The 210516-nt window shown below is 41.1% G+C and overlaps 4 protein-coding genes and 1 long non-coding RNA gene across 16 annotated transcripts; 3 read left to right on the top strand and 2 right to left on the bottom strand.

The window, feature by feature from the left end:
* Positions 1 to 23349: 23349 nt before the first annotated feature.
* GNE (glucosamine (UDP-N-acetyl)-2-epimerase/N-acetylmannosamine kinase) lies at positions 23350 to 54951 on the top strand. 2 transcript variants are annotated; one of them, XM_054053394.1, is made up of 12 exons: positions 23350 to 23479; positions 38922 to 39130; positions 40283 to 40734; positions 41888 to 42040; positions 42503 to 42715; positions 43418 to 43505; positions 44583 to 44793; positions 48209 to 48338; positions 51022 to 51243; positions 52231 to 52413; positions 53060 to 53176; positions 53886 to 54951. In XM_054053394.1, exons 1-12 carry the CDS (start codon positions 23429 to 23431, stop codon positions 54119 to 54121), a joined length of 2265 nt encoding a protein of 754 aa, XP_053909369.1. In that variant the 5' UTR covers positions 23350 to 23428; the 3' UTR covers positions 54122 to 54951. The 2 variants fall into 2 exon arrangements, with proteins under 2 accessions (XP_053909369.1, XP_053909370.1); XM_054053395.1 differs by lacking the exon at positions 23350 to 23479 and adding an exon at positions 33265 to 33411.
* A 147-nt stretch (positions 54952 to 55098) lies between these two features.
* CLTA (clathrin light chain A) lies at positions 55099 to 73052 on the bottom strand. 4 transcript variants are annotated; one of them, XM_054053397.1, is made up of 7 exons: positions 72731 to 73052; positions 68052 to 68089; positions 66105 to 66222; positions 64935 to 65046; positions 63509 to 63562; positions 62251 to 62286; positions 55099 to 61234 (listed from the first exon to the last, which is right to left on the bottom strand). In XM_054053397.1, the coding sequence occupies exons 1-7, from the start codon at positions 73035 to 73037 to the stop codon at positions 61063 to 61065; spliced, it is 837 nt and encodes a 278-aa protein (XP_053909372.1). In that variant the 5' UTR covers positions 73038 to 73052; the 3' UTR covers positions 55099 to 61062. The 4 variants fall into 4 exon arrangements, with proteins under 4 accessions (XP_053909372.1, XP_053909373.1, XP_053909374.1 ...); XM_054053398.1 differs by lacking the exon at positions 62251 to 62286; XM_054053399.1 differs by lacking the exon at positions 63509 to 63562.
* Positions 73053 to 79157: 6105 nt separating this feature from the next.
* LOC128850464 (uncharacterized) lies at positions 79158 to 83144 on the top strand. Its single transcript, XR_008447873.1, has 3 exons — positions 79158 to 79790; positions 80440 to 80499; positions 82671 to 83144. It is a non-coding gene; the product is annotated as an uncharacterized LOC128850464 (long non-coding RNA).
* Positions 83145 to 87132: 3988 nt separating this feature from the next.
* On the top strand, positions 87133 to 96986 carry NANS (N-acetylneuraminate synthase). The gene is made up of 6 exons (XM_009561649.2): positions 87133 to 87331; positions 88785 to 89000; positions 92350 to 92449; positions 92714 to 92868; positions 93896 to 94162; positions 95276 to 96986. The coding sequence occupies exons 1-6, from the start codon at positions 87200 to 87202 to the stop codon at positions 95483 to 95485; spliced, it is 1080 nt and encodes a 359-aa protein (XP_009559944.1). The 5' UTR covers positions 87133 to 87199; the 3' UTR covers positions 95486 to 96986.
* Positions 96987 to 103571: 6585 nt separating this feature from the next.
* Positions 103572 to 207025, bottom strand: RNF38 (ring finger protein 38). Of its 8 annotated transcripts, XM_054053967.1 has the most exons (13): positions 206877 to 207002; positions 192497 to 192581; positions 156819 to 156889; positions 133656 to 133849; positions 128738 to 128951; positions 126201 to 126368; positions 123014 to 123184; positions 121079 to 121240; positions 118467 to 118573; positions 116988 to 117072; positions 114650 to 114771; positions 113642 to 113741; positions 103572 to 107111 (listed from the first exon to the last, which is right to left on the bottom strand). In XM_054053967.1, the coding sequence occupies exons 2-13, from the start codon at positions 192543 to 192545 to the stop codon at positions 107049 to 107051; spliced, it is 1506 nt and encodes a 501-aa protein (XP_053909942.1). In that variant the 5' UTR covers positions 192546 to 192581; positions 206877 to 207002; the 3' UTR covers positions 103572 to 107048. The 8 variants fall into 8 exon arrangements, with proteins under 8 accessions (XP_053909942.1, XP_053909941.1, XP_053909945.1 ...); XM_054053966.1 differs by lacking the exon at positions 192497 to 192581 and having other exon boundaries at positions 206877 to 207025; XM_054053970.1 differs by lacking the exons at positions 156819 to 156889; positions 192497 to 192581.
* Between the last annotated feature and the right edge of the window lie 3491 nt (positions 207026 to 210516).

Raw genomic sequence — 210516 nt, 5'->3', positions numbered from 1 at the left:
TTAAAAAAAAAGCAGAATTATATATTAAGGAATTTAAAAAAAGCAACCAATCCACTCTGGCAAATTCACGCATCAGTTTTAGACAAGTACTGTTTCAAAGCTGTATGATGAATCAAACATGTGAACAAGGTCACTGTAAAGACAATGATTGTCCTCTAAACAGGGACTGAAATCTAGGTCTAGATTCATGACGTGTGGTGTTTACATTATTCAAATCCTACCTTCACATGGAGAGCGAGAGCAAAGGATTATACAACAAAGGTTTTGACAAATCCTTTACCCATTTGCCTGGGAACTCAGGAATTTTGACAGCTTTTCAGTCATGTAAAGAGCATGCAGTAGTTCCACGCAGCCTAGGCTCTCCAGAGGAGTTAGTCTGTTGTCATGAGTAAGCTAATCACATCACTTTTCAGTAGACTGCTTCTTGTACTAAGATATTCTGTACTAAGATAAAGACATCTTTTGCATCTTAAAGTCCATTTTGACATTGCCAGTTTTCAATAAACAGTTTAATACAGCTTCATTTTCTGACTCGAAACCATCCATTTCTTACTGAGGATTATATCTTTAATGCACACAGTTCTACTGAAATAGTTGTTTCTTCTTTTCCTGAAGATTTAAAATATCCAGGAGGCATGTGGAAGGAGAAGGCATGTGTGACTGCAAAGATGACCCGTCCTGTGTACAGCACCGTCTAACCTCAAAGTTTGCAAGAATGTTCTGGGCTGCTCTGCTGTATGGAGTTATAAATCACAACCATTTCAGTCTTCTGCTACTTCCTAGGGAAGTGGGTACAGCTAATTAAGGGGAATCATTTTGTTTGCACACACCCCATTCCTAAGATCTGATCTTTTACCCCTGAGAGATGTTTTATTCTTGTATGGTGCAATAAATACAGCTGGCACTAGATTGCACAGTGCTCAGGAGACCAAATAAAACTGTCTGTCTTGGACGGCTGAGGCAGGTGAGAAAAAGCTGAATGACGCTGTCTGCGGAGCTTGTGAGTGCCGCGTTACTGCACCCTGTGTTTAATGTCCCTGCACGTAACGGTGGGCAAGGAGGGGAGGAAGGTAGACTAAAGGAAAAAGGGAGCTTCCGAATTTACCTGATGGCCACCGGGTGTCACTGGTAGCTCACAAAACAGGGCATCCACGACCTATAGACTCATAAAGTCATAGACACATCTGGGCCGGAAGGGACCTTGAAAGGTCATCTAGTGCAACCCCTCTGTAATGAGCAGGACCCCTCTAGCCAAGGGGTTGCAGCAGTGCCAGGACGCCCATTTACTCAGATGAGACGGTGACGCTGACAAATTAAGCGTAGTGAGATGTAGGCCTGCATTCCTGCAGTCAAGTTTTTCAGCGCTCCCAAGGCAAATCTCAAAATGGCATTCAGTTATTGTGAGATGGTGGAATTTGCCAGATCGTGAATGAACTCAAGCCTGAGTACTATTTCTAGACTTTAATGCGAAAAGCCCAAGGTGGCTGACAGTGACATATACAGTGGAAACTCTTTTCCTAGCAACAGTTTATCTCCAGAGCTGTAAAGCATTTTTTTTGGAGGACAAAAGCTATGTGAGGTCTTGGCATCAAAGCTCACTACTGTACTAAAGAATAAATCATAAGGAGGGAGAGAACCCAAAACATAAGACTGAATGTTCTTGATGAACATCCCCAATCATCACTCAACAGGAACCAGTATAGCTTCAGTTTCACTAGTTCAGGTGAGCCAAACCTTTCACTTCAGCTCCTCTTTGAGTCCTATTCGTGTATAGCATCTGCGGGTATCTGTTTGTCTTTCCTGACTGGATTGGCTAGCTAGATACCAAGGCTTTGACAGGTATTTCCATTAGGAAAAGAAAGGACATGGTAAGGAAGCTAACTATATGATCCCATTTCCAAGGGAGGCACAAATTATACCTGTCCTAACCCACAGCAAGGAAGTAAGAAAAGGGAGTGTTGACCTAAATCCCTCACCTCAGCCATCATTTGAACCATAATCTCTCAGCTTTTTCTTGCCTTTTTCCTCAAGCCGGGATTCTTGGCACAGCTCTGCCTTTCCCAGAAATTGCTGCCTTGGCTATGAGTGGAAATGTGTCACTGTCTAGGGTGGATGTCCGTTTTTCTCCAAATTGCTGACTGCACCACAGAGTATGAGGCTGCCAAACAAAGGTGGTGACCAGAACATTCCTGAGGCCTAGCCTAAACGTTACATGGTTTGCTACTAGCAGTGTTCCAACATCCAAGCCAAGGGCCCTCCAGGATGATTGGCAGATGAAGGTCTACTGTCCAGACTCTCTCCTTCCTCCACCTCTTTCACCACTCAGGCAGCTCAAGGAAGCTAAGCCATCTGGTTTCTGTACCCTCTTTGGCTTGGTGCACAGTCTCATTGCATTTGCCTTGGCCCAGTGTGAGCTGAACCTTCCTGCTCCTCTTGGCTGCAGAAATGAGGATTGCTTGCTCCTTCTTACTGCAAGACAAATGAGCTCCATGTGCCATCAGAGGCTTCCAGCTAGCAGGAACATAGTGACTCTTATTTTTCTTTGTCTGCCACAAATGCACCACATTTCGCCCAGGGTCCCACTTGCTGCTGTGTCTCATCCAGGAGTCTCTTCTCTATGACTACAAGCTAATCTTCAGAGGTTTCCCCTAGCCTCCCACCCTGGCTAAGATATCCCCATGTTGTTCAATGTACTCAAGGATAGTCAATGTTCAATAGGAACAAAAACACCTTTCCAAGCATAGAACTAAGACACGCAGCACCACTTTGGTGGACCTGTGCTTGTCGTCTCTCTTGACGTGTCATAGCTGTGATGGGAAGTTCTGAGTACACGTGGCTCTTCTTCTGTTTTTCCACTACGGGAGGAGTTCTCTGTGCTACAGGTGTGTCCTGGAAGCCCACAGAGTAGACAAGACACGTTTCTACGTAGTGCTCAGAGGTAGAGTTTGGTTAGGGCAACACAGAATGCTTGCTTCCTGCAAGGCACGTGTTGAGCTATCACATGTGCTCCATTCTCCCCTTGGCTCTGCACCACAGGAGCCGTATACATCAGCCTTGCTGCATGCAGATCAGATCAGCCACCCGTCCGCGGAGTGCCGGGTTCAAAAGTAGAAAAGGCAACTGTACTATGGAGCTGCAGAAATAAATGAAGGTGGGTTGTGGAAGTCTTGTACTCCTTGCATTTGCCAGGCATGGAAGTTTCTAAGGAGAAATGTGGTCCCATCAGACTGACAGCAAGGAAAATCAACAAAAAAAGCAAAGTTCAGTCCTGAACTTAACCTCTGCAGAAGTGGCTAAAGTGGCTAAGTTCTCTCCTCTTTCTCATAACAAAAATGTTTCAGAAGGCTTTTCAGTTCAAGTAGAGGGAGTAGTCTGTGGGACACATATCCTGCCTGGTTCCCTAAGACAACAACCTTCAGCTGTCTGCAGCCTAATGCCTTTTTTGAATACTCATGTTTTTTTTGAAAGCCTGAGCTGGGAGAAACTGTGTGTTTGCAGCTGAGAAATCTCTGAAAATGCTATCTCTTCCATTAGTTTACAGTAGGCTTTCTGCATCTCCCCATAGGTCTAGAATTTATCAGGTCAAAGCCATAGTGAACTGAAACCCTGCAAATTTTGAGGGTTTTTGCACTAAACACAGCTGGTTTCTATCCTTCTCCTGCCCCCATGGCAGAGGTTTGTCTCCATCCCCATGATGGCTATGTGGCCCAAATGAGCTTCACTCTCTGTAAACCTCACACCACCATCTGAAAACCAGAGCAGTATTCAGGAGCTTATGCATTTCCCCCACTCTTGCTAAAGCTAAAGCAAAGTCTGTTAGATTGTCTCCCATTTTCCTGCCTATGTAGAGAAATATTTGTGCTGCCATATGGGGAGTATTTGCCATGCGTTGTGGTAACTGCAAGGTTAAAAAAAGACCGGCACTGGATGGATGGCATGCACAGTAGGAAACTTATTTCCTTTCTCCTAGTGTTTGGACAGTCAGATGGGACAGGCATCCACAGATCTACTTCCTCATGCGTATTGTCTTATTTAGGTCAGGTCAAGGGAGGGTTTATGGTATCAACAACATCTAGAAATTACACCAGGCTCTTATAGACCAGTTGAGCGAGTTTAATCATGATGACAGCACTCTGCAAGTGACACCACCATGTGCACTGCACACACCTCACACACCTCATACTTTTATCTGCATTAATTACTTGAGGAATTTTCTGCAATATTGAGCACAATTTCATGCCATCTCTGGCCTAAAACACCCTCCAAGTTTCAGTCACAAAACACTCATAGCAAACACAGCCATCTGATGATTTAGTAAAAGAAATATGAAGAAGAAGGAAAGTATCACTGAAAGCAAGAGAAGGAAATAAAATCATTGCCTAACTGGGACAAAAATTTTCTTTTTCAAATGTGGGTTTTTTCACCACAGAATCCAGTTTACAACAAAAAGGTTTAGTATGGCATGAAGATCAGATGTTTAGAAAAAATTCTACGACTCCAATGAAAAAGAGGAATGGGAGAAAATCCAATTAAGATGTATGTACCTAGGTTTCTTAGAACCCCTTGAAAGGCTAAAGGCAGTAACACTGAGTAGGCTGAAACTGTCAAGAGAATAAATAACTGCCCATCCAAAGGTAAAACCAGCCTTATCTGTTGTTCGGGTTTTTTTCTCACCATAGGTCCATCTGGATAAACAAAGGCCCATCTTGCCTACAAAGTTTAGCTCTATTAGTTTTAGTTCTCCAGCCTGGTTCCACACAACCAAACATTTCTCTTCACAACTTCTAGTTTGATTAGACATATGCGAAATATGGTGCTTTCCTTGGAAAAAGAAATTTAATAATTTTTGGCCCACAGGGGGCCCTGCACCTGAGAAAACTACTTATGGATCAGAAGGTGTGGATGCATGGTGATTCATTGCCATTCACCAGAGAACACTGACAAAAGGTTTTTAATCACCCCCCTTACAAAGCAGGAAGTCTGCAACCCAAGCTGTGATGTTGTCACTGCTGAGTTTATAATTAGTCTTCCACTTTTGGACTCATGATCACTTGAAGAAATCTGCAAGTTCTAGTTTAGAAGTACAGATGCCAAACACCAGAAACGGGTCTGCAGGAGTCAATGGTGAAACCAGCACTTCAGACCGCCAAGATACCAGGATCACACCAGAGAGCTGACCATCAGATAGTGCCAGCAGTCCTTGAAAAGTGTCATCTAGGCTCTAGCAGCACAACAGTCTCAATGTGTTGGCACCATTGCCATCACTGTCTGGCCTGTCTGCTTTCAGCAAAGTGAAGTAACCCGTAGGAGCCTCATTTTCTACTCAAGTTGTTAGTTGGAAATTTCTTGTTGCATGCTAGGTAAATAAATTTTGGCAGGGAAGGAGATATTAATTGCTATAGATACAACACAGAAGGCTGAGAAGCAAGGAACAATAAGCCTTGCTTGAGTGTTTCTCTCCTTATTGGAAGGATTTCAGCCTTTCTGAGCTTAAACCTGAAATGTGCATTATTTCTTGCAACATGCAACATTTGCTGCAAACATGTTGCTCTTCTTCTGAGGGCTGTATGATGAAGTGTTTCACTGGACCTTCATTCCAAGGAAGGCAGGTGGATTTTCAGGGTACTGCCCTATACCGACTCAGACCTACAGTGGGAAGAAATGTTGTGGGAAACACTTGACACTCTATATTTCATATTAATCCCAAGTTGAGATGGAAGACATCATTTTGGAATCAATTTAAGTTTCTACAGATTCTAAGTGCTTTCCTGCAGCAATGATCTGATTGCTCTTATTTCTTCAAATCGACTCAGTCAAATAAAACTGATTTTTATTTGTTTTTTAGATTTGGTTTTGTTAAACTAAATGGTGTTGAAACTAGAGTAATTTATTGAATCACTTTGACTTCAAAATTTTCTTTCTCGAAGGGTGTTATTACTCTGATGGAAATATTCTATCCCACTCTGCTCAATGGTCTGTCAGAAGCAAAACCGAAACAAGCAAAGTGACTGGTCAGCACACAGTGACATCAAGCTGGAAAAATAACCACAAAACATACTCATTTGATTCAGAAGCATAACAGATTTCTTAATGAGTATGAGATTACAGTGGCTGGAGATGTATAGAAAAGGCCATAACTGAAGTCTAGAAATGTGGGACATGCTCCTGGTGTGATTACTAACTTTTGGGGTGTATGGTTGAATGGCTTTATGTCCCTCCTTTTATTCCTCTTTTTTTTTTTCATTTGACTGAAGCAGTTTGTCAAAGGGCTGGTTATGCATATTTATAACATCTGGTACAGTAATCACAGACTTCTGTTGCAGGCTTTCAGAAATGTATACTGCAGCACTGAAGATGTTCATAAGTGTCATAAATGATTCACTAGACTTGGTGGGATAGGCGCGTTCCTGAAAAATTCCCAATTTGATTGCTAATCTGGTTTAGTTCAACTATACAACATGCTCAATTGTTTATGGAGCAGACTTCTTGGATCACTCTTTACTTCCCTGCAAATTCAAAGACTTTACTGTCTTTCTTACTGCAGTATCCAATCCAAACATGCACTCATAGACTGGATGCAATCACAACCTGTGACAGAAAGGTTGCTTTGTTTCCTGTTACAATGCCTGCATTGCTTGTGCAGGACACCTTTGCCATTACAGGAGGGAAAACTATTTCCAGACATCTGCCGTTACCTATTGTCTGACTGCAGAAATACAAGGAGTGTATTGGGCAGTCTTTCAGCTGGAGCCAGGGAGGCCTTTGCTACAATATTCCTTTTCCAAAGAGATCTGCCCAAGACAAGGGTCATCAAGAGAAACAGTCCACAAGATCCAACAGGGAAGTTCAAGTCTGGTAGTAAAGATTCTCCATCTGTATTTCAGATTCTGTGATAAACATAGTGGCGGTCTTAACCTTCAAAATTTTCCATACACACACAATGGAGAGTATTTTGGAGGCAATCCCACTTATCTTCCTGGCAAAAGCCTTTTCCCACCCCTTCTAGACTGAAACTTGAAGGGGTTTGTCAGTGAAGAACATAAAAGGAATACAGGAAGGGAGCAAAAGCTCAAAGACCTTAGTCATTTTTTGACACTTCCACTAGCGGACACCCCCACTAGCCTCTGCTCAGCATCTCTAGGTTACGTCTGCAACAGTGTGGTACCCAGGGGACAAAACCAGTGCAATTATAGGAATGACACTCAACTTAGAATAGTGGATTCTTGTTTCAGCTGATGCGAAAATGGGCAAAGGCAAGCTAGAACTATTTTCCAGCTCCCCAACAGACTAACAGCAGGGTCACCTCAGCTTTTTGTTCAGTGAATTCTGGGAATGTAGCAGGGCTTGATAGCTTTTTGCCACAGCTGAACAGGAATTTCTGCCCTGTATCTAAAAAGGAACACCTTGTGCAAAGATTTGTGGTTTAGACAACCAACCTCAGAGGCACAAACTGGGGTCATTCCAGGGGCCTGATTTGGGGCCTCAGATACATAGTTGTCACAGTTAGGAGACAGAAGATTCGACTAAGGATAGTGGAAAGCACTGTGGTTTTGCCTGAAGTTCCAGCTCCTGAAATCATATCATCTGACTTGCTCCTTATTAACCAAAAGTTAAGGTTCTGACACTCACATTATCAGAGAGAAACTTGGGGGAGGGGGGGGGAGGAGAAGAAAAAAGGGAAAAAAAAAAGACCACAAAGAGTCAAAGACCCAAAGAAGACAGTGAGAAGGAAAAAACATATTGCTTCATGACTTTAAGTATTGCTATTTTTTTGAATGCAGAGGCCTGAAAATGATTTTCAAAACAAAGAATTTAAAATTGCTTTGCCAAATAGCTGAGTTTTTTGAACTCTTGGGGCTTAGAGGTGCCCAGTTTTGCCCAGTTCTTCTTAGGAGGAATTGAATGTTCAGTTCCACCAGGAAACTTTGAAAACTGACTCTCAGTTTATTGGTAAAGGTTTCTAAGCTGAATTTAGTGATACCCTTTGAATAGAACATGAGGATGAAGCACAGATTAGATGCCCTTTTCAAAGTTCTTGAAAACGCCTGCCCTCTCCTGAATTACTACAACCCATTCATAAGCTTTGAGCATTATTTTGTGGCACATGCTTTCTGGGTGAATTATCAGCAGTGAATGTTCTTGGAGTACCTCATGTGCAAACCAGTATTAATGCTAAAAAAACCCCTAAACTGACACTTCTGTGTTAAATTATTCTTTGTCCCATCAGAAGGTAAAAAACTGTAAGACAGACTTCCTACAGGACTTGGAGAGATGAAAACTTGGAGAATGGTATTACTGACTTAGTGCTTGAAATTAATACAGTGAACTGCTTTGCCAGCATCTGCAAAAAAATAGGTGGTTTCTGAGATCACAGCAACGCTGCAAACCTCCTGCAGGATTTCTGCAGCAGGAGGACAGAGCAGTTCCTGAATGAATATCAGGGTGCTTGCTGCACCTTTTTGCAGATCCAGCAAGAACGGTGAATATTGTCACAGATCCTACATGACCTTTGGTGTTATCTCTACCGTTATATTGCCTTTTCCTCTGATCCACCAGTATAGGTTCTACTGCAGGACCATTCCCCCACTGGAGTCATCACAAAGAGCCAAGCTAACCTGTTTCATCAGTAAAACTCCCCAGCACTTGGTGCAGAAAATGCACAGTGCCTCATACATCTCTTTCCACCCCAACAATTCCTGGTTGCTAAATGTGAAAGTATAAGAAGTGTTTAACCAGGACTTGACAATAGCATGAGGAAGTAAAGACATGTGGAGTATCCTGGGGGTATCCCGGCCGTGTACTACTAAGCCTTTATCATTTTTCCAAACAGTCTCAGCCACTGGAATTTCCCCTGACCTCTCTCATCTCACTCTGTAGCTTCATCTCTGAAAGAAAACAAATTCCGTGAGATAATTGTATTGGGTTTGTTTGGTTTATTACAAACATTCCTTTTCATTGGTGAGAGGGAGCTTTTTATACGACATCACCCTCTCTGAATTTGCAGAGACTAGAATATAGCTCAACAGGCCAGATTTGCCATGCTGGGCAGAATTCTAGCGGCTGTCCTGAGAAGTTTTTTAATGTTTTCTTAAGCCCCTGCTGAGAAGCGGAGTGGAATGAAGAAATTCAACTGACATTTTTTTGCTGAGAAAGGAAAACATTTCAGTGAAAAAATTCATTTGCTCAAATGCATGTCTATCTGCACAGAAAAGAAGAAATATTTTTTCTCCCAAACTGTCAGTTATTCATGGTTCAAAAAAAAAATAATTTTCAATCTATAACAAGAATTCATTACTTCATTTCAGCTGAATCTTAAAGAAAAAGCAGAGACATGCTTTGGTTATAACTGAAAAATACTTCTTGTCCCTGAAAAATACTTCTAAGAGCTTTGAGCGGTCAGCAGACGGAAATTTTTACTTGGTTGGTGAGAAGTTGGCTGGTATATTCAAGTGAAAAATTCCTGTTGATTTGTGAGAATGAATAGTGATTTACTATTAAATCAGTATCATTCAGCCAACACAGGAAACAAGCAACGTACAACACTTCTGACATGCCAGCCTGGGTGTTTCCCAGGCACACTCAGCCTGCTGTTGCATATGGCCCTTATCTGTTCATCATGAGAGAGATCTGTTCATCACACTCCTGCTCTCCCACCCCCAGCCCAGGCACAACATGTGAGAGGGGACTGCTGCTCGTAGGCAATCACAGGCAGGCTGACAGCTGAGGTTCTCCTGCTTGGCATAGGCCTGAACCACAGGCCATCTCACCTTTCTGCACAGTCAAGAAAAGGCTGACAAAGAGCCAGGCTCATAACCAGAAAGTACACTTAAACTTTTAAACAAACATTTGCATAGAAATAATGACTTTTAAAGACTGCAAAACATTTGCATGCATGACTGCCATCAGTTTGAGAAACACTTTTTAGTTACCATTCGTAAAACAGACGGTGTTCTCAGAACTACTGCAGTGTGCTTATTTTTAACTCATAGAGTTCAATAATTGACTGTGCTGACCTGGTGGTTAAAAGAGAAAAAAAGATTCACTTCACTAACTGTTGCAATCAGGACTATTTATTAAGTGTTCCAGGCCTGGTGAATACTGCAAGTGCTGCACTTGCTTTTCAGATAGCTATGTCTCTGACCTAGATCATCTTTGTGATAGCTGAACACTGCTCAGTGGCAAGAATGAACTGTACAAAATATAGCAGTTTGGAATCCTTTCACACTATCTCTAGACAATTAGTCATTGTCCCAATTGCCTCCTGCAGAAGAACTAAGATTTTTCCCGCCAAGGGAATACGTTATTTCATTCTGCTGTCCTCACCACCCAGCATATGGATAAGATGGTAGCTCTGCTATTGAGTCTGCTTGCTGCCTGACCGAGGAGCTGTGCCCTGAGTTTGCTATCTATCCCTTGTGCCATAGGATGCCATCGCCACCTTCAGAAGTCTGAGGCTAATAAAACCCAGAATGGAAAACAAATGTAGTTCTACATTTACAAATGGGACTGAGTAATCAATGAAAAAAAGGTACAGGTAAGCAAATATCTGAAAATATAAAGGAAAATACATTTTATCAAGGAGGAAATCATTTATTGCTTCAATATATTGCAATTTTTAGCATATGCTACGCAAGCAAACACCTCCAAAGCCTTAGATGTGCTAGAAGATAAAGCGACAGTTCCTGTTTACCTGTCCAAGATATTCAGAAGAGCTGCATTTATCATGTAGCTCAACGGTTCCACCACTGCTTTGTTCACTTAGCTTCACAGAGTGAGAAAATCCAGCTGACCCATGTGAGTATTCCTCCGCTGCTTTGCACTAGTTTTACTCCATTAAACCAGTTGTTGTGACTAGTTATAGAGCACTTTGTATTGACAGGAAGTCCCCACATTATCTTATTACACAGCATTTCTCAGAGGCAATCTTTCCCTGCAAAAGGCCATGGCAAGATGTTCATGGCCTTCCTTACTGTCTCTAAAATAGTCCATTAAAGAGCAACGAAAGACTCCCTTGTCTCACAACTGCAGGTATGCAGATGTTCAGAACACAGCACAGGTTTGGTTTGACAGTCTCTTTACAATCCTTGTAGTTTCAGGAAATATTTTTTTTTCTCCTCCCAAACAGAAACTGGGCTCAAATAAACTGAAAAGGAGCAAGGGAAAGCCAAGAGAACCCCAGATATTTTATTCTTATTCCCTAAAAATGTAATGGAGGATTTTGACATCATGCATTTTATGTTTTCTTAATTTCTATAGAGAAAACTATTCCCCACCTTTCCACCCTCTCTTATCACTGTTAGAGGATGTAGTATTCTCCTGACGCCTTCTGAAAGATGTCCTGAAAGAGATAGAGGTTAAAGAACAAACATAACGCACCTAGATTAAGATACTAATTGACTAACAACAAACATTCAGCTACAGATCAGCTAGATCTCTGCTGAAAATGAAAAGTGAGTCACTTTCTGTTGACATCTTTAGGGCAAATAAAACTTAAGTCCCTGGGCAGTAGGTAAATATAAGATAAATAAAAGGAAGTTTCTAGCACTGATGGATCTAGGAGGCAGAAGGCAATGAAATCACTCCTTTTCACCTGTCTTGAAAAAGCAAAATTCCTTTCTCTGTAACAAAAAAGCTAATATATCCTGCTCACATGGTCATAATTAATTACCCAACCAAATCTGAGTTCAGGAGAGAATTATTTTTCCATTTGAAATGGAAAGGCACTATCAGGATTTGAGTTGGGGAAGAAGAGTCCAGCTTCTCCCGTTGAAGTGTGGGGGACAGTTGCTTGTGCTGAGTCCTCTGGGAGTTTTATTTAGCAAATCTCCCATTGGCTTCAACAACTGAGAATCCTGGATTTAGCTATTAAATATTCTGTGTTTAGAAAAGTATCCACAGGTGTGTGAAATAGTGCTGTGGTGGGTTCACGCAGGCTGAATGCCAGGTGCCCAACAAAGCACTTCTATCACTCTCGTCTTCAGCTGGACAAGGGAAAGGAAACATAACAAAAGCCTTATGGGTAGAGATAAGAACTGGGAGAGAGCACTTAGCAATTACCGTCATAGGCAAAACAGACTCAGCTTTGGGAAATTAGTTTGATTTATTACCAAACAAATCAGAGTAGGATAATGAGAAATAAAACCAAGTCTTAAAAACACCTTCCTCCACTCCTCCCTTCTTTCTGGGCTTGACTCCCTCCCAATTTCTCTACCACTTCCCCCTCAGCAGCACAGCGGGACAGGGAATGAGGTTTGTGGTCAGTCCATCAAATGTTGTCTCTGCCACTCCTCCTTTCTCAGTAGGAAGACCCTTCACACTCTTCCCCTGCTCCAGTGTGGGGTCTCGTGCACAGGAGACAGTTTTTCACAAACTTTTCCAGTGTGAGTTGTTTCCACAGGCTGCAGTTCTTCATTAACTACCCCAGCATTCGTCCCTTCCACGGCCTGCAGTCCTTCAGGAACAGGCTACCCTAGTGTGAGTCCCTGACGAGGTCACAAGTCCTGCCACCAAACCTGCATCAGCATGGGTTCTTCTGTCTCCATGGGTCCACAGGTCCTGCCAGGAGCCTGCTCCAGCGCAGGCTTCACATGTGGCCACAGCCTCCTTTGTGTTCATCCACCTGCTCCAGCGTGGGGTCCTCCACAGACTACAGGTGGATATCTGCTCCATGGGCTAACCTCCATGGGCTGCAGAGGAACAGCCTGCCTCACCACAGTCTTCACCACAGGCTGCAGGGGAAACTAGAGCTCTGGCACCTGAAACGCTTCTTCCTTCTCCTTTTTCACTGACTTTGGTATCTGAATGGTTGTTTCTCTCACTTATTCTCACTCGCATCTCCAGGTGCAGTTTTCTCTCCTGTGCAGATTTTGTTGCTTTTTCCCCCACCTTGTTCTTAAATATGTTATTACAGAGGTACTACCATCATTGCTGATAGGCTTGGCCTTGTTCGGTGGTGGGTCCATCCAATAATACATCTAGAATGAAGATGAGTGAGCAACAATAGTCAGCAAAATATCAAGGTGTGGGTTTACTCCATACTGATTTTGAAGGGGAATATGTATATGACCAAATTCAAGTAGACAAATTCCCAAAACTTCTACTCATTTTGTCTAGCCTGCACAACACACATGCAAAATACATGCAAATACATCCAGATAGATGTCATAGTGATCTAGGGTTAGCTTAAATATGGTTTTAAACTGGATCATATGAATTGTCTATGCCAAAAAAACAGCCACATATATAGTGGTTGTAGGCACCCTAGGCCTGATGGAGAAGTGGCTGGAAGCTACCTGATCACCAGCAGCCAGAGCAGGACATCTGACCACAACTCTGTACACGAAACTGCCCACCCCTGACTGTTGAAGTGAACTATTTTTGGCTTGTTCTATCTGTGTTTTTCAAGAAAGGAAAGACTGGTCTGTGTCAGGTGTTACATGTTCCAGAGGAGAATCCAGTACAAGGCTATCTGTTCTGATAACTTTCTGTTTTAGTCTGTCTTGTAGTCAGAAAAAGGCAAGATGAGATGGCAGGTGATACAGGATGGAATGATTATGTGCTTGTAGGCAACTATAACACAATCCTGAAAACTTTCCCTTATCAATAAAGGGGTTTTTTTCCTGCTACTTAGCACACCCCAGATCCCAGATGGGCCCAAAGTCTAGCCCTTCAGCTTAAAGACACCAGTGCTGAACCCTGATTTCAGCTGTTCTTTCAAAGTCTCCTATCCAGATCTTCTCTTCAAAAGCGCCAAGTTTCAGGCACTTGGCTCAGAGCCACCAAGAGTGTAATCTTCACTTTTGTAGTATCAAGCAGCCAAGCCTAGATCTCTAAAGGTATTTAGGCTCTCAGACCGTTTCTTCTGTGATACTTGAGGCCACATGTTTCAAATTGTCCTTTGCCATAAAAGCCAAACACAACTGGTCCTACAAGGGTCCAAACCACCAAACAATAGAATCAGGACTTGACCAAAAAAAAAAAAAAAATGGAAATTGAAAAAACAACATGTTCATCCTTGGGGGAAAAAAAATGCAGGAATTTCTGCAATGTGTCGTTTGACACACCAAATGAGCCAACACCTATAAGTCAAATATCTTCTTCCTCTTCAACAGGATCCACATCCTGCCCCTGCCCTTCCACAGAAACAACACTGAGAGGAACAGGTTTGCTTTTTGTAGAAGTTACTCCCACAACTCATTCAAGGATTAATTCAGGCATTTACACATAGGTGTCTGATGTCATTTTAGAGACCTTTAAGCATCCTTCATGACCTGAGAGGAGGCTGAGGGGAGACCTTATTACTCTCTACAACTACCTGAAAGGAGGTTGTGGAGAGGAGGGAGCTGGCCTCTTCTCCCAAGTGACAGAGGACAGGACAAGAGGGAATGGCCTGAAGCTCTGTCAGGGAAGGTTCAGGTTGGATATCAGAAAAAAACTCTTCACAGTAAGAGTCATTGGGTACTGGAACAGGCTGCCCAGGGAGGTGGTCAAGTCACCTTCCCTGGAGGTGTTTAAGGAACGGGTGGATGAAGTGCTTAGGGACATGGTTTAGGGAGTGTTAGGAATGGTTGGACTCGATGATCCAATGGGTCCTTTCCAACCTTGTGATTCTGTGATTCTGTGATTCTGTGACCTTCAGCTACCAGTACATGACCTGTAGGATTTTTTGTATGTCTTCAGTACTTTACGACATCTATCACAGAATCAGAAAGATTGAAGTTAGAAAAATCCAGTCCCATCATTCAGATCATTAATGAAGATGTTGAAACACATATAGAGTATGGACTCCTGGGATGCACGGCCTAGTTGCCGGCCTGACACTTCATACCACTGATCACTACCCTCTCAACCCAGCTGTTCAGCCAGTTTTCAATCCACCTCACTGCTTATCCAGCCCATATGTCATCAGCTTCTCTGAGGATCTTAGAGCAGACAGTATCAAAAGCCTTGCTGAACTCAAGGCAGACAACATCTACTGCTCTCCCCTCATCTACCATGCCAGTTTTTTCATGATAGAAGGTAGGACTTTCCCTTCATGAATCCATGCTGACTAGTCCTAATCACCTTCTATCCAGGAATTATTAGTTTCCAAGATTAGTTGTTTCAGCACCTTCTTAGGACTAAAGATGGTGCTGACTGACCTGTAGTTGCCTGTGTACTCCTCCTTGTCCTGTTTGAAGACAGGAGTGACATTTGCTCTCCTACAGTCCTCAGGAAGATCTCTCAATCACTGCAATCATTCAAAGATATTCAAGAATAGCCTCACAATGACATCTGCCAGCTCTCCTGACACTCACGGATGCATCTCATCAAGGCCCTTGGCTTTAGGTATGTCCTATCTACTTACATATTCCCTAAGATTAATCTCTTTTAACGAGAAAAGAACCAAGTTCTCCTTCCTTCAGACTTCCCACAGTCTCCTGGACAGCTAAACAAATTAATTTCCATGGTGCTTGACAAGCAAACAGCCAAACTGATGCCAAACCATTCCTCATAAGCAATGAGGCAGTCATTGTTTACTGACTACAGACGGGGGAGATGAAGCTGCAAGCTTGGTTTCTGATGGTTGATAATGCATGAAAGGCATTTTGAGTCTCCTGTGTCTAGCTCCAGGATCTTTGGTTTGCTATTTGAGACCAAAATAAAAGCATTTTGATTGTCCCCAGGTTCTGGGAACTGTACAACTCCACTGACGTCAATCAGACCCTTCTGTGCATGTGCATAGAAGTAAGGGCTTAAAGTTAAACAGCAAGATTAGGATAATAGGGAGGTCTACTTCCTGTCTAAGTCTGCGTTCCCTCTGTATGGCACTTTGCAGAACTGAGCTAGAAGGAGGCTCTTTGTTAACTGTGGAAGGACCAGCATTATTCAGAAAAAAAAAAAAATAAATTTGCATTGTTTCTCTTGCTTATATGCTATGAGCAAAAAAACTCAATTCTTAGCTGTCCTCAGGTGCTCAGATATCTTCATCTGTGGAAGGAAACATCACATTTTCCCTATTCTGACAAAGGACAGGGAACAAGCGGTTGCCAGGGTTATACCAGAGCAGCTGGTTAAATCTTCCCAGGGCAACTTTCAAGCCTAGACATCGATGAGCGAAAGCAGACAGGGGGATTGGGAATTTTCACCAGAACATTAAACTTCCAGAGGGCAGACTTTGGCCTGTTCAGAAGGTTGGTTGGCAAAGTCCCATGGGAAACAGTCCTTCAGGGCAAGGGAGCCCACGAGGGCTGGGCGCTCTTGAAAAATGAAATCCTAGCAGCTCAAGAGCAAGCCATCCCTGTGTTCCGGAAAAGGAGCCGGCGGGGGGAAAAGCCAGCTTGGTGGAGCAGGGAGATCTCAAGATGTGTCAATAATAAGAAGAAGCTCTATGTGCTCTGGAGGAAAAGACAGGCATCTTGGGTGGACTACAGGGAGGAAGTGAGATCATGCAGGGAAAGAATCAGGAGGGCCAAGGCCCAACTAGAAATCAAATTGGCTAAGTCTGTGAAAGACAACAAAAAGTCTTTCTACAAATACATTAACAGGAAAAGGAGGACGAGGGAGAATATCCAGTCCCTATTGGATGCAGAAGGAATAACAGTGACAGGGGATAAGGACAAGGCTGAGGTACTTAATGCCTTCTTCGCCTCAGTCTTTAATAGCAAAGAAAGTTGTTCCTTCTGTTTACAAACCCAAGAGTTAGAGGAGCAGAATGAAGCTCGCATGATCCAAGAGGAGGCGGTTAGAGACTTGCTTGCCCAGCTAGACTCCCACAAGTCTATGGGGCCGGATGGGATCCACCCAAGAGTATTGAAGGAGCTGGCGGATGTCCTTTCCAAACCCCTATCCATCATCTTCCAGCGGTCCTGGCTGACTGGGGAAGTTCCACTGGACTGGAGGATGGCTTATGTTGTGCCCATCTACAAGAAGGGTTGCAGAGAGGATCCAGGGAACTACAGGCCTGTCAGTCTCACCTCAGTGCTGGGGAAAGTCATGGAACAGGTAATCTTGAGTGCTATCATGAAGCACATGCAAGAAAACCGGGTGATCAGGCCCAGTCAACATGGGTTTACAAAAGGCAGATCTTGCCAAACTATCACCTTCTATGACAAAATCACTCGACTACTGGATGGGGGAAAGGCTGTGGATGTAGTCTTCTTGGACTTCGGTAAAGCCTTTGACACAGTTTCTCACAGCATTCTGCTTCAGAAACTGTCAGCCTCTGGCCTGGACAGGCGCACACTCTCCTGGGTTGAAAGCTGGTTGGATGGCCGGGCCCTGAGAGTGATGGTCAATGGAGTTAACTCCAGCTGGAGGCCAGTCACAAGTGGAGTTCCTCAGGGCTCAGTACTGGGTCCAGCTCTGTTCAATGTCTTTATCAATGACCTGGATGAAGGCATTGAGTGCACCCTCAGCAAGTTTGCAGATGACACTAAGCTGGGTGGAAGTGTCGATCTGCTGGAGGGTAGGGAGGCTCTGCAAAGGGATCTGAACAGGCTGGACCGCTGGACCGAGACCAATGGCATGAGGTTTAACAAGACCAAATGCCAGGTCCTGCACTTGGGGCACAACAACCCTATGCAGTGCTACAGACTAGGGGAAGAGTGGCTGGAGAGCTATACGGAAGAGAAGGACCTGGGGGTAACGGTTTACAGCCGACTGAACATGAGCCAGCAGTGTGCCCAGGTGGCCAAGAAGGCCAATGGCATCTTGGCTTGTATCAGAAACGGTGTGACCAGCAGGTCCAGGGAGGTTATTCTCCCTCTGTACTCGGCACTGGTGAGACCGCACCTCGAATACTGTGTTCAGTTCTGGACCCCTCACCACAAGAAGGATGTTGAGGCTCTGGAGCGTGTCCAGAGAAGAGCAATGAAGCTGGTGAAGGGGCTGGAGAACAAGTCTTACAAGGAGCGGCTGAGAGAGCTGGGGTTGTTTAGCCTGGAGAAGAGGAGGCTGAGGGGAGACCTTATTACTCTCTACAACTACCTGAAAGGAGGTTGTGGAGAGGAGGGAGCTGGCCTCTTCTCCCAAGTGACAGGGGACAGGACAAGAGGGAATGGCCTGAAGCTCCGTCAGGGAAGGTTCAGGTTGGATATCAGAAAAAAATTCTTCACAGAAAGAGTCATTGGGCACTGGAACAGGCTGCCCAGGGAGGTGGTCGACACACCTTCCCTGGAGGCGTTTAAGGAACGGGTGGATGAAGTGTTTAGGGACATGGTTTAGGGAGTGTTAGGAATGGTTGGACTAGATGATCCAGTGGGTCCTTTCCAACCTTGTGATTCTGTGATTCTGTGATTCTGTGATTCTGTAACTTGGCTGCTCATCTTGAAGACCTTGGAAGTTGCTAACGAAGGAGCCAGCTGGGAGAAGTTTACTGATAAGTGGGCATTGGAAAGCAGGAAGCCGGAAAACAACCAGAAGAGACTGTGTCTGTACACAGTTCAGGGGGGAAATTTTTTTTCATCCTGAGGAAGACTTCTTACTTCATCCCTAAGACCCCAGCCCAAGACCACCAGGAGGCACTACGCAGGTGCAAGACTGGAGCGAACCTTCCAGAACTAATTATAATACGAAGCAGGAAAAGGTTATGACTATGTAGTAGGCGCTTATAACTATGCATATCTTTACACTATAAGTAGCTTCTTGTTAAGTTATACAGCGTGCAAGCTAGGAGGAGAACCCCCTTGCACCCCAGTGCTGGAAATAAATATACCTGCTTTATAACTCATTATGGGTTATAGGGTTTGATTCCGCAAAACAACATACCCTGCCACAGAGGTAAGCCATCCTCAGAGCTCACACCTCTCTGAGATTTGGGGTAGAAGCGCTCAGTGCCTTTCACTGTTCTGTCAAAGAAGACCTGACAGGGAGCTCTGAGATCATACCTCTCATGCTCAGATACCTGGACACAGTGCTCCCTTCAAGAACAGTCATCTCTGCAAAGGACAAGGCTTTACTGGAAAGTGCTGGATCTGGTCTGGTCCCCCAGCATCATGACAGTGAGATAGAAGGCAGGTAAAAGTATTTTCCCCAAGTTTGATTAAGGGCAGAGATTGTCAGAGGACCACCAGCTAATTGTGGTGTTCTCCCCGTAACAATCAAGTGCTCTTTTCTGCATGCTATTTCTCACTATAAATCACATGTAAGCTGGCCTAAGTCACATGGATCCATTTCCTGAAAGATAAATTAAACCTCATGACTCCCGCATGAACATCACAGGCCTTCTCAGAGAACTTTGAAATCCACATGGCTTTTTTTGAGCTAAACACTCAGCTCCCTCAAAATATTTCTTTTTATATTTGTCTTTTCTAGCACCAAAGCAAGTATCACCCTGACTCATCAAGGTATACTGGGATCTGCAATCTTCCCAGGTAAAAACCTGTAAGAAAAATGTGACCCTTCGTTTAATATAGGACACCACACAGGCCTTTCTTTGTAGGTAAACATTCCCTGCCATCTCCAAAGAATCCTCCCTCAAGCCTGCTCTCACACTTATTTAGCTATATAAATCTAGAGTTCCCAGACTGCTGTTCCACAGGAATGTAGCCAGGGTTGTAGTTCAATTCTGTCTGAACAGTCTGAAGCCACCATTACAAATACTTCCTTGAACTCCATCTGCATAGGATCCTGCAGGTCCAGCAGAGCTTGAAATTTTTGAAATTAGAAGAGCAGGAGTAAGCACGCTTTCCTCTCGCACCACATAGCTTGTATACTAAATCCCTACTCCGAGAATCTTATTACATGCAGACACATAATTGGGATTACGACAGAGGGCTTAGACAAAACAAAACTCAAAAATAAGATCTGATTTCACCGGGTGTTGGAACAGGGTGCGGACATGTGAATAAATGTGATGGTTTGTTCATAGTAGCAAGAGAGATGCTATTATATTTCAGATGCTATTGATTTTATTTTTAATGAGTTGTAGCTAACTAAATTAGCACTCACTCTGTGTGTCACTAGCTACAGAAACACAACTGCTTCACCATGTTAACATCCTTGAACTTCTGGATAAGAGCTAGACCTTATTTCAAATATGAGTGAGATAATAATTGTCATCTCCTTGAATCTGAGCATGTTACTGGGTTTTCCCGTTTCCCTTCCTCTCAACCAAGACTTCCCACTGCTGTCACCCTAGATCCCCTTTCTGCTCCTGTCATACAGTCTGGCCAGGCTTTTACACAAGGGACGAAATCAGTCAGTGGAAGGCACTAGCTGGCCTGAGGAGTCCACTGCCCCTCACTGAGATGACTGATAGAAATGAACTTTTTTTTTCTGCCATTCTGGAATTTAGACCCTTCCTTTTTCCTTCGGTAACTTTATTGTCCTAATTGTTGTACTGAATTCCTGCTGTGTTTTGCAGTGAAATTTTTGTTACTGAGCCTGCATGAACTACACTGAGAGTGTCTGATCTTTTCTAAGTGCATTTTGTTCACATGCCATTTTCACAGGAACAGCCTGGAGGCAAATAAAGGGACAAAGAGCAGCACAGAACAAGAAAAGCTAGTATAGCAAGGTTAATGTTTTTAATCAGAGGTGGCTTGGAAAGTGCCTTCTATTCCTCTTTGCCTCGAAGCTGAGAGAAGTAAGTATATCCTAGAAGGGGTCAGAGGAGTTAAAATCTACTCTGAACTTTCTGCAAACACCAGCTCAGGGCTCTGAATTCCTACACAGGAGCAGAAAAAAATCTGCAAAACTTCAAGATCCGTATTTCAGTTTCCTTCATGAACAATGCCTCCTCATTCAGGCAGGATAGAGAACTCCAAATCATGCAAATTGCAAAACGGAGATCAAGTGCATCTGTAAGATGTTGAAAGCCTAGGCAAAATTAGCAGGAAAAGGGTGGTGTTACCTGTCCTCCCATAGGGAAGGCCAGTGGAGGAGTAGGGAAAACAGGCATGGATGTTTGAAGCCATCAGTGTATATCCTGTATAATCACTATACTATTCCTTATTTTAATAACCCATAAAACTGTAAAAGGCATAGTCTTTTTTTCTCCCCTCTCAGTACCTGACATCTGGACTGCTGTCAGCTGTGTGCTAGCTCCTCAACCTTGCCAGCAATGCAAGGGGTACAATTTAGTTCACCATGTAGTTTGGCCTGGCAGACACGGTTCCTTCCAGATTTATTTTTTTTCCACAGTGCTACGTAATACAGTATAAAGGAACAATTGAGTTAAGCAAATTAACTTAGATTAGTATTAATCCTAAACATAGGCCCATCATTCTGGAAGTGGATTAATCATGGGGAGAATAGGAAGCAATTATCCCATGCCAGATATGTGATCAGTGATATTTGGAGAAGTGGAGTGACGAACGCCTGCTAAAGTGGAAAAGTACCTTACAAAGGGAATTTAGCTTGAGAAGCCCAAGGGAATTTTGACTTTTCTTTTTCCGGAGAAAAAACAGAGCCTGAAGATCCAAATCCAATGTTCTTTGTCAGCATTGCAGAAATTTTAGATGTACCTGATACAGAGAAATTTGAATACAGCTTGTTTTATAAAATTTCCCATAACTGGCAAACATGTTTAAAAACCATATACCTGCATATGCATTGAGCTGAGTGCACACACATATACACATGCATAATGCAGCACCGGGAGAAGAAAACCTGTAAGCGAACATTTCAATGCTGAGAAGCATTAGGATCTGCAAACACATTTGCAAGATATGACTTCCATAGAACAGAGATAACACTGGTGGGTTTCAGACTAGACTGCAGACATAAAAAGTGGTATTTTTCTAAGACAAAGAAAGCATAGAACTTAATAGCAAAAGAACTCACAGTTAAAATACATTGTGAATGAAGAGTCACACAGATATGAAAGTATGCAGAAAACAGGGGAAAAATGGTAACATATAGTTCACAGTGTGCCTCCTTGTTCTCTGATTCTACAAGTGCCCACTCTTTTGAAGTCTTTTCTTGTTGCTTTATTGTTCTTCCTTTTCTTCTAATGCTTTTTAGCAGCCTGCCTTGTAGATATACAGTAGGATAAACTGAGCAGCTAGAAACACCCCGTACTAACAGAAAGCAAAAAATTATAAACTGCCATGGCTACAAAGGGATGAATTCAAACAGATATCAGCACATTTATCCCAACTTAAAAAAAAAAATTGTCAGAAATAATTATGGTCACTACGGTCGAATTATTTGTGGATAAGCATAAATCTGTTCACAGAGGAAGAGCCAATTAGTAAAATTTACAGGTGCTGTACGCTCACCTGCTTCTGCAGTGCTTCTTCTATACATTTATGTGTTAGGTTGAACACGTGTTTCAGGAAAAAGCAAGCAGGAGAAGAAAAGAAAAAAGAACTGCTGGAGACAAGTAATTTCTTTGCAAACACTAAGGCCCACATATCAGAAATCAAAACACAGTTAGGAAAGAATGGCAAGTACCCTAATATGACCCTGAAAGTCAGGGGGTCACACAGGTGCCAACTGCCGCTGTGGGCCCCGAGTGAGAAAGGCAGCTGCAGGGTTCCCTTGAGACAGGGCAAACATAGAACTATAGAATCATAGAATCACCGGGTTGGAAACGATCTCTGAGATGATCGAGTCCAACCATTCCTATCTGCCATTAAACAATATCCTTAAGTGCTTCATCTACCCATATTCTAAATAGCTCACTGGTGAAAACAGTGACCAAGAAGGCCAATGGCATCTTGACTTGTGTCAGAAACAGTGTGACCAGCAGAACCAGAGAAGTGATTCTGCCCCTGTACTCGGCACTGGTGAGACCATACCTCCAATACTGTGTTCAGTCCTGGGCCCCTCACAAGAAGGATGTTGTGGCTCTGGAGCATGTCCAGAGAAGAGCAACGAAACTGGTGAAGGGGCTGGAGAACAAGTCTTACGAAGAGTGGCTGAGAGAGCTGGGGTTTTTTAGCCTGAAGGAGGCTGATGGGGAGACCTTCTCACCGTCTACAACTACCTGAAAGGAGGTTGTGGAGAGGAGGGAGCTGGCCTCGTCTCCCAAGAGTCGGGGGACAGGACAAGAGGGAATGGCCTCAAGCTCCACCAGGGCAGGTTCAGACTGGATATCAGAAAAAAAATTTCACAGAAAGAGTCATTGTGCACTGGAACAGGCTGCCCAGGGAGGTGGTGGAGTCACCATCCCTGGAGGTATTTAAAAGACAGGTGGCACCTTCCCTGGAGGTGTTTAAAGGACGGGTGGATGAGGTGCTGAGGGGCACGGTTTACTGTTTGTTAGGAATGGTTCGACTCGACTATCCTGGAGTTCTTTTCCAACCCGGTGATGCTATGACTCTATGACCCCGCAGCCCCCCCGCCGGCTCCCTACGGGCGGCGCTCGGTGCGGGACCAGCCGGACACCCCGCACCCTGGGCGGCCCCGGGCGGGGCGGCTCCCCGCGGGCGGCGGGCGGAGCCGGCGCTGGCGGCGCGGGGCGGCCCCGGCCTGGCAGCGGCAGCGGTAGCGCCGGGCGGGCATGGGGACCAACGCGCCGCCCTGCCGGGAGCGGCTCGCCCGCGGGCCACACGTAAGTCTGAGCTTTCCCCCGGCTCCCGAGGCAACGCCTGCGGGATGCGGGAGCCGCGCTGTGTCGGCGGAGCCCCGGGCAGCCCCCGGGGGCAGGTGGCGGCTCCGGGGGCGAGGGACGCGGCTCGGCAGCTCCGTTTGTCCATCCGGCGCCTGGGCTCCGCGCTTGGAAGTTCTCCGGGGAGCGATGCTAAATGGTTGCCTGTTTGTGCCCGTTCTCACTGTTTTGGTGATGAATTCCATAGAAAACTACGGGAAGGTGGTGACCTTCCCAAAGCTAGGACTCTGTTCCCTGTCATTGTCCCTGCCCGTGGCAGGGGGTTGGAACTGGGTGATCTTTAAGGTCCCTTCCAACCCAAACCGTTCTGTGATTGTATTATTCTTTCATTCTGTGATGATTGTATGGTTGTATGATTCTCTGATTCCATGATTGTATGAGTCTATGATTCTATGATTCTTTGAGTCTGTGGTTCTGTGATTGTGTGATTCTATGATTGTATGATTCTATGATTGTATGTTTCTATGACTGTGTGAGTCTATGTTCTGTGATTCTATGGTGGTATGATTCTGAGATTCTGTGATTCTACGATTGTATGACTCTATGACTATGATTCTGTGATTCGATGATTCTATGAGTGTGACGTCCTTATCTGTTCTTTGGGAGATGAGAGATTAGGTTTGGACTCGCTCATGTTGTGAGACTACCTGGACAGTGGTCATGGCAGAGTTTTACGATTATTATTGTATTGTGTACAGTTCTGGAATCCTCAGCATAAGAAAGATATGGAGCTGTTGGAACGGGTCCAGAGGAGGACTACAAGGATGATCAGAGGGCTGGAGTGCCTCCGCTACAATGACAGAGAGTTGGGGTTGTTCAGTCTGAAGAAGAGAAGGCTCCGAGGAGACCTTACAGCGACCTCCCAGTACCTGAAGGGACTACAGGAAAGCTGGGGACGGGCTGGTTGCAAAGGCTTGTAGAAATGGGACTAGAGGCAATGGAGAGGGGCAGATTTAGACTAGACATAAGGAAGAATTTCCTCGCTGTGAGAGTGGTGAGGCACTGGAATGTGTTGCCCAGGGAAGTTGTGGCTGCCCCATCCCTGGAGGTGTTCAAGGCCAGGTTGGATGGGGCATTGGGCAGCCTGGTCTGGTGGGAGGTATCCCTGCCCTTCGCAAGGAGGTTGGAACTGGGTGATCTTTAAGGTCCCTTCCAACCGAAACTATTCTATGATTCTATGATGAATCAGGTGGATAGTTGTTTTTTTTTTTTTAATGTACCAGTGCAATGCAGTATAGCCTCAGCGTGCCAGGTGCTGCACAGGCACAGTAGAAAGAAAGGCATAGACCCTCAAAGGATTCATATCCAAGCAGAACACGGACATGAGGCGGGAGAAGAGGCACGAACACAAGCAGGGTAATAAAGGGGCTTGAGACCTCTGGGGTAATTTTTTAGGTAGCTCTTCTCAGAAGGCATTCAGCTAAGAAGTGAAATGAAAGTAACATTGAGGGACAGGCAGAGGCATACAATAGGGACAGCGAGTCCAGAAAGGTTGGGAAAGTGGCATTGGACAGAGGGCTGAAGAGCCAGCCAAGACCTCTGGGGTGGTCCTGATTCTTTGCCCCTTGGCCAGCACTCCCTCTGCAGGAAGTACTAGTGCTGATGCTGTTGCCCCAGGTTGTTCACTTAGCTGTGTTTAGGGCAGGTTTTGTGGCTGCCTATCTGCAGTTTTATGCTACCAGGGGATATGGCTTTCTGTATGGAGGAAAGGTGTGGAAAAGGCATCAGAGGTGATGTGTGCCAAAATACAAAAAGAGGTGTGCATCTATTATGCAAAGAAGGCTTGTTTCATTTGAATCTGAATGTTTTACTGTGGCAACGCCTATTTCTCCGAAGTGTTTCTTTACCTATCCTTCCTTTCTTCTTGCCTCCCAGAGAGCTTTGACTTCAGATTTGGCTCCAGGTCTCCGTGAGATCTGGAGGTGTTGAGGAACAATGGAAACCTTGGATATTCTCCAATGAAGGCTTCCATCTAGGAGTCAGATTTAGGCTTTAAAGAAATGGATTTTCAACAAGCACTGAAAACATGTCCATTGTCCTTATTTTTAAGTAAGAAATTAATTGACAACATTTTTTTCCCCTCCTGTAGCAGTGTTTCCCTATGGTGCTCTAAGTCCCAATGTGACACTGCTGTATCAGTACATCAGATGATAAAGAGTAAACTAGCTTAGGGACAGAGGTGGAAATTAACAAAGCTCTGTATTCGTATTGAGGAAATCAAGGGCACTAATGGAAGTGATAGGACATCTGCATGTCTCCCAAGGCTTTAAATTAGAATGTTAGTATATAAAAACTAATTGAACTTTTTGACTTGGGAGCACTCATCTACTAGAAGATTTCTAACCTCTTCTGCATTGCTCCTTTAGCGTATTGTACTTACCAAGCCTACCTGCATCCTGGAGAACTTTAGCTTGTCAGAAGCTTGGCAGCACACACTAGGGTACACAATTAAGGAAAGGAGATTCCTATCAACACTGAGCTGCTCAGGGAAAAGGGATTTTTATGTACAACTTAGACCTGACCAGACTCAAGGATCTCTATAATCTTTTCCATAAGCCAGCATGATTTCACGTGGTAGAAGTCAATCATAGAGATTCTCCCACTAATTACTTAGATTTGAAAATACAAAATGCCCTTTTGAAAATCCTGTTCAAATTGGATGCTTTTTTTTACATTGTAAAAGATTCTTGCATTGCGAAAGATTAAGATGGCTCATAGAACTTTGCATGAGAAAATACAGGCATGAGAGCATGCTACACAATGTCAGTATTTCATGAAAGCCTTTCCGAGATACACAAGGAGGTTTCAGAAAGCCCAGGAAAAGTAAGAGGGAGAGCCTCTCATGACAGGGAGTGTCACTAGCCAAATGGCAAGGGCACTCAGGCTGAGTTTCTTTGAAATGTTTCTTCAGAAGCTAGGCAAGTCAGAAAGTGATCTGTAAGCAAATGGTTTTGAGTAACCTCCTACATCCTGATGTGCAGAGACACGTGGAAAAGAGACTGCTGGTCTCAATAGCGTATGGTCATCCTGGGCGGATCTGGCATAGCCTATGGACATGTGTGCTGAAGTTAGCGTGCCTTTTGGGAAAGTTGCTCTTACTGCAAAATCAGGGAATATTTTAGCAGTTGGTTTTATTTCTTTGTAATTCTGGACCCGCTTTTGTTAAAACATCTAATGATAATTAAAGCTTTAATTAAAGAACATGCCTAGCAAATCCAGCTGAGCAAATCAGACTGTCCTGACAGTTAAGTCTGAGTAAGAGCTGAGTCAGATGCTCTTCAAATGACACTTTCCCCAGGTAAGTATCAAAATAAGGGAGGAAAGAACTAAATGGCCATTTAACATGTGAGGGTTTTGTTCTTTCCTAAATGTCATCCTAGACTTCAAAGATTTGCTCTTCATCATCTACAAGATCCTGGCTTCCTGTCCAAGTAAAGAACATTTACAGGTTTGTTGGTTGAAGGCTTTGTATGGACTCTTCAGAAATAGTACCTCTTTTAAAATGATGTGCTTGTTTTTACTTTTCCTGGACTTACGCTTCTTGTTTGGAAAAACAAACCCCTCTTTGAAGTTTGCTGGTAATGAAAATAAGGGCTATAGATACTCCAAAGAAAAAATGAAGACATTTTGATCTTGACCCAGAATTAAAAACAAAGATGTACCACTGTGTAATGCCTGTTACAGAAAACTCTGCACTTTTGGTTGGCATTTGAGCCTTCCATAGCATCTCTGCAGGCTTCTTCAAGTGGAAGTTCTTAAATTGTTTCAGGGAATTGTAATAGCCACATAATAGTTTAGGATTTAAGATTGCTATAAAAATCACATGATTAAAGAAGACATTTGAAAAATTCATCTAATGATACCCAATGTGTTACAAAGCTTCCAAGACAGATGCATTTATCCTTTGGTTAGTGAAAAGCTACAGCTACACTTCTTTGCCCAGTTCATATTCTCTGTCACTCAAAATTTCCTCAGGTATCTTTGGAAGTGTAAATTGTCCGTACGCTTTGTACTGTAACCATCTTTACACTCCTGTTTTCTTCTTTAATCACATTTTATGTCTTAGTGCAGTTAATAGCCAAAGTGCACAAACTACACACAAAACAATTTTAATATGGAAAATAATATTGTTATTGTTTTTTAGTCCCAATCATTAGATCATTACTTCATTACTTCACATTAGATCATTACTTCACAGATTGTTGTTTGTAATTATGTAGTAGCATTAGTACCTCTTAAAGTTAGAAATTAGGAATTACCAGTGAAGACCTAATATTTCAAATATTTGTCAGTGAGAGACACACTGAAAAACACACCTGCATGCTAGAAGGATGCCATAGAGCCTCAGAAGGGATAAGAAAGAAGTGAAAAAGAGATACTAGTTGAACAAGGAGAGCAAAAAGGAACCTCCAGACCTGTTTGCAACACTGGAAGCATTTATTAATAGTGAATAGAGACCAGAGTTTGATACAATATTCCTCTGTACTCTCATCCATTTAACTTCTTTTTTTCAACACTGTATATCAATTTAAAGTGGAAAAATTAGGTAATATTATCACTAGATGATAATTTCTGGCTCCTCTCTTCCTTTGCTCCCAGCTTCTGGCCTGTTGGACTTACTGCTCCAAGGCAGCACAGCTCTTGCACCTTTGTTAAAGCTCACAAGCCTGCACAGACTTGCATGCACAGCTGCTCCTCTGTGGACAGACAGCAGTCCACCTTTAGTCCATTTCTATCCACTGAAAGGGAGACTGGAGTGAGGGTGGAGGTCTGTGTGATGCAGAGCTGAACACAAGATTAGAACCACAGAACTGCTGGTACATGGTAATTTTGCTATCTTTAATCTTTAAAATTGTCATAACGCAGTTGGAATTAAGCAGAAATTATGTAAGTTTAGTTTCCACTGAAATCTGGATAGATATTTAAGCTCAGTCTTGCAAACTTGCCTCTTTAAAGAATTGTAAACAATGTGTTATTGTGATAACAGCTCCAAGTGACCGGAACCAAGAAGGCTTAACAGAACTTGCTTTATGGTCTTTTGCATGTGAGAGCCATTTGCATCCAGATAAGCTGGCTATTTATTGTCCATGATTTCCTTGACCAAGTGTGTAAAACAAATAACTGTCCCACCCATAGCTGAGGTGGAAACTGGGATCTGGCATTTGGAAAACTTATCCACTGTACTTACCTGGCACTGATAGGTGTTCCAGTCAAGCTAATTCCTTGCTGGCATTTGTCCAAATACTCTGAGTATCTGCTGCGGCGCTATTAATTCCTGTTTGGACATACCTCAAGTCGTTTTAAGTAAACTGTGTTATCTGCTGATCAGATGTGTTAGATGCACAGCACAGGCATCAGTGCAATAAAAGGGAGAATTCAATCACTAGAATCACTCCAGCCTAGGCTGCCATCGTTGTTCAAGACCAACTGGTTTGAAGCCAGCTTTGGTATATTGAATTGTGTCATATTTCTCAGTGGATGTTTGATGTGTGCCAACAATCACCAATAGCAATCATATTTATTCCAGAAAGACTGGACAGGAGTGGAGCTTCAGTAAGAAGAGACAAATTATAACTGTAAGAGCTTTCAATCCGAGTAAAGAAAACAGACCCTTTTGAAGATTAAACAATCACACAAGCACAGTGAAACACATGATGACAGTAGAAAATAGGTCAGTTCCACTATTTTATTTTTACAGAGAGGGGGCAGGAAAGAAAAGTGGAGTGGGTTTTTTTTCAGCTGAAATTAAGGTAAAGTACAAGATCTTAAAGACTGAACAAACTGAAAAAAATCCTATAGAGTTTTCCCAGCACTCTTGCCAGTTGCTTTGTATGGGTTTCAGGTAGATACTATCTCCCTGCCCTCCCCGGCCCCTCTGACAAAGGAATTCCTTAGAACAGAGCTTGCTTTTCATACCATGCCTCATAGAAGTCGCACCATAGAAGTCCACCTAGTTACTGGAAACTTGACTCAAATTTTATAGGTAAATGCAGTTCTACTGTCATACACCGGGCATCAGTGTATTTCATCTTTTCAGTAAGAAATAAGGGGCTGTTAATAGAGCATTGGCAGCACTAAAGAAAACCCTGTGATATTTTTTAGCTAATTCCCAGTCATTTCAATGAGATTCACAATTCTGCTTGTTAACTGGGAGGTTGATGCATCTGTTTTTAACATAAAATCATAGAATCATTTAGGTTGGGAAGGATCCTCAAGATTGTCGAGTCCAGCCATTAACACTGCCAAGTCCACTAAACCATGACCCTAAGCACCATGTCTACACAGCTTTTAAATATCTCCAGGGTTAGCGACTCAAACACTTCCCTGAGCAGCCTGCTCCAATTCTCAACAACCCTTTCAGTGAGGAGGTATTTCCTAATACCCAATCTAAACCTGCCCTGGTACAACTTGAGGTCATTTCCTTTCATCATATCACTTGCTGCTTGTGAAAATAGACCAACACCCACCTCATTACAACCTCCTTTAAGATAGATGTAGAAAGAGATAAGGTGTCCTCTCAGCCTCCTTTTCTCCAGGCTGAACAACCCCAGTTCCCTCAGCCGCTCCTCACAATGCAGCTGTGCTAGAATCTTCAGAAGTTATTTGTTTGGCTGTGTCAGAAGGACTTGCTCTTCTGAAAGTGCTATGACCTTTACTTTTAAAATTCAAATCACTTTCAAGTGTTTAAGGCTGGACAGTACATGCACAGATTCTTCTAGCTGCTTTTGAAAATCTTAGCCTCGGTTTTCACTTTCTTACACCAGATCAGCAACTGATTTGATCGCAGTGCTGTCTTCCACAGCACTCATTTCCTGGACATAGTCATGCGCTAACAAATGCCTTGTCAGACCACATGCCATTCAGCACCTTTTACCTCTTTCAGGATGGGTTTCCAAAGAGTATGATCTTTGAGGCAGCTGCAAACTGAACGAGATGATCTGTCCTTCTGTTCAAGTCTCAAGCAGCATGACCTCTCTAGAAAAAAAGAGCCTCATCTCCAGCATTCCCTAATTTTTTGTGTATTAGCGTCCTTTGATCCCTGCAGGTCTGTTACCATTTCTGCATGGATTTTTGATGAGGAGATGGCCAATGAACTAATGTGAATACTGAGACTCTACTCCTTTATTGAGCCCCAGTAGTGCCTCAGGGTTTGTGAAGGACAGGTCATCTTCACAGTATCACTACAGATTTTGAGCAGCAAAGGGTAAGGCTGGCTGGAGTGGGCAAATTATGGGCTGAGGTTTCTTCTCCCATCTCATCTTCCTGGACAGCATTTATCTTTCTGGTGGAGAGACTTGGGGCATTGCTCACTCAGTAACACAAGATAAATTTCATCTGGTGTATGTAATATGTGAAGTCTGTTGGGGAGAGAGAACCAGAAGCAGTACAAACTTTCCCCCTTCTGCAGCTTATGCTGCAAGATGCTGAAACACCACTCGAACATTTCTTGGAAAAAATGTTGTACTGATATTGTTGTGAGAATAATTAACTCTCAATGCAGTTGCTTCTAGCTTCATAAGTATTAGTATCATTATGAATTTGTAAATACGTATACACTTTAATACACGCATGCTCAAATATGATTCAGGCTCTTCTTCGGCATTTTGCTTCAGTGAAACCAGCTGTAGATATAAATGTGAACTTATCACAACCTAAAAGCATTTACAGGAGACAATACAAATGTACTTATAAGAACTTTTCCAGAATGCACAGAGGTTTTTGAGGAATGTGCAGTATGCACGAAGAAAACGCAGTGATGCAGAGGACAATATACACAACTTACGTGGGCCATGAATTGAACTTGAAGTGCCTTCCAGTTGCTATTATTGCGTCTGGTTAGTATTTCCAGTTAAGATCCCCGGTAATTTGAGAGGTGGGTGTGCTGCAATATTCTTAAAACATTGAGGCTTTGAGGAGGTATGACTCATTGGCCCACAGCTGTCTGAGGGCTTTTTGAACTTCACCATAAGATGCTGTATCTCTCTTGGGAAACAGTCAACTCAGAATTTTAAATTTCCAAGGGCAGTTCTTCAAGGTTTTTTTACTTTACTCCTAAAATTTCATTCCCATATTCCTATTTAAGATCTTTATTTAAGACTTCAGTAGTTGTTCCTGAAAGCCTTTCTAAATAAAAATTTGTAACTTCTAGAAAAGTCCAATTTTTTCTCCCTAGTAAAGGACAGGAATATAACTATTCCCATTCCATTTTCTTTAGGTGAGTGAGACACAGGAGTCACTGTTAAGGCTATATTATTTTTTGGGGGGGGGAACTAGAGGGCAAAGGCAGAAGGGATTTTAGACACCTCAGATATTATGTAGATGAACAAATATACAATTTGGACTGAAAAACTGTCAAGCACAGGTACTAAACAGCTGAATGTGGCACAAACTTGATCAAATGGAGAGCCCTACCACATTAGTCTGCCAGATTTCAGCCACACAAATACAAGATCCACTAGAGGCAGAAAAATGCATGAAAAAAAAAACTCATTTTATTAGGATTGTGTGACGCTAGCTACTAAAACGTTTTGAGGTGCTTCCATAGCAAAATATAGCGGACACACAGGTTGCAGTTGTTACACATGGTGCCTAGGGTATTGAACCAATTTCCATCTCACAGTAATCTCATTAACAGGAGATCCCAAAACAGTGCGAAAAAAGTGTGAGAAAAAACCCACCTCTCTCTTACAACCATGTTAAACACAGAGATGATCAGCAATGCTGGACAGGTGGTTTATCAGCTTTCTTGATTATGTCACATGGCAATGAAATCAACATCATCTAAAGAAATGCAAGCATTCTTGGCTGAATTAACACCGAAGCCACGTAATTCTGCAGCATATGTGGAAACTCTTCCTGAGCCACAAGCAGGAGGAGATGGCTGTGAGTCCTCACAGCCTGGAAGTTCAGGCAACCATATTCTGGTTGATTGCTAGTTGATGAAAAGCTTGAGAGCCAGCAATGTGCGCTTGCAGCCCAGAAGGCCAAATGTATCCTGGGCTGCATCAAAAGAACCGTGGCCAGTAGGGTACAGCAAGTGATTCTGCACCTCTGTTCCAGTCTTGTGAGACCTCACCTGGAATATTGTGTCCAGTTCTGGAACGCTCAACGTAAGGATACGGAACTGTTGGAATGGGTCCAGACGAGGGCTACAAAGATGATCAGAGGTCTGGAGCACCTTCCATATGAGGACAAGCTGAGAGAGTTGGGGTAGTTCAGCCTGGAGAAGGCTCCAAGGAGACCTTACAGAGACCTTCCAGTAACTGAAGGGGCTTACGGAAAGCTGGGGAGGGACTGTTTACAGAGGTTTGTAGTGATAGGACGAGGGGCTATGGGTATAAACTGGAGAGGGGCAGATTCAAACTAGACATAGGGAAGAATTTCTTCACAGTGAGGGTGGTGAGGCACTGGCACAGGTTGCCCAGGGAAGCTGTGGATGCCCCATCCCTGAAGCATCCAGGGGCCTTGAGCAGCCTGATTCCATGGGAGGTGTCCCTGCCCATGGCAGGGGGGTTGGAACTGGATGATCTTTAAGATCCCTTCCAACCCAAACCATTCTATGATTCTTCCGTGTTTTGCTGCAGACTGCTCTCCTCGCTGTGCATCTGCCTCAGGCAGCCTTGCACGATTTTCGGCCGTTTCACAAAGCTCTTTATTTTTGAAAGCTGTTCATTCCCACCGAAGCTGTTAGAACAACCCGGCAGTTTTATCTGGACCGCGGCGCTCCAGGCTGTTCCACGTGACCCCCGCCTATCCCGGCGCAGAGACGCGGTTTCCCGCAGCGCCCCGCCCTGCGCGCTCCGCCGGGGGCGGGGCCGGCGCGCTGCGCGGCCTCGGAGGAGCTCGGTGGCGGCGGCGCTTCGGGTCGGAGCGAGGTGTGATGGGACGCCCGCGCGCGCGGAGGGACGGGGGGGCGCGGGGGGGGGGGGGGGGACGGGACGCGGGGACTGTCACTCAGCGGGACGCGGCGGCTGCGGAGGCGCCGGCTCGCTCCCCCTCCCCCCAACTGGTAGCGCGGGCGGGGCGAGTGCGCAGGGGCTGCGCATGCGCGCGAGGCGAAGGCTGCCCGGAGAGGCGGGGCGTGTGGGGGAGGGGGCTGGGAATAGTGGAGTCTTGGGAGTGGGGAAGATCGGAGTCATGAGAGCTGTGGAAGCCGGACTGTGGGAACCTCGTGAGGTTCAAAAAGGCCAAGTGCGAGGTCCTACACCTGGATCGGGGCAATCCCCGGTTTCACTACAGGATGGGAGGTGACGTGCTTGGGAGCAGCCCTTCAGAGAAGGACTTGGGGGTGCTGGTTAATGAGAAGCTCAACATGAGCCGGCAGCGTGCTCTCACAGCCCAGGCGGCCAACCCTGTCCTGGGCTGCAGCAAAAGAAGAGTGGTCAGCAGGTCGAGGGAGGGGATTCTGCCCCACTATTCCTCTCTTGTGAGACCTCATCTGGAGTATTGTGTCCAGTTCTGGAACGCTCAGCGTAAGAAGGACATGGAGATGTTGCAACGGGTCCAGAGGAGGGCTACAAAGATGATCAGAGGGCTGGAGCGCCTCCCATACGAGGACAGGCTGAGAGAGTTGGGGCTGTTCAGCTTGGAGAAGAGAACGCTCTGAGGAGGTCTTATAGCGACCTTCCAGTACCTGAAGGGGCTACAGGAAAGCTGGGGATGGGCTGTTGACAAAGGGTTGTAGTGATAGGACTACAGCCAATGGGTATAAACTGGAGAGGGGCAGATTTGGTCTGGACATAAGGAGGAATTTCTTCAGTTTGAGAGTGTGAGGCCCTGGCACAGGTTGCCCAGGGAAGTTGTGGCTGCCCCATCCCTGGAGGTGTTCAAGGCCAGGCTGGATGGAGCTTTGGGCAGCCTGATCCAGTGGGACGTGTCCCTGCCCATGGCAGGGTTTTGGAACTAAATGATATTTAAGGTCCCTTCCAACCCAAACCATTCTATGATTCTATGATCATCAAGCCCAAACATACCTGTCTACTACTAAATCATATCCCCAAGCACATCATCTGCTCATATTTTAAACAGCTCCAAGGGTGACAACTCAACTGTCTCCCTGGGCAGCCCATGCCAGTGCCCAGTAACTTGCTTAGGCCTGCATGCACATTCGTGTCCTGTGGAGATACAGGGTGCTGTGATTCCTCCAGATGGCATGGTGCACATGAGTTTTATCCAGGGGAATAAACAGAGCGGCTGTGGGTGTAGGTAGACACACACATGCACATCAGGGGCAATGGAGCAGTCTCCACGGAAGGTACACATGCACTTCTGCATATTGGACATGCGAGAGGGACTAGGAATATAGAAGACCAGAAGACCAAAACAAGTAGAGGTTAATTATTTCAAGTAGTCCTTCGTGGGCACCATTTTGTGTCTTCTCCTTTCTAATGAAGATTACTAGTTCCAGCAAGACAAAAGAGATAGACCTTGGAATAGAAAGATCCTAAACTAGAGAAGGCTGTGTAGACCAAACACGGTATATTGTCAGACACCTAGAAACTAACAGGCAATTCTTAGCCATTAATTACTTAAGGCTTTCAGTAAACGGTTCTGAAAATAGGTTATTAGCCTGCAGAACCTGTTAATAAATTCTAGAATTGTAGCAGCAACAAACTAAAAATTCTATAGCTAGGACATTACAGCTCTGCTTGAAGGAATGTACTATTAATGGTAGAAAGGACTTTGCCATTACTTGTTGACAGTGAATGCTGTCTGAAAATAGAGCATTAATTTTGCATTTACAGGCTCAGAATAGGTTGGAGTCAGGATATGATCCAATCTTAGTTTTAAACTGTGATGTAGAAATCACAGAATCACAAGGTTGGAAAGGACCCATTGGATCATCAAGTCCAACCATTCCTAACACTCCCTAAACCATGTCCCTCAGCACTTCATCCACCCGTTCCTTAAACGCCTCCAGGGAAGGTGACTCCACCACCTCCCTGGGCAGCCTGTTCCAGTGCACAATGACTCTTTCTGTGAAGAATTTTTTTCTGATATCCAACCTGAACCTCCCCTGACGGAGCTTCAGGCCATTCCCTCTTGTCCTGTCCCCTGTCACTTGGGAGAAGAGGCCAGCTCCCTCCTCTCCACAACCTCCTTTCAGGTAGTTGTAGAGAGTAATAAGGTCTCCCCTCAGCCTCCTCTTCTCCAGGCTAAACAACCCCAGCTCTCTCAGCCGCTCCTCATACGACTTGTTCTCCAAATGCAGCAATCACATTTCCTTAGAAGTTATTATTCAACGTAAGCTGAAAAACAATAAGTTGGTTTAGTGGTGAATTCCCATATGTAGTTCACACTTACATTGGATTGTGATCAGTCTTTTTGCCAAAGTACATATTTTTGTTTTTCAGAAAAATGTGTTAAAACTGAGAGTAGTAGAAAAATAGACTGCACCGAAGCTTGCGTGCAGCTTACTTGGAATTTTTGAAATTTGTTGAAATTTTTGTGTTACAGAGGTTTAAGGCAGTACTAGTTCTGCTTTGGGTCTTACTGCAACCTAATGTTAACAAAAGTTGAATTGCACAAACATCATGAATTGGTTTTGCATCTAATCAGTTCTTATGCTTTTGAAGTATCTCCACACCTACCTCTCTAACAAGAGACTGTTATTCCAAGTGTAGTTAAATGTTATCTGTATGTCGAGAATCTAGCAATTCAGTTCTGGTAGATCTGTAGTTATGGTGAACCCTGAGATGGGGTTTCTGGTTTGGGTTTTTTTCAATTTACAGACTAAGGGGTTTAGGAGATGGTATTTTCTGGATTTGGTTTGAAAGGTTCTGGATTTTAGACACTATTTGAAGATCAAGTAGGACAGAGAACTATTCTGCTTCTTAAAAGCACGCTTTCCATAAATTAAAAGATAACTGCTTTGTCAGAAGAGAAGTGATGTTTCTAGGTTGGGCAGGTAATTTGGAGTAAGCAGAGTCTGAGTAAGCTTACTTTGTCCCTTCCGTATTCTGTGCCCTTTTACTTTGGCTTCTCAGCTGATATAGCATAGAATATGTATGCAGCAGTGGCTGACTTGAAGACTCTCCTGAGCTGTTTGCTTCTAACTACACTAACATTATTCATGCAGTTTCAAAGACAAGCTTATAAGGATGTCATAAGTAGCCTTCGCATCTTGAATAGGATCTTATTTGAATTAGTTGCTGGTTTTACATCTGCAATGACGGGATGCCCTGCTCAGAACCATCTCCAAAAAAGAGGTTGTTTTAGAAATGAGAAAGCAGTGGTTCTGTTAGATCTGAATCTAGCTAATGTAGTTTCTAATTTCACTCAGTGATACAGGATAACATCCTCTCTGACCTACTTTTATACAGCATATAAAATCCTGCGAAGTATTTTCTACAGTTTCATGGTAAGGTGCTGATTTTCTTGCATACATTTAAACTATTTCAAGCCTCTTGGACAAAAAGATAGACAAGATTACATTAAAAGAGCTATCACATGTGCTCATAACTGCAGATGTTTTCAGCATGAGGAAGTAATTAATTTGCCTGAAGGATTATTTAAGTCCTATAAGGACTCTTTAAAAATGTAAAACAGTAACTAACATACTACTTTTGAAGTAAGGTTCAAATGTAAATGCAAATGAAAGGCTCAATGTGAACAAAATAATATCTTTTACTTTATAGTTGACTCCATAGAACTCAGCTTAATTTGTCATGGCAGTAGTCAAATTCTGAAGTTCCAGGCTGTATCTGTTCTACTGAAGTTGGTTGCCATGGCCATAGCTGCTTTGCTTAAGTAAATGAGAAATGCCATTTCTTATGAGAATGGTTGTGGCAGCTGTATTTCGGTTTCATTCTGAAAGGCAGTGTAAACTAATCTCTCAGAGATCATGGTTTGAAGATAAACTAGAAAAACATTACTGCTAGTCCTAGTTTTGCAGAGCCATAATGGATTGCAAGTGGAGACTAGAAATGTGTCTTGCTTTTGACAACTTCTGGTAGATTCCTAATCACCCTAACATGACTAATGTACCAAAACATTGTTTCATTATGTGTGGTAAAAACGAGACAGTGTTTTTAACAATGGTAATAGGGAAATCTTTGAAAATTTGCTGAATTTTCTTAGTTCCATAAGAGTGGGATGTCACAATAGCCTTTCTTTTGAAAATATACTGGGGAAAAAAAAAGGTAATATAAGAGGAGCATGAAATTGGTTGTCAATATTGCCCTGCTTGTATAGCAGCTTCTCAGAGAGAGCTTCTCTAGCTGTCAAAACCAGGAGAGAGACTGATACTGCTCTGAGTAAGAGATGAGCGATCATTGTGCATTAGTCTGGAAAAAGTTTACTTGCCGTTGAACTGGAGTAAAAATCTAACATAAAGTTAGATTTCATACCAAAAGGGTGGCACTTAGTTAAAATCCAGTTATTTTCAGAAAGAGAACAACAAAAAACTTAAAAGCAGCTGGTCTGATGCCCTCTGCTACCAACTTATTACTTTCGGTTTGGGAGGAGAGGAAATTTGGGTTATCTGTGGGGACTTATTGATGCATCCTTTCTAATAGGCTTTTCTTTTTCTCTAAAATATTTTTTTTTCAATTGCTAGATTTGGAAAAAAAACCCAACACAATAAAAAGAGCAAGGCTGAATGGTAAAAAGAGGGTAAACATTAAAAATCATTGTAAAATTGGATTAGAGAAAATATCTTATAATAGCAACTGTTGATGTTGCTTGTAAAAATACTAAGTTTCTATGGCATTTAAATTGTCAGACCTCCACTTTATTTAATAGCCTTCAAATTGCCTGATGATAATCATCCTTATTTATTCCCTTGTCACCAAAAGTTATTGTTTTATTGTAACCAAATATTGTATTATTGAGTATCTTTATGTACTTTGGCTGCAAAATAGTAAGGAGGGGTTTAGAAGTCAATGTTTAACTCACTTTATCTCACCAAAGTGTGTTTAACAGATCTGTAAACTGACTTGGGAAGAAACTTTCTCCTTTTGTTCAGAGTCTGTCAGTGGATGTATCTTTTAGCAGTTTGTTCTGTTACATGGTTTTGGAATATGAGATATTTTTTCTTTCACTTACTAAGTATTTTTTCAACTTATGCAGAAGTTTCAGTCTAAGCCAGAAAAAGTCATTTTACTGTTTTATTATGGTTGAACTTCATAATACTTAAGTTTTGTTTATATAGATTTTTTAATATATTATTTACAGAAATAGACACAGTAACATTAAGTGAGTTTTAACTTCTTTAAAATCTTCTAATGATAGGTACTGTAAGGTATCAGTTACCTGTTATCAATGACTGAGTTAGTACTTGTCCACGATTCTGGGCTGCACTTGTGTATGCTGTTCATGAAGTCTATAATTTACTCTCTATAAAGATTATTATTAATGCTGCTACTTTTTTTTCCTATTATTTCAGGAAGTGTATTTCAAGAATCTTTCAAAACAGAAACAAAAGGAAATCATGGAGAAGAATGGAAACAATCACAAACTTCGTGTTTGTGTTGCTACTTGCAACCGTGCTGATTATTCAAAATTAGCTCCCATTATGTTTGGTATTAAGGCAGAACCACAGTTCTTTGAGCTTGATGTTGTAGTGCTTGGTTCTCATCTGATTGATGATTACGGGTAAGGTGAATTTTTGTATCTCTGCCAGTCTGTTCCTGGGGTATTAGTGATTACATCACACATGTTAGGTAAAAAAATCCTTGTCATCATGAATGTACACAACAAGATTTTAGATATATTTTTTTCAGATTTTACTTCGTTTTGCAGCTCCTTCTGAGATTGTGTATTTCTGGGTTTTTTCAACCAGTCTTGGAATTCTAGAAAGTTTTCTGTAGGTGCCGTAATTGAGATCTCCCATGGGATCACAGCCTATAGGAAGTGAGAAACTAAAATAATTTATATTTCTGTAGGAATCTAGAATGAAAATGTGCTACAGTTTTAAGTTTTCACAGAGAAAAAATAATCTTCAGTCATTGTTTAGTCCCATGTCACATGGAATATTTTAGTTCTTGCAGGATTATTCAGGAAAGGAAGTGTGACTGTCTTTTTCTGTTAAAATGAATAGCCAATAGGTACATTAGGTATGGTTTGGCAGGAGCCATTAGAGTCCCCTGCATAAAGTTCTGAAAGTAAGCAGTCAGATAATCTGACTGGGAGAATGGAATGTCTTGGTTCAAATCCCTTCCTTTGGAAGGACTTTGTCCTGGGAGAATACTATCCTATTTGCTGAGCAAAAGGCAGGAGTCTTGCTTGGGTTGTAGTGGTTGGTTGCTGTTGCTCAGGGCGTGTTTATACACGTGATACAACTCAAATACAGATTCTGAAAAGTGGATGCTAGCTGCAAGATGTTTCCCTTGGACATACAAGCCTCAGCTTTGCATCACATCTCTTGTATTTATCCATTTATCCAGCAAAGTCCATATATTGGTGAGGAGTCAACATACCTTTCCGGAAAGGAAATTATGCTGTATCTGTTTTCTGAAAAGCTCTTCAAACACATGAACAAACAGTTTGATTTTTGTGGGTTCCCAGAACACATTTAGCAAGGCTTTCCATTCAAGCTGTCTAGAAGAACTTGGTGCTTAGAATATGAGGGAAGATCTTTGTGTGGATGAGAATATTCTGTTAAAATCTTAAAAACTAGTTTCTTCAATGTAGGGGGTGTGATAAGCAGGCCTTTGTTCAACCCGGTAGAGTTATTCTAATATGCAGTTATTTTGTAAAGCTAAAACTAAGTTGTATTTACTCTCACCCTTTTCCTTCTACCTCCAGTAATACCTATCGTATGATTGAACAAGATGACTTTGATATTCATACAAGATTGCACACCATTGTGAGAGGGGAGGATGAGGCAGCTATGGTTGAGTCAGTGGGCCTTGCGTTAGTCAAGTTACCAGATGTCCTGAACCGCCTGAAACCTGACATCATGATAGTTCATGGGGACAGATTTGATGCTTTGGCCCTGGCCACATCTGCAGCCCTGATGAATATTCGCATTCTTCACATTGAAGGTGGGGAAGTCAGTGGGACCATTGATGACTCTATCAGACATGCTATAACCAAACTGGCCCATTACCATGTGTGCTGCACAAGGAGTGCAGAGCAGCATTTGATAGCCATGTGTGAAGACCATGACCGCATCCTTTTAGCAGGCTGTCCCTCATATGACAAGCTTCTCTCTGCCAAAAATAAGGACTACATGAGTATTATACGCGTGTGGCTAGGTAAGCAGTCCACTTTCTTATGTTTTTCATATGACTTTTAACACTAGACAAACTCAGTAACTATGTTATCCGCATGGAATCTGTTGACCAGTGGCTACAAGAAAATTACAGGAAAAAAACAATGCACTTCTTGTTATTAAGTTTAAGTCTGCTTATTTGGAGATTATTATCAAGCATTAACCTGTTTCTTCTCAAAAAAAACTAGTATATTTATCTAGAATTTCTTTCATTTTACATTTTCTTTTTCCTTTCCTCTGAGTTCTACTATGTATAGCTGAAAAACTACAAACTTGTCTTAGTAAACGTGTCTGATCCTTCTGCCAAGGGCTCCTTAAACGGGTAATTTCTCTGAGCTGAAAAATTTAAAAACTGAACAGTCTTATATCAACAGTTATTTTGGTGTAAAGGATATATTTAAATGGAATCAGAGCTGTTCAGAGCTAATCTAAAAAAAAAGTCAGAGAGAAATTATATATTATATTATATTATATTATATTATATTATATTATATTATATTTTGAGGAATGCACTGCAACAGGACAAGATGTGCCAAAAGCTTTCTGTGTTTCATATTTATTTACTTACAAATAAATCCTGTAAGCAATGGGGTTTGCTTTTCATCTGTGACAGAGCAATCTTTTATAAGGCACATTAACCTGTGTAGTTGGAAACTGGAATCTTCTTAGATCAGTAGATGAATATTTTGCAGATAAACTTTTTTATCAAATGTACCGAAACAACTGACTTTTTTAAAGCAATGGGGTTGAAGTCTTTGCCCAAGGATGGAGAACTGTCAGAAAATTTGTGCAGTTTCAGGGCTTTCATGTTATCCCAAATTTGCAATGGTGTGAGAACAAGCTCTAGACCCTGGTATAGTCTTGCAAAGCTTTAGATGTAGGCCTGCAATATCAGTTGTCTGGGGTTTAGGTAGTGGTGTCTAAAGCTATAAGACTTGTTTAGAAATGCAAATAACAATCTAAATCCTCCTGATTCTCCCTTGAGTTATGTTGTAGCATTGAAATTTATGTGTTCTATATCCAATCAGTGCACTGACTGTTCAGGCTTTCACAGTGGTAGCTTCAAAAGTATGTCCTCCTTTCCTCTTACTATTCTATGCTATTAAAAAAACTTTTCTTTGGCTCCATTTGGACAGGTGAAGATGTCAAAACCAGAGATTATATAGTTGCTCTGCAACATCCTGTAACCACAGATATTAAACATTCCATAAAGATGTTTGAACTGACACTAGATGCACTCATCTCCTTCAACAAAAGAACACTTGTTCTATTTCCTAATGTGGATGCAGGTGAGTAAAATACCTTCCAAGACAGAGAGATATGTAACAGATTGTATTTAAAGCGCACATTGGTTCTTATGGAATGCTTTTATCCCAGAACCTCTAACCAGATGGAAATAGCTGGTTAATCTCATCCTAAGGTGTGCATCTGCTGCAGCTCTATGTTCACGTTACTTGAGAACATTTCAGCTTTTCAGCATGGGGAGGAAGATGAAGATGATGTGACATGTAGAAGCAATATTAGTGCTTTTCAGTTAAACAAAAACTATAAAAAGATTATTGCAGTGGATCTTAGGATCAAACTTGGGCTTAGATGCCCAGCTTTGCAGCTTACACAAAGTAATAACTCAGAACTGACAATTCAAAGAATAGCTGTTCGCTTTTTTCCATGGTTGGAAAAACGTTACCAATAGAAATTTTAGTTTAACAGTAGAATTTGAATCATTTATTTGATCTCTTGTTTTTCTATAGGAAGCAAAGAGATGGTTCGGGTGATGCGGAAGAAGGGCATTGAACACCACCCCAATTTTCGGGCAGTAAAGCATGTCCCATTTGATCAGTTCATTCAGCTAGTTGCTCATGCTGGTTGTATGATTGGTAACAGCAGTTGTGGTGTCAGAGAGGTGGGAGCGTTTGGTACACCTGTTATCAATCTGGGGACACGTCAGACAGGAAGAGAAACAGGTACATGTTTGCTTAAGTACTTCAATTTCCTTGTGGTTCTGAGTGTTTTTATGTTGCATGGAATAAAGGCAAATGAATGCTTGACTGAGAACATCTTGCAGAATCAATGAAACATGATTTTTGATACATATTAAAGCCTTGCTGGTTATCATATTAAAACCTTGCTGGTTATTCCTGTATCATGTTAGTGCTGCTTCTGTGTTTTACATAAGAGAATGAGGCTTCTATCTATAGACAAGTTAAAATATATCTTCCTTTGCAGTGGATTCCATTTAGCAGAATAGGACGAATTAATTTTCTTTATAGCTAGTTGAATGTATGACGTATTAAAATTTCACTCTATAAAAATCTCTTCACCGCTTCAGAAAATAACTATATTGTGGTATTTCACAGATAGGCAGGTATGACACAGATAGCCATTTACACCCTGTCTTCATTTGTGCATTTTAGATTTAATAATAGAATTCTGTTGAAGGCTAATATTATACTCTAGTGTTTTCTGATGCATGACAGCATATCATAGAAGTCACAGCGGCTTTATTGGAAGCAAGGGGAGGCACATAAATGATGAAGAGTGATGCTGATCTGGCTAGAGTCTTTCCTGCTCAGAGGAAACAAAAATAATTATTTCTTTGTTTCTAAAGCAGTTTTTATCCTCTAACGTAATTTGAGGAGCTGACCTGTGTTATTTTTGTCATCTAGGTGAAAATGTTCTTCATGTTCGTGATGCTGATACACAGGATAAGATTCTGCATGCTCTACAGCTTCAGTTTGGTAAACAGTATCCATGGTAAGTACATCCACCTTGCTTCATTGGAGGGGATGTTAAAGCAGTAGAGTGAAAGATACTGAGGTTCTTCATCATGTTCGATTAGAGTGCTTTTAATGCACTAGTTTGAGGTTATAATTATTTTTCATTTCACATGCCTCATTCAGAATCATATTGCAATGTCTGGTATGCAGTTTAGTATTTATAGACCAAAATGTTGGTGTTTGTTTTCATACAACTAGTAATCTACATTGAACAGAAAGACAAAATTCATATATTAGCTTAGACTAGCATGATTAAGAGCGCTTGTTCCACTGGAATAGCATAGGGGAGAACATTCTGTCTAGCTACCTCAGACTTGTGCCTGAAGGACCCACTAAATAGTTGTTGACCTCAGGCACTGTATATAGAGAGTTCTGAGTGCAGGCTTCCAAGGGAGCTGCAGGATTACATCAAGATGCTTTTTATTATTCTTCAGCCATATAGTATTGACCCTCAGTTCTTTAATGTAACAGTTCTTAGAAACTTCAAGAGATAATATGTATCTAATTAAGGACAAGAATCAGAAGGTTCTTATTTCCTTAAGAACCTCAGTAGATTAATAAAACTGAATTCTGTAATACCAAGTGTCTGACACCACATATGATGATATTTTAAAACTAGACTTACATGTTGCAAACTGACATCAGTGTACTGTTTATTATTACATAATTGTCATCTGATAAGTAGTACCTTGTCTGGACGTGTAGCACATATGTAAAGTTTCCATAGTTTTAGAGCTTTATTTTGTGGATATTTTCATTAAACTCCTAATCTTTTTTTTTTATTTATTTATTTGCATCATTTGCTTTCCAGTTTTCTGCATCCCATGTTTCGTATTCCAAAGTGGACCTAATGCCCAACTTGCACAATCTGTTGTGTGATCTTCAAACTACTTATGCTATCTACCATATCCTATGACAGACTTGAGTAGTGTAAGCTGCAGTAGCCATGTCATAATTTTGTAAATGACACAGTGTCAGTGTTACAGCCTTCTGTCTTTTAAAGAACTGTATAGATGTTTTTATAAATTAAATTGATTTTTTTAATATATTATAGCTCAAAAATATATGGAGATGGTAATGCTGTTCCAAGGATTTTGAAGTTCCTCAAATCTATTAACCTCAAAGAGCCATTGCAAAAGAAATTCTGTTTTCCTCCTGTCAAAGATAATATCTCTCAAGATATTGACCATATTCTAGAGACACAGAGTGCTCTGGCTGTGGATCTAGGCGGAACAAATCTCCGAGTAGCAATTGTCAGTATGAAGGTAAATATTCTGCTGTGCTTTTAGATATTCTGCAAACTCCATTGGACTTTGTAGTTCTGTTTTTGCACTGGGGATATGGGCTTATGATGCAAAAGAGCTCCAAAACTGCAATTTTCCAAAACTGAAAATGCATTTCTACTGGCTTTTGCTGTTGAGGGGTAAAGTAGATTTTTCATCGTTTGTTGCACCTCTCCTACAGTCTTAATACAATTTGCCTGCTGGTTTGCTATTATAAGTCTGCTGTTAAACTATCAAAGCCTATATGCTGGTGCTTGGTCTGAGCTGCTGTCCCTCTATGGTGAGTCATACAGCCCTTGAAGAACAGTTTAACTTTCAAATGCGTTGGTTCCCCATAAAAGGTGCCTTGGTTCATCCTGTAACATTTTGTATGTCAAGCGAAAAAGGGGAAGGCTCCAAGAGCAGTTTTTTTACTTCCCAGCTCCATTATACAGCCACGTAATGAACACACACAACCACTTTGAGCAGCAGCCAACATCTGTAGCAAAGCAATTTACTGAGAAAGAGAGATGGGTTCATGGTGAGTGGTTTCAGGATACAGAATTTTGCATCTCTTGTACCGAGAGAAGAACAGCCAGTAATTATAAATTCTCAGTATCTTCCTGCATAGAAGTGTAATCAGTAAGACAATGCCATGCCTCAGCTGGAGCAGTGTTCACTGTAATACAATCACACTACAGAGATGTAGACTAATGGGAGAGAGAATCACAAGAAAAATGATTATAATTACTACAGATATAGAAGAGGGAGAAGTTGAACAAACTAGAATTGTTTAATCTATAGAAGAGGAAACTGACTGTGAACAAAAGGAAAAAAAAAATCCTTCAGGTATGTTGAAGCGACTTCCATGAAAGGGAAAATCAAATTCACTTGTGCATGAACAAGTACTAAAGTATTAAAACAGTAGAAGGGAAAATTATTTTGAAGTTTTTCTTATTATCGAGCTTAGCTGTCAATGGAAGAGAAGGCTGGAATAGATAGTCTGGAAGGGTGTGGTGTCTTCGTTGCCAAAATAGTAGGAACTGGCTAAATAGGTGTCTTTAAAACAGCTGAATTATTGTTTGTTGACCTTGCACTGGAAAAGGGTGGTGGATTTGAGTTTTACGACTTTCTAAAATTCCTACAAAGGTTTTTGGTTTAGTTTCTTTTTCAGTTGTGTTAATTTGTCCTTTGAAATATGAAGAGAGGGGTTTGATAGCAAGTAGAATTTGATACATATCCTAGATCTTATAGAGACTTAAAACACTGAGTTTTGAGTCTGAAATGCCTCTTTTCCTGTAAAAGTAACCCATTTGAAGTAGGCTTCAAGTTAAAGCTTGCAAAGGCTGTATGGAGAGACATTCACGTTAAGGGATACTGTGTTATTTAATGGTCTCCATGCTTAGAATGTCTTCAACCCATTTCTCTGGTAATGGCACAGTAAGAAACTTTTCTTTGTGTCTTTCAGAGCACTAATAAGTGTATTTTAAATGTTTGACAGCTAACTTAGAAAAATGAAAGTTGATACTTGGCAAACATAAAACATAACAAAAACTGAAGTCTCAAAAAACAGCAAGTGAGGCTACCAAAATGGCATCAGTATCCATCTGGCACCAGATCACTTGCAAAGGCCTCGTATAATGAAACAAGTAAATACACTCATGACCATCAGCTGATTATCCACATCAATGAAAAAAACACAAAACTTCTGTTTGAAGTTGCGAGTTTCAATTACTCGGTGATGGTGTAAAAACAGTTAAAAGAATTCTTATTTAGGTTGATAAATGAAAGGATAGTTAGGATTGAAGAACTGTAACTCATTTAGACACCCATGTTCCTGTTCAGAGGGGAAAAAAACATGTAAAAATCCTGACTTCTACAGCACTTCAAAGATGTGAATAAAACTCATGTTGACAAGTATTTGGCCTTAGAATAAAAGAGAAGACAACAGTACTGGACAGTTGCTTCTGCTGTTACACTGCGTGTTGCAGATAAGTTAGACACAGAACCCAGTAAAAAAAGTACGTTGCCTGCAGAAAGATGAAGGGCTATGTAAATTGACCTGATACGGTACAGAAGTTTTGCATTCATTTAGAAGGAGAAGATGTCTGGCGATCTTTAAGGTCATAAAGAAAACTTTTTAAAGTATAATTTTTTAGAAGTAAAATCGACACCACACTTCTTTCCTGTTTGTGCTGGCAAAAAAAAAAAAAAAATCCTGTCTATTTTGCGGAGTGTATCTTGAGGTGGCATTTAAGAAATTTTAAATGTTACCAAGTCAGAGCAAAAAAGATCAGACTTCCGTAACAAAATTTATAGAACAGATGTAAGCATTTAAGAGGAAATTGCAGAGCTGAAGGTGGTGTTTTCTGTTCATGAATTAGATAACTGAGTTTTCAAAAGCTCCTTTTAAAAGCTGTTGTGTCTTCTGATATTGTTGGCTGCAGCCTTGTCTTCCAAAATAGTTTCTGTGATGCTGAAATGGTGGGATCTATATTAAACACAGAATTTTGTTATTTTGGCAACAGTTATTCAGCTATATTGTATATAGACTGTTACTCCTTTTTTGCTTAGCTGTATTAATGCACTGCTGCTTGCGTAGTAGAGTACTGAGAGTACAACAGAGGATGACATTGCTAAGCAGCATATCTTCTGCAGTTTCCTGGCTTAATTCTGCAAGATTAACATTACATTAAGATTAGGCATGTATAATGAATGTTTTCATTACGACTGTATGACTAGGGCTGAAAATAATACCTTCCTCCTGAACCCTCCCTCCCCAAACATACATCACAGTAGATGACGTTCAAGAAATATTCCAAGTGACTCAAGCATAATTGCTTAGAAGCAAAGTTATTTATGAAAGGACAGTAAATTTTGCATTGAAACTTGTAGTATTTCTTTCTGGCTGACTCTTCTGCTGGTAAAACAGCATTGTTTGTGACACCACACAAAACTTTCATGTTGTTAAATTGGAAACATTTTATTCTTCAAGCACTAGGGGTTTTCTATCATTTTAGCAATTGTTCCTCTCTTACTCGTTTAACACTTTGTATTATTGAGCCTAAGTGCATTGCTATATCACTGTTCATTCCTAACAACAATTCCAGTAGCTCCTGTGATAATTCTTACACAATCCATGTATTCTGTAAAATTGTGTATTTTATTTCAGACAGGGGAAGCTGATTACAGATGCAGAATGTAATGCCTGATCTTGCAAATCTGTCCCTCAGAATTGTCGGGAATCTTTCACAAAAGAGAGTATAGGACCAAGGTCTAAGGCATGCACGTGTATTTTTTTTCAAAAGGGAAAAGTTATGACTCTTTATTTTTAAGTTGACCTGTAGTTTAAATTTAAGAGAGGTTTCATGATGAAGTACATTTCTGTTGGGTATGTTTTGTTGTGTGTAATTTCTAGGGTGAAATAGTTAAGAAGTATACACAGCTCAACCCTAAAACTTACGAAGACAGACTGGAATTAATTCTAAAGATGTGCATAGAGGCTGCATCAGAGGCAGTAAATGTGAACTGCAGAATTTTGGGAGTAGGTAAGTTAACAAATACTACTTGTCTTTTCATCTAAGTTTTTCAACGTGAAATGAAGTCACTACTGATTAATCTACAACACCTTTCTAAAATGGATTTTGTATATTTATTCTTAACACAATTCTTAAAATTACTGTGAAAATGAGAAGCTGACCATAAAGACAAGTTGCCTGAATCTGTAACAACCATGAAAGCAATCTGCTGAGTTATATCTAAAATGAGTGGTATGTAGATTTTGTGGGTTTTGAAACTCCCTGCAGTCTCAGAATTGTGAGTCAGATGCTTGCTATATATATTGAAACAGCTCTTAAAATAACTACCAAGTTATTTCATGTTTCTTCTACTGTCTGTAATTTCTTTATGGCCAGGATCAACTGTGCAGCAGAATCCTTAGTTACACTATGGCAGACTAAAAAGGCTAAAATGTTAGACTAAATTTGCAGCTAACACAAACAAAAGCAGCCTTGTTAATAATGTCTGGCTTACTTACATTGTAGTAGAGTTTCAGATTAAACTATGTGTTTATACCAGACAGGACTTCTTCAGTTTAATGATGACTGGGTGCTTTGGTCTTGGATATTACAGTTCTTTATAAAGGTGTTGATTAATACGTCCTAGATTTAACTGGACAAAATAAAAGTAGTTTTCTCCAGACCAAAACGTACTTGAATCACACAGTAGGAAGAAAAAGTTAATTTGAACATCTTTTAAAAGTATTTTTCAAAACAATGTTAAGTACAAAAGGCATAAGAAGAAATACGTCAGGCCTTCATATCAAATCTTTCAGACTATCTGTTGGGTAGTAATACACATGACTTAACCACCCAGATTGTTGACTTTGTTCAAATGCTAAATCTTTGAAAGCCTCGTAGTTCCTGTAGAAAAGATGGTAAACTCTCCAGCAGTCACTTTTGCAAATTATCTAAGAAGAGTTTACAGCCAACTACATTTATTAGGATAATGAAAGCATAAAATGGTCTACAGAAGTTTATATATGGGAAAAAAAAAATCCTTTTATATGTCATTTTACAAGAATTACATTCCTGTTTATTCTTCAGCCCCCTTCCTTCTGTGACTCCTTACTCTTCCATTACTGAGGAATAAGGGGAAAAGTTGTGCTACTGAATAAGAAATTTCTTACCTGGCTATATTTGTTAGTTGTTCTTTGCCTCATTCAGGCTCATCCTTTCAATTAGAATACTAGCTGAAACTGAAAATCCTCCCTAGAGAATGACATACAATTCCTATAGAAATAAGTAACATATTAGATTCTCATCATTTCATTAAGGCTAATAATCATAAGATGAAAAGTTCCTATAATTTGTAGAAATTTTTTGCAAACCTGGTCAAGAAGGGCTGGACTTAATCCTGGACTCTACACTGGCCTTCTCCCAGCTATCATAGGTAAAAGTAACAGCTATTGGAAATTAATAAGGAGAGAGCTACTAACAGTAAGCAATGAAACAAAAGTGTTCTTTTAGTCCTATAAACTGCTGTCAGCACTCAAAGTGCTATCTACATGAGCATAATTTCAATTGAACTCCCATTAACACAAAACATGTTTACAGAGTGATTAAAAAGTAGGACTCTGGAAAAAAATAATAATTTTCAGCATCTTTTGTCTTAACAATCAAGTAAGTCTAGATTGCAATGCCTCTACATTTCAATTTTATTATTTTGGGTTGGTTTTTTTTTTAACAGAAAACAAAGCATTTGTATTACAAAGAGCTTTATGAAAATGAGGGAGGAGTAAACACTGTCAAGCCGAAAGAACACTAGCAGCTGTTACTGAATTTTTTTACTTCTACAAAACACAAGATCTATACACAGTTGTTACACAGAAGTACTTCTAAGAGCTATCTACTTACTGCTCTTAAGCAGTGTTTAAGTTATCTTTCTAGAACTGATACTGGAGAAAAGAGGATGAAGAGGAAGCTTCTGCTAATTCTCATAGTAATTTAAATCAATTACAGAAGTATGGCATTTAGAAAAAGTTGCTATGTTATACAAAGCTATTGCTGATCTAGCAACTAAGTATTAAATAAGTCTTCATAACAAACATTTGGTTCTTAAAATCCTAGGGAGACCTTCACAGATTGACATTGGGAATGTTCTTTCTATTAGGTACTTGATGACAGATTCTCAGATGATCTGTTCTTTACAAAGTGAGATTTTTGAGGGTCCTAAGGCTTTAATGTTCAGTTCAACTGCTTATCGTGTAGTTTTTGTGCTGTTTTCTATTGTAGTGTTAATCATGGGGCTCTTTTTTTTCCTGAACATCTTCAGGTAAGTGACACAATTATATAATCTCTGTACAAGAACAATAGATAAAATGTTCAAACTCTGTTGTCAGGAGCTAAATGCCTTCATAATAGAGTGGCCTGACAGAGTCCGTCAGCTTTGGAAGCCTCTCCAGCTAGGAAGACTGGTTTGGCTAATAGTGTCTATTATTAGCCATTATGCTGCTCAGAAGACAAATCTCTTAACACAGTCTTGATTTTTCTGGAAAACAGTGTATTTTTAAGTAGAAATTACTATTCAAAGTCCAGTGATTACTTTCAGTCATTCTAAAACTTCAGCAAATTTCAGGATATGTCTACCGTTCCAGGGTTTGAACAATTTATTTTCTTGAAGTGTTACACAGACTTCGTTTTGATTTTTCTCTCCTGTGTTTCTGGTACTTAGGTATTTCCACGGGAGGACGGGTAAACCCCCGAGAAGGAATTGTGCTTCACTCTACAAAACTCATTCAGGAGTGGAGCTCTGTGGATCTACGGACTCCAATATCTGATGCTTTGCACCTGCCAGTCTGGGTGGACAATGATGGAAACTGTGCTGCTCTTGCAGAGAGGAAATTTGGTCATGGAAAAGGAGTAGAAAATTTTGTAACACTCATTACTGGAACAGGTGAGCACGTTATAGTTCAGTAAAACGCAGTCAAAATACCAGCACCATCATTCAGAGACTCAGCTGATCTTAAAAGCATAAATACCACTACTGTGCCTGCAAAACCCTAATGTATTAGGTTGTCGAACAAAAAATAATTTTGCCAATATATCTGTTTTTTCAATTTATTCAGGCAAATTAAACTTTTTGCATAGTATAAGCTTATTGATAAAAGAAGTTCTGCTGATACAGCTATGCAGGTAAACATTTTTTTCCAAATAAGGAAAATCTGAGCAACTTTAGCTGGAATAATTTTGCTTTTTTCATCTTTATAGCTTGATTCTCTTCCAGCTGCAGTAATCAAGTTAGATCAGGATATCTAGAAGATAATCAACAGAACATGAGGTAGTGCTTCTTACACCTGAAATGCAAATGTAGGGTAATTTTTATCCTTTGTTAAGTATGCAGTCCTTTAGAATGTTGGCAGTAATAACTAGGTGATGCATCCCCACCCACGGTTTGGAAAGGAGCAGCAGAAGACTGCAGATTCAAGAGTCCTGGGTCTTTAGCACACAGGTTTAGCAATCTAAATATGGCATTAAAACATCTCTTCTGAAATCCAAAATTTTGAGGCCATTTGAAAGGTTAGTATGGTGCATAAAGAGTGTGACTCACAAGCATGAAAGATCTGTCATAGCAGTTCAGTACCATTGGTAGGCTTTTTAAGAAAGGAGAAGCATTATATATATTATATTGATACATCTATGAATAGGAGGGAGCTATGAGCTTGCTTATTAGGTGTGTCAAACAGAGAGGAGTTCTTCAATAACCAGTAATTTTTAGTTTCCAGTATAGAAGACCACAGATGCACATATTTTATCTTGTCTGTATTAGAATAAGCAAATGTCAATGTCCTGCCTAATTGGAGCCTTCAAAAACTGCATGGTTTTATGGTTTTGTTTGGTTTTGTTGTTTTTTTTAATTGTAGAAGTTTTCATATCTTTGCAGGAATTGGAGGTGGAATCGTTCATCAGCATGAATTGATCCATGGCAGTTCTTTCTGTGCTGCTGAGCTTGGGCATATTGTTGTATCATTAGATGGACCAGAGTGTCTGTGTGGTAGCCAAGGATGTATAGAAGCATATGCCTCTGGAATAGCTTTACAGAGAGAAGCTAAGAAACTACATGATGGTATCTATGTACTTTATCTTTGAAAGTGTGATTAATAAATTGCAGTATAGGAAGAAATTTGCAAAGATGATATTAAGAAAAATAGACCTGCCATCGTCTTCTTGGAGGAGATGAGAATAGATGTAAAGGGAACCCTATGGGAATCCCAAGTATGCCACAACCTGCACAGTACAATAAAATTCTTTTTCAGTGATGGTAATACCACAGCAAGCCACATTTGGAACTGCTGGTCTCAAAATTACCAGAAGTGTGTAGTATTTAGCTTGTCCTTTTTAAGCATGTATAAAGTAATCTGACAGGCATTCTGTGATGTCTGGTTTCACAGCAATTGTCTTTCAGGAATAGCTTCTCGGTCTTAAATAAGTTTGAGAGCATTTATATATTATTAATTTTTGGGGCTGACAGGACTGGTGAATTGTCATACCATAACTGTTTGAGTTGTATGCCCTGCTTCTACAAGTAGTTCCCTGAATGATATGGATATGACTGCTTTGATTAAACTCAGGGTTGGACAGACAGCTCAGGATTCAGACTTCAGTGTGCAAGAGCAATGTAAAGATCTTAACCGCCTGTTTGTCACCGTCCCATTTCTTGACTTACCGCATCACTGGGTTTTTCTCGTGTTTCTCTCTTCCTCCTCAAACAGAGGATCTGCTTTTAGTAGAAGGAATGTCAGTGAAGAAAGAGGAAGCTGTTAGTGCTGCACATCTCATTCAAGCAGCAAAACTTGGGAACACAAAAGCAGACAGCATTCTCAGAACAGGTGAGAGCATAGCCTGAAGTGTGGAACCCTCCCATGATTAGGTTTTTGGGATACAGAAATGATAATGCTCTGTAACACTGCAAAGACACTGTTGAGGACCTACACACTGAGGACCTCTCAATATAAAGTTACTAATGGTAATGAAATGTTAAATATAAATGTTGGAGGAAGCGTGAGCAGAAGTGTTCCAGCAAAGGAGATGAAAAGTTTCTTCAAAGATCAGTTAAAAGAAAAAGTGAAGTCTTAACGTTCTCATATTAGAAAATCAGGGGACATTTCATTGTAGGCAAGTGAATGTCTAGTCTGAGCAAGCAAAGGCAATTTGTATGTTACTTTATGTGGGGTATTTTACTGTTTTACGAGCTTTGAAGAGTCCTCTTCCTCAAACATAGCTGATAGCACTAAAAAGCTGGAATAATGCTTTCCTATTTTCTCTTAGCTGACAGGGATGGTAATGCATTGCTTTATCTTTCACATCCATAACATTGGGTAATGCATTATTGTGCAATAAAATTGCCTTTTTTCCTTTTCCTTTTGAAAAAAAAAAGTCAGACTCATATTGTCTTGATAAGATAAACTAAAATCTGTCTGCCATAAGGAACAGAACACTTTCCTGAGTGACATTTGCTGCTAACAGACCTATCTTAACAACTGATGCTTGGAATGCTTTGAGTGTTCTACTTAATTTCTTTTTATTTTATCTTTTCAGCTGGGACAGCATTAGGCCTTGGAGTTGTGAACATTCTGCACACCATGAACCCCTCTCTTGTGATTCTTTCTGGAGTTCTAGCTAGCCACTATGTTAATACTGTCAAAGATGTTATAAATCGACAGGCTCTGTCCTCTGTTAAAACTGTGGATGTAGTGGTCTCAAATCTAGCAGATCCTGCTCTTCTTGGAGCTGCTAGTCTGGTACTGGATTATACTACACGTAGAACATACTAGATACCTGGAAGAATATAGAAATGGACTATTCAAATTCCTAATGCGTGGAGGGAATACTTTGCCCAAAATTTTTGAGAGCAGCTGCTGAATCAGAGTAGTGCTTTGAATAGATAGAGGCTACTAAGGCATTTCCTAATTGAGGTATTATCTTTTTATATTTTTCATAAATTTCATCTGACTTCATTGGAACTAATGTGAAATTCTGTGGGTTTTAATCACCTCTGTTGGTAAGCACATATGTTGCTTTAAGTGCAGCTGAATTATTTATGAGCATTATCTTTGTGTATGGTGGGGAATGTGTGTATGGTGTGTCAAATTAGAACTAACATTTGGGGATCTACATCTCATTTCCTATGTGTGTGAAATGAGAAGTCTACAACGTGACCAGCTTTTCCGTTTCCAGTATATATGATGTAATCACTGACAGCAGGTAGTTATTTCAGTGGGTGGTAAAAAGGGAAATTGCATTTACAATCAAAAAGGCTGCATCTAGAAACTGCGGTTTATGAAGGACTTGGTGGAGGCAGTTATTTATTACATCATCTTTAGAGGGCAGAATCTCAAAAAGATCCGGTCTAGTGAGCCTACACCTTGTAGAGCAGTCTAAGCTGGCAGGTGTAGCAGTGACCATCTTTGTCTTCTAGCTGTGGCCAATGGTAAATTATTTGAACTTTATTGTTCAAATTATTTTGCCAAATTAGCAGTCCTGAAAAGAAAACAGGAGGAACAGTCACAAGACCACCCTCTGTTCTGCATTTAATGCTTTATTTTGACATCTAACTCAGCCACCAATGATAGTTTGAGAAGCTCAGTAATATACTAGTGGGGGGGAATAAATGGGGATATTTCCACACACAAATTTCTCTAAACCAAATGAAACCACATCCACCACCTCTGCTGTACAATAATCTTGTACCAGATAACTGTTAGTATAGTGAAACACTTTACTGGCTGATTCTGGGATATAATCTACACAAGTTACCTGCACTTCATCCTCTCTTCTGCAAGGAATGCTTACTGAGAAATCACGTCTTCATAGCAGACTTCAAAAAAACCACCCAGTCTCCAGGAGTAACTGCAGCGTCTCTACCATAGCATTTCTTGGAACCAGCAAATAGTGGGTTTTAACCATTTGGTTTACTTGGTGGTTCCTAGTTAAGCACGATACCACAGCTGTAGCTCCGTGGAGAGATTAGCTTTGCTCTGTGGTGGTAGTAGATCAGGTAATGAGTAACAGTATTGAGGTTTCTAAATGAGAAGCACCCTGTCGTTTGGTCTTTACATCCACTGGCAACATAAGGAATGCTTGACTAAAACTGGGACCAAGCTTTTGCTTTCCAGATCTCCTGAAGCAAGGAAATTTTTGATATCTCGGATTCAGCTACATTTTTCCCTAGCAGCTAAAGGGAGGGTGCAGGCATAGAGAAAACAGGAAAGACTAAAACACATTTGAACAGTTTCACTCTGACTACCTTTACTGTCTAGTACTGTTACAAAAATGGTTCTTTGAATGCTTTTGAAAATGTGGGGGTTTTTTCTGTCAAGTGGACAAGAACCTGCTGCATATATGCAAGTGATGCAGAAATCCTTGCAGTTTTCCCTGATAAGTTTGTGGTTTATAAAATCAAAATGAATAAAAAGTCATATTTAATAGTACAATAGTGATTTTCTTTGTTGTTTCTCCTTCCTTGTACTTCAGGCAACTTTAGTGTAGACCAGAGGTTTCATGGACACTAGCTCACACTTGTTTCCAGTCCTAGGGGGGGCAAACATCAGATGTTCACAGCCCATCTGCAGTACTGTGTTGCTGCATTACTTGATGCTGGCTCTATGTCCTTTAGAGCAGCCCCATACTATAAGTCACGGGCTCTAGTGAGGGCAAACCAGCCTTTACATCCATTACAGGGGGGGAGGAAGGGAAGCAAAAGTACAAGACAACAGCTGAACACTCCCCAGCTATTACCAGTATTTCAGAGTCTAAAGCAGTGCCGTCTCATTACCTGCACTGCTGTTGTTTTGCAAGCTACATAGCTAATCAGTAAAGCATCAAGGTTTGGAATGTTATTTTGGTCTAAGCAGCAAGTTGATTCTGTATTTTAAGTCTTTGATCTACCATCCAGTCAAAATTAACAAATGCCTCATCCTTCTAGTGGTCTTGAAGCGTTGTCCTTCCTCCATTTAAGTGTGTGAAAATTGTCAGGACATACTGCGAATGGAGAAGCTGTCAAGTTTATTTCACAGAAACGCATCAGACAGTAAGGTGCAGACAAAGTTTAATCTCTGATTTAATCTGCATCAAGGACAGTTGATCACTGTGTTTCCTTTGAATGCTGTGGAGAGTTTGCAGGCATGAGTAAAAGCACTTGGTAAAGCACTTGGACCATATGCTCTTGGACTATTCCAGATTATTGTGTTTGGGAAACAGTTTATCAAAGGCACATTAGATCTAGTGCTTTGGCAGCTGACATGTAGGTGCTAAAGCCATGTGTTTAGTACACTTGCTTTAGTCTGGCACCAAGCTATGCTTATTTAATAATCTGAAAGCAGATGTTTTGGACTGTGGGCACAATGTGTTTTAATAACAACTAAAAAACGTAAATTTTTTAAGAACTATCCCATTTTTTTTCTTTATTATTAACTTAAATTTCACAAACCTGTGATAAGTATGAATACAGCACTTTTTAGAAACCTAGCAAGATTTTACCTTGTCCATACCTTGCACCTGGAGCCAGGTAAAATTTCTGCACATAGTAACCAGCTGTGACCTCTAAATGGCCCCATGAAGCAAGAAATTAAATGTTTGCTTGTAACTGTAGCCAAAAGCATTGCAACACTAATCATACATAACTGTCAGTGAAAACTGTTACTGATGGAAGATGTAATGGAACACTGGCTCACTGAACAGCATTGAGTAGCCCTACCTTTCTTGGACTAGAAGACAGCAAGCACAAATGGATCATCCCCTACAAAGTCAGACCACAAAAGTCTGAGTTGTCAGCAACCTTGTAAGATCAGAGTTTCCCGCAGATCTGGTGCAGCAGTACCACAGCGTGGTGCTGCAGGACTACTGTTCTGCAGGGGAACAAGCTTCCCGACTTGACAGCTGCTACTGGAGGAAATCTCTCCTGGCAAAACCAGACACACTTAGCTATTCTAAACTACAAGCCAGAATCAATACATTTTCCCTCTTTGCCAGAAAAAAGCATCAGCAAGTAACAGGCAAGCCATAGCATGTTGATTTATGGCTACTAAAAACTGTACCCGTGTTCCTCATGTTAAAAGGATAAAGGCACAGCATTGTCCTCTTCAGGCTCCCTGTTTTCAGGGACAGGACAAGAGGGAATGGCCTCAAGCTGTACCAGGGGAGTTTCAGGCTGAACATCAGAAAAAAAATGTTCACAAAAAGGGTCATGGGGCACTGGCAGAAGCTGCCCAGGGAGGGGGTTGAGTCAGAATCCCTGACGGTATTTAAAAGATGGGTGGATGAGATGCTCAGGGACATGGTTTAGTGGTTGATAGGAATGGTTGGACTCGATCCTGGAGGTCTTTTTCAACCCCGTGATGCGATTCTGTAATGAACCTGTGACTTTTCCATCCCCCTTCTTCTCTACAAATGCTCATTATCATTTCAGACTGGCTGGCTGCCACAGGATCACAAGCTAAACAAAGGAAGTTCTATATATTCAGTCAAAGCCTCCAGCTTCTCTCTCAGTGCTACATGAAATCTTTGTGCACATGCACCTGGGGTTTTGTTTGAAGAATAGGAAGGCTCTTTCCAGATTCCACTGACTGACTCATGTTTCTGTATCAGCTGCATGCTATGGAGATAACCAGCAACAGTGGGAAGGCCACAAAACAAAGGAATGAGTACATTCAACACACAAGCCAGGAGACCTTACAGCAGCCTTCCAGTGCTTAAAGGGGGCTATAGGGACAGACATTTAGCAAGGCCTATTGCAACAGGACAAGGCGTAATGGTCTTAAACTAAGGGAGGGTAGGTTTAGACTGGATATATAGAAACTTTTTACAATGAGGGTAGTGAAACACTGGAATAGGTTGCCCAGGAACAAAATGCAGGCCCCACCCCCAGAAATATTCCATGTCTGGTTGGATGGAGATCTGAGCAACCTGATCTGTTTGAAGATGTCCCTGCTTACTTCAGAAGGGTTGCACTAGATGACCTGTAAAGGGCCCTTCCAATCCAAAGCATTCTATGATTTGAAATAGGCCACATATAGCACAGAATTGTCATGTTAAGTCACAAAATAAAGTCACAGATGCTGACCTCTGAAGGAAACAAGTCAATGTTCAGAAGCACACATAAGGGCTCAGATTTGCCCACATAAAGCTCAGTACCCTTTCGCTCAGTGTCACAAGGTTTAAGTATCTAAAATAATTCTTGGACACAGAAAGTCTGAACAGAGCACTGGTGAGGCCACATTTGGAATGCTGGGTCCACTTCTCGGCTCCCCAGTATAAGAGACATGGACATACTGGAAAAAGCTCAATGAAGGGTCACAAAGATGATTAAGCAACTAAAGCATCTCTCCTATGAGGAAAGAGAGTTGTGACTCTCCAGTCTGGAAAAGACAAGGCTCAGGGGGACCTCATCGATGTGTACAAATATCTAGAAGGCGTGTGCAAAGATGAAAGAGCCAGGCTCTTTTCTGTAGGGCCCACTTACAGAGCAAGAGGCTACAGGCAGAGTGAAACACAGAAGTTTCCTTGTGAACATCAGGAAATACTTTTTCATCAAGAAGGTGACCAAGCACTGGCACATATTTCCCAGAGAGGTGGTAGTCTCCCTTCCTGGAGATCTTCAAAAGCTGCCTGGACACGGTCCTGGGTACCTGGCTTTAGGTGGCGCTGCTTGAACACAGAGGTTGGACAATATGACCTCAAGAGGTCCCTTCAAACCTCAGCCTTTCTGTGAATCTGACAGCACTGACACGCGTAGGAGTAAGACAGTAAGTTAGCCTAATTGAATATAAAATCAAGGCAAAAGAATCTACAAAATCTCAGCATAAGAGCTAGGAGGTAACCAAATCCAAGAGAAATGCTGTTCCAGCTAGATGGTATATGCAAAAAAATCCTGCAGACACAGTTAGCCCTGTCAACTCATCTTGTAAGACATTGCTTTAACTTCTATAATACTGCTTTGGCCTTGAATGTGAGAGACTTTACCCATTTTCTGGGATTCCAGCTCAAAGCCATGCCCTTAACAGATAAAACATCCTATGACTGAGGACCATCTGCTGTTTTATCAGTTCCAGTGTGCTGGAAGCCTTCTACTCTGCTGGTCTTTCAAAGTCAGTAAATTCAATTAACATTTTAAATCTTGTAATTTTTATACGTGGTGTTGTCTTTATTAAGTTACCAATTCATCTTAGAAGCCTTTTTTTTTAGAGCTTTTGGGTGAGTAGAAGGAAGGAAGTTTTCAGTCCAGATGAAAGTACAATTAGTCAAGGGTAGCACTGAGTATCAGTATTCTATATATTTGCTCTGTGCTTCAGTCATATTGAACTCACCTGTGGCATCCCTCTGCAGTTCAGAAAATATCTTCCTGCTTCCATCTTCCATGGAATTAAGTTTCCAGACCTATAGTCTACAGTGATTTTCATCACCGCTCAGCAGTAGCTTGTGAATGCATTTGGAAACTTGAGAATAGCTCCAGTTAATAGAAAACAGTAAGGTATAGCTTAACTACTTAACCCTAACTGGCAACTATTTATTAAATATCTTATCCACCAAAGGGACACAGCTGCTACTAAGACAGGTGCCATGCAGCAACTCCCTGGACATTAATAAATTTTAATTTGCACCTGCAGCCCTCTTCAAACTGTCTGGCCTAGCCTTCCAGCTTCTACACAATGGGTATTGAAGCAATTCTGCTACACATTAGTTAAGATATTTGATAAAAATGGTGAAATAACGTATGAAACATTGTTACAAGACAGCTAAGGTAAATCTTACAAGAGCAAGGCCCCTGTGCATGCTGAGTGAGATTAGAGAGCCAAGGAAGCAGCAGAACAGAGATTTGCTGGATCAGTTTGTTTCAAATTCAGCCATCTTGGCAGACAGAGCTCCAACTCAGAAGGTGAACAGCAGTTAAGAGCAGCTCTTCCTTGCCCTTGATCTCTAGTCCACCATGCTGGTGGAAGAAAGAGTCTGCAAGAGTCAGTAAAGACAAGGACATACTTCAAAAACACCCAGAGTCTCTGCACAACCGGACTTTGCATATTAATCCCATGTTGAATACACAGCAGAACAAAATATGCAGTAGAATATCGAAGGCTCCAGCAACTCTGTGCCCTCTACTGTATTTTTACCCTAAGATATACAGGTGGAGCAACAGCAGAAAACCACAGAGAACTGCCTACCTGGTGAGATAAGCTTCTTAACAAGCCCACTGCTCCAGTTTCCTTGAGTGTCTTATCTTGGATGATAAATTGGATAGGGAAGCAGTTTTTAAACTAAAGCTCTCAAGAGCTTTAAGAAAGCTTATGGAGACAAGCAGGACAGCCTCTCAGAGACCAGGAGCACAGCTGACTGGTCAGTCATCAGCAAGGTGAAATCACTATTAAGAGAAATGTTTGCTCACACTCAATGCAAACACCTCTTGTCAAAAAGGAGCAGGAGAGCTTCTTAATTCATCCAAAGTCAACACATTTTGCTGTTTAACAGATCTTTAATATCAGTAACATGGCAAGTGACATCTCTGTGCACAACAGCACACAGACTACAGTTTTGGAGGTTCTCCCATTTCAGACACAGAAAGGAAACTTGAGGAAGAACATGCAACCAAACAACGATCAGCTCTAGATACATCATGAGGTTTGGTCCAAAAAAACATTGAAACAATTAATCCAATTACTGCAAACATAGCTTCTCTGAGTAAGGTTAATATATTGCATTTGTAGTACTTCCATTGTGCTTTCCTTCAGCGAACCAGCGGAGCCTGCTTGAGTGAGATGAGGACTGAACGCATACGGGACACATCTTTTGCCTGCTTACTAGACTTGGGATTAAAGTCACAGAGCTGAGCCACACGTTCCCACTCAGTGCCTGGAAAAATTTCTTCTGCATCATTCACAAAGGCTTCTTCAGCTGCCCTAAAAGCAATGCAATGCATCGTGTGTTAATGCCTAACATATAACATACTCCTTCCCTCTTACAGGGTGCAGTTTGTTTCAGCATATTTAATAAGAAATATGACCTGACTGCTGCTTGTAGACATTATGGCTACTTAAGCTCCCACTGCCCCAACCGTGGAGATGAAAGTAGTATGCTATGCACAAGCAGTGCAGGGGATTGCTGTGTAAAATGTTGGAATACAGGTGTTTGGTTTTAAGAATAGTCTTTTCCTAAGGAGTCACCACACAAACTGCCAGGAATTCAGGTACTCCTATGTACGTATTTTATTCATGGAGAAATGCCCAAGTTAAGCTCAACTAGTTAAGCCTCTGCCACTTGATGGTTTACATTGGACATTAGCCAACCGAAAATTTACAACAACCTGCAAGCATGTCTTAAAACAGATTCTACCTGGGGACTTAAACCAGCCCCAAGGCTTACAGGCCACCATAAAACCATCTGCTATGATTCCCAATGCTGTGCCATAGTAGCATTAATCAGAAGGAATTTAAGTCAGAATACCATGCTTGTGTGTGCTATAGAGTAAAGCGTATCTTGGCAAAGGGAATGACTCATCTGAGGTCAGCTCACAGAATAAACATATTTCCCCTGTTCTCAGCCTAAGGAGGTTTTTTTACATTAATGTACAGGTTAGTACCAGTGGCTTCCCAGCTGAATCCTTTTGGGATTGCTATGCTGCCAACAGCATTGCTTCAATGTAAGGATAACACTCCAGCATCTAGTTTACGAGAACTGTGAGGCCCCGGTAGCTGCCTGAGTGCAAGAGCAGGAAGTATCAAAACATCAAACCAAATTCATCTACTCCAACAAGCAGTACAGAAAAAGCAATGAAGATGACTCTCCCATGAGGGTTCAGCACTGTTCACAGGAATGATAAGGTTACAGACACCAGTGAAGACAAGGATCACTACAACACTGCTACTTTATGTAACATGACATTTTTAAGGGGCAGTGAAGATTTTTTTTACTTAACTGTTCTAGGCTGTAGCAAGGATGATTTATGTTTGTGCTTAAAGGTGAAGAGAAGAAAAGAAACAAGGAGAGAAAGTTTAAGTCAGATATAGAAAATGAGAATGAGTTTAATGCAGATGATCAGCTGGCTGGACATGCACTAGTAGCTTAATCTACATTCAGGAAACAGGCTGCCAATTTTATTCTGCAGCATTTATACTGCACATTTGCATTGGAAATATGAAAATAAAGATTTTTATTGGAAAAAAATCATCAAAATCAACTCCAGGAGACTTCAGAAAAGTCAAACGCCACCTGTAAATCCATCATTTCACAAGTCTTGGTTTTCATCCACCTACAGTTAGGTAATGAATTCCACACTGGACCTTCAATATTCATACACTCAAAGCCACAACATGGCTCACCAATACCCCTTTCTAACGGGGTCACCTTAGAATCTGTGACATGGCCATCTTTCAATTCAAGTCTACAAATTAAGGGAAGAAATTAAAACACGTGAAGAAGCCAATGAACATTGCAATCCTTTCACTACACGGAAACTAGCATACTTATTGGGGCTTGAAAGTCATAGCTGTATTCTCATGGATCCATCAGGATGGCAAAATGTGTACACAGAGCTGATCACAAATGTTCTCCCAGCCGCTAATGCTCATTTTCCACCACCATCACCTCATACTTTTCATCTGTTCTCTAATAGCATCCTAACTCTATATGTGTGCACTTCTTCATTTATAGCTGGTAGATTCCTTTCCATCTTCCCTGGTTTGCGGAGCTTTATGTGCAAGCATTGCTTGAATATTTTTCTGATTATTTAGGCAAATAAGCACAGAGCTAAAGCCCTATTGCAGAGAATGCAGAGTTAAACATTGTGCTTCTCTGTAGAAGTGACTAGGACTAAAATCAGCACCCGTGTGAGACTGCATACACTAACTCACATATTCAGCAAAACATCTTGCTAAGCAGTATTTACTGGCCTGGAAACATCTGTAAGCACCTGCGTCTAAGACTACCGAAGTCATTACCAAAATTCAACTGGTATGTATAGTACATGACTTAATTTGAAAGTGCTGTTTGTCATGCAGGAAAACTGCACTTAATATGACAAACCAAAGTCAGTCCAAAAAGTAAAAGCTATTTATTTGTACTAGCTTATACTGCCCTAAAATAATAACAAGTCACGCTCAGACATTCAGCACTATTTCTGATCCTCCTCATTACCCAGTTGACTAACAAACAGAATTAGTATTTAAGCAACATACACATAACCAATCACGTCAGCGAAGGGTTGTTTGTAGAAAGCTTCATCTGCTACCCTAGGTAGCAAGTAGTCCAACAGGCAGGCAAGCAGGCAGGAGAAAAAAGATAAGCATGAGAAGTACAGAAAAGAGCTGAAGGCAGTTTCAACAAGAAGATTAACCTTGTATCACCTAGACTTACCTTAATAGGAAAGCAGCTACCACATAGATGTATCAATTAAGCTATTGACTCAGAAGGGCAACAGAAAAGCTCTGCTACACACGAAGTTTAGACCAGCTAGTTTAGGACTAGTCCTAGTGTTAGCATTAGGCTACAGTGGATATTTACAAGAGACATCTCACCAAGCTGAAGGGAATGCCTAATTGTGCAACACTCGCTAAATGAACCCTGCTCCAGAATGCACACCTTGCACTCAAACACTGATCATAATAAAGCTACAGGGGTACCATGAGCTGTAGTATCAACTAGAAGAGTGTCAATCCTGTCTCCCTTTCTTGGCCAAACCCAAAGACTGCACCTCTGTGAATGGAAGTGTCAAATACAAGGTTCTGTAGGAAGTGTGGGTGTCTTTTCTTCCTTTAGGAAGAAGTAGTCCGCCTAGGACTCTGCTTACCAAATCTGCTGGACGTTTTGATAAGAAAAACTGTGTTTCAAAAAAACAGTTTATCTTGAAGTCTGTGGATTCCTGAAGTACAAAACAGCCCTGATTACCTGGACAAAACAACTGTGGCAACCCTAGGTCAGAATTAGAAACTTGTGTGATATTAAGTCAGTACTATCATATTTAACTTTACACAGCTTGAAGTCAAAATTCCAGGGAATCTTTAAGAAAATGCAACAGCTTACCAGACTAGCTGCCAAGTCATCAGTTTCTGCCCCAGGACTCATCATTAGACAATTCAAACCCAACACAGACACAGTCGGCATTTAGCTCTTCACTAGTAGAACTGAGACAGGTTATTTCTCAAATGCTTGAAAGCAGCAGCCAAAGGTTTTTAAGACATCTAATGAAATAACTTGTAGCTAAAACCACCCAGAAGGCCGCTTCCATGTGTTCTTAAGGTAGGATTGCAAATCTCAAGCTAAGTAATGACAGTCACTGGAGACCTGTGCAGCTAAGTAGCATGCAAACAAGTGGGTAGACTAAAACATTTTCTGGCCATTTTCAAACTTTGTGTCTCAAAGAATGTCAGTAATTCTTGTTCATTACCTTAATGCTTTCCCTTGCTATTCTTAGATATTTAATCTAGATTCTAAGAAAATCTAAAAAGACAGTCTACCACTAGAGACCCATTTCTTAGTAAAAGCGGTTACTTTAACAGTCTGAAGGACTGTTAGCATTAGGACATACTAGAAGTATTCTAATCTTTCTGTCCCTTTACATCATATCTACTACGGTAACTCTTCAGTTGGCTGGAGACACCTTACCTGTTGCTTGCTTTTGTTTTCTGGAGCTTTTCATCTTGCCTTGCATACCACTCCTGCAACTCCTTTATTGCTTTCTCTTTCCATTCTGCTTCCTGCTTTCGCGAGTTCGCATCTGAAGTTTTAAGAATTGATTTGTAAGTCATATTTGTTCCAGCTAGATCTTGCTAACATTTCAGCTGATGATTCAGGGTGCACTCTAGTGCAGACAGGTGCTTGATCTATTCAGATAAGGTTAGGAGATTTCCTGATTCAGGCCATGAGAACTCTAAAAACCATCAACATTCAGAGGATTAGCTGAACAGAATGCCTGCACTGCATAATTTGGACAATCTACTTCAGTTTAGGATAGATGTTTGCAGAGCAACTGTGGGAGTGTTAGACTAGGTGACCTTTAAGGGTCCCTTCCAACTTAAAGTATTCTATGATTCAGTTGGCGTGTAAACTGTTCAAAAATGACAACAATCACCTTGCAATGTTAGCGTTAGAACAAAGCTCTGTTAAGCCTCTGTGCTTAAAGTGAGAGAGCCTGGCACTCAGCATGCTTTTTACATTCACCATACGGTTCAGGACAAGGTCATCTGCTGTAGCCAGCCCACCAGAGGAGCAACCAGCTCAGCTCCACCCAAAAGCACATGGTGTAGAAGGCTCTGTCCTAACACAAGCAAAGCCTCCTCCCTAATAAAAGTAGAAAGCATACCAGTTTGTAGGCTTTTAGATGCTGTCCACAGGTAGGCATCATTGTATTTGATAGGTGTACATAGTTTAGTTACTAGTCCATTACTGAACTTAGTTTTTTGATTAAAATCTGTGTGACAACAGATGACCTCAGCAATTACAAAATCAGCAATCTTTATCCTTCAAAAAAAGAGTGATGATGGCTGCAGCATTTATTCATTGTTTTCCACTGATAAAAGCTGTTCAATTTCTGTCAGCTTCTTTGCAAGTAAAGGGCAGGCACAATGAATACTGTTAAGGTCCAGCCACTTGCTTGCTGACTCCTATACCGGTATTAAGTCTGCTTATTGGAAGACTCATCCAGACTAGGGGCTCAAACTCAAGAAGCATGTTAGATTCCCAAGAGCTGGAAGCCATGATTGAGAATTCTGCTGCTAAAGCTGCCACGAAGTTACTCATAAGCAAGAGCACTACTGCAACATACACTCTCCTTACCAAGTTGCTCCAGGCGCTCCTTTTGCTCCTCTCTCCACTTACGAATACTCTCCGGTTCCGATTGCAGGCGATCTACTTGGGATATGGCAGCATAGGAATCTGTTGGACCATTGCTCTCCTTAAAGGGAACGAATAGTAATGTCATTTATACACAACGACTGAATATTTCAGATAACTGCCTGCAAGCTACATAAAACTATCTATTTGACTGAGCACATTACACATTTATCTGATGTTACACCACATTTCTACCATTAACATAAAAATCATCTTGCCACTGGTTACAGAACGATTGAAGCAAATTAATACAGGACTGCCTCTAGCAATCAGGCATCAAATTCAAGCTGATTGGGAAGTCAAACTGTACCAGAGTTCTACACCTGAAGAAGATAGAAGGAAACCTAGCATCTCACTATACAGTTGTAGGTGTACAGATTCTCCAGTTCATTTCATCTTAAATATTTGCTGTGAAAGTTCTTTTTTTTACTGTTTTGTGCATAGGAGTATAAAATATTCTCTAACTTGCTTATCTAATTCAGAGATATTTTTTAACTTAATTGATACTAAAAGCCAGTGCTATTTGAAGACATTACAGAATTTAGATTGCTGCATGCAGCTTAGAACCACAGTGGCCATTTCAACATTCAAACATCCAAACAGTGTTGAGTACTAGCATACTTTTTACCACGCAAAAGCTCAAAGACTTGCAATGAACAGAGTATAACAGATTCACAAAGCTAATTAATATTGTGTTATTTGGCACAGATGATACTCAATAGCTTTTACCATTTCATTCTACTCAACACACCTAAGAAATGCCACTCCTGACAGTGGATTGTAACTAATGACAGACTTGGCTGCTCTTGCCCCTCTTTGGACTTCCTGTAGCCCTCAATGAAGGAATAACGCAAAGAGAAGGAGCTAGGCTGCTACAAGAGCACCAGGCTTCACATTCAATCCAAAACAAAATAAATTGGCCAGCGGCAGGTCACTAAAAAAAAATTTACATATAACTCATTCACTCTGTTCTTCCTCGTTTAGAAGAAGCTCAACCAACCAAAGCAGCTACTCACTTAGAAGTGCAAATGTAAAAATCAAAAGATATTTCATCTAGCCACAGTTGTATAAGGAAGCACGAAGGGCCAATAACACATAGCAGTGGTGAGAATATAAAAATGTTAGCAGCAGTAAAAGCTGTTTGTGTCTCCACAAAGCTTAGTGTTCACTTAAAACTCTATGGAGAAGCAGCTAATATGCTGTCCCCTTCTGGAGCACTCATTTATTCGGGGCTACCCAGCCAACTCTGATACGAGGCAAAGACAATGCCTTACCTAAACTGGTGCTAAACTCAGTTACAACAGGGTGATTGCCTTAGCATGCCTCGTTCTTACATGATACTAGTAAAGCAAGTACCTTCTCCTTTGGTCATCAACATGGCTTACTAACACGCTTTCACACTACAAATGAGCTATTTAGCCAGCATCTTAATTTCATGCAACTTTAAGTCACTAAAAAGTGCATAATGTTTTCAGCCAGCTCCTCATCAACCTTGACAAAACAGCCTGGACATGTGAATTATCCCTAAAGAACAAACAATTCAGAAAACTCTGCTTTAAAATAAGTAGTCAGAGAACGCTTTCAGCTTATTAGCCAGTGGCAAGTCAACATTAAGTCATATCACAGAGCCTGTCAGTTTGCTTACAATGGTTATGTCCTATGAAGCCATAACTCAAAACAGGCTGCTGCCTTAAGTTGCCTCTAAGTTCAGAGGAGGAGCATATTAAGAGCATTAACAGCTTTATTAGATGAGCTATCAGAATAGAAGCTCCTCTTCAGAGATCAGATAAAAGTACATTAGAGACAAGAAACAGTAAGTATTGGTCTAGGTTAAGATAAATTTCTCAGAGCAGAACAGCACACTGTAAATGCAGAATACTTCTATCTTACCTGATAGACATCTCCATTAACCACTCCATCAACAGCACCTGTAAAGAAGTGACTATAGTTTAGCCATTCGAGAAAAGACAGAACAGCCAGACTTACTGATTTCAGTAACTTGTATAGAAAGCTTTACTAAAGTATTGAATATGGGAGTTACGCAAATGAGTGGTAATTTATACCCTGCAGGGTAAATTCCTTATCTCTGTACTTTTCCAGATATGTACAGGAAACCAAGTGAGCCGTTATTCTGCAGATGTAATACAAGGTCATTTCTCCATCATGAGATCATGCTTCAGACTACACAAACAGCAGGGCTGATACTGCTGAGAAGCTTCTACAGTGTTCTAAAGTTACTCCTGCTTTCTCTTCCCTATCTTAGAAGCTAACAACTAGAGAACTGCTTGGAAGTTACTAGGCATGACTCTCATTGTTTTAGTCTCTGCCTGGAAGACCAAAAATCCTGCAGCCAGCACTTATTAATTCTTATCCTGGATGGGTTACCTTCTAACTCCTAATCAGCTCAAAAGATCTAGCCAACTTTCCTAGCAAAGTCAGCTTTCTGCTACTTTCTGTGATGACATCTTTGATAACTTTCTTATTCAGATGCAGCACTATTCCCTTTGAAGTGACACTCAGGAACAAGTTCAGCTAAGAATCTTTGCCACAGAATGCTAAAATTTCATCTTATTAAAACACAGCCATAGGGAACATACATCAGTTGTGAGACAAACATTTAAGTTTATGAAACTATTTAAATCTCCAGACTATGCAAAATGCATCAAGAATTCCAAGAACTGCTAAATCTCAGCAACACATCTCTCTGGAACACTGATATGTTAACATCTGCTTGGATGACATACAGAGTCAGGCTACTATGAATAAGTTTATCACACAGGAGTCTTTCTGCCACGTTAATACACTCTCTGATGAAAGAAATTGTGCCAAAGTCACCCAGCAGTAAGCAGAAAATAAAATTATTTTGCACTATCTTAAATAAGATAGCTAATCCACCTAACACTAAGAAACTGTATCCTCTATTTCTTTGTGGCTATGTATGCCTCAGTTTTACGCTAGTGTTAATGGCATGCAGGAAGCTTTTCATACTCCTTTATCAGGGAACTAGGCAAGTTCTTATCGATGAACGCTGAGAGGCAATCATTAACTGTATTAGGCAGAGGACTGTAAAGTCATCAGTTCAGACATGGTAGGTAAGTTAGAAAATACCAGTCTCCAACAACATAGCTGCTAGCTTCCGCAGGGGAAGACTCAAGTTAACAAAAAACAGCTTTTAAGTTATAAGAGCCTAGTATTTTTGAACTTGACTCCTATACCTGAAAGATGGCAGCTATGTGGTCTGATTGCTGCTCCTCTGCAATATAAAGAAGCTAAATAGAACTGGTCTTAGAGGCACATGATGGCTAACGCCATCAAGTTTCTTAATTCCTAGGGGTCATGAGCCACTTAAAAGGTTGGAGAAATGTCATTCATTCAAGTTATATAAAGAAGACAGAACTTCAAAGTGTGAAGACAATGTCTGAAGCTAAAGAGTCTACATTAAGCTTGTATGTATTTCCATGATAGTCAAGATGTAAAAGTGCTCACCTTCAAATGTAATTCTCCATAAGAAGCTACTTGACAAGTCTGTCACAAGATTTTTATAGTGGCGTACAGGTTCTAGAAGCCACACTCTTCAACTTCACTCTCTTGCTCAGAGGACATAGCAAGTGAACTGATATAATCTGAAGAGCTAGTATTGTCAGATCAGAAAGAACTAAAGGATTTGACTGCAAATAAATGCAGGCATTGACTTATCACTGAGAAGCAGATCTCACAAAAGACCAAGTTGTTAATAACTAGGCAACAGCACTGTATTACTTCCTGTTTTCTGAAGCAGTGATTATGCTTCATCTTTCAAGAGAAACAGATTAGTTTTCACATGTCCAAGAAGCTTGAACAGGATAGCTACTGACATGATAAATGGCCTGCTACAACCCGTATTCCAACCCTGACCATGGCAATATGAAGTGATGCTGAGACACAAGCTTAGCAACATTCTGCCATTCCCCCTCACAGCCACCATTACTACAATTAACAGACATATACATTCAAACCATCCAAATAATCGCTTTTGTCCCAGCATTTAAAAAGCTTATCCAACAGACCTGTAAATAAGGAGTTCAAAAAGGTTACAGGTAAAAAAGCAAATCCACAAATCCCTGATCATGATGTTTAAGGATTTACATAAGAATTTGCATCATTCAAGAAGAAATTTTCATTCATCTATTTAGTTTAATTACAAAACATTTTAGTTTTAGAGACAATAGTTAAGATACTGAGAAATTTCAAACACAAATGACAACAGAAGTCACTAGTTCATTTGTCATCATGGCTGAACCAGTACATTTCATACTGCTGCAGTCCACATTTATAACAAGCAGGGAGGAAGTCCACATTTATAACAAGCAGGGAGGAAGTAAAGGCTACAACAGTAAATAAATGGATGTTCTGTTAAAAAAATGAAACCACCACAAGTCCACAAGTACAATTTGCTATGCCTATTTAACAGGCCACAGTATAAACGTAATCCCAGTGCATAAAAGAAAGCAAGATGACATACAGACCACACCTAGACTTCCCAGATTCTAAGATCGTATTATCTTATTTTGTTATTTTATTACCCTCTTTCTACAGAGAGTTTTCCAGTAACAGTTTAGCATTCTGTGACAAGACAACTTACACTTAGAAAAAAAAAATCCTGAAAGCAAATAAAGAACTACCTGCACATACAAAGCCAATCTAGAAGCATTTAAGAAGTTGACTTTTTGACAAGGAATCACTGTGCATAACTGCACTGCACACATGTAGAGAAAGTACGGATCTAATTTGTTCTAGCACCCTTTGAGAAAGGCCAATGTCAGAACTTTCCGCAAAGAAATTACTTCTAAACAAGCTATTTTAACATTGTGGAGCCTATTTGGAACGTAAAGACCATACAGGGCATAATGCTTGTCTGAGGCATGAAATTAAGTAGGTAGGTCTCCACTGTGTCTCTTTCTGCATTACACACAAAATATAGAAGTTATGTCTAATATCAAAATAGGATACTGATAATGATTATACTCATGTTCTAGTGCTTGAACAAGTTACTGCTCTGTAAACACCCTTTTTTACAGGAAATATGTAGCCCATGTTTTGAACTTCATGAATGAGCTGACTCCAAGGGCTGCACTACCACTAAATAAGGACTGGAAGCAACAGGTCTCCATTATTCAGTTTATCTAGCTGGGCTTTATTCCAAGAGATACTATGAGTCTGCATCCTCATACATAAAATACACCAGTAATTTCAGAATCAGGTTGCATAATGAAGACTTAATTCTAAAGACATTCCAACAGCAAACTGGGGAGCAAAGTTATCCAACTTAGCCTGAAGAGTGGCATCTTTCTGAAGCAACAAAGGAAAGTCACACAGGAGAAAAATAAGTTCCATGGAATCAATGATAAGTATAAGCAAAGTCTTTCAAGAGTGTTGAAACATCAACTAACAGCAACAGCATCCTACATACTTTCCATTTGGCCTTCAGTAATCAGTAGCGAACATTCAGGGCTGCTTTAGCTACCGCTAAACTAACTGAAAACACACTGACCTCTGCTTCCCAACATACACAGCCATCCTCCGAATGTAACTGTGTTGTGCAGTGTCAGTTTTCTCACACTCAGTACAAAGGTTGCCAAGGAACAAAGGCTAGATGTTTACTAAAATTAAACATTAGCTCAACTGCTAGCGTACTTTTGGACTAAGATCTCTTTCTCTGAAGACACAAATACAAGTCGCAGTACACAATGTATTGACTTATTTTGCTTTCAGTAGCTCTTCATTTCAGGTAGGCTCCTGGATGAGATGAAATCAAAATTACTCAGCAGCGCTCCAAGCAAGCTGCACTGCAGCAAGCCTGGGAACACAGGTATCCTTAGGAGTCATAAACTATAACCACCATCCCGCGTGAGGGAGCAGGGAGAGAACTCGCACAAGGCATCGCGCACCCAGAACGACCGAGACGGCGCCGCCCGCCCGTTCTGGACCCAATCCCGACACCTCCCCTGGGGAGCCCGACGGCGGGCACCGGCGGGAGCTGCTCCGGGCACCAAACCCTCCTGGCCACGGGAAAGAAAGGAAGTTGCGAAAGCCCGCCAGGACGGGAAACCTCTCCTCCTCCTCGGGCCGGGGCGAGGGAGCGTGGCTGGGGGAGAACGGGATTGGGAACAGGACGGGAGGAAAGGGGGTACGAATGGGCGAAGGGAAGGGGTGTCGAGGGGGGGGGGGATGGAAAGGGAGACCAGGAGGAGGGAACGAGGGAGAGGGACTGAGGGGGGAGAACAGGGATGGGGGGACGAAGCGGGGAGGACCGGGGCGGGAGGGCGAGGCGGTGAGGGGGGAGGACTGAGATGGGGGAAGACGAAAGGGAGGGAGTGGGGCGGACTGGACGGGGGAGGGGAAGGAAGAGGAAGAGAAAGGGGGGACGAGGAAGGGGAGGGCCGGGATGGAGGGGATGAGAGGGACGGGGATGGAGGGGGACCGGGCTGGGGGGAGCAGCGGCGCCGGGAGGGTGTAACGAGGGGGAGAGCGGGGGGGAAAGGGAGGGGAAGCGGCGGCGGGAGAGGGTACCGGGGAACCTCCGCGCGTACCGGATCCGAGGCCCTCCGGAGGCTGCAGCCCCGCAGGCACCTCGCCGCTCTCCAGGATGCCGTAACCCTCGTCGTTCTCGATTCCCGCGATCTCGTTCTCCTGCTGCGCCAGGAAGGCGGCGGCGGGGTCCTCCTCGGCGCCGTCCATCACCCCGTTATCGGCGGGCGCGGGCGACTGCTGAGCGCCGAGCAGCTCCAGATCGGCCATGAAGGCAGCAGTGAGTCGACCGGCCGCAGCGTGCGCGCCTGCGCCGGGAGAGGCCTCGGCGGGGGCGTGGCCAAGCCTCGACCAATCAAAGCTGAGCATGCCCCGAGGGCTGGCCAATCACTGCTAGGCGGGGGCGGGGCTAAGGGAGCCCTTCTTGCGCTCCAGCCAATCGGTGCCAAGAGCAGCCGCGGGGGGCGGGGCGGGGCGGCTGGCGGGTCCCGTGTAGGGCGGGACCCGGGCCGGGGGGGCAGTGTTGATCCTGCGGGCGGCGAGAGGGGCGCCATCCCGGGAGGGATTCAAAGTGGGGGGGGTTAAGGTGCTTGCGGGGATGACTTAGTAGTGGAGAGCAACGGTTGGAGATGATGGTCTCAAAGGTCTTTTCCAACCTAATGATTCTGCCCCTCTGTTCCTCTCTTGTGAGACTCCACCTGGAGTATTGTGTCCAGTTCTGGAATTCTCAACATAAGAAAGATACGGAGCTGTTGGAACGGGTCCAGAGGAGGGACACAAGGATGATCAGAGGGCTGGAGCTCCTTCCCTACGAGGACAGGCTGAGAGAGTTGGGCTTGTTCAGCCTGGAGAAGAGAAGGCTCAGAGGAGACCTCATAGTGACCTTCCAGTACCTGAAGGGGCTACAGGAAAGCTTGAGAGGGGCTATTCATAAAGGCTTGTGGGGATAGGACCAGGTGCAATAGGTATAAACTGGAGAGGGGCAGATTTAGACTAGACATTAGGAAGAATTTCTGCACTATGAGAGTGGTGAGGTGCTGGCACAGGTTGCCCAGGGAAGCTGTGGCTGCCCCATCCCTGGAGGTGTTCAAGGCCAGGCTGGATGGGCCCTTGGGCAGCCTGATCTAGTGGGAGATGTCCCTGTCCATGGCACCGGGGTTGGAACTGGATAATCTTTAAGGTCCCTTCCAAGCCAAACCGTTCTATGATTCTATGATTATGATTCTACAGAATAAGTCAATAAAAGCATCAGTTATCTTAAGCATCGGGAAGCTTAAATTAGTGTAATTTCAAGTACCATGTGTTATATTAAACATTGACAAAAGTGTTTATTTGAAAGGTATTGCTTTCTAATACATTCAATTTTTACCAAGCTGCTTTGATCAGTTTCAGTATCTGGTTTATCACAGATATGCAATTAGTTTATCAGCGCATCAGAGAGTAGCGAGAGCAAAATACAGTCATGTAGAAAGGAGAAAATTACACTGGCGTCTCTTAAGCTAGTGCAATTACTGCAACACATACTTGTTAAATTCCACTTACGTGTTTGTTACCTGGAAGTCTATAATTTTCATGATGTATTAGAGGTATGCCCTCCAGGTTTTAATCTCATTCAAACAAGGGCAATAGGTATAAACTGCAGAGCGGCTGATTTAGACTAGACATTAGGAAGAATTTCTTCGCTATGAGAGTGGTGAGGCACTGGCACAGGTTGCCCAGGGAGGTTGTGGCTGCCCCATTCCTGGAGGTGTTCAAGGCCAGGTTGGACGGGGCCTTGGGCAACCTGATTTAGTGGAATGTCCCTGCCCATGGCAGTGGGGTTGGAACTAGATGATCTTTAAGGTCCCCTCCAACCCCTACTATAGTATGATGCTATGATCTCAGTTGTACAATGCGTTTCCCATCTGCATGCTTCCACAGAGTTGGAAGGACTTGCATTTAGATTTTCTGCTCTGGAAATGTCTGTTCTACTAAATATTTAACTTCTTTAAAATGTTCTGAAGCTGTCAGTAAAAATCCCACTACTCTTTTGCAATGATTTCCTTAAAGTTGAAAGTCCAGAACTGCAATCTCATCTTTTTGTAAATGCTTGAAAACGCAATTCTAAGATACTTTTAAAACAGATCCCAGTACATTTAGAAATGGAAATTATATGTAATCTTCTTTCACAGAATGGAGAGAAACAGAGCCATTCTGAAAGTCTTTTGTAGTCTGATTGCCTTTTAGTGTTTCCATGAAGGTTTATTCATGTAATATTCCAGTAACAAATTATTCTCCTCAGTGTGACACATCAACAAACTTCTATGGATTAATTACGAAGGGTACTAGTCATGTTCTGTGTGGTCTCTAAGCAGTGACATCTACCTTTAGAAAAGGAGGCATCTTGACTTCTTTTGTATGGTAAGAATGCAGGAAAAAAATGATAGCTTTGATAGTACGGAAGTGCACCTGAAGCGCACAATGCACCTCAATTATAGATAGCATACAAATTCTGGAATTCATTATCAAACAGCTCTAGTGACTCACTGTGTTTTCTTTTGCATCTAAAGCTAGTAACGTTGTTGTCCATTTTGATGAGACACAGATAATTTTCTTGGGCTGTTCGCAAACATGTAATTCTGCTTATTTCATATGTCTTCATCCCTATTCTGTGTTTCTAAGACAAGCAAGTAACTTTGCTTTTTTTTTTTTTTCAAATCACAATATTCTATTTGTGTTTGTGGCAATAAGTCATTAGACTTCTCCCCTCCCCGATCTAAGAGGCAGAAGGAGAACAAAAGAGGAAGTGGCTAGGTTGTCATCCAAGATCCGCTATTCAGCTAAAAGGAAGAAGTGAGATTTTTGTTTACATATAAGGAAGGAAGACTGATGAAAATGCAGATGGGAGTGTGTCGTTAGAAGAAATTACAGGACAAAATTAGCAAGTTTCTGTAAGGGCATGGCATAGACTTCATGATGGTGTTTCATATTTCTTGTCTCCTGTTGTGAATTATGGGCCTGCTTACTGCTGTTTTTCTTGATTCTTTAGCTTTCCTGTGGCTGCTGGATGTTATTTAAAATAAATAACCCTGCTGTGTTTCTCCTGGAAGATAAAAATCACGCCAGATTCTGAGTTTTCACAGGAGAACTGCTGCCCATGTTTTGATTTACAAAGTGAGGTGAACTTTCTGCCACACAGCATGAATTTGATTACTCTTTTTTCCCTAGCAAATTATGTTGAAAAGTATGGAGGAAGAAATTATTTGTTATAAGTTGCCACCCTATTATATATTTGAATATTATGTATAAAATTTGTGATTTTAGAAGTAAAATATAGGATTGGCTTGAATAATAACTTCTAGCTAGCCTATGCCTGGATACTTATGCTTAACTGAGGACTTTTAGCAAGGCTGCAGTTAGAAAGAATGTGACTGTATCTAATTAAGACAGATAATGGGGATTAGCGCAATGAGAAGAGGCAAAAGAACCAGCTAAGACTAGAGGTAACCTTGAAGGGGAGCCCAAGGAATCTAAGGGCATGCACAAGAAGGGGAGTTGAAAAGCTCAACTGTGAAGATCTACAGCCTTCATCCAGAGACCCCTGAAGGAGACCCCCAGAGCAGATTCCCTATGTGCCCAGCATCACATTAAAGGATACCTGAATTAATAATCAAATTTGCAATGATTGAGTTTGGCTTCTCATGGCATCGTGTGAAAAAAAAGTATAATTCAACATGTAGGTTATCTCAACAACTGATTTGTGGAGTTACCTTTTCTCTGAATTTTACCACCTTCTGAACCGTGTTTGAATGGGATTAAAACCTGGAGGACATACCTCTAATACATCATGAAACCTCTAATACATCATGAAACCTCTAATACATCATGAAATAGAGAGCAGAATCACTTCCCTCGACCTGCTGGCCACTCTTCTTTTGATGCAGCCCAGGATGCAGTTGGCCTTCTGGGCTGTGAGTGTACATTGCCGTCTCATGTGGAGATTCTCATCTACCAGCACCCCCAAGTCCTTCTCTGCAGGGCTGCTTTCAAGCACATCATTCTCCATCATGTACTGATCTAGACATGAATCAGATCTCAGGAAATCTCTCTAACTAGAACCTCATTGTACAAGAGCCAACAGCTAACAGCAATTAGAAAGTGAGTGGACATAATGACTAAGGTCTGGTCCAGGTCCATTGAAATAAACTAAGAGGTTCTCTCAACTTAGTGGTGGCTAAGGACCTTCAAGGTATAGACAGAAGTTAGGAAAAAAGTCTAACTATTCAGTTATGAGAAGCTAGTATTTTTTAACTTGACTCCTGTACCTGAAAGATGGCAGCTACGTGGTCTGATTGCTGCTCCTCTGCAACTTAAAGGAGCCAAATAAAACTGGTCTTAGAGGCACATAAAGCTAACAGCACCCATCTGATTCACAGCAGCTACCCTGGGCGTCTCTTAACAGCAATCTGGAAGCTTTCTCAAAGCAAAGATGTAGAGGTTCCTGCACATACAGTGACTTGGGATGTTACAGCTCTAGTTAATAGTTCTACTAAATAGGCTTATGAAGACTAAAGCCCACAAAGAAAACACGCTTCACTCACCTTCAATTTAAGGCCATCTGTGCTATGTATGCATGCTGTAGCTGTTCACCTTGTTTTGACAGGGCTGGAATTAAAGCTAATCCAGGGTCTATAACTCATATTGACCTTAACAGCTTGAATTTGCCAGCTGCCCACCCTGACTGCCTTGGAAGAGCAGAGAGCACTTTACACATTCAGACAATCAAACTGAAGACATAGGTTTATTGCTGCAATGCCCCAGAGAGGGCAGCCTTTAAACACGTGCAGTTTTCATCTCCAGAAGGAAGGCAGTTTTTTCCTGAGAGACACGCCTTGGGTCTAACCAGCTGGGTGAGAGGGCTTGAAGGGTCTCGCCTTTGCTTCATATGCGTATTGACAAACGTGTTTTCTGCTACAAGACCTTCAGTACTACAGGAAACCATCACAGCTCACAGTTTACTACGCAAATTTCTTGCCATGAGAATACAACTGGATGGAGTAAAGAGGAGATGCTGCTGGTAATGTCTGCTATGTTAAGGACAAATGTCCTAAGGTAAGAGGCTGTTGCAAAGGCACCCACGAAACAGACAGGCATCCACTGAAAGTAACGAGGATTTACCTGGCGCGCTGACAAACAAAAAATAAATGGCAGATGCAGATGTCAGTTGGGAGTTACTATTACAAAACTACCTTAATAATTCCTAAGTTTTGCAAACAATCCTTTAGGAGCATGAACGAAAAGGTGTACATTCACTCACATATAAAACGAGCGCTCTCACTCCCAGGGAAGTTACCTTGAGCGGTGTCCTAATCCAAGGCAGAATCCTAACTGCACTGTGTACCCACAGTTCTGAGGAGGAACTGGCTCAAATCGGCTCTCTGGTGAGACCCCGTTGTATATCTAGTCAAGTGTGATTTGTGGTCATCCTTATTGGCTGGGAACCCACATCTTTCAGGACTGTGCGCCTGGCAACAATTCTCTACCTCCTCCCCAAGCAGCACTGAGGTAGTGGGAATAGAGAATGGAGGTTTCAACAGCTGGAAAGCCCAGCCCTTTGTCTTCAGCCAGCCTGGCCCTTAGGAAGTCGTAATCTTTCCTTAATAAACCATAATCCTCCTGGGTCCTCCTCAGGATGGCTGCACCTGCCAAGAGCTGCCGCTGCTTTCCAAAGAACACCCAGGAGAAGAAAGTAAAAGTGAGAATTGTACCTACAACTAATAAACATGTAGTGCGGTACTGCTACTTTTCATTGCTGTTACAGCTATCTCTAACCACAGCAGTGCTTGGTATTCAAGAAGACTCTGAATAAGAAGACGCAGAGATTGTTCCATGTCTAAGGGAAGCACAGAACCGCACCAACATGGAACAGAGCAGAGGCAACAGACTGACAGAGCAGAACAGCAGAAAGCAGGAAGTAACATAACAAGAGATCAGGGAGGAGTTGTGTGGAGAGGCAGGTTTGCAAATATAGGAATGATACTTGAAATAATATGAATTTCAGAAAAGGCAAAGCCATGAAACTAAAGTCTTGGGAACACAATATTGTATAACCTCATTTTGAACTGGGGATTGAGTGGGGCTAAAGAACCCAGACCCAGAGAAGAGAATGCAATGTAGAGCTTTTTATAAGGAATTAGACATTAAGGGTAGATTTTTATCAAAAGAAGTGGCAGATAAGTCAGAACTGCTTAGGCTGTTTAGTCCAACCTGCATGCTTGCTCAGGCAGACTCAGCAAGAGAATAATTTCTAGGACTGTTTCCAGTTTAATGTTGAGTATTCTCCACAGATGAAGGCTGCACAACTTCTCTGGACAACCTATTCCACTATTTGACCACTCCCACAGTGAAAAAAAGAGTGTTTTCTTTGTTCATATTGAAGAATTATCTTTTTTTTTTTTTTTTTTTTGGTGTCTGTTGTCTGCTGTCCTGTCACTAGGTACTACTGAAAGGAGCTTGGCTTTCTCTTCTTCATTTTTTCCCATGAGGTATTCGTACACTTTGATATCGCCTTGAGTCATTGGTTCTCCAGGCCGAAAAGTTCCGTCTCTCTGTCTCTGCTCACATGAAAGATGCTTCAGTCCTTTAGTCATCTTTGTGGTCCTGCCCTGGACTCGCTTTGGTTTGTCCATGTCTTTCTTATACTGTGGGCCCAAAACTGGACTCAGCACTCCAGATATGCTGAGTACAGAGGAAGGATCAGTTTCTTTGGCATGCTGGCAATGGTCTTCCTAATGCAACCCACAACGTTGTTGGCTGACTCCATCATGAGGGTGTATCAGTGATGTGTGGTCAGCTTCTTGTCCCCAAGGACTCCAATGTCATTTTTTCAGAGCTACTCTCCATCTGCTTAGCTCCTTGCTTGTATTGATGCCCGGAGTTATTCTTAGCCCAGTGGAAGACTTTGCATTTGCCATTGTTGAACTTCATGAGAATCCTTTCTGCCCAGTTCTGCAGGCTCTGTGAAGGTCCCTCTGAGTCACAGCACAACCTTCTGGTGTTACAGCAACTCCTCCTGGTTTTGTATCATCTGTGAACTTGCTGAAGCAGCACTCTGCCCCATCATCCAGGTCATTAATGAAGAAGGTAAACAGCATTTGCTCCAGTATCAATCCCTGAGACATACAACTGGTGTCTTGCTTTGAACTTGACTTTGTGCCACTTATCACAACTTCTGGGCCTGGTTGTTCAGCTGATTTTTAATGCACCTCACTGTCCATTTATTTAAAACATACTTTGTCAGCTTGTCTACTAGGATGTTGTGAAATGCAGTGCTAAAAGCCCTACTAAAGCCAAGGTAAAAACCATGCCACTCCTCTCCACTCATCTAACAAGCCAGTCAGCTTGCTGTGGAGGTTATCAGGTTGGTTAAGCATGACTTCCCCTTTGTAAGTCCATGATGGCTTCTCCTGGTCACTTTCATGTCCTTCCTGTTGTTGGAAATGGTGTCCAGGATTAATTGCTCCATCACTTTCTAACAGATTCATGTGAAGCTCATTGCCTGCCACTCACCTGATATTCTTTTTTTTCCCCTTCTGGAAGACAGGTGTGACATTTGCACTCTTCCAGTCTTGAGGAACAATTACAATTGCCATGGCCTTTCAAAGGTTATCAGGTGGCCTCTGAATGAGATCAGTCAGCTTTCTCAGCACTCATGGGTGCTAAACATCAGGGCCCAGGGACTTAAGCTTGTTGTTTGTTTAAGTGCTCCCTAAACTGTTGCTTCTCCTTCTAGGGTAAGCCTTCCTTGGTCCAGATTTTTTCTCTGGTTGCAGAGCCTCAGGATTCCTGCATGGTAGGATCATTCACTTACAGCAGGTTTAACAAGGTGCTCCAAATTTTCTCATAATCGAAGGTGGAGTGTCTGATTGAGTTGCATACAAATCAAGTGTAGAGATAGTTGTCTTTCTGATAGTGAAACAATAGCATGTAACTTCCCACAGATCATTTTCTTAGGAAAACAAGGAAAACTAAGTCTGGCTTTTTGATGCCATCACCATTTATTTTCCTACAAGCATCTGATTTTTTGAAAGGAAGAGGCAAAATCAGAAGAAATGCACAGAGAAAAGCTGTTCCTGTAAACACAGTGAAAGTCAACATTCACACACCTCTCAGCAATCTGGGAATTATTCCTGCTCTGATCTCAGTTTACAGAGTGCATATGCCTCCCTTCTCTGCCTGTACAGAGTAGAACTGAAGGAAAAGATTAGAGGGACAGTGCCTAAGACCAGTTAGTTAATTTACATATATTGTGTTGGTTAGTGCACACTTCTCCTATTGATTTGTATCTGCAAGAATTCAACACTTGCTGTAAACTAAATCATAAAGCCTTGAATAAGCCAGCCATAAGATCAAGTATTGATATTGGCAGTTAGATGTGAAAAGCTTGTTTTAGTGATTTGCCCAGTATCACCCAGCAACTCAGTGGCAAATACAGGGCAAATCAGAACTGACTCAATTTGGGAACCAGTTTTTCTTTTCCCTAAAGGTTGAATGACTCTCAGCCTGCTATCTCTTAAAACACAGAATATATAGACTTTATGACAGTCACCTCCACTGCACTAGGTACAGATGGGGGCAAGATTCCTTTTGGGAACATTTTCTGCTGACTGTTTGGTTAAGTATGCTAAAAGAGGCAAAGATGATGACTGAAAAACAATCTACACACTTTCCTTGTCCTTGATTCATCACCTGGATATTGTCTCTTAATTCTTAAAGAGGGAAATACCACAACAATCTCAACAGGGATCATTTCTGACCTTCCAAATGTTCACTAGAAGGAAAAGTCTATGGTAAATGATTATATGTAGCTGGTTCCATGAGATGTGGCTGCACTCTCCCCTGACTGCCAGTAATGCCTCTCCTGAGTGGTTAGGAGTTATGTTTAGAGTCCAAGAGATTTCTTCCAGGCCCTTCTTCTTTTTTAATTTTTTTAAGTATAGAAGAGATACTGGAAGAAGAAAGAAAATAAACTGTATATGCCCTGGAGGAATGGAGGGAGTATGGAATAACTCATCATGTGAATACATCCGGAAGTAGAGTATTTCTTTCTTCAGAGCTGTTAACTAATCATTTTTCTCCAAACAAAGACATACATTTCTATAAAAGAAAAAATATCTGTGATTAATGTAAGTAAACAAGCAATTAAATGTTTTCCAGTCTTATCAGTGTCAGCCAAGAAAAAAAACTGGAGGAAGGGGGAAAAGGAGTAAATTTTTTTAAATCAGACTTATAACTGGGTGGACTATGTTTGTTTTAATTCCTAACTGATAACATTATCTTGAAACAGATAGTTCTTGTTTAATTTTTTTTTGGAGTTAAAATGTTGTTATCCAATGGTTATGGTCAATAAAACACTACATGCAACAAATGCAAACAGGCTGCTTGTTAAGATGTTCTGTTAGTGTAACTTACCTGCAGAACCTGCTTTAATCCACACAGAAAATTGCTCCTCAAGCATAATAACCAGCTTCTTATTTCAAGCCTACCAATTCTCGTTACAATATTCTTTATCCTTAAAGCTCTGGAAGAAGCTTACTGTGATCTTGGACAAAATGTCACAGCTAAGTTGCAAATAGTTCACGAGGAAAGCAACAGTCTGGGAAGAAATTATGTACGTGTAGCGTTACTTAACACTGTTGTTACAATCATTTTTTGTTATACAACAGTGTTTAGTTGAAACCACAACAATATGTTCTGTTCTGAGTCATTTTGCTTCAAGGGAAATGGAACTAAGAATTTTTTACCCACATATCCCATTTTGATTGTTGTTAAATTGTACATGTATGTTTTATACCTCTATTTTTTTTTCCTAACTTTGATTGTCTATGTATTTTACGGCAAAATCAGAATGCGGTCAGCTAGAACATTCTGATCCATTCAAATAATTTGGTTTGAAAATTCTCAGTATTTTTCCTGAGCATCTCCTTGACAATGTGTAATGCCTTGACATTTTTCACTGAACAGAAATTCTAGTTTCCAAAAGCTGCACTGTGGGGGTTTCCAGAGAAAGCTCAAATATGTCGATGGAGCAAGAGTGGCCTTGGGAGAAGGATGCTGTTACGCCTGACGGAATGAAACTGTGGGATGAGAAAGCAAGAATTCAGTACACACAATCAAGTGCATAGAGCATTGTGACATTGCTTAGATAAGTCTTTCAAAATATTTAACCGCTAGCTTCTGCCTTGCCTGTTGATAGCGGTAAGAAAGTATCAAAACATAATGTTAAGTTAGCAGTAAATAGGAGGGTGATCTGTTAGTTGATTGTTTTATAGCTATACACTAACAATTGTGATTGGACATAAGTTTTAGAGTTATTATATGATTTGTATCGAGAAGAACATAAAAGGAGTCGGGCTGAGAATAAATGTGTCTCACTCTGCATCCCAGAACGAGTCCGTGTAATTTCATGATGCAACATTGCACTTCTATCTAAGGAAAGAAAATAAGCATAAGGCTTCAAGGTTGTGATGTTTTCTGAGAGCTTTGCTATCTCATGAGAATGAGGAGGCTGGCTTGGTAAAGTCAGAACCAGGCATAGGAACTGGGTGTGTAGTTTAACAGTGTGACTTTACGATTAGAATATGTTGTAAATATTCTGATTCCATGGAAACATGTACTCTGATTATCTGTATAAATAGACCCTCAGATGTTACAACAAACAAGCATTGATTCATACCTCTAGGAGGACTCGTTCTTTGACTCTGGGGCTCCCCTCCCCCAACAAGGTTAGATGAAGAACCTGTGATTATTTTGGGGGTAATACATTGTTACATATTATTGTCATATATATATATATATATATATATATATATATAATTACAATGTATTGTTAACATATTTAAGCATTGTCTGCTAGGGGCACTTTGATTATATTCTGTAACCTATGCAAATTCAGACTATGTTAATATAATCAACACACTTCTTCTCAGGAAAATAATCTATTTTTTTTTGGCATGGGATAAAACAAGAAACTCACCTTGTTATAAAAAGCATGAATCTCAAAGGGTATACTGAATACTTATTAGGAATTTTTGCAACTGCGTGGCCAAGCACAAGGTACAACTTGTTTCTGCCCATCTATTTGAAGTTATGAAATAAATGATATATCCGTATTTTGGCATGACAAGTGGAGTGGGGCTTCTTTAAAACCAGGCAAGTGTGGTGTGTGAGACAGTCTCCAAGGTTTGCCACCCATGTTTTGACCCAGATGCATTGCAGCACTGATCATAGCATCATAGAATAATAGAATCATAGAATCACCAGGTTGGAAAGGACCCACTGGATCATCGAGTCCAACCATTCCTAACACTCCCTTAAACCATGTCCCTAAGCACTTCATCCACCCGTTTCTCAAACACCTGCAGGGAAGGTGACTCGACCACCTACCCGGGCAGCTGTTCCAGTGCCCGATGACCCTTTCCATGAAATTTTTCACAGAATCACAGAATCACAAGGTTGGAAAGGACCCACTGGATCATCGAGTCCAACCATTCCTAACACTCCCTAAACCATGTCCCTCAGCACTTCATCCACCCGTTCCTTAAACACCTCCAGGGAAGGTGACTCGACCACCTCCCTGGGCAGCCTATGCCAGTACCCAATGACTCTTTCTCTGAAGAATTTTTTTCTGATATCCAACCTGAACCTCCCCTGGCGGAGCTTCAGGCCATTCCCTCTTGTCCTGTCCCCTGTCACTTGGGAGAAGAGGCCAGCTCCCTCCTCTCCACAACCTCCTTTTAGGTAGTTGTAGAGAGTAATAAGGTCTCCCCTCAGCCTCCTCTTCTCCAGGCTAAACAACCCCAGCTCTCTCAGCCACTCCTCGTACAACTTGTTCTCCAGCCCCCTCACCAGCTTCATTGCTCTTCTCTGGACATGCTCCAGAACCTCAACATCCTTCTTGTGGTGAGGGGTCCAGAACTGAACACAGTATTCAAGGTGCGGTCTCACCAGTGCTGAGTACAGAGGGAGAGTAACCTCCCTGGACCTGCTGGTGACCCCATTTCTGATACAAGCCAAGATGCCGTTGGCCTTCTTGGCCACCTGGGCACACTGCTGGCTCATGTTCAGTCGGCTGTCAACCATTACCCCCAGGTCATTCTCTTCCATGCAGCTCTCCAGCCACTCTTCCCCCAGTCTGTAGCACTGCATAGGGTTGTTGTGCCCCAAGTGCAGGACCCGGCATTTGGCCTTGTTAAACCTCATGCCATTGGTCTCGGCCCAGCAGCCCAGCCTGTTCAGATCCCTTTGCAGAGCCTCCCTACCCTCCAGCAGATCGACACTTCCACCCAGCTTAGTGTCATCTGCAAACTTGCTGAGGGTGCACTTAATGCCTTCATCCAGGTCATTGATAAAGACATTGAACAGAGCTGGACCCAGTACTGAGCCCTGAGGAACCCCACTTGTAACTGGCCTCCAGCTGGAGTTAACTCCATTGACCACCACTCTCTGGGCCCGGCCATCCAACCAGTTTTCAACCCAGGAGAGTGTGCGCCTGTCCAGGCCAGAGGCTGACAGTTTCTGAAGCAGAATGCTGTGAGAAACTGTGTCAAAGGCTTTACTGAAGTCCAAGAAGACTACATGAACATCCAGTAGTCAAGTGATTTTGTCATAGAAGGTGATCAGGTTAGTTTGGCAAGATCTGTCTTTTGTAAACCCATGTTGACTGGGCCTGATCACCCGGTTCTCTTGCATGTGCTTCATGATAACACTCAGGATTACCTGTTCCATGACTTTCCCCAGCACTGAGGTCAGACTGACAGGCCTGTAGTTCCCTGGATCCTCTCTGCAACCCTTCTTGTAGATGGGCACAAAATTAGCCAGATTCCAGTCTAGTGGAACTTCCCCAGTCAGCCAGGACTGCTGGAAGATGATGGAAAGGGGTTTGGAAAGGACATCCGCCAGCTCCTTCAATACTCTTGGGTGGATCCCATCCGGCCCCATAGACTTGGGGGTGTCTAGGTGGGCAAGCAAGTCTCTAACCGCCTCCTCTTGGATCATGGGATCCTCATTCTGCCCCCCTAACTCCTGGGTTTGTACATAGAGGGAACAACTTTCCTTGCTATTAAAGACTGAGGCAAAGAAAGCGTTAAGTACATCAGCCTTGTCCTTATCCTTTGTCACTGTTGTTCCTTCCGTATCCAATTGGGACTGAATATTCTCCCTACTCCTCCTTTTCTTGTTAATGTATTTGTAGAAAGATTTTTTATTATCAAGATACAAGATGATGCAAGAAGTAGTTACTATTGCAAAAAGTGGAATATTTTTTATTTAAGCTAAAGTTGAGTTAAGTTTCATCTAAGAATTGTATTTTTTGAAAGTTAGACAGAATGTCCCTCTGATAGGCTGTTTTCTTTAAAACGGTGTTTTCCAGACATTGTTCTTTGAAGATGATAATGTTTTCTATGAAGTATGATTGGCACTGAGCAGATGTCTCTTCTTCTGTAACCACCTTTTTTTGGAGCCTTTCCATATCTCACAGCCAAGATCAGGCAGAGCTGGAGCCAGCTCCAAATTAACAAGACTTTTGACTGTTGCAAAGTTTCATAACTTTAAAATTAGACCTTGGAAAGTAAGAGAATATGCATAAGATTTCTGGGAATATTTATACATATGCATGTAAGTGGGAAATACATTCTGTAACCAGCTTTTGTATCGTTGCATATGATTGATGGAGATGACTCCCGCATGTTGCCGAGACTGGATAAAGGATGCTTGCTTTCTAGAACTCCAAAATGAGTCAGAGTGTTTTATTTGCCAGCATTTTTGGTATGCACAAAATTTCGGGAAGTTTATACACATGCTGGAGCACCTCCCATACAGGACAAGCTGAGAGAGTTGGGGTTGTTCAGCCTGGAGAAGAGAAAGCTCTGAGGAGACCTTATGATCCCTGGAGATCATAGAATCATAGAACCACAGAATAATAGGATAGTTTGGGTTGGAAGGGACCTTAAAGATCACCTAGTTCCAACCCCATGGGCAGTGACACCTCCCACTGGATCAGGCTTCCCAAGAGCCCATTGCAGCCCGGCATTGAACACCTCCATGGATGGGACAGCTACAGCTTCCCTGGGCAACCTGTGCCAGTGCCTCACCACCCTCATAGTGAAGAAATTCTTCCTTATATCAAGCCTAAATCTGCCCCTCTCCAGTTTATATCCGTTCCTCCTCGTCCTATCACTCTGTGCCTTTGTAAACAGCCCCCCCTCCCAGCTTTCTTGTAGCCCCTTCAGGTATTGGAAGGTCGCTCAAAGTTCTCCTCGGAGCCTTCTCCAGGGTGAACAACCCCAGCTCTCAGCCCGTTTAAGGTCAGGCCGGTTGGGCTCTGGGCAACCCGGCCTGGCAGAGGCGCCCCCTGGCGGCCGCGCAGGGAGCGGCGCCGCGGGGAGGCCCCATTGCGCTTTGCCCCGCCCGGCGCGGCGCGGATTGGCTGTGGCGGCGGCGCAGTGAGTGTGTCTGTGTGCCCGAGCGTGTGTCCGGGCGGCCGGGGAGCCATCATGTCGCGGGAGTTCGAGCTGTGCCCCGGGCGCCGCGTGGGCGGCGAGCAGCCCTGCTTCATCATCGCCGAGATCGGGCAGAACCACCAGGGAGACCTGGACATCGCCAAGCGCATGATCCGCATGGCCAAGGTGTGCGCGGGGCACAGGGCGGGGCCCTCAGCTTCCACCTCCGCTTCCGCCTCCGCTTCTGCTTCCGCCTCCGCTTCTTCCTCCCTCCCTTCTTGTTCCTTTCTCCGCTTTCCTCCTCTGCTTCCTTCTCGCTCCCTCTTGCCTCCGAGTCCCCCTCCACATCCTCCTTGCCTTCCTCCTCACCTCCTTCTCTTTTCCTTCTTGCCTCCTCCTCACCTTCCTCCTCGCCTTCCTCCTCCCTCCCTCCTCCACTTCCTCGTCGCCGTCCTTCTCACCTCCTTCTAGCCTCCTATTTTTCTTCTTGCCTTCCTCCTCGCTCTTCACGACCTCGTGTATTCCATCTTGCCTTCCTTCTCTTTTCCTTCTCGCCTTCGCTTTTGCTTCCTTCTCGCCTTCCCTTTCGCTTCCTCCTCGCCTTCCTCCTTCTACACTTTCTTCCATGCTTCCTTCTCGGCTGGGCAGCCCTGCTCCCGCGGGTGGGCCGGGCAGTGATGGGTGCGGGAGCCCCAGGGCTCCAACAGGTGTCAGGGGCAGCATGGAGCCCAGCCCGCGCACAGGGCATCAGCTACGGGAACGGGCCGAGGAATCTTTAAAGCAAGGAGACAGTCGTTGGTGAGGGCCAGCAAAGCCGGCGCTTGCTTACAGCTCCCATGACTTGTACCTCACAGCCCATTACTACATCACCTTCGCTCTCAGGAAGCCCCTGCCTCGTTCACGGTGCGCACACAGACAGACATTGACTGCAGTCCCTGAGGGGCGCGGGAGTCCCTCAGTTGTGTCATGAGATATTTGTGAACATGGGAAGAATCAAGTAACTGCTGAACTGCCTCTTGACAGAGGCAAACAATTTGAGTTGATTGTGTTAGGTCTTTTGGAGTTAATACTTATTTCATCCAGTAAGACAGATGAGCTGCTGTAAAATGGGGTATTACATACATTAGGTATACCTGTGTTAGAAAATGCGATATCATCACTGAAGGAGTAGCCATGGCATAATGTATTCAGATCTGTGGCTGTGGTACAAGTATGGAATAGTGCAGTTAGAACTTAACTTCACTATTTGTGTTGCTTCAAAGAACTGTCAGATTTGTGCTCCTAGTTCTACAGAAGTCTGTCAGTTGTTTTCATGTGAAATTATGGCAGCTGAAGTTAGAAAGCACTGTAGAAATAAGTTCCTCAAATGAGTAGCATGCATAGCAAGAGGCAGTTCAGTTTGGTGTTTTAATACTGCTTATTTCTAGACTGCTGCTCTACTGAGTATACAGGCATTTTGAAACAGAAGGGCGCACGTGTGTGCAGATCCTCATACCATTCCTGTGGTTGCTATGATGATAATAAGAAGACTACACTGCAAGTGATGTGTATTAGTTCCACAATCCTTGTGTTCAAACTTAGGATCCTGAATGCATTTTTACTTGCACTTCTGCTCAGTATGCCCCCGCTTGTTTTGCAGGACTGTGGAGCAGACTGTGCTAAATTCCAGAAGAGTGAACTGGAGTACAAATTCAACAAGAAAGCCTTAGAAAGGCCCTATACCTCTAAACATTCCTGGGGAAAGACCTACGGGGAGCACAAGCACCACTTGGAGTTTAGTCATGACCAATATAGAGAGCTCAAGAAATATGCAGAAGAGATTGGCATTTTCTTCACAGCTTCTGGCATGGATGAGGTATGTAAGCCATACTGGAATAACAGGCAAAGTCTGGCCCTTGTTTTATGTTGGTTATTCCTTAGGTATGCTACTTCTTGAGTGAAAAGAATACTACATGTGTGAGTGTTGAATTTCTAAATGAGGAAACTACAGTAGTTGTACTTCTGACAGTTCACTTGTTTCTTTACAGTGGGTGGGTAGATGGCTGAACATTTTGGAAAACCTGCCATCCATGCTGTGGTATTGGTGCACAGTAAATCATATGAAATTCAAGGCCTCAGCTGAACTCCATAAACAATCAAGACTTTGAGGGTTTAGATCAAGACTGCATTCTCACCGTGATCCCGTGGTGTCTTGTATACTGCCTCCAAGCACTTCAGACCTTCCACTGTCTTTAAAGCAGATTTCTTTCTCAATTTAATACCTATTATTTCCTTTTTTTTTTAAAAACGCTTTTCTTTGTTTACTAGACCCCAGTTGGTGTTCTAAGCAGCTGAAATGCTTATATTCCTTGTCTTTTACTAATCTCATGGAGAGGGTCTCCATCTTGCCCTGTTAGTCCTGAAGAATTTACTGATTTTTGTCAGTGGACTCTTGAACAGTCAATCACCAGCTTGTAAACTATATGAATCTCATCTAATGCTGTTCAGCTTAAGAGGATTATATTTCTTTAACACTTGCATGTTTCCTGTCTCAAAATGATGTCAGTTACAGTACTAACAAATGAGTGTTCAATGGAAAAGTGTAAATTGGAAAGATCAGGTAACAGTTAAACCTCTTGACAGACCAGAGATTACAAATTGTTTTACTTTTCTTTGAGCCTAGAAAATATAGAGAACCAAACTGAAAGACATCCTCCAGAAGTAAGATAGACACTCTTGCATAAGGCAAGCATAAGCAATGTCCCTGTTTTTCTGCAAACAGCGTGATCCAGGATGGGACAATGAAGGAATTTATTTAATGTTTTAAGGTGATCTGTTCAATGCCTCACTCTCATTACCATTAGAGAGAGTTCCTTATATCAGCTTAGTATCTTTTCTCATATTTCTTGTGCTGCCTCATCTGACATTAAAGTTCATACTTCCCTTGTATCTCCTCTCTGTGTATTTGAACACCATTATCACGTTTCTTTTCTGTTTTGTATTCTCTGGACTAAGTCATTTCAAATCCTTCAAACTTTTTATGCTACCTTTCCTATTCCTCTGGTCATTCTGACTGCTTCTATCAATTTACTGTCCTGTTGACCAAAATCCTTGAATTGCTGTGCTCAGCTGAGATGATTTGAGCACCAGATGCCACAAAAATTTACTTCAGATGTCTGACAGGCCAAAAAGGTGTTCTGCATGTGTTGCCATAGCCTGATGCTATAGACTCAGAAATAGATCTGTGAAAAGAGGGTATTGTGGTATTTCTTTTACTGTCTAGGAGACCTGCTGAGGGAACACTACCTACTCCATGAAGACAAAAGTAATTCAAGCCAGTAGTCTTGGATGTCTATATTTGGGTTCTTAAAGACACATGTGTCTTTTGCCAGGGGGAAATACCATTCTCTTTCTTTGATGTTAAAACCTCCAGCTTCTAAAGGCCATGGTGCAATGCAGAGCACCTTTTGCAGCAGCTGGGATCACTTTCCTCCTCTGGGATCCCTCTTTTTCTGTGCTGCTTTGTGTGTGGCCTCATCAGCTAATTAACAGTAGTGCTACATGTTTGCACCTTCCTTTTTGAATAGTAATTACATTACACAGCTCCTAATTTTTCTGGTGACATTTCTGCAAGACATGGGTTTGGAACTTCAAGCAAACATTGCATTGACATGTAATAAATTCTTGAGAATACATAAGCTTCTGTAAATTTAACACAATCTCTGGAACTCCAGGTACGTCAAAGAGGTTAGATTCTGTGTTTACCATATGAGAAAAATCAATTAAGTGATGCGTAAAGTAAATATAAAGGCTATGAGTAATTCCTTTATCTACTCTATTCCAGTGTGTACTGGAGACAAAACAGAATCCTGTTGAACCACTCCCTTTAATGTTATCACTATTACTTGAGATTACTTCCTGTTCCTTGAATCTCTTACAGAAGAACTGTCAGTTTTCAAAACATAATTTAATGAAGAGTGCTCTTTGATATGAGGTGTATTTGTCATATTTAATTTTGTGCAATCTCCTCAGATTAATACATTGTATTCATTGTCTTCTCTCCATGCACAATAAATCTTAGTGAATAAACTATATTAAAGAGATGTTATGCATCTGACGTACAAGAAACTGCATCTGCATCGTATTATGATAGAAAAATCAGAGTGAAGATGTGATTCTGTTTTGGACGTAAGCACTTTTTCTCTGGCACTAAATAAGTTTGACTGCAACAAGTAGTGAGCTGAAGAAATTAAAAGTGTTTGTGGGTGATTGAAGGGGAACAAAGTTAGGTAGCTAACTGCTTCCCCTGCATGTGAGTAGAGGATTTCATTATATTTTGCCTGTGATAGGTTTATGATTTTCTTCCTTAAAAGTATTAATTTTAAGGCCATTTAGCAGTGCAATACTGATTTTCTTTGAGCCTCCAATAATTCCTTAATCATCTTCAATGTAGCACACATATTTTTTAGAAGGCATAGTATAATTAACATTTGAATAAATTGTTTTGAGTATTTTCTTTGGCATATTTTATATTTATTTCCTGGTATCTGTCCTAGAAGCAAATCCTTTTTGCATTTCTCTCTTCAGGCACTTTCTTTCAGGTGCTTATTCCATATATTCATGCGGTTTTTCAGAGTGACAGATCTTTTCAGGGAAACTACCTGTAGTTTTAAACACCTTGTTTGTGGTTTAGTATTTCTGACTTGCAGGAAGACTGCCTACATATCTTCAGTACATTTCTTCTTGAAATCTGCCTACATATCTGCAGGTAGTCATTTTCTCTGGTAGTGCCAAATAAAAAGCAAGAATGCTGAGATCTGCGATCTTATCTTGAAGTTAGAAGAGCAGTGGAGCTCACCTGTACTAAGCAGATGTACCTACATCTGGCTTGACCAGCTGTGGCTGGGAAACCGAAGAGACTGCCCTGAGACAGGAATCCTAGTCAAAAACCTGTGGAAAGTAATAGAGATATCAAAGAAGGCACCTCAATAATACTTCACCTGCAGGGAAGTCAGAAACTAATACCCTCAGAACAGTAAGTGTTGTTTCAGGAGCAGTGTGTTTTGGGGGGAGGTGCATTTATATATATACACATATATATATAAGACCTATTTACTTAAGCTTTGGATTTGCTGTTTTGCAGGGTTGTTTATTTCCCAGCATGGTAGTTTTTTATCTTTGATCCAGATGAAGTATTTTGTTTAAATGCAGTGATTTCCTTGTAGATGGCTGTGGAATTTCTACATGAATTGGATGTTCCATTTTTCAAAGTAGGATCAGGAGATACAAACAATTTTCCATATTTGGAAAAGACTGCAAAGAAGGGTAAGCGTTTTCTTTTTGAGCTGTCTTGGTAAACATTGTTGTGTTTCAGAACATCGGTTAGTATATCTTTCCTCCAATTGATTTTGGAAAATAACCTAAAGTACCTTTAGAAAAAAAAAAATCACCCTCAAACTTGGCGGGGGGGGGAAAGGGTTCACCCAGCTTCCTTTTCTACTGATTAATTGACTTCAAGAATTGAGTTTAATCTTGTGTAGCTTTCTTACAGACCTAGGACAAAATATATGCATGTTTTCTAATGGCTAGGTCGTCCAATGGTGATTTCCAGTGGGATGCAGTCAATGAACACAATGCATCAGGTTTATCAGATTGTGAAGCCCATCAATCCAAACTTCTGCTTCCTGCAATGTACCAGTGCATACCCACTCCAGCCAGAGGATGTCAATCTCCGTGTTATATCGGTCCGTAAATAACCCAGCGCGGGCTTTGGGTAGGGCACCAGAGAAGTGCTAAAGCACTTTGAGTTATATTTTCAGGTCTTAGGCATGCTGGAATTTGCTTCTGAGGAGTTAGATGATGTATCATGTTCCCATAATTCATGCAAGTGTTAAAGATCCTCTTTTACAATAACTCAGCTTTGAGGAATATGATAAAAGATATTACTTGAGTATTCACAATTATAAAAAGATATGACATATGGTTAACAGGTTAACCCTGTGCTTTGTAGTGAGAAGAAAAATTATGTAGACTGTTACCATTAAAGTGCGTGGAATTGAAAATGTAATTCCAAATGGGGGGGCTAGACCAGAAAATTTGTTAAAAACATTTAATGTGAATATCAGAGCAATGAAGAAAATGGATTAGGCTATTCTATAGTTTCCTTCACTAAAAATATTATTTGGATATGCCCGATAGCTAACGGAAGAGAATTTTCCTAAACTGGCTGGTGTTCAAACACTTGCCTGGCTTTGTGCACACGTAGGGTGTTATCTTTAGTAGAATGGGAGATGGCAGCATTTAATTGTTTTTAGGACTGCGTGGCTGTCCCCTGTCTGTAGTTGAAAGGATTGCTTCCGATTTTAAATACAGGGCTGAAAAAATCTGCTTTGGATACAGTTTAACCAGTCCGTTGGATTCTTGGGTGAAAATAGAGCACTATTTTATTACTGTAACATACAGTGATGTAGGCTTAGAAGATCTTGAAGAGTAAACTAACTTAAAAAGGAAAGTATAAGAGAAGTTGTCGAATAGAACATACCTCCTTTTCCTTGTCAGTATTGATAATGATAGTGAAATTCTTAAAAAATGATGTTCGGTAATGCAGAGTGACTTGTTCAATATAAATGAAAATAACTCTCACCATAACCTACTGCTTGTTTTGTGGCACAGTATTTGTCTATGTTTTTTATTGCAATTATCACTGTTAAATTTGCTTTGTCTTTGAAATTGCTACCTTGGTAATTCAGACCAATTCTGTTATGATTCAAGGCCTATCAGTCAGCTTTTCCTGATATACCCATTGGCTATTCGGGGCATGAAACTGGCATAGCCATTTCAGTGGCAGCTGTTGCTTTGGGTGCAAAAATAGTGGAACGCCATGTGACTCTCGACAAAACATGGAAAGGTAGTGACCACCAAGCATCTCTGGAGCCAAATGAATTGGCAGAGTTAGTGAAAGCCATCCGAACTGTGGAAGAAGCAATGGGCTCTCCAGTCAAACAACTCTTACCCTGTGAAATGGCTTGCAAGGATAAGGTAACTATGCTTTTGATTTATGTATAGCTGAAACTTATTTAGAGACTTATAGCTAATAACTCTTTATTCGGAAAAACAGCTTGCAGCAATGTTTCTGCCTCTGCACTCAAAATTTTTGCTGCTGAGTAGCAGCATGCAAAGTGTTTGTTTAGCGCACTGTAATGTTAGAGTAGAACTGTCGTTTTCTGTGGAGTTTCATATATGTCATCCACTGGTTAACAAAGTTGAGAGAATCATAGAATCACTTAGACGGAGAAAGACTTAAGATCAGAGTCCAACTGTTAGCCTAACACTGCCAAATCCACCACTAAACTATGTCCCTAGGCACCACGTCAGCACTTGCAGGGGTGGTGGGTGACTCAACCACTTCCCTGTGCAGCCTCTTCCAATGGTGGACAACTCTTTTGGTGAAGTAATACTTGCTAATATCCAATCTAAACCTCCCCTGGCACAACCTGAGGCTGTTTCCTCTCGTCCTATCACTCATTACTTGGGAAAAGAGACTAACACCTACCTCACCAAAACCTCCCTTCAGGTAGTTGTAAAGAGCAGTAAGGTCTCCCATGAGCCTTGTCTTCTCCAGACTAAACAGCCCTAGTTCCCTCAGTCACCCTTCATAAAGCTTGTTCTTCAGACCTTTCACCAGCCTCGTTGCCCTTCTTTGTACAAGCTTAAGGACCTCAATGTCTTTCTTGGAGTGAGAGGCCCGAAACTGAACATGAGATTTGAGGTGTGACCTCACCAGTGCCCAGTGCAAAGTTAATTATTCAGTAATAGTAAAAGGTGTTATAGGTCTCCGTGACTGTATACAAAATGATTTTACACTAAGCTAGAATACTAGTCTGCCTAATCAGTTTCCCTCCATTCTGATTCTGAAAAATTCCAGTAAGCTGTTATCCTGTTTCAGAAGGGATCTGGATGTTCCCAGCAGACTAGTCACAGTGAGGGTTTCCGTGCTAATTCAACCTTCATTTGGAATAAGAAGTAATGGGGAGTGCAGTTCCACACAACCTGCTCCCAAGTAATTGCAGAATATTTTCTAGCCTTTTTTGGTATACTAAGCCTAGGAATGTGTTTGACTTAAATGTTTTCCTTTTAATTTTTCCACTGTAGCTGGGAAAGTCTGTTGTGGCAAAAGTTGCAATTCCTGAAGGTACAATACTGACACTTGACATGCTGACGGTGAAGGTGGGAGAGCCTAAGGGATATCCCCCAGAAGCCATCTTCGATCTGGTGGGCCAGAAAGTTAAAATGAACATTGAAGAAGATGAAACCATCACTGAGCAAGCAGTGGAAAATCACGTCAAAAAAGTGAAGTGCTAAAGCTAAAGCACTCTATTCCATATTTCATGATGCAGTACTGCACTACTGCACGATATTTAAGTATAACAGCATGGTAGATTAGAAGAAAGGGGTGTCATTATGGGGATACAAGCATGTTAAGGGTTATCAGGTTCTTAATAGCAGGAAGTTTAAGCAGCAACTGGTATAAATTATGAATTTTATTCGACATGATAACATTATGTGTAGAATATACCATGCTTCTTATTTTTCCATTCCACTTAATGTAGATTAATTTGGAGTTTTGCCAAATCTAAGACTACAGTCTGCTGCTTTCCAGCTTCCATTTTGGGGATAAATAATAAATGACAATAAATTATAATAATTCAAAGTTTGAATTGTTCTAATACTGTATCTTTTGATTTTCCTCTCTTTTCTGTGGTTTTCCTCAACCCCTGTGATAACAAGATGCTAGTTGGAGTTAAATACAGATAAGTGAAATTTTACATACACTGAACAGAAAACTACAGAAACCGTACAGAACAGATACCCTAATGTGTAGCCTGATGGATTTTTTCTCGAGAAGAAAGCCTTAAGAGAAAAACTCTCAAGATAAAGCAGTGCATTTCAGGAGTCTGCACTGTGGGTAAAATTAGCTCCTTGAGAAAACTACGTTCTCTAGAAACAGTACCAAGAAAGGAAGCAGACTGGGTATGTAGAAAGGTCCCATTTAAGGGGCAAGAGAAAGAGCCTTTTTGTGAACTGAAAGGCAAGGGGGCAAGCCAGACAGATTAAGTGGGAAGGGAAATAGATCTGACATGAATCAGTGGAAATAACCTATGCTTCAAAAAAATGTCAGAAGCAGCTATATCAATTCTGCAGGACATTTGTATACCTCTGTTTGGACCTTCTTAGGTAGGAAACGAAATGCCAATGAACATTCAGCAGCCTCCTTCCTTTACCAGCGAGAAAATGTACTGGGTTAGTTGGGTGGTTTTTACCCCAACACTATTTGAGGTAGCTGAGGCTGGCTGCTTAATTAGTTCACATCTCTATGCTTCAGAATGGTAGTTAGTACTCTGCTACTTTTGCATCACAACTTCTCACGCTTCAAGTAAGAAATGTAGTGCTTCTCCTCTCAGGCTGCCGCTCTTCCCTTTGTCCAGGAAGGAGCTATGTGGCAGCAGCTGCAAACCAGGCATCCCTCAGTTAGCTCAGCTCAGAACTGCTCTGGTATAATTCATCTGCATTTTGGGTGGTGGAATCATTTACTAGTGATGGGTGTTTGGAACTTGCTACCTCTGGCTCATGAGTTGGTGATAATTGCCTGGAGTTTGATAGTGGTGTTTCTGTACCTGTGAGCTGTTTACTTTTAAAATGTTTACCCTTCTGCAGTTCTGAGGAGACTGTATTTCTATCTATAAACTGGGAGGGAGATTCTTTGAATCATGTGCTTGACCATATGTGGGTTCTGATTGATGCAATATGCTTGCCTTATGTTAAAAAAAAATTGTTAAAAAAAATCTTCTTTCTCATTTCAAATTTGATGAATAAATTTAGCTTATAAAACAAATGATTTCTGTTGCATTTCAACCCGTGGTCAGACTTTGCCTTTGTCAGTGATGAATCCAGGTCCTTTGGTATTTGAACCCCATAAGATTACCTGACCTGTTTCAAGTACACAGAAACTTACAACCCGTCTGATAGATTTACACGATTGAGTACAGCCACAAGTAAGAACCTCCCATTCTTCAAAAAGTGCCTCTATCAGATGAGAACAGAGGCAGCTGAAGACAACTGCATATGCTGCCTACAGAGCGCATGTGCGGTACTGTGTACACGTATCTTGCAGTGGCCTTCCAAATCTGATCTGACCATTTTCCCTAGCAACCTGTTATACTGTTCTTGGTGGTGACTCTCAGGGAAAGGGTTATTAATAGGTAGCTGGGTGAAATATGGTGGCCAGTGTAGCACTGCTCACCTGTAACTCAGCAAGCAGCAGGGTTTCCTCATGGTTATTTGGCTTTGTGGCTCTGTGTCCCATTAGGGAACTGTTCTTTAACCGTGCCAGAGTTCACTTAAGGATAAAATACCATCTTAAAGGCAAGAGGAGTTCTAAGTAGAACATGCTGATCCACCTTTAAATTGTTGAAACCCAGAGAATTTTTCAGACTGACTGAGACAGAAGGATAACCAGGTACATCAACTAGAAAAAGCTTTCAAATTTTACAGGTAGCTGATGCCTGCCAGGTGTCTTGCCACGGCACTTAGACCCAACAGTGCCTGAAAGGGGAGAAGAGCTAGCTTGTGTAGATGTGATGGTCTAGGGATATTAGCAAGATAGGCACTGAAGGAAGAAGTAAGCTGTATTGAAATAACTGATAAAGCTGGAAGAAGCATCAGACAAACTTTAAGGCACAAAAGGATGCCTGGTCATAATCCATTGCTAGCAGACAGCAGAACTCATTCCCTGAGGGCGTTACTGTGGGCCATCCTTACCCGTGGCACTTGCCCTGGCAGCGCTGTGGTCCCAAGTGCACGTGTGTGTGGTTACTGCCACAGTACTCTCTTCCATTCCCCCATCTCTTGTCTTGTGCTTGGCATCCACATTTTATGCCAGTAACCAAAGCCTTAGCCGTGACCAGGGCCCATCAGGTTGTTCTGGCCATGGCAGACATCTCCAGGAGTACGTACATGATTTCTGTGAACTTCTCAGGGCAGAAAGTGAAATTCTCCAATTAGTAGGGACAGTGACATGAATGGATTCTTCCTTTCCAGCTCCCACACACCAGAGAGCAAGGGCAGCTCCATCACCAAGTAAACATATGGGTTATAGCAAGCAAGCCTTGCTGTGTTCAGTTTGCCTATTCGCTCATTAGCCTGCTCATTAGCTCCTGCCAGTGGAGCCAGGGTCTACCCTAGAGATACAGAACACTGCAGTAATGGTTAAGACGGGGCCCTTCAGGACACTCCAAGACAGGAATGAGTTTAAGCCAGCTATGACCCTTTGTGGTAAATCCCAATGATGGAAAAATCAAACAACCAAGTTTTAAAAGCAATCTAAAGAATAAAATCCAACACCTCCCCCCCCCCCCCCCCCCCGAAAATATCTCCAAAACCATGAAGAGCAGCTTCCCATGTCGGGGTGTGTTGCTGGTACACACAGCAGAATGCCAGGCCTGTATCGCTCACAACAATGCGAAGTCAAGTCTGCTACGTTGCAAGGATGGAAAAAACGCACCCCAGGCCTTCCTGTGAAAAATGTCATCCTTTGACTTGTGTCAGGGCATAAGCACATGGCAACACACTCTTTCCAAGGAAAGTGAAGATTACTAGGAAAGAGAGGCTGCCATTCAGGTCTGTATGAAATTCATGTTAGATTTAAGCATATACGGAACAGAGTTATACATGTCTCTTCAAGATGAAGACAGGCACTGTATCAGGGAAAAGCAGCCCTCTTGCAGATCTTAGGAGGAAGGCTATGTTGTCCCATTTCTTTAATTGCAAGACATCCTAATCATCTTGAGCAATAGCCATCATTTTACTGGAGCGGAAGTGTTTTTCTTTTTACTTAAAATTCCAAAACGAGACATAGAGCATTTTATTTGCTGGCATTTTCAATATCACTGGCTTAAATCAGATTGCTGTGGTACAGCACTTGCATCCACGAATTGCCCTGGTGTCATGAAAGGCATGCAAACACTGTAGTGAGTTCCCAGCTGCAATCAGTGTACTTTGGATGAAAGCACACCAGCTGGCAAGAACAGTGCTCTGAGTTGCCATGATGTCTTCAGTGGTCTTTCCCCAGTGCTGGTCTTTGCTTGCAGCCTCGTGTACTGCCCTCTGCCATGGTACTGCTCTCTAACATGAAATGCAATAAAATGACGGAGGAATTTAGCATGACCTCTGCATCTGCTCACAATCTGTGGGAACTAGGAAACTCCCAAGTAACACTGCTCCAAAATACTAGAGGAAGGAGCTCTTTGAAACTATAGAGAAAAAAAAACACTAGGCCAGCCTCAGCAAGCCGCCTGGCGGGTTCTGTGGAGTAAAGCACAAGCAGGAAGTATTGGGCTAACTTGCAAAACCTCCTGGTGTTTCTCAATGGATAGCTAAACTGCAATGAATAAAAAAAGTTTAAGCAAGAACCTCTGTGTTGGTTGTGCATTGGATGGAGTTAAGTGTTCCTCATAGCAGCTCATATGGTGCTGTGATTTAGATGTGGCTCTACTGTGAATGCACAAGAGACTGAGAGGGAACCCGAGCAGGCAGATCACCTGAACTAAGGAAAGACATATTCCATGCCATATGACATCATGCTCAGCAATAAAAAGAGAGGAGGAGTTTTAGATAGATCAGCCATCTTCTGCTCAGGAACTTGCTGGGCATTGGTATACCCGTGTGAGGTGACGAGTGACTCCCTTTGCATCACTTTTTTTGTTTTGCTCTCCTTCTCTCTTATTCCACTTCTCCATTGCTTATTAAACTGTTTTTATCTCACAAGTTGTCTTGTGTTTAGTTTTCTGTCTCTCTTCCCCTGTCCCACTGGTCAAGGGAGGGGGAGGGAGCAGGCAGCTACGTGGTGTGAAGTCACAACAACCCCTGCTCCCCATCCCTAAGGAGTTGTCAGAGAACAGAAGAGGCTGTGAGCATTGGGATTAGTTGTGGTCTAGCTGTGAGCAGCCCTTGGTGGGTTCTGCAGTGGGATTTGCTTAATGGAGTCAATATGTGTTTTGTCCAGGGAGGTGTGTGGCTGGTCTTCATCACCACAAGACCACACTGTTGGAAAATACTCAGCACAAAACTCTGGTTCCTTTTCTGGCAAAGTTGCTAGTGCCCAGTGTTATTTGTTGTAGAGTTACTTCACGTGTTGGATAAGCCCAGGGGCCTGTCTTGATCCTTCTGAGTTTCACGGTGATGCATTTCTGCAGCATGTCACAGTGCCTCAGAAGAATGACTCTGCCTGGCACTCTATCATTCCTTAACTCTTGTTCCACCCTCCCCCTGCAACCTGACTTTGTTTTAGCCATAGCATTCTCTATTTATTTGTAAAGAAAATTCCTAAAACACGCTCCGACTCCATCTTCATACTTGTGAGAACCTGTGTTCTGGTGAGGATCTAGAGTTCTTTTGCAGCCATCTACATGAAGTTGAATCACCACTTTGGCAAAGACATTGAGGACTGTCATTTGAAATGGCAGTTACACAAGATCTGTAGGCATTAAATAGCTTCGAATCCAAGCTACACAGGAGATGAATGTTAAAAAAGGCTGAATCCAAGAATCCTGTTTCAGACAGGGGTGCATTCATTAGAAACCACCCTTTCCTCTAGCTTGAGAAAAGGAAGAATTTTTTTTCTGCAGATATCAGAGTTTATTTTGGTTTAGTATTCCTCAGGGTTAACCATTTGAAGAGGAATTGTGTAGGGAAGCCCTATTTTATTCTGGGTCAAGAGAACTTTATGGAATCTTTTGCATGTCTGTATATTTTAGTTAGTCTAATTTTACAATCGATTAGAAAGTATCTTAGTGCCGCCACATCAGTTCAATTTGCAAGTTTTATTTTCCTGGAAAACAAATGTAATTTTTCGGTTCCTCATTTTTACTAACACTGAATGGTCTTTGTGTTTTAACATTTCCGTTAAGAAAGTAAACGAAAGTAGGAATTCTGTTGTGGCATAATTGCTCACCATTTTGTTTTAAAACATGGAAAATTATTGTAGGCTATCAGAAATGTATGGATGTATCTATTTTGTGCTATTTTTTTAGCAAATTATACTCTTAAGCATATACTTTTTCAAAATATATTTTATGCAGCATTATGAAAAGATAGTATGCATTAAAGAAGTGCCACCATTATTTCCAACTGACATCTTGAAAATTTTATCTTTCCTTCTAGTGTTCCTGAGTTGGGTCTGTAGTGGCAAATCCTTTCAACACACAGGTTTTAAAATACCAAAAAGTCAAGTATCCCTGACAAACAGGGATGAAGAAAAAGCAAAATGCATGCAATCCTTTTTATGCCTCAGCTCTTTATACTGACGATAGGCCTCGGGCTGCCTGATGCTCTGAGTTAGAGGACCACAACCATGGAAACAGTGACTTCCTATTTTTGGCCACTGGAATTTTAAGAGACCAGTTGTATCTGTTGAATGTTCACAAGTTCATGGTGCCTGGTGGGATTAATCACAGAGTACTGAATGAGTTTGCAGATGTTACAGCAGAACCCCTTTCAGTCGTTTGCCAAAGATCTTGGAAGTCTGGGGAGGTCCCTGCTGATTGGAACGTAGTCTGTGTTACACCAAGAAGATATGAGGGAAGACCTAGGAAACTACAGGCCTGTTAGTCTAACCTCAGTACCTGGAAAAAATATGGAGAGAGATGATACTGGGTGCTGGTGAAAGGCATTTAAAAGACAATGCAACTGTCAGGCACAGCCTGTTCAATTAATTCAATATCCTTTTACGACAATACCACCCACCTAGAGGATGAAGGCAAGGTGGTGGACTTAAATTTTTCTGAATTTTAGTAAGACTTTTGACACCGTCCTTCACAGCACCCTCTGGACAAGTTGTCCAGCAGTGAGATGAGCAGATACGTGGGCTGGGTGAGGAATCTCAGGGAGGTGGCCGAGTCGCCTTCCCTGGACGTATTTAAGGAACAGGTTGATGAAGTGCTTAGGGACATGGTTTAAGGGAGTGTTAGGAATGGTTGGACTCGATGATCCAGTGAATCCTTTCCAACCTGGTGATTCTATAATTCTATGAATTAGCTGAAGGGCAGCGCTCAAAGGGTTGTAGGGTATGTGGCTATGTCAGGCTGGTGACCATTCATCAGCAGTGCTCCCAGGAGCAGCCTTCTAGGGCAAGTTCTCAGTCTGTTAGTGATCTGGATGCAGGAGTTGAATACACCAGTAGCAAGTATGCTGCTGATACTAGACTGGGAGGTGCTGTTGACTCTCTTGAGGGACGAGGCCTTGCAGAGGGATCTAGGGAGATTGGAGCACTGAGCAATCATCAGTGTCATAACATTTGACAAGAACAACTGCTGGATTCTGTAATTGGGCTGGAGTAGTGCTGGACACAAGTATAAATTGGGAGAGGAGTGGCTTGGAGAGCACCCTGCAGAAAGGCATCTGTGGGTGCTGCTCAACAGCAGGCAATATGAGCCAGCAGTGTGCCTTGGCAGCCAGCAGGGCAAAATTTCATCCTAGTTAAAGGCAATCAGTCATACAAGGTGATTATCCTGCTGTATTTAGCATTGATGCAGCCTCACCTCGAGTATTGTGTGCAATTCTGTACCCCGCCCCCCAACTTAAAAAGGATATTAAGGCACATGAATGTGTCCAGAGTAGGGCAAAGGGCAACATATCCGGCTGGAAGGAATGTCCTGTGAGGAAGGGCTGAGGGCACAGGGTTTGTCTAGTTTGGAGAAAAGGGGGCTAAGGTGCAACCTCATTGCTCTTTACAGCTTCCTGAGGAGGGGAAGTGGAGAGGGAGGTGTTGATCTCTTCTCCCTGGTATTCAGAGACAGGATGTGTGAGAATGGTTCAAAGCCATGTCAGGGGAGGTTCAGACTTGACATTAGGAAACACTTCTTTACCAAGAGGGTGATCAAACACTGGAACAATCTTAGTTTACACGATCTCATCAAAACCAAACTTTTTTTTTTGTTTCACCTGCAGCTTCTTGTTAGACCCTGGCTAATCAAACTCTTAACAATGCCGTTTCATCCTTAGCTCAGGATGCATTTTTTACTACTGCTGGGGCACTGCAATCTGTAACACAGCTTCAGCTGACACACAGTGCAAATAGCATATCCAAGGAGCATATCTATCCCTCCAAATCTTTCCTTAGGCAAAGTTACACCTTTAAAAGCTGATCTTTCAGGCAAGGCTTTAAGTTCTATGAATTATAGATATTTTACACTTTTAAGAATAATACTCTCAAAGCAGATTTAAAAAAAACTCTACCATGCACTACAATTGAGGTAGCAAAACTTCCTTCTACAACACAATATCTAGAGTTGCATGATCATGTACAGAAATATGCAGAGTAACGAAAGGAAACAATGCACCTTTCTGAGAGAGAGAACAGGACAAAATTGTGTAAGTGTAGATCATACATTTATTAATGAACAACTGTCTCAACTCCAAAATTGGGCACAGGGATTAAAAATAAAAATTCATTGCACTACCTAGTAAAGCATTACTAGTAACTTTCATAAAAAATGTACAAATTTTGTTAAAAATTTATCGAGCCTTCAAATCATTTGGTTACAGATATATATAACACACTTAAAACTACATTAAATGATACAATAGAGGATGACTTAAAGAAAACTCTTGACAAAATATGATTCCAACAAAACTCATAAACTTTCATGATAGGCAAATCTGAAACAGAAGTAGCAAAATGAGGTAACAATGTACCAAAGCAAAAAAACACAGCTTTTACAAAGACCCAAAGACAACTCAGTCAAAAACGTGTTTTCTACAATTAAAATTAAAAATGCTGGTAAATCTCATCGCAAGTATCACACAATGTATTAGCAGGCATGAAATCACATTCAATAGCCTGTAGGAAATGGCATACAGTAAAAGGCTTTATATTTTTGTAAAGAAAGTCACAAACCAAGATGTTAGAATTATCTTTGATAACCACTAAAATATCAAACTAAATTGACAGTTTATGCAAAAAACACAGCAGTGCCAATAGCCCCCTTCTAGTCGGGGTTGCCCCCATCCATGGCAGGGGGGTTGCAACTGGGTGATTTTTAACATTCCTTCAAACCCAAACTATTCTATGATTATGCAAAAATACTGCAGTCCATGTTTTTTTTTTTTTCCCCCCCAGGCTTTGTTTGTCTGTTTGTTATGAGAAGAAGGAGCCAGGTGATATCAGAAAGGCAATAAAAATGAGATTAAAAAAAAGTCTTGCTAAATTAAGGTGCTGCCAGGCACCATGGCAGGCTGTGGAATTACACACAAATGTGCGTATCACATGGCAGTTAAAAGCTGAACATGAGTCCCCCTTCCTTGACAGCTACAACAGAGAGGACTTGGTTGTAGCTTGTCTGAGCTGATTCAGAACTTATGCATGTGTGCTGTTTATACACACCAACCACAGGAAGCAAGTCCAGATACACCTGCAGGAGTCCCATGCAAAACAGAAAAAGCTGTTCCAGAAGAGAAGAGCCATAAGAGCACAACAATTCATTTCAGGATTTTACCAACTTGCACCACCCATCTTCTAGATCTCCCAACTGCCATAGAGTTTTATTGGTGAAAAAGGGACACTACCCATCAAGATTTCTCCAATTCCAGAAAGAAGACTACTTTCCTTTGGCTTCAGAAGAATGTGCCTTGTTCATTTGTACCTTGCTTAGAAAAAGCACCCTCTTTCTGTGCTTCAAACTGAATACTGAGCACAGTATTATTAGTTACATTTAAATCGGTACACATTGACTTTTTTTCTTTTGTAGCTACATGAAAGAGCCTAGGTTTTATAAGACATGTGGTATATGCTTTTTAAAAAACAGAATTTTATTGGTTAAAAAATCACATATCTTAACCTGCTATGTTACTGTGAAAAGCCTGTTCTCTACCTCCACTGGAAACATGGAGAAATTCTATTATTTTGAACTTGATGTAACAGCATATTTGTTTGATGTTCTCAAGTATGGAGAGGTATGGGAAGAGACTGTTAGATACACTGTTTTTGAGAACTACCGGCATAACTAAACAGAGGGAAGAACATCTCAAACAGGGCAAAATTGTGCTTTTGTTGTATTTGCACCAAGAGCCACGACTGGGCTGTAGAATCTTCAAAGAGGGAAATCAGCATGGAGAACACCTAATGCAGTTTGAAATTATATCTGATATGAAGCACAGCAGCATAAAAAAAAGCATCAGAAATGACGAAGAATAAACTTAAAGCTGAGACTGCCAGCAAGATGCAGTAATATTGCTAATTGCGCCACTTGTGCTGCTGCAACCGAAGTAATGACACTGAATTTAGGAGGAGAATTTTGTCGCAAAAAGTGCATCCTGTGAATAATTACGGTATATGTAGACCTAAATATTTTACTCTAACTTATCAAAGATGTTAACAGTCTAAATATTATAAATGAAGCTAATTTTTTTTTTAATAGCCCAAACAATACATCATTCAGAGCACCTGAACAGAGGTTATCACCTCCTACTTCACAGAACTCCTACGGTGTAGCGCTCTGGAAACTTGATTGCAAAAAAAAGTGAGTTCCTTCTTCATGAGATAAGGAAGGACAAGAAGCAGCATCAGGGCAACTGAATTTTGCAGTTAGTGACCAAAAGCCACCTTCTCTTGTGATACAGTGAAAAAAAAACCCAAAAAACAGAAGTGCTACTCCTTTGAGAAAGTGCTGAAAATTTTATTTTATTTATGAAATCGCAGGAATAAAATCATAACCTTTAAGAAGTTACTTCAGTTGTATACAAACTCCTTTATAAATGACAAAGAACGTATGTGATTAAAGCCAACGTTTACAAGCTAAAAGATTATGTCTTTAGCAAGTACAATGGCCGAAAGTGAAGAACTGTTGCACAAGAACCTCAGCATCCTTTCTGCTTCCTTTCATGGAAGAAACATAACTGGCAAACCCAGCTAGAAAAATTTATAAGGAGAACAGAAAAGTATTGATATTCATATTATCAACTGAAAATGTTAATAATGCTAAATGATTTGTGCAGTATTGCAACTTTACATTGATAACATAACTTGTAAATCAGCCATTTAAGAAATCAGACTCTGTAACATATTACTCGTGTACGAACAATCAATGCACTTTAGTGGTACACATTTAAAGCCTTCAATGAAGGGGAAGCGTAACAGCTGTTTGAATAGTACGTACAAAGGTCTTTATACCTGTAAGTACATTGGGGAGGAAATACTAAATATCTGTAATTGCTGCATCCACTGCATTCAGTGTGCAACTGCAAACACAAGGAAAGGAACCAGTGTACAGTACTAGTACTGTTTAAATAACACACAAGATTATACATTGCAGCATAAGTATTACTACACACATACGTTCTCAGTACATGCTGGTACATAGGTTCTCAAACACACATGCACACTCAGTCACAAGCACACTTCACATATCCTCTCACAAGCAAACATACATTCACACCACTCATTCCCACTCACAGTATCTGAAGGCTCTATATATAAAAGGTAGATTACGATATTGTTTGAAGCTACCACTGTTTTTTTTCCTTCTCTTTCTTTAATATAAGCACATGCTAAAAGATCACGTCCACAGTAATCTTGCAGCAACACTCGGAATGATCACACAAAAACCAGGGAATGTTAGTGCACACACAAAAAAAATAAGCCAAAAAAAATCCATAATCTTTGGAGTTCCAAGCACACTGTTAGTATAACAATCCCGTAACTGTGAAGACTAGTTATAAGCTTTGTAATCGATTAAGTCACACAGTGCAAAGTAAGGTCCATTCACCCTTCTGTGTAAAGGGCAGGCTGGAAGCCACATGGGTAAGTTCAATAGATAGTTCATATATACATGTGACCAGGAACATCCAAACCAGGTTTGTGCTCTTAGATTGGTCATTCTGAATCACGATGCACTTCTGAAGCATCAGCTCTACAAATTGGGCAGGTACGATTGGCCTGTGAAACCAAAGACAAGAAGATTTACTGTACTGACAAATACATCGTTAAGGCAATGTGTATATGACACTGAGCACCTGTGACCATAATGAGTTTGCTACCTTTATCATCTGAATATTGAAAACCAACTCAAGAGTACTCAAAATAAGTGAAGATAAAGCATGCTTAGTTTATGCCTTTTCTATAGTTTGTTTTGTTATGTTAGAGTGGTGTGATAAGTTGGCCACTTCAAAACCACATTTAGAAAAAATCTACACCTTTTAAGATAAAGCAAAATATCAAACTAGGCCTTATTTAAGTGATGCTGGTTTTATTAATGCAGATTCATAGTTATAGTATATTGCAATCAGATGGATGCAATTTAAAAGCTGTACCACATGCTACAGAGAAACCCACCAAAACCAGACTAGCAACCTTGGGCTGCAAATAAATGCCCTATATGAGGGTGTCATGTGGTCACAAACTCTACTGATGAAGGGTCACATGTCTTCATACTCTTATTCAGTTAGTTCTCACAGAAACCCATCCTGTGTCAAAGCTGAAAACAGACTATGGAAAAAGAGAAGGGGTTTTAGTAAACAGACAGGAAAAAAAAAAAGAGAGAGATGGTGACCTGATGAAACAGGTATAAGTAACACACCCAAGCAGGTCCAAATTTAGTCCTTCGGTAAGGCCCTCACTTAAAATACGTCCTGTAGCTCTTTTACAGATCCCTTAAAAAATATAAGTCAGATGAGAAATAACATCCCTTAAGCCACTGGGAAAGTATTTATGCCTTCTCCTTCTCCTTTTTCAAATAAAGGTTAATTTCATTCTAACAAACGATGAGAAAATTTTTAGAGTTCATGTTATAAATTATGTAACACCTATGATAAAACATTTCCTTTTCAAAGGGCAGAATGAACAGAACTTTTTCCTGCTCCAAATTCTGTATTTCTTTGTCCCCAAAACTGCAGGACCAACCATTGTCAGCTCCAGGTTTTCCTAAATTTTTCAACAAAAATACATGTGAAAGCATCAAGAAATGTGGCTCTGCAGGCCAGAGTTCAGAGGCCTGAGGCAGAGATCACTGCCACAAATTTCAAATCCAAACAATAAATGCCAGTGGAAGTAACACACTATTAATGAAAAAGATTCCTTAGTAATGGAAGTTAAAATGAGGGCACGTTTTTTCTGCCAATTATTATTGTTTTACAGTTTACATTATAGTTATTATTTATAGGTTTTCATTGGAGAATCAATACAAAACTTCTTGCTCTCTCCCTAGAAGTTTTATTAAGGACAATGCCATTTCTCAGTCACTACTTCATACTTGCATAATTCTAGATACAATTCAGCTAACGCAATTTTTAAAATAAAAAGGAACGTTCATCAAAAGTCAATGGATTAATGGATCAAGAGATATTTGCTTAGATAATAATTAAGTATCTTCTACTTGTAGCAAGAAACAGCATTCAGTGGGAGTAATTTTCTGATAGGGACTGCAGAAATAAATCTGCTGTGTAACAATAAAGTGAATATTCACGGACACTGCAGCACTGCTTAAGTAACTTTTAAAGATCCTACAAGTAGATCTTTAAAAAATTTATTTGCATTCTTGTGCCTTTCCCGAAATTCATTCTCCCTCCCTGACAGTTGACATGACTGGTGCAAAAAGAAGAGTAATGTAGATAAACTACTGTAATGTTGACCTTATAACTAGCCACTCTCAGACAAATTTACATTTTGTCCTGAGAGGAGAGAAACCTGTACAATTAACTAACAGTGTTAGTGATTTTTTTATAATTTCTAAAAATCTATAGCTAAAGCCAATGACATTTTGAATAATGACCTACTTTAGTGTTAGTCCATCAGAACAAAGTTAAACTACAGTTACAGATGGTCTTTTCTTTTATATAACACTGCATTTCTTATCAGAACATTTTTTTAAATACAGAGGCGAGTTTCCCTTGTTATCTGGTTCTAATCCCTCAGGGTGAAGACAGGTCATGTTTTAAAACTGTCCTTTGGAACCATGACTACTTCTTACTTAACATAAGAACCGATTTCTCATTTTATTTGTACTTGACCAAATGATTTAGGATATTAAAAAATAATCAAATACTGTGAAATATGAGAGCTGACAATACAATGAAAAGCAAGAGTATAACCTCCCACTTGTTAATTCTGTTTCCTCCGCTGTGCTACATCTTTTTTCGCAAATCTATAACCTTGCTTAACCACAGAAGTATAAATTTAAGTGGGCAGCCTAATGCACTGTACAAGAACATTTCTTTTCACTTGCTCACATTACTTAAAAAGGCGGCACTGCACATAATATTATACCAGCAGAGCAGATAAAATGTTTCACCCAAAACCAGATGGAGATCAGGGATAAGTGGTTTCCTTTAGGGGTCTGTTCTGGAACCAGTGTTGTTTAATATCTTCAGCAATTATACAGACAACAGGATCAAGTGCATCCTCAGCAAGTTTGCAGATAATATCCAGCTGAGGGGTGATGTTGATGCCCTGAGGGATGGGATGTCAACTAGAGGGACCTTTATAAGCTGGAGAAGTGGGCTTGTGAATATCTCATGAGGTTCAACAAGGTGAAATGCAAGGTCCTGCATCTGGGTCGGGGCAACCATCAGTATCTATACAAGCTGGGGGGAGAACAGACTGAGAGCAGCTCTGCACAGAAGGACCTTGGGGTCTGGGTGGAGGAGAAGCTCAACATGAGCCGGCAATGTGCGCTTGCGGCCCAGAAGGCCAACTGTATCCTGGGCTGCATCAAAAGAATTGTTGCCTGGTCGAGGGAGGTGATTCTGCCCCTCTACTCACAAAAATGATCAAAGGCCTGGAACACCTGACAAACGAAGAGAGACTGAGTGAGTTGGGGTTGTTCAGCTTGGTGAAGACTACAAGGAGACCTTACTGTGGCCTTTCCATTCTTAAAAGAAACTTATTAAAAAGATGGAAAAAAAGTCTTTTTAGCAGGGCCTGTAGCAATAGGACAAGGAGTAATTGTTTTAAACCAAAAGAGGAAAAGCTCAGTCAGCTCAGTGACTTAATCAGCAAGTGACAGCAGCAGACACATCAAGTGCTGCAGCCGGGCACTAGACTGAGGCAGAAAACATGCTCTATGGAGCAAGGGAACCCTTCAACACGGAGCAAGGGGGGCAGTCCCAAAAGCAGACGATGAGAGAGATTTAAACAGCCCCTTAGGAGCACAGTGAACAGGAGCAGGCAAACTGGAGGAACGGCTTGTCAGAAGGGCAGGCTCAGCAGTTTGTGAGAGCCGTTCCTTCCTGAAGGCAGGGTGTGCAGGGAGGGTACAGTCTCCATGCTCTGAAGGCAAGTTCAGTAAGTGAGAGGGAGCCCAGCCTTGGTATCTACCCAGCAGGAGGTTGCATCCTCTGCACCTGCCAGAAGGGACATGTCAGTTCAGACTGAGTTCCCAGGAAAACACACAGCCATCCAGGTCTCTGGCTGCAGGGAGTGTCTTCAGCTTGCAGTGGTAAACAACTGTGTAAGGTGTGAGCCGGTGGAAGGTCTCCTCAGCCTGGTGGCAGAGCTGTGAGAGGAAACAGAAAGGCTAAGGACCATCAGACAGTCTGAGCTACAGACAGGCTGGTGGAACCATACCCTGAGCTCCCTGATACAGGAACAGAGACAGACACCAGAAAAAGCCCCTGATCACAGGGATTTGATATCCTCCCCTCACTGAGATGTAGGCAGGGACTTAAATGAATGTACTGAGTGGAAGCAAGTCTACCAATGGGACAGAAAACGACCCCCCCCCTCCTTGCCCACACCTCCCCAGGTGCCTCTGCACAACAGTTATGAGGCTCTAGGTGTGAAATACCAACCAGAGGATAATGTGGATGATCACTTGTCTACATCAGAGCAAGGGCCAAGACCAGAACAACACCCTGCTCCTATTACTACAACTGCCACGAGGGGGGAAAAAAGACAGTTTCCTACAACTATGACTTCCTTGATGAGGGGAACAGAGTGTCCAATATGTCAAGCAGACCCTACTCACAGGGAAGTCTGCTGTCCCCTAGGCTCCTGGGTAAGGGATATTGCTAGGAAACTCCCCGCTCTGGTAAGGTCCTCAGACTACTACTACCTGTTACTGCTGTTCCATGTGGGACGTGACAAAGTTGCAGTACGTAGCCCAGGGGTGATCTAAAGAGATGTTAGGGCCTTGGGATGGCAAGTGATGGAATATGGAGCCCAAGTGATTTTTTTCTCCTTCCAGTTATGGGCAGTGATAATGCAAGGCTCAGACGGGTCCGGTCTATGCACACATGGCTCCATGGCTGATGCCACCGTAACAAATTTGGGGGTTTGACAATGGGATGGCCTGCATGACACCAGGTTCACAGGTATCAGACGGGAGCCACCTTTCTCAAAAGGGGAGGAGAGTCTGCTCAGGAGCTTGCAGGGCTCAATGACAGGGCTTTAAACTAGATGTGAAGGCGGAGGAAGATGATGTCAGACTTGCCTATGACAAGCTGCAGGAGGGCACACCGTGGTTGGAGGGATGGGGTGCTGGTATGGGCCCTCTACCTGCCGCCCCAGGACATTCTGGGGACATTGTGGCATAGTTGAAGTTCTGTGGAGACGAGCGGGAGGCTCCTGAGGTAGTAGGTGCCAGGAAGGAAACTTCCCTAAAACACCTTAAAGAAAATAAAGTGTCTTCCACTATGAAGGCAATGCAGCCAGCAGCCCAACTGAAGTGCCTCTATACAAACACATGAAGCTTGGGCAACAAACAGGAGGAGATGGAAGCTACTGTGATACTAGAAAGCTATGACCTGGTTGCTATCACTGAAACGTGGTGGAACGAATCCCATGACTAGAGTGTGGCTATCAATGGCTACAGGATGTTCAGAAAGGACAATCTGCAGATCAGGTGCTCTATGAATCAGAGGTATTTTTTTTCAATTAATAGCCTGGAAAGAGTTGTCTTTTTCAAAATTTAAATAATCAATCTCATCTATATAGACCTATAGCATCCATGATCTTACAGGATGTGTCAAATTATGTTAGTTCTGTTTTCCTATAACAGTGACTATCATCCCTGGATACTTTGTTCACACCACAAATAACTTATGAAGCTTCCTGCAATGAAAAGACTTGACATATCTAGTGTGAACACTCCTTTAAAGGAGTAGGGGGACACTGGAGGACACCACCAGAAGACATACAATCTACTTTCAATTTGCAGTTACTGAATAAAGCAGCACACATCCAGCACAGATATATTGAATATTATGTGGGGGGTGTTTGCGTGTGGCTTTTTAATCTGTCAATAAACCAGCTAGGTATTTACATTTCTCTTGCTGACTCTCAAGTATGTACATTGATTCAGACACCGAAAGACATCAGTTCTACTGAAAGTTAGGACATTGTTGTGGTAACATTTACACTGGCCTTAGATTTTGTAGAAGCCTTAGGTTACCATGGGTACTATAGCCGAAGACCAATTTCACATCCCAATTTTTAAAATTCTTCTAATTATTCTTGATATCTTGTTAGCCAAAAGAATGTTGTCAATGTTGGCTTCATTTTTTCATTCTCTGCACTGAATATTTTAGTGTATGCATAAGTTATAAATTTTCTTGCTTTTATGAAGCCATAAAGGTAAGGTTTTTTTTAATAACTTCTTCCGAAACAACAGACACTATCTGTAATTCTCTAGTAACTTTATCCTGTATTAACATACAATCATTGTCATTTCAGATGTTCCATACAACACACTACAAAAAGATTAAACTAAAGCTGAATAGACTAATACACTTAAAGTGAGGCCAGATGGGGTCAATACTTTGTTAGCAGTACACCTGGCTAATGCAATTTGTAGAGAAGTATATAATCTTCTTATTTGTATTTCCTGTTTTTCACACCACCTGTACTGCTGCTGTTTTCTCTTTCTTCTTACTGGGCTGACCTAATTTTAGATCCTTTCCTTTCTGTTCAAATTCTCTTGAAAGGGTATATCATAATTTTGTAAAACTAAAATTTCTATTTGTATACAGCACATTTCTCTATATATGCATATATGCATACACATAATATTTTATTTGCTGCAGAACCTATTATTAATAGCAAAGTGGAGGAGAAAGGTATTAATACCCATTCTTGACATGCAGGATACACAAACCAGTTAAAACTACCACCATCACAGAAACTGTAATTCATACTTCCTATACCATGTTACTTTTTTTGTTTTCAAGCCTTAATTTCACAGATTACTTGAATTCAGTCATTGTCTGTGCAAATGGAAAACACAATAAGATCTGTCAATGAAAATAATTCTCTTGGTATTGATTTTCCCTTGTTCCAAAGATTATAAAGAAACAACTTTCATCAGTTGTTAGAAAAATATCATATGTAGGCAGTAGTTCCACTCTGCTGGCATCTCCAGTATGAGAAATGTGACACAAGATGAAATGAAGTGGAACAGCAACACACTCTTCTTCCTCCCCTTAAACCACATAATGAATTCTGTATAAAACAGGATTTTTTTAACTTTTTTTTACCTTCAGCCATTTATCGACACACTTGGCATGGAACTCGTGGTTACAGGGTAAGACTCTAAGTAGCTGCCTTGACTCAAAATCACACATGCAAACCACACACCTAAAAAAAGAGAACAAACTTCAAAAGTATTTGCTATGTAAGAACAACAAATATATATTCCATCCAAAACTTTAAAGGTATGACTGCAACATGGTTGCTCTTTTACCCCTTAAGTAGCTATATTTATCTGTATTTGTAGTTTAAGATGCAGAGTGTGACAACGTAAACTGAGAATTGCTGGGCATTATTTTTTCCTGTGCTTTCAAAATATAAATGTTCCTGCTTACAGGAGTTATCAAACCCAACCAACAGAACAGATATCTAATCAAAATTCAAAATGATTGAGATAATGGTCTGTAAATTTCACTCCCTACATATACTAGTAAGTCCCACTAAGGGTCACTGAAACTGGAATATCAGTGAAAAATCCTTCCACTAAAGTTCAAACATTAGATAGCATTTGGTACAATGTCATTTTTACTACCTTTGTTTCTATACTGCCTATTCTACTTGGTTGTGTAGATCTTTCAAACAGAATAAGCTAATGGCTTCTAAAAATAAGGAGGTGCACTCTTAAACCACTGATCAAGCTCTATCAGGAACACTTGAAACTTCAACACTTGAAGCTGTTTTCACACAGGTCAAATTTGAAGTTGACAATCTCATTTTAATTTCTAGTATGCTAAACAAAGCCTAGAACACCTTTCTTTCATTTCAATTTTTTAAGTGCTGAGGAACTAAATTAAAAACATAGCTAAATGATGTAAGACAAGATACAGGTTTTAAAGTATGAATAAACAGTATTGGATCTGAAAAGCAATCCACACACAACACAAAAAAAGAAAATTAAACTGTTTATAGACATGGCTGCTTTTATAGCCCTTCTGGCATAGCTGAAGGTGCTAGTTAAAGAAACAAAGACACAGCCACTGAAGTTCTGGATCTTTGAAAGAGACCAAGGTACTTACAATGTCTGTTCTGACTGGTGGTTGTTTGGATTGAACCTATAGGATGGAAGCTGTTCAATGTCTGCCTTTGTCAGTCCTCGTGGTTTGGCTTCTCCAAGACGTTCTGCCAAATTCAGCAGTGCCTGCAAAACATGGAAACAGAATATTTAACAAGTCATTGCTCAAACGGGCTCTGGTTCCACTAGAATTGACGCCGATATTACACCTCACTATCCCAGCTGGTAGCACAAACACTCTCTCCTCTACAACACAACTCCTATGGAAAGTCTTTCAGAATTCAGCCATCTTTCTAATTATGTAATATGTTCTCTTCTGGGTTTCAAAGCTTCCAGGAGCCAACTTCCAATTAGTCCTGAGGCTGCATACACAGTTACATCAGTAGTTTATTTCTAAAGGATCCCCTCAGGAAGGATCCCATTATGACATTAACAGTGCTGGGAAACAGAAAAAAAATCAACAACAAATTTGCTTTCTAAGAACACGTGAGTCTCGTCTTGTAAGAGAAATCAAGAATTTAATAGGCCAGGTTCTGATTCATACTTCACATCTTGGGCTAGCTGAAATGAAAAACAGCAATTTTATTCTGAATCTGGAAAACAAATACATACCATCAAACTTAAAGCACTTCTTCTGCTAAATTTATGTTAATTTTCTACCAGTCAAGCATTGCAACTAAAAGCTTCTCATGTCAGTAATTTCACTGTGTCACGTATGTAACGCGCACTTCTTCACAAGAACCCAGGAAAAACATCACTATAAATGTGATGGGAGAACGAAGGCATAGAAAAGTTAAAAGACTTGGTGCAAATAGTACTGATCAAAGAGATTTCTAACATAGTCAAAGCTCAAATTCTCAGAAAAAAAAATTATGATTCTTCTGAACTAGCCCAGTAGTTATTACAGAAGATGCAAAAGGAAGGGTTGATGATGACTGTTTGAAGAGAAATCAAATGGAATCCAATAGTCTCAGAAGCAGCACAGACACAATAGCTGGGACTGCCCCATAACTACCTACGATAAAGAGGGTTCTCCTAGACTGGTGCAAAAATAATTCATGCTTTTTTACAATTTTAAACTGTTGTGGTTATTCTGGATTAACCTTGTATTTAACTGTTCATGCAGTATACCATTTTAGAGCATGAAATTCACTTTACCTGTGAAAAGCTAATGGTTTTGTTTTCACTGCTTTTTCTTTTTTATATTATGCTGTCAAATTAAAGACAGAAAAAAACCAAATTTGAGTGATTTATTTGTATGAGTTCAGAAGGGGAATGTAAAGCAGTGGAAACTGCTGGCAATATCAACAAATCATTTAGTCAGCAAGTGGAATTATGCACTACAACTTCCTGAACCTTGGTGAAAACATCACAGCAGAGAAGTATTGCCAGGAAACAAAAAAAAAAGTGCACCAAGAACTGTAATATTTCTGTCCAATACTGATCAGTCAAAAAGGACCAGTTCTTCATGACAATGCCCAACTGCATGTCTTACAAACGACACTGCAGAAGCTGTGTGAAGTGGGCTATGAAACTACCTCACTCAGCTCCTGACCTCTCTCTTGCCAATTACACCTTTTCAAACACCTCAATCACTTCCTGAAAGGTTTTCCACTGCCAATCAGCAGCTCAACACTTCTTCAAAGAATTAATCAGTTCCAGGACTCCAGAATTCTGCAAGTACGCTATCAAAACAGACAGGCTTGTTTTTGTTGGCAAAAAAGCAGATATTCTAATAGTTCTTCTTTAATTTAATAACTTTTATTTTAACCTGAGATACACTGCATTAAAGTTGATGGTTAAAACCACCAATTCTTTTTGCACCGACCCAATACATCTATAGATGCGTACTACTGTATGCAGCCTCCTGAGGCTCAAGAAGAAAAAGCAGTAAAACAGTTTTATAAACATGATATTTAGATTAATTAATCCTATGACATTAATATTATTCCGTTTAAACACTGTTCTGCAAAGATATGCACATAAAACCAGTTACTTACCCTGTTCTTCTCAAAGTGCTTCACTTCTGTTTGATATTTAAAATCCATTAAAATTCAAAAGGAGAAGAGTAGCATATAGAATATAAAAGCTGAACAATTTAATGATTACTACCCTGGAAGGGTGGATTCTGGGAAAGAATAATAGACAAAAAATAAAGCTAAGCACTTCTAATACCCAGTATTGCAAAAAAATCCAAAAGGACGGTTTCTGGATTCTGTTTTCACAGGCATTACATTTATTTGAAAGAAAAAAGAAGAATTAAAAGCAAAATATAATGACATTTTATGTATTGCTTGAGCCAACACCTATTCTTTCAAGGTTATTGTAGTTTGCACACCAACCTCATAGTTTTCTACCTCTCCATCCTCCACATCCAACTCAAAGCTGAAAGCTGGTCCAACTGCAGGTGGCACTGGGAGCATTGATCTACCAAGAAAGTGAACAATAAGGTTCAGCATCTGGCTGAAGAAAAGCACTGAAACATCTGGCAGAGACAAAGTTAACTTTACTGATCCCTCTCAAATAAACAGATTTTCAGAACTGGTAAAAATGTCGAGTTTGAAGTAAAAAGTAAACATTTAAAGTGAAAGAGTCAAATGAAAAAGCTAATTCTGCCACTTTTTGATACTGAGTGTGCTGCTGCCTTTTTAATTGCATGCATGTCTCAACTGACACTTCCAACCATGCTCAGTATTATTACTAAAGCTTATCTCTTGATTATTACAGGTTTTATGGAGAGCTAAAACTGACAATGAATCGCTATTAAGGTTTTAAATACATTTCATTTCTTTAAGTTCTTTTAAAGTATCAACAAAGATAAGGAATCCTAGGTTCACTTGGCTCTCCAACACAGAAGCCTTGTCATTTTGTAAGCCTGAAACACAAAATGAAGATAAATAGGATATCCTACTGGACCAATGAGAGGCAAGAGAGAGATGGCTTCCTTTTTTTTTTTTTTTTTATTCAGCAAGTGTTTTTAGCTCCCAAGATAGTCCTATGGGTCAAAAATGCACAGACATGGAAATAATGAATTCACAGCACTAAAATACACTAAAATCCCACTGAAGTCATCAGGAACTACCGTGCTACATTGTGTCCTCAAACAGGTAAGAAGCTATAATATCACTCTCAATATTGTGTGCCAATATTTGGTTACTTCCTTGTCAATGTCATCTTTGCCACATGAAAATAATCTTTGTTTTCCAAACATTAAATATGTATTTCCCAAGCAGAACACAGAAGAGTAATAAATCTCATGCCATATACCGAAACTCCCTGCACAGGGTATGAATACACACTATTCCTAAATGTTAATTGTCCTGCACATTTTCCAGAAATACCTAACCAGAGGCAGATCAGAAATTCAGCAGCTGTAACAGATTAGTAGTTCGGCCAATAAAGTGTAACATATCAAAGAAAAGCACTCATCCTTGTTTTTCATATAAGAACCAAACTAAATGAATTCATTCTTTAAGTGAAAACTCCTAAGACTTTACCCTACAGTGTAATTGTGCCTCTCTAGGAGTATCCAAGAATCAAGTTTTAAAGTTTGTTGAAGATTTTACAAAGATTTCAGAACAAGAGGCTACTAAAACTGCATAGGACAAAATTGCTTACTTCTATTTTTCCTTGCTCAAGGATATAAGTTATTCAGAATAGATTGAAAGACTTACACAGAAATGGAAGTTTCCCTCCTCTCTACGATAGCTGAATTATGCCTGTTCTCTGGCAGAGTCCAAAAACAAAAGTGCCAAGACTATTGTTGAAAGTCATATGACTTCTTAATAGCCTACACTGAAGCAAATGTACTTTGAACTTACAGCACATAAGGTAGTAGGCTGGGATGGTAAGGATGTGGTGGTAATGGCTGCTGTGATCGGTATCTGCTGCGCCCTGTGAGTCTTCGAGGCATAAAAGGTGGATAAGGCTGCAAGAAAGAAGAAAATAAGCTTCAGCTGGAACTTGTGGAGCTGGAACTTGCATCCAGTTTTGGGGTCCCCAGCACAAGAGAGACAGGGTCATACTGGACAGAGTCCAATGAAGAGCCACTAAGATGGGATTGGAACACCTCTGCTACCAAGAAAGCCTGAGAGAACTGGGATTGTTCAGCCTAGAGAAGAGAAGGCTCAGGGAGATCTCATCAATGTATAAAAATACCTGAAGAGAGGCTGCAAAGAAGACAGAGCCAGCCTATTTTCAGGGGTGCACAGTGACAAAACCAGAGGCAACGGGCACAAACCGAAACACAGGAGGCTTCATCTGAACATCAGGAAAACCCTCCTTACCATGAAGGTGACTGAGCACTGGCACAGTTTGCCCAGAGAGGTTGTGGAGTCTCCATCCTTGGAGATATTCAAAAGCTGTCTGGACATGGTCCTAGGCAACCAGCTTTAGATGGCCCTGCTTGAGCAGGGGGGTTGGACCAGATGACCTCCATTCTAACCTCATCCCATTTGTGAGTCTGTGATCCAATATTTTCTTTTCTTAATCATTAAATAAAACGAAATCTGAATATTGAAATCCAATTTCAATAGAGCATTCTTAAAAAAAATCCAGGCCAGGTTCAAATGTAAAAGAACCCCTGCCTCAATTTAAAATGATTCCTATCAATAATCATACCATTCCACGCGAAAAAAACAGCAGCATATCACAGAAATCCTTGCAAGCTCCAGTGTGCTTAACCTACATGAAAGCTGGTTTGGGAAACAGGAGTTGGAATTCAATTTTTTTAGTGATTTTTTGAAACTGAAATTCACATATACTATTGAACTAATATTTGAAACCCTTGAGAGTTGTTGGTTTTTTTTAATGAAAAACTTTTCTAACATGTTTTTCTTCAATGGAATTTAAAAAAACACAAAAGCCCAACAGCAGCAATGAATAAACCCCTCTAACTTTACAATGGAAATATTATTAATAGGTAACCATAGTCATACATAAAATTTACAAATGAATATAAACACAATGCAAAAGAGACAAGGTCTTTTTCCTGAAAGATCTCAAACTAGAAAGAGCAAATGTCAATTTTACCTTGTGAATTCTGCAATCCAAAAATGTAACTAGAAACTGTTGCATTCACTGAATAAGAGAATCAGAAATGCAGCCATTCCACTACAATTTTAAGATAAGTAAAACTTCATAAAGATTTAGGACTGCTTTACAAAAGACCATATGATTACTTTTAATACACCTCTGTTCTACTCTTCAGTGATACACAACCCGGAACAGAAGCATCAGAGAGGACAAAGGCCACATAATCCCATGTTCTTGTGGATTACGTTCCTTATATACTCTAAAGCCTGAACTTGGAAATCAAGAAAGCCTCAGTCAAATCAAACATTTGTGACTAGACTGTAATTTATCTAACACGCATACTGAATAAAAGAAAAACAGTCTATGGAAGTATTTAAGCGTCTTTGTCTCCAGAGTGACTTGTAGAAAAAGAAAACTTCACTGAAAATCTGTACACCTTCAGTTTAAGTATGAGCCAAGTATTACTTCTTTTTCTAAATGGTGTAGACTTATTTGAACCTTTATAGAAACCACAACAAGCGTTTAATGAGGTTGTATGATTTCCAGGAGACTAACTAAAAAGAAGTCATCTGTATACTCTGTAATTACAGTGCCTAAAATCTCATTCTTATTTAAAATTTTAAATAACAATATGCCTCTAAAACCTCCTGTCAACTTGATGCACAGACCAAACATTAAAAAAATTTATAGATTCTATACTTGACTTCTAGCTATTTCTTCAAGCATCACACAGGCAGAAGAGATTTTAGAAAAAGAAAAATCAAAATAAAATACACATAATAACAAAACACCTCAGGACTAATATAACTGCAGACTGAAGTACCCCATAAAGATCCTAGAGGTAGCACAGATACTGGACACATCACACAAGCACAGAGTTTATCCTGCACCAGGTTTAATTTCTTTTGTGCTGCTGCAGTTGAGCTGCCTGTGAACCTCTAGAAATTAAGCCTGGCTGTTTTTATAATGGTGCAGTCTAAGTTACAGAAGCACTGTACACAACTGGTTAACTGCAAATCGCAAAGAGTCTGGAGAAAGCATTTAAAGCGTTCTAGCTTTCCTGACTTTTGGAAACTCAACATATGATGAAGAACTAGCTAACAGTTATGGCAGCTTTTCTAAACTGTATGGATTAGTTTCTACGGTCCTGGACTGTGTGGCAACATGGAATGTTTTCTAAGTAACTGCAATGACACTCTGCAGATAACATTATCTCAAGCCACTTGCTGATATCATTAAATTATCTTTAATCGGATTAAAACAGGCTTAAAGAAAACACCCAGTATGCAGATAGTGGAATACAACTGCAAGAAGTGCCACCTTTCAACAAAATGTTTTAAATAATAAAGATCAAGCATGTTAATGTGGCATGAATGAAAAAGTAGCCCAGAATACTTACTACACCAAATGACACCTCCTGGTGTAAAGGATCATGGGTTAAGAACTGAAGAGGAGCTGAGGGAGGCAATGCTGGTGGATGGGCTGAGGGAGGGTATGTAAAACCTCCTACAGGAAGATGTTCTCCAAGCAGTTCTACTTCATTTTCTATCCTTTGAAGAGGCTAGAAAATAAAAGATAGGTTTTGTTGCAATAACAAAGATAGATGCTTTGCCCAATAAAGAACTGCAATCCCAGCTGCATATTCTGAGCTGCTGTGGTCCATTTTATAAGCAAAAAAAAAAATTTACAGGTGTAATTGTATGCAGTTTCACATAGTAAGTCCGTGAACAATTCCTGTGTCATTAACACTACCAAAAAAGCAAAAGACAACACTACACATTTGATATAAATTCACCTTTTCCAGCTAGCCATGCTTATAGACCAGGAATTTATGCGATCTAGCAAATATAGGAGTGGCTGTAATTTCCTGTGTCTTGCATTTTTCAGGACAAATATTTGCTCTCCTTCTTGCCAGGCTGCTCTCATTGTACAACTATGCGAGAGAAAAAAATAAACAACCATAGACAAGAACTGAAATTGTGCCAGAAAAACTGAGAAGTGGCGACTCCACTGGATTAAACTCGTAACGATATTCAGTAATCAATCAGATGCTTTCCTAGAAGGGTCATGCAAGCAGTCCAACACATAGTCCACAGGTTTCAGAAGCAGGAGATTCCAATTCAGTACTGTAAACTAGTCAACCGCAGCACATCACTCAGACCTAAAAGTGCTCAAGAAATAACCTGGAACTGTCATTGTTTCATTAATACACCTTTCTGTTCCCGACACAGAATTCCACAGTTTCAAGAAACTCAGCTAAGAAAGCTACCTTGTGAACAAAAGGAATATTCTGTTTCTCTGTTATGCAGAGCAAACTTTAAACACAAAGTATTCTTAGACAATTAAGATACAAGTTTTTTACCAGAGCTGAAAATTCACAGGCAGGCTTAGTCAATAACCTAAGTAAGCAACGCAAGTTGCAACCTAAGCTCGTGCATTTGCTAATGGAAAGTCTTATAAAGATTACCACCAAAAACCACGTTTTCCCAGCTGTTGTCCCATCACCATAAAGTGACTACAAACTCTATCCACTCCTGAGACATAGTATGGAGAAGTCTTAGCAGTGTTTGTAACAATGAAGCTGTTTTCTATTTCTGCCTTAGTGAAGTATCAGCATCTTCCAGTCACAAAGGGGCAAACAAATCAATATAAGTATACAGACAATCCCACAGTAAGAGCTATAGGCAAGAACTGAATATTCCCCCCAAAATCCAAAACGGTCACATTTTTTGTTGCTTGCATAGTCTTTACCACTAAGCCAATAACTTAGCTGCTAAAGCAGAAGGCATCAATAACTTTCATAAATGGAGGAAAAAAAAAATGAGAAAGGGGATTGTAGGCTCCTAAATTTGTCTGGGTGACCTAAGGTCATCATGTTCTAGGAAAAGCACCAGTTATTTACAAAATAACTGAGAAGTAATACAAAAGAAGCATTTAATGAAAGTAACATTCTGTGCTTTCTTCTCTCTCTGCTAAGCTTTTCTCCGAGATCACCACTGTACTACAGAACCTCTTCTGGGTTCTCTTCTGCTTCCTAAGAAAGAGATGCCTGAAGGTGCAATTGGTGAAGAAATATGCATCTTTTTGACAGCAGTAAAGGCCTATGGAGAAACAGCACAGACTATAGCTAGCAAAATCTGAAGAGAAGCAATGTGAACTTGAAAATTATTTTTTCATCTTCACACCAGGTGGTTACAGACTTGAGGAAGCATACATGAAAAAAAAAAATAGTACTTTAAGCAATATCCTTCTGTTTCTTCAATCGGGTATCAGTACTATTTGCCCATTCAGCCCCACCAATTCTACATAGAGAGGGCTAAGAAGCATTACTTACCGACCGTGACTGCTGTGCTTGGAAAGGAACAAACTGTCCCGGAGGAGGCAAGTGAGGAGGGTGGTGTGGAGAGATATGAGGAGGATGCAAAAGGAATGGATCACTAGAAATGAGGGGTGGAAATGCTGCATATGGTACAGGTAGGTGCTGGACTGAGCACGCCTGAAGCATCTGAAATAAAATGAAGACAACATATTTTTGTTTCTAGCACAAATATTGCCTGGAAATACCGCATAAAAACAAAGCAGTTCTCTTGCCTCCTTGGCAAAGCCTCCAAAGCACACAAATAGTAATTCATTCATAACAGTGGTTAGTACAGAAGAGGCTCTAGAAGTACCATAGTGTGACATCTGCTAGGTGCAAAGTAGCTCTCACTTCCCATGAGGTCAGTGAGAGTTAGGGTTATCAATATTCCAGGATAACACAGACTCGTAAGTGATAAGCAGATATATTGACCTTAGTTAATTTTATTTTTCCCACATACTACCTTCAAAACAACAGCCTTGCAACCATCTTAAGCTCTAGGTGAAGCTGAGGGTCTCCCAGCTGTCAGAATTGTGCCTAATATACTAAGTATAGTTCATAGACTCTGCTCATTTCTGCACTTTGAGTGGAGTCTCATGCTCAGAAGGCAGCTCCTTAAATGACAGCTATTGTGTGAAACAGCCTTTTTTTCTCTCCTCTTTGAAACTCCCCATATAAAAGTACCTTCGGGCCCTGAAGTTTGAACATTAAAGCGATGAAGGCACTGCAGGGGAACTGGAATGTGCCTTGTGAAAGTGTTCGGTTTTACTTCCATCTCTAGATATGGAGGAGCAAGAAAACCTGAATTCTTTTCTTCTTGCTCTTTGGTACACCATCAGAATGTCAGCCATTTGTTACATTCTTTACAATTAAAATAGCAGTTAATAAGACACTTGTTATCAAATCTTATGACAAAAGAGGACTCAGTTCTGATCTCTTGCTTCCTTTTCTTTCTGGTCCTGTCACACAAAATATAATGTCCAAATCTACCATATTAGCATAAAATGGTAAAGATATCTAGATTAAAATCACAGTACAGTAGTGAAGGTGGATTTATCACCTCAATTTACTGTGATCATTACTAAACAAATCTTTACATGCAATGAAAGAGTGGCAGATTAATTTGATCTGACCACTATTTTTTCTTAATTGCTAGTCTTCACCCTCCGCTACTACATAATTTTTCTAGAAAAGAAATAAAATAGGCAAGCGTTTCCATTGTTAAAATACATTTTTAATCATATCTTACTAAACTGAAAACTGTTGTGTGAAATAGTTGAAAATAAATTTGCAGGCAGAACATCACATATTTGTCTATAAAATAGGAGTCACTTTGGGGAACATTATTTAAACAGGTTTCATCCCAAGATCCTGCATTGTAAAGACTATCATAGCCCCAATAAATGTTTGGAACACTCTGTGCTATGTCCATGGCACTTCTTAAGTTACAGCAAATGAGGCTGTATTATCTTTCAATTGGAAAGAATTGAAAATTACCTGTTACTCATTCAGGCTTTTGAAAAACTTCTGTTTGAATATATGCTTCAAGTGAGTTTTAAAACTGTTTGAAGGCATTTCATAAATAACATTTGTTTATTTCATAGCTACTCATGCAGTGAGAGAGACAAATACTGTAAAAGTAACAAAAGAATACTGGGAAGTTCACAGATGGAGGTGGCAAGCAAGCTGACGTGCTGGGTGGCAAGGCCACTTTTCAGACATGGTATTACAGGTTGAGGAAATTGGCTGACAGGAGCCATGTGAAGTTTAAATGCAAATGCAAAATCTGGCAGGGGGAGAGAGAAACTCCATGGAATGGCACAGTTTGAAACTGACTGGCTGGTGAGCAGATTTGCAGAAAAAAATTGGGCTCTGGTGGATACGTCAAATAGGAGTACAGAAAAGACACAGTGCACTCTGGCAGTAAAAAAGGCCAACAGCAGGCTGGGCTGCATTATTATTAACGCAACTACAGTGAAGAGGGACCAAGTCGCAGCAGAGAAAATTCAACCAGATACACAGTTCACCAATTTGAAAGCTAAGGGGAAATACTACTCACAAATATTCCAGACTGGTCAGCAGTATGCTGCAGACCTTTTTTTCTCTCATGGGCATAAACAGCACCTAGGCCAGATCAATGCAGATTACCCTTCTTCATCAAGCAGTTTAAAGAAATAAGTGATCATTCAAGGGTTTTGTTTCAGCATGAAAGGGCTGTTTATGCCCTCAGGCCACTGAATATGCAACATGAAAAATTCACTTACTGCTGACACATTCACTGCTGACAAATACAGAGCTAAATGGTTACTGGGCATTACATATAGTTTTTATGTACCATATTACAGATCTATACTAGAAAAAGGAAGGGTGAAAAAAGCTGCAACTCTTGCAGCAGGTTCTGCAACCTTCTTCTCTACAGCTGAAACTTCCTGGGACACACTTCTTCAGCCCTGGTGCCTGCTAGCACTCAGTGATGAAATTTTCACTGAATGGTAGCACCAGAATGCTATGACCTAGAAAGTAGTATCTCTGAACTGATACATAAAATTTCGAGAAAACAGTTCACATTTTCTCCAATTTTAAGTTACAGTTTAGCCAGTCAAGGCAGTTTATTTCACTCCCAGAAAGGTACAGACACATTATTATTATTATTATTATTATTATTATTATTATATTTTGGACATATTTTATGACAGCATTTTGAGACAGAAAAATCCTTCTCACCTTCTAGTGATCTTTCAGAATCTCAACATTTCTCAGAAGCAAACAGACTTTAGAACATCAGAATACTTTGTACATAACCAGTCCCTTAACAAGTTCTCTATAAAGCAAGATATTTTTCTAGGTAAGCTGCCAAATAAAAAGTCTTAGAAACCTTGCCCTTACTAACCAAAAGTATGCAAAGTAGTTGCTGATAAGAAGTCATTTCACAGACCAGCATTTATTTTGACTAAAAAACAGCCAGGACTCTATATCCTATAAAGACAGTAGGCAAGTACCATACGCTTATCAGCTGTAAGGCCTACGTTGCTATACCACTGCAACTTAACACAGATTAAAAAAAACGAATGGCTATTTTCAAAACAAAGCCACAGACACACTGAAGTTCCAAGGTTCCATGCCTAAGATGGAAGCTGGTGTAATTACAGAGAGATCCACTTACTGGGGGAGGCACACTGCAAACTGGAAGATGCTGCCCACTGAAAACTACTGAGCACCCTGGGACCTGCTGTGCGCTGCAGGCAGGGATATGCTGGCCTGTGCAAAGTGGTATCCCATGTGGAGCCATATTTGTCACTGTGTACGAGACCGGAACTGTGCCCTGATGGATCTGCAACAAAAGAAAAAAAAAAATTACTAACTTACTGTGAATTCGTAACAGTGTTGTACAGCACAATGAGGAAGATAAGCTTTTACCTACACATCAGAAAAAAAATATACTCACAATGAACATGTAAAAGGAGACACATGCTTACACTTCCTGTTAATTTAAATACTCTTCTCCATGGAGTATTACTTACTGATCAGCAGCTTCTAGGCAAGGCCAAGAGAGATCTCAGCTCAAAATACTAAAACTTCCAAGGCACCTTAGAGTCAACTCAGAAGCACTGCAGTTTCTATTAAGTGTGCCCTTCCCCATAACAAGTTCAGTCCTTACAAAATACGAAGGCAGCAACTCCCACAGAAAAGCTAATGCACAAGTAGCTATAGAATCTTCTGAGCTCTGAAGGGGCTGATTCAAACACCAGAGAATTATCTTTAAGGAACAAGAAAAATGTCTATATTTTTCTTTCTTTCAAAGAGACCTCACTGTTTTGAGGTTCACCCGCAGACCAAGACTCAAGCTAAGTCTCCTAACCTAAATGTAACAGACCAGCTAATTGGATAATTGAAAAGGAGAAGTAAACATGACTATGAAGCAGCAGGCCCTAAGTATCTACATTTATGGGAAACAGGCCCACATAACCCAGTTATCTACCCAGTGATATTCCCTAGAATTTACTTTCCAAACTATGATCCAAAGGTTTTCTGGACCTACAAACCACTCGGGTTTTTAAGTCAGGTTTTGTTTGTTTGTGTGGTTTTCCCTTTTTTTTTTATTTTTGTTAAAGTCAATTGTCAAGAAATCTCTAATTCTCTAACAAAACTGAAAAGGCTTAAGTGTCACAGAGCACAGATTAATAAAAAGTAATTATTTCAAGGAAGCTCCCTCTTCCTGCATTATCTGCTAAAATGGAATCTGCTTACTTAAAATGGAACAAGCAAGAATAGCTCATTAGGAAAGTAAGAATGAGTAAAGATACCTAAACTACTGAACTGGTGGTGTGCAATTAGAAACAGAGGCCAAAACAGAACAAAGATCACCTAACAGAACTTAAAATCTTAACATATGGATCTTTATTAACAGAAACCAGTCTCAGGAGACACATTCAATTACATCTGGTTTGGCTCATGTACAATAGTTGGGCATACAGTGCAATGCCAGGTGTGATTCTGAAACATTTACCGCTCAGACTAATAATAAAAAATGAAATCTCAGAATGCTTATGACCTTGAAGTATAAAACATCACCATGGAAGACTTCAGCAAGTCTGAAAACACTGACATCTGATCATAGATGATGCTTGGAAGGTAGAGCAGCGAGATGGAACAACCGCTTATCCACACTTGTCATGATGGAATCTTGCAACACAATGGAAAAGCACAATTTGAGTTCTCGAGATGCTACAGCAGTACAAGTGTTCATCAAATAATAAGGTTGTGAGATGGCTAGAATGGTGTTACCTTCCACTCTCAAACTTGGTCCCAAATACAAATACTTCCTTAGTGAGAATACAACACAGGAGTGATATGCACCTGCACTGAATGCAAACCAGTTTTTAAGCAGGGGCGTTAGCCACATTCTGTGTACATGCAGTTTAAGAAGTGGACACTTGGATATCCAGTTCTGTTTCCCAGTTCATGACTATGTAGCAACTAACGCACTTGTACTGCAGCCTGCTGATTTAACAAACACCAACAAAGGTTATTTTAATAGGACAACTTTTTTTACAGGTCCTCATTTACGGAATGCTATGCCAACTGCTGTCGCAGACAGAAATAATTTACTTTCAGGACCAACCACGTGTCTCATTTTTTCATGTCATTTAAGGAGGAATTGATTAGGTTTGGATGGCTAATTTGGTTATGTAACAATACTATGAGTTCTGCCGTCACATATGTAACCAATTATAAGCATTGTGAATTCTATTTCTATATAATGTATTTTAGCTATTTAAAGACTCTTAAGGTAAGAGGTATTTCACATTAAATAGAATGCATTTTTAATTATCATATCACATCTTTATCTCATTCGTTTATTTCAGGAACAAAACAATAGCATTTCAAAATTAGAGTCAGAGGCTTGCAGAATTATGCTAATACAAGGACTAACAAATTGCTAAGTATGATTCTTTATTAGAAGTCTGAACTTTAATTTTATTGTTTGGGGCTTTTTTTCCCCACTAGCTACTGCAGTGTTCCATGCATCAATAATATTCAAAAGAAAACTTCTGTAACAATGTAAATTTAATTTAGTGTTATATGACTTCCACTGTCTACTAATTTGTGGATAAGAGAGATCTTGAAGATTTGAGAAAAAAACAAAAACCCAAACTCCACATCTTCAACACCCCTCTATTTGTACTCTGAAACTCTTACTTGATCATGAATGTCAACCATCATGGCATTCTGCTGCGGTGGGTGAGCAGCTGGGTGCAACATACGAGGAGATACATTTGGCGGGTGAAAGGCTCGGGGCTCCTCTATTGCTTGCTGCTGTCCATAAGAAAGATGGTGATAGTTTTCATCCTGGCTAATGGAATTATGTCTAGACAAACGATCTCTTCTTGTTCTCTGACGTCGAACTGGAGGACTGGAAATGCATTAAAAAAACCAGAGATTACATAAGTGACACAAATCCCTCTTAATAACTAAACCCAGGAGAATCAAGTATCAAGTCTTTAACACTGGAAAATATTACTAGAACAGGTTTTTAGATTGGAATAAAACTTCTTACTAACAGAATTGCTAGAAGCGTTAGAGATTACTTTTTTTTCAGCATAATAGTGCTCAATAGAGCATAGCTTAATGGAGTGAAAGAAACAAGGAGAAGAACACTTAAACAGAATGGCATTTGGAATGCCAAGACAAGTGCTCAAAAGTTAAGATAGCAAACATCAAGAGATGTCTGTGCATCTATTCTATGTAAAAATCTCTAGTTACATTATCACAGATTTGTCCTTGCACCAGCCAGGCCACACGCTTTGAAGAGGCAAACGAATTTTTCAGTTCTCATGTGTTCACTACATAACAGAATTCCTCACAGAATCCTCTCTATTAGATCTCAGAATTGTGACTGTGGTAATCTTTCTTTTTCAGGGTGAATAATTGTTGTGTAGATCGATTTAGACCAAAGCAACCACTTCTTTTGAGCAACAAATCTACAAGAGTAGGATTTGATTATATATTCTTACATGATTTTGTATATGTTCTAGGCAGAGCTGCTACTATCTTGAACCAAGACTTCAGTAAATAAGAAACCAGCAGCTCAGGTTAAACATAAAAAATGTTGCACATACAAGTAACAACCCCGTTAGAAGTTTTAATCAAGTCACTTCTTATTTATTTGAAGGGGAAAGAACTAAAAGTACAAACCATCCCCCAGTACTTTCAACACATGCCATCCAATCTCCACTACACATATATTACAGGTCCCAGAAGCAACAGCAAATAAAAGCTACACGGCATGAAAAGGTTTCTTACTCGTGGAACAGGCTGAAGGAACCAAACTGTCGAAGAGACAAGAAGGGTCTGTGACCACTGGAACATGTCCTCTCCAACAATGCATGCTAAAAAACTTAAGATTCTTCACTCTCACTATTCCCACTGCTATTTAATTAAAATCAAGCAAATGTGAAACCTGATGGCAAATGCCAGCTATTCCTCAGGCTGAATCTAATTTTTGTGCTGTGTGACACAGGCACAGTCTGAGGAGGCGGAGCATACTACCAGCTATTCAGATACTACTCCGTGTGTGAGATACAATGCCTCAAGCCACATTTTTCTGCCCTACTTCACAGGGACGATGTGTCCAAACACACAAGCTGTGTTTTCTTCTAAGCACCTAGAACATAAACTTACAGTCTTACTAATGTATTTATCTTAGTTCCAGTCTCCTTTCCCAGAGGTTCTGTTGCACTCTCCATCTCCTTATTACTAGTATGATACACACCCACTACATTCTCATTTGTTAAAACCAATATATATTTACATGATTTCTATCCACTGAGCTACTAAAGCAAAAGTTACATTTTTCAGTGTGCTAAGATTACCTTAAAGTTGCTATTTTCCAGAAAGGCTATGAATAATTAAAAATAAAATGTCTATGTGATGATTTTTGTTTGGAAAAAATGCAGGAATAAAGTTATGGAATAGAGATCCAACGCTTTGGAAGTAGTAGTAGAGAAATTCTCAAATTGCCATCAGCACTTCAACAAGGCAGCTTCTCAAAGAACTGCTCCAACAGAGTCTTTGTTAAAAGGTCTGTCTGTACTCATTTATGAACCCAGAATTGCAAAAGCACAGCCAGTAAAATACTTCCGCAGTGTTTTTTGTTTTCTTTTTTCTAAATTAATGAATTATCATTCTCTGGAAAAAGTGAACTTGGATTTTTTACTACACTCAGTTATAAAGAAACTACACTTTTCATTCGGCATAATTTAGAGCATCCAGATACGTAACTCTGCATGCTCCTGAATTATTAGAAATGGCTTAAGAAGAATTGTCAAGACATGGCTCCAAAGTATTATTAAACATCAGCAATGAATTTGTGCTTGAAGTCTGTAAAAAATCCACAAAACCCCTCTTCTGGTTCTACATGCACAGCTTGAACATGGTAAATGCTCAGTAAAAACAAAGAGGCAGGATGGAAGTAGTGACACAAATGCAGAAATCCCTACCCGTAGGTAGGAATAGCCACCAAAAGGTATCCATTAAGCAGAGCTAGTATTTGCAGATCTTTGTATTTTCTAATAAGGGTGATTTCTTTGCAGTAAAACATTCTTATATACTGTTAGTTCAGAATTATGTTCAAGACAAAGGGGAAAGCAAGCACAGACAAAAGGTGAGTCACAGCAAAGGCATAGATATTACCATTTCACAATGACTGGTAAAGACAAATTTTAACAGCCTTCGTTGTTTCACAAAGGCATGCATTACACTCATGTTTTACCTGTACTTTAAGTAGCTGGACAAAAATGAACATTTTTCCAGATATTCATAGCAGAAAGCTACCTTTCTAAATGCCACATTTGCTTACAACGAATCTGAAACCCCCTGCAAAGAATTAGGGCACTGTTGTGCCAGGCACAGTACAAAATCCCTGACACAGAAATAAGGACTAAATAGTAACCCAGGTAATGGAAAAAATCCAGATACTGAAAAACCAGCACAGCCTGTGCTGACCAACTGGAGCGAACTGGTATGACAACAGTTAATGCTGATGAATTGGGTCAGAGTCATGTCCACACCACACACACTTCAGAAGCTTTTTGTGCACTTGCCCTATTCTGTTCCCTTGAGTTGAATGACCACTTTGAAGTGGAGGGGACCTTTCATCTTATCTTCATCTGAAAGCCTCATTAACTCTGAAATGGGAAGAGTGAAAAAGCAGGGAAAACAGGGAATTTGCTTCAAAAGCACATGCATAACCTCATCTAAAGCATTAATAACAGATGCACTCACAATGATGTTAAGGAATCAAGCTTTGATCCATGAGAATGGTTATTAGTTCTGATACAGTTCCGGAGCATCCTAAGACTCAAAAAGACTCCTGCAAAATAAGAGACATGTATATGTTGTTCTCCCTAATGATCCTATTCTAGGAAAAGAGATTGGACGCAGTACTACTCTGGAATTGACCTCAAGCCAGCTAAAATGCAACAGTGCACCAAAGCTAAAAATGCCCCAACTCAAGTGCAAGGACATGAAATACTTACACATTCAAATGCCTTTAATTAAAGCAAAAGCAGGTGTTATTACCCCCAAGGGCAGATGAGCTGACTCAAGGAAGAATGCTGCTTTCTGTCTACAATGCCAACCTAACTACTCCTGCCAGAAGATGGCTCTGCACTGAGGGGTCTCTCCACTTGCAGCATGGTTTACCTGTAAGACATAGGCCACTACCTGGCAACACCTGACTGCATTTGAATGTCAGACACTTGTCCCCCATTAATCTTCTAAACATCCCACCCTCTTCCTTCATCCCACAGTATATCCAAACTGTCTAGAGTCAGCTACCTGGCATTTAGCTTGCTAAACAGAAGATGCTAATGAACATTGCAAAGAAATCCATGTTAGGTTGGCTGGACAAGCCACAAACAAAAGTGTCCGAATGCAGCATATTCTAGGCAACTCAGTTCAAACTGTTCTAGGGTTAAAAAACCACTCTGCAGATCAAATGCCCCTGTAGACCATGCCTGTATCAGTTTGTACAAAACGCCTAATTTTCTGTCTTCACAATAACCACTGCAAGTTCACAATTCAACCTTCTCAACAAGTTGTTTTGAGAATTGTGTATTTTGAAAGTCACTGACCAAAAGCTTTCAGATTCATGAACTTGAAGCAAAGATACAGAACTAGTATCTTTTAAAGCCTATTACCTCAAAACTATCCAAGCCTCACCACAGTTGATAAATTTGATTTGTGGAATCAGAAGAAAACTAGTTACTTATTTCTTAAATCTGGTCATGAAAATATTCAATAAAAAGCACACACTTCAATTTTAGTACAAACCAAAACACAATATATCTCAGAAGCAAAGAGAGGGACAGTTTAACTTGTGTTGGATGACTAAACATTTTTGAGGCAGAATGTGAGGCAATGAAAGCTTGTGTTTGGGATAATTAATTTAACTGGAATATTAAGTATGTGGCTTTATGTTTTCCTATACTATCACCCATTCAAGCACCAGTTCAACCTGGCCATCCAAATCTCTACTCTTCCATGACCATTGGAACTTCTGCCAAAATCTTCGCTTTGAGAGGTTAATGAGCCTCAAGCTAAAACCAACATGAAATTCAACTCCTATAACATGTGAACCACCCACCTCTGCAACCATTTGACACTATCTAATGTCCTCACTCTCCCCAGCCAGTACCCCTAATCTTTACTCAGATTGTTCTTATGTATGAAAGTAATTGTGCCTGCAGCACAAATTATGGTACTACATCAGTAACTCTTAATATCTTTATAAGTACCCTGATGGGAAAGATTTTCCTTGCATTTTTCTAAATACTTATTGCTCCAATGCAGACTGAAAGAGAATCAAGCTCATAATTAAATACGTTAATGAGCACTACTTTCCCCGAGTCATCCATTTACACAAATTATAGGAAGATGCACCAACCTGAACTACTTTCAGTAATTTCAGTTACAACTAAAACAATTTAAAGCTCAACAGAAATGTTAACACATTTACCACGTGTAATGTAGCCAGTGCTGCCTGAAATACATCTTTCCCTTGAGCTACTATCAGAAAAAATAATACATTATTTCCCAAACTACACAGCTTGCTTACCTTCTCCTGTTTCGTGCAGGTGTGTTGCATCGTTCCCCTGAGAAGTGGTGGTGGTTGGGTCGAGCCAAAGAAGGCTGCCTATTTGATGTCATCTCCCATGGTCGCATTGGCGGTGATGGGGCTGGTGATGTTGCTGTGTAGTCAAATACTGAATGGGAAAGGCGTTGTCGCTTGGGACTGGGACTGTCTTCACTCTATGCCAGTGTGGAAAAAAAAAAAAAGACAAAAAAAAAACACCAAACCCCATCTCCACATGAGTGAATTCCAATCCATACTTCAGTATTGCTTTGCAGCTAGCATTAGGAGGGAATTACTGAAGACTGCACTAAACCACTCCAACCTTAAACACCTGCAAGTAATTGCCTATTTATTATCTTTGTAGCACAGATTTGTGATGGCTCCCTAGCCACTAAAACAATCGCTAACGAGTTATATTTTAGCAGCATTACAAGATAAAAACTCTAGCACACGTGCAAAACCAAAGCTGTATCAGAAAATAGAATAACGTGAAGAAAATAAGGCATCACCTATTTGACATCCCTCCTGCCCTAGCATTTATAGGCTGCAGAAGCATAAAAAGATGCATAAGCACAATCTTTACAACAATCAAATCTCAATTTGTTAGTAAGTAGATGTCACAGAGAACTTGCACTCTACATTGCATCCCTTTTCTATCAGGTCTGTACTTACATTGCTAATCAGACATTTGCTCTGAACTGCAGCCTATTAAGGTGCTTCATCTTCTACTCAACAGTTTAATAATGGTCTGCTTATTAGTATAATAATGGTAATGGACGTGTAACCTGAAAAGAACCCTAACCACGGACCTCTGATTAAGTCTGTGTTCTTCATTAAACTTCTGCAGGGACTACATAGTGCCTTGTTTTTAGTGCTAGTGATATGAAGGCCATTAACCTCCATGAAAAGTTCTCCTAGCTGGTTCTGAACGCAAGTAACTACCTCTTCTCCACACTGCCTGTCCACACTACTGAATTGTTAAATAGAACTGTCACTCTTCTCCAAAGTTCATACAGATGCCTGAATCCAGGCAATAAACATCCCTTCAACCCACTATTCTGTCAAAATTACACCACATGATGCTGAAAATATTGAAAAACGCAAGTTCTACTGCAGACCTCACCAACACAAACTACCACACTGGATCCATCCATGAGTACAAACATCACACAGACTTCTATGACAAGACCACTCCTGGTCAAAGCCATAGTGTTTTGTTGCTCTCCAGCTTGTCCACTCTGCCCACCAATTCCAGTTCATTCCACACCAGTGTTATTTCAATTAACAGAAATCAAGCCAAATTTGCATTTAATTGCAGATAGCTGATGCAGAGAAAACTGAACTTATCAGCAATAGCTTTATATTCCTCAGAGCCTGGTAACCCAGACTTCTTAGAGGTCTTATTTCAAATTTTCTTGTTGTCTGGACCACGAAACTATTCTGGTTCTTAGCTCTTCAGGGTCTTATAGTTTTCAGAAGCCTATCAGTTGCTTCTTGGTAGGTTACCACTGACATATATCTTGCCCTTTAGCATCCTTTCCAGTGGGAGCATGCTCTTATTTAACACCTAAAAGTTTTGTCCAGACATTTAAGAGAAAAAAGTACTTTTCCTCTTTTTTGACTTGTGGCATTTTTACTAAATTTCTCTTCTTTTCAGACCCATGCTTTCAAACACTTCAACACAAATTGGAGTATTTTTCTACTATACCTTATATCACGATTAAGCAATGAGTAATGATTAAGGTCAAAAACAAACAGGAAAAAAACCCCAAACACCAACAAAACCAAAACAAATTGGAGTTTCCATCTGTCAGATGTAGAACTACTAGCATGGTTTCCTTAGGGAAGCAGACTGATGATATATGTATCTGCTTGTTGCTCTAACTCTTTTAACTCCTTAACCATCTGCACTTGAATTTTACAGAGAAAAACGGGTCAGAAGACAGGCATTAAACCTAGAGGTTCATGGAAGTATTATGTTCAGGTAAAGAGTGACTCTTGCAGCAGACTGCCTGCCCTCAGGACCACACCAACAAAAAATTAAACAGCTACCTGAAAAGTGTCAGGAGAGCAAAGCTTCTGTGAAAATATATATTTTGATAGATCTCAGAGAATGCTACCAAAGGACAAATAAAAAAGAAACTACACTATTTTTGTTCTGCCCTTTAGAGTTGCTTATTCAATCAGTTTTACTGCTGTGATAGAACAAGTCAGAGAGAAGAGTGATTTGTGGCCCAACTTTCAACTTCTAGAGTGGGAGACTTTTCACATCATGATGACTGAAGTCTATTAGAGAGACACACAGGTAATAAAAATGCAGGTAAAAAAATGCTGGGGTCTTGGGAGCACGAAAGGAGAAGTCAAATGGAGAAAGGAAACAGTTTAGTAAAGCTGGCAGAAAACAAAACACTGAAATAAAAAAACCTACTGCTGTTCCACTACATTTTATGCATGCCTTTGGCTGGGGATCTCCCAGATTTAAATCTAGCACTTTTCCTAAGAATTAATGCTAATATACCCTGGCCTGTAGAAAGCCATCTACTTTGGAAAACAGTTCTTTGATTATTTTTCCTTTTATAAGTAGAACGTATCACTTCAAAACAGTGGAGATGCAAACTGCTAAGTAGTTAGCCTTCATCGTCACTCCAAATTACTAACTCAAACAGCTATTTCAAAATCTCTAAGTGTTAACTGCCTTCTGCACTAAGCAACTGTATCTTCACTCAAAATTATTTCCCATTATAAAGAAAATAAAGACAAAATAATTTTTAGAATTATAAGTTTAGACTTAGAATGTAATTACATCTTTTTCTGTACTGAAAAAGAAGTAACCCGAAGCCAAGCCAAACTTATTTGCAAATGGATAGCGCAAAAAATCCTCAACACAAACCTGAATTCAAAGAAGACTTGGCATTTCATCTTAGCTTTTATTAAGAAACCAATTCTTATGTGATGATTTTAGCAAGGCAGTACTTGCATAGAGGAAACTATAGGGAGCTAATGAAAGACATACTCTGTATAATTTCTGTTTACAAGTCATTTTCAACAAGCCTGTAGAACAACTAGATATTACCAGTATAATTCTGCAATATATTAACAGGCTTATATACCGTGCATTTTGCCTATCTTACCTGCATAAGAGCTATACATGCCAACAACAGTGATCTGATTTACATTCCAATGTTTCCGAGACTCTGATCATACCCACAATAGTAGTACATTTTTGAGTTGAACAGACCAGTTTTGTCTAAATGCAGTGGCTTATTCACATGTCTGGACCAAACTCACTTAAAGTACATTATTTAGCTCAGGTCTAGTAAACTCTGGAAGAGCTGTGCCCCATGACCCTAGAACCAAGACAAATAAAATCTTATAGTACTTATATGGAGTCGACGAGGCCCAGATAGTCTCATAAGCATTACTGTCTTCTTCCACCTTGTGCTCAGAAAGCAGCAGGGGAAGAAGCTTAACTGAACCGCAGCATTACAAGGTAGAGTTTACAAGCCAGTTCAGTGCAGAGCTGTATTTAACTGACCTGTTACTCTTCAAAGGACACTGTGCAGTGCAGTTGAGATTTTTTGTCATCAGGTGTCTCTGCACCACGGCATGTCCTGGTTAATGTGTTTTCTTCCACTGTCTAACCATTCCCCTAAACTGTCATTACTCTCGACAATAAAGAAATATTAAAGATGCCATCTCTTCACCAGTCTGTCTCTCAAAACTTTGAGTCCACCAAGTAGCTCAAACAGAAATTGGCCAATGTCTAAAAAAACCAATAATCATATTCCAACATCTTTTATGACAAAAAGCTAGTACCTGGTAAAGGGGGAAGACAGCGTGTGTAATTTCCACTGAGAAATAGGTATACAAAAGTCAACTGTTACATACTGTATTAAACACATGCTTACTGACCAATGACAAAAATGTACATCCAATTATAATCCAGTATGCGTAACAGAGCTCCGATCTTTATTCTATTCTGCATATGACAGAAGTGGGAGCACAAATTAAGCTGCAAAGAGCACTGGAGTCTTGTTTCCAAACGTGTTTTATTTCTGCTGCAAGGATGACAGCAGTGTATTTCCAGAGAGTTATTGTATATTAATTCTCCTGTTAAAGTCCTCTCCATAAAACTTAGCTGACAGATTATGAGGATCTTCTGCATTTTTCTAGAATTTCCAAGCATCTTTTGAGGTGCCAAAGAATAAAGTATGGTGACTTTTTTTTACCTTTAAAAAAAAAAACCTTGATAAAACCAACAGATAAAAGTATATGCAACAAAATGTCCCACATGTAAAGATAAAATTCTCTGTTCTTCTCAAAATCTTATCTAAAATATCACTTAGAAATGAATAATAAAAGCGTCAAGTTTTTCAAGAAGCAAGCTTAATTACAAAACCATTTGTTTGGAAGATGCAAAAGAATACATGTATAAAAACAACCTGAGACAGACATATACCACCTCATGAAAAAAAGACATTTGAAAAAAGTCAATGCTGGTACACTGGTTTTATACCTTGACAGTGTCAAAAAACAACTGTAATTTTCCAAGCAAGCAGAGCTTTGCTTTAGAAATCTACAAAGTTTTCCTGCCCACAAAAGAAGCAGAAAACTGTATTAAAACATTCTCTACCTTTCAATTTTGACATTAATGATAAAATGTTATTAATACATACTACTATGAACAAGGAAACAGCTTTCTATCTGTCAGCTTCTGTGTGTGACTGGGGTACTTATTAGAAGACTGTTCTTATCTACCTACAATCACATCTCATCCAACTTAAATGCATGAAAAACTTAAGTTTAATGTGATAGCAAATGAAGGACAACATAGCCTACAAAAACAATCATTACATCATCTTTCTCTATTTGCTCCCAGGCACCAAAGACAAAGCAGGTTCCTTCAGAGGGAAGTTAGTCTTAGGTCTATTCTCCAGAGTCCTTGCCTATAATCTGCCAAATATATACAAAAGCCAGCTATCTAGATCCGCAAACAAATTTTGCTTAAAACACTTTCACAGAAACATTGCCTAATACGTTATTTTCAGGGCTAAGCCACCAGCCTGACTAATACCAAAATCATCAGCCCTTTGAAAGGCACCTTCAAAGAACATTGTTTCCTCTGTCCACTCCAAAAACAGTTGCTTTCCTGTATTTGATCTATACATGTATTAACTGCATAAGAAATACAGTTTGATTTTTGTCAATCTTTAGCCTAACTAAAGAAGTCCTTTGGAGAAAAGGACTTATAGTTAAATAATAGTAATAAGATTAATTATTTATGCTATTTGCTGTTCCAGTATATGGACCAGTTATCACTATGCTAACACATCTCATGATTTTTCATTATGGTGACAGAGCTCTTGATGGCCTACATAGTGGAGGCTCTGAATACAAAACATCAGGCGCCAGAGCAGGAAAAGAAGCAAATCTCCTCTTTGAACATTAAGGAAAAGAAAATTAAGGGAAGTTCCGTGAGGAGCCGGCACTTCCTCTGAGCCCAGGAATTCTTCCTGCCCAGCCCAGTGTGCCCAGGGAGCAGGATGGTGCTGGTGTCTTCATCTGAGGCTGAGGGTCAGAGCTGCTGCTTTCCCGTTTGCAGGTTCAAACAGTAGTAAAACTAAGTGTGTATCCTAGAGACATAAAACACACAGAGCACTGACATGGCTAGCCACATGCACTACCACAGATAAGGCACTGCATTCAACAGTGCCTAAGATACGAGATTCAAACACAAGAACAGAGAGCCAAACCTCCTCGTGGGCTGTCAGGGACAGGTGGCACAAACATGACACTCTCCGGGTTCACAAGCACTTTGGTGTATATTTGAAGTACCATCATGTCCCTTGTGTCCACCTGGCCCAGGTCCCTATACCCGATCCACACATCCCCAAGTCACTGTCTGTTCCAGCCTGATGCTCACTGCAGACATACAGCTCTCACCCACTTGTCCCACAGGCACATCACACACGCAGGTCCCCCAGAATATCAGCATGGGCCCTTGGCCTGCCTAACACGCCAGTCTGGTCCCAAGGCCCCTCTACTCACCAAGTGGTCCAGCTTGAAGATGGCTAGCAATTACAAACACCGCCTCAGCCTGATCATGCACAGTGAGTTTGGAGAAGATACCAACACTCACTCCTCTATAGCAGCTGACACTAGACACACAGGCTATGACCTGCAGTCCTGTTCTGGCCACTGACACAGAGAACATCACTTACCCTGGTCTCCCCAACAGGCAGCTTTGGGCACACACACCAGTCCTGCTCTAGGGGCTCGCAGTTGAGAAACTCTTCCACCCCAGTAGCCGGTACTTATACTCCATTTACTCCAGTAATTGATATGTGCCAGAGGTTCACGCACCCCTGGTCTGACTCCAGTAGCTGATACCCAGACCACTCACACTGGCCCTCACAGTAGCTGGCACTATGAATATTAAGACTGTAGGAAACCAATAAGATAATCCAGAGGACTACACAGCCCCTCCAGCTCCTGACACTGAGACTCCTACTCATTCCCACTGCTGGCACTGCAGACCTGGTGGCGCCCCCAGTAAGACTCCAGTTGCTGGCCTACACTCCATTCAAGGTGGTCTCACTTAGTCTCTGCAGCACTTGCATAAATGGGATAAAGTAACATTACACCAAGACATTGTTAGGAAAACTAATAAAATAGGACAGACTGCAGGGATGAGGCACAGGGCTTGGCCAGGCAAATGTGAAGACTGGCCACAGTTTACACGATTGGTCCCTTTTCTGTCTGGTCCCTTTTGTCTCTCTCCGACTTCCCTGCCCCTGACATTACCTACTCAAGCTGACACAGTCCCACCGATTCCCTCCAATACCCTAGACCCTCAGGCTTGCACCCTTATCAGTCACAAAGATCCATCTGCATGTAGTTTCCTGATAGCTCATCAGTTAGTGCGACTGAACAGTTTTGTACCTCTGCCTCCATTAAGCTTGTCTGGCAGGTTTGTGTCTCTGTGTTTGGGTTTTTTAATGGTTTTCCCCTTTTCCTTATAATCCTATTTGACAAACTCTTGAATCAAATAACCTCACTGAAATACACAGTGTCACATTCCACATACCCTCATCACCCCGTAGTCTATGACTACGTTTGGTCCTTGTTACTGTCCCACTTACTTTTTGTTGGTCAGGTTTTGGTCTCCGAATATTCCTATTTACTTCTGTTTTTCTTGTTATCTGCTTTGGGCACTGAAAAAGTCCTTGATTAGACACACACAAGTTGGTGGTCCTATATTCCACATACCCTTACAGAAATAATACAACTCTTCCACTAACAGTAGACAGAAAAATCACAAGGATACTGTTAGATCCTACAGTTCAGGAAGAGCAAGATGATGACTGCTTCTGAAAACAGTAAAAACTAAGGAGAGCGTGGAAAAAAAACAACAGCGACCCTCCACTCTAAACAAGAATGGTTAACAAAATTGAAAAGGATGGGTATAGGGCACAAGAAGACTTTGTTATGGAAACAAGGACATACTCCTCCAAGTATGTAGAGTCCCAAGCACATCTTGTTGTGATAAACTGGAACAGTTTGTTTCCCTCCCCATCTGCACCTACCTTTGCATGGGCGCCAGCAAGTTCAGCCAGGCACAGATATTGGAATTCAGTCAACAGCACCTGCACTACTATCAGCAGGCTCACTGATATGCAGGACACTGCAAATATACATTATGCTAATCAGCACAAGTGTTATTATCCACCCCCGCAACGCTCTCCCTTGAGCTTCACTCCCAAGCAGGGCTCCACTGCATTAGATCCCCATTTGATCAGCACTGGTGTCCCAGGGCTTCCACCGTGGTAACACGACACTTCTATTTAAGGCAAAGTGTTCACTTGCCAAGTGTAGTGCCTCACATTTTGCTTGTTACAGTGAGTAAAAAGAAACGCAAGGAAAAAAAGTGTGATCATATTAATTTGTAAACTGATAGATTAAAAGCTCTTGAGGTTTATACATAAAGCTTGACATCTCCTTTAAGTATACTCTTAAAATTCTAGCTCTAAATAGATCTAGAAAGGAGCTAACAAAGAAGCAAATACACACAATAAATTAAGAGCCCTGTGCCACAATGGGAAAAAAAAGTTACAGATTTTATGGAAAGACAGGCTACTTCCAAGACTAACTACTGCACTTTTTCCAAGACAAAATAAACAATTATTATCTAGTTGGACACAGGGCTGCACGACAAAGGACTTGTCTATGTATAAAGATTTGTCAGCAGAACCATACTGTGATAACATACAGCTTTTACTGGGAAAACCTCTTTAAAGGAACTTCAGCTGACACAATAAACACCAGCAGTAAGATTCTTACACCAGTATAACTGGGTTTGCTTTAAGAATTTTGTTAGATTAGTTGCATTGTTTAATACAGTAATTTTTCGTTCTGCCAGTTCAGCTAGAGCACAAGACACTGCTTGCTCATATTCTACAGCGTTAAGCAGGACTCAGAACTCTGCTCCAATACACCATAGTAAAGTAGTAAAGTGAAGGTAAAGTGGGTACACGGCGAGAAAATAAAAATTCTAATATTGCTGTCCACACCTGTGATCCTCAAGGCATCAAATTCAAACCCTAGAATAGAAACACTCAAGACAACTGCTTTAAACAATGCATTAGATCTTCTAAGTCCCATTCAGATTTTACTGAAAAACACCACCACCATTAATAGAACCAATTCTTTCTAGCCACACTTCAATTTCAGAGTCATGACCAAGAGACTTGGAAACATGGCTGGCTGAGCATACACAAGACAACTTCCTCATGAAGGAACACTAAGGTAATCTGAATTCAGCAAAGAAGTACAGTCCTTCCCAAATCTAAAAGCCAGCTCAAACAAACCAGGTGGCTGAAAGGAAGGCTTAAAAGAGCCAATTCTTGGGGTAGGCCCAAAAGTCCTAAGAGACAGCATCTGGAGTACCACGCCTAGTTCTGTGTACAAGAGAGACACGGACATACTGCAATCAGTCCAACAAATGGCCTTGAAGATGATTAAGCAACTAAAGCATCTCTGCTATCAAGTAAGGCTGGGAGCAGGGACTCTTCAGCCTGGAGAAGAGAAAGCTTGGGGGGATCTCATCAATGCATACAAATACTTACTTGAAGAGAGGTTGCAAAGAGGACAGAGTCAGATTCTTTTCAGTGGTGCCCAGTGAAGGACAAGAGGCAACGGGCACAAATTGAAACACAGGAGGCTCCATTTGAACACGAGGAAACACTTCGTTACTCTTTGAGGGTGACTGAGCACTGGCACAGAGGTAGCCCAGAGAAGTTGTGCAGTCTCCATCCTTGGAGATATTCAAAAGCCATCGGGACATGGTCCTGGGCACCTGGCTCAAAGTGCCCCGCTTGAGCAGGGGGTTAACCAGATGACCTCCAGAGGTCCCTTCCAAACTCAGCCATTCTGTGATTCTGCAACAGCACAAAGGAAAGCAGAAACTGATTTTCATTCTATGCTAAATACTAGGCTTTTAGAAGCGTACTCCTGTGAAAGAAGTAAAGCGCAACTAAAAAAGTATTTCCGGGTAGATCTCCAAGAGCTAGCCTTGAGAAACAAAGTATCCCTGTGAGCATACATGTTTCCCCATCCAACACTTTACTTCTGCACTTCAGAAAAGACTATCAAGAATTAAGAAAATCAGTATGTAACTAGTATTTGGGATGAAAATTCCATGTACAGGAAAAAAAAGTGCAGAAGAAAGCCCCTCCTGGTACCCACTCTGTCAGATTAGGAAGAAAATATTCAGTATTTCAGTTCCCGACACAGAAGAGTCCTTAGCAAGGCACATCATTCTGAAAGGAAGCCTACAATGTTGCCTCCGATTTGCTATTGAAATTTCACCTGTGGTAAGAAAAAACCTAGTTAACTCCCTCTCAAAATGGAAGCCAACCTACAACGTCAGGTTGCCAGAATAAAATTTGATATACAGGTACACATATCTCAGATTAATTTTTATGAATTAAAGATCTCTTTTGATAGTGAAATTTTGAGAACTTACACAGGCAAACACTTTGTAAAATAAAAGCAACGCTACCAAATGTTAGGAAGAGGATGAAAGTCCATCGAATCTTTTTTCTGTTTCAAAGCTATAATGATATATATCAATTAGACTGTTTTTGTTATCTAACAACTGTACCAAGAACACTCATCAGTAATCTTTTTGAGCCATCCATAATTCACTCACTGTTAATAGGATTAATTCATTATTAACTGACAGTAAGCACAATGGCCAATGTTGTGCTTCAGCAACCATAACTGACAATGACTCCTCCATGCAAAGTGTTTCTGCAAAAGATCCGAGGCATACAGTAGCAAACTGCATAGCAATAGCACAGAATGTTTTCCAAACACACCTCTTCATTTTACTTACAACCCAAACATATGAATAACCTGCAAATTTAATTTGTGTTTATTCCACATCAGACTGACAGCCATTTCCAGAGTATTGTCTGTATTAGTTCCTTCTCCGAAATGCAATTCTCATTAAGAGACCGCTAAGCCTAAACTGCATGTTTCACACAGTAAGTATTTCAAACAGTCTCAAGCACTTGATTCTTAAGTGTCGATTTTTCATATCAAATGCTGGAATGTTTCTTTAAAACACAAAGCAACATTAAAAAACTTAAAAATCTTAATTGTATTTGGCACATAGTAGCATTCTCAGTAGCAAGAAGAAAACATCAAGCTGTGTTTAGTAGGGCTTACTTTCAAGTTCTACTGCTCATACAAAAAGCACAATGCAACCCATAAAACATATTGGAAGCATCTCCTTTCTCATACTGAAGCAGGTTTAAAAATCAAGGAAACTCAAAATCATTTCAAAATTCTTCATATTGAATTTCATTAGTATTTGTTAGCACTTGAAGTACTTGCTGCATACAAACAAGAATCCTTTGAAATACAAAAAAGTATTTGCAATATTTTTTTAAATACATGAACCAAAGCAATTTCAATGCTGCTCACAAAAAGGATAGTATTTAATTTATATCAAAGCAAGGTTTTTTTCTGAATAGAGATTGTTACCTCTCATACTCCAACATACCAGACAAACTTCAATAAGAGGAAAAAACTCAGCTGTATCTCCCTCTGTATTACAGAATGAAGTTGTTCAGAAAATATTAATTTTACTTAAAAGCCCCAAATTTATAGTCTCAATTTTTAACTCAACTTTGTCAATAGTGTAGGCGATAAAAGGAGAACAATCTGTGCTGTTTCTGCAGATGTTTCCTGCAGTTAACATGTGCTATGATGATAAGCAAAATCTGTTACATATATTTAGTATCTCATTAAATATTTGTAAGCTTGCTTTGTTAAAACTGGAAAGCTTAAAAATTATGTCACACATAGTACTAGTACTCAATAAGTTGGTTTTTTTCCTAATATTTCCAGTTCACAATTTCTTATCAGCTCACCTCCAAATTGCCTACCAAGATCTGAGTTAAATGGTCAGTGTTTTGACATCAACACCACCTAACACAATACACAAAGTGCCACTTCAGGAGAGGATGTTATCAGCAACTTCATAGCATACAGAGTCCTGAACACCTATGTTGGTATGTAAATAAAGCAAAATATAAGTCTTAATTAAAATCACAATTTTGTAACCACAGAAGGAGGGATAATTTCCCAATACACAAGGCTGAAACACATTAAATTTTGCATGTGTGCCATGAAATCTGTGCTAAAAATTTAAAGCCTCAACAAATACTCTTCATCTATTTTAGGATTACATAATGAATCCACAAAACAACCTACCTAATCTGTATGACCAAAGTATCATGTAAATTTAGAATGCTCTTTAACATACTGCAATACACACTGGTATTAACACACACACACACACACACACAAAAGAAAAGTGTCGTAAAACTTGAAGAGTCATATTTAAACACAGGCCTGAAAAGCTAAAGAGGACCAAGACATTTAATTCTAAGAATAAGGCACTCTAAGTTCCACCTTTTCCAATTTCCTTTTCCTCTAAGAAGATAATACAGAATGAGAAAGAAAATATGCCACAAATAGCACACAGTACAACCGCAACAGTCGTTGAAGACTGCTGTGGCAGTTGCATACTACAAAGTCCCAGCACTCCTCTCACCCTGTATTTCAAGTCTCTGCTTCTCCTATTTGACACTTTGTTCTTTTCTTATTCCATGCCATTTCCCACAAAAAAAAAAGAAATTTTCACAGCTGAAACAAATACAAACGGTTTACTTTGTCACTGATACAGTTTAGGACAAGTAAACTCTTTGTATCACCCACAAATGGCTGGACACAATGCTATGCCTACTGAGCATGATGCTATGGTTGGCTATTGTTAATTAATTTCTCATTAAAATAAATTTATTTACACAGCAGAACACTATGCATTTATACACTTCAGAACTATACTCAATGACAATATATAGGATTCGGTTGCATTGGATTTTTACTTGGACTTTTGTAAAGCCTTTGACACCTTCTCCCACAGCATTCTCCTGAAGAAACTGGTTGCTCATAGCTTGGATGGGCACACTGTTTCCTGGATAAAAACCAACACAGTTAAATCCAGCTGGCAGCTGGTCACAAGTGGCCTGGGCCAGTTCTATTTAATATCAGAAATGGTGTGACAAGCAGGACAAGGGAAGTGATTGTCCCTACATACTCAGCACCGGTGAGGCTGCACCTCAAATCCCGTGTTCAGTTTTGGGCTCACTACAAGGAACAGACTGAGGTGGCTGGGGAGTGTGCAAAAAAGAACAACAAAGCTGGTGAAGGGTTTGGAGCACAGGCTTTACGAGGACAAGCTGAGGGAACTGGAGCTGTTTATCTCCAAACTAAAGAGGCTGATCACTCTCTAGAAATACCTGAAAGGAGGTTGTAGCAACATATGTGTTATTCTCTTCTCCTAAGTAAGAAGTGATAGGGTGAGCAGAAACAGCCTCAAGATGTGCCAGGGGAGGCTTACATTGGATATCAGGAAATATTACCTCACAGAAAGAGGGGTGAAGCACTGGAACAGGCTGTGCAGGCAAGTGGTTGAGTCACCATCCCTAGAGGTAAAAGATGTGTAAATGTGGTCATTAGGGATGTGGTTTAGTGGTGTACTTGGCAGTGTTAGGTTAACAAGTACTTGTTTTAAACCTACGTGGGCCATCTTATTTTTACTTGTAAAACAGAGTTGTTTGAATAAAGTTGTTTTATAAAGCTTTGGGGGGAAATTTGCTCTTCTCCACTAGTTGGAATTTGTACACACCTTTTGCCCTCAACAGATTGTAAAATTTAATTTTCGCATGTGTTAGACTCACGACCGGCTCTATGACCATATTAACTGCTGCAACAGCAGCTTGTTCCTCTGCCCCTACAAAATACACATATTGGGAGGCTGTCATATAACGGAAGTCATCTACACACGTATATAATCCTTAAAATGGAATGCAAGGAGTAGAGAACTCAGTCCTTTTAATGTAAATAAAAATTTAGGGGAAACAGCAAAAGGAAGGAAGAATTGATATCTTCTGCTAAGTTAACTTAAAAGAGGAATAGGAGAAAACACTGCAGGTCCTCAGCTTATACATGTGTAGATCTTTTAATTTACTGAGAAAATAGGATTATTCTCATGCAAAGACAGAGTAAGTTTTTTTTTGAGAAAAAACCAAACCACAACGCACATCAGATGATATGTGAAGGAAAAAAAGCCTCACTTCCCTAAATGCACTCAAATAAGCATCACTCGCCTACTTCTCAAACCTCATCCCACATTTTACTGAGAATAAGACATTAGTATTGAAAGCATGCAAGAAATTCAATGAGATGTATACTTTTTTAATGCAGTCTCAAGTTCTTCCCTGCACTGAACAGTCACCATCACAGATATGAATTAAGTTGCATTTCAAACTACAGATATATGTAAACATTCACATATTGAAAGCAGAGTCAGAGAATACAAACACTGCATTAGGTGTCTGAATTTGGATTTCAGGATAAGTGCTCTGACTGTTCTGATATAATAAAGAAACCAAGAAAGGAGGAAAAAAACTTCACATATGATCTCTAACCAACGCTCAGGAGAGATTCACGTAGAAAATGACCAAATGCACACTAGCCTTGCCAGGCTCTGTGTGTTCACATCTGAAAATTTTCTCCAATCCACACTCATCCATTTGGAACTTTTCTGTTTATGCTCACAAGTTCCTTCCACATTATTTAAAAATCCCTCTCCAGTGCCTACAGTCTCCTCATTTCCCCTCTTGTTCTACATTCCGTTCCAAATCTTCTCCCAGACTTACACACAAAGGACACTAAAACAAAAACACTCTCCCTCAGTACTTGCCGTCAAAACAGTTCTAAATGTCTATGCAAGAGATTGGTTTCTACGAATCAGATTTTGAAAATTTAGCTTATCAAAAATTCCAACACATCACAACTTTTTAAGAGAACAATCCCAATACAGGTCACCTAAAAAATAACCTGAATAAGGAAAACAATATCTTCATTTTTATTTGTCTAGTGAGAAGACCATCTCCTAAAGCTTTCATGAAGACTGCCGGACAAAGCATCTGCTCAGCAGCACCTCAACTTATGCCATGAATGCTCTCATCCCTGCCTGCAAAAGGACTTACTGCAAGGCGAAAGAAAAATTTAGTCACTCCTGTCAGAAACAAAGAGAGATGGCGACGATGGACCACAAGGCTAAGATAAGAGGCTCTGGAGAAAGGACAGGATTGAGTTCATAAAGTGTTCACAGATTTGGGGGACAGAAATAAAACTGCAAGATTGACACCATAAAAGAGTTACTTAAAAAACACAAAGTAAGCTAAAACCAGCACATGCAGTGGTGCTCATATGAAGCAATACGCTTCTTTGTAGTATCTAAGGTCACAGTGGAAAACAGAAAAAGCAACGTTATTCCAAGTGAATCAGGAAAAGTTCTAGGAAAGCAAATCTGAAACGCGCTCACTAAGAACCATAAGCTGTGGTTCCTGTGGACAGGAAAGATAGAAAGTATGTTTTGAGTTTTTGTCCTGACATGGGAAGAGCAAAGGCACCAGTCCTGTTACAGCTAGAATGAGGCAAATTTATGCAACTTAACTATTTTTCTACCAGGTGAGGAACAGTTCCACTGCAACCCAGAGAAACTGGCTGGACAACAATCAGTACAATGCTTAAGGTGAAAACCGGCTTCGTTCTTTTCTTTTCCCTTCCCATTGTTTTTAAAGAGTGATGCTGTTAGCATTTTACTGCTATTACAAGACCGAAAGTCTTCGTTTCGATGTTCTGACAAACGAGAATCAGTAGAGGGCACCAAAAAGCAAAGCAAGTTTTACTGATCTTTCAAGAACTTAGTAGAAGAGGAACCTACTTAACTAAAGAGAAAGCTAAAGAGAAGCTAAAGAGAAAACCCCACGAAAATCATTCCATTGAATTGAAGACCTAAACAAGCTTTGCCTACAACAGAATTTAAATACGCTGTATTAGATTATTTAACTTCACATAGATGCTTACATAGAGAAGGAAACCACAAGCTGTATTTCTGAAGGAGCTGGGTAAGTCAAACCCATATCTTTCCAGAAGTTTCAAGAATCAGTCCTCTACAGTCAAAACAACTCTCTGACTAGAAATAGGAGAAAAAGAAATTTCACATTCTATCTATACTCTTATTCCTATCTTTCAAATCTTTCTGGAGTAGAGGGTGGTGGTAGCTACATACAAAGATTAAAACGAGAAAACCTTTAGAAGCCTAAGACTTGCCCTGTACAAATTCCCATTACATTCACTAGCAGTTCAGCCCATGTAGCTTCCATGTACAACAGCTCTGAAACACAAGACTACAGTTTAAGTTTGAACTCAACAGTAGCCCTTAAGAAGTAACTTGTCTTCCTGACTGTACCATTTTTTATACTCTAAAAAGAGCTTGCACAAAACCCATTTAATTCTTGAAGACTTTATTAGTTAAGAGTTGAAAAACTAACTTGACTTCATCAATAATATCACTTAAAATCATATAAATAATCTCTTGTTATAATGTCAATAAAACATACTGAAAAAATGTAACTAGATAAAATGATGCACAAACTTCACAAATCGCAATAGCACTGATGTCAGCTTCCAGGCCAAACCTATACCTTTCTGGAAAAGACAATTATATATTATATACACTCTCACACCACTGCAGGTGTAAAGATAGGTCTGATCAACTTGCAGCCTCAATTTAGTATTTATTATACTTTTATTTAAAAAATCAAATTGAATCAGATGCAAATCAAATAAAGTTTGATTTAAGGCAGGGAGATGGCAAAATAAGTTTCACAGAAGAATCCTGAGATCCCTAGTTTATAAGCTCCTTATATTTCTACACCACTTGTCTTCTCACAACTACCACTCTTAGTATGTACTGTCTCCTGATGACAATTCCCTGGAAATCTTGTTCACATTGTTATTCTGTGTACACAGAGGTTTTTTTCCTACAGATTTGGTGATTAAGGAAGATGAACAGCATTACCAACCTTCACTAGCCACTAAATCTGCCACAAAGCTAATTCGCTTTCCTGTCTCATGCTTAATCCTCTAATGGCTGCACTCTCTTTTCTCTCACTGCACAACAAAGTACCTAAACAGAAGTTTTCTGAACTTTACAAGAATAGTCAGTATAATACCACAGCTCCAATACTCTCTTGAACAGAAAAAAAGGTTTGTGTTTTTCCTTCTTACAGTGCTGTGAACTGATTAGGAGTCTGCTGGGCCAGGAAATAGCAAAATCCCTAGATGTGAATAAATCCCATAAATTTGGCAACTGAAACCAAAGCAGTTGCCTTAGTGAATGGTATTTAAGAACAAGCATGTCAGCAGCAACACCTAATCAAGAAGTAAGCAAGACGTGAATAAGGCAGACTATTAGTAATCACGTTCATCTTACCATTCCAGTTGCCTCATTACATATTTGAAGAATTCATCAGAAAGTGTACATTTTCTCCAAATACTGCCCTCAAAAATCATAAACATTCTCCCGACTTACACTTTGATGAACTTCTGTGTAAGGAAAAAATACTCGCTATAAACAATTCTAACTTTAAACGTATGTTTAAAGAAAACGCCTCAATCCATAATCACTTTTAAAACACACTCTTTGAGGAAATAATCATCTTTCTGGTACTGGTATAAAAACCTCCACCTTCACATTACACAGGAATGGGAATTAGCTCAGATATACTGAAAAATGCTAACAGAATGCCCTAAACCACATACTTGCTAACATCAAAGCTTCCAGTTACTCTTTCCCAACTAATGTGAAAGTATTTCCAACTAACGTGAGAGTGGGACACGTCCCTGCCCACGACAGGGGGGTTGGAGCTAGATGATCTTTCAGGTTCCTCCAACCCAAACCATTCTACAATTCTGTTCGGTGACACACAGTACAGATGTTCCAGTCTTCTGCTGCTGACACAGTAGGCGCCTTGCACTGTAAGCCATGATGCTGACACCATCACATATGGAGAAGAAAAGGGAGTAAATGGCACCATATCGTTACCTACAGCAAAATCTCAAATTGTAACCATTAAAAGAGATGTGTGGTTTCTTCTCACAACAAAACCACACATCTTTGTGCCTCATTCAATAGCAGCAAACAAACAGGGGGTTGGAACTAGATGGTCTCTAAGGTCCCTTCCAACCCAAACTAGTCTATGATTCTATGATTAAAGACACCTGGAATCATACTAGGAAAGTGAGAGGACAATCAGCAACAGCTGATTCAGCGTTTACTCGCTCCCTCCTTGCTCTCAACGCACCGAACCCGCTCTGTCTTCTCGAGGACAGGTAACTCCTCCAGTTTTGGAAAGTCAGCTGATTTTTGGGTCCCGGTTCTACTTTTCCGAAAAGCAGATAAAGGAATTTTCAGAGGACCGAGCACTTACGAACCAACGTCGCCGAGTACCCGTTGTCCCTCACGTGCGAGCGCAGCTCCCACCCCCCCAGAAGGGGCCGGTGCCCTCGCGATGCCCCTCGCTCTCAGCCCGGGCCGGTACCTGGGGCCCCGCCGAGGTTCCGTCCCGCAAACACCGCCCCAGAGTCCCGCGATCACCCCCGGGCGCCCTCCCCGCGCCTCTCCTGCGCTGGGTGACGTCACCCCACCCCCTCCCAGCGGCCCTAGCCCCGCCCTTCTCCGGCACGTGCGGGCGGCGACGTCACCAGCGCGGCCGGAACAGGAAGCGGTGGCCCCGCGCGACGCCCTCCCCCCCTTTCAGTTTCGGTTTAGTCGGAGCGGCTGGGCCTGCATTCCCGCTCCCGCAACGCCTCCCGTCTGTGAGGCCAGGCTGGATGAGGCCTTGGGCAGCCTAGCCTAGTGGGACGTCCCTGCCCATCGAAGGACGGGTGGAACTGGATGATCTTTAAGGTCCCTTCCAGCCCAAACTATTCTATAACTCCGTGATTCTATACTTGGCGTTGCTCTCACATAGGATAGTTTGGGTTGGAAGGGACCTTAAAGATCATCCAGTTTCAACCCCCTGCCATGGGCAGGGAGACTTCCCACCACACCAGGCTGCCCAAGGCCCCATCCAACCTGGCCTTGAACACGTCCAGGGATGGGGCAGCCACAGCTTCCCTGGGCAACCTGTGCCAGTGCCTCACCACTCAAATACAGAAGAAGTTCTTCCTTATGTCTAGTCTAAATCTGCCCCTCTCCAGTTTATGCCCATTGCCCCTAGTCATACCACTACAAGCCTTGGTGAACAGTCCCTCCCCAGCTTTCTTGTATTCCACGAAACACACCTCTTCATTTTACTTACAACCAAAACATATGAATAATCTGAAAATTTAATTTGTGTTTATTCCACATCAGATTGACAGCCATTTCCGGGGTATTATCTGTATTAACTCCTTCTCTGAAATGCAATTCCCATTAAGAGACTGCTAAGCCTAAACTGCATGTTTAACACAGTAAATATTTTAAACAGTCTTAAGCACTTGATTCTTAAGTGTCGATTTCTCATACCAAATGCTGGAATCATAGAATCACAGAATAGTTTGGGTTGGAAGGGACCTTAAAGATCACCTAATTCCAACCTCCCTGCCATGGGCAGGGACACCTCTCACGGGATCAGGCTGCCCAAGGCCCCATCCAACATGGCCTTGAACACCACCAGGGATGGGGCAGCCACAGCTTCCCTGGGCAACCTGTGCCTGTGCCTCACCACTCTCATAGTGAAGAAATTCTTCCTTATGTCTACTCTAAATCTGCCCCTAAATATATAGAAGATTAATTTGGCTTAAGATAAAGAGTGAAGTTGGTATCGAGTATATTAGAATAAACATTAATAAAAAGACCAGGTGTTCTGAGCTAGACATACAGGATGACGCATCTTGAATGTCTGAGAAGACCAGATGGGAAAAAAAAAGCCTGGTAATAAGTGAATTGGAGATATGGCTAAAACGGTCACAAGAGTATAGAATGGACAAAATAAAAAGCATCCTGTTTGTCTGAAGGTCGGAAAATGGAGGAACCATATAAAGATCTGCCTGGATGAGACAAGCCAGGAGGAGGAGTAGCAGTGGTAGTACTTTCTTAATTTGACTTCTGTACACCATGCTGATTAAAGGAACACAGAGAAATCTGCGCGGTCTGCATCTCCTTCATCGCAACAGCCAGCCCCACCCTCTAAAAGGCAACAGTGTGAGGGAGCCAACGGGAGAACCAGGGGAAGCACCGGTCAGGAACTACCCCTGGGAAAAGAGGGTGAGAACCAGCTTTGGGAGCACAACAGTTACCACTGCCACCAGCACAGGGGACTTTGCTGAAAACTGATGCATCACAAAAGCCATCAGGCTTCTCAAGAACAGCTGCCTGCAGTCTGCTCAGGTCATACTTGCAGGTTCTGGATGTTCATCCCCGTTCCTGATAAGCAGGAGGAGTGAGACTAACAACAAAAAGTCAACAAAACCCACAGGAGCAAAGCCACCTGCTGATGAGTCATTAGGGAAACGTGACCAGCCTTTTGCCACCAGTACCACGGGCAGCAGAAATGCTGAGCAAATGAGGTATTGGGGAACTGACTCACTCAAGCTGTTCCCCTTAAGGAAGATATCATCACTGTAACTATGTTCACCTTTCAAACCTGTCTCCATTCTCTGTACTTAAGTCTAATTAAAATTTCCCCAAACCTGATCCACAAAAACACACCATCTGCTGTAGAAATAATGAATTAATGCTCTAAGGCAGGCAACTCACCAGGCATGAAAGTGATTTAAAATCAGTAAGCTACATCCTTGTAGCTGCCAGATGTGGAAGGAAAATGGAAAAGGCCTGAAGCTGCTTGGTAAGAATAGGTAGAATTAACTGAAACTAAGGCTGAGGGGGCAGATGACACACACCAAGAGGAATGAATCAGTGTTGTCTTAATTGGACAGGAAGAATTTTTTCCAGTTTTGAAATTGGAGAGGGCAAAGTAAATTCTTCCTAATATTCCTAGTTTTTTATGTATTGTGTGTCATCCCCTCCCCCAACAGATCTTATTTTATAAATCACATATTAATTAAATGTGGTGGACCTTAAAATATCTGAATTCCTAAATCATTTTGAGTTCAGTTACGGATGTATCTATTAGGGTTATCCTACCTGACACCACACCACTCAAAGAGGAAAACAAAGAACTGGATCCATTTTTAAGGATTAGAACTTGTAAAATACTTCCCCTTTTGTGAAAAACATCTTTTTAAGAGTTGAAAGTCTTCTGGATTACAGATTGAGGACTGTGCCCAGCAAGACAGACAAGCAAAAGTAAGTTCAGGAACCAGAAATTATGGAAGAAATGGAAGATGTACTAGCTATAACTGGGACATTTTAAGGTTAGAAATAATGAATCAAGTTGTGTAGTTACGTATTTGGGCCATAAGTACTAAGCAAAGAGAAATTCCTTAAATACTTTAAGAAAGCAAATCTAGTAGAAGTAACACAATGTAAGTAAAATAAATAAAAATAAGTTTAAAAGCAAGGTAAATATTTGGAAATAATTTTCGATGCTAGTGAAAAAGCTCCACTGGATTGCTCTCATGCTACTTTTCTTCATTCCTCCTGAGTAGTCAATTTTGTTTTTAACTGTGTGAGAACTAAGGAATACATAACTTGATAAGAACTCTGAAAATAGATATTCCAAGTTAAAGTTGCATCTTTGGAGTCTTCAAGCTGAGTAAGCATCCTTTAATGGAAATCGACCACTTGTGAAACAACTACCCAAAGGACAAAAAATATTTTTAAAGCTAAAGAAACTGATTATAATTGAAAGGCTCTGCACAATATTCTTGCATCTATCTGCTTTTTAACACTAGCAGGACTGCTTGGACATTAAAGCAAAGTAATATTCCAAGGAATAACACTTCCTTGTTTCAAGTACATTTTCTTAAGTGCTCCATAAAGAAATTTATTCAGTTCTGTTATTTAATATTTTAAAAATGACAATTCCGGCTTTAAGTATTTAATTAACTGAAAAGTCATAGGTATTAAACATACACAGCATGATATACTTCAAAGAAAAATCAGATGAAATTACAATCATAAAAAAGGGTCTCCTGACTCATTCACTGAGGCTTAAATGCTCCCACCTCCAATGCAACAATTATTTTAAGAGGTACCTCAATTATAATCACTTTACAACACCAAATAAAATGGGGAATGTACTTTATATCTATGCTATTCTAGATCTTTTAATAAGGCAAGAGGCAAAGTACTTGGTTTGGTGCTAAGAAATTAACACGGTTCTTAATACTACCAGTAATGCTTTTAACAATTACACGCTCTTATTACAGTGAGGCCACACATGAGAAATCTTAGACTTTGGTTTCCTGCTGATGCCACTGAACATGAATTCAAGATTCCCATGTGCCAAGTCAATAAAATCAAGTAATTGGGGTGGAAGCCTGGGAATTGTTTTCATTAAGATTGCAACATTCCTTTAGCATGTGTGGTAATAGAATTTTTCTCATGCTGTTGTCCAGGAAATGAAGACTAGGTTTGTGGAGAACCTACTGTAAAATATATGCAGATTGCTAGTCAAATACTATACTTCACATTTCTCCTGTAACGCAAAAACTGGTTGCACGTGGTCAGGCAGAAAGCAGTAAATTATTCCAGTGAAATGTGTATTGTCTAATCAAAGATATGTGAAACTATTCTGCTGATATTATTTTCATAGAGTTTCTAGAATGAATACAAAGAAGCCCAACAATTAATAAAAATTATTAGATAAATAAATCAATTAAAGCCTACATTTATCTTTAAATGATATTCCCACCAAAATGAACAGGTGTTGTCTCTTAGTAATGGCAAAATGAATCAGAACTCTCATTTTGTAAGTAATTCACTATCTTCTCTTTTAAAACAAGATTTCAGGGGCACATTTGAGAAGAGTGCAGATGTCTGTTCTGAAGATTGTTCACTGTTTTTCCAAACAAGTGGTCATTTTAGCCAAGCGATCAACGAGAATTTCCTATAAAATGCAAGGCAAAAAGCTTCATGTATTCTCAAAGAAAAATGAAAGCTCCTACCACATAAAAATGACATTTGAGGGAAAACATGTCTTTGAAATACCCCCAAAACACATTCTTTCTGCTTTTTGTACTAGTTCCACTTCAGTCAGCTTTTACAGTTGGGAGTTCTCATTTGGTGCAGATTCAATACCAGTGAGAAAGATTGTCTTCTCCCACCATCCCTAAACATGAAAAAAAATAAAGTTGTGGCCCAGTTTACTAATATGGAGGCATATGGTGTGCTAAACAACTCAAAAGGTTATGCACTCTTTGGAAATTTAAACCAGTTAAGCTGCCACACTCCCTCTCTCTTCCTCCCCCCAAACCTGTGAAGCACCTAACAGAATTTCCAACAAGACTTAAACCAGTCTTAATTACTCTGAAATGAAATAAACTAAGGGAAGACACTCTAACACAGAACTGATCTTCCATGTAATAACAGAAAAGAAAGAACTTTAACAGGCAGCGCTACTGTTAAGTTGGTGTACTACGATGACTCTGAAAGGAAATTTCCCCTACTCACTCCTCAATCAAGAATCTTCCAAGAACAGAGTGCACAAGGACCACAAAAAAACCCAATGCACATGCATCTTGTGAAGGAAACATTTATGTAAGCCTCACCTTGTCACTGTCATCACTACAAATGTGATCTTGATGGATTGAGTGGCATTGAAAGGATGTACCAATGCTACCTACAAAAGAAGGGGAGGGGAACACAGAAAAAAAAAATCATTAAAATGATAACCCAATTCCTGTTAATGCTAAAAATAAAAGACAAATTTAGTGAGCTTTTTTCCCTACACAGAAGAGATATTCAGTTGCCAGCTACATCTGATAAGTCATGCATTTCATTCTGATAACAAAAAAAGCATCAGAGACATTTTGCACAGCGTGCCAACAATGTCTTCACATATAGTTTTTCTAAATACTTCAGCAGAACTAAATTAGAACTTGTTTATCAATCCAAAACAAATATATGCAGTGAAGTCCATACGCACACATATAAATAAGAAGCTACACACTTCACGTTTAGGCAGAATAGTCCTGTCCCATATCCATTACTGCAGAAAATTTTCAGCACCCTGAGTAGCCACAAAACAGATCTCCTTACAGTGATAAGAATAATAGTGAGTGAAAAAAATCCAAGGTCAAAGCAGAAAACTTTTAATGCTATCTGTTTTGTTTGTGGTGGAATTGCTGCCCACTTAAGGTCTTTCCACAGCTTTCTTTATGCCTAGGAAAAAAGGGACAGAATACAAAAGCTTACCCCAGTCCTGAGAATTCTGTCCAAGGAGGGAGACAAACTAAAGTTTGATTATATCCTTAGAGATTTGCAAACAGGTTTATAGAAGTCTTACACTGTAAAGTTTTATTTAATGTGCTGTTTCCTTGCTCAGAAAGTGCAGGAGAGGGGTAACTGCTGTTGTTGAATTTATGCTTCCCTAAGAAGACTTCTTCCTGCAAATAATGAGCAAAAACGTTTTAAAAAAAAGCAGGAAGAAAAAGAGTCTCATTTATAAAGCTACACTATTTTGTGATTTTCCTTACAGAAGAACTTTTCTCCACAAGATTCTTGTGGTCCTTCTGTTATAATTTTGAAATGCTAGTAGCTCTATTCTGTAACATTTATAACGAATCACACACATAAAGTTTGTTATAAAACTTTGCAGTCCATGTGTTGTTTCAGACCTGGACAGAACTGACCTAAGAAAATAAATTGTTTAAGCAGGCAGCCAGTCATAGACAGAAATGATGGCCAACTAGTGCAAGCCACCTCCTCTCCCCCGCACCCCAGTTCCTCTCTGTTGTTTGCGGGAGAGCGGGGAAGGAGCACTCCTCACTGCTTATCGTCATCACTACCTCAGGTAAGAAACAATATATTTGGCATTAAAATTGGATCCCTCCCCCAAATCCTGAAAGAGAAAGTAAAGATTGGGAGAGACAGAAAATCAGTTTCGTTCTCCTTCATTCCTTCGTATATGCACGTGCACACATACCCGCACTTCAACCAGGCTGGACATGCATTAAGAATATCCTGCTGAATTCCAAGGAATATACTGTCTTGTATTTCAATTGCAACTGATACTGCTGTCATCATGCCCCAAGAATTCTGTTGAAGTTGGTTGTAGTAGATTTTCCTTTTTAGCTATAATACAACATATCAAAAAAAGCAGTACTGTACTTGCACAGGCACTACCCCAGGCATCAGCAAGAACATGTTGAGCCACTTAATATCTGGATGTTGTTTATTGATGAGCTTGAGACAATTCACATAATTCTGGGCTTGAATCACACCACTTGCAGACTAGCTGCCTTTACAACAGCTACAAGGAAACTATTCATGTCATGGCTGCATGTAGATACTGTCCTGCAGTTTCCAAGTTCCATAGAACAGCTAACAGTGCCCAGTTTTTCTGCCCAAAAGTTTGAAATTTTCTATGCTGTCTAAATAAAATTCAATCAAATTTCTAAATAAGTTTTGTCATCCACTCAAAAATTCTCTTCCCAATCAAAGAACCTCCACCACATCAAATTTAATCTACAAGAAAATTCCAACATATGCTGACCTTAATAAAAGTAATAGAGCATTGAACTTTTTCCTGAAAGATATTATTAAACCTTTCATCCCCAAATGCGTACAATTTCCTTCTTTTGCATGCTTGAGTTGCTTTTAAACCTAACATTTCTTAAATCAGTTTTTAATGTGTAAGTGTGCAAAGTGGTATCTTACAAATGTTCACCAGTAGCATATTTTATTGCACACACTACATAAATCTCTTAAAAGGGATGGTCTCAAAAGATTCCATAGGCTACACAATGTATAGCTCTGTATTTAGCTAAGGTACTGAGGAGGTAGCTTACTTGCTTTCATTTTTATAACAACAAAGTCTCTAAGACTTCATATGGAGGAGTGCTAGTGAAAGTGATAGACATCTCAATTCAATTACAATTGAATTGTAATTCAATAGTCATAGATGTGATTCATTAGACTTTAGACCTTTAATTAGAAGCTTTATAGGTGAACATAATAATATGCATTATAATATAATGGCAAATCGATCTGATGGCCCAGCTTTGACTGTTTTACTGCTCTATGAATTTCCTAATAATGTGTTCAATAATTAATGAACTTCTTAATTGCTTTGCATCACTTACGTCTCAAGTCTCCAGTCACAGATGTCAGCTCAAATACTGGCAGTACAGCAGACATAGTGCAGTTGACATCAATGTAATGTACCTCCTCGTGTCCCTGCCTTTGAATGTGCTTGTAGTTCTGCATTGTCTTAGGGTACCAGTTACAGTAACCCAGAATGGCCAGCTGATTAATATTATTGTAGATTTCATTATATTTGGGGTTTCCCTTAAACATCTTTCTTTTTCAGTAATGATGTAAACGTTCTGGTTTAAAATTTGCAGAAAATATGCTTGCGAAGAAAAGCATAAAAAAAAATTGAATGCAGCAATTTTTTTGGAGGGGGAGAACACACAAAAGGAAAAAGATGTACACACACGTACACCCTTTCCTCCCCCTGTGTATTTACATTCCCTTTTAATGGAAATTCTAGGCTTTTTGGTGGTCAACATCATTTTGCAGAAATTTTGAACTGGATGTAGAGCTTTTAGATACTTTGGTAGAGTTTTCTATTAGATGAGTAATGGATTGTAGAAATCCATAATAAACAATATAATATGTGTGTAAATATAAAACATATGTATTATACACTCACATTTGTATACACCTATACATATGTACAGGCATATATGTAAGTGTGTGTGTGTATATATATAAACCATTCTGCATTTATGTGTTTTACTCTCTTATTTATAGCAATATTGCATTATTTCTAGAAAATGTTCTGTTATTTATAAACAGCCACTACTTAGAATTGTTTACTTTTGCAGTCAGAATATTAAAGATGTTATAGGATTAGAGGATAATGGGATATAGAATCACAGAATCATTAGGTTGGAAAAGACCTTTGAGATCATCGAGTCCAACCGTACCTGTCTGCTACTAAATCATGTCCCTAAACACTTCATCTATCTTTTAAATACCTCCAGGCATGGCGACTCAATCATCTCCCTGGGCAGCCTCTGCCAGTGCTTGGTAACCCTTTCAGTGAAGAAGTTTTTCCTAATGTCCAACCTGAACCTCCCATGGCACAGCTCGAGGCCATTACCTCTCATCCGATCACCTATCACCCACCTCCCTTCAACCTCCTCTCAGGCAGTTGTGGACAGTGATAAGGTCTCCCTCCCCTCAGCCTCCTTCTCTCCAGGCTAAACAACTCCAGTTCCCTCAGCTGCTCCTCATAAGACTTGTTCTCCAGCCCCTTCAGCAGATTTGTTTCTCTTCTCTGGACACAGTCCAGCACCTCAATGTTTCTTGTAATGAGGATGCTGGGGATGCTGGGGATGAAGTCTACAGATTCAGAAGAGGTTATTCCCACCAGACTTGGCAGTCAGGCACATGAAACACATGACCAACACAAGAATCAGTTCCTCTTGTCTGATCTGTCATTCTTATTAGATCTTCTCTTATAGTAAACGCATTCTGAGGTTATTTTCTGAAGAATCGACATCAACTTATATAGGAGCTTAAAACATACTACCTCTGCTGCTAAAGCAGAAAAATATACTTACTCTTAGCGGCTGTATTACAGGACTCTTATGAGACTTAACCTACACAGAAATTGATAATTGAGAAAAAGGTTAATCCTTAAAGACACAGAGATCGGTGTGTATCAGTGGCAGACACGGTAAGTGCTGCAGCCGTACACTAGATCGAGGCAAAGAGGAATTTGTTAGAGTAGGGGAAGCCCAGGAAAAGCCCAGGAACCCCAGAGGGACCGAGGAGAGGGAGACTCCTGACTTTTGATCACAGCGGGTCCTGTGACAGGTGGCTGACGCCGGGGGGCGGTCCCGTCAGCAACCGCGGGAGATTTAAACGGCCCCTTAGAAGCACAGTGAACAGGAGCAGGCAAATGGGGGGGGGGGGGGGCTCGTTAGAAGGGCGGGCTCAGCAGTTTGTGAGAACAGTTCGCAAAGGCAGGGCACACAATGAGGGTGCAGTGTCCGTGCTCAGGAGCCCAGCCTTGGCACCCACCCGGTGGGAGGCTGCATCCTCTGCACCTGCCAGAAGGGACATGTCAGTTCACACTAAGCTCCCAGGAAAACACACAGCCGTCCAGGTCTCTGGCTGCAGGGAGTGCCACCAGCTTGCACTGGAAACAGGGCAGCAGAGGGAACAACTCTGTATGGTGGGAGTAGATGGAAGATCTCCTCAGCCTGGTGGCAGAGCTGTGAGAGGAAGCAGAAAGGCTAAGGACAATCAGACAGTCTGAGCTACAGACAGGCTGGTGGAACCACACCCTGAGCTCCCTGATAAAGGTACAGAGAGACACCAGAAAAAGCCCCTGATCACAGGGATTTGATATCCTCCCCTCACTGAGATGTAGGCAGGGAGTCAAAGGGAAATAGTGAGTGCAAGCAAGTCCACCAATGGGGCAGAGAAAGACACCCCCCCCCCTTGCCCACGCCTCCCCAGGTGCCTCTGCACAACAGATAGGAGGTTCTAGGTGTGGAAGATGGACCAGAGAAGAATGTGGGTGATGACTTGTCTACATCAGAGCAAAACCAAGACCAGAATGACACCTCCCATATTACTACAACTGCCACGAGGAAGAAAAGACAAGTCATAGTTGTAGGAGACTCCTTGCTGAGGGGAACAGAGGGTCTAATATGTCGAGCAGACCCTACCCACAGGGAAGTCTGCTGCCGTCCAGGAGCCTGGGTAAGGGATATTGGTTAGATGGTTGTATTCAGAGCGTAGTGGTCAATAGCTCTAAGTCCAGATGGAGATCCTTGACAAGTAGTGTCCCTCAGGGGTCCGTACTGGGACCAGTGCTGTTTAGTGTCTTCATCAATGATATAGACAGCGAGATCAAGTGCACCCTTGCAAGTCTGCAGATGACACCAAGCTGAGTGGTGCAGTTGCCACAGTGGAAGGATGGAATATGGACAAGCTGGAGAAGTGGGTCTGTGTGAACCTCATGCAGTTTCAATACAGTCTGGGGGACAAAGTGACTGAGAGCAGTACACCACCACTTGGTGGTGCTGATTGATGAGAAGCTGGACATGAGTGGGCAATGTGCGCTCACAGCCCAGAAGGCCAACTGTATCATGGGCTACATCAAAAGAAGCGTGGCCAGCAGGTCAAGGGAGGTGATTCTGCCACTCTACTCCACTCTTGTGAGACCTCATCTGGAGTGTCGTGTCCAGTTCTGTAATCCTCAGCATAAGAAGGATTAGACGTTGGAATGGGTCCAGAGGAAGGCTGCAAGGATGATCAGAGAGCTGGAGCACCTCTGCTATGAGGACAGGCTGAGAGAGGCAGGGTTGTGCAGCCTGGAGAAGAGAAGGCATTGGGGAAACCTTATAGCAACCTTCCTGTACACGAAGGGAGCTACAAGAAAGCTGGTGAGGGACTTTTTATAACGGCATATAGTGATAGTACGAAGGGGAATTGCTATAAATTGTCAGAGTTATGCATAAAATTATGCAGATATATAGTGGTGTGAGACCCACCACAGTAAATACTATCCAGAAGCCAAAATACATAGCAGTGCCTTTTCAGATAAAGCCTCTCCTCCAGTTAGTTCAGATAGAAGATACAAGGAAACTTTCTTCCTGTTCTTGTCATCCCACAAGAGAAGGCTAGTAACAGTACCATCAGCCTAGAAGATTCTCAAACAGTTACATAAAGCATATGGAAATAGGCATTGAAGGAAAGAGAACCTTTTCATTAATTCAAGGCTGACTTTTGCTGGAAGTAAATCAATCCTAGAACAACCAACTTAAACTGGCAAGCCACAAAGCATTTTCTAAAAAAGTCTTTGAATCTTGGTATGGAGTTCAGTTTTTATCATCAGCTCTGTGGGAGGTGAAGCAAGAGATGCAGACAAACACTCAGCACAACCACATTCAAAGCCAAGTATGAGCAGATAAGAGCACACGGATGCCCTTAACAGTGCTCCATTCCCACCCCGATAGGACTTAATGGTTTTGAAAATTCAGCTGTCTTGAATTTGAGCCTCTTGAATTAATTTTTCAAAAGCTACCTGAAATTTAAACTTATTTGTTCTTTCCCTGTTGGTAAGTACTAAACTGATTTTCTTGAAATCAATCTTCTCTTGAGACTCTCATTAAAAATCAAAGACTGCTTATGCACACTGTCTAGTAACTTCTTCTTGCATGCAATGGATAAACTGTGTTCTTCGGCTTAAATTTATTGTCATCATTGCAACAAAAAACAATCAGAGAAGCAAAACTTTAAATATTAAAATTCAACCTCGTTGCCACTCTCGTGTTTCTTCATGACATCACCTATCAAACCAGCAAACACAGCATTAATTTGCACAAAGTTGTCTGTTTGTTTGCCTTTTAATAAAAGTGTTAAAGCTCCCACGCAGCCTAGCCTGAAGAAAAGCTTCAGTGGTAAAAATGTTGCTTTGTGCTGCCTGACTCAGGGCCCTTGTAACACTGATAAGATACAGCAATCCAGAGCATGCATTTATGATCAACTTTTCCCAGTTTCCTACTTTTAACAACAAACAATGTCACAGAAACCCTGGAACCAAAATTTTAAATATACGTCAATTTTATTTTTCTTTCTTTTTTTTTTTTATTTTCACGTTCAATCTACCCAGAAAGCAAAAGGTAACCACGAGGCACTGCCTACTTCAGAACTGACTTTGCAAATACATTTGAAACTCCATCAATTCCAAAAGTATGGTCAAAGGTGTGTGATCACGCCATCTCTAGGAAATAATCTGAAGAGAAAGCCCAAGCTCTCGCTAAAGACAGTTTATCTCCTACAATGGGAAAATATAAACACAATTAAAATTGGTCTCACAGAGAAGACAGAGTTAAGTAGCACTTTATTGTACTGTGTATGAGCTTTCCACAACTCCACTCTCCCTGCAGTTGAGAAGTGCTTAAATATTGCAATTTACATTAATAATTAGCAAGAGTGACTTGCCTGGACAAAATGAAAAAGTTAATTTTTATTTGACAGGCCATGAAATAGCTCCTCTTCCTTTCCTGTCTTTCTTTGTCTTATTCCAATTAGTAAGCACTTGTCCCAGTCTTGTTTCCAAGAAGGAGCCATGCTAACTTCCAGCATTTTATTTATGTCTGCTTTTTTCTTACACTTGCAGAGTAAGGCCATTAGAAGCCAAAGACACCACATCAACTTTTTTAAAAATTAAAGAAAGTATTTAGTAATACTTTTGTTCCCTGACAAATCAGGTTATGATGACAATACCCAGGCTACCTAGAAGGAAAAAAAAAAAAAAAAAAGTTGTGTTCTGGTCTCAGCTAGGTTAGAGTTCCTAATAACCAGTATATTGCTATGGTTTTGGGATTTATTATGAGAGTAATGTTGATACCACACTGATGTTTTAGTTGTTGCTAAGTAGTTCCTAAGGACTTTGCAGCTTCCCATGCTTTGTCAGCGAGGAGACTCACAAGAAGCTGGGAGGGAGCACAGCCAGTACAGCTGACCCAAACTGGTAAAAGGGATATTCCATACCATACAATGTCACACTCAGTACATAAACTTGGGGGAGCTGGCTAGAGAGCTGCAATCACTACTTGGGGACAGGCAGTCCTCGAGCATTTTCCCCAATTCTCTTCCCTGTCTCCCTGGCATAAGTGGCATGCGGGGTGGGTGACAGCAGTAAGCAGGCAGCTGTGCAGTGCTTAGCTGCTGGCTGGGGTTAAAATACAGCAGGTCAGCAGCACACCTCTTCTATGCCAGTGCTGCATATACATATACTCAACAATATCAAAGTTTTCCTCCCTTTCTGGATATATCAAGTTGTAATCTGATAAGGTTTCAACAAAGGCAGAAACTTTTTGAGGAACCTCAACTTGCTTCATCACAAGCAGCAGTATCATTGTAGACAATCTGGCAAAGATTCTTAGAAAATAAGAGGCAAATTTTATATCGATACAGCTGCATGTTTCTCTGGAAAACCAAGTTCTGCTTTTTTTGGAGTACCATTCAGTAAGCAAATTACACCAAGCTTTACAGCACAGCAATTCTGTGCTAATTTGTTGTGCCTCTCAAGCAGAAATGCTGTAATTCCTTCTGACTTTTTTCATCTTCTCAGGTTTTTAAAACCAATATTCACTACCACATACTTGATTCCATTTCATTATTGCTTTCCCAGCTGCTCCTTCTAACTATGTTTTCCTAGGCATCTCCACAGCTGCCAGACCCTGTCACCATCTAGACTCCACTTGCTTTTGTCCACACTACACTCATTTGCAAAACCTTTTTCTTCCACACTGTCAATCCTGAGGAGGAAGGATACCAGTGGGTATACAAAGACCCTAATTTTAATTTTGGTACAAATCAGGACACAGTTACTACAGTGCAACCTGTAGTTAAAACTACAAGTGTACCAGCCAGTAATCAGATATGCAGAAAGCATCATGCTTTCAATTTCCGGCATTTCTGTATGCTGATTTTTTTTCCTTTATGAGTTTGATTTTTAGAAGTCTCATTTCAGTCTGATTGAAGCGGATTTCCAAGAGGATGGCACAAAGAGTCCAGACTTCTGCCAAATTTTAAATCCCATGGGCATGTTACATAACCAGAAAATTTCTCATGAAGAGATACTCTGCCAAAACTACCTAACCAGCCAAAATGCATTTCTGTCTGTCCTGGACGTTGGAGATAGCATAACATTTCTTCTGAATTCTTCCCAAATGTTGTGCTGGAAAAATCCCATCTAGCATGTCACAATTTGGGGAAAAAAAAACTATGAAAAACTGAACAATTTCTTCAGTTTTTCAGGGAATTATTGCACTCAGACTAGCTCAGTTATCAGAGAATTAGACACAACCTTCATCTAGACAAGTAACTCCCTTTTCAAGTAACATCACACTCTTATTTCTAAGAATTCAACTTCTAATTTAATTTAAAAATTAAGAAAATCAAACAATATACATTGTTTTCCCATTGTGCCTCACTGTTATCTGTTTGAAAAGGCAGATGTATTTCAAATAGGTAATGATGACTTACAGCGCAGAAAGCTGAAAGCCATCAAAAGAGACTTCAGGGCTTTAGGGAGGATGATGGAGGGCTCTGGAGCACAAGTGGTGTTTAGTTCTATCCCAGTACTAAGGAATATGGAACAGGAGGTCAGCACAAACAGCTGATTAATGCCTAGCTCTGAGCCTGGTGTGAGGAGAGAGGCTTTGGCTTCTTTGATCATGGGGTGACCCACCCACCCCCAGGTTTTCTTACTAGGGATGGGTCATGCTTGTCTCCAAGGGGGACTGAAGTTATCTCTAAAAATCTAGTTAGGCTCTTAAATAAAGCTTTAAACTAGATGTGAAGGGGGAAGGGGAGGAGACCAGGCTAGTTGGGAATGAGCCTGGAAGTGGGACACCGGAGACTGAGAAATGGTGTGCTGGAGAGGACCACCAGTACACCACCACAGGGCAAGTGAGGGCGAGTACAAGTGGGGACAGTAAGGATGAAACTGGGTCTGTGGAATTAGTTATTCCAAGGACAAGTCAATCGAGAATGAACTCTCTTCCCTTTACGAGGGCTGAAGGTTCATCAGCCCAGCTGAAGTGCATATACACCAATGCACGCAGCATGGGCAATAAGAAGGGGAGCTGGAAGCTGTTGTAGGGCAAGGTGACTACGATGTCATTGCCAACACAGAAACGTGGTGGGATGACTCACATAACTGGAATACAGCTATGTTGGGATATAAACTCTTCAGGCGGGAAGGAAGGGTAGGAAAGGAGGCGGGGTAGCCCTCTATGTTAAAGAGTGCTTTGATACCCTTGAACTGGATTACGGTGAGGATGGGACCGAGTGCCTATGGGTTAAAATCAGAGGAGCCCACAAGAAGGTGGACTTTGTGATAGGAGTCTGTTACAGACCACCCAGCCAAGAAGAAGCAGCTGATGAGCTCTTCTATAAACAGCTGGGGATAGTCTCTAAATCTCTGCCTCTTGTCCTTGTGGGTGACTTTAATTTTCCGGATGTCTGCTGGGAGTACAATACAGCAGAAAGGAAACAGCCTAGGAGGTTCCTGGAGCACATGGAAGACAACTTCCTCGCACAACTGGTTAGTGAACCAACAAGGGAGGGTGCCCTCCCCGACCTGCTGTTTGCGAATAGAGAAGGTCTTGTTGGGGATTTGACGGCTGGAGGACGCCTGGGACTATAAGCGATCATGAGATGATAGGGTTTTCAGTTCTAGGTGGGATAAAGAAGAGGACTAGCAAAACTATCACATTAAACTTCCAGAGGGCAGACTTTGGCCTGTTCAGAAGGTTGGTTAGCAAAGTCCCATGGGAAACAGTCCTTCAGGGCAACGGAGCCCACGAGGGCTGGGCACTCTTGAAAAATGAAATCCTAGCAGCTCAAGAGCAGGCCATATCTGTGTTCCGGAAAAGGAGCCGGCGGGGGGAAAAGCCAGCTTGGTGGAGCAGGGAGATCTCAAGATGTGTCAATAATAAGAAGAAGCTTTATGTGCTTTGGAGGAAAGGACAGGCATCTTGGGTGGACTACAGGGAGGAAGTGAGATCGTGCAGGGAAAAAATCAGGAGGGCCAAGGCCCAACTAGAAATCAAATTGGCTAAGTCTGTGAAAGACAACAAAAAGTCTTTCTACAAATACATTAACAGGAAAAGGAGGACGAGGGAGAATATCCAGTACCTACTGGATGCAGAAGGAATAACAGTGACAAGGGATAAGGACAAGGCTGAGGTACTTAATGCCTTCTTCGCCTCAGTCTTTAATAGCAAAGAAAGTTGTTCCTTCTGTTTACAAACCCAAGAGTTAGAGGAGCAGAATGAGGCTCCCGTGATCCAAGAGGAGGCGGTTATAGACTTGCTTGCCCAGCTAGACTCCCACAAGTCTATGGGGCCGGATGGGATCCACCCAAGAGTATTGAAGGAGCTGGCGGATGTCCTTTCCAAACCCCTATCCATCATCTTCCAGCGGTCCTGGCTGACTGGGGAAGTTCCACTGGACTGGAGGATGGCTAATGTTGTGCCCATCTACAAGAAGGGTTGCAGAGAGGATCCGGGGAACTACAGGCCTGTCAGTCTCACCTCAGTGCCGGGGAAAGTCATGGAACAGATAATCTTGAGTGCTATCATGAAGCACATGCAAGAGAACCGGGTGATCAGGCCCAGTCAACATGGGTTTACAAAGGGCAGATCTTGCCAAACTAACCTGATCACCTTCTATGACAAAATGACTCGACTACTGGATGGGGGAAAGGCTGTGGATGTAGTCTTCTTGGACTTCAGTAAAGCCTTTGACACAGTTTCTCACAGCATTCTGCTTCAGAAACTGTCAGCCTCTGGCCTGGACAGGCGCACATTCTCCTGGGTTGAAAACTGGTTGGATGGCCGGGCCCAGAGAGTGGTGCTACATGGAGTTAACTCCAGCTGGAGGCCAGTTACAAGTGGAGTTCCTCAGGGCTCAGTACTGGGTCCAGCTCTGTTCAATGTCTTTATCAATGACCTGGATGAAGGCATTGAGTGCACCCTCAGCAAGTTTGCAGATGACACTAAGCTGGGAGGAAGTGTGGATCTGCTGGAGGGTAGGGAGGCTCTGCAAAGGGATCTGAACAGGCTGGACCGCTGGACCGAGACCAATGGGATGAGGTTTAACAAGACCAAATGCCAGGTCCTGCACTTGGGGCACAACAACCCTATGCAGTGCTAAAGACTGGGGGAAGAGTGGCTGGAGAGCTATACGGAAGAGAAGGACCTGGGGGTGCTGGTTGACAGCCGACTGAACATGAGCCAGCAGTGTGCCCAGGTGGCCAAGAAGGCCAACGGCATCTTGGCTTGTATCAGAAATGGGGTCACCAGCAGGTCCAGGGAGGTTATTCTCCCTCTGTACTCGGCACTGGTGAGATCGCACCTCGAATACTGTGTTCAGTTCTGGACCCCTCACCACAAGAAGGATGTTGAGGCTCTGGAGCTCATCCAGAGAAGAGCAACGAAGCTGGTGAAGGGGCTGGAGAACAAGTCTTACAAGGAGCGGCTGAGAGAGCTGGGGTTGTTTAGCCTGGAGAAGAGGAGGCTGAGGGGAGACCTTATTACTCTCTACAACTACCTAAAAGGAGGTTGTGGAGAGGAGGGAGCTGGCCTCTTCTCCCAAGTGACAGGGGACAGGACAAGAGGGAATGGCCTGAAGCTCCACCAGGGGAAGTTCAGGTTGGATATCAGAAAAAAATTCTTCACAGAAAGAGTCATTGGGCACTGGAACAGGCTGCCCAGGGAGGTGGTCGAGTCGCCTTCCCTGGAGGTGTTTAAGGAACGGGTGGATGAAGTGCTTAGGGACATGGTTTAGGGAGTGTTAGGAACGGTTGGACTCGAGGATACAGTGGGTCCTTTCCAACCTGGTGATTCTGTGATTTAATGCACATGCCACCAAAAGCCAAAAAAACCCACAGAACATAAGAAGCCATTAAAATCCTAGCTACATAAATTGCTTAAGTGTGTATCCACATCACCTCCTTTCCTCACAAAATTTAGCCAATTGTACAATACCATGCAGAACAAACGCTATGTTCAATTGGAAATTTTTTATTTATTAACTAGCAAGTTTCAAGCTTTATTTAGATGAATGCTTCAAAGTTAAACAGAAAAACATAATTCAAATAGGTATCCTACTTGGCAATTTGAATTAATTAAAGCCAATCCAACCTAGTAGGTATATGAAGATGGTTTGCGCAGCGGTCTAAAGGTTTTCTCTGAGGCTTTTTTTCCACACCGTAAAGGTGGAAGGCAAGCATGCACGAATTGGTGTTTGTTGTCAGATGTACACAAGGAACCTCGTAAATTCTTTCCCCTATTTTTTACACTTCAATTACTTATCAGTGCTAACATTTCTCCATTAATTTATATAATTAATTTTATATAATTTGAGATTCTGTTCTCTGTTCTGTAAGATACAGAGGTAATTTAGCAATGATAATGATAATCTGTAGATGCCTGATATTTCAGAAGTTCTCCAGTTTTCTGCCTCCTCTCAGATACACTCATGAGTGTGCACCAGTACATATATACAAGCCCAGGCACCAAATGCTTGCTGAGTCTTTCTTTGCTGCCTCAGACCTCCACCTACAACCATGAGCACAAGCAACCTGGGATGCATACAATGGCAAAAGTGATTTGTGATCAAGAATTTCAACAAGAAATCATGGACCCTTCTGCTATCTTCCTTCATCAGCCTCCAACAGATCTGCTTGGTGGCTCCTCATGCTGCAGTACAAATATCCCTCTCTGAGCATCCATGGTCTTCCCAAACATGCTGAAATTCCATGCTTAGCAGTCACCAACTGACAAAAAGGGACATCACCATAGTAGCTTAACATTATCAAGCTCAACTGTAAATGAGACTGTCCCATCTGGAGCAACTTGGACCAAAATTGCCGCAGACCAACCCTCTGGTATGGGCAAAGAGTATTCTCCCCACCCTCTTTGCCAACCTACTACATAGAGAGGTATCATGAGAAAATTAACTTAAACTATTGTTTATTTTTTAAGCATGAAAAGCATGTTCGGTGTATAGAAAACTTTTATCTTGGTCCTAAAGACTACATCCACCTCCACAGTATGTCTATAAGCTCAAAGAACTGACTAACATAAATTTCCCAACGCAGAACTGTGCCTTGCTGTAATTAAAACAGTCTTGTAACTTCGTTATTCCTAGAAAAAATAAAGGCACAGAAAATCAAGCAGCCATAAATCATTCATTCACAAAACACACATACGACAGAGTTTGCCTGTAAATGTTTCCCAGTATTGTCCCACTCCAAGGAAGCTAAAATACATCGTAGTATTACAAGTATTATGGCTCATACTGGGTGGGTTTATCAGATGTTAGGCAGAGGGCAAAGTGCCTTCAGCTACCAAACAAGTGAACTAAAATCCTACACAAATTATACTGAGCTCATTTTTTTTTGTTCCTTTCTTTAAACGTGTGTGCAGAACTATACCTATCTGTATGATAGCTAGTAAAACTGGGGGAGCTGCCTCAACACAGTGCACAGTGTAACACAAATTATAACTTTATTTCTTTACTATCAGCTTTAAAAGGACAAGGCAACATCTATAAACATCCATTTTTTAAAAAAAATCATATACAATACTTTGTTTCAAAAGCAAACCTAGGCTAAAAAAATTTTTTATATATAAGACTGAGGCAATTTTTACTGGTAGAATATGCTTTTGCCAATACAAACTGCCTTAGTGTTGGGTATCTGGTTTCCTAATTGTACCAGTTAACTCATACTAGCTAAACTCTGTCACATAACACCCCTATGACTCTGTACAAAATGAAGTCTTGCTGATAGTCCTGCTCGAGCTATTGCTCACCAACCTTGACTCTAGTCCCCACACAGAACATGTATGGTTTACCTGCACTTTTCCAAAACTGTAGAAGCTAGGAAGCAAAACAGAACCAGATGCAGAGCTACCTACAACTGTCTAGTATGAATCCACTGAAAAGGAGTGGATTTTTCTCTCAAAAACACCCTCTTGCAAACTAATTCACAAAGAGACTTCCTTTTAATCGTCTCTCTGAATCACTGGGATCAGGGTACAATATCTGCAGCAAGAGCTGAAGAGAATGAAAAATAAGCAGAAATGTGTACATGCTCACATGTCAGGAAACCCAGCTCGGGAAGGCCAAGCTATACGATAAGTCTCACTGAAATGAACAGAGAGCACACACAGGCAAACAGAAGTTGCCAAAGTCACAACTCTGTTTTGTTTCCATAAACAAATTGTTTATGTATGCGCAGTCTGTTTCTGTGTTCACTGCGACTCATTAAGATGTATTCAAATAGGTATAAAATAAGTCCCTGAGATTTATGCTCTTGACATAAGTTTTACTGTTAGTTAACAGTAAACATTCAAGTAAAATTTTAACACTGTTTACATATAATAGAAACAAATTACATCATATTATTAAATTAATAACTCAGCAATTACTATACAAGCGAAACATAGCTGTAGGAATCACAAACACCAGCCAAAACCACAAAACCTCAATTACTTGGGCTCTTATAAATGAAAATGAAATAATGTTATTAAATTAAAAAAGAAACAAAGCACACAGTAGTATTTCCTTGGGCTCTGGCCAAGAATGCCAAGTTCTGTTGCCTACAGTATGTTTTCACCACAGAAGTAAATACTGCCATAGATGAGGTTATAGTCACAGTAGCAATTTTTAGCTACAATACTGGTAATGAAACAGTCCTTAGTTCTATGTCATGAAACTATTCTATTTTTATTCTATTTTAAGATTTTAGTTTAGTAACTGAGCATTTTTTTCTCTTCTTGTTTTCTGGAACAGTCTTTTAAAAAGCCAAACACCAAACATCAACAAACCAGTCCCCAAAAAATAAACCAACAAAGCAAGATTTTGGCAAATATTAGTGGACGCAAAGGGCAGAAGGCAGTTGGCATGAAGGGATGCAGAATATGCTTTCAACTTACTTCTTTGCACAGCAAAATCAGTGAAGGCAATATATAACCTTTTTCAGTTAAATTACTTTTTTACTCACATTGACTCCAATTGGAAAGGGAGGCTTTGTCGTACAGTTAAGTAAGGAACTCGGGGACATCAGTAGCATGTAAAGGTCTCAAGTGAAAGGAACAACAGGCACTTCAGAAGCCACATTACAGGGGCTTCCTGCCAGAAGTGTACATGCACAAGCACACGCAGCCTGGGAATAGACACGAGGAACAAGAGCTCTGCATCCAGTAACAACATGATTGTAGTAATTGAGGCACAGAAGGAACGACTGAATTGTGATGCTCTTCAGAAAAGGTAGACAGGGATGATGAAGGGGTGCATTTATGCAAAACAGTAGGGGGATATCTGGGCTCTTTTAGAGGACAACAGCTGGGTGAAAGCCTGTGGGTCTACATCAGAAAAGAGGTCAGTAAGTATGGCATCATGGCAGAAAAGCTTTCTTAGAGACTTCCCAAGCAGATGAAGCACTCTACACAAGGGTGCTGAGGATTGCTCTTGATCACAGCCCTGGTTCTTACAAAGGATTTTAATCCCGGTACCTGCTGGAGAGACAGCAGAGCAGGTGAGACACACACTGGCAAGTAGATTTCTAGAGGGAATATCTCCTTTATATAGGTAGACAGGGACAGGGAGCAGAACAAAGCTCCCATGACCCAAGGAGAAATGTTTAGAGACCTGCTCAGCCAATGGAGATCACTTACTCCAACTGTACTTATCCACTACTAAACCTAAGCACCTCATCTACCCATCTCATGAACACCTTCAGGGACAGTGACTGAACCACATCCCTGGTTCTTTGCCAGTGCCTGATAATCCTTTCAGTGAAGAAATTCTTCACTGAATGATATCTAATCTGAACATCCCTCGGTGCAAACTACAGCCATTTTCTCTTGCCCTATCAGTTGTTAACTGGGAAAAGGGACCAAAACCACCTTACTACGACTTTTCACACAGTTGTAGAGAGAGCGATGAGGTCTCCCCTCAGACTCCTTTCCTCTAGGCTAAAAAAAAAAACCAGCTCCCTCTGCCACCTCTCATAAGGCTCGTTCTGCAAATACTTCATCAGCTTCACTGTTCTCCTCTGGACACACTCCAGTGCCTCAATGTCCTTCTTGTAGTAAGGGGGCCAAAAATGAACATGGCATTTGAGGTGCCACCTCACCAGTGATGATGAGTACAGGGGCACAAAAATCCTGTACAGTGCTACAGGCTTGGGGAAGAGTGGCTAGAAGGACCTGGAGGTGTTGGTTGACAGTCTGCTGAATGTAAGTCAGCAGTGTTGCACATCAGGTTGCACCAGGGAAGGTTCAGATGAGACATCAGGAAAAATTTCTTCTCTGAAAGAGTTATCAGGCGCTGGAACAGGCTGCCCAGGGAGACGGTTGAGTCACCATCCCTGGAGGTATTTGAAAGACAGGTAGATAAATTGCTCGGAGATATGGTTTAGTAGTGGACAGGTACAGTTAGACTCCAAGCAAACCTATGATTCTATTCAATCTATGACCTGATTCAATTCATCATCACCATCTCTCACTTTCCTGCTGAATATCCAAGCTTCTGTCTTTTAGGTAACTCCTTCACAGACTGCTACTACATACGGCTGCTCCATTGTTGCATTTTTTCCAGCTTGGAGCTAAAATACAACTGTCCTTTTTGGTGCCCAATGTGGGGCTCGAACAGTTTGGATAATAACAGACCCGACTAGAGTGTGTTAAAATAAGTTTTTTATAAGCATTCATTGCATTTGTTTAATAGTTGTTGGTGACAATGTTGTTGTGTTTGCTCCTACTTCTGTTACATAAATCCTTACACACAAGTAACACATAGTGTATCCCTTGCAGCGCTGTCCATCATTACTGGGAGCAAGATCAGGATTATCACAGCCACTCCAACCCCAACTATGGGCACTGTAGCTGAACCAGAGAACCAACCTGTACCACTATCACTCACCCTTGTAGAGAAGAAATACACAAAAAAATCAGTTAACTTAGTGAGGGATGATGATGAACCAGGGCCATCATATGAATGGGAGGAAGAGGCAGAACCCAAAACAATCACATGATCCCTTATCCCAAAGTGAGCTGTGAGAAACACAAAAAGATTTTAGCTGCTATCCAGCTGAGTACATTGTTACCTCCGGTGCTGAAGTAACAGGTGCAGTAGCCTGGAATTACAGCGTAAGGAAGCAAAGCAGCTGGAATCTCTGCCCCAGGAATGAAGACACAGCCCTACCATTTGCCATGGACTGACCCAGACTGCACTGGAAGAAGGTGAAGCTCCAGACTACCCGCAACACATGGTTGACATCAGGGTATGGAGCAACAAAGTATAAGTTTCAGAGAAAGGGGAGAAAATAGTTCAAATCCTTCTGAAAGCTGGCTTTGCCATAAAACAAAGTAAGGTCAAAAGCACCTGTGTTAGACATGCAGTTTTTAGGAATAAAATAGCAAGACAAGGTGAATGAAGTCAGATTCAGATCACGGAGTTGAATGTCATCCAGCTGGCTTTAGATGGTATTGATAAAGAAAAATGGCCAGTACTTCATCTCTGCTGACTCATAAATGGTAGCCAGTGCCCCGTGGCGATGGTTACAGCAATGGAAGCCAAGCAACCAGCAGCACAGAGGCAAACCCATCTGGGCTGTCACATTGTGGCAAGATATTGCTGCCCAGCTAGAGAATCTGGTTGTAAAAGTATGTGATGTAGTTGCCCAAGTACCTAAGAATCGAGCCTCTTGAGGATCATCAAAACAATCAGCAGGTGGATTGAGCTGCTAACACTGAAGTAGCTCAGACAGATTTGGACAGACGACGTAAGAGTGAATTATAGCTCAGCGGGCCCCTGACACCTCTGGACATCAAGGAAGAGATGCAATATACAGATAGGCCCACGATGAAGGGTCAGACTCGACCATGGATACTGTTGCACAGGTTATCCACGGAAAGCAAAACATGCACTGCAATCAAGCAAGCCAAGCAGGTTAAGCCTCTGTGGTATGAGGGACGATGGTTGAAACATAAACATGGGGAGGTCTGGCAGACTGATTGTATCACACTTGCTCAAATCTGCCAAGGCAAGCACTACGTGCTTACAGTGGTGGAAGCAACCACTGGATGGCTGCACACATCCAGTGCCCCATGCCACAGCCTGGAACACTATCCCGGGCCTTCAAAAGCAAGTCTTATGCTGACATGGCACCCTAGAAGGAATCAAGTCAGACAACAGGACTCATTTCAGAAACAGCCTAAGGCACTTTGGCCAAAGGGCACGGCACTGAGTGGGTATATCACACTGCCTATCATGCAGCAGCTCCCAGGAAAACTGAATGGTGTAACAGACAGCTAAAAACTACCCTGAGAGCAATGGTGGGACCTTCAAACACTGTGATATGCGTGTGGCTATAGCCACACGGTTAGTTAACACTAGGGGATACACCAATCAAAAAAATCCATATGCATAAAATTTCAAAGTGTTAAATTAAAAGGGAAACTGATGAGGTATCTGTTAGGAACACTATCTGATCAGTTAGATGGTGAGAACATCTGGAGGCAGGAGGCTATCTCAAAGGAAAAGAAAACTTTCTGATTGACTTTGGAGAAGGACAAGTTGGTTTTGTATTGGTACGGTGATTTTTTTTTTATGGAGGGTAATGCACTTTTAACTCCTACACATTGCTACTTTCACCCCCTAATTAAAAATATCACATGCAGTGAAAGAAGTTCACAAAAACATTCCAACAGCAGAAGTACATCTTGCCTTCCTGGAAACAATAAATTTCCAAAGCTAGACTAGCAGCCCTCTAAGTTGTTCGGACATACTCCCTCTCACTCCAGCAAAAATTCAGACCACTAGGAAAGGGTTCTCCCTGACACAGAGCAGTATCAGAAATAGCTCTTAAGTAATGTGATCCAGACTGGTGTTTTTCACATTCACTAACACTTCCTGAGCACTTCAGATGTTGGAGTAACATCTTCCAATACAAGACACAGACTTTGTCATTGGAGGAAGTGGAGGATGTATTGGTAAGGTGTGATAACGCTGTAGAAAAATTTGGCCATTAGAAATATTAATTGCTACATGCAAATCAACCATGCATGTGATGTGCTGGTGGGCAAGAAAAGCTCAGAGAGCAGCCCTTGAAAAATCCCAGTGAAGCCTCTGGCCCTGCACTCCTGGTCAGCTGGACCTTCAATTTAGCCAAAAGGCAATTAATATTTCTGAACCGTTGGTGCAGAATTTTGATAGCATGCTGTTAAGAGTGAGAGCTCAAAGAAAATACTGGTTCAACAAAATTATGGAGCATTTCAGTTTGGTTGACTTCAAAATTACAGCAGAATCTGCCGTAGGACATGAGCAGTTTAATATAACCATTAAAGCTGTTGCAAAACATGAACATTTGGTTTCTAAAAGGAATAAAATGCTTCAGATTACTTCTAACACAAACTCTACCCTCACCAAATTTTCCAACATTTTATTACATAAACCAAACAAGAAAGGTGTTCACTTTATTCAGTAATACTATCTTCACTAAACAAGGTAGATTTGTTAGGATGGCTAAGACTGAAGATCTTGTAGCTGTTGCAAGGTCTGATGTGGTTAATTTTCCTGAAGAACTCAGCTTCTGTGTTTTGAACTTCTGTCAGTGCCCCAGACCAGCTCTGTGAGAATGTCCACAGTTCATTTCCTTATGGAAGCTTTGGTGAACAGGCTGCCTACGCCACGTCTACACAGCGAAGCACTTCACCACCACTCCACCCCAATCATTTTTTTCTGCTAAAACGTAAAAGCTTACATATGGTATTTCAGAAAAGCTGCATGTAGAAGTGATAGAAATTAAAAACTGGCCCGACAGATCTTTTTGCCTTGTACCTTTCTCTAGAAAGGTGCAAGTTTCTTTTTCCCTAGGAGCTCTTCTTTCATACAGAAGGGAGGAAGTTCTTGCAAGGTAAAGTGCACTGAATTAAACAACAAATGAACAGATTTTCCTCAATGATCAGCAGTTTACACCACTGACATACCTGAGTGTGTGCCTCGCTAATATCATCTCCTCTATCTGCCACCCCAGAGACAGAATATGCATTTTCACTTTATAGATTCATCAGTGATACCTCATTTTTCAAAGAACATGTTTCTTTTTTTCTTCTTTCCTAAGAGCTACTTTTTTCTACCCATAAAATTAAAGAGGTTTAAAACCTCATGAGGTGTGAAGATTAACAGAGAGCTGAATTTGCCAGGGAGGCAGATGCAGAGTAGCAAGAGTCAAATGCATAAACTAGGTTATGACTCAAATCTGGCAGACAGCACAGAGCCTTGCAGCAAGAATGATCAGGACATGAAAAGATCATAAAAAGACCAGTACAGTTCAGTTTAGAGAAGATGTAACTAAGGGACACTACGCTTAAGCCTAAAAAGATTTGTGTGATGAAAATAAGTAGAGAACAATTACTTGCTACTTCTCCCAGGACATCATTGTGAAGTTGTACAGTTGAGTCTCTCAGCTGTGGAACTTTTTGCCATAGGATGCCACAGACAGCTATGTATCCAAAGCAATTACAGACCATGAGGTCACTATGCATTACTAGCTGCCAAAAACTGGAAGCACAGACCAAGAAAGGATCCTTCACTGCTTCTTTTACTCTTAAGCTTCTCCTGAAGCATCCACTAGTTGCTATTCAGAGAAATAAAAGAAGGATCTGGCCCAAGAAGTCACAGTCTTTTGCTCTCACAAGCTCACTCTTTTACAGCCAGAATCACCACATTCCAAAAGAAAAGCAACAACTTTCCAAGTTCTGCTTTAAACTCTACTCAGTCAAAGTCAACCCCAAAGTCAAACTACTTACCTTCTTACTATGGTTTGGCAACTTCAACACTCTTTAGAATAGGTATGATGCTTCTGCAGCCAGGCTGATCTGCTTCTACTTACAATATCCACCCCAAGTCAACTCCTGAACATCCATGGAAGTCAGGATTATCATCATGGAAGAACAAACAAGAACTTCAACTGATGTTCTAGCCCATCTCTGCAGTCCACTGAATGCGGAAGTGTTGGAACAGGTCCAGAGGAAGGTCATGAAGATGATCAGAAGTCTGGAGCAGCTCTGCTATGAGGGGAGTTGGGAGTTCAGAGCACCTTAGAGGTACTACAGAAAAATGAGACAGCCTTCAGCCCATTTATCATAATGCAGAACCCACTCTTGCTTTCCAACAAGTGAAACAATGACAGATCAAACTAAGAAAAAGGGCGTATACACCCACTGCATTTTAGGAAGGCAGGCTTGCATAAAGTCCCCTGCCAAATTTACTCAACAGAAGCTGTAAAGGGATTTCTTTTTTCACTATATACCTTTAAAAAGGCATGGGGGAAATCTAGATGTGGGGTTATAAAGATGGATTCCTGGCCTGGAGACAGCTTTCCAATGGAGCAGCAAATTGAGTCTCCTTGTGCACAAATGCCTAACTTCCAGAATGGAGACTGCATCCTGCACTTTTCTCCAATCATTGGCTCACCTAGTTTCCTCAAAATATTATTTACAGAGTGCCAAGTACAGAAGAGTCCTGTTACAACTGCAGGTCCTGAGTCATTCATAAGGCAGTGTTCCATTTTTATTTGTTTGCCAGCATAAAGGCTAAGAAATGAGATCAATTGCATCAGGTTTTTTTCTGTTCCTGCTAGTTTGTTACAGCAGAAGTATTCAGATGCTCAGTCATTAAATAATCTTTAAACAGAAAGCTGAAGTATTTGGACTGCCTTGCTTTGGAAGCACAAAGAAACACAGAATTATGGAATTTACTTTTTTTTTTTTTTAACAACAAGACTATTCTAAAGATGTTTCTGTGCATGGGAAAGCTGGGTGCTCTGTCTGGATTCCAGTGAAGAAAGTCAACTATAAAACATGTTACTTTTGTAATAGTTCTCTTCATGGCTGTGAGTAACTCTTTGTAACTAGGCATCCCTCTTGCATGTTTAATAAGCATTTTTAAGGTATATGGGAATTTCTGTGTTTTCTAAACATTTTTCACATGAGATATTTAAAAGCTAAGCAGCTGCCAAACAAGTTGAGGCCATATGACAGACCTGTGTCCCATTTATTCCACCAGGGCGGGGAGGGAATGGAAGCATGTGCATCTATGTCCAAGCAATAGAGCGTGCGTGCGTGTACCAGCAACTAGGACATCAACCTTGATTTTGTCTCTAAATGTAATCATAGATTTTCTGGTTTGTCTGTTCCTAAAGGCATGCGATGTTAGATGCATGAGTGAAAAAATAACTAAAAGCTACTAGTGCTTAACTTTATTCAGAGGTTAATCTTCACACATACACAGTCCCACCTAAAGAGGTCTGTCAGCAAGGGAGGGGTGGAAAATTTATAAAATAGAAGGGAAAGGAAAAGTAAGAATCCCATCCAACCCAACACTAACATTCTCAGTAAACAGAACAAATATTACAGAACAGAACCTCCTTTTTTGACAAAAACAAAAGGGAGTGGAGTGCATGGTGTTCATCTGGACACAGTAAGAAAAATGAAATATGAACAATTTCACGTTCAACTGAAGTCAGCAATACACTTTAATAAACTGTATAAAGTACTATCTCATTGGTTTCACCTTTTACAGGTGAAAAAAAGTATCTCATCTGAGAATAAGCAGAAGCTTCTGAAAATTTTGTAAATGTCGAGAAATTCCAGCTGAATCTTTTAAACGGCTCTACAGCAAAATCCTGTTACAAATGAAAAGAGAACTTCAGGAAATGACTGAATTACTATTGCTTGCATAACATTAACTTCAATCTCTCCATATATTACGACAGCGTGACAACAGTCACATTTTCTTCTGCACTCCTAACTCAGTTACATAGGACACTCAATATAGTGAGGGATGATTCACCATTTTTCTTTCCTGTTATCTTTCAAAGCACAAGTTTATGTTGCACTCAATGCAAGCTGCTTGTTTCCTGACTTTGACAGTACAGTTTTCATTGATCTCAGTGGCAGTCACTATGCCCAGAGCTTTGCAAAACTAGTCCCAAACTCACATAAGATATCTAGGAAGGGAAAAAACAAAAACCTCCTGCAAAACGCGCAGCTTATACAGTATAGTTGCCTGGCATCATATAGCAGAGACAAGAATAGAACTCAGTTTGCTGTGGCAGTTCCGATCTTATAATCAAGAAGTCCATTTGCTTCTGGAGTGCTCCATCCCATTCACTGCCTGTTTTCCCAAACTAAATGAACTAGTGTTCCTAAAGCCAACATGCTCTCAAGATACAACCACAATACTTTCCACAAGCAGCACCGGCTGTCAACTCTGGACACAAAGCTGATTTGTAGCTAAAAAAGTAGTGAAAGGCTGCATCATAATAAATACTGTTCAGAAAGTCACCTTAAAGATAGCCCATGCAACTCAAAGGTTAAAAAGCAGGTTCAAAAGTCCCAGGTTAACTCCAAAAACTGCACATGAAATATATCTTAGTTCCTTGCTTTTCAGACAAAAATTGACAAAAGTTTCATCCTGCGGAATTAGGAATAAGTTCTGCTGCACACAGAAGACCTCAACAAAGTGACGTGGACTTCAAACTTCTCTATTGAAAGCATAGCAATTGAACATCCAGAAGCAGGTGGGATCTGCAACAACCAGCTAACAGAACAGAGGAATTAAAAGAGAGTCAAATCTTGACAAGTACCTGCATTCCTAAACCTGAATTTGGAAAAAGCAGCATAACTAATGGCTACAGGAGGGTCTTGTTCTTCTGTTGAAACCTGGGCAACTTTCTAACTACAACCCTCTGCAGGACCAAGTGGTATGAAAAGAAGAGCTCACTCAACCCAGTAAATTAAAAAATTAATGTTGCTTCTTGTGTAGTCAAACTTACAAGCTATATGGACTGTGCGCCTGTGTGGCCAGTAGGCATGTCAGCACCAATGAGTCTGTATGGGCACATGTGAGCCTACTCACAGCCTCATCAAACTTCCAGCTGGAAGGTAAAAATTCTCATATTAACTCTCCCACCCACTACCAGTTTAAACAGGTGAGATGCTACAGATTCTTAATTAAATGGTTGCAAGAACATATATAACAAGAAGGAAAGACAGTACAGGATGCTTTTCTTAAAGTGTACTTACAGTGTACCTGTGGAGTCTGAGCATTTTCAAATCAATCATGAGGTGACCCTCTACTTTCAAACTCTTTAAGTAACTTTCCCATGAGATCTGACAAATCATCAGCCTAGAGAATGGGGAAAAGGATTATGTACCATAGAAGAATGAAATACAAGCAGTTCGCAGCTTTGCATGAAATACTAGAAATTAAGCTTTTAGCTCTAAAGCACTTTCAGATTGCTATCATAAAGTTCCTACCACCACAACAATAGTAGTTAAAGAACTGCTCTGATGAACTAAATAAAAAAAGTCTCGTGACTAAAACTGTAGACGCAATAAAATAGGCACAGGAAATAAAGCAGGTAAGGCACAGGAAAAAAAAAAAAATATCATAGTATCATAGTATAGTTAGGGTTGGAAAGGACCTTAAAGATTATCCAGTTCCAACCCCCATGGGCAAGGACATCCCAGTAAATCAGGCTGCCCAAGGCCCCATCCAGCCTGGCCTTGAATACCTCCAGGGATGGAGCATCCACAACCTCCCTGGGCAACCTGTTCCAGCATCTCACCACAATCATGGTGAAGAAATCCTTCCTAATGTCCACTCTGAATCTGCGCCTCTCCAGTTTATACTCATTCCCCCAGTCCTATCCCCACAAGAAAGAAATATTGATGAAATCAATAGAAAAAGGAAATGGTCAAGGGGCATAATATCAGTTAAAAAGACAACAATGCAAAAGTTGTAAAAGCAACTACCCAGAAGAAGCTTTGATACACGAGGAATTGAATAAAGCACAAAGTGCATCTCGCATGAGATAAATATTATAACAAATTTATTGATAAGTAGTTTTATATAACAAATATTATAACAAATTATAACAATTTCTGGGATAATAACACATCATGGTTATTTAACTTACAGTTTCCTTAGTTGCACAAGACATTTTGAAAGTTAAGACTTTACATGCGCAGGAAGCTGCTGATGTTCCTCACAGGAGAAAAATAGCAGTGGAAAAAAAGATCACGTAGCTGCCTTAGCACTGATGAGCTGAGCTGTGTTCATAAAACAGTCTTGTCTTACCCAGAACCTAGAGATGAAAAGCTATCCTATGTTTGTATGGCTATAGCAAAAACTAATCTACTGCACATGAGTTTCTTCAGTATACTTGGAAGTTCACCCTTTAAGCATGCAGTAGTTCAGTACCACATAGATTGCTTTAACTGTTCAAGTTTCTTTCTCTCTTAATCCCCTACGTGCCAGAATTCTTTCCTAATGTAACTAGATCTGCTGTCCCACCCCACACAAATAGCAAAATGTCCATTTCTTTCACTGCAGTACTTTTTTTTTTATTTCTTTCATGATCCTCTTTTCATTCTGGGTATTACTGACTACCTGAGGCATCTTGCCAAGTAAGACAAGATTGGCAACCTGAAGTTAAAACATCCAGCCAGCAGCCTAAGCCAACAAGCACGCTAATGATAATCTACATCTCATGGAGGACTTCTTTTTAATAGAAAGTATTAAAGCTATCCAGACAGGACACTTCAGCTTCCCCATCTATCAAGACTTAAATATTTACTCATTTCTTAGGCTGGACAGACAGTAAGCAGGTATCATGCACCTGAAAGAACAGAAGTCCAGAGAAGGCTTATTTGGGAAACAAGAAGAATGAGAAGGTTGAGGCTTTGATGAAGTACAGCACCTCACCAGTGTGAATCTCTTGCCTTTTCTCCTCCCACAAACTCAAGTGCAGATGCAAGACACGAATTCTGCCTCTGGCATTTCCATTACTGGAAAAGCTCACAAGGGCTCAGCCCATCCTTCCTCTGTGACACCTGCTTCAATAAGAAGTCAGTATAATCACAAAAACACCATCAGAATAAAATTTACTTTGCCTCTAAATAATGAAGTTCGTAGAGCAAAGAGACTGCCCTCAGTATGCCACTATCAAATTCAGGGCACTTTTCCTCAACAGCATTGTTAAAACCTTATTCAAGAAATCTACACAGCTCCAGGGATAATCAACACACCAAAAGCACTACTTTGTTCTCTGTTTAAAAGACAAACAAAGCACATTTGAGACATACTTTTTGGCACTGCTAACTTCAAGGAAGAACCAAGTTGCTTTAGCTACAGGACAGAACCCTAACTTCCCAAGCAGATGCTAGAACACAAACTAAAACTGGAATACAGCAAGTAGAGGGAAGCACTTCTCATAGCAAATGACTAGATTTGTGCGCACATTTTAAGATTTTCCAATCTCCATCTAAATCCAGGGAAATTACAGCTTTGTACACCCTGACTTGACAGCAAGATAGGATCTCTCTAAGAATTATATAAAGAAAAGGCAACCCCAGCAGTGGACACGTTCCCAGAAGTCAGGGAAAGAAGGGATCAGTACATTCATAATTCATCTTGGAATAGCAGTGAGGGGTAACTATAAAAGCTTCCTTACTATTCACAGCAATTAAACCCAAGGCTGTCGACCAGAAATCCAGTTACTCAACCTTTAAAGAGGAAAAACAGTTTAGTACTTTCAGAAGTTAAAGCAGGGAGAGAGCCAAAAAATACTTCCAAGGAGATAAAAAGGGGAAAAAGAAGACAGAATCATGAGTAATGTCAGAGTGAGCTAATTCTGCCACAGACCTGTGTCCCCCTTGCCAGGGCACTGCCTCCACGTTTCCAGAACATCCTCAGGAGATACTCTGTTCAGGAGCAGGCAGACTAGCACACTGCCAGTAAAGCAAACGTGGGAGACATGACCTAGCCAGTTCCAGACAGACATGCAAACATGCTGGGCACAAAGTGTGGGCAAAACTGTTCAGCCAAGAAGTGCTTATCCTCATCTGTCTAGCACCGTTCTGCAATACTAAACAAGGCCTCAAAAGTCTCAAAGAAATCCTCATTTTCTAGTCTATTAAGAAGAGTAACAGACATGACTCATGGTCAAATGGAAGATAAATAAAACAGAATTATGACAGGATATAACGATAGCAAGTGAGGAGCAAATTAAGTGACAGATGAAATTCAGTACCAACAGCAACAAAAGAACCCACACAAGGAAAAAAATAAAATCAGATATACTCATGGGCCGAAAGCTTCTTTTTATTTCCTCCACTTAAATGGAAATGGTCTTTAAGCAAAGCTTCTGATAGAATTAAGAGATGAACATTCAGAATCACATAAGAGGACTACAGAACAAGACTGAAAATTACATGACCTCAGATTTGCTAGTACTTTGAAAACTGCATTCTTAAGACCCTGCAACTAGAGCCATAGAGCAGTAGAGCAGTAATAAAAGGAGGGGAAGGGGCAGGAGAAAGACAACATATAGACCTGGACCCTCCAGCATAGAAATTAGATGACTGAGTAAATATCATGAGTACACAGACAAGGTGGACAAAGAAAAGTTACTCATTGTGCCTCAAAAAAGTAGATACAATGGACCAGGACTTCCTGAAGCTTGGGTAACATGATGGGAAGAATTACTTAGTTTATGTCTCACTCAAACGCCACACTTAAGTACCTAGTAAGGGCTGTAAGTAGCAACCAGGTTGTGGTAAAACAGACCTGCGTAACTTGCCAAGGCCAATCTTGCAAGAGGGAGGCAAAGACTGAATTCACTGTGACTTTGCAAACGGGAGCAGTTCAACTTGAGCAACTTTATCTAGTTAGGACAGATGGATCAGGTGGTGGTCTAACACTCAGATCAAATGACAGACACCTGGGGTGGGGCAGGGGCCTTACAGCCTGGTCTTTAGTGAAAAGCAGAAAGACCCCTGAATGCATGTACTGAGCTCCCCAACCCAAGGGCATGACAAACCGCTTCTGATGACACAGCGGACCTTGCCAAAAAGCAAATCAACATAAAATAATTTACTCACTCCCATCTCACCAAGAGGGACTGGTGAGTTTTCAAAAAGTGCAAAATTGGCATCTGAAAACTCTTTCTTTGGGAGACAAAAATTGACCACTGTACCTCATGGGCAGGTCAACAGACCCGCATCTCTCTTTCCCCCCCAAGAAAGGACGCTTTTTGGGTAAGAGTCACATGCCTCTGGCTTTGTCAGAAGTTCCCCTAGGAAGGTATCTGCTAATATATGAGAGAGAGAGAGAGAGAGAGAGATAATCACTGTTAACTGTCTGTAATAATCCAGCACTAATGCAGCAAGTGAATTCATCAATAGCAATTCCAAAATTGTTTTTATCTGTTGCATTAAATAAATTACCTACTATTTCAGCACTGCAAAATTGTCCTAAATGGGAGGGAAATGCCCTCCTTGAGAGGTCTTTGACAGGCATTATGAAACTCTGACTGCTCTGGTGACAGCCCATTTTGGTCTCTGCTGGCAAGTATTAACCCCATGGGTAATAGTACTCGCCAAGTAGCACTAACTCTGGTGGCCAACTCACACACTTATTTCCATGTAATCCTTTAGACGTAAACCATCGTCCAGCTCCCGGGCGAGGGACAGATCCAGCTACATCTAGGCTTTTAGAAAGCAAGTGGGTCTGCCCTGAACCTCATGACTAAACCCGAGGGCACCCCTCAGCCACGCAGCAGAGTCCTACCTACTTACATGATATGGGTACAATCTAGACTGACTTAGGACTAATCTGTCAATCTGCCAATACAGGAATAATTTGCTCTAAAACCACTGTTCACCTTTCACAAACATCCCTCCAGACTTTTAATTCCAGTTGTAACAGACATTGTGCGGCTCACAGGGCGCAAGCAGTTTTCCACAGCCCCAGCAGTCCTATTACAGACCGATAAGTGCCTGAACAGGGCAAAAGAAACCTCCTGGCACCAGGTCAGATAGAATCTGTATGACACTTTCTTCCCACTCCAAAAGTAGTCTGCTTGATTACCAGTTTTTCTTCCTGCACTATCTATTTGCAGCACTTTGCAAAACACAGCCTCTGAGCACAACAGGAATGTAAGCAAAAAGCTTCTGCCTCATGAAGCAATAAAGTACGGCACGTTATTTCAGAAGCCAGGTACGAAGCCTGTGATTTTCCTGGAATGTGATGAACCATCAGATGTTGATTTCTAGCAGGATACAAGGACTGAGGAAAGATGGAACTTTCTTTACACTGCCCAACAGCACAGGACAGACCCTTCTGTGCTCAGGTACCTGGAAACTGAAACTAGAGGAAGTAAGAGCAAGTAAGGTTGGACCTGGAGAAGTTAAGACAAAACAAAGTAGTAAAGAAAATATTACATATATCCTCCGAAAAATGTCTTTGTTTCTCTTCCTCCTCAAGACACCCAGAGGTAGTAGATGGTGAGATAAGTTAGAATGTAGCGAAATCATCGGGAGGTAGGATCATACCAAAGTATGTGTGGCCAAGACTAAATATTAGGAAAAAAGCAACTGGAAAGAACACCTCCCAGACACAAGCTCAACCCGGGGACTGTCTAATATTAAAAGATTCTCACTTCTGCCAACAGGATGACACTACAATGAGTTCAAAGTATCCTTTAACAAGAACCCAACACAAAGCAGCAATTAAAGTTAAGAAGTCTCAATACCGACAGTCTCTCAGAAACCATCAGAAATACTGAAAGACCCTGCTTAATGCTCATAATAGTCCTATGTCTAGATCTCCTTCCAAGAGCCACTTCAAGAGAGAAAAGCAGAATCCAGATCTTGTAGCTTCAGTACTATCAGCAGCCTGCTTCAACACGCCATTTAATGTTAGTTCTCCTATAGTCAAATGACTAAAGTGTGCTCTGGATTTCTAGACGAAGATCCTCATTTGTCTAACTGCCAATGTTTTCTACTTCATTTTGATAACAGAAGCAGCATCTTATGATGGGAAACTCTCCCAGTTTTTAGTAAATTATTTCTCTCCAATCCTGGAAACTGAAAAGAAGTGGTTGCCACCTTTTTGCTTTCATTTCTTGATCCCATGTTAAGGCAGCAAGGACACGAAGGGAAACACTTCCAGCTCTACCACATACCGTAGGTATGCATCTTTAAGAACACGCAGTGAACCTGGACAAGGAATTTACCTCAGTTAGCATCTAATTCTCGCGTATAATTGGAGTAGTTCATTCGTCCAGCTTAGGAGTGAGATGGTCAGCAGCTAGGTCATAACAGGCTGTTTTCTGCTATTCCAGCTACAGCTTAACTGTGCGTGAAGTTGTGACCCTAGACACACAGTTTTTAGGACATTCCTTATGTTATTTCTTTACAGTTAATAAAGGAATGGAGGCCTGATTCAGAGCTTCATGACATGAATGAGAGATAACAAACACACAAAGCAAATGTTTTATGAACCCTTAAAAGAACAGAGCTGTCCTCATCTTCCTTTATGCAAGCCATGCCCGCAAAAAAAGACCCAAATCCAAACCCAAACCAGCTCTTGCAGCATGTCCTGATTTCACCTTCCTCCTTTGTTTTGCCAACAAAGATCCCACTGCCTCACGCTCAATATAAAGAAAGAAACCGCCCAACATTGAAACACTGCTAGCAATGAATGCAGGCGGTGTTCTTTACTCTGAAGACACTATGCGTTATCACAATAAAAGCTTCCTGGAAGGACCACCTACCTAAACATTGATGAAAAAGTTGTTGTGTCATCCCCCCCCCCCCCCCGATTTTCATTGAAGAACTGATCCCTTCAAAGGTATTTAACAGAATTTTCTTCAAACAATACCGATGTCTTGGATAAGCCGTAGCATCTGTATAACTTTGGAAAGGCTCAAAATGGGCCAATTATCACCATATTATAAGATGAGTCATCTAGAGCAACACCAAGAGATCCTCACAAATACAAGATTTCTTAACCATTTCTTCTTGGTATGCAATCCAAATGCTAACTCAGAAAGGAGCACTCCCTTAGAAGCAGAAGAACAGAAGCCATATCCCTCTCCTTCTTACTCATAAACCCAATGCACTCTTCCAGAGACACAGTTTCACTGATGAGCAAAGTTTATCACTCTCTATTTCTTACATGAAAACACATAACAAAGTTCCCCCTGTCTTTGTGATGGACATGACTGCATTCTGAAGCTTACTCTGAACATTATAGCTATCAACATTTGACTGAAAGATAGGTGTTAGACAGATATAATCCACTTAGAAGATTCTTGCAAACACACACACAAAAATCTAGGTACTTAATTCAGAAAAGAATAGACAAAGTACAGCAATTTTATCAAATGACAGAGCAGCAGGTCACCCAGAAGTAGATTTTACTGCAAATTACAGATCACTCTCAATACTACTGTTTACATTTCATTTATATGGCTGGATTATTTCCACATCTGTTTTATCCTGCAGAAGCTGTCTCTCTGCTGTGTGGGGGGAAAAAAAAAAAAAAAGCACAAACAAAAACTAACAAAACCACAACAAACCACCACCCACCACCACCACCACAAAACCCAACAACTTTGTGGAAGCCTTCTAGGTAAAGTTAAAAATCTGAAATTCCCCAAAAGCTAAGCAAAACCTCTCTCCACAACAAAAGGTTTTGGTTTAACATTTCAGTTTTAATTTGATCATTTTATTGTCCTTACAATTGCAGAATTTTCCTCCATGGCAAACTTATAAATGAATACAGTATCCTAACATTTCTGACTAGTGAGTAATCTAGGCAACATCAGTACAATTCATAGACTTTATCTAGACCCTCCCATTCACAGATATTTCTTTATTCAAAATAATGGCTGCTGTGCAGCTTATTTTCAATTTTAGATGCAAGCTAGAGGACAAGGAACCCAGAAAAAACTGCCTTTGGGGTTAACTACATTACTCTTTTCAGCTGTATAACCTCCCGAGGCAGCAAACTGCTCGTGTCATAAGTAATCACACACAAAAAAACAAGAGGTGCCAAGTACACTCTCCTTCCCTACATTATCCTTTTCATCCAGCTCTTCATGAACTTTACCTTGCCCCAGTATATGCTGTGGAAAGTAGTTGTGCATCTTCAAGCACCTGTCTTGGCATTGTGACAAAATTATGAACTCAAATGCCTTTTGTAGTCAAAGGACAGATTAAGCAGACACAGATGGGGAATGTCTATCTGCACTGATTATCTATGTGAATAATTCCATGTCTCTTTATCCAGGCAGTCTTTTATTGGGCTTAAGTGGCAACGTTTTGGTAGCTGTGGACTACAGGAGTTGCTTCTGTGAGAAGATGCCAGAAGCTTCTCCTATGTCAGACAGCCAATGCCAGCCAGCTCCAAGATGGACTTGCTGTTGGCCAAGTCTGAGTGCATCAGTGACAACGGGTAGCACCTCTGTGATAACGTATTTAAAATTGAGTAAAAAACTGCTATGCAAAAGCAGGAGGGAAAAGTAAGAGAAACAACTCTGCAGACACCAAGGTCAGTGAAAGAGGAGGGCAAGAAGGTGCTCCAGGCACCAGAGCAGAGATTTCCTAAAGCCTATGGTGAAGACCATAGTGAGGGAGGCTGTCCCCTTGCAGACCATGGAGGTTAACAGAGGAGGAGATATCCACCTGCAGCCCATGGAGGACCCCACATCAGAGCAGATGTATGTGCTCCAAAAGGTTGTGTCCCATGGAGAGCCTGTGCTGGAGCAGGCTTCTGGAGCACTTGTGGCCCTGCAGAAAGATGCCCACACTGGGGCAGGTCTTCCGGCAGGACCTCTAGCCCCAGGGGAGACCATTCCTGAAGGGTTGCATCCCATGGAAAGGTCCCATGCTGGAGCAGTTTGTGAAGAACTGTGGCCCATGGGAAGGATTCACGTTGGAGAAGTTAGTGGAGGACTGTGTCCCTTGGGATGGACCCCATACTGGAGCAGGAGAAGAGTGCAAGGAGGAAGGAGCACATGTAATGAACTGACCATAACACTCACTCCCCACTCCCCTGTGCCACTGTGGGGGGAGGAAGTAGAGAAGTCTGGAGTGAAGGAGAGCCTGGGAAGAAGGGAGGGGTGGGAGGAAGATGGTTTAAGGCTTATTTATATTCCTTATTATCCTATTCTGACTTTTGACTGCCAATGAATTAACTTCCCCAAGTTGAGTCTGTTATGCCTGTGACCATAATTACTGATCTCCTTGTCTTTACCTCAACCCATAAGCATTTGTCTTATTTTTTATCCCCTGTCCAGATAAGGAAGAGCAATAAAGCAGCTTGGTGGGCACCTGACGTCCAGCCAAAGTTAAGTCACCACTGCATGACAACCTCCTTCCTCCACAGTATTTCACTTTAGCTTCCACAGTTGCTAATTTAAAGCCTTTGACACAGTTTCTCACAGCATTCTGCTGCAGAAACTGTCAGCCTCTGGTCTGGACAGGCGCACACTCTCCTGGGTTGAAAACTAGTTGGATGGCCGGGCCCAGAGAGTGGTGCTACATGGAGTTAACTCCAGCTGGAGGCCAGTCACAAGTGGAGTTCCTCAGGGCTCAGTACTGGGTCCAGCTCTGTTCAATGTCTTTATCAATGACCTGGATGAAGGCATTGAGTGCACCCTCAGCAAGTTTGCAGATGACACTAAGCTGGGAGGAAGTGTGGATCTGCTGGAGGGTAGGGAGGCTCTGCAAAGGGATCTGAACAGGCTGGACCGCTGGGCTGAGACCAATGGCATGAGGTTTAACAAGGCCAAATGCCGGGTCCTGCACTTGGGGCACAATAACCCCATGCAGCGCTACAGACTGGGGGAAGAATGGCTGGAGAGCTGCACGGAAGAGAAGGACCTGGGGGTAATGGTTGACAGCCGACTGAACATGAGACAGCAGTGTGCCCAGGTGGCCAAGAAGGCCAACGGCATCTTGGCTTGTATCAGAAATGGGGTCACCAGCAGGTCCAGGGAGGTTATTCTCCCTCTGTACTCGGCACTGGTGAGACCGCACCTCGAATACTGTGTTCAGTTCTGGACCCCTCACCACAAGAAGGATGTTGAGACTCTGGAGCGTGTCCAGAGAAGAGCAACAAAGCTGGTGAGGGGGCTGGAGAACAAGTCTTACGAGGAGCGGCTGAGAGAGCTGGGGTTGTTTAGCCTGGAGAAGAGGAGGCTGAGGGGAGACCTTATTACTCTCTACAACTACCTAAAAGGAGGTTGTGGAGAGGAGGGAGCTGGCCTCTTCTCCCAAGTGACAGAGGACAGGACAAGAGGGAATGGCCTGAAGCTCCGACAGGGGAGGTTCAAGTTGGATATCAGAAAAAAATTCTTCACAGTAAGAGTCATTGGGTACTGGAACAGTCTGCCCAGGGAGGTGGTTGAGTCGCCTTCCCTGGAGGTGTTTAAGGAACGGGTGGATGAAGTGCTGAGGGACATGGTTTAGGGAGTGTTAGGAATGGTTGGACTCAATGATCCAATGGGTCCTTTCCAACCTTGTGATTCTGTGATTCTGTGATTCTGTAATTTAATACGTTCTGTGAAAAGAAACTACACTCTGGAGTTTCTTCATGTCTCCTAATTCAGTAACAGGCTATAGAAGTAATCAGCTCACTTTTCTTTCTAATGGATTTCTTAGTGTTTCCTTCTCTGTAGTTGCCAATTCTCAACTTCAGATATTTTTCGCTTTGAACTAAGTATGGCATCTCATTTCCTGGTCTTGCCTGGCTAGCTGTCACCTGCTCTCACTCTCTTCCATTAGGAGTTCCCACAATCCCATCACACTCTTACCTTTCTCAAGTAAACAAGACCCAGCTCTCCCAAACACTCCTATTACCATAGCTCCTTGTGCTCCAACTGATACTCATGGTAATATCTGAAAGCAAAAGCAGCAACACAGATGCATGTCAGCCAGTACCTGCGACATACCCACACAGCTCAGTAGTCTTCAGTTGTTCATCTAGCAGCTTAACAGCAAAAATAACCATTTGAGTTCAAACTCTATTAGATACACAAAAATTCTGAAAAAGTGGGCAAGTTACTGCAATTATATCCAGTCTATAAAGTCACTTTGAGTGACTAATGCCTTCTGATGGGGATTTTTATTACCAATATCTTTTTTGTACAACTAAACACATTACCACTTTTTCTTTTAATGAAGGCATACCCCTATCCAATCCAAAACAGTGGCTCTCAGATTTATGCATAATGTATATACACAGATTTAAAAAAACATGTATAGTCTAGTTTACTTTTAGGCATATTTCAGTCAAAGCCAAGATCTCATGAAGTAGTGTGTAGAACTGGAAGTGTTTAAGTAGCCAGCTCAGCCAACCCCAGTAGCAACTCATTAGCTAGTAGTTCTATATTTTAGACAGTTTCACAAAGGAACCTTGTAAAGTTTACAATGCATTCAACATATATAAATCTAGGATGCAGTGGAGTCAGTTTCCTCTTCAGCACTACCTCTTCTTATACCTCAAATAATACACTAAGGCAATTAGAAGTCAACGAATATGACCAGTGCTGAACTGTAGATTTCTCCAAGAGATACAGAGGTGATTGTTTTAGCAACTGAGGTATGTAAGTCGGTGTGCCTGCCTGTATCCATTCCAACAGGACGAGATATTTGTCTCTAGCAAATGTGCAACTGAAACTATGCAAAGCAGAAGAGTTAGAACCAAAGACACCGGGTTTGTTATCAGTTGTCCATGTTTCAAACGCTCAGTACTTCTTTGAAAGCATCAGTATGCTAATAACAGTAACAATAGCAAGTGGGAAAACAGAATATTCAACAGGAATGTAAATGTATACTTAAAAGGTGCCATTCCACTCACCAAAGTACTCTTATCACACTTTGAAATTTGCTCATTCAGCAAAAGCCTTGAAAAGGAAAAGCTTAATTGGGTTGGGAGGTAGCAAAAGCAGGGTGAAGGCCTGAAAAGCCAAGAGATCAATACAGGAAGCTCTAGCATGACTTGTCAAATGAGCTGAGAGAAGCACAAAATTTTTGAGCACATGAAGCAACAAAAAAGACTGCCAGGACAAGAAGGCTGATGTTCCTCAAAAAGTTACAACATGGGCCCCCAACATAGCTGGAAATCTCTTTTCAATACCAAACATAACGGTCAAGAACTCTGAACTTCAGACAGCTGTGACCTGGTGATCTACATAAAAGATCAAGCAGGAATATTGGTAACAGCAATTCTCCAGGAGCACTGTATCTATGACCAAAGAACAATGGGGTTTATCATGCCAAAATGTTCTTATGATGACTTACTCTGTTTCTCAGAACAGGACAAACAGAAGAAGCAACTCAAAGTCATTTTCATGTCTGAGAAGACCATCTTCACCACTTTAGATATACTGATTAAGTTAGCACAGCATAAGCTTCTAGCACAGACAAACCCTAAGCAATATCTACAAAGATGCTGGATAATAAATATCAAAGCATGTCAGCACATATATTAAAATGTACTTAAGTATTTTCACCTATTGCTGTGTACAGACATCATGAAATCCTTACTGGTTATTCTAGGCCCTCTATCTACAGAGACACAATAAACCTTAGCCAGCATTTTTTCTCCAAATTGTATAAATTCAACATCTTCAGAAAATCAAAATTAAAAATAGTCCCACAGGCAATCATTTTGGTATCTTTTTGCTGGACAGTCTGCCTTAATTTGAAAATCCATAGAGATCTAAAAGGCCTCCAAAACTAAACATGATGCCTTGAAAACAAAGCTCTACTACGGCTTTGTACAATGATATACTGATTTCCTATGTCTTGCCTTCTAATGCAGACTATTAAATTCTTTGCTATTCCTCTTTTTGTCACTATTAAACTTAAAGAAAAAAAAAACAACAAAACAAAAGGGTAAAACAGCAGAAAGGGAAGAAACACAAAGGTACAGAAGAACTAAGCTACTACAAGTGCTTGTCTCTTTGGGACATTAGTCCTAAACAGAAAATGCAGCATCCAAAAAAAAAAAAAAACCAAACTGAAACTGATACGAAACAAATGATTGACCTAACACAGAAACACAATATTAAATAATAATAAATGAAATAAATGGCACAACTCTTTGCTTCAAAATGTTCTAAGGCCACTTGTGTCCCACTTAACTGAGGAGTCAGGAATTCCAGAAAATTTTGGTACCTGGCCTTACTAACTGCTTTGCCACACAGCCTCCACGCAGCTGCTTAACTAGAGATACAGACGAAAACAAGCCCATAACAATATGGGCAACTTGTTTACTTTGAGAATTCTCTTGTATGACACAGATGTTTTACGAGTGATCCTCAAAAGAAATCAGTAGTTACATGAGCAGCAGAACTGATGAAAATGTGTTTTCATAGATTTGTATCCCGTAATTTTATGTTCTCTCCCCAAGATAACCCTCCAAATTCTTACAACTCACATTCCATGCAATTCCTTTGGTTTCTCCAATCCTTGATACCCTCCATTTCCTTCCTGTGTCCCTGTAAGACAGACCATATACTGTAGCCATTTGGAAGAAAAGCACTGGCTAACTGCCCAACAGCTACCTACTTCATGGAACATTAAGCCAAACAGCACTGGATCCCTTCAAAGAGTTTTCAGGGGGCAGACTAATTTATCTGCTACTTAACTGTGGACTTCTTATCATTCATTTTAAGAAATAAAAAATCCTCCCTCAACTCAGGAGCTATTTACACAGAAACAGGACTAGCAAGACAGCTTTACAGAGAATGTCAACTTCACATTTACACGGGAAGGTGACCTGAAGGGGTCATATACAACAGTTTTCTGCTCCTTGCCTTCTATGGAGCTTTCTTCTATGCTCATATTTTGTGTTACTGACTGAATTATTGTTTGTACCATTTTTCCTTAAAAACGCTATAGAAGATTTTATGCTCTAGTAGATTTATCATTCATAAATATTAGTTAGTTAAAGAGTAACAGAAAAGGCTGAAAATACATCAGTGGATATCTTATTCTTTATTTGTACACATTTTACTCATATACCTTGCAAGCTTGAGAAATGTGCTCCCATTACTAAAAATCACATCTGTTAACTCATTTATTTGGCACCTTCTGAGAAAGTATATTGAGTATGACAGCAAAGACAAGACTCAACACCCCCCACACCTCTAAAGACTGCAAAACCCCCAAAAATTACAGTGCATACTTTTGTCTGTCAGAAGAAAACAGACTGCTTGTGCACAAACCAGCAAGGAAATAAGTTAGGAAGAAGGGCTGAGGAGTGGCAGAAATGTAGTTCTGCTTTTAGGTCCTCGTCAAACAGCTATTGATGCTTTACCCAAAAGCATTTATATACAAAATACCACAGCAAAAGGTATTTTTGGGTGTTTGGAGACGACATGTGTTAAGATGACAATGATGAAAAACTCAAGGTTGAAAAAAAAAAAAAAAAGAACAACCCTCATAAGACAGAGGTGACACTTGTATGCCTATGCAAACTGAGCTTTCAGCATGTCTTCTGACCACCTTGAACTAAACCAGTCCCAAATTACTGTTACTTCTCTATTTACAGTGCCTGAAGCGGGCATCCCCACATCGAGGACAACACATCCACTAAAACGTCATACAGAGTTATCCAGGTTGACAGGTTAACGCTTGAGGCCACTTAATCCGATCCCCCTGCTCAGACCCGGCCAATTTAAAGCAGGCTGTCCAGTGCCTTGTCTGGCTAAGTTTTGAATATCTCAAAAGTTGTAAATTCCATGTCTCCAGTTCCTGGGCTTGATCACCTCCATACCAAAAAAATGTCTTCCTAATATCTTACAGGAAATTGATGCATTCCAGCCTAAGTCCTATTCCGAGCCTCCTGCCTTACCAGTGTGCAGGAGTTTGGCTCTAGTTTTTCTGCATCCTCCCACGACAGCAGGGTAGACAGCACTGAGACTCCCCTGAGCCAGATCTTCACCAGGCTGTACAATCCTAGTTCCCTTCACATCTGCTCATAGGTCACATACTCCTGCCCCTACATCGTCCTGGTGTCCTCAAGTGAGCTCACTCCACTAAGCCAATACACCCGTTTCCAGCAGAGCTGCCATCCACCCAAAACTTTGCAATTGCCTAAGTTGAATGCCATGAGGTTCCCAGTCCTCTAGCCTGTCAAAGTCTCTCTGCATAGCACACCTACCTCCCAGCACAATGACTGGTCCCCACAGCATAGCATAATTTGTGAAATAGGTGAAGGACCCACCAAAGAGATATGTTGTTCAGCAAGAGGAGGGTCTTTTTTCAAGTTTGTAAGGTAGAACCATCCTAGTCATTATTGTACCATTTTTACCACATTTTCCACTTTCATAGCTCTTCCCTAATCTCTCACGTCCACTTATGCCCCTTTTTAAAAATGCAGCCAAAATACAGCAAAACCCTCAAGTTATTTTTCCTCAGTGCCCAAATTCTTCATTATCAGTACTTTTTGTACCTCACTGCAAAAAATGTGGGATCAGTAAGATTCACGATCCATCCCTTCTTTACTTTCTCCTTCCTCCCCCCAAAAAAAACCAAAGAAAATAATATCCATTTCCATTTTTCCAGAATGGGAGCTAACCAGTATATTATGAATTTACAGACTGGCTAAACATTTTCACCTGGCGACACAACTGAATTGGCAATCATTAATGGAATATCTGTACGAAGTGCTGTATCTTGCTTCCCTGCCCTTGCTTCAGTCCTTTGATATCTGTAGGCTTTTTTACTCCCCTGGCAAAAGCCATGCTTTCCTCCTTCCCTTTTTGGACCTATTTGCGCTAATAGCACTGCAAACTAGCTTTTCACATTATGCTATTCAAGAAGATATCAAAAAGTTTCTCCTGAAAACTCCAGTGCAGGCTTTGGAATGTAACTGACTGAACCACCAAACCCAGGGTCATTTCAGATGACCAAATTTTCCTACCCACAGGCTAATTTAAAATAAGGAACATAAAAATAAATCCACTTAACACATAGTTAATCCAAAACTGTAGCAGATTATTGATTTAAACAAGGGTTTATAGACACTTGTATGGCTTAGCATCGTGAATGAGCAACTAAAACTTTATGCCATCAGCAAATGAGAGAGACTATAAGCACAACAGACTGACAATGTTTTAAAAATAAAACTAAGTTTATTTATTAAGTATATCTTGACTCTCACTTGAAATATGCCACTGTAACGTGTACCAGTTTGCTCCTTTACTTGTTTGCTCCTCTATTTCTTTACAAGCAGAGTCACAGATTTCTTAAATTTCAACACACTTCTCGTACCAGTATCTAAAGCCTTTACTCCCAAGCCTCTAAAAATCATAATGAATTTCTGAAACTGCTCAGAGGTCTATACTGTATCCAACCTCTGAAATTACCTTCAATACCAATTCTCAGATCATATCATAAACACTTTGTGTAATCTTGCTCAAAACCACACACAAACTACAAGGACTGTAGATGCCAAGGTTTCTGAGCCAAAGGGCTCAATAACCTACTACTAAATCCGCACAAAAATTCTTTTCAAATGCTACTGCTTACCACTGCTTGGCTTGCTGTCATACCAACTTACAAAAAAGTGATGCCATGCAAAAAATCTATACAGAAAGCCTGCACATATTAAAAATAGGCAGATAAATACATTTCCAAGGAGAATAAAAGTAACTCTAAAATGTCATCCTATAGGTGAGGGAAAAAAAACCCCCACAATTCAGATCCTGTAAACATTTGCACATTCTCTTAGTGAAAGCAAAAACACCTACGTGCCTAAACCCAATATCTTCACAGAGCAAGAACCCAAGCAGATAGTCATTGCAAATCTCTAATGTTTTCACTTTAGAACCTGATCACACGCCAGTGAAAAAGCCACAAAAGACAGAGGTAACTTCCAGGTGTGCTGAAAAAAACATCCAACAAATGTTTTCAAAATGTACATTGCAGCTTCTGTGATGCAGGTTCATATGCACCAATGTGGTCATATACCACTCATGCTGTTCCATGTATCCTCCAACAGACATAACTGTTCTATACACAGTTAACATTACTAGCCCAGCTTTGTGATTTAATAGTCACTCCACAGGCTCCCATACAAACAGAAGTCATGCAAACAAATACTGTGTATGGCTTTCAGCAATTTATAAACTATTCAAAGGTAGTCTTCCTAACTGGCATTTTTCCAGGTAGGCAGATTATGAATGGTTTTAATAAGATTCACAGAATTCATACTTTAGTCCTCAATAAACCATCTGGCAGAAAATACATAATATAACTAACAACTTTCCTCCTGCCCTTCTTCCAAAAAAATGTGCCCCCAAGCACAAATCAGTAGCATTAAAGGCAAAAAGTGCAATTCCCTTATTCATAAGGGATACTGAAAACAATCATAAACACTCCTTAGCAGTCTAATGACACTCTTTTCTGACGCTGTCTGCATATCTAGTTACGTACATTATACAAAAGAACAATAATTCAATGAAATATTTAAGTAAGCTTACCCGATGTTTGGGCTTTTTGTTTGGTTGGTGGGTTTTGTTTTGTCTTGTTTTATTCCCAATTAAAGTGCTGGGGTATGTCTCCTTTTAAGACTCACACATAGAACAGTCTGGGTTGGAAGAGACCTTAAAGCTTATCTAGTTCCAACACCCCTACCATTGGCAGCGATACCTCCCACTCAATCATGTCGCTCAAAGCCTCATCCAACTTGGTCTTGAACACCTCCAGGAATGGCGCATTCATGACTTCTCCGGGAAAACCTGTTCCAGGGCCTCACCACCCGCGGAGGAAAAGATTTCTTCCTAATCCAAATGTCCTCTTTCAGCTTAAAACTACTACCCCTCATCCTATCACTGCACTCCCTGACAAAAAGCTCCTCCCCAGCTTTCCTATAGGGCCCCTTTTAGGCCCTGCTCTGGACTCACTCTAACAGATGCATGTCCTTCCTGCGTTGAGGACTCCAGAACTGAACTCAGTACTGAGGCCTCACCAGAGCAGAGTGGCAGAATCACCTTCCTCGACCTGCTGGTTGAACAACTACTGATGCAGCCCAGGATATGGTTGGCTTTCTGGGCTGCCAAGTGCACGCTGCTGGCTGATGTTGAGCTTCTCATTCACCCCTTCTCATCCAGCCCCAAAGTCCTTCTCTTCAGGGCTGCTCTCAATTCATTATCTTCTCAGCCTAAAATTGTGCTTGAGATTGCCCCAACCAAGGTGCAGGACCTTGCACTTGGCCTTGTAGAACTTCCATGAGGTTAGCACAGGCCTGTCAAGGTCCTTCTGGATGGCATCCCTCCAGTCTGTAAACCATGCCACATACTTTGGTGTCATCAACAGACTTGCTGTGGGTTTCCTCAATCCCACTGTGAACATCTGCGACAAAAATGTTAAACAGTCCCAATACCGATCCCTAAGGAATGCCACTTGTCACTCATCTCCGCTTCGATATTAAGTCATTGACCACAACTCTTCAGGTGCAACCACCCAGCCAATTCCTTATCCACCGTGTAGTCCATTTGTCAAATCCATCTTTCTGCAATTTGTTGACCAGAATGTCATGCAGGACAGTGTCGAATACTCTGCACAGGTCCAGGTAGATGATGATGTTGTTCACTCCTCTCTAATCCACCAATGCTGTAGACCCATCTTAGAAGGCCACCAAATTTGTCAGACACGATTTACTCTTAGTGAAACCATGCTGGTTGTCACAAATTTCCTCCTTATTTTCCATATGCCTCACAGAGTTTCCAGGAGGATCTGCTCCATGATCTTGCCAGGCACAGAAGTGAGACTGACTGGACTGACTGTCCCCAAGTCTTCCTTATTACCTTTTGTGAAAATGGGAGTTCAACCTAAACACAATACCAGCGAGAATGGTAACAACAATCTAGGGGCTTAGACTTGAGATGCCAGATTCTCCACTGAGAAAGACGTAGGGAAGACTGATTTAAGAAGGAACACGTGTCTGCATTTGAAAAGCTCAGAAAATAAAAAAAGTAGTAGATTGTGGTTGCTTAAAACACTTCTGAAAATACCTATGACTTACTATCTAAAAAAACACTTTTGGCATCTTTCCCTAAATAAAGCAAAGAAGGCTTTTTTTGCTTTACGTTGCACATCGAGTAACTTCCAGGAGGAAGCTTTATTTTAAGCCACTAGAGCACAAAACCAAGAGCAATTTTCCTCTCAAGAACAGAGACTCTTTTCCTTAATCAGGAAATTCTAACAAACAACCAAGAATTTACTGTTCTTCATATACACAAAGAAGAAAAAGTTAGTTTATAACAAATGTAGAAGAATGCATCCAGGCATTAAAAAAAAACAGCACCAAAAAAAAAAACCAAAACCAAATAAAACTCAGAAAAACAAAGGTGGGAGAAAACAACATGATCATATTAAAATATTCGTGCAAAGGGAGCTCCCACATCATAATATGCTCTCTGATATTTTTATATTCTACCTTCTTGTTATCCCACTCATAGCTTGCACCACATAAACAGGGACACCTCTTACAATTAGATGCCATCTCCATATGAACTTCTGGTATAAAGCAGATGCCATATTAGAGACCATTTAAAATATCTGAGATGCAGGGACTAAGAACAAAAGCTGAAATACTATTGTTTGAAAAAGACTTGGAGCCTGTCTTTCTCAGGAAGAGGGGGGGGGAACACAACTGTGTTTATTAATATCCTTTAAAGAAACTTCTCATTTTAGCCTTTTTGTGACAAGACAAACATACTCCTCAAACTATGTGAAGACAAGTGTTGGTTTTTCAGTCTCTACACCCATCTGAAAGCATAGGTGAAGCAGTGAGAGTACGAACTCTACCTTGCTGCCTAATTTTTTTTCATCTTGGAAGAAACAGCACAAGACTCAACTAGCACGTGTAACATGTCTGGGATACCAACTTCAGATGGATATGAAAATGTAAGTGTAGCATTGTGATTAAATACTGAAAAATCATGCAGATGTAAGAGGGAACTGTTAGGATATGAACAAAGGTAATGTATGCGTGCGTCTACCTGTAATTTTTCATTACATTCCTTTTCTTTGAACGACACATATGGAATCATCAATTACCTGTTATTAATTACTTTACATGTGATGAGACCATCAGTTTCAAAACCACACAAACTCTAACCAAGACCTCTACAAGACATCAGACCTAAAGTACTTTTCAGCTGCAAAATGCATGCAATTTTCAGTAGTGCCTGTGGAGTGACGTGAGTAGAAGAATCAACACACAGTCACATCTAATACTTCCCTTCTTAGTGAAAATTATTCTCTCCGCCATGTCCCAGGCAATGAACAACTTTTAGCCAAGGCAATAGCTAACAAAAGACAAGTGAGTTTACAAACCAAATCGTTCGCCAGCTGCCTTGCAGCTCTGTTATGTTTTTCTCTGTAGCTGCCCAAACTCACATTCTTTCTGACAGCTGAAGGTTCAGTTCCAATAGAATCATCCAGTTCAAATTAACAGGTACAGGCAATAATCACTATCTTGATGGATTAGACCAGAAGGATGGTCTAGATTACTTCATAAACAGATGCTGCAAATCAGAGCATGTATTTCAAAATTAAATGCTTATCTTTGGTCTTTTTCCTATTATTAAACTGAATTTTGTATTGTATAGACAATTTGGAATTTTTCATGTGCTCCTGCACAATTTAGATTTGAAATATGCTGGTATAACCAAGGATAAAGTTCTTAGAACTACAAGTACTAGAATTAAAAGATTTGCATATTAATTTTATCGATTTTCCTTAAAGTAAATTTATCTCAGTGTCACACTGTCTCTAAATATTTAAGCCGGCGTGGGAAATGCCAATATCCTCTAGCATTCACAGGAGGTGGTTCGTGCTGGCACCTAAAAAGCATACCTCTTCACAGAGTACATTTATGGCACAGAACGATTTTGGGCCTTAAATTATCATCTCTAGTTCATATAAGCACTACATATTAATTTACCAAAGAAAGTCAAAATTAAATAAAAAAATAAAGTGATAGAGTAGTCTCAGAGAATGATTTTAAATGAATGTACATTATCTGAAAATAATTAAGGTAGTACACTTGCATTTATTTCCCAAATTATTTGTACATTTATTGGATTAATTTCTGTTATAACTAACTTCTTGGGATAAACATCCAATGTATGTTTGCTAACATTAATTCTATGACTACTGGAATCTGTTAAGAGTAAACTACCTTCTGTAAAACACAAAGCCTTCTATCTTCCTTTATAATTCAAAACTAGCAAAACCAACACACTATTACAATAAATAACTCCGAGATGCGGAAGTTAATTACAACCTACTGTCCAAGACAGATTACTTCTATCCAACAAACATGCACAGTAACAAGTCTACAGTATTGTGGTAATTCTTACCAAGACGTACCACCAAGCCACTTCTTTGCTTACAAACATCGCACTTTAACCAAATCCAAACGAAGGTGCTGCGATGTTAGTTTCTCATTTGGGATTTGGTTGGTTGGTTGGTTTTAGTCTGTCAAAATCAATCACTATTCTTGAAAATGATTCACATACAGATTGTGTTTCTCTTGTTCCTACTAACAAGATATCTTTCCATATTGCTTTATTTTACACAGTTGTAAAGCTGTGAAGGCATCACCATGACATAAATCAGAAAACTTTTGTCTATCTCCAGGCATGCCAGAATTAAGTATGACACTCGTCGTAAAGCCACAGTAACTGCTTTCCAGCCTAAGAACAAAACCACACATACTGTTTATAGGTGGTCTCACTATACACAACTTCTAAGGGGACAAAAGCTTACGTGTGGTGATGCGAACATAGAAAAAGTTTCAGTACTTCTATAATAACTTTTTAGTATACACAGCGTTAGGCAGAAACACTGTGAATTCAAACAGCTTTCTACTGCACTTAATTGACATACTATTACTGTCTTTACAAGCAAGGCCATCCCCTCGCATTCCACAGTTACGCATGTATTTGAAAACGGGCACTGATCCTTTAATCAGCAGTCATAGTCTCTCCGCACTGAAAGACTTGGCAGATGCCTAGTTATCTGCTAAGATAATTTAGCATCATATGTGCATCTTAAACCATAATTTTAAAGTTATTTTTACTAAAGACTTTGCAACATAAGGAGGGCAAGTGATATTAATTAAATTTAGTATAGTTTACCAGACAACATCCAAAAGCTGATATGCAGAAAAAAGATGTTTAAAAGAAAAGCCATTTTCACTAGCTGCGGACATTACTACAGTATGTTAAACACACCACAATTTTCAAAAGTCATCTTTCCTTTCCAAATGCTGAAAAATCTGAGAGTGTTTAATACAGACCTTACCAAAAAAAGTGAAGCTGAAAAAGTCTAATAATTTCTACTATGGACACACTTTTCCCTTCCTACTTGACAACTTTGCCTCTAGGTGAGCTTCTCTTTTTCACTCTGATGTATGCATGCCAGCAGAGGCAAAGTACTTTATGGAAGGTGAAGTGCCCCTTAAAATCAGGATCTCCCATATGAAACAAAGAATCAGATCTTTGCTGCAGCATTTTCTGGCCCAATATTCTGTCACTAATCTGACAGCCATGAACAGACATTTCCATTGATACACTTCTGTTGATAATGTTGGGGAGAAAAATACAAAAGACACAACCATAACAAAAAAGATACAGCCATCACTGAACACTTTTATGCTGGGAGGAAAGCAGTAAACATCTTCTCAAACTTGCTTGTAAACTTCAGTAATTTCACTAACCCCTAATGTTTGAAGACCAGATCACAACACAGTTTTTCATCAGCAGTTAATACATAAGGCCCAGAAATAGGAGACTGCTGCTTTCAAGAGCATGACCAAGAGGATGCTCTGCAAAACAAGCCAAATTTGGCCCGTATGCAAGAGTTTGATGCATCATTTTTCCTCTGGTGGCAAATATTTGAATGAAACAGGTAGACATTCCCTAAGTCCGAATAACAGTCTTTCCCTTTGGAGAAAAAAAAAATACACTTCTCATCTCCCATCTAGAAATCTCTTGGATCTGTATGTAAATTATGGCATGTTATCTCAAAACTAGAAGATGAAACAGAGATCATGCTACATGAAAATATTTTATCTATTTCTGAGATCATGAATACTCAAATATTCACCTGCTACTGTGGCTTAAGTATACTATAAAACTTAATCGCTTAATTTGGGCACCTGCAAGAGCTCTTTTGAGCAAACTGGTTCTGACTGTTCCAGTTCCCACTATGCACAGGATCTGTGTTAGCGAATAACAAAACTTCAGGACAAACCTCTAAGGCCCCTTCCCTTTTTGTTAAAAAAAAAGCTCAGCATTCCCTACTCCAACGGTAAGTTCTTTGTATACTAGGCCTGTGATTAATTCATTATATGATAAGGGTTATAACTCCAAGATTTTACAACTCCTGGGAAATTTAAAAGCTTTTGTCCCCCAATAGTAGCGTACTAGGTCAATTTGTCTATCAGATAATATTAAGAGCATGGAAACATTAGGAGACATCAGCCAGGGTGAGATTGGGCTCTAAGACAGTGTTATCAGGATGTCCAAGCAATTTTAAAACAGAAAGTGGAAATAACAGTTTCATTAGGTAAAACCTCCATTTCCAGATCACCTATACTGGAAGGATAACTTCTGTCCTATATAGTTTATTTGGAAGACCACAACAGCTAAACAGGAGACACTGATCTTCCTCACATGCTGTGTAGTGTCAGCACACAGGAAAAACTATTTTTGAGCTACGTAAAACAATACAAAGGTACGAAAATCAAGTTCTTCCTCAACTTTCTGCATAGTACTCCTTGAATGCAATATTGGCCACAAATTCTGAAAGTGAATTAGCTATAAAACTTACTTAATTTCAGAACAAGATTTCCACCAGTATAAAAAACGATACTGCAGACTATCATGCAAGTTGAGCATCACTAAAAATGCATTTTAAGAAATGACTGATGACATATCTCATTTCTTCATACCCCAGGCCCCAAGAATGATTTTTTCTTTTCTGCCTTCCTCCTATATCACTTCCTAAATACTAATGTCATAGCCTTCATTCTTCGTGTCATTCACAAACATGCAAGTTTCATTCTTGCTGCCATTCACAGCTTAGAAAATCATTTAAGGCCCCAGTTCTGAAACCACAGAGTCACTCGTTTAAATCCAAGCATATGAGAAACTCTGCTGCAGTGCTGGAAGCAGCTCTGGTGTTTGACACAACAAGCACATCAACCCAGATGTTGGGAGCGTAGTCCCCAAAACATCGTAGCCCCAGGACGAGCGAACAACATGCCCAAAACCAGTTCTGAAGAGAGACCTTGCTGTCGGCTGTTCCCAACAGGGAACTCAATAACACGTTTCAGGGGCAGATGTTTTGGCCGCTTAAGGTGCTCAGCTGGGACTCCCACGGCGGGGACAGCCGGGTAAACGGGGGACTTTTGGAGCCACCGCGAGGGGCAGCCGGGGGGTTCCCACGGGAGGGGCAGAGGGGGGCACTTTTGGAGCTATCGCGAGGGGCGGCCAGGGTTCCCACGGGGAGCTGCCGGGGGTCCCACGGGGAGGCAGTGGGGATTCACCGGGGAGGGGGCAGCGGGGTTCCAACGGGGGACAGCTGGGATTACAGCCAGGGGTTCCCGCGAGGTGGGACAGCCAGGACTCACGGGGCTCTCGCGGGGGGGGGGGTTGGGAGGGGGGCAGCCAGGGGTCCCCGCGGTGGGGGGCAGGAGGACTCTCGCGGAGGGCAACCCGGGGTCCCCACGGGGGGCACCGGAGAGGACTTTCGGAGCCACTGCGCGGGGCAGCCGGGGTTCCCACGGGCGGCAGCCTGACTTTCGGAGCCACGGCGAACCGCGCGTTCCCGCGGCCGCCGTTCGCCCCGGGCCCCTCCCGCCGTGCCGGGAGCGCTGGCAGCGCGGAGCCCCGTGCGGGCCGCGGCGGAGCCCCGAGCAGGCCCGGCGGAGCCTCGCACGGAGGCCGGGCGAGCACCGGCAGCGCGGGCGGGGCAGCGCCCGCCGACACCGGAGGCGACACCGCCGGCCCCGGGAAAGGCGCTGGGGCGGGGTGTCCGGGCGCCGCCGGCCCCAGTCACTGCCCGGGGGGGGAGCCGGTCCCGCTCCGCTCCCGCGGGCGCCGCTCGGGGCGGGACTGGACGGAGCCGCCGCCCCCTCCCGCGAGGCCCCTTTTCCCCGCTCACCTGGCAGCGGGGCGGCGGGGCTGCCCCGGCCCTGGCTGCGCGGCTCTGGCGGGCGAGCGGCCCCGCCGCTCATGGCGAGTCCCGGCAAGCCGGAGCGAACGCGGGGAGGCGGCGAAGTCGGCGGCGGGGGAGGGGAAGGAGGAGGGGAACGGCGAAGAGGAGGCGGGCAGGAAGGGGATGGCGGGAGGAGCATCGCGGCACCGCGGTCCCAGCGGCGGGCGGCGCTCGGCATCGGTCCCCGACACCCTGTGGATGGGGCCGAGCCGCCCTCGCTCGCTGCCGAGGAGCCCTGCCCGCCTCCTCCCGCTCGGCTCGGCCTCCCCGGGCGCCCTTTGTTGCGGCGGGGGAGCGGGGGCATCCCCCGGCCCCGAGCGTGGGAAGCCGGGGGCGCCTCGCGCATCGCAAAGGGCCGGGGAGACTGCTGGTGTGTGCAAGGAAAGAACCAGAGGGGTCCGCAGGCTCCTTGGAGTGTCGCGGGAATGACGGTTTATCGCTTTGTACTCGGAAAGGAAATTGGAGAGGGGCGGATTTAGACGAGGCATAAGGGCCTTGTAGTGCCCCTAGGGCATAAACTGGAGAGGGGAAGGTTTAGGCTACGCATAAGGAAGAATTTCTTCACTGTGAGGGTGGTGAGGCACTGACACAGTTGCCCAAGGGGAGCTGTGGCTGCCCCATCCCTGGAGGTGTTTGAGGCCAGGCTGGATGGGGCCTTGGGCATTCTGGTCTGGTGGGAGGTGTCCCTCCCCATGGCAGGGGCGTTGGAACTAGATGATCTTTAAGGTTCCTTCCAACCCAAACTATTCTGTGATTCTACGTACTCAAACTAATCTCTTTGCATGAGAAGACATCAGGAACGAAATCAAAGTTTTTTATTAAAGTAATGAAGACGTCTCTGTGTGCCTGTCTGCATGTGTCTCTGTGTTAAGGTAAACAGCTGTGCTTGCCAAAAAGTAAAATATCAGGAAAACTGATACACACATAGCCAAAGAAAAATTACCACTTACCAAAATATACTGCCTAGTGGGATCCACTTGCTATTGTCAATTGAAACAATTCTCCAATATCTAAATTTGCTGATAGACAATTAATTTCATTTTGCTCATCACAGTAGTGCCATCTTCTCCTCTGTAGTGCTGTGTGTGGGAAAGGTTTTGACAAAGAATGCCTTTGCCAGCTTTACCCCTCTGTGCTACCCTTTTCCCTCACTCCTTCATGTCATTTGATTGAAGTTTTCACCTAGTGTAGGAAAGGGTGACAGTGACTCACCAGAGGGCTAGCACCTCTGTGACTTGTAGCCTACTGCTGACACGATTCACATGTCCCAGCAATTCTGTAAGGATTTTCAAAGCCTTTCTAAATTTGCTTGCCTAAACTCCACACAGCTAATCCCTCGTATCTCCAGCACTGAATCAGGAAACAACTTTGACAGCTCCTGTCTTGTGGTGCTGGTAACACAAGGATCTGAAGTACTTTCCCATCACATCCTCTGCTTCGCTTTTCAGAGGTGTGTGCACCTCTTTCAGATTGCTGTTATCATGCAAGCACATGCAGCCTGGTTGAAACTCCTGGCAGTACACAGATGACAGAAAAAGATGGACATGGCCACTATTGCTTTTTGATGATTCATTTTTCACTCACTTCCTGGGAGGAAATTGCTTTAAAACTACTCCCACATTGAAGATATTGCATAATACTGTGTTGTGGCAAAGACTTCCTCTTTTGTGAAATCTCCAAAGCTTTGTAGGTTTGAATACTGGAGGATTTCATACTAAATGAAGAGGTGTGCAGATAGCATTACTCCTTCAGTTAAGGCAATCTCTCTAACTTTTTTGCCTATAGACTGTATTCTAAAAATAAGCCAAGAAAAGATATTTCTGCAATTTGAAGTTACTACAATCATTAAATGCACAGCTACAGGCTACATGGAAGTTCAGGAAGTCTGTTTCTATTCGGTATGGGTCAGCAGTCTTGCAGACACATAATCCGCCAGTTCTTGTGCATTGCACCTCATTTACGTATGGAGCTGAGGAGTTCCATCTTCTTGTTGGTTCTGAATTTAAATCAGGCATTTTCAGGATAATATTACAAGAGCTACCCCCAAATTTATTTTTTTTCCAAGAGTCTTTTATCTCAAGTGGGATAAAAAGAGGTAATACCTTTACCCTAATACCTTCTTTAAGGCAATTTCCACATTCGGAAAACAGACAAGCTTTTGGCAGTGTACAGAAAGCCTTCAAATTTGCTTCAGACCTGCAGGTACTTAAAGAAAAAATTTTCTATCTCTAAGGTTTAAACAACTCATATTTGAATTCATTGTTCTAAACAGAAACACAGTGATGGATGTGTAGACTTAAACTCATTGATAGTTTACATCAAACAGATGTTCAAACTCATAACAAGTGATCTTTTTTTCTTGTTCTCTTTTGTGACTTTTGTTTTGAAGTATGCAAACTTCAAATACTGCAATGATCAGAAAGGTACTACACTTAGTATTGTAGACTTCGCTTCAGTTGAATTCAGAACTCACTGGTTTGAGTTATAACAATCACTACAAGAACATCTGACACAGATGCAAGCTCTTCTGCAGACCAGGGGTGATTGCTTTTCTTCATAACTCATTCTGCCTAAAAAACCAGCATAAAATTTGAGGCTAGATTTCCATATCTCCAAGTGGTCTGCCAGAATCAGTCATAAGGTACGAGTCTCAAGGCTCTTACTATGTTCCAGTGTTGAAAACAGTGACATTAGGTATATTGTTTCACTAAAAATGGAACAAGTTAAACCTTCACTGTGCCTAAGACATCTCTTAAAAGCTAATAGCAGGAGTAGTGGTGTTTAAGGCTTTGGGTAAGCCAGACTTTGTAATGGGATGATTTTTACCTGGCATCCTTCTTTATCTCTTCCCCCCACCCTCAGTGCTGCTGAAGTACCTGATACATAAAAAAAAGATCTGCTCTAATTAAGACTGACAAGATGGTAGTTAGTTGAAAAAAATTAATTCAACAGAGAGTTGTGTCAGATTTTTTGAAAGTACACCTCTCTTACCTTCTAACAGAAGGCTGATATGCATATTTTAAAAGTATTTTCTTTATTCCATAGGCAAGTAAACATGTTCACTGCGAATTTCTTGTAGAGAAAAGGCATATTTAGCTTCCTGCAGACATTAATTGGTATTTTAAGTAGTTGCAAAAGACACATGAAATCAACAGAACTTGAAACTCCCATTGCAGGTGGTATATAAGATATTTCCACTGGTACTAACTTCATGACTGCTCTATTTTCCACATCTGCAGGTGCCCGCTGCTTACTGCAGGTGTTGCCTAAATTGCTCTTTATGAGTTGGAGGCCAGTCCTGCCATATCACTGGACACAAGGCTCCTACAGGAGTCAGTGGCTTAACATCTGGCTAAGAACTAGATCTACAGGGACTAAAATGAATCTATTATCGAAGGTGCCACTGGGATATTTCTAATCTCATTGAAGAATGATAAATGTGAAAGGCAGAAGGTGGGATACATGTCTCAGGAAACAAACATTTGTGAAGCACAAAAATATATTCAGGTCCTCTACTCCTGCTGGAAAATAACATATTCCTAAGACTGTATACAGAAATCTTAGAGCTTTAAGTTGGGCTCTCTGC

The sequence above is a fragment of the Cuculus canorus genome, chromosome Z (assembly GCF_017976375.1).
Source record: "Cuculus canorus isolate bCucCan1 chromosome Z, bCucCan1.pri, whole genome shotgun sequence".
In the NCBI taxonomy this organism is placed as follows: domain Eukaryota; kingdom Metazoa; phylum Chordata; class Aves; order Cuculiformes; family Cuculidae; genus Cuculus; species Cuculus canorus.
Note: the sequence above shows the minus strand (reverse complement) of the source record. Positions and strands in the feature narration are given on the sequence as shown.

Coding starts and splice junctions, on each gene's coding strand:
- CLTA (XM_054053397.1), bottom strand. CDS start 73,037: ATGCTCAGCTTTGATTGGTCGAGGCTTGGCCACGCCCCCGCCGAGGCC. Junction 68,090..72,730: donor TCCGGAGGGCCTCGGATCCG/GTACGCGCGGAG, acceptor ACTTCTTTACAG/GTGCTGTTGATGGAGTGGTT. Junction 65,047..66,104: donor GGAGCGCCTGGAGCAACTTG/GTAAGGAGAGTG, acceptor TTAAAACTTCAG/ATGCGAACTCGCGAAAGCAG.
- RNF38 (XM_054053966.1), bottom strand. CDS start 206,949: ATGAGCGGCGGGGCCGCTCGCCCGCCAGAGCCGCGCAGCCAGGGCCGG. Junction 128,952..133,655: donor CCTGCACGAAACAGGAGAAG/GTAAGCAAGCTG, acceptor ATGCATTTCCAG/TCCTCCAGTTCGACGTCAGA. Junction 107,112..113,641: donor GTGTCGATAAATGGCTGAAG/GTAAAAAAAAGT, acceptor TTGGTTTCACAG/GCCAATCGTACCTGCCCAAT.
- NANS (XM_009561649.2), top strand. CDS start 87,200: ATGTCGCGGGAGTTCGAGCTGTGCCCCGGGCGCCGCGTGGGCGGCGAG. Junction 92,450..92,713: donor GGAAAAGACTGCAAAGAAGG/GTAAGCGTTTTC, acceptor TCTAATGGCTAG/GTCGTCCAATGGTGATTTCC. Junction 92,869..93,895: donor TCAATCTCCGTGTTATATCG/GTCCGTAAATAA, acceptor TTATGATTCAAG/GCCTATCAGTCAGCTTTTCC.
- GNE (XM_054053394.1), top strand. CDS start 23,429: ATGGGGACCAACGCGCCGCCCTGCCGGGAGCGGCTCGCCCGCGGGCCA. Junction 39,131..40,282: donor CATCTGATTGATGATTACGG/GTAAGGTGAATT, acceptor TTCTACCTCCAG/TAATACCTATCGTATGATTG. Junction 51,244..52,230: donor AACACTCATTACTGGAACAG/GTGAGCACGTTA, acceptor ATATCTTTGCAG/GAATTGGAGGTGGAATCGTT.